At 45.0% G+C, this 247,500-nt stretch overlaps 12 protein-coding genes, 1 long non-coding RNA gene and 1 pseudogene across 26 annotated transcripts in view; 10 read left to right on the top strand and 4 right to left on the bottom strand.

Moving 5' to 3' along the window:
• LOC115137002 (leucine-rich repeat-containing protein 75A-like) overlaps positions 1-8,212 on the top strand; it is a 26,222-nt gene extending 18,010 nt beyond the window's left edge. The window contains exon 4 of the mRNA XM_029672966.2: positions 7,372-8,212. Coding sequence (XP_029528826.1) covers positions 7,372-8,203 — 832 coding nt within the window. The 3' untranslated portion in view covers positions 8,204-8,212. The remainder of the gene's footprint in view (positions 1-7,371) is intronic.
• Positions 8,213-17,628: 9,416 nt separating this feature from the next.
• LOC115137000 (adapter molecule crk-like) lies at positions 17,629-24,851 on the top strand. The gene is made up of 3 exons (XM_029672960.2): positions 17,629-18,165; positions 18,963-19,531; positions 21,875-24,851. Exons 1-3 carry the CDS (start codon positions 17,946-17,948, stop codon positions 22,010-22,012), a joined length of 927 nt encoding a protein of 308 aa, XP_029528820.1. The 5' UTR covers positions 17,629-17,945; the 3' UTR covers positions 22,013-24,851.
• A 648-nt stretch (positions 24,852-25,499) lies between these two features.
• Positions 25,500-31,326, top strand: LOC115137001 (14-3-3 protein epsilon-like). 4 transcript variants are annotated; one of them, XM_029672965.2, is made up of 7 exons: positions 25,501-25,716; positions 27,023-27,222; positions 27,486-27,592; positions 28,126-28,332; positions 28,463-28,599; positions 29,046-29,093; positions 30,306-31,326. In XM_029672965.2, exons 1-6 carry the CDS (start codon positions 25,653-25,655, stop codon positions 29,051-29,053), a joined length of 723 nt encoding a protein of 240 aa, XP_029528825.1. In that variant the 5' UTR covers positions 25,501-25,652; the 3' UTR covers positions 29,054-29,093; positions 30,306-31,326. The 4 variants fall into 4 exon arrangements, with proteins under 4 accessions (XP_029528822.1, XP_029528825.1, XP_029528823.1 ...); XM_029672963.2 differs by having other exon boundaries at positions 30,303-31,326; XM_029672962.2 differs by lacking the exon at positions 29,046-29,093 and having other exon boundaries at positions 25,500-25,716.
• Positions 31,327-39,388: 8,062 nt separating this feature from the next.
• Positions 39,389-105,460, top strand: LOC115136999 (unconventional myosin-Ic-like). Of its 9 annotated transcripts, XM_065024596.1 has the most exons (33): positions 43,444-43,897; positions 50,165-50,191; positions 76,301-76,456; positions 76,722-76,837; positions 80,327-80,525; positions 80,977-81,057; positions 81,322-81,501; positions 82,223-82,321; positions 85,853-85,966; positions 86,202-86,273; positions 86,434-86,553; positions 87,009-87,082; positions 87,251-87,356; positions 88,170-88,250; positions 89,297-89,388; positions 91,157-91,251; positions 91,470-91,516; positions 91,731-91,811; positions 93,868-93,973; positions 96,610-96,727; positions 97,429-97,542; positions 98,164-98,240; positions 98,378-98,446; positions 98,802-98,886; positions 99,669-99,828; positions 100,474-100,557; positions 100,742-100,835; positions 100,947-101,002; positions 101,493-101,628; positions 101,836-101,906; positions 102,131-102,228; positions 102,564-102,721; positions 103,037-105,460. In XM_065024596.1, the coding sequence occupies exons 2-32, from the start codon at positions 50,183-50,185 to the stop codon at positions 102,688-102,690; spliced, it is 3,117 nt and encodes a 1,038-aa protein (XP_064880668.1). In that variant the 5' UTR covers positions 43,444-43,897; positions 50,165-50,182; the 3' UTR covers positions 102,691-102,721; positions 103,037-105,460. The 9 variants fall into 9 exon arrangements, with proteins under 9 accessions (XP_064880666.1, XP_064880665.1, XP_064880668.1 ...); XM_065024594.1 differs by lacking the exons at positions 43,444-43,897; positions 50,165-50,191 and adding an exon at positions 39,389-39,913 and having other exon boundaries at positions 102,564-102,663; XM_065024593.1 differs by lacking the exons at positions 43,444-43,897; positions 50,165-50,191 and adding an exon at positions 39,394-39,913.
• A 92-nt stretch (positions 105,461-105,552) lies between these two features.
• Positions 105,553-111,846, top strand: LOC115136998 (NLR family CARD domain-containing protein 3-like). The gene is made up of 7 exons (XM_065024600.1): positions 105,553-108,846; positions 109,042-109,482; positions 109,632-109,718; positions 109,908-109,991; positions 110,096-110,179; positions 110,432-110,515; positions 110,822-111,846. The coding sequence occupies exons 1-7, from the start codon at positions 106,928-106,930 to the stop codon at positions 110,913-110,915; spliced, it is 2,793 nt and encodes a 930-aa protein (XP_064880672.1). The 5' UTR covers positions 105,553-106,927; the 3' UTR covers positions 110,916-111,846.
• A 105-nt stretch (positions 111,847-111,951) lies between these two features.
• On the top strand, positions 111,952-138,309 carry LOC115136996 (large neutral amino acids transporter small subunit 4-like). 2 transcript variants are annotated; one of them, XM_029672954.2, is made up of 15 exons: positions 111,952-112,250; positions 114,250-114,466; positions 121,690-121,930; positions 122,282-122,337; positions 122,447-122,523; positions 128,666-128,758; positions 128,957-129,090; positions 129,657-129,859; positions 131,900-132,043; positions 132,315-132,332; positions 132,557-132,683; positions 132,878-133,010; positions 133,417-133,490; positions 133,581-133,704; positions 133,983-138,309. In XM_029672954.2, exons 2-15 carry the CDS (start codon positions 114,307-114,309, stop codon positions 134,142-134,144), a joined length of 1,746 nt encoding a protein of 581 aa, XP_029528814.1. In that variant the 5' UTR covers positions 111,952-112,250; positions 114,250-114,306; the 3' UTR covers positions 134,145-138,309. The 2 variants fall into 2 exon arrangements, with proteins under 2 accessions (XP_029528814.1, XP_029528816.1); XM_029672956.2 differs by lacking the exon at positions 132,315-132,332 and having other exon boundaries at positions 111,955-112,250.
• On the bottom strand, positions 136,108-141,581 carry LOC135573987 (uncharacterized). The gene is made up of 3 exons (XR_010465084.1): positions 141,487-141,581; positions 141,059-141,173; positions 136,108-138,902 (listed from the first exon to the last, which is right to left on the bottom strand). It is a non-coding gene; the product is annotated as an uncharacterized LOC135573987 (long non-coding RNA).
• Positions 141,582-141,662: 81 nt separating this feature from the next.
• LOC115136995 (phosphatidylinositol transfer protein alpha isoform-like) lies at positions 141,663-159,156 on the top strand. Its single transcript, XM_029672953.2, has 12 exons — positions 141,663-141,815; positions 143,105-143,135; positions 148,660-148,805; positions 149,982-150,073; positions 152,027-152,034; positions 153,363-153,437; positions 153,957-154,040; positions 155,760-155,837; positions 156,425-156,535; positions 156,884-157,006; positions 157,175-157,233; positions 158,473-159,156. Exons 1-11 carry the CDS (start codon positions 141,799-141,801, stop codon positions 157,220-157,222), a joined length of 813 nt encoding a protein of 270 aa, XP_029528813.1. The 5' UTR covers positions 141,663-141,798; the 3' UTR covers positions 157,223-157,233; positions 158,473-159,156.
• Positions 159,157-161,897: 2,741 nt separating this feature from the next.
• Positions 161,898-175,308, top strand: LOC115136990 (inositol polyphosphate 5-phosphatase K-like). 2 transcript variants are annotated; one of them, XM_029672949.2, is made up of 13 exons: positions 161,898-162,054; positions 162,341-162,446; positions 164,864-164,968; positions 165,173-165,281; positions 165,574-165,690; positions 165,835-166,010; positions 166,206-166,317; positions 166,608-166,717; positions 169,577-169,820; positions 171,738-171,875; positions 171,970-172,053; positions 172,130-172,234; positions 172,418-175,308. In XM_029672949.2, exons 2-13 carry the CDS (start codon positions 162,352-162,354, stop codon positions 172,496-172,498), a joined length of 1,476 nt encoding a protein of 491 aa, XP_029528809.1. In that variant the 5' UTR covers positions 161,898-162,054; positions 162,341-162,351; the 3' UTR covers positions 172,499-175,308. The 2 variants fall into 2 exon arrangements, with proteins under 2 accessions (XP_029528809.1, XP_029528807.1); XM_029672947.2 differs by lacking the exons at positions 161,898-162,054; positions 162,341-162,446 and adding an exon at positions 162,460-163,903.
• A 775-nt stretch (positions 175,309-176,083) lies between these two features.
• On the bottom strand, positions 176,084-177,527 carry LOC135573986 (centrosomal protein of 55 kDa-like). Its single transcript, XM_065024590.1, has one exon. It carries the CDS (start codon positions 177,476-177,478, stop codon positions 176,084-176,086), a length of 1,395 nt encoding a protein of 464 aa, XP_064880662.1. The 5' UTR covers positions 177,479-177,527.
• Positions 177,167-182,301, top strand: tekt1 (tektin 1). Its single transcript, XM_029672951.2, has 8 exons — positions 177,167-177,708; positions 178,028-178,240; positions 178,421-178,586; positions 179,503-179,631; positions 179,713-179,859; positions 180,366-180,591; positions 181,382-181,578; positions 181,962-182,301. Exons 2-8 carry the CDS (start codon positions 178,051-178,053, stop codon positions 182,119-182,121), a joined length of 1,215 nt encoding a protein of 404 aa, XP_029528811.1. The 5' UTR covers positions 177,167-177,708; positions 178,028-178,050; the 3' UTR covers positions 182,122-182,301.
• Positions 182,302-182,315: 14 nt separating this feature from the next.
• On the bottom strand, positions 182,316-185,639 carry LOC115136991 (F-box only protein 39-like). The gene is made up of 3 exons (XM_029672950.2): positions 184,349-185,639; positions 183,068-183,244; positions 182,316-182,711 (listed from the first exon to the last, which is right to left on the bottom strand). Exons 1-3 carry the CDS (start codon positions 185,507-185,509, stop codon positions 182,583-182,585), a joined length of 1,467 nt encoding a protein of 488 aa, XP_029528810.1. The 5' UTR covers positions 185,510-185,639; the 3' UTR covers positions 182,316-182,582.
• Positions 185,640-185,726: 87 nt separating this feature from the next.
• LOC115136994 (XIAP-associated factor 1) lies at positions 185,727-188,338 on the bottom strand. Its single transcript, XM_029672952.2, has 7 exons — positions 188,167-188,338; positions 187,644-187,779; positions 187,471-187,527; positions 187,069-187,282; positions 186,837-186,907; positions 186,471-186,662; positions 185,727-186,308 (listed from the first exon to the last, which is right to left on the bottom strand). The coding sequence occupies exons 1-7, from the start codon at positions 188,208-188,210 to the stop codon at positions 186,276-186,278; spliced, it is 747 nt and encodes a 248-aa protein (XP_029528812.1). The 5' UTR covers positions 188,211-188,338; the 3' UTR covers positions 185,727-186,275.
• Positions 188,339-247,438: 59,100 nt separating this feature from the next.
• Positions 247,439-247,500, top strand: part of LOC115137814 (rap1 GTPase-activating protein 2-like) — a 62,131-nt pseudogene continuing 62,069 nt past the window's right edge.

The following is a 247,500-nucleotide window of genomic DNA, read 5'->3' as shown; positions in this document are numbered from 1 at the left end:
GTTCTGTCGATCATTTTAGCTTTATCTCAGTGAATCCGGTCTCCGTGCCTCTGTCTCTGTGGTGGAGGAGTCGGGGCACTTAATGCCTTTTTCCATTGGTTTCATTAGCCGCTAGCTAATTAGCATGGGAGACAGGAGCACTGGAGGAGAGGGCTCATCTCCTCCTCCTCCTCTGCTGTCTCATCCACTCTGCCTCAGCTCTGGATTGGTCATGACCCCAGCACGCACCGCGCACACGCAAGGACACACACATATGGCCACACGCATGTATAGACATGAACACACACACACACAAGCAAGCACCGTACACATAAACACACACACACACGTGCGTGCACACACACACACACACACACACACACACACTGCTGCTTCCAGGGGAAACTGCTTGACTGAGTTGTGCCAGCCCCCAAACTCCATTTCCAGTTCGTCTTGGTTAAAAAAGTACTGGGACACCTAATGAGTGAACGTTCCCTAGTTAGATACTGAACCGCTGGCTTGATGAATGTTGAGGATGGTTTTGTAGTTGGGCCAGTGGCTGACTTGGCCTTAAACATGGAATAGAATTTGTCCTGGAACGGATAAGGATTGTCAAGGTATGAAATGTTGAAAGACGACTATTATTTATAGAAACAAGTTGTGGTTGTGCGTTTACGTTACCAATCTTAAAACCCCTACAAATCAAATCAAATCAAATGTATTTATATAGCCCTTCGTACATCAGCTGATATCTCAAAGTGCTGTACAGAAACCCAGCCTAAAACCCCAAACAGCAAGCAATGCAGGTGTAGAAGCACGGTGGCTAGGAAAAACTCCCTAGAAAGGCCAAAACCTAGGAAGAAACCTAGAGAGGAACCAGGCTATGTGGGGTGGCCAGTCCTCAGGATCGGTGGGTCCCCCACAGGACTGTTGAGCTAACATAGGCTAGTGCGATTAGCATGAGGTTGTAAGTAACAAGAACATTTCCCAGGACATATCTGATATGGGCAGAAAGCTTCAATTATAGTTAATCTAACTGCACTGTCCAATTTACAGTAGCTATTACAGTGAAATAATACCATGCTATTGTTTGAGGAGAGTGCACAGTTTTGAACATGAAAATGTATTAATAAACTAATTAGGCACATTTGGGCAGTCTTGATACAAAGTGTTGAACAGAAATGCAATGGTTCATTGGATCAGTCGAAAACGTTGCACATACATTGCTGCCATCTAGGGGCCAAAATCTAAATTGTGCCTGGGCTGGAATAATACATTATGGCCTTTCTCTTGCATTTCAAAGATGATGGTACAAAAAAGGCATGTTTTTTTCCTTTGTATTATATTTTACCTGATATAATGTGTTATTCTCCAACATTCATTTCACATTTCCACAAACTTCAAAGTGTTTCCTTTCAAATGGTATCAAGAATATGCATGTCCTTGCTTCGGGCCCTGAGCTACAGGCAGTTCGATTTGGGTATGTCATTTTAGCCCGAAAATTGAAAAAAAGGGGCGTATCCTTAAGACGTTATTAAATGAAGGTCCTGTGAGGCTCAGTTGTTAGAGCATGGCGCTTGCAACGCCAGGGTTGTGGGTTTGATTCCCATGGGGGACCAGTACGCATAAGTACAAAATGTACGCACTCACTCCTGTAAGTCTCTCTGGATAAGAGTGTCTGCTAAATGACTATAATGTCTTTAAGAAAAGATGATAAAAAAATCTATATACTATATATATACTAGCGGTTGTCTGATAACGTTCTTTAGAAATGAAAGGCTTTTATGCAGTCTATACATTGGAGTGAGGATCTACTGTACAGCCAACTCAACTAACAGCGCTGGTCCCTGCAGCAAGACTGTGTGAACTGACAGTGATGACCGCTGGAAGCCAAGAGAGAACAGATGCTTGGTGGCCACCAAGTAAACAACTGTCAAATTAGGACGTGTGTGTGTGTGTCAGGCCTACACAAAACAATGAGTGGCAGCTGTAATGATCTGAGAAGTAGAGTTGAATGTGGTGACTGAGATAATGAAGTGAATGGAGCAGTAATGGGAGACAAGCATAGCTCTGCCCGTCTCCCATAGAGACAGATGACAAGGACAAGGTGACACACACACAAACACACACACACACATACACACACACACACACAAACAGGGGAAAAGTGACATCTTTGCTGTCAATGGACGAGCTGACTCCTAATACCACACTCATTATATTGCAATGGCACTGCTGTCACTAGGGTTGCGTTATGTCACTGAACAATGGTGTCACCAGGTCACCAAGGGTCAGAGATTTGTATGAAGCTCCACTTGACAGGGATTTTAGAGTGGGTCTGCGGAGTGGAACCATACCAGAGATCATCAACTCGATTCTGCCGCGGGACAAAAAAAAAATATTGAGCGGATGGATGGTTAAGGGACTTGAACATAAAACAAGTCATAAACAAGTCATTTGTTTACTGCAAATTGACAGCAAGAAGCCCAACAGATATACCATTTGACTAAAACATAATCACTTCCAACCTTGCTTACATTTGTATACAATCACACATGCTGTATCTCTCTATTATGCTATTACTACTTTGGAACAGATTTCCAAAGGGGGGGGGGGGGGCACCATTTTGGGAACCCTGCACAATACTAATCAATAACAACCTGGACAGGCCTGACACCAGGAGCTTTCAGTGTGTCTCCCAAGTCTCAGACTGCTCTCTTTCACTCTCGCTCCTCATCCGTTAGTCCTTGTTCACGGCCTTTCTCCCTTTCTCCCTAAATTCATTCTCTTCTCATATGACCAGTATGCACAATTCGAGCGAAAAGACGGGTTCCCATTATAATGGTTATGATATGCAAAAGAGGTTGCACCATTAATATTCATTCTCTCAATTTGTATGTGGCTTTCTCTCTCTCTCTCTCTCTCTCACCTCTCTCCTCTCCCCCTTCTCTCTCTCTCTCTCTCTGTCTCTCTCTCTCTCTCTCTCCCTCTCTCTCTCTCTCTCACCTCTCTCCTCTCCCTCTCCCCCTTCTCTCTCTCTCTCTCCTCTCCCCCTCCCCTCTCTCTCTCTCTCTCTTCTGACTTAAACTGCTTGGCACTATTTCCTTATTAATCCCATTTCCTCTTCAGACCAGCTACCATTGCCTAGAGGCTGTTGCTCGTCGGCTCCTCTCATTTGCATGTGTGCTCTTGTGCTATCAGTATCAGATCTATCTTTTACACACCTACACACACTTTACACACACACCTAGCGTTAAGACCTATGCTTTCATATCTAATCTGTGCTCACTGGATTTGCAAAGGAGAGATATGCTGTAGATGAGGGACATGATAGCAATGCTAAAGCAACCTTTTATTCAGATATTTTTGATCATGTAAGGCACGGTCCCCAACCGTTCAGTCACCGATGTGTAGAATGATACATTGCTCTCGCCGTGGATGACGTTTAACTATAACCCGTACCCGTAACATTGTGAAAGGTTGTTTTAACATTGAACTGATTTCAGAGACCATTCCGTTATGACTGAGACTTCTACTGCCACACATACTTCACTTGAGAGGAGCCAGATTAGAGAGAGAGAGGGCAAGGCGGATGAATTGATTGACGAGATTACATCTATTGTCTATCCTTGAGAGGAGACAGTGAAACATGCTTCCTTTTCAGAGGATCTTCTTCCTTCCGGGCACTCAACAGTGTCTCATTGCACTGACTTGTGGCTGAGTTCACAAATGGACTCGTGTGGAATATGGGGCACGCTCCCGTCAGCCATTCGCGCACCAATCCAATGCTTTTAAATGCACGCAGAGGGTTGAACAAGTGGACACTTCGGGAGAAGGGGGCTAGAATCGGAATGCCGCCTATGATGCATAAATTAAGTCAACTTGCTCTTTCACAGTGAGCACATAGAGGAGGAAAGAGAAGAGGGGAGAGTCTGCTCTCTCTCACCTCTCTCACAGGAAAGAGGAAGGCGAGATGAGAGTTGCTACTGTCATCCACTGTGTGCACACCTGCTGTGTTGGTGATAATTGATGAGAAGGAAAGAGAGAGAGGGGGGATAGAATGGAATGGAATCAAATATAATAGAAGAAGAGATGAGAGGGAGGAATAGATACAGTAGAGGGATGGAGAGAAAACATATCAGGGACATCAGTGATTAGATGAGAGGAGAGGTGACTAGGAGGTGAGAAGGTTAAGGCCTCTATCAGAAAAGGGATGGCCAGGGCAAGGTACCTTGTTGAACCTCAAGTGTGCTTGTCTGTTTAGATATGTCATCATTGTGGATATCGTTCATTAAATACAGGGAAAACTGAAGCCATGTTCACTTCTAAATTCTTTAGAAGCGTTCACATTGTCTCCAGTTTCATTGCAAGGTAAACAGTTTGAAACAACTGTTTTGATTTACTCTGTTATTATCATTAACACACATGGATGTGATATCATTTATTTGTTATTGGGGTTGAACAGATTCACTGTGTTTTACATTAGGAACTCAGTTAATGTAAAACGTCTTGTGTGGCTTAATTGGTATAGTGGGGTGCTTGCAACGCCAGGGTTGTGGGTTCCCACAGTGGACCAGTATGAAAAAGTATGCGATTATTACTGTAAGTCGTTCTGGATAAGAGTATCTGCCAAATGTCTATTCTTTTTTTATCATGTCAAGTCTAATTATTGTGGCCTCATGGACATTACACAGGTATTGTTTAGGTTTAATTTCTTGTAGAATGTTTGTATGCAGGGCCTTGGCTTGATATTTGTCTCCCCCGCATCGATGGTACTGCATGATGATGACCTCACAGACAAGTCACTGGAGTCCCCCTTAATGAGCCTCATCAAAGAGCCTCTGTTCCAACACCGCTAGCTTTCTGCATGCTATTCACAGCTAGCAGTTAGCATGCTATTCACAGCTAGCAGTTAGCATGCTATTCACAGCTAGCAGTTAGCATGCTAATCACAACTAGCAGTTAGCATGCTAATCATAACACTCTGCAGAAGAGGAAAACCTATAGTACTGTCGTTCTTTTGCACACCCCAAACATCCTTTTAACATAAAACTGCCTATCAAATGGGTGTAACTTAGCTTTAATGTATGTTGTTAGCCAATCTACTCTAGATCGGTCCCCATGTGGTATGTAGTATCTATGCCCCTAAGGTCCTGACTCCTGTCTCTGAGAGGGACAGAACTCGGCTCAGCGTTTGTCTCGTCTAAACCGTGGGATTCTGGTTGGAAGCCAATCTGAAAGTGTGGGATTGATGTCGTGTATGACGTTTCCTCTGTTTTTGTTTATGTTCTGCTTTTTAGATTTGTTAGTTAAAACTATCAGGGGAGAAGTCACAGGGGGAATCCTGAGAGGGAGCCAGGGATTCATCATGAGGTCATAACCCAGGCATCATTGACTTCGACCCAGAGACTTACTAGAACGGATATTTAAGTCAACATTCCGTGTTTTGGTGGGCCGTCAGCCATGTGACTGTACTATCAATTGTACACCGTCTGAAGGATTTTCCCGTTCTAGTGATTCCATTTGTTTGCTTTGACCCAATTCCCATAAAAAGTCATTAGCTAGAGAGAAGTTCTGAAACTTAAAAAAAGAAGTTATTAATAACAAAACCAAATCTGGAATGATTTAGCAGCATATGTGGGACTGTACCATGTCTCAATGTTGACGGATTAGAGCAGAGTGCTTGACCCATATAATTATAATTATAATGGACATTCACTTTCAAGTCAACGTTCAGTGATAAGTCCCCTTCTAGTAATTCTATGCCTGGACCAACTAGTAAATGAGTCTCTGCTTTGGCTCACATCCTGGCACTACACAGCGATTGGGAGGGAGATTTACTATTGTTACGGTACATTTTGGCGGGGGGGGTTCTTGAGTAATAATTGGGGTCCGGACCTCATTGTGCCTCAAATGTGTTTGTATTGTTTCCATTTGTACCTGGAAGGCATTCAAGTCTGATCTCACTTTTCCTTTTATTGGGATAAAATGCAGAGCAGGCCTTCATTCTGCTGAGTTCCTTCACCGCCAAGCACGAGACTCCTGCTGTGCTTCTTTTCACCATGTGCTGTGAGCGCATGTCTAACATTTTTACTTTGGAACATTTGTTTGTCTTCTTCTACCCCCTGAGGTCTGGGATTATCCAGACACGCTTCTTTCTTTGTGTCTTTCCCCACTTTCTTCCTAGCTCTCATTTGACTCTGTGGTCGTTGTTAGGGTTCGAGTGTTTGTTTACCCATCCGACACACCATACTACACAGATACTGTTCTGAGCAAACAACATTACCTCATTTCCAGTCAGTGTGTTACTGCTTGTTGTAAAGTAAGTAGCCTTGGGAAACCCAGAGCAGCTCATAGGAGTGGGAGCCTATGTTCTGTTTCTATAGCATGAGGCAGCTTGATGTGCAAGTACACCCCCCCCCCCCCTGGGCAGTGCACTAGTCTATCGCAGGGCCTTACCCTCAATCCGTCTCCCTAATGCTGAGTGCCAAGCAGAGATGCATCAGGTCCCATTTTTACAGTCTTTGGTATGACTTGGCCGGGCATTGACCTCTCAACCTTCCAATCTCAGGGCGAACACTCTAACCACAAGGCCGCTGAGTTGTTTACTGTGTTTTGACTGACGGCAAAAAGACCGTTGTGTATCTCCTCCGAAGTCATCCGAACTCACATCGCTGGAATCATTAAGTTATTATGTGACCAAATTCAAAAGACACTCCACACCTGGGTGTCACCCACAGTATTAAGACACAAGCTTATGCCAAAACGCGTGAACACTCTAGCTCTGCCACGTAGATCCACTTGTTTGGTTCGATGAGGTCGGCAGAAAATCTCCCCGTTCACTCTCATCGCATTTGTTTGTGTGGATCATATGGACAGATACGGAAACGCAACACAGACTGGCAGACTGATAAGTATGTAGAAACTAAAACCTCTCTCTCCCTCTCTGTTACTCTCCCCAACTCTCCTTCTCTAATTATCTCTGTGCAAACCTTTCCATGTAAGCGGGTGAACCCATTTCTCACCTCTCTGCCCCTCAGCACATGAAGTGTCAGGAAATGGTGACAACAACAGTATTACAGAAAGTAATGTAATTGGTCTACCTACCTGTCGCTACGCCTGGGGCTCCTGCTGTCTGTTATCGCTCTCCTTGTCTCATCACAGGCTCTTATAATGGTGTAGTTGTGTAATACCCTTCCTGTCTGGGGGATGTGGCTCTCATTGAAAGCTTAATGCGTCACCCTTATTGTTTTATCGACTATATGATATATGGACCTTTGCCGTGTTTCGTGCTAGGGAAAAATACAATTTACATACATATTTTGGATTGGAGATAACTGGTTAACACACGCATCCTGACTTGTAATTGATTACTTATCCCCCCCCCCCCAGTCTCAAGGTCATGCTGTCGACCCCTCCCCCTAACGGGACGCTGGACCTTTCGGGCATCCCCCTGACAGTGCGTGACATGGAGCGCCTTTGTGCCTACCTGCAGCGCCACGCGCCCATCATCTGCAGCCTGGAGCTGGGCTTCACCGAGCTCACCGACGACGCCTTCCTCCTCCTCCTGCCCACGCTGGCCGCCCTGCCCCGCCTGGAGACCCTGGCCCTCAACGGCAACCGACTGACCCGTGCCGTCCTCAAGGAGCTGACGGACAGCCTGAAGGACCCGGCCAGCTTCCCCAGTGTCACGTGGATCGACCTGGGCAACAACGTGGACATCTTCTCCCTGCCCCAGCCTTTCCTGGTGAGTCTGAGGAAGCGCTGCCCCAAGCAGGGCAACCTGCCCACCATCCTGGAGTTTGGTGAGAGCCAGGCCAGCGAGCCCGAGGGGAGGGTGGGGGATGATGACGATGACAGGGATGACACCAACAGGACAGTGAGCATGGATGAACTGAGGTCGGAGGTGGAGGGAGAGACAGAGATTGAGGAGATGATGGAAGAGTTGTTGGACTTTGACCTGGAGGTACAGGGGAAGGAGAACGAGATAGAGGACAGCATGTGGACAATGGAGGAGCAGAGGAGGGAGGGACAGAGGAAGGAGGAGACACGGGGACAGGGAATTAGGAAGATGGTGGAGAGGGCGGAGCTCGAGGAGGAAGACACAGAGAGTGAGTCCTCCCACTTGTCGTGCTCCAGCCACTCGCAGCATTCCTCAAGAGCGGTTGATCTAATGAAGGAGGATGGAGAGAAGGGGACTGATCACGTAGACCACCTAACCTGAGCAAGAACCCCGGTCCACTCTGCTTGTAACTTCCCCTCCCACGTTTTGTCTAGAAGGAGAAGAGAGCAGTACCAGCAAACAGTGAACGTTGCTATAACGTTAGATAACGTCATTGGAACGCATTGGTAACCGGAACTTGTTTTCTGGGTTGGACATCTGGGGTAGGGACTCTGTCATCTCAACCTACTGGAATGGATCCAGAATAACCAACTGATCTGGGTGGACTGTTCGTCCACGGATGTACAGTTTAGGGAGATGACAATCCAGGTTGAAAGAGGAGGAGGTTTGTGATAACTCTTATTGTTGTTTCATTATGAATTAGGATTACAATCCTCTGTAGTAAAGAGTAATAGACATATTATATATCAAATGTAGAAAATATTGACCTTTTCGAATGTACATGTGAGTATGTCAACGCTGGCACGTATGAGATGTTTCATTCAGGTTTTACTCCCTGCTCATCCTGTCCTATAGATGGATGAATGTCTATGTGCCTGTCACTTGTTCCCCTCTTGGTGGAGAGACAGTGTATGTCAGAGAGAGAGACAGCCAGACGACTGATGAATGGACGGACGGACAGACAGACGGGTAGGTAGAAAGGCAGAAGAAGAGCGGTAGACACAGACTGCTTTGGTGTGTGAACAAGATTGCATCTTTCTCTCTGATACTACAGTATGTCTGACCAGCGCTCTCTTCACCAATCCTAACTACCCATTTAAAGGAAAATGCATATGCATGCTCCAGTGTGTCGATTTTTTTAATATGAAAGGAAAAGATGCTGACTATAAGGCTCATGATTGTAAAGCATGTGAGGGGGGAGTTTGTTGCTGTGAGGAAAAGCAGTGTTTTGGCTAAGGAATATGGCTTAAGTACTATGGTGACAGGAGATATGGTGACAGGAGATATGGTGACCGGAGCTACGGTGACAGGAGCTACGGTGACAGGAGCTACGGTGACAGGAGATACGGTGACAGGAGCTACGGTGACAGGAGATACGGTGACCGGAGATATGGTGACAGGAGCTACTGTAACAGGAGATACGGTGACAGGAGATACGGTGACAGGAGCTACGGTGACAGGAGATACGGTGACAGGAGATACTGTAACATGAGATATGGTGACGGGAGATATGGTGACAGGAGATGCGGTGACAGGAGCTATGGTGACAGGAGATACTGTAACATGAGATATGGTGACGGGAGATATGGTGACAGGAGATGCGGTGACAGGAGCTATGGTGACAGGAGCTACGGTGACAGGAGCTACGGTGACAGGAGATACGGTGACAGGAGATACGGTGACAGGAGATACGGTGACCGGAGATATGGTGACAGGAGCTACTGTAACAGGAGATACGGTGACAGGAGCTACGGTAACAGGAGATACGGTGACGGGAGCTACTGTAACAGGAGATACGGTGACAGGAGCTACTGTAACAGGAGATATGGTGACAGGAGCTACTGTAACAGGAGATATGGTGACAGGAGCTCCTATAACAGGAGATACGGTGACAGGAGCTACTGTGACAGGAGATATGGTGACAGGAGCTACTGTAACAGGAGATATGGTGACAGGAGCTACTGTAACAGGAGATATGGTAACAGGAGCTACGGTAACAGGAGATATGGTGACAGAAGATACGGTAACAGGAGCTACTATAACAGGAGATATGGTAACAGGAGCTACGGTAACAGGAGATATGGTGACAGGAGATACGGTAACAGGAGCTACTATAACAGGAGATATGGTAACAGGAGCTACGGTAACAGGAGATACGGTGACAGGAAATACAGTGACAGGAGCTACTGTAACAGGAGCTACGGTAACAGGAGATATGGTGACAGGAGCTACGGTAACAGGACATATGGTGACAGGAGCTACTGTAACAGGAGCTACGGTGACAGGAGATACGGTGACAGGAGCTACTGTAACAGGAGATATGGTGACAGGAGCTACTGTAACAGGAGCTACGGTAACAGGAGATATGGTGACAGGAGCTACTGTAACAGGAGCTACGGTGACAGGAGATACGGTGACAGGAGCTACTGTAACAGGAGCTACGGTAACAGGAGATATGGTGACAGGAGCTATGGTGACAGGAGCTACTGTAACAGGAGCTACGATGACAGGAGCTACGGTAACAGGAGATATGGTGACAGGAGCTACGGTAACAGGAGATATGGTAACAGGAGCTACGGTAACAGGAGATATGGTGACAGGAAATACGGTGACAGGAGCTACTGTAACAGGAGCTACGGTAACAGGAGATATGGTGACAGGAGCTACGGTAACAGTACATATGGTGACAGGAGCTACGGTAACAGGAGATACGGTGACAGGAGCTACTGTAACAGGAGCTACGGTAACAGGAGATATGGTGACAGGAGCTATGGTAACGGGAGATATGGTGACAGGAGCTACTGTAACAGGAGCTACGATGACAGGAGCTACGGTAACAGGAGATATGGTGACAGGAGCTACGGTAACAGGAGATATGGTGACAGGAGATACGGTGACAGTTGTGGTGAATAGAATAATTCAATCAAGATATTATGTAGTTCAGAGCAAAGTGCTGAATGACAACCCATCTTTAGTAGCCTCGCCTTTATCCCTGCCAGTCATGTAGAGTGAACGTGTCACTTATCACCGTCGTATCAAAATGTTTAATAGTATTTTGTTGTGTGGTTACAACAATGCCATCTTACAGGGACTGTCTCTGGGCTACAGCTATAGAACACGCCCTCATTCTCAGTAACTATGTAGCTCTCGCACGACACATGTTTTCCCATTTGTAACCACAGTCTAATCAAACGCTTTAAGAATTAGGATTATGCGCTTCATCTTCTTTGTTAATTGTGTATATGAGGTACCTGATGCCTTTAAGGGCAGTGACATGGGGTTATGATTTGATTTGATTTGATTTGATGTGTCAGCCGAGGGGATTGCAATAGGGTCCAGAGGTTCAACGTCAGTTTTCAGAAGTGTAATTCCTCAACACTATTATCACCCCCCCCCCCAACAAAGATAGATGTTTGTGCTGATAGTGTGCCTGTTATACTGTATTCAAATGAGAAGACCGTGGATAATACTGTATCTTAACAGACCAATTAGAACCACCATTTCCAGGGTCTCATGTCCAGAACTCAATCCATCATTGCACACTGTTGCCTCGCAAGCACTTCCTGAAGCGTGTATTCTGTTCTCAGGTCTACTCCTATCTGAGACATGTCTTGTTCATTCAAGTCTTTCTTCGTCCGGAGACGGTCCAGTTGAACACAGGGTTGTGTGTATGTGGGTCTATGGGAGATGTAACAGACGAGTACACTGTCTGTATTTGCACGGTGTCCCACTGTGTGTCTCTGATGGATTTCCCTGTGAGAGTGCTTTGTCTGTCTGGGTGCAGTCTCTTGTGTCTCTGATGGATTTCCCTGTGAGAGTGCTTTGTCTGTCTGGGTGCAGTCTCTTGTGTCTCTGATGGATTTCCCTGTGAGAGTGCTTTGTCTGTCTGGGTGCAGTCTCTTGTGTCTCTGATGGATTTCCCTGTGAGAGTGCTTTGTCTGTCTGGGTGCAGTCTCTTGTGTCTCTGATGGATTTCCCTGTGAGAGTGCTTCGTCTGTCTGGGTACAGTCTCTTGTGTCTGATGGATTTCTCTGAGAGAGTGCTTTGTCTGTCTGGGTGCAGTCTCTTGTGTCTCGATGGCTGGTTTTGGGAGGAAAGACTCTACTGGAGGATGTTTCGTTGGAACTCAGTCCATATCTGTCAAATTGAGAAGATGTGACAATGCAGTTTGTTTCTTTGTATACTTGAATGTTTGGGCATCTCTGGCACCTCTCTCGTCACTGCCCACAGCGCTGCAATTTCCCCTCCCAAACCAGTGGATGATTATTAGTGGAATATGAAAACAAAATAAGCTAAATGTGCCTGAGTTAATGGAGCAAACTAAACAGTTAAAAATACAAATAAACAAACGTTGTGTACTGGAATTAAAGGATTTTATGTGCACTTGAATTCTGCTATTATGATATTGAGTATATTGTGTATTCATAAGGATCATCCACAGTTCAATGATTCTCTCTCTCGCTCGCTCTCTTTTTCTCTCTCTCTCTCTCTCTCTTTTTCTCTCTCTCTCTCTCTCTCTCTCTCTCTCTCTCTCTCTCTCTCTCTCTCTCTCTCTCTCTCCCCCTCTCTCTCGCTCGCTCTCTTTTTCTCTCTCTCTCTCGCTCGCTCTCTTTTTCTCTCTCTCTCTCACTCGCTCTCTTTTTCTCTCTCTCTCTCTCTCTCTCTCTCTCTCTCTCTCTTTTTCTCTCTCTCGCTCTCTTTCTCTCTCGCTCTCTTTTTCTCTCTCTCTTTCTCTTTCTCTCTCGCTCTTTCTTTTTCTCTCTCTCTCTCTCTCTCTCTCTCTCTCTCTTTCTTTCTCTCTCTTTCTCTCTCTCTCTCTGAAAGGGAAAAGGGTTGTACGATTCTAAAAGCATGTCTGTATGCAACTTTGCTCTCTCTCAAACACACTCACACTCACACTCAAACACTCACATTCACACTCACGCACACAGTTTAGGTGATGAATTGGAAAGGGATGTTCTGTGTATTGATGAAAATCAAGTGACTTGCTGTCTTGCCATGAAATAAAAACAATAAATACTGTGTTCTGGAAAACATACCTACTCCTTCTTTTTCTGCATGTTTTCTTTATTATAATATCAGTCTTTCTCCTCTTCTTGGACTCATTGTATTGTAACAGATTATGAAGAAAATGCCTGAGCAGTGAGCTGCAGTAAATAATCCCTAATTCTCTGCCTGAAAATATTTAGGAATGTTGCCCTGGACTTCAGCTCCAAATTTCCTCCAAAGCACTTTTACCAGAATAACTTCACGTATATTTTGTTTCAGTGCTATTTCTTGGATAAATAACTAGAGCAGTCTGTCTTTCCCACTCACACAGACAATGAGCAAACACTTAGACGTACAGTTTTTAGTTGGCAACAGAGTTGGGAGGTGCTGCTCTGCTGACCCCCGAGCAGACCAGTTCTGTGATTTTCTGCACAATCCGTCCAGAGGATGTGACACAGTCAGGGTTTTCTGAGGCAATCTGGGTCATCACACACTAGGTGGCCGCAATAACCGTAGCTAGTTTCCTTCGCATATGTTCAGATATACAAATTCAGGAGAACCCCAGATGCCTAAGATATTTATTTGGGAAAACCCCAAATGCCTTCTTAATGGAGGGAACTTTTTTACCTTTATTTAACTAGGCAAGTCAGTTAAGAACAAATTCTTATTTTCAGTGGGTGGGTTAACTGCCTGTTCAGGGGCAGAACAGATTTGTACCTTGTCAGCTCAGGGGTTTGAACTTCAAACCTTCCGGTTACTAGTCCAACACTCTAACCACTTGGCTACCCTGCCGCCCCTCAAAGTGGGTCCTTCAAGGGAAATTTGTGAGTGCCACTTGCTAGGAAGCAAACTACTCCAACTGAACTACGCCAGATCCAATATTGATAATGATACACTTTTGGGTCCCTGGTATTAGATTGACATCTGGTGGTCACTTTTGGAAACATCATAAAACTGAAAACAGAGCGACTGCCAATACAAAGCAAAATCTTGTTTTGAAAATAACCTATGTGGCATCGATATGAGTCAGAAAGTAATTTATTCTAGCTCTGCATGGGACCTGATTGTAATGCCCATGGTCAATTTGGTTTGACATTTGATGATATCCCTATGGGGGACAGAGACCATCAGTAAATTACACAATCTACATTGTCAATACCTGTACATTTCAATGACTTAAAAACCTTAAACCAACTATAAATTGTAGAAATTCATATACAAATATTGAACGCATTTAATGAGACAACTAAAATATGTGCAACATGAAAATATTGTCCCATTTACATTTATTGTAATTTATTGACGTTCCATAATTACCCACTCTATCCAATGTCAAACTAACTTTGCCACAGTCGCACACCAGCTGGTTGAAGCTAATTGGCGAAAGAAGTTCAAGACACAAGACCTGGTTAGACTGTTTCAAGTTATCGAGAAGGGTGACTAACTGTGTACTGTTTTGGCAGAGTGAATGAACAAACCAAAGACTGCTTGCCAAGTGCGAACAAACACAAAAGAGACATCCACATTAACCCCCTCCCCAAGGCAACTCTTGCTTCTACACCATGGCTGCTGCATTTCTTAATGACCAAGCCATATCAGGACATTCAGCCACCTTTTAAGTGAAAAGTCAATTGAGACCAAGGGGGCCAGAGTTCTGGTCAAGAAGGTTTCGACTGCTCCTGCAGCCTTGCTTCAGTACTGCAGTTTACCGCCCCGGCCCAGAAAGACAATTTCCATAGATGGCCACATAAAGAAGTCAGATTTGAAAATTCCTAATAAAACACTTTAGTCATCATCTTTGTTGACAAAACTCCCATTGAATTATTCAGATAATTGTTGCCTATGCCAATGTTTTTTCCATCACTTTCAGCCGAAGAAAGTGCCATCAACTGATTGATCTATGAATATCCTTGCATCATAAATAACGACGCATTACTATTTGTAAATCAGTTGGTCACAATTTACCCATGATGCATCATGGTTTTGATGCTCTCAAACACGACCATTGACATTTTGCATTGATCCAATGTCTGCTATGTTTTTGGATTTTGTGATGACATCGTTGCTCACGCTGCTTCCTGTGCTCACTGAGTGCTAGTAGACAGAGATAGATGGTCCATGAATCGGCATATGCCAACAAAGGTCGGACATCTTGGACACAGTCTCCAGTTCTTTATGGGCTCTTTAGAGCGGATCACTTTTGTCGAGTCGGTGACCAATGCCTTTCAAAGTGTGATGCATTATGGGGATGAAAACCCGTCCAAATTGCACCGAAATTAACTTTCCATGTGATCAGAGGCCATGAAGTTTCAACTTCAGTCTCCTGCATTTGCTCATCCCCAGCTGCAACATGCAGCCATGACATTTCAGTAATTTAGCAGACGCTCTTATCCAGTGACTTACAGTAGAGAGAGCGTACGTTTTCGTACTGGTCCCCATGAGAATTGAACCCACAACAACCCTGGCATTGCAAGTGCCGTGCTCCACCAACTGAGCCATCACCTGCCTTGTGGAAGGCTCTATTGTCAACCAATCATTAGCGTGTTTTTGTTTGACCCACAAGGACGTGAGCAAAGACGGGACCGAAACAAGAACAAACTTTGAGCGCTCATGTTCACAGTGGAAATTCATTCGTGATATTTGAGGCTCTCTCTCACCAATTGATAGTACAATGTTCAGACATATACTGTATTTAGGCTACATTGTGTGTGTGTGTGTGATATGGGAGGTTGGAGACATTACAAAGAAAAACTTTTCTAAACAATGGCAACCCTGCCGTGTTACATTGAGCCTTACTGTTGGCAAGCCACGTCAGTGTCCGTCTTTCGGCTGTCACAGAAGCACCTCCCATGACTTCACTCCTCGAATTTCATCTGCAGTCGATTGCTTCTGCCTTACCACTCAAACAAGCCCATTACCTTGGTGATTGAGACGTTTTAGAGCCAATTAACCTCACTAGATGGGTCTGCCCTGGAATCTGTCAGCTCATACGAATCCATGGGTATCTGGCTGGACACGGCACTGTAATTCCACTCACACCAATAATCCTCAAGCAAAGGTCAAATCCGGAACAAATCCTCATTCACACACTGCTAAACACACGCTGGTTTAATTGACACTACTCCCCATGCTGGATTATGGCGATGTCATCTACAGGATGGCCCCAAAGTCCGCCCTCCTTTAAACTGGACGTACTTTATCACTCTGCCATACGCTGTGTCACTAGTGATCCAATCCAAACCTGAAAAATATGGGTAGATTGTAGAATCAAAGGACCACTCAAATAGGAGGAAAAACGTAAGTGCTGGTTTTAGGCCGGTAGTAACCACTACAAACTGTCAGGTTGGAACAACGAAGTATTCCAGTTTAAGGGGTTTTAATGGACAGAAAGTATCCACACACATACAGGTCTGACCACTATTGAAACTGACAGTTTATGGCTGTTTAGCTGCACAAACAATAAATCATCAGAACAGCAAAAGGCCTCATGCAGGCGGACGAGTAGCAGGAGGGAAAACGTAGTGCTCGTCTGGATAGGACAAGAAAGTTTCTGCCCTGCCAATGCTGGGGTCTTGCCCTGAATGTCACTGGAATCTAGGCTGCTGATAGGCTAACATAATAATACTTGGCGTGACCTTGACCAATAAGAACTCAAGTAAGTGTAGGACCTTCTGAATGGGGGCTGAGCTGACTGGCAAAACAAAACACAGGTAGAATGTGCTCGAACACCTAACTGAAGATGGCCGTTTTAACAAAACCCATCACTGTGACATACTAATCCATTGACTGGCCATCCCTACACGTATGACGTCAAACCCACAGGCTCATATTCATATACAAATCCCTTCTCAGCATGACCCCCTTTATCTCAGCTCACTACTAAGACTCCCCGCCACCAACAGCACCCTGAGATCCAGCAATTACATAAACCTGGCAATCCTCAAGTCACTCAGTATCTTTGGTGAAACTGATTTTTCAATTCTCCGCTGCTAGAGACTGGACCTTCCTTATAAAAAACCTGAAACTTAGCTGTTTTGTGGCCATTGGTACATTTAAAAAACAAATTCTAATAGATTGCCTAATTTCAGTTAATGTGACAAAACAACAAAGTATACCGTAGAGAATCATTGTACCATCTAAACCACTGTGAAATATATTTTCCATAGCCAAAAATATTGTATTTTCAGCCATTTGAAACTGGTGTACAATATCAAAAGCAAAAGACGCAAAAATTAAACTTAAGCACATCAAGCATAGAAATATATGCATAGAACATATATATATATACACGGCCTCTTAGACTTGTTTTCAATTTGAATGACAGATCTATAACTCACATTTCTATGTGAATTTGGTCGGGTAGCCCAAAAAGTTACACATTGCAGCTTTAACTGATAACTGCATGTTTCCCCCTGCCTCTTAAATGCTGCCTATTGCTGAATGTTTTACTGACTGTTTTACTGATTGTGCATTATGTGTATTTTGACTGTTGTTTGTATGATATTGTTTTACTATTTGTGTGTTATATGTGCTGCCCCCATTCCGTTTTTTATTTTTTAAATTTAATTAACCTTTATTTTACTGGGCAAGTCAGTTAAGAACAAATTCTTATTTACAATGACCGGCAATCAAATTAGACCACAATTTAGATAATCTATGGGTTGGATTAATATATACAATGTGTACTGTTATTATTATTATTATCTCATATCCTATCATAAATAAGTAATAAGTAATGTTTGACCTTATCAACATGGACACCCTCATCTGACACGTTTCTACGTAATGCATAAAAACGTAATATCCGGCTAATGGGGTCAGTTTTGTTTCCCCGGATCCGCCATTTCATTTTTTGAAGTTACTTGTGACAAGTTACAAGATTTGATCAAAATCGTATTGTTTTACAACTGGGTTGGGTAAGTTGTAATCGACATATTTTAATCGGGTGATCAGACACGTTTTGTACGAGGACCGGCTTTTGGATTTTAACTTGATGGGCATAAGCAAGTTGCGGATGTCGCCTATTTTCCAAATGTGTTCTACGCGCTAAAGTTTTTGTATGAGTTGAATGCTGGTTGTGGATAAGGGGATTAAAAGGGAAGGCCCGTGAAGCCTCGGCTTTGGAGTGGGAGTCATGGCCGGAAATTTTGACGCAGAGGATCGTGCAAGTTGGTACTGGGGAAGATTAAGTAGACAGGAGGCAGTTTCACTTTTACAAGGACAGAGACACGGAGTGTTTTTGGTGAGAGACTCAATTACAAGCCCTGGCGACTACGTCCTGTCCGTTTCAGAGAATTCCAAAGTCTCGCATTACATAATCAACAGCATCAGCAACAACCGGCAGTCTGGCTCAGGTAAGAGAGACATGGTTTGGGGCTGCAGAATAAAGGAACCTTCAGGGTATACGTTCTTGTATGACTTCAATGCAACCAGATGCACTATAACGCATGCAACCCAATAAAGATTCATCCAGCAAGCCACTCCACGTTCATTTGCCTTTATTTGGAAAATAATTTACATTTACATTTAAGTCATTTAGCAGACGCTCTTATCCAGAGCGACTTACAAATTGGTGCATTCACCTTATGACCTCCAGTGGAACAGTAGTGCATCTAAATCTTTTCAGGGGGAGGGGGGGTGAGAGGGATTACTTTATCCTATCCTAGGTATTCCTTAAAGAGGTGGGGTTTCAGGTGTCTCCGGAAGGTGGTGATTGACTCCGCTGTCCTGGCGTCGTGAGGGAGTTTGTTCCACCATTGGGGGGCCAGAGCAGCGAACAGTTTTGACTGGGCTGAGCGGGAACTGTACTTCCTCAGTGGTAGGGAGGCGAGCAGGCCAGAGGTGGATGAACGCAGTGCCCTTGTTTGGGTGTAGGGCCTGATCAGAGCCTGGAGGTACTGAGGTGCCGTTCCCCTCACAGCTCCGTAGGCAAAATAATGTAAGATTAACTTCCTACAAGTGAATCAACCAGACAGTGACATTTTGGTTCAACCAAAGGTCAAATATATAGTCCGCTGCCTTTTTAATGGACCAGAAATGTGGTAATTCACACGGCAGTTAACAAAGCCTAATACCTTTGGCCAGTGAAATGGTTTCGGTTGTTTTTTCCTTCTTTTCTACTCATCCCTCTTTCCCCCCCCTCCTCTCCCAGGCCAGGTGCCTCCACGGTTCCGCATAGGGGACCAGGAGTTTGACGCCCTCCACTCCCTGCTGGAGTTCTACAAGATCCACTACCTGGACACCACCACTCTGATAGAGCCCATCAACAAGGCCAAACACTCTCCCTTGGTCAGCGTCAACGCAGGTGCTGGAGGCCCGCCGCAGCGGCAGGAAGACGAGATGGTCCGTGCCCTCTTCGACTTCCCAGGCAACGACGATGAAGATCTGCCTTTCAAAAAGGGCGACATCCTGCGGGTCCTGGAGAAGCCTGAGGAGCAGTGGTGGAACGCTCAGAATTTAGAGGGGCGTGCCGGGATGATCCCTGTGCCCTACGTGGAGAAGTACCGACCGGCCTCTCCCACCTCGGGGGGCCTTGGAACAGGGGGTCCAGGTGGGGTGGGCTCGGTAGACGGCTCAAGTGTTCAGGGCCCTCCTCTGCTAGACCCGAGCCAGTACGCCCAGCCCACACCTCTGCCCAACCTGCAGAACGGACCCGTCTTTGCCAGGGCCATCCAGAAGAGGGTGCCCAATGCCTACGACAAGACCGCCCTTGCCTTAGAGGTACCTACCTAGCTGTGCTCTCTCATTCTCTCATCTCCTCTTTCCCTTTATTCATCATCCCTCTCTCAGATTCTTTGATCCTCCTCATTTTGTCATGGATTTTCCTTTGTCTTCAGCCTTCAGTGCAATGAAGCTAATAATGACTGGTCTTGTACAACATATATTTTCTTTGGCATTATGTCAAGATTGAGGCCAGAGAATCAAAACACTTTTTTTTTATTCCTTAAAAAAAACTATGATTTTAGAATGATATTGAATTAATGACATTTCTGAATGGTTGTCTGTACTGTTATATTTGTAATGCCAATATCAGTGTCTAATTGGTCATCCTCGCTACTGGGACTGGTTTCATCTGTTGTAAAGTCATAATCTGGGGAAGACCCTAGGTTCCTTCCCAGTGGGTCATTCCAAGTTACTCCTAGGTTCCTTCCCAGTGGGCCATTCCAAGTTACCCCTAGGTTCCTTCCCAGTGGGTCATTCCAAGTTACCCCTAGGTTCCTTCCCAGTGGGGTTACCCCAGGTTCCTTCCCAGTGGGTCATTCCAAGTTACCCCTAGGTTCCTTCCCAGTGGGTCATTCCAAGTTACCCCTAGGTTCCTTCCCAGTGGGTCATTCCAAGTTACCCCTAGGTTCCTTCCCAGTGGGTCATTCCAAGTTACCCCTAGGTTCCTTCCCAGTGGGTTCCTTACCCCCAGTTCCTTGGGTCATTCCAAGTGACCCCTAGGTTCCTTCCCAGTGGGTCATTCCAAGTGACCCTAGGTTCCTTCCCAGTGGGTTGACCCCTTCCCAGTGGGTCATTCCAAGTGACCCCTAGGTTCCCCCTAGGTTCCTTCCCAGTGGGTCATTCCAAGTGACCCCTAGGTTCCTTCCCAGTGGGTCATTCCAAGTGACCCCTAGGTTCCTTCCCAGTGGGTCATTCCAAGTGACCCCTAGGTTCCTTCCCAGTGGGTCATTCCAAGTGACCCCTAGGTTCCTTCCCAGTGGGTCATTCCAAGTGACCCCTAGGTTCCTTCCCAGTGGGTCATTCCAAGTTACCCCTAAGTTCCTTCCCAGTGGGTCATTCCAAGTTGTCTTACTTTTCCGCTCACTGCTGGAAGGAATGAAGGAGTTGGTATGTGGCCTCTGTGACTTGTTGTCTGTGACTTCCTACTCAGCTTCTTAACCAGTTGCATGCCTCTGTGTCCCAGCCGCTAGGCTTGTTAAAGAAGGTAGTTTGGGTCGTGTCCATTAGTCACCAAACACATAATGGACTGAAATGGGGAGGGACTTTCCTGATCTTGTCCTAGAAGCAAAACATTTTACCCTAATGAATATGACCCAGTGCATACAGGGTGGTGGTCAGTCAGTCTGAACTCAATGGCCAACTGCTCTAAAGCTCATTAGAGAATGCTGCCAGAGGCTCCCTCCCTCACTGACTGTCTTAACTAACTGTCCGGAAGGGGAAAGAGGGCTTCCAAAGCAGAGGTCGTTGTGGGAAGGAAATACTTTGTGTAGAGGAATATTTCCTTTCATGAGGACATTACTCTGAGCCAGAACGGCCTCTGGGCGACAAGCCAGCGGTCTTAGGCTCAGCCCCTCCTAACCTGCTTGGAGAGAGGGAAGACTGGAGAGAAGGAACAGTAACATTGAAACAGATACGCAATGTTCACTTTCTGGCCTTTCTGTCTTGATGGAATCAGCTACAGGGTGGAAGTAGTCTGTTTGTCCTCTGTGTTAAGCTACTTACAAGGACGGGAAAGTAATGTCAAAGACTTGTGTGAAAATGTTGGCTAAATGTTATACACTTTTGGGTCCCAGACAGGTTATATTTTCTATCCACCCAAGAATCAGTCAGCACAGCGCTCCAATGATAACAAACAGGATATTTACCCTCTAAAGGTGTTTGCCAGTGGTATGACTCAGGAGGTATATAGGTTTAATGATTAGCCCCTGCACAGACTTCCTGGTCACCTCCTAGTCGATGAGAGAACTTCACTCTATTTAGAAGGCTTGTCCAACTGTAATGAAGAGGCCTACAGGGTGAACCAACAAATTAACCTCTGGAATACTGGTTTGTCTTTAGTTGCGCCCACGGTTTGTGTTTTTGCGAGGCCAAATGAACCGCTGCGATACATAGACAAAGTTTCACAAGTGGCTATCAAGCTGCAACAAGTTCATTACAGGGTGAACACCGTGTTCATTGGGCACCAAACGGACTGAAACGGGGAGCGTCTCCCTGGACTTGTCCAGTAAGCAACGCACATTTTTGTATTCCGTTGAAAAGTGTTTTGAAATGTTTTCCGTAGCGTGCCCTGATGAACATGACCCGGGTCTGTCTGTTTGACGAGTCCTTCTCTTCCTGCAGGTGGGCGACATGGTGAAGGTGACAAAGATCAATGTGAACGGCCAGTGGGAGGGCGAGTGCAAGGGCAAACGAGGCCACTTCCCCTTCACACATGTTAAGCTGCTGGACCATAATAACCCCGAGGACGACGTGAGCTGAGAGTGGACACTGGGCTCCTTGGGCTCCTCCCATCCCTCACCCTGCCCTTACACACACACAGACACTCACTCCCTCACATGCCACCATCGGCCCTGTGCCAATCAGCAGCCTCCACACTCAGACACACACACCACTTCCTCTTCCTCAGTTGGCCATGTTAGATCATCATTACGCTGTGTCTTCGTCTCACACACCACCATTATTTATACCACTTCAGCACCATGGCCAGCTCTATCAAAACACACACACATTCCCCTTCTAAAGAAGAAAGACTCAGGCCTTGTCTGATGGGATGAGGACAGCGGCTGTGTAATACAAAGAGGAAGATGGGGAGTGTGTGGTCGAAATGCTCTCTTGGGCTGGAATCGTACACACAGAGATCCATGGAGAAACACTTTTCTCTGGCTGTCGAAGAGAGCCGTTAGAATGACACTACACTGTACACAAAACTATCATCCTCACTACAAATCCACGACCAAGTAACTAGTAGTCTTTTTGTAAGGGAAAAAAAGAACATATCGTTATGAAATTATTGAGAACCATTACATGCTAATATCATGTCTTTTTTTGTTTTTGTTTTTTTGGCCTCGTTTTTCTGAGAAGTAAGATTGCCAGTCCACCACTATTGCGGAGATCTCGTCAAATGTGTCGGCTATGTTGTGAGCTTGCGGTATTGTCAGGCGCTGACCCTCTCTGTCTTACTTGTTTGTCTGTCTTGCCTTGCTTGTCTGTGCTCTTTGACAAGCCTTTGTCTGCTCCACTCCTACTCTGAATCACTGAGACGTCGTTCTTTCCCACCCACGGCTGTTAACTTGTTCTAAATATTGGAGATGCCTTTTGTATGATGTGCCAGGGTCGTGGAAACATTCTGCCATATCATATAATACCATAGCCAAGGATTGATGGTTAAAATTACATTTTTTTTGTATGACATAAGCTCAATGGTAACATGAATTGTATTTCTCCTTGGAAGCTTTTAGATTCTATACTGATTACGGAAGTACTTGTTCTCCTGTACACGTTGGTTACAAGGTCAAGGCACTGCATTGACACTGAGTTCTCACTTTTCCGTTCTAGATTCCCGTCATCCACTATATTTTGAGAATTGATGTCTGTCTGTATTCATTAGTGTAATAGAGTGAGAAAAACACACTTTCATTTGCATGCATCCACAAACCACCAAACTAAATCCACAAACCACCACACTATTACTTAGACTGTCAACTTTGAATAGGTGTAGAGATCACAGTTAAGTCCACCTGTTGACACATGACGATGAACTTTCCATTCCTATCATGTAGGATACTGGCTAAGTTTGCTCCCTGGCACAGCATCATACAGACCATTCTTACGCTTTGCGCCCCACTGAATGTGCCCCTGAAATTCACTTGGATAACGTCACCTCCTAGAGTGGTTTCCCATAGATTAAGGCAGAGGTGACTTGAGAAATGGGTTACCTCGTCTTCAGTAGAACAGCATTAGGCAGAGAGGTGCTGGGTGAACCGAAGTGCTTGTCTGCCTCCGAGCTTTAGCCCATGTTGATCAATACAGTTGTCTGTGTTGAGGATGCTGGAGGTGAAATATTTTCAGAATGCACTTTAGTCAATCATTTTTACAATGACTTGCAAGTTCAGGCCCCTCCCTTTCCAATTGCTTTTCTTGCATTTTCTGCTGTGTGTTCATTGTCTGTGGCAGAACTTGTGCTGGCTTTTTAAATTTTTTATATATATAATCTAAGGTAATTTAGCCCAAAATGTATGATGCAGCTGTGAAAAATCCAAATGCATGCATTGTCAGGGTGTGAAGACTTGAGTATGGTAATACGAGTTAAACTCCAATTATGTAGTACCTCATCCAAAATACACCGTCTGCTGTCCTCAGATGTAGGTTCTGGGTATTAGATGCTGCAAAATCCAGAGGAATAGAATCTATAACCTTTCGACAATTGGATTGTCCTGAAACCACAGGGATTTTTTCATTGTCCTCAAACTTGTACCATTTCTCTGTATAATTGTAGCTTTCGGACCGACTGACAAACTGTTTTATAGCCAATTTATGCCACAATCTATGTTTAAGGGCACGGTTGGGTAGGTTACTTTCTAAATGTAATCAGTTAATAGTTACCTGTTCAAAACTGTTCAAACTTTTGGATTACCCAAACTCAGTAACAATCTGATTACTTTCCCCTTCAGAAGCATTAAAAGAAGATGGAAAAGGAACCATCAAACACATTTGGGGTGTCATAGTGGTCTCTGACCTGTGGTCAGACCCGGTCAGGTATAACAAATCTAAACTTGCACCTTTTTTTCAATGCGAAATTGAATGTCATTGAGAAAACAGAAAGGTGGCAATGTATTTTTTCCCCGCAAACATCCTTTCTGAATTTACAAGTAATCAACTAGTTTTTCTAAAGTAACTAATCTGGTTACAATATTTTAGCTGGTAATGTAACTGATTACAGTTAGTTTATTTGTAATCAGTTACTCCAGTATTAACATCTGTTAAATCATGTCTGCTTTTTCTTTCATTCATTCTCTCAATGCATGCCCGTTTATGTAATCTGCTCTTATTTTTATGATTTTGTTTTGTCAATCGGGCCTATAAATATTTTAAAGTATTGTATTTTTGTAACCCTGTGGAAGTCATTACCTTTCATAATGGGGCTTGGTTGGCAACCGCAAATGGAAATTGTGATGATATCAAAATGTGCCATTGTATTCTAACACTATATTCTTTCAAGACAATTGAAATTGCCATTTATTTTCTGTAGCATGTAATGTGTTAAGATATACATAGTAAATAAAGTCAAAGGATTGGCAAATGAAAATACTGTACCCTATCAATCTTGTGGATTGTCATAAATGTGAGATCAAACTGCAATGCCTTTTTTTCCATTCATAATTTGTCTCACTTGTCATATGTAACCGACGTGAAATGGCTAGCTAGTTAGCGGTGGTGCGTGCTAACAGCGTTAGCACGCTAATAATCTTGCTCTGCAAGGTCCGCGGGTTTTGGCACGATGGGTAACGATGCTTTGTGGGTGTCAGTTGTTGATGTGTGTAGAGGGTCCCTGGTTCGAGCCCGGGTAGGGGCGAGGGGACGGACTGAAGTTATACTGTTACACATAACATAGACCTACAAAAAGCCAGTTGGCCTACTTGGGTGTTTATTTGTATTTAAATATCCAGACAGCTGATTATTATTGCAGGCCTGTCTACCAAAACTTGGTCCCAGATTTGTTAAAGATATCACAGCCAGCCTGTTTCATGTGTTCTGGTTAAGAAGACAGAATGAGAAAGCCTTATCATGCTTTAAAAATAATAAAAACATGATAATGGTACTGTGGGTGGAAATGGAAATGTCTGGAGTCACTGGTTGCCAAGCCGTGTAAAAATGGGAGGGGTTTTTCTGAGCAAGGGGTGATCCTCAATGGAGGTAATGCGTGTGTGGTGTGGAAAGGTTCCCGGATGTAGATTTTCGCCATTTTTTTTTTACTCCAGTACAACCGGTGGGGTGGAAACGCCACTGATCTATCCGTTGATTTTCCAGGAACCACCGACAGATTGACCTAGTAGCAGCTACTGTCGAGCCTTTATAGCAATTTGTCAGTTAAACTAGACTATTCGACACTCGGAACAAAATGGGCGATCGGGATGAGTTAGTATATCAGGCTAAACTCGCCGAACAGGCTGAGAGATATGACGGTAAGAGACAATTGTATTATTCGATGGAGGGACATGTTCGTTCCTGGATTTTTTTCTTCACCAGTTAGCTAACGTTAGCTGGCTAGTAGCTACCAACATAGCTACCACTTGCACTCACTCATCCTCCCTCTTGCGGGGGGGGCCTCGACGGTGAAGTCAGTGCGCTAACGTGAGCTATCGCATTAGCTTAACTAGCTAGCTGTGTAGCTAACGTTAATTAGCCAATACGATAGCCACTTAACCAGATTTGTTTAAATATATGATTCATTTAAAGAGAATACAAAATGGCGGATTATTGATGGTGCGAGAGCTATGTTGCTAACGTTAGCAAGCAAGTGGGGTGGTAGTTAGTTAACGCGTTAGCCAGCTAACGTTTATATGTACTAGCTACGTGGGGATTACTTTTCCCAAACAATGTCAGCCAATGTAAACATACACTACAGTACTAGATGGCAATCGAAATATGTAAACCTGTTGGCCTGCCAAATACCCTACCCTAGTTTACTAAACTTCTCGTGGTCCAACGTTAGCCATAGCCTGCTATCTGGGTGTGACGTATCGAAGACTGACCTGAAACAAAACCTACCCCAATGATAAGCAATTTTTGACGTAGGTAGCTACGTTAGCAAGCTAGCTAACGTGCCTGTCAATTGGCATGAAGCAGAAGCTGTTTTTAGATGTGTTATTACAGGGCATGGTCATGTCTGGCTGGCCACATGCAACTTTGATTTGCCCCGAAGTAAAACCAGTTTAGCTGCTTTACTTCACCCTCAAATTAAATGCGATTATTCACAGACATGCTGCTCTCATTCTTGACACTGATGTAACTATCTGTTTCTGAAAGGTATGGTTATGTACCTTGTCACTGGGTATACATTGATTGGGTATAGATGTAGTCTTGTAGAATGAATGCCTCGGCATGGCTGAATTAAGCCTAAATGTTGCAGAAGACACTACCTTCCAAGATCTTATGATCAAGAACCTGTATTTATTCGGCACATCAGAGTAGGCATACTGACCTAGAATCATGTCTCACCTGTCCTTATTCACATTCATTATGATCGATTAGGCAAAATTGATCATAGATCTACTCTGAGACTCTGTGAATACAGGCCCAGAAACTGAGACGCTTGTAAATAGGACTTTGTATGATTGGGATTGTTAGGTTGAGAAATTAAAATCTGTAACTTCATCATAAGAAAAGGAGAAAAAAAACTCTGAAGTCATCAAACTTTGTCCCGTGGTTTTATTTTGTTTATGATCTTTCAGCCCCAATTACTTACGACTTCCTCTCTGCTCCCCACAGAAATGGTGGAGTCCATGAAGAGAGTGGCCGGGTTGGATGTGGAACTAACAGTCGAGGAGCGAAACCTGCTATCAGTGGCCTACAAAAATGTCATTGGGGCGAGGAGAGCATCATGGAGGATAATCAGCAGTATTGAACAAAGGGAAGAAAACAAGGGTGGAGAAGACAAATTGAAAATGATCCGGGAATACAGGCAAACAGTGAGTAAGCCCAGAAGTCTGAGTCACTGAGTGCATTCGTGTAGAACTGGTACGAGAGAGATCTGACACGATGGGAGAAGCATTTGACCTGCAGCACTCTTAAATCAATATGGTAGCGTTTCCACTGGAGAAAATTGTGAATGATATAAAATAATTTAGGCTAATTCACCTGAATGATACCATTTGTGTATTGTTGAGTGTTGCTTGTTGTGCCTAACATTGTGCCAGTGGCTGGTTACACTTTCAGTCATTTTCTCCTGCAGGTTGAGAACGAGCTGAAGTCAATCTGTAATGACATTTTGGATGTGCTGGACAAGCACCTTATTCCAGCTGCCAACACGGGAGAGTCCAAGGTCTTCTACTACAAAATGTACGAACGAGCCTCTTCACTTGTTTGGGAATAGATGCTTGGTAGATGGTTCTTGGTGTTTTTTTAAAGACCCTGTTAGAATAGTATTCCACAACTATTTGTATTTATTTTATTTAACCCTTATTTTACCCAGTAAATTGACTGAGAACACATTGTCATTTACAGCAATGACCTAGGGAATAGTTACAGGGGAGAGGAGGAGGGGGGGTGAATGAGCCAATTGTAAACCAGGGCATGATTAGGTGGCCTCGATGGTATGAAGGCCAGATTAAGAATTTAGCCAGGACACCGGGGTTAACACCCCTACTCTTAAGTGCCATGGGATCTTTAGTGACCACAGAGTCAGGACCCCCGGTAACGTCCCATCTGAAAAACTCTTAATGGCTCTAGAATAAAGCATAGAGCAGGGATTGTGCTTCCTCCTGCTAAATCAGGAATTCCGGCTTGTCTGACATTTATCCTCCATCCATTTGTTGCTCATCTTTTACACCACGGTGGCCCACTGATACTTCTCCGTCTTGCTCTTCCCTCAGGAAAGGCGATTACCACAGGTATCTGGCTGAGTTTGCCACCGGGAACGACAGGAAGGAGGCTGCCGAGAACAGTTTGGTCGCCTACAAAGCTGCGAGCGACATCGCCATGATTGAACTGCCACCTACACACCCCATTCGCCTAGGCCTCGCTCTTAACTTCTCCGTATTTTACTATGAAATCCTCAACTCGCCTGACCGTGCCTGCAGGCAAGTACCTCACGCGGCTCTCCCTTGATAGGCTTCTAACTTAAAATATCTCATTTTTTAAATGTGGATTCAATATGGTGACCTATTCTCTTGATACAAGTGTGACATAATACTCGTGTTTGGACTGCAGGTTGGCGAAGGCTGCGTTCGATGACGCCATCGCAGAGCTGGACACGCTGAGTGAAGAAAGCTACAAGGACTCCACACTAATCATGCAGTTGTTACGCGACAACCTGACACTATGGACTTCAGACATGCAGGGAGATGGTAAGTGTGAGTGAGAGGCCCCTGGACTTTTTAGAATGCACGGAGGAAGTTGGTCATATTACGAAGGGGGAAATGAGAGCTTTTTGAGAGCATGCTCAATTCCTCCAGCCTGAGGTATGCTTACAATATTACAGCACTTAGCCGTTGCCATTTTTTTTGAAGAACTAGTCCATTACAATATGTTTGTAAACGGATGCTATCCTACCACGAGTGTAGCCCTCAATCTTGTTGAGTTGTGTGCTGTTGGTTATTCGGCTCTTTTCAGAGCTGCTGACGTGGATCATTACGCTAACGTCTCCATTCTCCGTCCATCTCTAACCCAACCTTGTGCCTCTCACCTTGCAGTTCCTTCCGCATTGCTTAGTTGAAGCTTCTTCAAACTTCATCATAATACCTTCATCATAATGTCGGACTCATCTCTCATCTCTCTCCTTCCGTTTGTGTAGAATCCTAACGGAACAAAACAGCCGTTTATTTCCCATAATCTGTACTTTGTAAGTGTTTTCTGCATCTGGTTTGACTCGTTTGTGTTCTGTCCCCCTTCACTACTAACTCACAGCAACGCCACTCACCCATCAGTTTGTGTTCTGTCCCCCTTCACTACTAACTCACAGCAACGCCACTCACCCATCATCAGTTTGTGTGACAGGGAAAGTTGTATGTTTACACACTGTGTGTCTTATGAATTTTTCTTCTACGCGGTGATTAAAAAAAAATCACTGGTGTATCAGTAATGCATTTATTTGGAGCAATTGTCTTTTTCACGTGCTGATTTCCATGTGTCTCGGACAGCTGACAGATTATTGGGTTCTGTAGGACAGCTCTGTGGGTACAAGGTGACGATCTTTCTCCGTGGGGCTGCAAGGTGTCTCACCAAGTTAGCACATTGGTTTGTGTGTAGAGTCTGACGCTCTGTCGTCGCCTGCCTGGTCTTTTGATGGATGGTGCCTGTTCTCCGTAGCTATCGTGTGAGCCGTGTATCGTGGAGAATGGAGGACTAACAGCATGGCATCAGTTGTTGAGCGGCTGTATGGGATATCCCGTCTGTCTTTGACTGGGTGACATTTATCTACATCCAGTCCCGTAAGCGCTGTGTCATTCTGTCTGCCTGGCGTCCTGTAGCGTGACACAAATAGACAGTTGTCTCACTAGGAACGGAACGCCAGTACAATATAGTGGCTGATGTTGGGAATATAGTACTTGGGTATAGAGTCTTGGGCAGATTTATCAAGAGGGATTTAAATATAGTATGTTACTGCATTAGCTAGATGGCTAAGGAGAAATTCACAAATCAAACTTGCTTCTCAATTATAAACGGAAGCAATCTATTCGGTTGTCGTCAAGCATTGCCCGAACATGACTTTTCATTCGAAAGCTTTTTAGTTACTCTGAGATGTCCTGTTTTATTTGAAGCACCACACAAGTGGGTTTTGATATGCTCTACGAGGTCGTAGTTAGTGGTTGAAGTTTCACTGCATGTGCTAAGATGTGACATGTGGCACACTGAATGAAACCACCACTGGGCTCATTTCGGCTTGTCCAACTGCAACTTTGGAGACTAGGTTAAAACTGTCACAGGAGTAATGCCATACTTCCACAGCATCTCTGTTTGGACACTGATTTTGATCACCTAGACTGAGGGTTGTCTCTTGTAAATAACGTGAAAGCCCAGCCCTCACAGTCCGTTTTCTCTTGTTTTCAAGCAGGTGAAGAACAACAGAACAAAGAGGCACTGCAAGATGTGGAGGACGAGCCCCAGTAAGACCTCACAGCCAACTTGAGACCCCCCGCCTCCACACACTCCCCTCCCCCAAAATGAAAAAAAAAGCCCAGTCCCAACAGGAGCCACCACGCCCAAGTGACAGCGGCTCTCTGCAGCTCTGACCCCCAGGGTCTTAGAGATAATCAGTTCTCTTCATTAACATTTTTTTTGTTGCCCTTTTTAATTCAATTTAAATATAAATACCACTTAATTGAGACGACATACAATTTTGGAAAGACAGAGTCCCTGGATAATTGTATTTTTCTTGGTACAAGCATTTCTGATTTATCTTCATTATTGTTTTGTTTTTGCTCTTTCCTCTTTATCAGTTGCTGGATGTATTTTGAGAATTTTTTTGTTAATGTAATTACAGAAATGAACTTTTATTACTGATATGTCTATTAGTTGTGGGAGCTGTAATATTTCTGTGTTAGTGAAAGAGATGCAAATCATTAAACCTTCGAAGGGCAAGTCTAAACAAAGTGCTCTTCTTAACTTTAGTTTTTCAGAGGAAGTCGGCAAAATTCTTGATATCCACGTGGAGCAAAAAATGCTTAACTTTTACACCATAGTGATTCTATTGTGACGTTTTGGATTGTACTTTGTGCTAAAATACTGTATTGTGCGTACTTGCTGATTTCAGATGGTGGCTGGTAGCGGTTTTAAAATCCAAGGGAGCATTGTGGCGTTTAGTGAGGAGATGGCTCTCGATTGGCTTCTATTGCAAAATGACAGGGTTCTAAGTAGATGATTTCAAGCCTGCATGATGAGTTAATGAATAGTTTTTCTGCCTCTTTCCTTTACATTGTTCATGGTTTTCTTTTTGCTGCATTATGTGTAACTTAAAGCTAATTTGTACTACTGGATATCTGACTGGAGCCACAGATGGAGCACCTGTATTGTTCTTACTGAAACACAGCATGGAATTAACATTAAACAATCTAAATTAAACAGAACTAAAAGTCTGGTGTTGATTTCATCAAGCGATTGAGTTCGTGCTACTCTGTTGTTTTGACTGAATGTTTATGGTCGGCGTAAAGCCATGGAATTGGGTGTTTTAAACATGGGTTAGAAATGGCTGGCAAAATGGATACTTGCCTGTTGGATGTATGCACATTGGCTTTCGGTAGGCCACGTGAAGTCACTGTCATTTGGATACTTGCCTGTTGGATGAATGCACATTGGCTTTCGGTAGGCCACGTGAAGTCACTGTCATTTGGATACTTGCCTGTTGGATGTATGCACATTGGCTTTCGGTAGGCCGCGTGAAGTCACTGTCATTTGGATACTTGCCTGTTGGATGTATGCACATTGGCTTTCGGTAGGCCACGTGAAGTCACTGTCATTTGGATACTTGCCTGTTGGATGTATGCACATTGGCTTTCGGTAGGCCACGTGAAGTCACTGTCATTTGGATACTTGCCTGTTGGATGTATGCACATTGGCTTTCGGTAGGCCACGTGAAGTCACTGTCATTTGGATACTTGCCTGTTGGATGTATGCACATTGGCTTTCGGTAGGCCACGTGTGAAGTCAGTCATTTGAGATGGCAACGGAGGAAGGTTGGAGATGGACGAGGTGGTTTCGAACACCACCACAGAGCTCACGGTTGGTTGGCCCCTACACTAAATCCCTAAATGGGAGTTTTTTTTGTTGTTGTTGAAGATTAAGTTAAAACAATCGTAATGATGGATTGCATTGACTTGCTAGCGCTTGTCATATACATAAGCAGTGCTTTACTTGTATACCAGGGAAATAGGTAGGCCTACATTACAAGAATGTTGGCTTTGACACGTTTATTCAAATGAAAGGGGACAAATAATCCTAAACGCTTTATATAAATTGACCGACCGTAAGACCCCAACTAGGTTACAGGGGCCCTCGTCTCAACAGACAGTGTCTATAAAGAAAGCCCCATCAAGTCTGCAACTAGGTTACAGGGGCCCTCGTCTCAACAGCCAGTGTCTATAAAGAAAGCCCCATCAAGTCTGCAACTAGGTTACAGGGGCCCTCGTCTCAACAGACAGTGTCTATAAAGAAAGCCCATCAAGTCTGCAACTAGGTTACAGGGGCCCTAGTCTCAACAGCCAGTGTCTATAAAGAAAGCCCCATCAAGTCTGCAACTAGGTTACAGGGGCCCTCGTCTCAACAGCCAGTGTCTATAAAGAAAGCCCCATCAAGTCTGCAACTAGGTTACAGGGGCCCTCGTCTCAACAGACAGTGTCTATAAAGAAAGCCCATCAAGTCTGCAACTAGGTTACAGGGGCCCTAGTCTCAACAGCCAGTGTCTATAAAGAAAGCCCCATCAAGTTTGCAACTAGGTTACAGGGGCCCTCGTCTCAACAGACAGTGTCTATAAAGAAAGCCCCATCAAGTCTGCAACAAGGTTACAGGGGCCCTCGTCTCAACAGACAGTGTCTATAAAGAAAGCCCCGTCAAGTCTGCAACTAGGTTACAGGGGCCCTCGTCTCAACAGCCAGTGTCTATAAAGAAAGCCCCATCAAGTCTGCAACTAGGTTACAGGGGCCCTCGTCTCAACAGCCAGTGTGTATAAAGAAAGCCCCAAGTCTCAAGTCTGCAACTAAAGAAAGCCCCATCAAGTCTACAGGGGCCCTCGTCTCAACAGACAGTGTCTATAAAGAAAGCCCCATCAAGTCTGCAACTAGGTTACAGGGGCCCTCGTCTCAACAGCCAGTGTCTATAAAGAAAGCCCCATCAAGTCTGCAACTAGGTTACAGGGGCCCTCGTCTCAACAGACAGTGTCTATAAAGAAAGCCCATCAAGTCTGCAACTAGGTTACAGGGGCCCTAGTCTCAACAGCCAGTGTCTATAAAGAAAGCCCCATCAAGTTTGCAACTAGGTTACAGGGGCCCTCGTCTCAACAGACAGTGTCTATAAAGAAAGCCCCATCAAGTCTGCAACAAGGTTACAGGGGCCCTCGTCTCAACAGACAGTGTCTATAAAGAAAGCCCCGTCAAGTCTGCAACTAGGTTACAGGGGCCCTCGTCTCAACAGTGTCTATAAAGAAAGCCCCATCAAGTCTGCAACTAGGTTACAGGGGCCCTCGTCTCAACAGCCAGTGTGTATAAAGAAAGCCCATCAAGTCTGCAACTAGGTTACAGGGGCCCTCGTCTCAACAGACAGTGTCTATAAAGAAAGCCCCATCAAGTCTGCAACTAGGTTACAGGGGCCCTCGTCTCAACAGCCAGTGTGTATAAAGAAAGCCCATCAAGTCTGCAACTAGGTTACAGGGGCCCTCGTCTCAACAGTGTCTATAAAGAAAGCCCCATCAAGTCTGCAACTAGGTTACAGGGGCCCTCGTCTCAACAGACAGTGTCTATAAAGAAAGCCCCATCAAGTCTGCAACTTCCCTTTGAGGTGCTGGTCTAGGTTTGTTTGAACACGTTAAGTCTTGAAATCATTAACGGTCGAGTCGTTGGAGGTGAAATGTTGCAGTAGAAGAGCTTCCCCATCAGTGAGCTGAAGTCTGCCTCTCCCAAACGGTCATTTTCACCATTTTCCTCCAGATGTATTACCAGTGCTAATTTTAAGTTGATATTTCAAGTGTTGATTTAACCCAGTGTTAATAGTAGTAACCTTCAAGAATATAAGGATATATATTTGCTGGCCTTTTCTTGATTGTTTGTTCTTTATGCGAAAGTGAGCGAGTTCATCTCATTCATATGAATGCACCTGGTGTGTTTATTTTGTCATTTGACTGTTGGTTGTGTGTCAATCACAAGACTGACTGACATTTAAAGCGGAGTGGAATAATCTTTCAGACAGGGCACATGAATGCGCAGAATGACACACAGTCAAAGTGTGATTTTGCATCTGCGTCAATCAATACCACCGGCCGCTGGAGCTGCCCAGCGGTGACATCGGCCATGTACAGGTCACATATGGTGACATCGGCCATGTACAGGTCGCATATGGTGACATCGGCCATGTACAGGTCACATATGGTGACATCGGCCATGTACAGGTCACATATGGTGACATCGGCCATGTACAGGTCACATATGGTGACATCGGCCATGTACAGGTCGCATATGGTGACATCGGCCATGTACAGGTCACATATGGTGACATCGGCCATGTACAGGTCGCATATGGTGACATCGGCCATGTACAGGTCGCATATGGTGACATCGGCCATGTACAGGTCACATATGGTGACATCGGCCATGTACAGGTCACATATGGTGACATCGGCCATGTACAGGTCACATATGGTGACATCGGCCATGTACAGGTCACATATGGTGACATCGGCCATGTACAGGTCACATATGGTGACATCGGCCATGTACAGGTCACATATGGTGACATCGGCCATGTACAGGTCACATATGGTGACATCGGCCATGTACAGGTCACATATGGTGACATCGGCCATGTACAGGTCACATATGGTGACATCGGCCATGTACAGGTCGCATATGGTGACATCGGCCATGTACAGGTCACATATGGTGACATCGGCCATGTACAGGTCACATATGGTGACATCGGCCATGTACAGGTCACATATGCCACGTTCCATTTCCTGCAATACAGACACAGCCCATTGTACGTGGTCTGTAAATTGTGATTCGATATAGATTTCTCCACAGCTGCTGTTTTGCACATGGTATTTTGTAACAGGATTATACATTTGAAACGGATTTAGATTCTCACATTTCATCCATGAACGAGTCGGTCTAACTATTGTTTCTGCTGGGTCGTTGCCTGCTGGCGAGGGCTCATCTCGGGCCATCCGCTGCGGTGGGGGAGCCACGTTACATTATGCCATTTGATTTGGATTTACCTTGAGAGAAAGCAGTCCATCTCTGTCCTTATCAAACCTCTCAGAGAGTCTCCTGTAGGGGTTGCTTCTTCGCTTACACACTCGACAGAACCTGCAGAGATAGACACTGTGGAGAGAGGCCTGGCTGGGACACACAGAATGACAAGAGAATGACCTCCAAAATATTGTCACTTCCACCAAATGAACGAATGACAGATCTCACATTCTGAATTGATCTGGGGCACATCCATCTAACCCCCTTTCCAGCTGTCTGAAGTTCATTGACAGGTCAAATCGACATATCGTCTTGGATGGACACACCCTTGCCTCCATTGGTTGGTGTTTACCTCTCTGTTATTGGATGAATGTGAGTCAGTATTGTTAAAGATAGTGTTAAAGACAGTGCCAACTCTTCAGTGAGTATTCAATGTATAATAAGGCAGTCTTACAGCATTCTCCAGCTCATACAACTGTGTGCATATGCTGTCCAGACTCTCCTCTCCCGCCTCACTGGTCACAGGGTGATGCAAGAGCAACTTCTTTAGCACCCCCTGGAGGACAAGATGTGTACATACAGAGGCTGCTTCCACTGAAACTCAGGTTAAACTGCGTTACGATATTTGAGAGAAGAGATCAAAGCTGATCCATTGACTGTGCGTATATTACGTTGTCAGAAATAGAAAACAGGTAAGACATTTGTGAAAATATGACACTTGTGGAAATATTTTGTAATTATGATGATCCCAAGCTAGGAATAGGTCTGACCTTAGCTGAGGGTCAAATATTGATGGACTGACAGGCAGAATCCTTTCCTTTTCTTCACACTCTGTTCTTCTCTTCATTTCCCCACTCCCCCTTCCACCGGAGATCTGTACATTAACACCTAGGACGGCTGTAGATGATAGTTGACATGTAAAATAGGAGATGGATTTTTATCACCAATCATGTTGTACACAGAGTTTATCAAAACATTATGACTTCTTAAATCAGTGTAGATGAGGGGAAGGAGACCGGTTAAAGAAAGATGTTTAAGCCTTGAGACAATTGAGACATGGATTATGTGTGTGCCATTCAGAGGGTGAATGGGCAAGACAAAAGATTTAAGTGCATCAAGAATGGTCCACCACCCAAAGGACATCCAACCAACTTGACACAACTGTGGGAAGCATTGGAGTCAACATGGGCCGGCGTGGGCTTTCAACACCTTGTAGAGTCCATGCCGGACAAATTGAGGCTGTTCTGAGAGTAAAACGGGGTGCAACTCAATATAATGGTGTTCCTAATGTTTTGTACACTCAGTCTATGTATCTGATGTGTACGGTCAATACGTGACTGATTCACTCTAATGTCCTATGGAGCAAACAGAAAAGACAATTTGAATGGAGCCTGATGAAGAGGTACTTCACTCACCTTTTTGCACTTCTTCTCTTCAATATGCCTTCCATGATGCAGAGGAACACTCAAAGACCGGGCTCTTCAGTGCTGGCAACATTTATGCATTGGGCCAAAAGGGAACACTGTTCTTTCATAGAATCATTACATGAGGAACTAAAATATGCCTTTTCAAAAAGTTTATTTCGTTTTTAAAAAATTTTAAATCAATTTTCTCAGCATTCATACTTCAGTCCTTTTCATTAGAAACACTGTTTATTCTTCTGTGTGTAATGTGTTGCTTACCTAGTGTGTATGGAGACTAGTCACCTAGCTACTAACTGCTTGGCTTAGGCCTATAGTTGCTTGTAGTCTTCTTGAGCTATACATTGGTGGGTTCTGGTCTCAACTGGCGGGGTGTGATGTCCTTCTTCTAACTTCAGTGGAAGCTTCAGATTTGTGTGCACAATATATTTACCATGACACCATCATTCATTCCAACATTCATTGTAAGACTCATCGTGTGACTAAAGCTGTGTTTTTATCTGAAACCACAAGAGGGCAGCAATTGCTAGAGCTAAATCGGCTCAAAGTTTTTATGGCAAATATAACCTACTGTAGGGGAAATGTAAGAAAGATAATAAAAAAAAATAGAGTTCCAAAATACTGTGTAATCTAATTAAAATTAATCTTTTATTCATCTTTTGGACAAGTACAATCAGAACATTTCTGGGGAAATAAGAGTGAAGTCTGCGCTGTAGTGTGAGGACAGTTCTTTGGGCTGGTGTTTGAGTGGTAGCCTATTCGGCGTCCCGTGCTTTCCTGTGGAAACGGCGCTGCTGAATCCTGCGTTGTCGGAGGTTGATAACTGCTTTTGAGCAGACTAAAGGGACAAACGGCATGGACATATTAGGGATTTCCTTTTTTTAGGGTTAAAAGTAGACGTGGCTATTTCCAGTCAACACTGTGATATAGCACTAGCCTATCCCAGTTTGTTAACTTCAGTACACAGTATGTTCTTGAACCTCTGCCCTACCACTCCCTGCCCTTTCTCGTTGCCATGGCCACGTGCCCTTTACTCAGAGATGGTCCCATAACTCTCTCTCTCTCTCACACAAACAGGATGCAATTCCCTCTCTACTTCCTTACAGACTTCTCTGTCAGTGACAAGTTGTGTCCGCGCCTAGTTCAGGAACACTGGCCCCTTGTGTAGTTCTCCCACTGTGCCTGGCTCACCTTGACACACACTACCGTAACACCAGCTGCAGGTTCTGACACACACACACACACACAAACACACCTCATATCACCCTTCCAGTGTGCGCGGATAGGACATGAAAGACAGTTTAGACCAGCATAGAGAGAGAGAGAGACAGAGATGGGCCTCCTTCACCTTGTGTGTTAAGGGATGGACAGCATTGAGAGAAAAAAAGAAGGAGGAAGTGTGTTTATAAACCTTCGGCCAAAGGACCTTGAACCTGTCTTCTGTTAATTAATAACCATCTTCTGGATTGTTTAATTGGAAATAATATCTGATCGGTGATCAGCATAAACAACAAACTATACCCTTGAAAAACATCTCCCAAAAGTACACTATTAACGACCACCCTTTAAACAAACTACAGCGTATATAAAGGCTTTAGAGGGCATTCATGGTTAACTTCTGTAACAGTTCTTGTTCTTCCCAGTATGTTTCAGGGACGTCTGTGTGTGTTCTCTCTCTCTCTCTCCTCGTCCACAACAGTCTGCTAGGCTGAGCCCGGCCTGAGGACTTGCTGCGTCAACGCCACTGTTTCCTGTTGATGCCCAGCAATCAGGAATACCTTGAGCGCGGGTCAAAGGATGTGTGTCACTGTCACTTCCCCTCTCAGCAGCCCCCCAGACACTATAGGAAGGCACACACCAACGGCACACGACCACCACATGTACAAATAGCCGTGCTCTCACACACATAGCTGCATGTTCACAAGGCCGTACACAAGGCTGAAATGAACACACACATCTAGGGAACACTGTGATTGAGGATAAGGAGGAACAGTAATGTAGAAGTTACAGAAGAGACTGCCCACTAGAGCGCAACCACGTTCTCCAAAACACTACTCAACACAACCACAATCAGTTTCTATACTTATTCTCAGTCGCCCTCACCACAAATCGCACCACTGACTGACCATATTGATGACCCAAAACATACAGTAATATAGAGCCATTATTTCTTCCCCAATCATACACCCAAAACCATGCTGTGACTTCAGACTCAGCAAAACACAATCTATCGTTGATGTTCCATCCATATCAGTGTTGATAATTCATATTTTGTGGTGGCATGGCTGAGTTCCCAAGATGTCAGTGGTCCAGGGAGGGCAGCTTTTAAAGGGTGTGATTCTGAGAGGATGCTGGTCGAGGGAACAAACAGGAACCTTGGGAGGGGTCATAAGGCACTGAGGGCAGTCAGTGTCACAGCAAAGATCAACGGGGTCATCAATCTGTGTGTGTGTTTTTACACCATTCTGTCACCGCAGACAGTGATATGGTCACAATGTCGCTGCTTCCAGCCTCTCTCTGATACCCCCTGGCCTACTCTCCTCTGCCTGTCTTCATTAATTAGTGCCCCCCTTGGGGAGAGGAAACCGAAGACACTAGAAACACAAGTCCCTTATTTATTTTTGGAGAGGTGGGGGAGGCATGTGGTGTGTACGCGTGCCTCCCAGTTGTATATCCAGGGGAAATGTGGGGAAGCAGAGTGGGTTCCTCCGGTGTTTACCCTGTGAATGTTGAGAACGTCCGAGACAGGATGCATGGGTCCAGGAGGAAACCCTGATACCCGGGCTAACCCAGAGTGCACTGCGCCACAGCGATCTGGTGTGCATGGACATCAATTATACTGCTGGGCCGGCTGTGGAAAGAGAGCCTGACACTAACTATCTACACATATCCTTTGCCTGCTCCGGGACAATTCGCACTAGAGCACTCTGAACAGAAGCAGGAAACATCCTTGTGCTTTGACTGTCTTGGCCTCGTTAGATAACTGAGAAAAGAAGCACACATGTAAATGACTATGTGCTGCCAGTAAAATATCTGTTTTTCTACTTTAGTTTTCCTTTCCTTCTTTCTATTGACAGTGTAACAGAAAGTGCCCCGTTCCTCTCGCAGACGTTAAAGGGGAGGAATTTGTACAAACGTGAGAGGGGTGAAGTCATTGCCACGCCGTCAGAAGGACCGAGTAAGTGTGCGGAGGACAGAGAGAGACAGAGAGAAAGGGATTGAGAAAGAGAGAAGGAAAGAGAGAGAGAGCGACCATGATGGAGCTGAGGATCCAGTTGATCCCTACTGGTGAGATCATCCTGTCCCCTGGGAAGAATGGAGAGAGCTACTGCCACAGCTGCACCAAGGTGAGTCCATCCATTCAACCTGATCACTCCTCATACACTTGAAATAACTAGCTATCCTTGAGTAGGATTTGCCTAGCCTGGTCCTAAGATCTGTTCGTGCTGTCTTGTTAACTTTGCTAACCTTGGCGAGACAGTACGAACATGTCTGGGACCAGGCTAGGATCTGCCTGTGTGGAAGTAGAGCTGATTATCATTTTAGAGGTTCACTGTGCACGGGGAAAAAGTTGTTTACCTTGGCCGCTCACAGTTTTTTCGCTTGACCACCGGAGGTTGGTGGCACCTTTATTGGGGAGGACAGGCCCGTGGTAATGGCTGGAGCGAAATAGGTGGAATGGTATCAAATAAATCCAACACATGGTTTGATGCCATTCCATTGGCTCCGTTCCAGCCATTATTATGAGCCGTCCTCCCCTCAGCAGCCTCCAAGCGGCTCCACAATGTACGGTAAATTTGATTGTGCCAAATAGTTGGCTTGACAGAGTGCAATCAATATCATCCTCATTCGATTTTTCCACTCAGTGCTAGGCCATTGATGTTGATTATACATACTGGTTCAGCAGTGCGCCAAGCGGAAAAAAGTGACATGTGGCTTATAATGTGCTGGCCACTTTCAGTGTGTGAAGAGGTGTGAAAAGTTCATCCAATGTAAATGCAGATTCAGAAAAGTATACAAGACAAAAAATGAACGATGGAGAGGCACTGTCTTCATTTCAAGATAGAGGGCGTAATTTGAGTAAACTAATTATAAAGCATAAGAAAATCCAAACCAACTGAATGGTTGATTGCCACTTCAATAATGATATTAACATAACGTATGATCAATTTAAAGAAGGGTTACGTGTGTCTCTATGGAATGGGGAGAGCATTATTCTCTACCAAAACATTTTTTCCCCCATCTCTGTTGCACAAGTTCTGTGGTGAATGTGAGAGTGGGTGGGACTGGTTCTCCAGTTCACACAACCTAAGGAATGCAGGGTGTGGGGGCTTTAAATCAGACAGCATAATGGTGAAATAACAGGCTCTGCCATAGAAAGCAGTGCAGCTTAATGGGATGTTGAACACAAAACAAATTCGACCCAACTTGGATCTTAAGAAAGATTTGTATTCAATAATGTACAACCAGTGAGACGCTGTTAACTTTATACGTTTAGTTTGAGCCTCATGATAATTCAGCCAGCAGGAATGGCTAAACGACGGGAACGGTACATGGAATGTAGGTGAGGAAAAGATGGAGACATTCCGGAACGGCACATGCATTTCCCATACATCCCAACATTCCGCCACGGTCACATCACCCTCGCGTGCCTCTGATTTTGGGTGTGTGTGTGATTGAACATGTGGACTTGTGAACTGAAGGCACGTGTAGTGTGCGAGTTAATAAGTAGGCATAGGCACTATTTTCTAATTCCTTATCGAGAAAGGAACAATGCCATCTTCCAGGTTCACACAGATTCTGTGGCGAGAGACAGAGACACTCCCTGGAGTACAGTCTGTCTTACCATTGAACAGGGCCTTGTCAACAGGATACAACCTTTCCTCCCAGCATAGTTAAAGCAGAGTGAGGAGAGATAGCACAGTTGGGTGGTGTGTTTTTTAAGAGAGAGTGTGCATGTGTGTGTGTCAGAGAGAGAGTGTGGGTGGTGGTGGTGGGGGGGTGTATGTGTGTGTGAGAGAGAGAGACATATTTCCCTCAGATTACACAGGCCCATGAAGATTTTGAAAACAAATCCAATTTTGATAAACTCCCGTATCTATTGGGGGAAATACCACAATGTGCCATCACAGCAGCAGGATTTGTGACCTTTTACCACAAGAAAAGGGCAACCAGTGAAGAACAAACAACATTGTAAATACAACCTATATTTTATGTTTATATATTTTCCTTTTTGTACTTTAACTACTTGCACATCGTTACAACACTGTATATAGACATAATGACATTTTAAATGTCTATTATTTTGTTACTTTTTGTGAGTGCAATGTTTACTGTTCATTTTTTATTGTTTATTTCACTTTTGTTTATTATCTATTTCACTTGCTTTGGCAATGTAAACATATGTTTCCCATGCCAAGAAAGCCCACAAATTGAAATTGAATTGAAAAATTGAGAGAGAGAGCAGGGAGGTGGGCTATAGAAATGAATCGATCACTATGGCAGCGGTGCTATTGCAGTCTATTATCACATGCAGGCAGGCAATTGAACTGCAACGGTCACCTTCACATGGGACGAGGGCGTGTAAATGTGCACCAATAGAAATGCTGACAATAATAAGGCAATGCTGACAGTGGACTTTTGGTACAGTGTACTTGCCTCAGACCTATAGTCTACTATGACAGCAGATTGTGTATAATAGACTTGAATAACATTGACATTTATAGCAATAGCAAATAGATGAGTTCTCTGCAATAGATCTGATGAAAAACGCGCATGTGGCCATACCCTTTTCAAGAACCATGCAACGCATGGCAGTACGCGGACTAGTGTAGTGACAGGTCTCTTGACAGTAGAGGGTAGGAGAACACTCCTACGAAGTCAGCGAAGGGAAAGTGAGTTGAATGCCGTCGGCGGTTTTTCTTTTCTCGTTCAGGTTAATTTTCAACTGCATATTCTCACCAGTACAACAATATTTACAGACACTCAACCCTTGTTGTTCGTAGGGTAGGAGCTATAGGCATACAATCCTAAAGGTACATATTGAATAGGCTAATCAAAGCAAGGAAGTGTGCTCTCACAGTGCAAAATTAGGTTCACACGTGGCTATCAAATGCAAACGTTGCATATGCTAGTCCCCATATAGCCTATTAAGTGTTACACCCGTTGAAAACAGTTTTAAAAGAAAGTTGTGACAGCATGAGGTAAAACAAACGATATCCCACCTTACATCTGTGGGATGGGTTTTGAGAACTTCCTGGAATCAATGATACGTTCATAACCAAGTGTGAAGGTGGTATTTACATATACGCCTGGTAAAAAATCCACTTGAACTACCCTCCAACTCATAATTACAAGTGGGACTCTTCTATTGTCGCAGTCAAGTGCTAGTCGGAACTAGGACACTCCGAAATGTCTGACTAGCTAACTAGTTGAACGCGGCACGTGTATAACTATAACCGGAACCATTTCCGAGTTCCAACTAGCATGTGAATGCTTTTTATAAATATATGCAGCAATCTATTCATATGGTATTTCAACGCTATAATTTGTTCACAAACATTTTTTTATTAACAACTAATATAACACAATATACCAAATAACACAGACAAACTTTATACACATTTATACAAAAATACAAAGGCTTCATGGGCATTTGGGATTCGCGTTGCTTTTACAAGCATGATAGCTGTTTTTTTAGTTTATGGTTAATACACATTGTTGATCATTAGCCAATCGGCGTTTCTCTACGAGTTCAAAGCAGTTGAAGTCATCCAACATTATTTACGACTACACAATTGGTAATTACCATCTTCCCAATTGGTTATGAATGCAGCATAAGCGCTGTTGCGTGTTTGAAAGAGGGAGGGGAAATTACTGACATTTGTTCCACGACTCACCGGGGGACTGAAATACTGAGTGTCTCAGAATAATGTAATCATGTTTTTTTTTATAGCTTAAAATTACTGTTGTATAATTTAAGTATATTTGCTAAACATCATTATTCTTTAAAAAAAAATCATTTAATTAAAATAGATGAATAGTGGTGGATATTCTAGGCGACAAAGGCTGTGGACAGAGTTAGCCTATTGTATTTGAGAGAAGAAACCTTCCCTGTAGAATTACAGCCCGGCAGATTGGAGTTGCTTGTGAGATCAGTAACGAGGAACCGCTAACAGGACTGGTCAACATCGAGACAGTTGAATCTGGGCTTTTCACTATTGCGCTGGTCTAACGAGAGAGAGCAGTTTGCTGTCTGTTTGTAGCCTACTGGTGACGAGACATCAGGGCGAATCAGTCTACTGTGTCGCATTGACATCGACTCATTGAAGGTAGGTAAGTTATATATTCAGGTACCTTGTTTCTCCCCCGTTTCCGAAACAGGCTGTTAACAAAGTTATTTTGTAGCGGGAGGAAGTTTGCGTGCGTCATATTTGTGACAATGTAGCAAGTCGGCGACGAGTCGCACGCTGGGTTGAAGTCAAGTGCTCGTGCCGTACGAGCAAACAAGTCTGTGAAAACAATCACTAATCTTTTAGAGTTTGTCTGATTAACCAAGGTGAATGAATTGAACTGAAGACACCTGTTGTAGCCTAACATTTAAATAGTGGTTTAAAACTGTGTTTTAACAGATAGGCCTCCTCCCACACCACCAGGTAGCTTAGTCCAGTTAGGTTGTTAGCCTATTTAGTGACACTTATCTGGTGGCAACTACTACCATACATGTTTTAATTCGTCAATGTATGGGATCCTGAGGCCATAAGGAGCGGCTGTCAGTCAGGGAAGCAATTACATGTATGATGTAACAACTTGACCACCTGAACAGCTGCCAATCCATGCCCTGACCTGATTTGTGTGTGTGTGTGTGTGTGTGTGTGTGTGTGTGTGTGTGTGTGTGTCTTCTTGGGTGACCTGGGGTTATGTCAAGCAGACTGAGTGTCCAACCCCAACTGGGTATAGGGTTGAGATTTGTCATGGCTCTCCACTCGCATCTTGTGGCTGTATGTGTAGATACAGTAATAAAATAGTGTTTTTGTTTATCAATTGTTGAATTAGGCAAAGCACTAAAACCAATCGATGGGGTTGTCAATACGGTTTCCCCACAACAAAACTTATTGGAGATTTTTTTGTTGTCTGTTGTTTACCTGTAACCAAGACTTTCCATTCGACTAGCTCGGAGGGATGCTATGATCCCCCTCCAAAACAATAAGTCATCGCAACAAGGATTCCAGTTTTAGCCCACGGCAGAATAATTTTGGGATTGAGCTTTTTCCCGGCAGTCTGCACTCTACAGACAGTTAGGCATCTCCCAGCTCTGTCTCACAAAGCTTAAGAGTGGCATTCACAGAGCCAAATATAACCCACTGCTTGACCCTACCAAGTTGTTTGCAGAATATCCTTTTTGCATGTATCGCTTTGCCATTGGGCAATTCTGTTTGTTATTTAAAGCCCCTCCCCATCTTTGTCATCTGCTGCTACATGTGACCAGTGTGTGTGTGTGAACAGAATGGTGGTGACATGGGCTGCTCTGCAGACCTTGTCTTGTTGTGGCCCTCTTGTTATAGAGCCAGCTGTCAATGCTGCATAGCCTTACCCCAGGAGACTTAATAGGATACACCTGCCTCGGCCTCTTCCATCTCTGACAGGAAACTCTCAGGGCTTACTACTCAAACTTGGCCTGACTGATTGCTCTAAACCAGGTATGCCCAAACTACCCCCCAACGGTACGCCAAATAAAAATGTGATTCAGATTTTTAAAAATACATACAGTTGAAGTCGGAAGTTTACATGCATTTAAACTCAGTTTTTCATCATTCCTGACATTTAATCCTAGTAAAAGGATTAGGATAACCACTTTATTTGAATGTGAAATGTCAGAATAATAGAGTGATTTATTTCAGATTTTATTTCTTTCATCACATTCCCAGTGGGTCAGAAATTTACATACACTCAATTAGTATTTGGTAGCATTGCCTTTAAATGGTTTAACTTGGGTCAAATGTTTCAGGTAGCCTTTCACAAGCTGCCCACAATAAGTTGATTGAATTTTGGCCCATTTCTCCTGACAGAGCTGGTGTAACTGAGTCAGGTGTGTAGGCCTCCTTCCTCGCACACGCTTTTTCAGTTCTGCCCACAAATTGTGTATAGGATTGAGGTCAGGGCTTTGTGATGGCCACTCCAATATCTTGGCGTTGTTGTCCTTAAGCCATTTTGCCACAACTTTGGAAGTATGCTTGGGGTCATTGTCCATTTGGAAGACCCATTTGCGACCAAGCATTAACTTCCTGACTGATGTCTTGAGATGTTGCTTCAATATATCAACATAATTTTCCTACCTCATGATGCCATCTATTTTGTGAAGTGCACCAGTCCCTCCTGCAGCAAAGCACCCGCACATGATGCTGCCACCCTCGTACTTCACTGGTGGAATGGTGTTCTTCGGCTTGCAAGCGTCCTCTTTTTCCTCCAGACATAACGATGGTCATTATGGCCACACAGTTCTATTTTAGTTTCATCAGACCAGAGGACATTTCTCCAAAAAGTACGATCTTTGTCCCCATGTGCAGTTGCAAACCGTAGTCTGGCTTTTTTTTATGGTGGTTTTGGAGCAGTGGCTTCTTCCTTGCTCAGTGGCCTTACAGGTTATGTCGATATAGGACTCGTTTTACTGTGGATATAGATACGTTTGTACCTGTTTCCTCTAGCATCTTCATAAGGTCCTTTGCTGTTGTTCTGGGATTGATTTTTCACTTTTCGCAGCAAAGTACGTTCATCTCTAGGAGACAGAACATCTCCTTCCTAAGCGGTATGACGGCTGTGTGGCCCCATGGTGTTTATAATTGCGTACTATTGTTTGTACAGATGAATGTGGTACCTTCGGGCATATGGAAATTGCTCCCAAGGATGAACCAGACTTGTGGAGGTCTCACTTTTTTTTGTTGGATTGTTGGAAAAGTTACTTGTGTCATGCGCAAAGTAGATGTCCTAACCGACTTACCAAAACTATGGTTTGTTAACAAGACATTTTTGGAGTGGTTGAAAAACGAGTTTTAATGACTCCAACCTAAGTGTATGTAAACTTCCAACTTCAAATGTGTTTGTGTGTGTGTATACATACATATGTGTGTACACTACCGTTCAAAAGTTTGGTGTTATTTAGAAATATCCTTGTTTTTGAAAGAAGCACAGTTTTTGTCCATTAAAATAACATAAAATTGATCAGAAATACAGTGTAGACATTGTTAATGTTGTAAATGACTATTTTAGCTCGAAACTGATTATAAAAATAAAAGAAACATCTATATTCATCCCGATGCTGGCCACCTAGGCAGAGTTGCAAAGAAAAAGCCATATCTCAGACTGGCCAATAAAAATAAAAGATTAGGATTGGCAAAATAACAGACACTGGACAGAGGAACTCTGCCTAGGATCCTCTGTTTGGACCACCACCCAGGACAATGGATCGGATTCCAGTAGGCGACCCAAAACAACGGCACCGCAGAAGGGGCAGACAGGGCGGTCTTCTGGTCAGGCTCCGTAGACGGGCACATCGCTCACTGCTCCCGAGTATAATGTCAAGAGACTGGACATTATACAACAAGGTAGATGAAATTTGAGCAAGGGTTGCCTTCCAGAGAGACATCAGAGATTGTAACATTCTCTGTTTCATGGAAACATGGCTCACTCTGGATACGTTATCAGAGTCTACAGCCACCCGGTTTCTTCACACATGGCGCCGACAGAAACAAACATCTCTCTGGTAAGAAGAAGGGCGGGGGTGTATGCCTTATGATAAACGAGTCGTGGTGTGATCATAACAACATACAAGTCCTTTTGTTCACCTGACCTAGAATTCCTTACAATCAAAAGCCGACCACATTATTTACAGAGAGAATTCATTTAGATTATAATCACAGCTGTGTATATCACCCCCAAGCAGACACCTCGACCTCTCTGAAAGAACTTCATTGGACTCTATGTAAAATGGAAACCATATATCCTGAGGCTGCATTTATTGTAGCTGGGGATTTTAACTAAGCTAATCTGAAATCAAGGCTCCCTAAATTTTATCAGCATATCGAATGTGCGACCCGGGCTGGCAGTGTTCTGGTTCACTGCTACTCTAACTCCCGCAATGCGTACAAAGCCCTCATTCGTCCTCCTTTCAGAAAATGTGAACACGACTCCATTTTGTTGCTCCCAGCCTATAGACAGAAAGTAAAACAGGAAATGGCCGTGCTCAGGTCTGTTCAACACTGGTCCAACCAATCGGATTCCAAGCTTCAAGATTGCTTCGATCACGTGGACTGGGATATGTTCCGGATAGCCTCAGACAACAACATTGATGTATACACTGATTTGGTGAGCGAGTTTATTAGCAAGTGCATTGTGACGTTGTACCCACGGTGACTATTAAAATCTTTCCCAACCATAAACTGTGGATTGATGGCAGCATTTGCACAAAACTGAAAGCTCGAACCACTGCTTTTTAATCATGGCAAGGCTACCGGAAACATGACCGAATACAAACAGTGTAGCTATTTCCTCCGCGAGACAATCAAACAAGCTAAGCGACAGTATAGAGACAAAGTAGAGTCACAATTCAATGGCTCAGACACGAGGTATGTGGCAGGGTCTACAGTCAATCACGGATTACAAAAAGAAAACCAGCCCCGTCACGGACACTGACGTCTTGCTCCCAGACAAACTAAACAACTTCTTTGCCTGCTTTGAGGACAATACAGTGCCACTGATACAGCCCGCTACCAAAGCCTGCGGGCTCTCCTTCACAGCGGCCAACGTCAGTAAAACATTTTAAACGTGTTAACCCTCGCAAGGCTGCTGGCCCAGACGGCATCCCTAGCCGCGTCCTCAGATAATGTATGGTCTTGACAACATTCATCCAGGCCTTGTGAATTGGTGGACCTAGGGACCGCTTGCAAAAGTACTGTACATTCTCAGTTGCTGTGGTTTCACAGGCGTGACGTGTCACACTCCCTGACCGTGACTATTTTGAACATGGTCTTGGTGCCCAGAGTTTGAAACCCAAGCGACTGCGAGCGAGGGCATGTCTGGGACAAGCTGCCCTGATAACAGCCACATTGACTTAACTGACACATTGACATTAGGTGTTGCTTTTGCTACAGCTAATGGGGATCCTAATAACATACCAAATACTGTGATAGTGAGGCAAAACTGATGTGTTTCACAACCTGGTAGAAGTGGAGGATGATATGGCATCTGGGATCCATAGCCTGCTTGTGCAATAAGTCCCAAGAAGGTGTGGTATATGGTCAATGTACCACAGCTAAGGGATGTTCTTAGGCACCATGCAACGTGGAGTACCGGCACCTATTTCAGTCCAAGTCAAGCATTGGGTAGAGAGGTGTGTGTGTGTGTATATAGAGTGAGTCAGTCTGGTAGAATGCGTGTCTGGTAGTGAGTCAATGTAGAGTGCTGCATGTACACCGGCGAGTCATGTATTGAGCTGGTTGGACGATCTGGGGTTTTGTCTCCTAGCTGTGGCTTTTCCACCAGAAATGTCCCGGCCTTCGACTAGAGAGCCCTGCCCTCGTTGCTGCTTCCTATCAGGAGCAAACTACCATCCGACTGGGAAACCCAACTGGCTCAAGCAAACCTGGGTTGTGTTCATTTTAAGGCACACAGTAACAAAACGTTTCAAAATGATGTGGAACAGAAAATGAAAAATGGGCTTTTGTTATTAATACGGTTTCGGGTAGTACCTTCCTGTTTCGGTCAGTTTTCTTCCGTTTCGTGACCTCGTGACCTTGACTAGTCGAAGTAGGATGTCTCAGAATTCAAGACCTTCACAGTTGCCTGAAAAGTTAGACAATGTTAAGGTGGGCCAGTAGGTTAAGGTGGGCCAGTAGGTTAAGGTGGGCCAGTAGGTTATCTGACTGCTGTCACTCGTCCGTGTTTCCCTGTTTAAGCCCAGGCACTGTGCTGACTGTGCATGTTTTAGATGTCAATCCCTGTTTTGTCTCACACACACACGCACACACTGTGACTCACACTGATTAACCTGATGGTGTGAGATATTTGGTTAATCCTCTGTCTCATTCCCCGTGGCCTTCACCGTCAGGACAGACAGACAGGGGTAGAGTGAAGGGCTGTGGGAAAGGAAAAGGGGGTGGGGCTTAGAGATCCTCTTTCCATCACTAATCCTTCACTTTGGTTTTTCTGCTCCATTTAAAGTGAACACAGGAACTGGTATCTGACTTTAATAAGCCTATAGCATTCATGATTTGAATTGTGGTATTATTGTGATATAGGTGTTTATAAAGCCTTTATGAATGAACATTTTATTCATGCTTAACTTTGACCTCGCTGACTGAAGTACAAATTTAAAAGCATTTTAGTGATGGTTTGTGCGTGCATCCTTGTATCACGATAACCACCACGCCTTCTCTAACAAGTTGGCAACACGTGGATGCAATGCCTTCTATCCCGACTGGAGACTCCTGTAGTTTCAGTAACACTTTACTTAAAGCCTGCATGTACAATGCTTTTATTCCTTGCTATAAGCATGTATGAGACTTTATAACGGCTTTTCATTAACTTGTCTCGTTGTATTCCAGCCCTCCTGCTCCACTCCGATGAACGAGGTATGTGCTCACACAAAAATGGCCCCTTTCTGTGGTAGATAACCTGTAGCATTATGGACCGATCTCTGTCGACCTGCACCTCCTTTTTTTTTTATAGGTCTGTGACGATACCAGATTCACATTTGTTGTTGTTGTCCGTGGCAAAAAATGGAAACACGATGCAGGCAACTGGTATCGTCCCGGCCATACCTCCTTTACCCATTGAATGTGACTTTACCACACCCATACCCTGAGACTGTCTGTCTGTAAATGGCCCATTCGCTCGCTCTCTGCTGGCACACCCACCTGTTGTGACCCACTGTGTGTGTTGGTTCCCACACACTCTTTGTACCAGCTAGAGCCCTACTTGTTCACCTTCCTGTTGTGTGTATTGTGGTTCTCCCTGAGAAGTTAACCTGGCATGGATATAGCCTGGTTCCAGATTGTTTGTGTTGTCATGTCACGTTTGGCAAGACCGCACAAATGGATCTGGGACCAGGTTAGCATTAATATTTGTACACAGTGACTGTGTGTATATATAAACTTAGTTCCTTTCAGTGGTTGTCAGTGCAGGGACCTTGGCCAGCAGCACTGTGCCTGCCAGCCAGCCCTGCACGTTAACCTTTACCCAGGTCTACTCCATGACTGCCTGGGACATAAGCTGACAGCAATCCCAACCAGGTGTGTCCTTGTGTTGTCCCAACCCTGTACTGTCAATGACTCAACGTGGTAGAGGAAGGGTAGGAAGGGAGAGTATGTGTCAAAGGGGAAAAAAAACTATTCTGGACGGATGGATGGGAACAGGGCTGCGTTCAGCAGGACACAACATTGTGGAATGTTGCAGATAGCGGTCACAAATAAAGCTGCCCCGATTCTATCTGCTACATGTCAGAGAGGCATGGTTGCAGCCTGGCCACGGCATTGAGCGATCTACCAGCGTAGCATGTTTGTTCTATGTCATATATTTCAATCTGAACGCCAGCCACCCACCCACTGGTGGCAGTGTAGAGGGAGGTAGTAGTAAAAAATAGTAGGAAGTGTCTGTCAGTTAATTCGTTGCTGAATGTCAATGCAATTACAGTAGAGCCTCTGGATTGGCAAACCCATTAGCCAATCAATTCACAATGAGTTAACCACTGATTGGCTCCATTTAAATGTAGGGTTCTGAATTAGACAAGGACGTCTTCTCAAACATGTAATTAGACTTGACGTATTGTCTGTTCAAACGAGACTTTCCAAAACCTCCATTCCAGTGTAATATCACACACTCTCAAATAGTGTTTGCTTTTCATTCAGCTGCAACCGATGTGTGGGAGCAGGGCATGATAAGAGCTTGGCCCGTATGGGAGGAGAAGTCGGAGCGAGTGAAGGAATGCAAACACTGCCGAGGAGATGGGCTTGATAAGAGGTGGAGTTGACACCTGGCGTCGTTTAGAAGAATCCCTCACCCCAATGACCTATGTGTCTGTCTCTGTCCGCACGGAACTCCCATGCAAACACACGAGTCTCAGCTCACTCTATGGGACACGTACGTTCATACCGCACCCAAGTATGTCCAACTATGTGCTTGGATGGAGAGGCTGCTGAGTGCACGGTGCTGTTCCTTTTAGTGCGGTTCACCCGCACGCTGCTGCCGATAGGACTGCATCTCTCAATAAGCTCCTGTCAGCAGTCATCTGATCCTCTAATAACGCTGTCCCAACTGGTCCCTTGGGAGAGCTGTGAGCTAAGCCCTGTGTGTTCAGGTCCTCTGTGTGTGTGTGTGGGGGGGGCATCCAGTAATTAGGGGGATGTGATGCGTAGAATGAGAGGGTGGGGGAGGGCCCTCGTCTGTCTGTGTGCCATTGTGTTTTAATGATTACAGTGCTGTCTGGTCATTCGAGGGTAGTAATAATACCCAATGACCTGCCACAGACACGGGTGTGTGTGTGTGTGGAGAAATAACTGTGTGTGTCATTGCCTCAGCTGTTGGCTGTGTATTTTCCATCTAAGCAGCTCTAACCCCTGACTCTGCCCTGGGGGTGGTTAGGAACAAGATTCCTGAGATGTTGCAACGTGAAGTGTGTTTGTCCCCAGACTGTTCAGATCTTCCGATGGGAAAGAGGTCTATGCTTACACTGTGCTCTGTTAGGCCCAGTGCCAAACCTCAAGTTTCATCATTCCTAGACTGCTGAATATATTGCAACATCAAACCCCGCACAAACTCCCATCGTATGGTGGCTTTAATTATTATTCTCACTCCTGTACAGTCTTTATCTAGTGTCGACCAATGGGTGAACGTGTGTGTGTGTGTGTGGTGTGTGTCGTTGCTTTGAACAATATGGCCGCTCTCGTATCGAACCATATTCACAAAGCAGCTCTGAGTAGGAGTGTTGCTCTACAATCAGTTTTTCCTTTCAAATCGTAATGAATGAGAGAGGACCTGATCCGAGGTTGGCACTGAGACATTGGATGAGTACGGGCCCTGCTCTGTTAGGCTCCTGTCCCCTTGTCCATAAACTACTGTCCTATATGTTCCTATGATGAGCTGAGCACCCCAAAAGATAATCGGATGCATGTCTGGCACTGTGTCTGCTGTTGGGAGTCAATGCGGTATGTTGTAACAATGTTTCGGTTAGAGCAGTGAGGAGAAATGGCAGATATATGGGATGGGAGATCTGGCTCCATTTGATACGCTGTCGGACAGATGGAGAGGACTAGAGGGAGTTGGATAGAGGATGTTTGGCAGCAGTATGCGAAATCCATTATTTAGTCCTTTTGTGTCAGGCAGCAGTGCAGTTGTTATTGATGTGGAATCGGCCCTCCAGAAACCATACTGAGAACGGGAAAGGCCGCGTTCGACATTCTGGCAACTCGTGCAAGTGCTTCTGGTTCAGTCGGTTTACACTGGGTCTGTGATGGTAAGCAAAGGATTAACGTCAACCAAACGAAGTGACGCCGTCCCGCCGGCCGACAGCACACTACCTTTTCACCGGAGCTGCCGGAGGAAGGGAGGAAAGTTTGTGTGGCCTGTATTGGTCTTCTATCTCAATAGAGGAGAGGATAAGGGCTGGAGAGTATATGACTTCAGTGGGAAGCCTCTGTAGACTGTACTCTATACCCCGCAGCCTGCTGCCTGCAGCGGGAGCTGCCCATATAAGGCTGTGTGGGTATAAATAAGCCTGAGAGGGCCCCTCTAGCCTGGGGGAGGAGACCAGAGAGGGAGGACAGGCCCAGCTGCCCTAATTGTACTGTACAAGTAGGAGTTCCTGCTGGATGGAGCCAGCCAGTGGTGTGCACGGCAGTCTCCCAGATATTGAGACTGGGACGAAGGAGAGGGAAGAAGGGGTGTTGGGGGTGAAGGGGTGGGAATGAGAGAAATGTTTGGAGTTCCTCCTACTGCAAGTCTCCACGCGCCCCTGTTGACTCCAAAGGCTTGTGTTCTTTATCTCTCTGCCTGTGTGTGTGTCTGAGAAAGAGTGTGTATTCCCTTTGTTGGGGGAATTGCCCTACAGCCCTGTCCCTCACACGTCTTCACACTGGACCAGTTGCCCTGAGGGCCCCGGTCAGGCTCATCTCAACTGAGATGGTGGGGGAAAGGTGGTGAAGAATCACTTGTCCCTAAAGATCAGTTTAGTAGTTGAGCCTCTAATGATGAATAGTAAGAAAAAGCTGATCCCAGACTAGGGTGTAGCCTTATTGTGAGCTAGACGACTGCCCCATTCACCTCGTCCACACAGAGGAATCTCCACTGATTGATCTAGACTCTGCTTGCATACGTGTGTGTGTGTGTGTGTGTGTGTGTGTGTGTGTGTGTGTGTCTTCCTCCTCCTCATTCCTGCTGGGGTAAGGAGGAGGGCTAGCCAGGGCTGGCTGGCTGGGATAACGTCTTTATGGAACACTGGAGACACTTTAGGAAATGCCTGCGCAGCCCAAAGTGCTGGCTCAGGCAGAAAAGAGGAGTGTGTGGCAGCGTGCGTCTCTGGGCGAGAAGGAGAGGCAGCCAGATGTGTTTTGTGTGTGTGTGTGTGAAAGGGGGAGAAAGCACTCCATTTTGGCCTGTTTGCTTCCATTACCCTTGCAAGCAAACAGCTGTAATATTGCTTTGTCTAACTCTCCTTGGTGACCAGATAAATGTTGACGCTGTTGGCGGCAGTACAATCCTCTGTAGATAGACACCTAGGGGCTGTAAATGGCCCAGAGATTGTAAATGACCCAATGTGTACTGTGGTTATACTTGCTGATGCCACCCGGTCTGCAGTACATGATGCAAAGATGGACAAGGATGCTCTATTCTTTCCTGCAGATGAGCAGCATCACACCACTGTACAAATAATCATGTTTGTCTGTTCTGTTGCACAATGGGTCCTGCCTTGTGATCTCATTGTCCTGCCTTGTGGCTCATTGTAATTGGTGGAATGGACTCTATGGAATGGAGTCAAATGCTGTTTCTACGTGTTAGATGTTATTGGGACCATTCCAATGTTTCTATTCCAGCCATTGCAATGAGCCCGTCCTCCTATAGCTCCTCTCACCAGCCCCCTCTGGTCTCCCTGTTCTAGTGTGGTGTGTGTGTGACCTGCAGTAATGTACGTCTTTGTGAGTTGTTAATGTATATTATAACTTTAACATAAAAACAATTGTTTTTTTTATTTCACTTGTTCCCCACACCCCCTCAATGGTCATGGGGCTTCCTCTGTGCCCCCCCCCCCCCCTACAGTCTACTCTGCCTCCACCCCAATGGACATTTATTTATTCATCACTTCCACAGCTATATATATATATAGTGCTATTTTATTTTTTATTACCATTTTCCTTATTTTATTTCACCTAGTCTTGTTGGATTTTCACTTCACCCTGCAATCACACCTGCAACCCTGTACGTGTGGTTATTACACCCTCTGAATCCTACAAGTTCTATATTCTAGAGGAATGGAATGGAGTTCACTCACTCGCATGTGTTCTGGGGACAGATGCTCTGTAATATAGTCCCTCGGCCCTGTCAGGCCTAATAGCCTGTTCACTGTGGAAACAGCTGTGTGTGGAAAAGTGGACGGCGACAGCACACTCACAACCCGGTGCTGCCACAATGATTCACAAAACCCAGAGAGGAAGAGGGGAACAGCAAGGGAGTCCGATGGAACGGGAAGCAGCCCTGTGTCAATATAACACTGTCACCAAAGAGACAGCGTTATGACAGCGTGATGTTACAGCAGAGTATGAGCTCATTACAGCATCCTCTCTCTCTTTTTGACTGGCTCTTTCCCGCCCACATGGCTTACATTCTTCTGACCTGACATCATAGGGGTCTTTCATCTTCTCCTCCTTCGTCCCCCTTTCCCTCCCAGTCAAGCCTCCTCACATTGGCTTCTTTCACAAACTGAAGGTTACCGTCCCTCTATAATCTTTATGATAATATATCTATAATATAGACCTCCCTGCACCTTTCCCTGTTCTTTCAACTGATCGACAGACAAGCTAAAGTTGTCACACACAAGCATGCCACACTCTCACACCTATGAGACGGAGACTGAGACTAGTGAATAGAAGGCTGACAGTCAGACGGTCTGGTTACTGTCATAGTGGGGGAAGATGGCTGCAGAGACTGAGAGAAGAGAGAGATAATAAGAATGGGATAAGATGGGGAGATGACACTACTTGAGGGCGTAAATATTTGTTTAGTGTTACAATTCTTCATATGTGACTAATTAGAATGTTTCATTTAAGAGGCCCGTCAATCCTGTTTATCATTCCGAGGCTACAGAAGACACTGGTCGCGTTCCAGGCAGCCTTGTACAATGCAGTCGCCTGCCAGATGTCATATCAGAGCTTCATTTGTGGTTCATGCAGCTCGTCTGCCTTTAGTCGGTCTGGAACGTGGCCACTGTCTGCAGCTACTCGGGCTGGTCTCCTGGGCTAAGAATTTGTGGGGTTGAAATAGTAGTGTTCTGTGAAGGTAATGGATGGTGGACAGTAGCAGTGCGTTGGCACCGGGCCCAGCTGAATAGAACATGGTGGGTGGATGAAGCAAGCAAGGACGTGTGCCTGTGTGTTTCTCACAGAGCTGCAATTTCTCTCCCGATGACTCACTCTGTAAACTAAGCTGCTCTAGCTCAGCGGAGGGGTGGGGTCATGTTTACTGTATATACAGTACCAGACAACACCATCATATTGTCCTTCAACCATATGTTGATTACGCTGATGAGTCACCGGCAATAGTTAAGGGTTGTCATAGATTTGTGTCGCGCAATGAGCTATCTCCCGTACTAGCGATATGGGTTTGCCCCTACAACGGGGAGAGGCGATGGGAATTGTGGGTTTGTGTGTGTCTCTGTTGTAGCAGCAAAGAGTGCTACAGAGAGAGGGAGGAAGTAATTGTGGGTCTAGATGAGGGGTGAGGGAGAGGAAGTGATAAAGAAATAAGGGAGGGGAAGAAAATAAGTGTTCTGTTTCCCCCCCCCCCCCTCAGCATTCTGTTTGGTGTGCTATCAGTGTTTTTCCCCCCTCAGCATTCTGTTTGGTGTGCTATCAGTGTTTTTCCCCCCTCAGCATTCTGTTCTGTTTGGTGTGCTATCAGTGTTTTTCCCCCCTCAGCATTCTGTTCTGTTTGGTGTGCTATCAGTGTTTTTTCCCCTCAGCATTCTGTTCTGTTTGGTATGCTATCAGTGTTTTTCCCCCCTCAAGCATTCTGTTTGGTGTGCTATCAGTGTTTTTCCCCTCAGCATTCTGTTTGGTGTGCTATCAGTGTTTTTTCCCCCTCAGCATTCTGTTCTGTTTGGTGTGCTATCAGTGTTTTTTCCCCTCAGCATTCTGTTTGGTATGCTATCAGTGTTTTTCCCCCCTCAAGCATTCTGTTTGGTGTGCTATCAGTGTTTTTCCCCTCAGCATTCTGTTTGGTATGCTATCAGTGTTTTTTCCCCCTCAGCATTCTGTTCTGTTTGGTGTGCTATCAGTGTTTTTTCCCCCTCAGCATTCTGTTCTGTTTGGTGTGCTATCAGTGTTTTTCCCCCTCAGCATTCTGTTCTGTTTGGTGTGCTATCAGTGTTTTTCCCCCTCAGCATTCTGTTCTGTTTGGTGTGCTATCAGTGTTTTTCCCCTCAGCATTCTGTTCTGTTTGGTGTGCTATCAGTGTTTTTTCCCCTCAGCATTCTGTTCTGTTTGGTGTGCTATCAGTGTTTTTCCCCCTCAGCATTCTGTTCTGTTTGGTGTGCTATCAGTGTTTTTCCCCTCAGCATTCTGTTCTGTTTGGTGTGCTATCAGTGTTTTTTCCCCTCAGCATTCTGTTCTGTTTGGTGTGCTATCAGTGTTTTTTCCCCTCAGCATTCTGTTCTGTTTGGTGTGCTATCAGTGTTTTTTCCCCTCAGCATTCTGTTCTGTTTGGTGTGCTATCAGTGTTTTTTTCCCCTCAGCATTCTGTTCTGTTTGGTGTGCTATCAGTGTTTTTCCCCCTCAGCATTCTGTTTGGTGTGCGATCAGTGTTTTTCCCCTCAGCATTCTGTTCTGTTTGGTGTGTTTCCCTAAAGTGGTGTGACCAGTGGTTAGGGAAAATAAGTGTTTCCACTCTGGGAACCAATGAAGGAGGAGCTGGATCCTAGTCACCATGTGCGTCTTCTGTCGTCCTCCCCACCAGATGTGTGTCTGTACAGTATGTCCTGCAGTATGTGTCGGTTCTGCTGCATTAACTCCAGCCCAGGTTCTGGCAACACCGTTCGAACTGAGACAGACTGGCACAGTGTTTGGCTGCCGTTTTAAACTTCATAATGTCCCAAGTTGTAATCACTTCAGACACACTTGGTGCACGTAGTCTTTAATTCATCAACTCTTTTTTAATTTCAGACTTAATCCAGTAGGAGGGTGAGGGAGGAATGTTGAAGGACAGAATAAAAGGTGTAATGTAATGAAAGGAAGATAAGAGGATACAACATAAGCCTTAATATCAGACAGATGTGAAGAAATAGTCTCCTGACTCTTGATAACGTTGTTCATGTTTGTTGCGTTGCCAAGGTTATATCCCCTTTTTACAGTCACTTGACAACAGTGCAATTTACAGCCGGGCCATAAAGGCTGAATTTGAATTGGTCCTAGACAGCAGACCTGGGTTCAAATACTATTTGAAATCTTTCAATTCGTTTTGAGTGTTTGCTTTAACCTGCCTGGGGCGCCAGATGGTTTGGACTTCTATTGGTGCCAGACAAGCTCAATCAAGCACAGCTAAAGTATTTGAAATCATTTCAAATAGTAATTGAACCCAGGTCTCTCTCTAGAGGCCATGAGGTCCTGACTGAGAGATGTGGGAGAGGAAAGAGTTAACAACCAGGACCGACGCATACTGGTGCATACCCCCCCCTGTTCAGCACAAATATGCTACATCAGCATGACTGTGCACAATGTACAGCCCCAATGTATGCCAATGAAGCATTGAGCATTCTGTCAACATACACTTGACATGGATGTAACCAACGCTAAAGTCACTGCAAATCTGTCTGATTTCTTTTTGTTGTTTTGTTCTCTGTCCATGTCTTTTTTCTTCATTCTCGGTTTGTTCTCATGCCCAGCGGTGCCCATGTGAGAGAGGGAGAGAGTGAAAGAGAGCGAGAGAATGTGTGTGTGTGTGTGTGGTGTGTGTGCGCGAGCGACCGAGAGAGCGTGACAGACCGAGAGAGAAACTCACACCGTCTGGAAAACATTACTCAGATTCCTGCAGGCGGGGGCTCTGATTATGTTGGCAGTGGCGAGAGGTAGAGACACGGGTATGAACTACAATCCCTGAGCGTAGTTCTGCAGCGTTTGTTGGAGATTACACACAACTATAGACTATGGTTTTGAACATTGAAGGTGAGGTGAAGTTTCTGTCTCGTTCCTCTGTCACATGCTACTACTGCCAGCTGAGCAGTAGGCTTGTCCAATAGAGGGGGCTGTAGAGCGCTGTCAGCAGGAGCAGCAAGCAGGGGGGGGGGGGCTGTGTTAGGGGCTGGCCTGGGGCAGGAAAGAGAGCCACCAACCCCCAACATCCTCACCTGGGTGCATGAAACGGAGGAAAACTGACTGAAACAGAAAGGGAATATCTGGCTTTCACACTACTGAGCCGAACTGAACAGAGCTACACCAAGCTGTACTGAGCTGGCCTGGTTCCGCATCACCTAGAACTGTGCTGAAAAGGACCGTGTGAAAATGAAACGATGTCTGAGACAGATATTATTCCATTTGGTTCGGGTCAGAACGATAGTGTGAAAAGGGTACATGTGGCTTGGCTGTCTGCTGCAGCCACCAGGCATCACCACCAGGCACCACCACCTCTACAGACAGGAAACACTGACTCCTGCTCATGATTCTCATAAAGTTGGGATTTCCTGGGCCTTTGTGGTACACAGCCATCATACCCCTTAACTCTGGAGCTCACCACCACGGCCACGATTTAGGTATTTCTGAAGTTTTCCGTTTATTTGCCCTCATTTTCACTCTTTGGGCCAGACTTCTGGACACCGATTAAGTCTACTACTGGATTAAACTCTTTCAATGGAGATTCTCTATTGAGCATTATTTTTAGTCCATGACTAGGCTTAATTTATGTCAACTGGCCCTTTTTGTGTTTTAATCAGAGCTTGTTAAAGGGTTATTATAAATCTAGATGGTTTCCTTTAAAAGCAGTATGTGGACAAGAAGAGACTGTAATCCACACTGATCTTGTTGTTCCATACGGATAACCTGTTTTCTAGTTAAGCAACAGTACATAGGTTTCCTTAACTATCCCTTTTTAAAGCTGCAATATGTCTTTTTTTCTAGGGACCTGACCAAATTCACATAGAAATGTGTTTTATAGGTCGCTTTCAATGAAAGCAAGTCTAAGAAGCGGTAGATCTGTTCTATGTTCGCTATTTCTATGCGTCCCGTTAAGTTTTGTTTTTCGCGTCTTTTACTTTTTGTACATCAGCTGAAAAATATAATTTGCTTGGTTATGAAACATTTTTATTTCACGGCGGTTTAGATGATACAGTGATTCTCTACACCAGGGCTTTCCAAACTCGGTCCTGTCTTTCTGTGTAAGTCGTCCTATATTCTCCCATAGCCCCTCACAGGTCCCCCTCTCCTTGTACAGAGGGACACATTTTCCATTTCTTCTCCCCCCTCTCTCCAGGGGTGGTTGAGTCCAGATGTGTGCTTGGAGATGTTTTTGTGGGATTTTTTTTAATGCCCCATCTGCCTTGTTTTAAGAGCAGAGGAGTCGGAGAGAAACTAGAACTAGTTCAAAGCTAGTGTTTCACCTTCCACTGTAAATCCATTGTTGGGCCCTGTGCTGGAGGAGAGAGGGAATGAGAGAGAGGGAGAGGGAGAGAGGGAATGGGAGAGGGAGAGAGGGAATGGGAGAGGGAGAGAGGGAATGAGGGGGAGAGGGAATGAGGGAGAGAGGGAATGAGGGAGAGAGGGAATGAGAGAGAGGGAGAGAGGGAATGAGAGAGAGGGAGAGAGGGAATGAGAGAGAAGTGTCACTACACAGAGACTGCTTACTCTGTAGAAAGAGGGAGGGAGAAAGAGAGCGAAGAAGGTAGAGCGAGAGAGTGACCAACTGAGAGGGAGAAAATAAGAGGAGAGGTGACGGCAGCTGGGTCGCTCCTACACATGGCTCTGGAGAAGTTCTAAAAACAAAAGCTGTGCGATCGCTCTGACGTGGACGACTCACATTCTGGTAGTATAAACAATTGTTAAAGCCGACCAATAAACAGGAAGGAGAGAGATGAAGTACAGAGCCACGGTAAGAAAAGAACTGCACGCTCACACTCATTCTGCTCAAAGGCAGCACTCAGCAACACAACAGTATAAGTTTCGTTGTGTGTGTGTGCTTCAGTTTAAATTGTGTACTTGTGTTGGTGCTGAAGGAATCTGTTCCTGTCAAGGGGAGAAGGAGCTGATCGGTGGAGGTTTCGCCTGTAGAAACTGTATTAAGAAAATGTACTTAGTGTGAATTAATTGCGTCACAGCTTTGAAAGTCAGTGCTCTTGAACTGCAAGGACACAGGAGAGAGGGGAATGTACAGTGAGGGGAAAAAGCATTTGATCCCCTGCTGATTTTGTACGTTTGCCCAATGACAAAGAAATGATCAGTCTATCATTTTAAATGGTAGGTTTATTTGAACATTGAGAGGCAGAATAACAACAAAAACATCCAGAAAAATGCATGTCAAAAATTGATTAGCATTTTAATGAGGGAAATAAGTATTTGACCTCTGCAAAACATGACTTAGTACTTGGTGGCAAAACCCTTGTTGGCAATCAGAGGTCAGATGTTTCTTGTAGTTGGCCACCAGGTTTGCACACATCTCAGGAGTGATTTTGTCCCACTCCTCTTTGCAGATCTTCTCCAAGTCATTAAGGTTTCGAGGCTGACGTTTGGCAACTCGAACCTTCAGCTCCCTCCACAGATTCTCTATGGGATTAAGGTCTGGAGACTGGCTAGGCTACTCCAGGACCTTAATGTGCTTCTTCTTGAGCCACTCCTTTGTTGCCTTGGCCGTGTGTTTTGGGTCATTGTCATGCTGGAATACCCATCCACGACCCATTTTCAATGCCCTGGCTGAGGGAAGGAGGTTCTCGCCCAAGATTTGATGGTACATGGCCCCGTCCATCGTCCCTTTGATGCGGTGAAGTTGTCCTGTCCCCTTAGCAGAAAAACAACCCCAAAGCATAATGTTTCCATCTCCATGTTTGAGGGTGGGGATAGTGTTCTCGGGGTCAAAGGCAACATTCCTCCTCATCCAAACATGGCGAGTTGAGTTGATGCCAAAGAGCTCCATTTTGGTCTCATTGTGGTCTCCCACAACACTTTCACCCAGTTGTCCTCTGAATCATTCAGATGTTCATTGGCAAACTTCAGACGGGCATCTATATGTGCTTTCTTGAGCAGGGGGACCTTGCGGGCGCTGCAGGAATTCAGTCCTACAGTGTAGTGTGTTACCAATTGTTTTCTTCAAGATCCTCCTGTGTAGTTCTGGGCTGATTCCTCACCGTTCTCGTGGAGTTGCAATGATCATGAGGTGAGATCTTGCATGGAGCCCCAGGCCGAGGGAGATTGACAGTTCTTTTGTGTTTCTTCCATTTGCGAATAATCACATCAACTGTTGGCACCTTCACACCAAGCTGCTTGGCGATGGTCTTGTAGCCCATTCCAGCCTTGTGTAGGTCTACAATCTTGTCCCTGACATCCTTGGAGAGCTCTTTGGTTTTGGCCATGGTGGAGAGTTTGGAATCTGATTGATTGCTTCTGTGGACAGGTGTCTTTTATACAGGTAACAAACTGAGATTAGGAGCACTCCCTTTAAGAGTGTACACTCCCTTTAAGAGTGTGCTCCTAATCTCAGCTCGTTACCTGTATAAAAGACACCTGGGAGCCAGAAATGTTTCTAATTGAGCAGGGGTCAAATACTTATTTCCCTCATTTAAAATGCAAATCCATTTTTGACGTGTTTTTTTCTGGATTTGTTTTTGGTTATTCTGTCTCTCACTGTTCAAATAAACCTACAATTAAAATGATAGACGGATAATTTCTTTGTCAGTGGGCAAATGTACAAAATCTGCAGGGGATCAAATACTTTTTTCCCTCCATGTAGCTGGGTTTTGACCAAGATGTACCAGTTTCACCTGACACCAACCTAAGCACATAGCCAGTTTCTCCTGAGTCCTGACACTGACCCACCTATAATCCATCTAGGAGTTCATCTCCTAAATTCCCTTCCTATCCAGGGTCGTATTCATTAGGCACCAAAACGGAGGATAACGGACTGAAACAGCGAGGGACGACCCAAACTTGTCCAATAAGAAATTCTCGTTCTCCTTTTCCGTGTCAAGTGTTCCGTGATGAATTCCACCCTTCTATCACTTCTATGCGGTATCTATGTGGAGGTATCTGTTTGTGTTGGTGTGCTTGCTCCACCACAGTGTTGTAATGGCAGGCCTGTGTTGTGAGGCAGGGCCTGGATTCTTTGGCGCTGACTGGGAGTGAGAGGGATGATGTTAATGAAGCTACTGTCAGTCTGTCATAGCACCGAGGCAGGGCTCCAAGTCTTCCCCAACCCTACTGCATGTCTTCCTGTCACTGTCACCTCCGCTGCCTGGGGACACGGATGTGACTCTTGACTCTCTCTGGGGGAAGGGGTCTGGGAAGTACGACTGTGGGTGCGTCTCAATCTCTGTTTCTTCCTGAAGTGTGCACTTGTTCACTACAACCCACAAATGTAAAACCATTGGATTGGTGAAGGCATAGGAAGTTTCCACCATGTACGTATGTATACCAGTCATTTAATTTCAAATAATATATTTTTTTGGACATGCCCCAATGTGTTTGGCTCCTACCAGCACCTACTTTAAAACCCCTCTGAGGGGTGTGGTCACTTGAAAAAATTCCCATGGAAAACCATTGATTTGAGTAGTATTTCCACCATCTAATTCAAAATCCCAATTCAACCCCTGGTTGTATGCCTGTGTTTTGATAGGCCAAATATGATGATGATTTGCACAGTTTCCTGTGTGTTTTGTTGACGTCAGGGACACGGTACGTAATCAAAGGAGTGCTAGTGTGTATGAACCAAGGCTGCTGTGGCCCTCCAGCTAACTACACTAATGAGGAAGACTATGGACTAGCCCTTTTTGAACAGTCATATTCACTAGACACCAAATGGAAGAAAACTGACTGAAAACTGGGAGGGACTACCTAAACTTGTCCAATAAGAAAATATATATTTTTGTCTCCCATCGTCTAAGGAGTGCATTAGAAGTTGTCCACACTAGGTGGAATGAATACAATATTTTGACTAACAGCAATATGACCTGTCATTCCTGGGTCCTGCTAGTCTCTCACTGAAAGCAGCAATCTCTGAGACTGCAATCAAAGCTACGTGTACTATATGCGTATACAATACTTGAGCCTGCAATAGATGACTCCACTATTTTCTCCCGCTCTCTCCCCATCAGTAGCTCCTGATTTAGAATCTCATTGGGAGGAAATGCTGTTTATTTTAGTGGCACACTGCAGTGAGGGGCTGGTACACAGAGAGACACACACTGATGACAGAATACACCGAGTGTCCCCTGAGAGACTGAATGTGCAGTCGCCGCTGGCTCTTATTGGCCGTGCGGTTGCTTTTCTTCTCTTTAATTGGCTGGTTTGCTATAGTGAGGAAAGGACTAATTTGCGTGAAGGTAAAGTTTGGCGGAAAGAAAGTAGAGAACCGAGCCATTGATTTGAACCTGTTGACTGGTCTTCTTGGAATGCTCTAGCCCTACGTTGGGTCTGTTTCGGGACGGACTTGAATCGTATACCGTGTCCTTTTGAAGGGAGATATTGTTTTCTACCACAGCTGCCCGTATGAGTGGGAGATGGAGAATGTTTTCACCTGCTAATGTAGAGCTATTGCAGTCACACTAGTCTGTCCACTTTCCCCTATACACGTATGTGGGTCAAAGATGTTAAATGATTTCAAAGTAGCAAAAAAATAAAACCGCAATTACAATTCTCTAAAAGGCTTTTTTATGTATATTGGAGTGTCACGTATGCCCTTAGTTATATGCAAGAATAAATCAAATAATTCATTTTTATTGTGATTCATATGAATGTACCCTAGTAAAATGTCATTCATTATAACACTCTGACCAGTGCCTGTGTTCTTTTGCCCATCTTAATATTTTATTTTTATTGGCCAGTCTGAGATATTACTTTTTCTTTGCAACTCTGCCTAGAAGGCCAGCATCCCGGAGTCGCCTCTTCACTGTTGACTTAGTACCCACAAAACACCAGTCTCTATTTCATGAAGCTGCCAGTTGAGGACTTGTGAGGCATCTGTTTCTCAAACTAGACAGTCTAATGTACTTGTCCTCTTGCTCAGTTGTGCCCAGGGGCCTCCCACTCCTCTTTCTATTCTGGTTAGAGCCAGTTTGCGCTGTTCTGTGAAGGGACTAGTCTACAGCGTTGTACGAAATCTTCAGTTTCTCGCCTTCATTTCTCAGAACAAGAATAGACTGACGAGTTTCAGAAGAAAGGTATTTGCTTCTGGCCATTTTGAGCCTGTAATCGAACTCACAAATGCTGATGCTCCAGATACTCAACTAGCATAAAGGTCAGTTTTATTGCTTCTTTAATCAGAACTACAGTTTTTAGTTGTGCTAACATAATTACAAAAATGTTTTCTAATGATCAATTAGCTTTTTTTTTTTTATGATAAACTTGGATTCGCTAACACAACCTGCCATTGGAACACCGGAGTGATGGTTGCTGCTAATGGGCCTCTGTACGCCTATGTAGATATTCCATTAAAAAAATCTGCCGTTTCCAGCTACAATTGTTATTTACAACATTAACAATGTATTCACTATATTTCTAATCAATTTGATGTTATTTTAATGGATGAAAAATGTGATTTTCTTTTAAAAAAAAAAGCGATTTCTAAGTGACCCTGTACTTTTGAACGGTTATGTACACACGCACACAGACACAGAGAGAGACAGACCGACAGAGCTTCTCACATCCGTCCCTCTTTTTCAAGCATTGAGGGGGGACTCCATGGCAGTCAATCACCATCAAAACGTTACTAGAAACTTGAAGTAGGCCACTGATTCAAATCATGGAAAATAGTGGTTTCATTAGACCTCTTTTGAAACAGCTCTTCCAAAGTCTGCCATCGTAAACCCTGATTGATTTCGCCTTCAGTAGGTTCTCAGTATGTTTCCATGTGAAATATTTCTACAGTAACACTTCCTGTGAATACCCGCATTATAAACGTTGATGACAAGCTATCCTTTCTAACTCACCATAAACACACAAATAGCCGTTCAAAAAAATTCTATATACTCCAAGGTGACGCTTTAAAAGTGAAAGTGCTCAGCATACCCTGTTGTGCTGGACTGTTTGAATCATTTAGCTTCCTTCCTAAATGGCCACGTGTGACCTCCACTTGCGGCCATGGAAAACCCAGGAGCCCCACAGTCAGCCTACAACCTCGAGAGAGAGGACCCATGACCGCTATCCCCTGTCAGTTCTGTAGCGAGTCCCAGGATGTAGTTGTGTGTATGATCCCATAATGTCTGTGAACCTGAAGCATCCATCTGTGCTGGCTCTCTTTCCTTCTGTGTTACTCCCTTTTTTAATAACAAGATCGAGGAAAGCCAGACAACTGATTCATAGTGGAGTATTTTTCAAAAGGGCAAAACTCTTGAGTGGCTAACTGTGCTCTCCGTAGAGGCAGATTATACCCATGTTTGTTTTTAGTTACGCTGGCTGAGACAGAACTGGGGAATAACCGATGTTCTCCACTTTCCCACAGACAAATCCCTCCCTATTTTTCTCATGCTGCCTTTTAGATGAGCCGAGGTAGACTGCAAACCGGATGTCATTGTTTTCAACGAGAGAACGATGCTAAATGCCGTTCAGGCTGCCGGTGAATGCCGTTCGGGCTGCCACTGTAGACGGGACCAGGGGCGGAGCCAGAGGGGTCTCCGCGGTGACACTGGACACCCCTGACATCTGATATGCCACCCCAGAATGTCATTTGCTATTGGCAGTTTGATGCTGATTGACTCCTCATTTCACCTCTTGTTGAAAGAAGCATTTACTTTGACGTTCGACAGGGCAATTTTCAAATCGAGGACTGGGAAGAGAGAATATTAATGTTGGTTGCGAGAGACCTAAGAATAAGAAGAACCTACAGAAGAAGAAGAGAGAATATTTACACAGCTCCACAAACTCTTTTCGCGATTGGCGAATGCATCATATTTGATGCACGTTTTAAGGTTTAGTATCGGGTTTATGTTTCCTGAACAACTTTTACGGAAGTTGAATCGCTGTGGAAGTTAATGTTAGACCTTTAGTTCCATTAACAGACAGTTAATCAGATAAGGGGGAGAGGCTAAATTGGGAGCCAAACATTGTTTACATCTGTGTTAGTAATACACGCATATACAGTACAGTGTGGTAAGTTAGAGTATACGAATGTTTAGCTGATGTGGGGTAACTAGTAGGGTACAGCTGTCAGGGTTCAGCAAGTTAACATTCAGCAATTTGAAATCCATTAACTCAGATTTTCGTACTTGAACTCAAAACTAACAGTTATTATCAATCTGTTAACGTTACTCAAAACATTACCACAATATGCAGAAACGCCTTTACGATAGCAAACAGGCTAAGAAATGATAGCTAGCTAAGTTACTTACTTACCTAAAGGACACAATGGTAGGCCAGGCCTATACTTTAAACTACACATTTTAGTTAGCAGCTTTTAGTATCTAATCTTGTGGATCCCTTAATTATACATTTCCATAGAGATATGACCCATTATTTAATGTGTATTTCAAACGGTTCAAGATCCAGAGAAGAGGGTCCTGTACAGACGTGTTTTCAAACATTTCCCAGAATGCAGCATGGTTCTAGGAAAAGGGCTTTAACAGCTCCTGGTATAAGGACAATTCATGGCTTGAATATTCTCTAAATCAAGATTCTACTTATTGTTTTGCCTGTAGGCATTTTTCTCTGCCCAGTACACCTGAATCTGCCTTCACATCACAGTCAGGTTTTTGTAACTGGGAAAAGGTGCTGTTTAAAGATTCTGGGTTTACGCTCCATTTGAAGGCAGAGCATTATATCAATGCTACGTATGCTTGGAATCGGCATCAAAGGGTTATTGACAGCAACTCATCAATGTTAGATGTCATAAATGAGGACCGGAAAAATTTTGGGGAGGAAAACTGTACTTACATTAAAACAATTGCAGATGTGCTCCTATTAACTGCCACTCAAAATATAGTGCAGAGAGGTCATCGAGAGTCTGACTCTCACAAGGGTCATTTTTTGACAATCTTAGAACAAATAGCAAAGCATGTTAAGTACACAAGCCACCAAATCCAGAAGGAAGTTCATGAGGGCTTAGCTGAGATGGTGCAAAGTGAAATAATAAGAGAAGTAAAAATGACACTAAAGATTTAAAGAAAAAATCACTTTATTTGTGAGGTACTAATACAGCGGGGGCCATCCACGAAAGCTTTTTACACCTTTTCAGTCATCTGAGAGCTTGCAGCAGGTCTCACAAAAATGATAATCGATTGTCTTGGAAAAACATGGTCTGAACTACAGAAATGATCTTGTGGGACAAGGCTATGACGGTGCATCCATCACGAGCGGAAAGCATTCTGGTGTGTCTGCATGGATTAAAAACGGTGCAAGATTTGCACTGTTATGCACATTTTTTGAATTTGGTTCTTGTCGATGCTGTAAAATCAGTGCCTGAGGCAGTTCACTTTTCTGCTCTCCTGCAGAAGCTGTATAACTTTTGTATCTGGCTCGTACGTTCGTCTCAAGTGGCTTGCAGTTCAGAAAGAGCTGTATCCACAGCAGCAGCCCAGGGAACGACAGAGACTTACGGATGTAAGGTGGGCATGCAGATACGTGGCATGCCATAGTCTGAGGGACAGGCTTCCAGCAGTTCTGAGAGCGCTACAGGATATCACACTTGAAAATAGTGGTGATGGATCAGTGGAGGCAAGGGGCCTTCTTTCTCAGAGATTTTACATTTCAAAGGGCTTTTGGGTACCTTTTGTAAAGTGCTTGGTGATGCCAAATGTATTTCTGACATTCTCCAGTCAAGCTCTCTTGACCTAGCAAGGGCTGTGGACCTAGTAGGTGCCCTTACAGACACATTACAGGACTACAGAAGTGAGGGTTACTTTGGAGAACTATGGAAAGAGGTTGAAGAGATTGCAGAGCACTGCAAAATATGTGTACGAACAGTGTGTAAAAGACAGCCTAAAACGAGTTTAAGATTTCACGACTCATTGATGAGCACTGTTGGACAGAAAGAATAGTAACCAAAGTGATGGTATAAGCAATCTTTTATCAGGTGCTTGACAGTCTCACAGCTGAGCTGCAGAGGTGTTTTTCAAAGTAGAATTGCGAGACAATGCAAGGGGTCCAGTCTCTCAACCCAAAGAGCACAACATTCTTGAATGAGGAGCGCCTGTTTGGAGCCTCTGTTTGCCTTTGCTGAGACCAGATTTAGAGGACCTCAAAACATGAGGTTCATCAAACCAAGTGGCTTCTTGATAGGAGAGAGAAAAGTGGAAGGGACAGACCGTCTCCTCTCCTTGACTTTGTGTTTCTAGAACGTTATAAAGAGGTCTTCCATGAGCTATTTCGACTTTAAGATTTCTATTGTTACACCAGTCAGCAGTGCTTCTTGTGAAAGAAGCTCCTCAGCTTTAAAACTGTTGCCCTAAGGTGGGTTTTAATCAGTGGTTGATGACAGGTTAAGTCACCTCGGGATTCTCAGGGTTGAGTCAAGGAGGGTACGCGCCCTCAACACTGATGAATGTGTGAAACATTTTGGCAGTTCTCACCAGAACTGCAGAATTATGCTGTTTTTAAATCTACCTAGGATCATTTGGCACTTAGGCGGTCTGGTCATGATTAAAACCTGCACTGTGTACTAGCTAGTACACTGACATTCTAAAATGATAAATCCAAGGGGTATCTTGTCACACATTTAATTTGGTCTTGATTAGGACAATTCCAAAACTTTTCTTTGCTATTAGTTAACATAATATATATGAGCATAAATATGATACTGTAGTTTGTAATATTACTGGGCACAAGTCAAATGGCAGTGCTTTTGTGTTGTAAATAAACTATGCAATTTATCTCCTTGGTGCTTGAGCTTTATTTTCTGAAAATATTTTGGATATTCAACATTTATAGACCCAGATTATATATTCATGAAAACAGTGACCCAAGTATGTGTGTGAGAGAGAAATTGAACTGCAGTTCTGAGGTAGAGACACTGACTAGTCATAGTATGTTCAAGAATTCTAGTGAAGTGTGGTCCAAAAGGGTTACTATCTGCCACATTGAGTGAATTATCACTTCTACCTCTAATCAGCAATCATAGGATTTATTCTCATGCTCCTTATAGATGCCACATTTTCTGTCATGTTCTTTGGACCCTCTGAAGTAGCCTTGGCCACCCCATGTACAAAACTCTACTTCCGCTACTGGACGGAACTTGCCGCCAGAGTTAAAATATTCAAATGTTTGCCGTCTGCGGTAGCACTGTTTTGTTTACTGAAATCACGATAGCAACGCATAGTCTTGATGGCTTGTTTTTACGGTCACCATCTTGCTTTCTTGTCCCGCTGTGCCGACTGTTATGACGGTTTTGACGCCCCTCGTCTAAATGCAGCATTAGTCTTTCTCTTCTATATAGATAATTTACCTGAGAAAATATGATCAATTATTGACCTTAAAAAGAAGCCTTTATTCATGCATTAACTACTCAACCCCCTCCATTATGAAAAGGATAACATTAAATTATATTTAAGTGATAATGACCGAGAAGCCGGTGTTTGGAGGATATATTGGCACAGGTGTTGGCAAACCGTGCCAATATATCCTCCAAACATCGGCTTCGAGGGCATGATCTCTTTTATACATTGGGTTACCAACATATTCAAATCATGATAGACATATTTGTGTTACTTTATTGCGGAATTGAATCATACTACTTCCTCCTTCAACAAGATATAAATGAGTCCCAACAAATCTAGGGTTGCTACCCAAGCCGGCTGTTCGTCGTTCTATCGGCTCGGTTGCCAGAGACGTGACACAGAGCTAAAATACTTAATGACGGGATCTATGGACGCGACCCAGTCGTTCATTCTAAATGTTATATTGCCATACTGGCTGGCAACGTTCTTCTCTCTTGCTTGCTAGCTAGCCAACTACAGCTAACTTACTGTCATGTCAAACAGTGCAGACAGAATAACAGTAGCTGCATATCCGTTTTGTTTACGCTGTTTTCTAGTGACATTTACTTGAATACATCCTTAAAAATGAGTTGAGGCGAGATTTCGTCTGGCATTGAAAATGTGCTCACTCTCACCAGGACACTGTTGTTCAGAGGAGCTAGCCAACAACACAGCTAACACAATCATTTCAAACTAAAGCTGTACAGACTGCAAACTAGCTACACTTTGTTTCGATCTTTGTCAAACGAAACGATGTTCCAAGTGTCCGAGAGACGAACAGCAAGGCTAATACCCATCTCTGCTGTTGAAAACTAAATGTTAGTCTAAAATCATGTGAGAATGTCTAGATATTTTTTATAGTGGAGATCAAATTTACAATTTGCCTGGCTGGGTTGATGAGACAGTGGATTACGCAGTCAGATTGAACAGAGTAAATAGGCATTTTAGTCATAGATTTAGCTAGTGGTAACTTGTGGAATAGACACCGGCTGGAATGCGGTTTTAATCAACCAGCATTCAGGTTTAGAACCACCTGTATTATAATTAAGCAATAATGCACGAGGGGCTGTGGTACATGGCCAATATACCACGCTAAGGGCTGTTCTTATGGACTGTGCAATGTGGGGTGCCTGGATACAGCCCTTAGCCGTGGTATATTACAAACCCAGAGGAGCCTTATTGCTATTATAAACTGGTTATCAACGTAATTAGAGCAGTCCAAATCTGTTTTGTCATACCCTTGGTAAACGGTCTGAGATACCACGGCTGTCAGCCAATCAGCATTCAGGGCTCAAACACAGTTTATAATATGTAATAATATAACAGGATACCATGGCTATGGACCATTTAGTTGATTCCCTTTCTAGCACCATAACCACTTTCACACAGTGGTGGAAAAAGTACCCAACTGTCAAACTTGAGTAAAAGTAATGATACCTGAATAGAAAATTATTAAAGTGAAAGTTACCCAGTAAAATACTACTTGAGTAAAAGTAAATCTACTTAAGTATCAAAAGTAAAAGTATAAATACATTTGAAATTCCTTAGCAAATGGATAGCCAGGGGCACACTCCAACACAGCAACACAATTTATAAACGCAACGTGTGTTTAATGAGTCCACCAGATCAGAAGCAGTAGGGATGACCAGGGATGTTCTCTTGATAAGGGTGTGAATTGGACCATTTTCCTGTCCTCTATTTATATATTTGACAACTTTTGCTTTGCTACATTCCTAAAGAAAATGTACTTGTACTCCACACATTTTCCCTGACTCACAAAAGTACTCGTTCCATTTTGATCCAAATAAATACAAATGCTTTACAGGACAGGAAAATGGTCCAATTCACACCCTTATCAAGAGAACATCCCTGGTCATCCCTACTGCTTAAAGAGCCATTTTTTAAATGCTTCAACCACCTAAAAGGAAGCGATTCATCAAAACCTTCCATACTAAAGCCATCACCTACAGAGAAATGAACCTGGAGAAGAGTCCCCTAAGCAAGCTGGTCCTGGGACTCTGTTCACAAACACAAACAGACCCCACAGAGCCCCAGGACAGCAACACAATTAGACCCAACCAAATCATGAGAACAAAAAGATAATTCTTTCCAATGTGTCAAGCAATTAACAAAAAAAACAGAGCAAACTAGAATGCTATTTGGCCCTAAACAGAGAGGACACAGTGGCAGAATACCTGACCCAAACTTAAGGAAAGCTTTGACTATGTACAGACTCAGTGAGCATAGCCTTGCTATTGAGAAAAGTCGCCGTAGGCGGACCTGACTCTCAAGAAAAGACCGACCATGTGCACAATGCCCACAAAATGAGGTGGAAACTGAGCTGCGCATCCTAAACTGCCAAATATATGACCATATTAGATTTTCATATTTCCCTCAGATTACACAGAAAACAAACACAATTTTGATCAACTACCATATCTACTGGGTGAAAGACAGGGGAAGGGGAAGTGGCGGAGGGTAGGAGAAAGGAGGGCAAGGGTGGGTGAGAGGGAATGAGAGAAGTGTTGAGAGAGTGGGAGAGCGGATTAGAGGGGGCCAGAGCAGGCACACCGCAGTAGGCCTCGGTCCTTTTGTTTTCTCCACAGGATCTGGAAAAGGTGACAGCATGCTGGTAGCGGCATGTACAGTTGGTAGCGCAGGAGTGTTGGTGTGTTCAACAAGGACGTGTGTGTGTGGAAGGGGCAGAGTGTGGGGAGGCAGGAAAACAACTCTAAATGTCCCATTGAGGAACAATGAAGTAATGGAGAGAGGTGGTGTTGGGAGACCGCTGAGTGAATGGGAAACCGAAGCGGGAGAAAAGGGGGTTCCTCATCCTCTCCCTGTCAGAGAGAACTCCCTCCCTGTGTTGAGAAGAATGTTGGCGCTGTTCCATTGTTTTCTTGAAATGGTTTCTCCATAGAAATAGAATCAATAGAACGGTCCACCCACCCATTGTGACGTCATTAACGTGGATGGGGATGTCCATTCTCGTAATTATATTTCTATGGCTTTCCCCTGTCTTATGTCAGTTTCTGATAGTCAATCAATTAGCCCTTGTCCGCTAAAATATTTTAGCTGGCTAATTCAGCAGCCTGTCTGAACTTGTTATCGTGGTCGAATTACCAGTCGGGTGCACCCCATTGATTTTGTTAGTCAGTTTCAAGGATGTGGGTATGCAGACCCACAAGCAACTATGGCCCCTCATGATGAGTTCAGATTTGTTGTGGCCCCCAACCCCTCAAAGTTGCTCATCCCTAGATTAGATGTCCAGATAACAGGCTTCTCACTAATGAGCCCAGGGAGAAAGGAGGTTCCTCATCCTCTTCCTGTCAGAGAGAGAACTCCCTCGCTGTGTTAAAAAGAAAGAGAAGAATTTTGGCACTGGTCCATTTCATTGAAATGTTTCCTCATATAAATATAATCAGTAGAATGGTCCACACATGGCATCATTAACTTAGATGGGGATGTCCATTCTAGTAATTCTATTTCTATGGCTTTCCCCTGGATGTTGGCACAATTTAGATGCCCATTCTCACTAACCAGCCCAACGAACCCTGGGAGAGGAACTTTTCTCAGTGCAGCACCAGCCCAAGTCGGATCACTTTTTCCTCAGGAACTGCAGGCTCTTTGTTTTCCCCCAGGCCATGTGAAACGATAGCTCACCAAGGCTCCGGGCCCGTATTCCAAAAGCCTTTCAGAGTCGAAGTGCTGATCTAGGATCAGGTCACTCCTCTCCATATCATTGTATTTCATTATAAGTAATCTAGCTCAGCCCTCCTACTCTGAGACTGTGAATACGGGCCTGTGACTTGAAGGGGGGATGGTGGAGGAGAGAAAGGAGATGGAGGGGTGCTGGGGACCACTAGCTACCTAAAGACCCTCGGAGGGATACAGTGTGAATGAAGTGAGTGAAAAAGGCTGGAGTGAAAGCTTGAGTCATCACCCCATGAATCTTCATTTGAGCCAGTTTGCTACAGCATGAAAATAAACTTGCAGCAACCGGTAATGTGGATTATAATTCATTTTTAAAAATTCTAAGGGTTGATAAAAAACATTTGTAAGGGAAAATCAAGTCTGAAGTTTCAGAGTGGAAATTCCAAACTTCAGAAGCCTTTTTAAACCTCAAATATACTGTGTTACAGGAAGGTTCCCCGACAACAGGTCGGATCTTACTGTGATCACCATCTGTAGGCATCATGAAGCTGGAACAACTCGCCCGCCATTAAGTCATAACGCTGAAGTACATTAAATGGTGCTATTAGGTGTTGGTGTGTGGAGACCCCTCAAGCAGAGGCAATTCATTAGGTTTAAAGTCTAAAGGGCTCTACGCTGTCTTCACAAACGGAGCCGGTCTGTTTCTGTCGCTCTCTTCGTAGTTTACGTACATTTGTCCGGCCAAATGTTTTGGAACCTCCGTTGACCTCGCTTGCGTAGACTGTGTAGAGCTCTTAACAACCAAGGGTCGGCACAATTGGCACCCTACTTACTCCCTACATAGGGCTCCGATTAAAAGTAGTGCACTAAGGGACCTGGTCAAAATTAGTGCACAATATAGGGAGTAGGGTGCCATTTGGGATATAACTGTTGCAACTACTTCACTATCCTGCCATTTCTCGTTATAACTCACTGTTGCTTTGGGGAGGGAGGGAGAGGGAGAGAGGTATAGCAGGGTAGGGTACTGTGTGAAGCAGGGAGTTGCTTTTGGAACGTTGAGTACAGTGATGATGCTGGATAAGGAATGGAATCACTTCCTGGCAACACACACACACACACTGGCACACGTTCCTCTCCAGTCTCCTCTCCTCCTCAGCTACACAAGTTCTGTCTGCTTCATCCCTTCTCTCTCTGTCTCTCTGTGTGTGTTTTTCTCCTCTGTGATACAAGTCACATTGTCAACAGCTGCCTCACCCACTGCAGCCCTTAATTAGATGGAGGAGCACCTCTCTTTCCCCTGGGCAGGGCCCTACTGTGTCAATAACACAACAACAATATATGCAGCTGCTCTGTACAGTGTGTGTGGTAATGAACATGGACAATGAACAATAAACGTGCGTGCAGTCAGCGTGTGTGTGCAGTCAGCGTGTGTGTGCTGGCATAATCACCTGCCTTGTTGATGCGTCCAGAGCGTAGTGACAGATCTGTGTGGTCCTGTGTAGTGATAGTGACTACTGTATAGTGAGCCATGGATCTGGGTAACATTTGCGGTCTGGTACGTAAAACTCAAGCCTCCATCGTAGAAAACAGGTTCCTGGGCAAACGCATTGACGAGCTGAAAGATGTAAGTTAAGTGTTTGAGTGCACGTATTATTTTATAGATTGGGGATTCTAGCTTGGTTGGAGCCTGTAAGACTTTGGTCGAAGTGCAAACTTTTTTGTTCCTGCGCTTCTAGTTCTAGTTTACACAAGATTACAAAGTGAATCGTTTTCTAAGGAGAGCTCCTCGGTGTGGAACACTGCAAAACTCCAGTTCCTGCAGTCATTGTCTGCCTGTGTATGTTATTGAATGTGGGAGAGAGGGCTCTTGTGCGAACTATTCTTCAGTCATGGTTTTTGATGGAAATGGGTACCTTTTTTTTTTATGCGAAGCGTTGTGTCATAGTGTGTGTTGAAGTAAGTACTGGAGCTAAATTCCGGGGTGCTGGAGCTAGATTCTGGGGCCGTTATGAGCGCTTACTTGTCAGGCATAAATGAACACTTTGAGAGAGATTCACACGCAACGGTGATCCAACTTAACCAGCGTCTGCTTAGAATGTCTCTTCTGTCTTTTGGTATTATTTTTTCTTCTTCTCTCTCCTGCCTTATTTTTTTATAACGATTTTTGTCTATTCATGGTTCCTATTGCTGACCTCCCCTCTGCTCCTCTTCTCTCTCCTCCCTCCAGACGTTGGGGAGTGACGGGGTGCGGATCACAATGGAGAGTGCCCTGACGGCCAGGGACCGGGTGGGTGTCCAGGACTTTGTCCTGCTGGAGAACCACACCAGCGAGGCGGCCTTCATCGAGAACCTCCGCAAGCGCTTCAAGGAGAACCTCATCTATGTAAGACGACCTACCCCAATTACACTCGCCTCCCGGGTCATATTCATTAGGTAGCAAACGAACGCAAAAGGGGAAGGAAGACCTGAACTTGTCCAATAAGCAACGCTTGTTTTTGCATTCCGTTGCGTAACATGTTGCTGCCCTCATGAATTTGTACCTGCTGAAGATACGAATGCACTGTGTGTCGATGCATCCCAGCATTCCCCCCACTGTGTTGTCACCTTAGAGAGAGAGTTCATGGTGTCTTTGCCTCTCTCTCTCTCAGACATACATCGGCTCAGTCCTGGTGTCGGTGAACCCCTACAAGGATCTGGAGATCTACACCAAGAACCACATGGAGCGCTACCGAGGCATAAACTTCTACGAGGTCTCTCCCCACATGTGAGTAACCCGGGTATCCCAACCCACCATCTTCCCCCTCCTCCTCCCATCCCAGTTGACTGAGTCGTGGACTAACAGTTATGTAACGGGGGGGTTGTCTGAGTGTCTGCTGGGCACGCATTACGTCGGGCCTGTTTGTTTTGAGTTGCTAGGTGAAGAGGTTAATTCCTGGCCGGTTCCTCTGACACTCTAACCACGGACCAACAATGGACTGTATTATGGAGATTCCGCCATGCGCTCTGCTTCGCTGCTCCTTCGCTGCTACTCGACCATGAAGCCAAATGTTTTCTGTCTGTCAGAGTGGGAAAAGAGGGATGTGGGGGCCTGAAGGGAGGTGGGTTGTGGGGGGTGGGTTATGGGGGGGGATGGTGGTGGGGTGGAGGGGGTGGGTTGTGGGGGGTGGAGGTGGGGTGGAGGGAGGTGGGTTTGGGGGAGGGAGATTGGGTGGAGGGAGGTGGGTTGGGGGGTGGAGGAAGCAGGGTTGGGGGGGTGGAGGGGGTGGAGGAAGGTGGGTTGGGGGGGGTGAAGGGAGGTGGGTTGGGGGGGGGGTGAAGGGAAGTGGGGTGTGATACTAGGTGGTATCAGAGGTATCAAATTGGTATAAAATGTGTAGAATTTTGTGGAATTGTCCATATACGAGATAGTCAAATCAGAACTACACAAAATAAGAAATTATATTATGAACAGTTGAGGATTTGTGTGGAAATGTGTAGTAATATCCCCTCTACTCTACTGTATCCCCTCTACTCTACTGTATCTACTCTACTGTATCCCCTCTACTGTATCCCCTCCACTCTACTGTATCTACTCTACTGTATCCCCTCTACTGTATCCCCTCCACTCTACTGTATCCACTCTACTGTATCCCCTCCACTCTACTGTATCTACTCTACTGTATCCCCTCTACTGTATCCCCTCCACTCTACTGTATCCCCTCTACTGTATCCCCTCTACTCTACTGTGTCCCCTCTACTGTATCCCCTCTAGTCTACTGTGTCCCCTCTACGGTGTCCCCTCTACTGTATCCCACTACTGTATCCCCTCTACTCTACTGTATCCCCTCTACTCTACTGTATCCCCTCTACTCTACTGTATCCCCTCTACTCCACTGTATCCTCTACTCTATCCTCTACTCTACTGTATCCCCTCTACTCTAGTGTATCCACTCTACTGTACCTCCTCTACTGTATCACCTCTATTCTACTGTATGCCCTCTACTCTACTGTACCCCCTCTACACTACTGTATCCCCTCTACTCTACTGTATCTACTCTACTGTATCCACTCTACCCTACTGTATCCTCTACTCTATCCTCTACTGTACTGTATCCCCTCTACTCTACTGTATCCTCTACTCTATCCTCTACTCTACTGTATCCCCTCTACTGTATCCCCTCTACTCTACTGTATCCTCTACTCTATCCTCTACTGTACTGTATCTACTCTACTGTATCCCCTCTACTCTACTGTATCCTCTACTCTACTGTATCTACTCTACTGTATCCCCTCTACTCTACTGTATCTACTCTACTCTATCCTCTACTCTACTGTATCCTCTACTCTATCCTCTACTCTACTGTATCCTCTACTCTATCCTCTACTCTACTGTATCCCCTCTACTCTACTGTATCCTCTACTCTATCCTCTACTCTACTGTATCCTCTACTCTACTTTATCTACTCTACTGTATCCCCTCTACTCTACTGTATCTACTCTACTCTATCCTCTACTCTACTGTATCCTCTACTCTATCCTCTACTCTACTGTATCCCCTCTACTCTACTGTATCCTCTACTCTATCCTCTACTCTACTGTATCCTCTACTCTATCCTCTACTCTACTGTATCCTCTACTCTATCCTCTACTGTATCCCCTCTACTCTACTGTATCCTCTACTCTACTGTATCCACTCTGCCCTACTGTATCCTCTACTCTATCCTCTACTCTACTGTATCCTCTCTACTCTACTCTATCCTCTACTGTATCCCCTCTACACTACTGTATCCCCTCTACACTACTGTATCTACTGTATCCTCTCTACTCTACTGTACCCCCTCTACTGTATCCTCTACTCTACTGTATCCCCTCCACTCTACTGTATCTACTCTACTGTATCCCCTCTACTCTACTGTATCCCCTCTACTCTACTCTATCCTCTACTGTACTGTATCCCCTCTACTGTATCCCCTCTACTCTACTGTATCCTCTACTCTATCCTCTACTCTACTGTATCCCCTCTACTGTATCCCCTCTACTCTACTGTATCCTCTACTGTACTGTATCTACTCTACTGTATCCCCTCTACTCTACTGTATCCTCTACTGTACTGTATCTACTCTACTGTATCCCCTCTGTATCTCTACTGTATCCTCTACTCTACTGTATCTACTCTATCCTGTATTATCCTCTACTCTACTGTATCTACTCTACTGTATCCTCTACTCTACTGTATCCTCTACTCTATCCTCTACTCTACTGTATCCTCTACTCTATCCTCTACTCTACTGTATCCCCTCTACTCTACTGTATCCTCTACTCTATCCTCTACTCTACTGTATCCTCTACTCTATCCTCTACTCTACTGTATCCCCTCTACTCTACTGTATCCTCTACTCTATCCTCTACTCTACTGTATCCCCTCTACTCTACTGTATCCTCTACTCTATCCTCTACTCTACTGTATCCTCTACTCTATCCTCTACTGTATCCCCTCTACTCTACTGTATCCTCTACTCTACTGTATCTACTCTACTGTATCCACTCTGCCCTACTGTTTCCTCTACTCTATCCTCTACTGTACTGTATCCCCTCTACTGTATCCTCTCTACTCTACTCTATCCTCTACTGTATCCCCTCTACACTACTGTATCCCCTCTACACTACTGTATCTACTGTATCCTCTCTACTCTACTGTACCCCCTCTACTGTATCCTCTACTCTACTGTATCCCCTCCACTCTACTGTATCTACTCTACTGTATCCCCTCTACTCTACTGTATCTACTCTACTGTATCCCCTCTACTCTACTCTATCCTCTACTCTATCCTCTACTCTACTGTATCCCCTCTACTGTATCCACTCCACTGTATCCCCTCTGCTGTATCCCCTCTACTCTACTGTATCTACTCTACTGTATCCCCTCTACTCTACTCTATCCTCTACTCTATCCTCTACTCTACTGTATACCCTCTACTGTATCCCCTCTACTGTATCCCCTCCACTCCGCTGTATCCCCTCTACTCTGCTGTATCCCCTCTACTCTACTGTATCCCCTCTACTCTACTGTATCCCCTCTACTCTGCTGTATCCCCTCTACTCCAAATTGAAGGTTCAGGAGGATGCGATGACACAAAGTGCCTCTGTTTGCTAGTTGTCCCACTCCACTACAGTACTTCACTGACTCATGCTCTCTCTCTCTCTCTCTCTCTCTCTCTCTCTCTCTCTCTCTCTCTCTCTCTCTCTCTCTCTCTCTCTCTCCTCCTCCTTCCAGCTACGCGGTGTCTGACAACTCGTACCGGTCCATGCGGACGGAGCGTAAGGACCAGTGCATCCTCATCTCGGGGGAGAGTGGTGCCGGCAAGACGGAGGCCTCAAAGAAGATCCTGCAGTACTACGCCGTGACCTGTCCCGCCAGCGACCAGGTGGAGACGGTCAAGGACCGCCTGCTGCAGTCCAACCCTGTCCTAGAGGTCAACACTGGGGGGGAATACCATGTCATCCACTGCATGTGTCTGGCTTGGTCCAGTCTAAAACAAGACATCATATTTTTGTGTGTGTGGCCTGTCCTGTGTGAGCAGGCTCATTTAGTGTACTGTATTGAGCTGTGGTGTGTTTGAGCTGTGGTGTGTTTGAGCTGTGGTGTGTTTGGCTGAATGGGCTGTAGACTAGTGGAGTCCAGACAGATGGGGCACAGATGTGTTAGGAGCTGACTGCCCTGTAATCTAGCCCCGTGTCTCAGTCACAGCCCAGCACACCTCCTGACCATCTGACACCACTTTAACACACTCGTCTACCCTCCCCACTCCTGTATCCCCCTTCTCCGTCCTCTCCTGTTTACCCACCCCTTTTCTCTCCTCCTCGGTCTCCTGTCTGTCTCTCACTCCTCTCGGTCTACCTCTTCGTCTCAATGTGTGACCCCAGGCTTTTGGAAACGCCAAAACGTTACGCAACGACAACTCTAGCCGCTTCGGTAAATACATGGACATCCAGTTTGACTTCAAGGTGAGTGGTCTCACACACACACACACACACACACCCACACACACCAATGACCGAGTATGTTCCTGTAAGGGGGAAACCAGTACATAAACACTGCCAGTCCTTCCATATTAACTTGTACAATATGTTTATTTTTCCACTCCTACGTTGCTGTACTGTCCTGGGGGCCGTGTACACCTGCATGTGGCTCTGTGTCTGTCTCAGTATCCCTGCCTCACCCCCCTCTCCTCCTCCCCCGTTCCCCGGTTCCCTCTCTCCCGGCGGCAGGGTGCACCAGTAGGGGGCCACATCCTCAACTACCTGCTGGAGAAGTCACGGGTGGTGCACCAGAACCACGGAGAGAGGAACTTCCACATCTTCTACCAGCTGATTGAGGGGGGTGAGGAGGACCTGCTGCGGCGCCTGGGCCTGGAGAGGAACCCCCAGCAGTACCAGTACCTCGTCAAGGTGGGACGCAGCAGAGTTTCACTCTATGGTTGGGTCTGGAATGGGACACTCTCCTCGTCTCCAACATCTGACTGGAGCATGTGTCTGTTTGGGGCTCAGGTCAAAAGTTACGCAATCGTGTGTGATTTCAGATGTATCCCGAAGTCTCCTTCTTTGCTTTTACAGCAGGAAGAGGTGTGTGTCTGCTCTCTCTCTCTCTCTCGCTCTCTCACACACACTCATGTTCTCTAGTGTGTGCTGGCTGTGGCCCAGTGGGAGACCTGCTTAATGGACCCAGTGTGTTATTAGTGCTGCTATAGAGATGCTCTCAGGTGAAGGAGTTGTCTATCCTTCCTCACTCCCCCGCTGAGACCTACAATATTTCTGCAAACACGCGCACAGACACTTTATTTAGTCAGCCAATGAATGTGTGGGCGTTCAGTATGCGGCGTGCACACGCCTTGCGTAAATGACTGTCTGTGTTTGCTGGATCTACAATTTAGTACGCATACGGCCTGTAGCGAGGAAGCATGTAAAACAGGAACCTGCCGATCTTTCAGAAACGTCTGAACGTGTCTACGTGGAGCAGCTTGGTAGATGTTTTTAACTTAACACCTTACTGTTTTACTTCTTACTAACATGGATTTGGATGTCGGCTGCTTTGTTGAGGAACGATTTTACTTGCGATGTAGAATTGTGGTGTTTTGGCTTCAACCGTGTTTTGTCTGTGTGGGTTTCTCAGGGGAACTGTCCCAAGGTGAGCTCCATCAACGACCGCAGCGACTGGAAGGTGGTGAGGAAAGCCCTGTCTGTCATCGGCTTCAGCGAGGACGAGGTGGAGGTATGAACCTGTTCTTACAACACAGACATGATGTTAGCCGCTTAGGTCGGTGTGTTGTTGATCACCTTAAATACTACTACTGAACACTTATTCCATTTTTGACTGCCTGACCAATCTCGCCTGACCAATCTCGCCTGACCAATCCCGCCTGACCAATCCCGTCTATGCTTTGGGTACCACCCCCTGTTTTGTTATTGTGGAGTAACATGCTGTATTCCCCTTTGCTGCAGTCTTGTGTATATAGTCAGGTTGTGTGACTGTCTACATTGACCAATAAAGTGGTCTTATCGTGTGTGTGTGTGATGAGAGGGCTGATTTGTGTGGATGTTTTTTGCATTTTCATGACTGTGGTCTGGGCTTTGGGCCAGAGCTCAGTATTTTTCTGTTCAGTGAGGGAGAGAGCAGTGCTGCTCAAAAAAATAAAGGGAACACTTAAACAACGCAATGTAACTCCACGTCAATCACACTTCTGTGAAATCAAACTGGCCACTTAGGAAGCAACACTGATTGACAATAAATTTCACATGCTGTTGTCCAAATGGAATAGACAACAGGTGGAAATTATAAGCAATTACCAAGACACCCCCAATAAAGGAGTGGTTCTGCAGGTGGTGACTAGACCACTTCTCAGTTCCTATGCTTCCTGGCTGATGTTTTGGTCACTTTTGAATGCTGGCGGTGCTTTCACTCTAGTGGTAGCATGAGACTGAGTCTACAACCCACACAAGTGGCTCAGGTAGTGCAGCTCAGCCAGGATGGCACATCAATGCGAGCTGTGGCAAGAAGGTTTGCTGTGTCTGTCAGCGTAGTGTCCAGAGCATGGAGGCGCTACCAGGAGACAGGCCAGTACATCAGGAGAGCGTAGGAGGGCAACAACCCAGCAGCAGGACCGCTACCTCCGCCTTTGTGCAGAGAGGAGCAGGAGGACCACTGCCAGAGCCCTGCAAAATTACCTCCAGCAGGCCACAAATGTGCATGTGTCTGCTCAAACGGTCAGAAACAGACTCCATGAGGGTGGTATGAGGGCCCGACGTCCACAGGTGGGGGTTGTGCTTACAGCCCAACACCGTGCAAGACGTTTGGCATTTGCCAGAGAACACCAAGATTGGCAAATTTGCCACTGGCGCCCTGTGCTCTTCACAGATGAAAGCAGGTTCACACTAAGCACATGTGACAGAGTCTGGAGACGCCGTGGGGAACGTTCTGCTGCCTGCAACATCCTCGAGCATGACCAGTTTGGCGGTGGGTCAGTCATGGTGTGGGGTGGCATTTCTTTGGGGGGCCGCACAGCCCTCCATGTGCTCGCCAGAGGTAGCCTGACTGGCATTAGGTACCGAGATGAGATCCTCAGACCCCTTGTGAGACCATATGCTGGTGCGGTTGGCCCTGGGTTCCTCCTATTGCAAGACAATGCTAGACCTCATGTGGCTGGAGTGTGTCAGCCGTTCCTGCAAGAGGAAGGCATTGATGCTATGGACTGGCCCGCCCGTTTCCCAGACCTGAATCCAATTGAGCACATCTGGGACATCATGTCTCGCTCCATCCACCAACAGACTGTCCAGGAGTTGGCGGATGCTTTAGTCCAGGTCTGGGAGGAGATCCCTCAGGAGACCATCCGCCACCTCATCAGGAGCATGCCCAGGCGTTGTAGGGAGGTCATACAGGCACGTGGAGTCCACACACACTACTGAGCCTCATTTAGACTTGTTTTAAGGACATTACATCAAAGTTGGATCAGCCTGTAGTGTGGTTTTCCACTTTAATTTTGAGTGTGACTCCAAATCCAGACCTCCATGGGTTGATAAATTTGATTTCCCTTGATAATTTGTGTGATTTTGTTGTCAGCACATTCAACTATGTAAAGAAAAAAGCATTTAATAAGAATATTTCATTCATTCAGTGTTATTTTAGTGTTCCCTTTATGTTTTTGAGCAGTGTATATAGTATACAGTACTCAGTTAGTATACAGTACTCAGTGGTGGGGAAAAAGTACCACATTTTCATACTTGACTAAATGTAAAGATACCTTCTTTTTTTTTAATGGAAAGTGACTCAAGTAAAAGTCCCCCAGTAAAATACTACTGTAGTAAAGGTATTTGGTTTTTAATATATGTAAGTATCAATAGGGATGACCAGGGATGTTCTCTTGATAAGTGTGTGAATTGGACCATTTTCCAATTCTGTTCTGCTAAGCATTCAAAATGTAACGAGTACTTTTGGGTGTCAGGGAAGAGATTATAATGAATCGGAAAATACATACAGTACCTAAAATATAATTGCTAACGCTTATTTTTTAATTTTTTTCTTTAGGAATGTAGTTAAGTAAAAGTTGTCAAAAATATAAATTGTAAATTACAGATACCACAAACATCTACTTGAGTAGTATTTCAAAGTATTTGACTTAAGTACTTTACACCACACACAATAAGAGGCCAACTTCACTATATGTTGTATATGCACGCATGTGGGGGGAGGTCCAAGATAGCCTAATCTAATCCTTGCAGTCATCAAGATAACTTTGTCTTCAGAACATCACAATAAAATGTGTATAATCTTATCATGTTGAATGTTCACATGGCTTTTTTTTTCTCTCGCTCTCTCTCTCACTGTGTCTCTCTCTCGCTCTCTCTCTCTCGCTCTCTCTCTCTCACTGTGTCTCTCTCTCGCTCTCTCTCTCTCGCTCTGTGTCTCGCTCTCGCTGTGTCTCTCTCTCGCTCTCTCTCACTGTGTCTCTCTCTCGCTCTCTCTCACTGTGTCTCTCTCTCGCTCTCTCTCACTGTGTCTCTCTCTCGCTCTCTCTCACTGTGTCTCTCTCTCACTGTGTCTCTCTCTCACTGTGTCTCTCTCTCACTGTGTCTCTCTCTCACTGTGTCTCTCTCACTGTGTCTCTCTCTCACTGTGTCTCTCTCTCACTGTGTCTCTCTCTCACTGTGTCTGTCTCTCTCTCTCGCTCTGTCTCTCTCTCTCTCGCTCTGTCTCTCTCTCTCTCGCTCTGTCTCTCTCTCTCTCGCTCTGTCTCTCTCTCTCTCTCTCGCTCTGTCTCTCTCTCTCTCTCTCTCGCTCTGTCTCTCTCTCTCTCTCTCTCTGTCTCTCTCTCTCTCTCTCTCTCGCTCTGTCTCTCTCTCTCTCTGCTCTGTCTCTCTCTCTCTCTCGCTCTGTCTCTCTCTCTCTCTCGCTCTGTCTCTCTCTCTCTCTCGCTCTGTCTCTCTCTCTCGCTCTCGCTCTGTCTCTCTCGCTCTGTCTCTCTCTCTCTCGCTCTGTCTCTCTCTCTCTCTCTCGCTCTGTCTCTCTCTCTCTCTCTCGCTCTGTCTCTCTCTCTCTCTCTCGCTCTGTCTCTCTCTCTCGCTCTGTCTCTCTCTCTCTCTCTCGCTCTGTCTCTCTCTCTCTCTCTCGCTCTGTCTCTCTCTCGCTCTGTCTCTCTCTCGCTCTGTCTCTCTCTCTCGCTCTGTCTCTCTCTCTCGCTCTGTCTCTCTCTCTCGCTCTGTGTCTCGCTCTCGCTCTGTGTCTCGCTCTCTCTGTCTCTGTGTGTAGGAGCTGTTAAACATTATTGCCAGTGTCCTTCACTTGGGGAACATTCAGTATGGAGGAGAGGACAGTGGCAACGCCTACATCACTACAGACACACAGATCAAATACCTGGCGAGGGTATGACCTCTTCCTCCTGACTACAGTGTACCCATGGGGACACTACTCATGCTGCACTCAGTCAGTCATGTACCCTGTAGATACTCATGTACCCTGTCGATACTCGTAACGCATTACTATCTTCATAACTCGATAGTATCACCGTTCATTGGCTCAATAGGATAAATAACATTGATACTGGTGTTGAAAGAATGAGTTTGGAGGTGTGTTCAAGTTTTTGCTGTCGACGTTGCAGTTACTAGGAGTGGATGGTTTGGTCCTGAAAGAAGCGCTAACACACAAAAAGATCATCGCCAAAGGGGAAGAGGTAGGCTGGAACCTTCTCTAAGTCCATGCTCTTTATAATGACCTCTATGAGAACGTTCCCACGTTCTATATTCAACATATAACAGTCCCTCGGTGCCTCGGCAAGTGAGGAATTGTAGAATAACTGTTTCCATTCTTCTCTCTGTGTGTGTGTCCTCCAGCTGAAGAGCCCTCTGAACCTGGAGCAGGCGTCGTCGGCCCGGGACGCCCTGTCCAAGGCCGTGTACGGCCGTACCTTCACCTGGCTCGTCAACAAGATCAACGTCTCCCTGGCTTACAAGGTAACACCACACGCCCCTAACTAACTTAACGCTCCGCTTACCGATGATCCCTATATCTTCTGCCCCTCCTGTCAGCCTGCGCTTTTGACCTCTCAGCTGGCCGTTTACACTGCAGTGGTAGTAGGTCTCCCCCTTGTGGATGTGTTGTAATACTACATGTTGGACAGAGCAGTATTGTTCGTTCGACAGCAATGCGTTTCTGTGCAGACGGTTGTCTGATAGGGGTTAGGTTATTGCATGTTTGAGCTGTGAGATGGTGTCGGGCGTCTGGACCATGTCTGCTGTGAATTCATTGTTACACGGTGCTTATCGTGCTTCATTAGGTGTATATATGTTAACAAATAACGAACTGCTCATTTACACTTGGTCTGTTGGCTGTACACGGTTTAGAAACGGTTTATGAATGCTTCTTCACGAAGGCTATTGTGAAGAGTTAACCGTTCTTTGTCTTCTAGGACGAGACGTATAAGAATGCTTCTGTCATTGGTCTCCTGGATATCTATGGTTTTGAAGTCTTCCAGCACAACAGGTACCAGAGGAATATATATATATATATAAAACTCATTTTCCCATAATCCTGTGTGTCTTTGACAGCGTTTACCATTTACTGTCATTACGATTCGGTGTATATTAATGTCAAGTTTGCGTTTGAATATCATTGTCACGTGAAAAGATCATCTGTAATCGTGTGTTGCAGTTTTGAGCAGTTCTGCATTAACTACTGCAACGAGAAGCTGCAGCAGCTCTTCATCGAGCTCACCCTCAAGTCCGAGCAGGATGAGTACGAAGCCGAGGGAATCACGGTGAGACTGCTCTCTCTCTTTGTTTTGTCAGTCCATCTTCTCCATCCCCTCCTCACTCTGCCTCCCCTCTCAGCCCTCTGCCTCGATGCTTCTATCCGTCTTGGAGGGACCTTCCCCTCCCTCTACTGCTCTCCTCCATTTCTCTAGCTTTTCTTCCTGCTCTCTGTTCCCACTTCTCCCTCTTTTCATTTCCCCCCCCCCTCTCTTTTTACCGTCCTCTTCCACCTCTCTCTTTCTTCTCTGTCCGGTCCTCTCCTTCTACCTTCTCCCCGTCGGCTCTGCGTGACTGTCGACACGGTGATTGGTGGCCCGCTCCACTACGATTCAGGGCCCATATTGGCCAAGAATCTCAGAACAGGAGTGCTGCTGATCTAGGATCAGTTTTGGCTTGTAGATCGTAATGACTGAGATTTATATGAAAAGGGTGAACCTGATCATACGTCAGCACTCTTACTCTGAGCCGCCTCGTGAATACGGGCCAATGAGGGAGCAGAGTGCAGAGGGCCGTGGGAGAGAGATCCGTGTCCAGTTAGACACCCGTCAAAGGGGACGTTGTTGTACAACGTGGGCTGTGTTCTGTGGTGTTTGTGATAATAATGTGGCGGTAAACTGTGTGTGTGTGTGTGTGTGGCAGCAAACGTCAATAAAGGTTTGATTGACAATGTGCATAAAGTGTGGGTTCAGAATGTCCTTCTTGTCCCGGATTCTCAGCATTCTGTGAATGTTTTCTTTTACAACCGTTAACATGTAGGACTGTTCCGTCTTCTAAACAAGCAATTTTTAGATGCCGTTGTGTTCCTTGCTGTCTCACAGTGGGAGCCTGTGCAGTACTTCAACAACAAGATCATCTGTGATCTGGTGGAGGAGAAGTTCAAAGGCATCATCTCCATTCTGGTGAGAATCTGTTTCAGTCTTTAATGTAACCCTGAGCTTTTCAAGTTGACCTTTTCACCTTTCTCTCTCTTGGGCCCCTCTGCATCTGGTATATCCTACTGTCACAGTCAACTGTCCATCTAATGTATTTTTTTGCTTTCATTCTTTCTCTGTCTCTCTCTCTGTGTCTCTCTCTCTCTGTGTCTCTCTCTCTGTGTCTCTCTCTCTGTGTGTCTCTCTCTCTGTGTCTCTCTCTCTGTGTCTCTCTCTCTCTGTGTCTCTCTGTGTCTCTCTCTCTGTGTCTCTCTCTCTCTGTGTCTCTCTCTCTCTGTGTCTCTCTCTCTCTGTGTCTCTCTCTCTGTGTGTCTCTCTCTCTCTCTCTGTGTCTCTCTCTCTCTCTCTGTGTCTCTCTCTCTCTCTCTGTGTCTCTCTCTCTCTCTCTGTCTCTCTCTCTCTCTCTGTGTGTCTCTCTCTCTCTGTGTGTCTCTGTGTGTCTCTGTGTGTCTCTCTCTCTCTGTGTGTCTCTCTCTCTCTCTGTGTGTCTCTCTCTCTCTCTGTGTGTCTCTCTCTGTGTGTCTCTCTCTCTGTGTGTCTCTCTCTCTCTGTGTCTCTCTCTCTCTGTGTCTCTCTCTCTCTGTGTCTCTCTCTCTCTCTGTGTCTCTCTCTCTCTCTCTCTGTGTCTCTCTCTCTCTCTCTCTGTGTCTCTCTCTCTCTCTCTCTGTGTCTCTCTCTCTCTCTCTGTGTCTCTCTCTCTCTCTCTGTCTCTCTCTCTCTCTGTCTCTCTCTCTGTCTGTGTCTCTCTCTCTCTGTGTCTCTCTCTCTCTCTGTGTCTCTCTCTCTCTGTGTCTCTCTCTCTCTGTGTCTCTCTCTCTCTGTGTCTCTCTCTCTCTGTGTCTCTCTCTCTCTGTGTCTCTCTGTCTCTCTGTGTGTCTCTCTCTCTCTCTGTGTGTCTCTCTCTCTCTCTCTGTGTGTCTCTCTCTCTCTCTGTGTGTCTCTCTGTCTCTGTCTCTCTCTCTGTCTCTGTCTCTCTGTCTCTCTCTCTCTGTCTCTCTCTCTCTGTCTCTCAGGATGAGGAGTGCCTGAGGCCAGGTGACGCCAGTGACATCACCTTCCTGGAGAAGTTGGAGAATACTGTGGGAGGCCACGCCCACTTGACGACGTGAGTCTACACACATACAAACGCACACACCCAAACCTCCCTCTGCTAACCTAGCAACAGAAGTTGTCGTGAGACCTGGCTGTAAAAAATGCTCTTGGAACAAAATGCATGGAAAACTCCACCCAACTTTCAAAATACAGAAGTCATCCCTGCATCATAAGGGGATGATTTCTCTGTTGAATGTTGAAAACTTGATTGGTGACAGTCTCAAAATGTTTTGCTTATGTCAACAATTGACTAATGAAACCAATGGAGTTTTCCTTTAAGCTGTCAACTGCGTTTACTTTCAGCAAACTTAACATGTGGAAATATTTGTATGAACATAACAAGATTCAACAACTGAGACATAAACTGAACAAGTTCCACAAACATGTGACTAACAGAAATGGAATAATGTGTCCCTGAACAAAGGGGGGAGGGGGGGGGGGGGTCAAAATCATAAGTAACAGTCAGTATCTGGTGTGGCCACCAGCTGCATTAAGTACTGCTGTGCATCTCCTCCTCATGGACTGCACCAGATTTTCCAGTTCTGTGAGATGTTTCCCCACTCTTCCACCAAGGCACCTGCAAGTTCCCGGACATTTCTGGGGGGAATGTTTTGCAGGAAATCACACACAGAACGAGCAGTATGGCTGGTGGCATTGTCATGCTGGAGAGTCATGTCAGGATGAGCCTGCAGGAAGGGTACCACATGAGGGAGGAGGATGTCTTCCCTGTAACGCACAGCATTGAGATTGCCTGCAATGGCAACAAGCTCACATACTGCCCCAGACCACGACGGACACTCCACCTCCAAATCCATCCCGCTCCAGAGTACAGTCCTCGGTGTAACGCTCATTCCTTCGATGATAAACGCGAATCTGACCATCACCCTTGGTGAGAAAAAACTGTGACTCGTCAGTAGAGCACTTTTTGCCAGTCATGTCTGGTCCAGCGACGGTGGGTTTGTGCCCATAGGCGACGTTGTTGCCGGTGATGTCTGGTGAGGACGTGCCTTACAACAGGCCTACAAGCCCTCAGTCCAGCCTCCCTCAGCCTATTGCGGACAGTCTGAGCACTGATGGAGGGATTGTGTGTTCCTGATGTAACTCGAGCAGTTGTTGTTGCCATCCTGTACCTGTCCGGCAGGTGTGATGTTCGGATGTACCGATCCTGTGCAGGTGTTGTTACACGTGGTCTGCCACTGCGAGGACGATCAGCTGTCCGTTCTGTCTCCCTGTAGTATGGTCTTAGGTGTCTCAGTATGGACATTGCAATTTATTGCCCTGGCCACATCTGCAGTCCTCATGCCTCCTTGCAGCATGCCTAAGGCACGTTCACGCAGATGAGCAGGGACCCTGGGCACCTTTCTTTAGGTGTTTTTCAGAGTCAGTAGAAAGGCCTCATTAGTGTCCTAAGTTTTCATAACTGTGACTTTAATTTCCTACTGTCTGTAAGCTGTTTGTCTTAACGACCGTTCCACAGGTGCATGCTCATTACTTGTTTATGGTTCATTGAACAAGCATGGGAAACGGTGTTTAAACCCTTTACAATGAAGATCTTTATGAATTACCTTTGAAAGACAGGGTCCTGAAAAGGGGACGTTTCTTTTTTTTGCTGAGTTTAAATTGTGTTTGTTAGGTACCAAATGGAAGAAAACAGACAGAAACAGGGAGGGATTACCTGAACGTGTTCAATAAGAAAAGCTTGTTTTGGTTTTCCATTGCATAATGTTTTGCTATGGTGTGCCCTAATAATTTGTCACTTAATGTTTGTGTGATCCTCGTAGTCACAAGCTGACTGATGGAAAGACCCGGAAGGTGATGGGCCGAGAGGAGTTCAGACTGCTGCACTACGCTGGCGAGGTCAACTACAACGTCAACGGTGTGTGTGTGTGTGTGTGTGTGTGTGCATGGAGCAGCAGTACGCGAGAGTGAGATGATCAGAGGGAGAGGAAGGATGTCCTGTGCTCAGGTCTTTACGTTTGTCCTGGGAAGCTCCTGTACTTCTTGTAGTGGTCTGTTTACTGTGTGTGTAATTCTATTCATCCCCAAACCATATTGGGAGTGCATGTTCTCATACTCTCTCTCTTCCCCCTCTAGGCTTTCTGGACAAGAACAATGACCTCCTCTTCAGGAACTTGAAAGAGGTGAGAGAGAGAGTTCAGGACAATGGGGAAATGATTTAGATAAGAGATGGATGATATCAGTGGAAACTAGACTAGACTCTAAGATTATGTTGTGTCACTGTGGTAGACTCTGTCTCTCCGTGTGTGTGTGTGTGTGTGTGTGAGTTTGAAGAGCAGTGTGGTAGTTCTAGTCGTAATGAGTTGTACTCATTCTCTATGTGTTGTCCATTCACAGGTCATGTGTATGTCTGATAATAAGATTCTGACCCAGTGCTTTGACCGGGCGGAGCTGAAGGACAGCAGGAGACCTGAGACGGTGAGAACAGCCGTTACCCTGTAGTACCACTCAGAGGGCAAAGGTCACACAATGTATACCGATACACAGACCCATATACAGTGGGGCAAAAAAGTATTTAGCCACCAATTGTGCAAGTTATCCCACTTAAAAAGATAAGAGAGGCCTGTAATTTTCATCATAGGTACACTTCAACTATGACAGACAAAATGAGGAAAAAAAATCCTGAATATCACATTGTAGGATTTTTAATGAATTCATTTTCAAATTATGGTGGAAAATAAGTATTTGGTCAATAACAAAAGTTTCTCAATACTTTGTTATATACCCTTTGTTTGCAATGACAGAGGTCAAACGTTTTCTGTAAGTCTTCACAAGGTTTTCACACACTGTTGCTGGTATTTTGGCCCATTCCTCCATGCAGATCTCCTCTAGAGCAGTGATGTTTTGGGGCTGTTGCTGGGCAACACGGACTTTCAACTCCCTCCAAAGATTTTCTATGGGGTTAAGATCTGGAGACTGGCTAGGCCACTCCAGGACCTTGAAATGCTTCTTACGAAGCCACTCCTTCGTTGCCCGGGCGGTGTGTTTGGGATCATTGTCATGCTGAAAGACCCAGCCACAATTCATCTTCAATGCCCTTGCTGATGGAAGGAGGTTTTCACTCAAAATCTCACAATACATGGCCCCATTCATTCTTTCCTTTACACGGATCAGTCGTGCTGGTCCCTTTGCAGAAAAACAGACCCAAAGCATGATGTTTCCACTCCTATGCTTCACAGTAGGTATGGTGTTCTTTGGATGCAACTCAGCATTCTTTGTCCTCCAAACACAACAAGTTGAGTTTTTACCAAGAAGTTCTAATTTGGTTTCATCTGACCATATGACATTCTCCCAATCTTCTTCTGGATCATCCAAATGCTCTCTAGCAAACTTCAGACGGGCCTGGACATGTACTGGCTTAGGCAGGGGGACACGTCTGGTACTGCAGGATTTGAGTCCCTGGCTGCGTAGTGTGTTACTGATGGTAGGCTTTGTTACTTTTGTCCTAGCTCTCTGCAGGTCATTCACTAGGTCCCACCGTGTAGTTCTGGGATTTTTGCTCACCGTTCTTGTGATCATTTTGACCCCACGGGGTGAGATCAGGCGTGGAGCCCCAGATCGAGGTAGATTATCAGTGGTCTTGTATGTCTTCTATTTCCTAATAATTGCTCCCACAGTTGATTTCTTCAACCAAACTGCTTACCTATTGCAGATTCAGTCTTCCCAGCTTGGTGCAGGTCTACAATTTTGTTTCTGGTGTCCTTTGACAGCTCTTTGGTCTTGGTCATAGTGGAGTTTGGAGTGTGACTGTTTGAGGTTGTGGACAGGTGTCTTTTATACTGATAACGAGAGGAGGACAGAGGAGCCTCTTAAAGAAGAAGTTACAGGTCTGTGAGAGCCAGAAATCTTGCTTGTTTGTAGGTGACCAAATACTTATTTTCCACCATAATTTGCAAATAAATTCATTAAAAATCCTACAATTTGATTTTCTGGATTTTTTTTTCTCATTTTGTCTGTCATAGTTGAAGTGTACCTATGATGAAAATTACAGGCCTCATCTTTTTAAGTTGGAGAACTTGCACAATTGTTGGCTGACTAAATACTTTTTTGCCCCACTGTACACATGTCCTGTCTCATACACACTTACAAACAGCCACTTGTTTATGCTCTGTGGATCTTCCTCCCTCCACACTGAAGGGTGGAGTGAGTGACAGGGGAATCTCTGCTCCCCGCTCACACACTCAGGAATGCCCTGACACTCGGTTGCCCTCCACACACACGGTGGTCGAGGGTGTCGACTCCGTTGACTGTTTGTGTGCATTGTTGACGACGCATTCTCTCTCTCTCTCTCTCGCTCTCTCTCGTTGACCCTGCCCCCAAACCCTGTCACTGTCTGGGACAATGTGACCTGCACACTGGGACCTGTGTTCTGTCCGGTCTCTGCCTCAGTCTGGCCAGCAGCCGTCCTCCCTGCTCCTCTCCTCTTTCTGCTCGGTGCTCACTCTTTCTTCTCTCCCTCTGTCTCTGCCTCCAGGCAGCGACCCAGTTCAAGACCAGCCTGGCCAAGTTAATGGAGATCCTGATGTCCAAGGAGCCGTCGTACGTGCGCTGCATCAAGCCCAACGATGCCAAGCAAGCAGGTAGGATGGAACCGATGCCTTGCTCATACCGTGCTGTCAACGGGGTTGTATTCATTATTTATATATATATATATGAAATAGATATAGGGGAAACGCTGTGTTCATTAGGCACCAAACAGAAGCAAATGTACTGAAGCAAGGAGGGTCTACCACAACCAATCAGAAAAGCTTATTTTCATTTGCTGTCGAACAACGTATTGAAGCATTTAATCTTAATGATTTTTTTTCTCCCTTTTTCGGGATGTAAAATGCTTAAACTTAAACAACTAAAACCAGGTATGAAGTATGTAGAAAATATAATGTAGCCATATTTTTTTTTAGTAAGATCATCTCTGAGAACTAACAATCATCAAAAATAAGAACTAGACAGTCGGAGAATCACAAATTCTAAAAATGTTGATTTTATTATGTTTTAGGACATTTGAGGTCAGAAGTTTACATAGACCTTAGCCAACTACATTTTAAAGTCCGTTTTTCAATTCCCTGTCTTCGGTCAGTTAGGATCACCACATTATTTCAAAAATGTGAATTGTCAGAATAATAGTAGAGAATGATTTAGTTCATATCTCATCACATTCCCAGTGGGTCAGAAGTTTACATACGACCAATGAGTATTTGGTAGCATTGCCTTTTAAATGGTCCTCAAATGTTTCTGATAGCCTTCCACAAGCTTCCCACAATAAGTTGGGTGAATTTTGGCCCATTCCTCCTGACAGAGCTGGTGTAACTGAGTCAGGTTTGTAGGCCTCCTTGCTTACACATGCTTTTTCAGTTCTGCCCACATATTTTCTATAGGATTGAGGTCAGGGCTTTGTAACGGACACTCCAATACCTTGACTTTGTTGTCCTTAAGTAATTTTGCCACAACTCTGGAAGTATGCTTGGGGTCATTGTCCATTTGGAAGACCCATTTATGACCAAGCTTTAAATTCCTGACTGATTTCTTGAGATGTTGCTTCAATATATCCACATAATTTTCCTCCCTCATGAAGCATTCTATTTTGTGAAGTGCACCAGTCCCTCCTGCAGCAAAGCACCCCAACAACATGATGCTACCACCCCATGAGCTTCACGGTTGGGATGGTGTTCTTCGGCTTGCAAGCCTTCCCCTCTTTCCTCCAAACATAAGGATGGTCATTATGGCCAAACATTTTTGTTTAATCTATTTTTGTTTCATCAGACCAGAGGACATTTCTCCAAAAAGTACGATCTTTGTCCCCATGTGCAGTTGCAAACTGTAGTCTGGCTTTTTTATGATGGTTTTGGAGCAGTGGCAGCTTCCTTGCTGAGCGGCATTTCAGGTTATGTCGATATAGGACCCGTTTTACTGTGCATATAGACACTTTTGTACCTGTTTCCTCCAGAATCTTCACAAGGTCCTTTGCTGTTGTTCTGGGATTGATTTTCACTTTTCGCACCAAAGTACGTTCATCTCTAGGAGACAGAACGCATCTCCTTCCTGAGCGGTATCACGGCTGTGTGGTCCCATGGTGTTTATACTTGCGTACTATTGTTGTACAGATGAACGTGGTACCTTCAGGCGTTTGGAAATTGCTCCCAAGGATGAACCAGACTTGTTGAGGTCTACAATTTTCTTTCTGAGGTCTTGGCTGATTTTCCTTTTGATTTTCCCATGATGTCAGGCAAAGAGGCACTGAGTTTGAAGGTAGGCCTTGAAATGCATCCACAGGTACACCTCCAATTGACTCAAATGATGTCAGTTAGCCTATCAGAAGCTTCTAAAGCCATGACATCATTTTCTGGAATTTTCCAAGCTGTTTAGAGGCACAGTCAAAACTTAGTGTATGTAAACTTCTTACCCACTGGAATTATGATACAGTGAGTTTTAAGTGAAATAATATGTCTGTAAACAATTGTTGGAAAAGTTACTTGTGTCAAGCACAAAGTTGATGTCCTAACCGACTGGACAAAACTATAGTTTGTTAACAAGAAATTTGTGGAGTGGTTGAAAAACGAGTTTTAATGACTTCAACCTAAGTGTATGTAAACCTCCGACTTCAACTGTAATTCAGATAGCATAAGAACACAGAAAAAGCCATGGCAGGAAATGTAGCTTTGAAACTGCCATTTTTCTCTCAGTCCAATGTCAAAATGTATCGAATTGCAGGAAATGAGCTTTAAAACTGTGAAATGGCCTCTTAGCCGTTAACTCTGCTATCACACTCAGTTTTTCTGTGCCGGTTCTATATCATTTTTTCCTAACATCTTGTCTGTCTTGTGTCTACGATTCTTAATTCTGACCATGCGTTTTGATTGTGTCCAGCAACATCAATGGCAGCACTGTTCTTCACACTGTGTTTGTCAGTATATCGATCCTTTGTCAATAGATGGTCTCCTGTCTGTTTTTCTCCTCACTCCCACCGTCCTTATTGTCCATTGTCCACTTTTCTGGGAATAAGTCGGATGAATGGTGTGTTATTTCTTTTATTTGCATAAGCATCACGCGCTACTGCTCCGGTATGCTAACAACTGTAACAACAAACCATTCAACAAACAAACAACGGAAAACGTCAATAACAATGTATTGCAATCTCACCAGTTATGTACTACTGTAACTCAGGCTAATGTGGTTTCTCTCCCTCTCACCTCTCATCTCTCACCCCTCTCTCTCTCAGGACGGTTCGACGAGGTTCTCATCAGGCATCAGGTGAAGTACCTGGGTCTGATGGAGAACCTCCGCGTGAGGAGAGCTGGCTTTGCCTACCGCCGCCACTATGAGACCTTCCTCCAGAGGTGATTATGGCTCTGAGCTGGTCCTGCCTGGCTCTGAGCTGGCTCTGAGCTGGTCCTGCCTGGCTCTGAGCTGGCTCTGAGCTGGTCCTGCCTGGCTCTGAGCTGGTCCTGCCTGGCTCTGAGCTGGTCCTGCCTGGCTCTGAGCTGGTCCTGCCTGGCTCTGAGCTGGTCCTGCCTGGCTCTGAGCTGGCTCTGAGCTGGTCCTGCCTGGCTCTGAGCTGGTCCTGCCTGGCTCTGAGCTGGCTCTGAGCTGGTCCTGCCTGGCTCTGAGCTGGTCCTGCCTGGCTCTGAGCTGGTCCTGCCTGGCTCTGAGCTGGTCCTGCCTGGCTCTGAGCTGGTCCTGCCTGGCTCTGAGCTGGGTCTGAGCTGGTCCTGCCTGGCTCTGAGCTGGCTCTGAGCTGGTCCTGCCTGGCTCTGAGCTGGCTCTGAGCTGGCTCGGAGCTGGCTCTGAGCTGGCTCGGAGCTGGCTCGGAGCTGGCTCTGAGCTGGAGCTGGCTCGGAGCTGGCTCTGAGCTGGCTTGAATGTCGTTCTCTGACATTATAGGTTTATTCAATGGCAGATTCATGACTTATGTTAGAAAATCAGTACACCTGCAAGTGACTAATCTCCACAACTGTTCAGTTAGTGATATAACCTAAATGTAATATTTTTCATATAATATACCAGTGTCTCTGTGTGTTGTTTTGTCCATCCCTGGCAGGTATAAGTCCCTGTGCCCGGAGACCTGGCCTAGCTGGCAGGGCAAGCTGGCAGACGGAGTCTCCACACTGGTCAAACACCTGGGTTACAAACCTGAGGAGTACAAACTGGGCAGGTGAGACTCTTATCCGGTGACAACAGTCAAGGCGGTACACACACACACACACACACACGTGTTAATTCTAGTGAACTACAGTACATGCATCTCCCATTTGTTTATCTACATCCCATCTCCCTAATGAGTTCAGTGCCCACTTAGTGCTGATCTAATCCCATAACTGTGTCTACTCTCTGGGAAAGGCTTAAGTGACCAAAGTCAATTATTTCGTCAGGGCTGAACTAAATCCCCCCCATGGTGCTGAACACGCTCAGACTGCCCCTGTGTGTTGTATAAAGGTACACTGAACACGCTCAGACTGCCCCTGTGTGTTGTATAAAGGCACACTGAACACGCTCAGACTGCCCCTGTGTGTTGTATAAAGGCACACTGAACACGCTCAGACTGCCCCTGTGTGTTGTATAAAGGCACACTGAACACGCTCAGACTGCCCCTGTGTGTTGTATAAAGGCACACTGAACACGCTCAGACTGCCCCTGTGTGTTGTATAAAGGCACACTGAACACGCTCATACTGCCCCTGTGTGTTGTATAAAGGCACACTGAACACGCTCAGACTGCCCCTGTGTGTTGTATAAAGGCACACTGCCAGCTTAGTGGAGCTCCGTTTGCTTTCCAGATCCAAAATCTTCATCCGTTTTCCAAAGACTCTGTTCGCCACGGAGGACGCGCTAGAAACGAGGAAACACAGCCTTGGTGAGCGAGAGTCACATATCACATGGTCTTACTTGACACCCATCACCTGCTGTCTGTCTGAACTGTTGTCTCTCCGCGACGATACAGTAAGTAGAGTATCTGAACACTCTGAACATCTTTTGTCTCTCTCTCTTCAGCCAACAAACTGCAGGCATCCTGGAAGGGCTACAGCCAGAAGACCAAGTACCGCAAACTCCGATCATCAGGTAGGAGGGCTTCTCTTCTCCCCTACGTCTATAGACCCATGTGTCATCAAGCATATACTTCCTCTACATTCACCGTGCGTGTCTATTCGATTACGCTCGTCTTGTTCAGTTGGACGACGGATGTTGTATTAAGCGTCTCAGAGTAGGAGGGCTGACTTCGGATCAGTTTTGCGGTTGTTTTTTCGATCGCAAGGAATAAGATTGCTTTTGACAGAAGGGACCTGATCCTCAATCAGCACTGCTTCTCTGAGACACTTGATACATACGGGCCTAGGTCTCGATTCTCTCTTCCAATGGATCTGGATGAACTTTGTTAAATAATAAGTAGGTTGGTAAATTGTGTGTCTCTTTCCAGCGGTGGTGGTCCAGGCGTGGTGGAAGGGCATCCTGGCCTGTAGGAGGGCACGGCGTAGAAGGGAGGCCGCCAACACCATCCGCAGGTGAGGCTCTTCTGGACACAAGATTTATTTAACTAGGATGGTGAGCGAAGGTTCATGAATATTCATTAGATTGCCGTTATTGTCAGTGGTGTAAAGTACTTAAGTAAAAAATACTTTTAAGTACTGAAGTTGTTTTTTTGGGGGTGTCTGTACTCTACTTGACTATTTATATTTTTGACAAGTTTTACTTATACTCAGCTACATTCCTGATGAAAATAATGTACTTTTTACTCCTTACATTTTCCCTGACACCCAAAAGTACTCGATAAATTTTGAATGCTTAGCAGGACAGGAAGATTGTCCCTGGTCATCCCTACTGCCTCTGATCTGGTAGACTCACTAAACACACATGCTTTGTTTGTAAATTATGTCGGAGTGTTGAACAGTGACCCTGGCTATCCGTAAATTTAAAAAAAATTGTGTCATGTTGTTTGCTTAATATAAGACATTTTAAGTTATTTATACTTTTACTTTTGATATTTAAGTACATTTTACTCTTTTACTCAAGTAGTATTTTACTGGGTGACTTTTACTTGAGTCATTTTCACTGCTTTCGGCTCAATGGGTTCCCTTGGATTACTGAAGTTATATACGGGTTCTATTCTAATGGAGAAACTTGTGGAAAGCATTTACCTAGACAATATCCACTCATGTTTTGGACACCTATGGTATTTGCAGTGTTGTGTGTGGATGTATAGAAATTCTTATCCATTTGTTGATTCATGTGTGCAGGAGTGTTTACAAAGCTCTCTCTCTCTCGAATTTGCCTCTCTCTCGCTCAGGTTCATCAAGGGCTTCATCTACCGCCATAATGAGCGTTGTCCTGAGAATGAGTACTTCCTGGATTATGTGCGCTACTCCTTCCTGATGAAGCTGCGCAGGAACCTCCCCAAGACAGTCCTGGACAAGAGCTGGCCCACGCCCCCGACCGCCCTCATCGAGGTAACGCAACTTTACATGAGACACTGTGTAAAGTTGCACTCAGGCCCTACTTCCTGCTTTGGGGAACGTCCCGCGTCCCCCTTGCGCGAGCCACGTCTTTCTCTGGGGACAAGCAGTCTTCATGACACAAACTGTTCACACTCCTCTTGTTGGTGGAGAGAACATTTTGCAGGTTTAATGGTGATTTCTTGCCATTCTATACATATTGCCATGTCTAATGTATATTCATGGGATATTTGACTGACTCAAACATTACAACAAAATCCACGGGCTAAGAAAACCTAGCTAAAAAAACGTTAGCTGACATGGGCTAGTTGATCTGGATATTACTTACAAGTTATAAATAGCTGTAAGGTCTGCAATGACTGACATGACAAGAGGAAAACTGATGGTGCACAACCCAGTTTCTAAATTGCACTTTACAACTTTCGAGAGTAAGTTGAAAGCAGGACTAATATACATATTTTCTTTGGGGGGGGGGCCCTCGTGCGCCCCGCCCACATCCCCGCTGACCCCTCGCGCCCAACGGTTTGTGAACCACTGATGTGGCCGTCATTGAAATTGTCTGAATTAAGGCATTTTTTTTCTTGATGACGTGTTTTAGTAGTTAAAATGGTACGTGACAAGTCCTCCTCCGTCCAATAGGCGTCGGAACGGCTACGTAAACTGTACATGCAGAACATGGTGTGGGGCTACTGCAAGAGGATCAACCCAGAGTGGAAACACCAGGTAAACAGGATACGATAGTATAGTAGTACATCTGATATCTTTCAAATGTATTCATAGCTCTTCATCAGTCCGCAGAGTTCAGAACTTTAAAGACTGTCAATGTGGAGTGGTCTTCTCCTCCTTCTCCTACCAATATAACTTTTCTACCAAACTGTGTTTGTCCGTTCTCTCTCTGTCAATGAAGTTGGAGCAGAAAATGGTGGCCAGTGAGATCTTCAAAAACAAGAAGGACAACTATCCCCAAAGTGTCCCAAAGCTCTTTGTGGGCACAAGACTCAGTAAGTGCCTTGATTAACACAGACACACACACACGCATGCAGGCATGCACTCACGTGCACACACATTATACACACACAACTAACGTTCTTCCTGTGCCTCTCTCTCCTCAGATGGAGAGGAGATTAACCCCAAGGTGTTGCAGTCACTTGGCAGTGAGAAGATGAAGGTTAGTGCAGTACTAGCATGTTCATATGGCCATTCAATTCTCTACTTATGTAAGGTTGGATATTTGTCTTAATATATAGTCAGTACAGTATATTAACGTGTTATTGATTCTGAACTCTGATCATTTCTAGCCTATTTAGTATCGTAGCCTACAGTTCAAATGTATGAATCCACCCTCTGTGTATCTTCCCCACTGTCTTTCCTCTGTCCAATAAAATACAAAATCCTTCAAGATATATTACAAGCCCCACTAATAATGTCCCCCTCCCACTCCTCAGTATGCAGTCCCAGTGACCAAGTACGACAGGAAGGGCTACAAGACTAATAATGTCCCCTTCCCACTCCTCAGTATGCAGTCCCAGTGACCAAGTACGACAGGAAGGGCTACAAGACTAATAATGTCCCCCTCCCACTCCTCATTATGCAGTCCCAGTGACCAAGTACGACAGGAAGGGCTACAAGATTAATAATGTCCCCCTCCCACTCCTCAGTATGCAGTCCCAGTGACCAAGTACGACAGGAAGGGCTACAAGGCGCGACCAAGGCAGCTGCTGCTCACCTCCAACAGTGCCGTCATCGTGGAGGAGGCCAAGCTCAAGCAGCGCATCGACTACGCCGCCCTCAAAGGTCAGCGGTCACAGGGTTCGGGGGAGAGGATGGGTCGGGGGGTCGATGGCATTTCAATTGACGTTTTTGCTTACTTCTTAAATTGAATGAATTGAAATGGAGTTGTTTTCTGGGGTCCTTACAGAGGCCATACTGAGTTGGTCTGAGTGATGCTCGTAGTTCTCCCATTGACCATTTCTCTTCCCTGTCTGTCTGTCTGGTCCTCAGGCATTTCAGTCAGCTCTCTCAGTGATGGCGTCTTCGTACTGCATGTGCCCACTGAAGACAAGAAACAGAAGGTGAGGCTGACCTCAGCTCCATCTTACGCAGTCATAACCCCATTACACACGGGTTATGACATACTTAACCAATGCCTGTTAGGTGAAGTAGCCTGATCCCAGATCTGTTTGTGCGGTCTTGCCAACACATATTGACATTGTCACGCCAAACACAAATCGACCTGGGACCCGGCTAGTAGTGAAGATGGACCTCTAACTCCTCTCGTATCTCCTCTGGTCTGTAGGGAGATGTGGTGCTGCAGAGTGACCACATCATCGAGACCCTGACCAAAGTGGCCATCTGTGCTGACAAGGTCAACAGCATCAACATCAACCAGGGAAGGTGAGTTGTTGCCCTGACACAGATACCCGGAACTAGATGAGCCGTATACCGTGTTAATCAGCGGAATGTCAGCTTTCATTGAAAAATAGCTGTACGTTCCTAACATTTACAGTTCAGACTTTATAAATATGTAACACGCTCTTGACGCACGTGTTAAAGGGGCTCACAGGGAGTACTACCATCATTTGTTAGGACCTGAATTCATAGACACCAGTGATACATCACCATCTGCAATCTGATTAGTTTGATTTGATATCGTTTTTTTTTGGGGGGGGGGGGGGGGGGGCTGTGAATGAACTGCACCTAATATCTCTCTCTCTCTCTCTCTCTCCCAGTATAACGTTCACGATGGGCCAAGGTAGAGAAGGGATCATAGACTTCACCTCTGGCTCTGAGCTGCTGGTTGCCAAGGCGAAGAATGGCCACCTCTCAGTGGTGAGTCGGAATAACGGAGGGATATAGAGCGTCAGTCCTCCCCTACAGGACTAATACAGTAGGTTGGAACATCAATACTGCATGATTGGAGTCGGTGTTGATTGATTAATTATCCTGCACTCGTATTTCTATAAGCTCATTGTACTTTACTTTTGAAGCTGGTGGTTGTTGTGTGAAGTCTACAGCATAGTGTAGGACATGATTGTTTTGTTAACGCACCCTGTTAAACTGTACATTGATTTTCATTGTAGGTGTATCTCGGGTAGAGACCATTTTTGTTCTGCATGTTTACATTGTGAAGATAACTTGAAACAATCATTGATTGGTTAACTTCTTTGTAATGGTTACCTCTGTCTTCCCTGAACTATTTCAGACGGCCCCTCGACTGAACTCTAGATGATAGCAATGACTGATCATCTGACCACGCCAAGGAAGTCCTTCCTGGAATACACTCCTATTCACCAATCTCAACCGCAGACCAGGCTCTGCCTAAGCCAATCAAATGCCAGCTCTCGCTACACGAACGGCATGTGCTTCCAATTAAGAAAAAGTCCAGTGAAACTAATTGATATTTATGTTTATATATTTTGGGGAATAATACTTGTTATTTGAATATCATGATTTTATATATGAAGCCAAGGAATAACAATGTTTTGGTGCATTTTTTTCCTGCACTACTTCTGCCTGTCTTGCTTTATTTGGGAACATGACCAACCAATCAATGAGGGTGTATTGGGTCTCCTTTGCTTTTTCTTTCTGTCATTCTTTTTTCACAATATTTTCTCTGTTCAGCAGTGTAGACTTTACACCCTCTCTGATACTACTCTTTTAACTGTTTGGGGCAGAGGCTTTTGTTAAAGTGGAGATGCAGTACATGGCTGATGGTATGTAGGTTAGGTTTGTTATAAACTATCGAGGAGCAGGGAGTTTGGTAGAGAAGTTCATAAGAATAGTTGTTTTTTTTTCAAACTTGTTTCGACTCGGACACAATATTCTTGGGGTTTTTGAAACCGAAGGATATCAACAGAGAAGTCATGTGGGTGTGTGACCTTTGACCCAGAGCATACTGTCCAGAATGTGGTCAGAATTTGGTCTGTCCTGTGCCATAGATCACTGAATCATTCTTTGATGTAGATATCATGTAGCCCAAATTAAAGCGTAAACCAAAGCATTTTGGTAAGCAGAATGTTGAAATTAGATTTATAATGGAAACACCATAGTGAATGGTCTTTACAATATATAAGAGATAAAGAAAGTGAGAGAGGAATTAGGAAAAAGGCGTGAGAAAGAAAATGGGGGGGGGAATAGAAAACCGTTTATGTCTTTCCATTTATCGCTTGTTTGCTCCCAACAATTGTGCCTTTCTCCATTGCTAAATTATTGTTAATGGATTATTTATGTCGATACACCAATTAAACAATGACACTTTGGGGATGACATTGAGTCCACTGTTGTTAGAGACCGATATGTCTCGTTTTCCCTCAGGATGACCTGTGGAAAAATACTTCAGAGAAAGACAAAAGCATGCTGTACACACACACACACACACACACACACACACATTTCACTCCTAAGTTAAACCTGTAGAGTAAAAGACTTGGAAACATGCTATGATCCATTTGCTTTCCATTGTGTCAAGTTCCCAGGCTGCCATATCCGTACTCTGGTTATGTGTAGCAGCTCACCAGGATATAGTAGTAGTCAGAACACTCATTACTTATTTTACCACATTTACCAATCTTTTCCTGATGAGGATGTTTGTGCTAGCTTTGTGATGGGGACATGCTGTTATTGTTTTGATTGGCACTTCCAAACCCAGATCTTCAAGAGCGATGAGGCCCTATGCACAGCATTCAAGTGCAGTTAACTATTTCCCTGGTGTTCAATACTGACATCATAGGATATACTCATAGCCAAGGGTGTTCTTCACAGAAAGCACACGAATCAATGGTAACATCCTTAGGAACACTTATCAATCTTTGTAACAAACCAGAGGTCTATTGGTATGACCCACGTGGGTGACACCACCGTTCATAGATTGAATCTACGCACCTCTCCCCAGCTGTGACTTTCTGAGCTGCGTTTCGCTCTTCACATTCCTGTGCTGCTGCTTCTTTGCATTGCCTCTTGAGTGCCCCTCCCCTCCTCCCTCTATGACCCAGCCTCTGAACTGTGTACAGCTGACAACCCAATGAATGAACGGTAAGACAGGTGCAATATGCCTAAATAAAGGTGTGTTACTGCACTGACATTAGACAAAGAAGCAATAGTGGATGCAATGTCTGTTGAATGATTATATGTCACTTAAAGTGTTATTTTCCTGGTTGGAGATGTGTTTGCTTCGCCTGGTCCCAGATCTGTTTGTGCTCGCTTGCCAATTCCAATGCCAGACAGCACAAACCGATCTGGGACCAGACTATTGTGTTCTGTGCACTAATAAGAAATTTGAGCCAAGTGAGGCTTTGTAAAAGTGTAACATGCATTTTGTCTTGTTCAAAATTTGTTGTTAATGTGCCTTGAGTTTAATAGGAATACAACCAATTTTGTATGAAATTCAGTGACAAATACCTCCTTGACGATGTCACTTATTCCAGAGTAAAAAAAGTATATATATATATACACCTCAATCTAATTCCTCCTTTAAAATGTCATAGATTTTCTGTAAAGCCTGTCTCCCTATGTTTAATCATTTACAATACACAAGTTTAGTCCTGAGTTACTGTATGCACAATCATGTAGAATTAGACCATCACACTAAAGAAAATACTAAAATGTCAAAATAAACTTATTGATTCTGTCTGGGTCCTTCATTACAAACTTACTTCCTTGATCATTTGGTGCATTTTAAATGGGATAGTTCACCCAAATGACAAAATAACATTGGTTTCCTTTACCATGTAAGCAGCCAATGGACAAGGTCCATCAATCCATGAGTTAGTTTTGCTAATATGGGTACCAGTTACTGGCGTTGGATTGTGCCTCAAATGCTAAAAAGTGTTTTGTTTTAAAACAGTGGACAGGTCCACAACCAAAGCATGGCTTGCTGTCATACCTTGTCCCGGGACTTCTTACAGGGTTCGGAAACGAATGTAATTTTCTAATTTGGGTGAACTATCCCTTTAAGTGTATTTGATAGAACCCTAATCGGGATTTCAATGTTTTGATTGAATCCAAACTCTGGACAGAATATGCAGCATTTTCTGGCACATCAGAAATGTACCCTAACTAGATTATAAAAGTAAAGTTAGGCCTAGTCTGATTTTTTTTTTACTGTGCAGTCTTTATAGTCCCAAGCCAGAACATGTGAAACGTACCATCTTGCAACATGTTGAAATGGGGTTTTGATCTCAAGGGACTGTACGAAGTGATGCAACCCTCTGATGTGATGAGGAACTTGACATCATTTCTGGTCTTGAGTTTGAATAGTCTCTCTGCTCTATCGGTGTATTAAAAACCAACACACCAGGCTTTAATAATATTTTTGAGCTGTTATTTAAAAATGTGGCATCGGCAGTCAATCACTGTTCACTTATAGGCTAGCTTTCCCAGTGGTTCATATCTGTGGTTCATCATTTGGGAAAGTTTTCAAGTCTTTCCTTGTTATTTTCACTTTCAAAAGGGAGGGGTAAGTTGCTTTTTAGTAATCGTTCTATTTATGTTTCTACTCTTTATTTGTGTATATATATATATTTTAAATTCAGTTTACATTTTGTGACTCCTTAATGTCACTGATGCCATGCCTTTTTTTTGTAATAATCATGTCATTACACATGTTAAGTTATTATGGAATCTTGCTCTGTTTTGGGAAGCCCAATATCACATAAATATATTTATGCTATTTATTTTCTATTTATGTTGACTTAATTTGAATAGAATAACATACAATTCAATAACATACATGAACATTTATAGTTGACAAGTTTGTTTTATAGCATAAGCTACAATGTCACATGATTCCTTTTAGGCTTACATCAAGTTTTGAAGTCCTAATAATTGGAATTTCTTCATGATATTTCCTGTTTCAGGCCATGGCTGAAATGACAATTGTGACTCTGTGGACCTGTATTGTGCCATTCTATGCTGAAAACAATGCCTCAATTTATGGAAAGGAAAGGGAAAGCAGATCTTCACCCACTTATTAAAACCACTTCCATATTCAAACCACTTCGCTTGTGAGTCTTGTGTGTTATTGAATAAGTGGACAATAGACAAATATATTCTGTGTAACCAGTCACCGCAAGAGTGAGTCTCCCCAGTCCCCACAATGGCGGTGGGGCCATGCAGTATAGCACTACAGAAGCGCCGTGTGCAACTGGTGGAGAGCTGGAGCCAAAATGTCACCCACCTCCAGGAGCTTCTTTACCAGGTAGGGGCTCTTACTGAGGAAGACCTCAGCCTAGTGAGAGGGGGAGGTCGCCTGGGGGTGAGGAACTCCATGAGGAATCTGCTGGATGTGCTACACGGGCGTGGAGAGGAAGCCTGTCGAGCCTTCTTTCATGTACTACAGTCACAGAGAGCCAACACGGAGTCTGAGTCTATGGTGGCAGCTATCCCACCCGAGGGCTCTGGACCCAGCAGCAGTGACTCTGGTCCAACCAACATGCAGGAGCACTTGAGGAAACACAAGGACATATTAGGCAGGCAGCACAGTCCCACTGATTACCTTAGGATCAGGACTATTAGGTGTAGTAGTTCAGACAGTAGTGATGAGTCTTGTTCCTTTACAGATATCACATTGTCCAGGTGCGTGGGCTACACTGTTCCCCTGCAGTACCACCAGCACGAGGTAGCCATGGTGGGTGATGCCTTCCGGAGCCAGGAACAGGTCTGTACCTTTCAAGATGTCTGCCAGAGTCTGCTGTCTGTTCCAGGAGAGGACGTGAGTCTGCTCTCGGGGGTGGCCGGCAGTGGGAAGACCACGGTGGTGAGACGGCTGGTTCATGAATGGGCAAAGGACTCTGGATCCCAGAAGATAGTCCTGTCCCTATCCTTCAGAGAGCTCAATCTGCTCAGTGAGCCTCAGAGCCTGCAGGAGCTTCTCCTGGTGCACTACAGTCACCTCAAACCTGTCCTGCCCTGGGTCATTGACTCCCAACCTGGCCGGATCCTACTCATCTTGGACGGGCTCGATGAGTTCTGCTTCCCCCTGGAATTTGAGCGGAGCCCCAAGTGCTCGGACCCAGAGCGGAAGCTGGGCATGGGGGAGATGGTGGTGAACTTGATCAAGGGTCACCTCCTCCCCGGTATCTCCATCCTGGTCACATCGCGGCCCCACGCCGTCTCCAAGGTCCCTCCCCTGCTGGTGACCCAGCTCTACAGCGTCCTGGGCTTCTCTAAAGACCAGCAGAGGCACTACTTTGAGCAGAGCTGCAACTCTCCCCTAGTGGCCTCTGCCGTGTGGGGCTACGTTTCCTCCTACCAGCCCCTCCAGCTCATGTGTCGTATACCAGCCTTCTGCTGGATCGTCTCCACTGCTCTGCGTGATAGAGCCCCCTGCTGCCTTAGCCAAGTCACCACCACCACTCTGCCCAATACAGCTAGGACAATGCCAGCAGGCTCCAGCGATACTTCCACCTCCAACAACAGGGCTGAAGAAGCCACTCCAACCACCTCCACTTTCTCCTCCACTGTTCCCAGGGTGATGTTAATGAGCGGCCATGTCAAGCCCATCACCATCACAGAGATCTACTGTTGCTTTCTCAAGTCCATCCTGGTGTTCCACGGGGAGGGCCACAGTCAGGAAGGCTGCAGCCCGCAGTGTCTCCAGGAGGCCCCGCGGGTCCTACAGGAGATGCGACCCATGCTGAGAGACCTGGGAGCCCTGGCCTTCAAGGGCCTCCTGGAGCGACGCTTCCTTTTCGACCAGGCTGATCTGAGCTCTTTCTCCCTGGACTGCAGTGGGCTGTCCAAGACCTTCCTGGTGGAGATCCTCCGAGAGGACCGGGCCTCGCTCACCTGCCAGAGGAGCTTCCACTTCATCCATACTAGTGTACAGGAGTTCCTGGCAGCTCTGTATTATGTCCTGCAGGCCCTCTCCGGCTCAGACCCGGTCGCCCTGCACAAAGTGTTAACCTCCACTGCTAATAAGATGCTGAGGCCCAGACGGCTCCTGCGCAGATATGTCAAGAAGGCTTTCTCCTGGGGTGGACACCATCAGTCTGGTCACATGGACCTCTTCTGCAGGTAGGTAAATTAATGTGTACATACCAATATATATATATATATATATATATATATATACAAATATATAGGCAGAAGTAGTGTTGTGTTTTCTCATTCACTTCATCCCATGTTAACAATTCAGAAAATATCTCTTTGTTAACTTATTTTTCTCCCTCCATTAATTGTACATTATTTTGGATTCATCTCCTTGGATAGATTTGTATCTGGCTTATTGGTACCTCAAACCCGTGTCATCCTGGATGGACTATTCCGAGGCAGATCACAAATACTCCCATCGCCCTCCTCCTCTCTGCCCGTGCCCTCTCCTCCTCCTCCCACCCCTCCCTTTCTCCTGAGCCTGCTCCACTCCCAGCTCCAATGTGGCAGACTGAGTCCAGAGAGGCAGGTCAACGTGTGTCACTGCCTGTACGAGGCCCAGGACCCAGGCCTGGCCCAGCGTCTACAAGGCTGGCTGCAGGTCCTGGCCCAACAACAGGACCCAGACCAGTCTGGCCCAGCCAAGAGGGACTGGAGCGAGCTGGCCTTCCTGTTGCAGCTGACCCCAGACCTGCAGGATCTGAACCTGGAGGCCCAGGGGCTGGACGCAGACGGCCTGCGCAGACTGCTGCCTGTACTCCCTCTGTTCAGCACCCTCAGGTGGGCTAAGTCATGTGTAACACCTTAAATCAGCCTTACTCCAAACACAAAGAGGAACTTAGTTTTTTTTTTCTTCAACTGTATTTGTTTCTTGATACATGAGAATGAAAACCCTGTGAATTTCTCTCCTGTATTCTTTCCTCATAAAGGCTAGCGCAGAATCCACTGGGTCCAGAGGGGGCAGTTGTGTTAGCCTGTGCCATGCAGAGCCCAGACTGCCGTGTCGAGAGACTGTGGTGAGTACAGTATAAGGGCTAATTGATGCAGAGATAATAGTTGGATGGGATAAATGATCACCACCTTGGAAGGGACTACATGGTACAATAAAAAAAGGCAAATTTTCCCTTTCTGTTGCAAAGCGCTTTAAAACATTTTCCATGGCATGCCCTGATGAACACGACCCTGTGTAATTGTTCTGGTTCCAGGGTGGTGGGGACAGGACTGGGTTGTAAGGGACTCAGGGTGCTTACAGAAGGACTGAAAGACAACCACACAGTGGTCGACCTCAGGTAACACAGGATATCAATGCTCTGATAGGCTGCAGGTAGTCAATAAACCTCATTATAAAGCAGTTTCTCACCCATCATTGTCTGCCATCATTCCATGGTTTAAGGATGGCCATCAATCACATTGGCGATGTGGGAGCGGGCTGTCTGGCGGATCTACTGCGGACCAATCGTACACTTAAAGATATCAGGTGAAGATGAGAAAGCACTGCTATGAAAGATGTCATACTTTGCGGTTAAAAACAGCCTAGTTACACATCTGTGGTCAAGTTCTCTCATATTCTCATGTCAGTTCACACAAGAATAAGGGCTTGATTCAAACAAACAGAGATGTGCACTATTGCTCTACCAAGGTTGTTAATCTGTCTTGGATTGACCCTCGACCATAGGCTTTTAGTCAAGTAAAACAATATTAGCAATAGACTTGTTTTTGTGTTCCTCAGGCTCCGTGACAACCAGATTACTGATAAGGGAGCAGAACTCCTCATGGAAGCACTGACTGAGAATACCACTCTGGAACATCTCTGGTCTCTCTCTCTCTCTCTCTCTCTCTCTCTCTCTCTCTCTCTCTCTCTCTCTCTCTCTCTCTCTCTCTCTCTCTCTCTCTCTCACACACACACACACAGAGTACTGTATGTGCTGTAATGAATACATTTCTTATAAAACATTGAGTCATTCCAATTCTAATCTGGAGGTATGCGTCTGCAACCTTTAACAATTGTAGTTTAGCTTACTCAGCATTGATACTGTTATCTGCTCAATTTCCTGCTATTTAAACAAGATAGTCTTTTACATATGTTGACATTTCATTGTGACTTTGTATCTTTGCTCAGGATGTTTGACAACAAGTTATCGAAGGAGGGAGTCAGGAAGCTGAAGGAGTTTGCCAGGAGCACATCTCATCTGGACATCAAAGTGTGCGTCTGATTTCATCTGCCTTTCCTGTTGCTGATGATAGACTCCAAGTACTTTATCAGTGGTGGATGGTGTGGTTGTTTATCATTTGTGTGGTATGGTACATTTGCACATGTACATGGTATGAAAGATGTTATTAGTATTTCATTGTTATTTTTGTTCAGACAACTAAGAGTTTACATTTGGTTGTCAGGTTTTAGTAGGTCGATGAATGTAGCCATATGTCAATGAAATCGTCTGCAATGGGTCTACACGTTTTTTTCATTCATTCGCATTCTTATGTGTTAGAAATGCCTCCAGGCAAAGAGTTTAAACGTTTAAACAACACGTCCATGGATGGCCAGCAGAGAGCAATATAGCTGCATACACATTCCCTACTGGAAGGCTAGGGTCATAGTCTACTATGTGCAAATAAGATTATCATGTTTCCTCTCTAATAAAGTTGGGCATTAATGGTTAACAATAAATAGTTGGTTCACAACTAAATTTCACTCCCTAAAACACATATTGAAATGTATGAAGTTGAGGGTGAAAAAACAAAGTTGAGAGTATTTCTTTATTCTACCACAAGATGTCCCCCTCAATATACACTTTCTGCAGTCTTTTTGTTTGCATCCTTCCTAGTCTGGTCCATGGGGACATGTCATTATCCTTTGTTTCCCAATATGTCAAGTTACCTGACGAATAACATCAATAAGGTTTTTCTGATGCCCACTCTTTGATTGTATTTCATGAGGTACCGTGGCACCAATACTACACATCTAATTATAGATTTTCTCACCTGTGAAGTTAGAAACTCATCTTACCATTGTTATGCACTTTGGAAAAGTTTGTCCCCCAAAACAACTAAACCATTAAACAAGTCTGCTGTTTTTGTTTGATCTATAAATAGACTAGGCAATGTACAAAATGTAATTGAAAATAAAACAATGAGTGCACCGGTCCTTATTTAAGTTAATCTCATTTGTTATAACCCCCCCTATTTAAGTTAATCGTATTTACGATAACCCCCCACCCCACCCTGTCTTTTGTGTCAAAACATTAGCTGGCTGTTGTCACCAATTAATTATTTAATTTAATCATTTAAGCGCTCTCTGATTGGTTTGCGCTCGTCTCTAGCTCAGGACCTGGCCAATGGAGACCCAGGCTTGTTTGTGCAGCTTTCGGTGCGAAAATAAAAGCAGGAATCTGCGTTGAAGAGAGATGTGGATGCAAAGAAACAAAAGATTGAGTATAGTCTACAGTATATAGCTGTTATTTAGTTTTTTTGAGAATAACAACTATAGATTTGAAGACAAAGACAGAGTGGAGAGGCAGGCGACCTTGTTCGTGGTTCCAGACACTCAGGTATGGTACCGCACTGTAGGGATGCTCTACTGTTATTCTAAGGGGAAGAATCTGTAAATTCTCTACTTTGCTTTTATTGAAAATTGATCACGGAAAAAAAGATATAAGCTATGTTACACTGAGTGTGCAGAAAAGCAACATTGTTTTTATTCTGTTATATCTTCGTAGCCGACCCTGAAATGATGTAGACTGATTATGATAGGCAAAACATGCAACAATGTTTCAATGGAAACTTAAGATGACAGTGTGTGTATAGGCTATCAAGGAAAGTATGAGTCAATTACACAATGAATTTAATGTTTTCACAAGATGTGTTTATTGTTGATTGCAGTGGTGTTAGTTTCCCCTGGAGCCACTTTACTGTTACATGATGTGTAGTCAACATGATTTTAGAGGGGCTGATCATCCCAATTATGTTTTAATTGATGGTGTTTTGCTTGAGTAGCCTATACACCGTCTCCAAATGTTACAATTATTATAGGGAAATAACAGCATGCATTTGACTTATAAAATGTACTTAAATGTCGACTTTTTCACTGTCACGTTATCATTTTATTTGCTTCTCTGCAGATTGAGTTTAAGTTTAGAATGGAATAATAGAATATAATAGTAAAAAATATATATTTTTAATGTCCATAGAGAAATTTGCGTTTTCCAACGAAGTACAGCCATATTAGGTAACACTGTCTTACTTGTGCGTCCATATGTATTCCGCTTTTTAGTAATAACATTACCATTGCGGGGACATGTTCTGCATGTTGATAGTGAAACCATTCAATGTCGTTGCTATCAAAACAGCACCAATAAAGGAACATTTAGATTTTTGGAACTGCATGGAAGCTGCAGGCTAATTGCAGTTTTGGTGCGTACGGTGAGACTATTCCTATGCGCGGCGTGCTGTGTTTACGATACTGAACAGCTGAGCTTCATGCGAACGAGATGGGGTGGGGGGTGCAGGAGGAGGCTGAGGCGCATTGAGACCGCTGATGATTTCAGTCCAGTTCAGACCAGTTTACAGAGCTGCTCATTTCCCGCACCATACGGTTATTGTTTAAGGATCTCTTAAGGACAAGGCCAATGAAAATGTAGGCTTTATACACTTTGTCCATAGTACTGAGGACCTGACCTTCACACATATCGATCAAATAACTAACATTTATAAGCAACTATGTAGTGAAAATAAAATGACAGTGAAATCAGGAGAAAATAATACGACCTCAGACTAATATAAAATGCCATGCATGTCTAATAGTCAATTGGCCAGCGTGGGTTTTTGTTAATTAATAAAAGGTGTGTAGTTCATCGCTGGTCATACAATTATTTGTGAATGAATTTGAAATAAATAGAAACACTTTTTACGCTACATTTCGTGATACATAGGCATAGTGGAGGAAAATTATCCTCATTATATATAACGTTGCATGATTAGCCCAGATGCATGTATTTATGTCGGGTGAAGATGGCGATGGGAACAAAAAAGGAGATGTCGTCGCTGAGAATCTCGCGCCGCACTGGTTCGAACCGGCTGGAACTTGCCCTCACGTGGAGTCATTCTTGGTAGCATTGTTAATATGCAGCCAATGGTAGAGGTCCAGAAAACTACCTGCCAATCAGAGGGAGCCAGGGCGGGGTTTTGGTACATTAGTAGGAGGGGTTTTGTGGTCCAGGCACACTCCTGTAAGAGCTCAGCTGTTTTGTAATAGTGAAAAATGATTATCCTACAAGGACAAAGACAAGGGATGCCCAGTAACTTAAAGAAGGATAGCTTTGTCTTCTACTGTACACATACCGTAATTAGCATAATGTACTGTTATTTGCAATGGAAATTCATGTTTTGCATCCTGGTGTAGGTATATCCCCCTTATGTATAGGCTACCTCTGAAGTGTCCCTCAACAACTCATACACAGTTTAGTATAGTACGGATGTCAAACAACTACCAAATGTGACTCTTCACACTCTTAGGCCTGGCCCTTACCATGTATCAACCTTATCTTCCAGGCGACCAGCCCTCCATTGTTCTACGTGCCCTGTTGTGCCCCTCTTCTACCTGTGAAGATGGCACCCTCCCTGGCCACAGCCTTCTCCAGACGCTGGTGGATGGCTGTGACTGCGGTCATAGAGAACCTGCTGTTCTCTGCTGTGCTGCTGGGCTGGGGCTCCCTGCTCATCATGCTCAAGTCTGAAGGCTTCTACTCCTACCTCTGCAGAGAACCTGGTAAGGCTGTGTAGCATGATGCACTAAAATACCCATAATGCTCTGTGTTATATATCCTGTTTTTTTTTCAATATAAGGGGTTGGGAAATGAAGACAAATGGTTGTATAACACTATTCAAGGTGATCAAACATATTTTATGTTGTGGACTGTTTTTATTACAATGAATAAGAAACCCCAAAAAGGAATACCATTATTATATGTTATACCTATGTTATTACACAAGTATTGTACATATGAAAATGATGCAAGTTTTCTTTTTTCCTCAGTGAATGCTTGGTTTATGTTGCTTTAAATGCTTGTTTCACTGTGACATTTAGCAACATTTGTTTTTATTTTTTCTATGTCAACTATTGCTGTCTCACTCAGTAAGTGAGACACGTGAATGTATATCACTTGGGCTTGGAAGGTCTGACAAATATTAAGTGTGTTTTAAGCAATCCTACGTATTATACTTATTTAATTCAGCAACAAAAGGTGTTTCTATTTCACTACTGCGAGACAAAGGTGACTTTATGTGTCTTTATAGTTTTAATTCAAACACGTTGGTTGGAACGATCCAGCACTTCAATAGTGCTCTTTAGAACAATACCACAAGTTCTTTCATTGGGGGTTACAATAGAATGGTGTGATAGAATGGATATTCTGTGGGCGAGGGTGGGATGAAGTGATGGGGGTTTCTAATCCAATCACATTGAGCAGACGAATTGTACGAGTTTCCACTTACATTTGACATGATCAGTTCCCCCATGAGGGTCAATGCAAACGAAACCAGGGCCACATTCACAAAGAGTCACAGAGTAGGAGTGCTGAAAAGAAAAGGCGGGCCCATGAACCCATTAACATCGACGGGGCTGTAGTGGAGCGTGTCGAGAGTTTCAAGTTCCTTGGTGTTCACATCACCAAGAAACTGTCACGGTCCAAACATACCAAAACAGTGGTGAAGAGGGCACGACAAAACCTTTTCCCCCTCAGGAGACTGAAAATATTTGGCAATGGTCCCCAGAGCCTCAAAAGGTTCTACAGCTGCACCATCGAGAGCATCCTGACCAGTTGCATCACCGCCTGGTATGGCGACTGCTCGGCATCTGACCGTAAGGCGCCACAGAAGGTAGTGCGAACGGCCCAGTACATCACTGGGGCAAAGCTTCCTGCCATCCAGGACCTATATAATAAAAGCCCATAAAATTGCCAGAAACTCCAGTCTGTGTTGGTTAAGGGCTTGTAAGTAAGCACTTCACGGTAAAGTCTACACTTGTTGTATTCGGCGCATGTGACAAATAAAGTTTGATTTGATATAGGATCAGTTTCTCCTTTTAGATCATGAATAAGATTACATAGACGGGGGGAGACCTGATCCTAGATCAGCTATTCTACTCTGAAATGCTTTATGAGTACAGGCTCAGAATAACTGCCGCAGATGATTACCTAATTTGGGGCTGTTGTACAGTTTTATTGACGATGTTGCCATAAAGGAGAGTTAATGGCCTTTAAAGAAAAATGCACCTATACAGCCTGGCTGGTTTTACTAGATCATTGGCCAAGACTATTGCGTTGTTTTCATCCCCGCCAATGTTGAGCTTTGAGAAAAAAGAACACGTCGATAGTGGTCAGCCTGTTTAACAAGCCTCTAATGCAGCTATGGTTCAGAGCTCTCTCTCTCACTCTCTCACTGTGGGGATTTGATGGTTCCACTAAATCATGCACATCCCAGAGATGATGGATGAAACCAGGGTGTGCTGGGGGTGGGATCTGGGGTGAAAGTACCATGTACATTTCTGTGTATCTTTTGTTTTGTTGGTTTATTTGCATCCAAATGCTACAGCGACCCGGTGACATGGATCTTTCTCCGCTCTCGCTCTCTCTCTTTTTGTCTCTCTTTGTCTCTCTCTCTCTTTGTCTCTCTCTCTCTCTCTCTCTCTTTCGCTCTGTTCTCATAGTCTATGACTCATCTGTCCTCCTTTCATCTTTCAAACACACAGACACTTAGGGAGGCAGTGGGCCGGAAGTGGGCATGAGGGAGAGGGAGAGGGAGGGAGAGAAATATGTGTCTTTACTGAGACCTAGAGATGACAAGACAAATAAAGCACATCATCATTAGGTAGGTCGTAACCTAATTTCATTAAAACATGGCCTGTGATGGACTTAGATGACATGATAATATTGATAGATCATGGCCTGTGATTGACTCAAGAGTCCTCTGATCATCTGCCACAGTGCTTTCTATTTGCCAGGCAGCATTTAACATGTGAATAGGCCTTTTCATGTATGCAAATCAGGTCAGTCTCGACACACTTTTATCCTTTTCTTCTCTTATGTTTTAAAATATGAATGTGTTCAAAGGGCATCTGTTAAACAGATTGCTGAGAGTCCTTTGTGTTTGGTGTCATGGTGACCTCAGTCCCCATATTGTTGGTTCCATTTAAAGGATCTGAGATTGGACAATGGGCTGCTTCTGTTTTGGTCTGCTAACATACAAGTGTGTGGTTAGGCCGACACTGTGAAGTGTGAGGCTCGCATTCCTCCTACATACAACACTGTTGACTCCCATTCCCTTCATCTCTCTCTCTCCGGCAGCTCTTGTGTTTCGTCACATGAACTAGGCTGTCACCATGCCCCCATTTCATTTATCTTGGAAGAGTCTGTTAGTTTAACACTGCAAGGTGTGTACTGTTGACTTAGCTCGGTTTCCACTCAGTTTAGCTGGTTCACTGACAACGTGGACAGAACATATTGCACAGGAAATATCAAGCCTCTTGTTTTTATTCTTTGTATGAAGCATCCAGTGTCAGTAATAATACAACTACCACCAAATACCCCATTAGGTTTTAAGTGTACCAATAACAGTCAATACAATAGAACAGAATAGAACAACTGTATATTTCTGTAATGGAACTTGGAAAAGCACATTTGTCATAACTCTATCCTCATCGTGTATGGTCAAGGTCCTAAACGATATCATAACCTCCATCGATAAGAGAGAACACTGTGCAGCTGTATTCACAGATCTGGCCAAGGCTTTCGACTCTGTCAATCACCACATTTTTATTGGCATACTCAACAGCCTTGGTTTCTCAAATGACTGCCTCGCCTGGTTCACCAACTACTTCTCAGATAGAGTTCAGTGTGTCAAATCGGAGGGTCTGTTGTCCAGACCTCTGGCGGTCTCTATGGGGGTGCCACACGGTTCAATTCTCGGGTCGACTCTTTTCTCTTTATACATCAATGATGTCGCTCTTGCTGCTGGTGATTCTCTGATCCACCTCTATGCAGACGACACCATTCTGTATACTTTTGGCCCTTCTTTGGACACTGTGTTCACTAACCTCCAGACGAGCTTCAATGCCATACAACTCTCCTTCCGTGGCCTCCAACTTCTCTTAAATGCAAGTAAAACTAAAAGCATGCTCTTCAACCGATTGCTACCAGCACCTACCTGCCCGTCCAGCATCACTACTCTGGACGGTTCTGACTTAGAGTATGTGGACATCTACAAATACCTAGGTGTCTGGTTAGACTGTAAACTCTCCTTCCAGACTCACATTAAGCATCTCCAATCCAAAATTAAATCTAGAATCGGCTTCCTATTTCGCAAACAAAGCATCCTTAACTCATGCTGCCAAACATACCCTCGTAAAACTGACTATCCCATCGATCCTTGACTTCGGTGATGTGATTTACAAAATAGCCTCCAACACTCTACTCAGCAAATTGGATGCAGTCTATCACAGTGCCATCTGTTTTGTCACCAAAGCCCCATATACTACCCACCACTGTGACCTGTATGCTCTCGTTGGCTGGCCCTCGCTTCATATTCGTCGCCAAACCCACTGGCTCCAGGTCATCTAAGTCTTTGCTAGGTAAAGCCCCGCCTTATTTCAGCTCACTGGTCACCATAGCAGCACCCACCTGTAGCACGCGCTCCAGCAGGTATATTTCACTGGTCACCCCCAAAGTCAATTCTTCCTTTGGCCGCCTTTCCTTCTAGTTCTCTGCTGCCAATGACTGGCACGAATTGCAAAAATTACTGAAGTTTGAGACTCATATCTCACTCACTAACTTTATGCACCAGCTGTCAGAGCAGCTCACAGATCACTGCACCTGTACATAACCCATCTGTAAATAGCCCATCCAACTACCTCATCCCCATACTGTTATTATTATTATTTTTTGCTCCTTTGCACCCCAGTATCTCTACTTGCACATTCATCGTCTGCACATCTATCACTCCAGTGTTTAATTGCTAAATTGTAATTATTTCGCCACTACGGCCTATTTATTGCCTTACCTCCCTTATCTTACCTCATTTGAACACACTGCATATAGACTTTTTTTCTATTGTGTTATGGACTGTATGTTTGTTTATTCCATGTGTAACTCTGTGTTGTTTGTGTCGCTCTGCTTTATCTTGGCCAGGTCGCAGTTGTAAATGAGAACTTGTTCTCAACTAGCCTACCCGGTTAAATAAAGGTGAAATAAAAAAACGAATTTGCTCCAGGGGTGCCGTACTACTATGGCTGACCCTGTAAAACAACACATTTCACTGCACCTATCCGGTGTATGTGACATTAAAGCATATTTGTTTCCTTTTTTAAATCTGGCACCAGGCTAGCTTCCTTCCAGCTGTTATTAGCCAACTATTTGAATCAGTGTTGTCTCAGCGTTATTAGCGCTCAATAACAGTGGGATGTTTGCGGTGTTAGGAAGGACAGAGAGGACATTATCTGGAGTTGATGAATCTTCTGTCTGCTCACTGCTTTGAAATAGATAGAGCTTTAAATGCTGATGATGATGATGAAAAATACTGTCAGTTGGTTATCTCTGGCTTCCTCCGATGAGTCAATGTGAGGAAATGCAGACATTCTACGCTGATGGCAACCATTTTCTAGCAACAAGGCTAGTCCGCTTGATTCTGTCAGTCATTTACATGTATCACTGATAAGTGATCGGGTCAGACGCATCGAGATTGACACAGCATCTATGGGCAGATCGAATGATAGATTAGTTGAAGATTGATTAGTTGATTATTACACAAAGCAATGTTTGTTTTTTTGACATGAGTGAGAAACACATCCATTTCCCCTTGATGGATTATCAGGTTAAAGATGACACATATCACATTATGTTGGTGATGTAATAATCTTGTTAGAGCATGGCCTTAGTCTGAATGTTCTTATTCAGACTAAATTACAAGGAAGATAGCTGCAGGCCCTAGCTAGATAAATGCGGGAAAAGTTTTATTCAAATATTATAGGCTAGGTGAACTGTAGTATCAGAGCAATAACGTCACAATCATTTTTGTGTCATATGATTTCAATGAAACTGGATGCTTTGTGAGTCATTAGAATCACGATGTAAACCCTCAGAACAGAGAAGGGAACAGTGTTTTGTTTGAAGGCGGTATAAGGCCATTGTTGCGCTAACATAGTGTTTGTGCTGTGCGTCGCTCAGGGCGCTTCCCTTATTGACTCAGCAGCAGTACAGGCTCACGTTGTCTGGATTACTCAGCAGTAAGAGCCCCCCAGCCAGGCAGGCCCAGCTGCCGTTGGCCTTCTGCTAACCTATGTGTTAACTGCCATCTACCATGACCTTTAACCTACATATTATATAAGACAGCCATGTCTACTCGCAGCCTCACCCTCAAGAAAACAACAACCTGCTTATCAAGACTGGTAACAAGATGTTTTTGGAGAGGTTGTCCAAAGTCACATCACCTGAAAAAATCACTGAAAACAATAACAGTTTGTCTTGCGTCCTATCCTCCCCCAGGCCCTTACTCAATGCCTTACTAGCTCCCCTAGGCCACTAAACATATATTATTTTACGAGACTTGTCACTGTCAAGGCTGTCATCATAATCTTTTGTGTTATCTGTTTTGTCTGAGTTAAACTCATGGAGACTAGGGTATTGTCTACAGTTCTCTCTCTCTCTCCTCAACAACAACAGTAACAAGCCTCATAACCAAGTCACTGGTCTCCGGTCCTTTTAGCAAACAGTGCTATGAAGTATGAAAGATGGACATAAATGACTGATGATTGGAGCGCTCTGTCTCTATCCTCTTGGGGATTCACTCTGGGAACGTTTGGGGGTGCTAAGGTGGTTGGGTTGCCATGGAGCTGCCTTGCATGGGGGTTCAGAGTAGACCCAGTGTCTGGGGGTGCTAAGGTGGTTGGGTTGCCATGGAGCTGCCTTGCATGGGGGTTCAGAGTAGACCCAGTGTCTGGGGGTGCTAAGGTGGTTGGGTTGCCATGGAGCTGCCTTGCATGGGGGTTCAGAGTAGACCCAGTGTCTGGGGGTGCTAAGGTGGTTGGGTTGCCATGGAGCTGCCTTGCATGGGGGTTCAGAGTAGACCCAGTGTCTGGGGGTGCTAAGGTGGTTGGGTTGCCATGGAGCTGCCTTGCATGGGGGTTCAGAGTAGACCCAGTGTCTGGGGGTGCTAAGGTGGTGGGGTTGCCATGGAGCTGCCTTGCATGGGGGTTCAGAGTAGACCCAGTGTCTGGGGGTGCTAAGGTGGTTGGGTTGCCATGGAGCTGACTTGCATGGGGGTTCAGAGTAGACCCAGTGTCTGGGGGTGCTAAGGTGGTTGGGTTGCCATGGAGCTGCCTTGCATGGGGGTTCAGAGTAGACCCAGTGTCTTCCAGCTATCTTTGCAGCTTGTTGATCCCAACAGTTTGTTACAGTATCTTTCACCGAGCTCTTTCTGTCTCCCTGGCCTGTCCATGGCTCACACTGTCTCAGGAAGAGACACACGAGACACAAATGAAACACAAATATAGGCAGGCAAATGAGGTGGATGACTTTTCAAGATATTTCCTCTGAAATCAATGGTCTCAAGTGAGGGAGGACGTTTCTTAGAACACTTACGCAAGAAATGTTGCAATCCAACTCCAAACAAACCTATATTCTATCTGCACTCTCAGAATGTTTTCATCATTCAGATGGTCCATAACGTTCTCCCAATTGGCACATTCTATCTAATCAAGCTAGTTTTGGAAGGAACCTTAGAGTGATTGTTTCGTCTGTGGGTCTTCAGGTCAAATTAGCATGACTGTTTTTTCCAATCCCGTCTTGATGGTCGGATCATGTTTCATTTCTCTACCGAAACACCAGGAATCCCTTTTTAAATGTATGTTTTGATATCTTCTATGTATTATGCTAAATCTATTTCCCTCTGGGATCATGAAGTTGAATTTGAAGGTTCCATAAAGTTCTCTTGTGCCTCCAGGTAACAGCACCAGTCAGAACCAGTCTGAGCCAGTCCAGGCTGGAGATGCGGAGGGGATCACCCAGAGCCCCGTGGTGGAGGAGGAGTACCTCCAGATGAACGGCTGGCCCATCTGTAAGGACCAGGATGAGATGCTGAACTTGGCCTTCACCGTGGGCTCTTTCCTCCTCAGTGCCATCACCCTGCCCCTGGGCATTGTCATGGACAAGTATGGCCCCCGCAAGCTCCGGCTGCTCGGCAGGTAAGAGAACAGAGACGAGGTGGTATGTACAGTTGCGGCCACTATAATTTAAGCTAATGTGTTGGGTTGACAGTCTCGGTACCCAGGTTTGAGTCCCGGCAGGGGCTGGACCTCAAATTCGCTATATTGGTGTCAGAAGTGGGATGGCGCCCGGTATTGGCAGAATAATTGCCGCAAACACGGCACTCTAAAAATGTTTTATTGAGATTGTCACAAAAACCTCTACAGGGTTGAGTACTTTTTAGTGGCCGCAACTTCCTGCTGCATATATTGTTATGTTCTATTTCTGACTTGGGTGTGTGTCTTTGTATGAAAAGCCTTCCTCATATTCAACCTGTTCTGTTATTTCAGTACCTGCTTTGCCTTCTCATGTATCCTGATCGCTTATGGATCAAGCGACCCCAAGAGTATGTATACTTCTTCATTCTTTCTTTATTTACTCAACGTTCTACTCTAGTACAGTATGTGTGTCTGTTCCATCCCGTCTCCTTAACACATGTGTTCTCCCCTGTCCAGATCTGTCCATCCTCATATTCTTTGCTCTGGCACTGAACGGGTTCGGAGGAATGTGCATGACCTTTACTTCCCTCACGGTAAGTGGTGTCTTCTCCTGTACTGCAGGGTGAGGCTGGGGAGGGGAGAGAGGGGAGTGAACAGAGAGAGGTGGGGATGGGGAACAGTGGCGGAGGGGGGGCGCTAGGGCGGAGTAGGGAGACAGGGGAGCAGAAAGAGGAGTGAGGAGAGAGACGTGGAGAGGGGAGTGAAGAGAGAAGGGTGGGTGGGCGGGACATGTCGTAAACCCTCCCATGGGGGTGTCATCAGCATGGAGAAAGTGCTGCATCACAGGGAGGCCACGTGCAAAAGGAAAAGGAGAGAGAAAGACCCTGCGTTAGAAATCAATTATTCAACCGTGCTCTGGTCCAGCTGAGAGCCTAAAAAAGACACCTCCTCATCACTTATTCATGATCCTGACAGGGACGCAGCCCTTTGATTGGGTGGAGCAGACTGCCAGGGTTCACAGGCAGCTAGACTAAATGTTCTGATTGATCTTGCCTTAGGACCGGCCGGGTTTTCACTAACACAATGGTGTTTACAGATAACATGATTTCATTGTTTATATGCGTAGATAAAACACAGACAATGACACACACACAATAATTTTGAGAGAAAAGAGACACGGTATGCTGAGCTGACAAACAGGAAGTAGGAAGGCTGTCACACTTAGCTCTGCTGGGGTTCGTTCAACTCCTCCCTGGCAGTTTCCTGTCCCTGGCCTCCCCACCACCCCCCACTGCAGGGGTTCAGAGGGGCTCTGTCTGTTTGTCTGGCTGGCTGGCACACTCACACACTACCACTACACCCAGAAGCTGCCCAGCTGATTTCTTCTGCCCCCCCCCCCCCCCCACTCCCACTCCCATACTGTAGGTGTTGTTTTAATTTTCTCTGGTTTCATTCATTCCCCACACCAGCATGTCTCAGCCTGTCCTGCTATGGCTGTTTAGTTCTCTCGTGTGTGTGTGTGTGTGTGTGAGTGCCAAAGAACTGGCCTCTGGCGTTGTTTCAGCTGTTCTGTTGCAGTAACCTCACTGCGGTAATTCCTTGCTCTGACTAACAGTGTGTTTTACACTGCTGGTCTGGGTTCATGTTGTTCTTGTACAGCGGGACCTTTATTCTTCTGAACTTTCTCCATCTCCTCCCGGGTGTGGGGGTCAAAGGTTTTCACAGAAGATTTTTTTACATTTCAAAAAAAAAAATCAAATATACCCTTTTTTCCCCCACAAAAGACTAAATGGATACATTGTATCTCATTCAATCAGTCTGAACTCAGTGAGTTTGTCCCCCACAGACAGTTGATATGATTATGTTTAGGTTTATTCTGTGTTTCAAAGTCATCTGGATTGTAGGCTTACACGAAAGGAAAGGTATGCACCGCGATGCCCCTCTACTCCATCACCTTTTTTCTTTGTTTCTCTTCTTCCTGGTTCTTCTAATTTGCTGAAAGGGGGTGATTTGGCAGCTTGCCCCCTCCCTCCTTCCCTCCCTCCCTCCTTCCCTCCCTCCCTCCTTCCCTCCCTCCCTCCCTCCCTCCCTCCCTCTCCCTATGATTGCACACTCAGCACTCTGTGTCCCAGGCAGTACAGCTGCAGTAAACAAGTGGAGGAGAACCCAAGGCGGTAAAAGAGAGCTCTCCTCTGCACACCTCTGTTTTCTATCAGTAAAGTGCCTAGCCGATCTCTGTCTGCCCCCTTCTCCGGTTACCAGCAGCAGGCTGTCTGTCTCTCTCCCTCCCTCTTCTCTTTAATAGCTTTGAACTCAGTCTCTCCCTCAGTCAGCCATAGTATTAGTAATCACCACTGCAGATATCTCTCCTAACCTTCCTCTATCCATCTCTCTCTCTTTCAACCAGACCCCCCCAGCCCCTCTCTCCGCACTCTTCCCACGCATACACGCACATGCATACACACGCAGCGCTCCTCCTCTTGTACATTGCGGCACGTGTTAAGATGATTCTATTATCTCTGAGTCATGTTTTGCATGAAACTCTAATCCTTTCTATTTTAGGACCTCTTCATTGGGCCCAATCCCTCTCCGGGATTTGTGTCATTAGGTCCTTGGGGGGAATTAAGTTTCAGTCTGGCTCGATTTACCTAGATGATTATTTACTGCTTCCTGGCACTTGGAAAGAGAACGATGGAAGGGGTAGAGAGATGAATGCCGAAGCTGAGGTGGACTAATGATAGACTGGGCCCAGATCTGTTTGTGCTAGTCCCACATTTGCATATGTTGTTCTCCTGCCAGGAAAGCACAAACAGATCTTGGACCAGGCTAGACTAACAATAGCTCTTCTCTACTCAGACAGGGTCGCCACCACGACCACCGACACCCCCCTGCCTGTAAAATGTCCTAGCATCAGAGGTTGACTTGCTAACTGGCGCTTGATGACACTATTCGACTGTGGAGGACTGATCGCAGGGTCATGTCGACTTCCTTATTAAAGGACATGGATGGATCGTAGAGGGCAGTCAACTGCTGCACATGCTGTTGTTTTTGCTTTCACTGTACACTCAGCGTTAGGTTTAACGTCCAGTAGGAGTGGATAGGGATTCACAACAAGGCCAGTACTGCAAAACAAAGTGTTGATGACAGAGAGAGAAAGGGAGAAAGAGGGAGGGAGAGAGAGAGTGGTAGAGTGATGGCACAGAGATGGAGATATTCAGGTCGGTGTTGTCTGCATGTGGTCGTCAGGGACACAGCATGTTGACTCATTTTATGATGGAGTTCTGTCCTGTCAGGATTGGACCGGTTTGTACTGGTTCCCTTTGGCTTCTGAGAACCAGCCCAGTAAGCATTACTGCTTTTATGCAACAGCAGCCCCTCTTCTCTCTTTCACTTCTCTGTCCCCCCCCCTTCCGTCCATTTCCTCCTTGTCTGTTCTCTCTGGCCTTTGTGCCTCAGAGGCTTTTAGTTATTCCACTCTTCCACTCTCCTCTTTTCTCTCCCACTTTTTTCTCCGTCTGCTGCACTAAAGATAACAATCATTGCTGCCGTCACACAAAATAATCAGATGAACCCAGACGCAAGGGGTTGTTTTCTGGCTAGGGTTTGTTTTCCAAGTTGAACTGCAGTGCACATATTTGAGACACTCATGCACCTCGCCTTGTAAGCAACAGTTTGATATGCAAAGTGTAGAATGTGTAGTATTTACTTAGATAAGAATAGGATAGGACTTGCGTCCTTAAATGGCTTTAGAGGAAAACTGCTTACCACAGGCATTCTATACTGTCTGCAAACATCACTCAGCATTTCAGATAGGGGTTTTCTCAATTTTCCTCAAGTGATATCTGCTAGCACGTAGCCGAGTGTCACCGCTGTGAGTGTCTGAAAGTGTATTGCAGACATTTTGTTATCTGCTCAGGGCACAAACACTGCACCGACTGCAGTGTATAGAGCCACAGTCATCAGCCTGTATCGGTTAAAGACTACTGGATTGCCCATCATGTTGTTGACAGTAGAATCTAACAATTCACAACAATACACACATGTAAAAGAATGGAAGTGCATAGCAACCTTGTTTAGCTTCCAGTACATCCTATAGAGTTAGACACTGTTCATAGTCCAACACTATACAAACAGACTTTTATCTCCATGACTGTTCAGATCCCAAAATGGAGCCAAATAGAGATTGGTAGGTGAATGCAGACAGTCCACCATTTGTATTGACCCTGCCTTTTCTTCCTGGCACTAGCATAGCTAACAAAAAGATGGCTCTGTGCCCCAAATGGCACCCCATTCCCTATACCGTGCACTACTTTTGACCAGGGTCCATAGGGACTTGGTCAAAAGTAGTACACTATGTAGGGAACAAGGTACCATTTGGGATGCAAGCCAGAGACAGTACTCATGAAACAGGAACAGGTAATGTCTCAGGTTAACTGAGATTGGCCTAGAGAGAAAAGAGTTGGCCAATCATTAACCAGCCCTGGGTTTTTGTCGTTTCTGCCTCTAGACACTTTATTTAGTCATGCCTGATGGAGTAGAATTCGGGAAGTGAATTGGAATTGGAACACTGTACTGTGGCCAGGTAGATTAGGGAGACAAACTCATGGCTACACCGCTATCAGAGCCAGGGTAGGTAGGAAAACATCGTTCAACGTTGCAGAGAGAAATGTCATTATTAGTGCTGACGTGATTTCCTTATTCTACATCCTATAAAGTATTTATATCTGAATGTTCTACAACGTAGCGCCCCTGGACTTTTTCACTAAGTGACACAGGTCCTGTTTCCCAACCTGAACCTGCCTGTTCTCACAAGCTGTAAATCTACCTCCTTCATTACATTGACAGTTGGCTATCCTTCTTATTATGTCATAGTTATACCACATAATTATGTGGTTTGATTTCCGCTCGTGAACGAGAACTGTCTGCAGTGGTTTGTTTCGGGAACCACCACAGTAACTCACCGTCAAACTGACTTCAGACCACTAAAACTAATGAGGCAAACTACAGTAATTGCAGCATTTAAGCTGGGAGCTGGTTTGGACCTTCCGTTGATGTTTTGGACTCTACCTTCTGTTGACAATTCATTCTATTTCCCTTTCCCCCGCATGTCCTTCATTTGATCAAAGGCAGGTGAACTCGTTCCATTACATCCAAACCTGGTAAACAACAATATTAGCAGAACAGACAGACAAAGGGTGACTGGGACATGGGTCAGTAACTGTTTTGGGCTGTCTGTCTGTCTCTGTCTGTCTGTCCGTCTGTAACTGACTCAGTGAGGTCATTGAAAGTCGTGTGATAGTCTGATGACACACTGACGGTCTGGTGGTGACACATAGATAGGGGAACTGAGGAGAGCAGAGCAATGGAAGTCACATCCCTGATGACGCTCAAGCACATTATTCAGCATATTCCATATGAGTTTATTCCAGGGCAATGCCACAGCCAACACTGCTGGTTGAAGCTGTGCTAAGTGGGAGGTTGGTAGGGTGCTAGGAGTGATGGTGGAGAGGTAGCCTTGCATAAGACCAGTGTTTCTCTCTTCTATCTGCCAGCCTGATACACACACACACACACATTTGTTTTACTATCCTTGTGTAGAACAAACAATTGATTCCCATTCAAAATCCTATTTTCCCTTAACCTAACCTAACCCCAAACCCCTAAACCTAACCCTAATTTTAACCCTAACACCTAAGCCTAAAATACCCTTCTTCCTTGTGGGGACTGGAGAAATGTCCCCACTTCTGGTCCCCACAAGGATAGTAAAACACACACACACACACACACATGAACACACACCTCTTCTTGTCCTGACAACGAGGCACCAGTGCTGAGTTTGCAGTAGAGCTCTACTCACTCCTACTGTAAGTGTCATAATAGAGATGGTCCCAGCTCATTTCACTTCTCCAGGAGGCCTGGAATGTGATTGTTAGTGTAGCTGTCATGTGGGACGTTTTGATTCTGCCGTTAACCTTTGTTCAAATGAGCGGTTAAGGGTAATGCCATCTGGGGAGGCCACGGCACGAGGTGAGAGATTTCCTCCATGGCTCGGACAAGCAGGGAACCTGTGGTGAGGGTGGATGGACGGATGGAGAGATTGTTTTCGGAGGAGTTCTTGGAGAACTGTTGAACTATGACCCAGTTCAATAAATATGCCATGAAACAGCTCTGTTCAGGAGTTGTTGTGCTGGTGTTTTTATCAGTGGCATTTTTCTTCTCCCTCCCTTTCCCTTCCCCGACTCTGTCATGGGAGATTCAAGTGCACACACAGTGGAGATATGTTGTTTTTTAAAATGTTATTTTTCTTACTCTCTCTCCCTCTACCTCCTTCCCTCCTTCCTTTCCTCCCCTCCCCCTCTCTCCTTCCTTCTCCTCTCAAGGACAGTTGTTTACAGTTAGGAGTTGAGTTGGGAACAGCCTGTGCTTTAAGCTCAAGAAGAGGGCTACATATGCAAGCTGCTCTGGACTTTCTCTCACTCCGTCATAAATAGTGTGGGGGAGGAGCATCACCAAGACTCCACCCACATCACTCATTCTCTGTCAACAACCTCCCAAAAACATATTTACGATTTCCTAGTGTGATGTCAGGCCTTCCATTTTTGGAAAAACGGTGACTGAGCGTCTCTATGGCTATTCATGCGTTTTTACACGAGTCTTTATGCGCGTGACTGCATTGGTCTGATTCAAGTGTGGCCTAATCTTATGTCCCGTCTCTTTCTTGTGTTCTCTCCTCAGCTTCCCAATATGTTTGGTGACCTTCGTTCCACCTTCATCGCTCTCATGATTGGATCGTATGCATCCTCCGCTGTCACCTTCCCTGGGATCAAGGTAACTTACACACGCATCTACTTAGCTAGTCTACGTACTCATGCACACCATTATGGAGGCTAGCTATCGAGGCTAACTATGCTTTCATCTATCAGGGCTACCTGTTGGACTCTACTTCCCTATTCCCCCACGGCAGTGTGAAGGTCGGACACAGAGGCTAATGTTGTGGTTGTTGGTCCCTGCTTCCTCTCTCGTCAGGTGATCTATGACCTTGGAGCCACCTTCATCACCATCCTGCTGGTGTGGGCTGCCTGCGCTGGCCTCGTCTTCATCAACTGCTTCTTCAACTGGCCCCTGGAGCCCTTCCCTGGACCTGAGGATATGGACTACAGGTAAGACACTCCTCAACATCACACTCCTCAACATCACACTCCTCAACATCACACTCCTTAACATAAAATGAGTTAGCTTTCTTAGTTATTATTAGTTTTACAGCATATTTTCATTCCTGGTAACCTATAAATAGCAGACATTCCTGTAACCTAATGTTAGTTTAGTATTACTAGTATTTGCTACTTATATCATTAATTATGTGATATAACTTATATTATTTGTTAGAGTATAGCATTAGTTCTAACCTAATATTAGCCAAGAATAACAGGTTTAGGGGATAATACTAGGACTTGAGGTTCATCTACTTAAGCTGGAGTAGGAATATTAAGGCCTTCCATAGAGTCTCCATTCTCCTTGGAGCTCAGTACACTACATCCCCCAGCACACGTTCCTCTGCAGCATGGCGAGGGCTTGAGGCCCTGTGTACAGGAAAGCTAATGAGGTGAGGAGCTCAACTGGCTTTGCTCTCATACAGCTGGATTTAGTCTCATCCTTTCCTCTGTTTTGGCCTCTTCCCCTGCTCCCTTTCTCCCTCTCTCTCTCTTTGTCTCTCTGTCTCCCTCAGTGTGAAGATCAAGTTCAGCTGGCTGGGCTTTGACCATAAGATCACTGGAAAGCAGTTCTACCGCCAGGTGACCACGGTGGGGAGACGACTCAGCGTGGGGAACAGCATGAAGCAAAACCCCACGGAGCTGGCCCAACAGGAGGGCAACAAGCTGTGTCTCTCCACCGTTGACCTGGAGGTCCAGTGCAAGTCCCAGGAGGAATGTAAGTGTCTGGCCAGGCCACATCTGTTCATCCCAGACCAGAGAACATGATGCATTTGATGTCTTTCAGATGGAGAGTAGGAAAATAAATAATGACTGTGCATTTTCTGTGCACATTGTGAGTGTGATGGGGTTCATTCTCAAAATGGATTTGCCATAATGGGTTTCAAGCTCTGTACCTCCACAAATCCATACTCCATGAGGCCAAAAGCCAGCATGCCAGTTTCATTGTTACACATCATTTGGACACAACAAAGGACATGTCTGCCAGAAACCTGTCTGATGTCAAAAGACCCACAAAAACTGTCCAACACAACACCCCGCTCCAGCCATGGTGTCGAATTTAGATACAATACAATGGATCATTGTAGCCCTGCTTTATGGGTAAACAGAGGTAAACAGTTGACCATATGCTAGATCTGGGCCTGTAGCTTGTACTGGTCTAGGGTCAGATCCCCCACTTTTTCATATAATCATATTTGTTATGATATAATAGGCTAAATTGATCCTAGACACAGGTCCAGATCTAGAATATGGTTGACTGTTCCTCTATGATGGATTCTATTCCATACTCTATAACTCTTTGTAAATACGGGCTCTAACTACAACGGTGCAATGTTGATGTTTCAGAGTGGGCTCACCCACCAGCCAGTGTTTAGGTCCCAGCTGCCAGCTTGTCTGAGGGAGCGCTGTCATTGGCTCTGAGGTCACCAAGGCCATCCTCCCTCTCCCAAATTAAATCCTGCAAACGCGCAACTGGCTGTGAACTTTGCCTTAACCCAGATTTGTACAGTGCAATTAGCCACAAACCTCCAAAACACACTCAAATCAGCCACGTGTCCCCTCCACACCCTGTTGTGCCCCCTCTCCCCCTCGAGCTCGGCCCTCGGGTCACAAACTCCCAGCGGGGCGCCCTGTGGTTCTCTGCAGGCTCTCTTTGGTACCAAACGGACCGTGCAATCGTTTCGGACCGCATTCCAAGAAGTGCTGCTCAAGTGGCGGTGGTAGAGCGGGCCAGAGGGACCAGAGGGCAGGTAGCAGTCAGTAAGGGTTCTGGGGGGGGGGGGGGGGGTCATTATACACACAGGATGGATGCCCGCGGTTCTGTAACCCTGCTGGACAAGTTCCACGTATCAGGAGGTTTTCAAGGGGCCCCTCTCCCTTTCTCTCCCTCTGTCTTTCTCCCCCTCTCTGTCGCTCTCCCTCTCTGTCGGTCTGTCTGTCCACTCATCATTCTGATGTATGTGATGGTGGTGATCTATTTGGTTGTAAGGATGGGACTTATTTTGGTGGATTGGTTCTTACATCAACCAACCCACTACGAGACTGTTTTGTGTCATGACGACTGTTGATCCCCCTGTGGTCACATACTGTAGTGTGCCAGTCAAGACTGTAGGATCAGATCCCTCCCTCTTGTTCATTACGATCTGCAAGACCAAACTGATCCCACATCCTACTCTGAAACACATTGTGAATAGCACATATTATGGGTCCAGGACACAGGGAGACCCAGTGTTATAGGCGGAGACAGACGGTTAGAACCACCTGCTCTCATGTGCCAGCCTCTAAAGCCTCTTGTCCAGCCGGTATGTCAACGATGGTCCCGTCTCCAGAGCATTGGAGAGATACCTGCAGCACTGGGCAATAAACGCTGGACACATCTGTGGCGTGACCATTAAGACTTTTCCACTGCCCTGCCGCAGCTTTTACAGCTTTGAGATCAGTAGATGATTAACGGACCATGGCCCCGGGCCCCTTTGCTTACAGCGCGGACCCCCCACATGTTACCTTGCCACCCCAGGGACCCGTGGACTATTTAGACTCCGAGCTTCCCTATTTCCCTACCTCCATGTTGATTCTGAGCAGCTTGTCCTGGTAGTTTTCCGTCACAGCATGTGGAGGAAATGAAAAGAAGGCCTATCCTGTACAGTGCACACAGTGAAACCTCACTCCAATCTGATGCTAAACCTTACAGTCCTGTGTGTCACCCTCCGTGTTCTGTTGCTGTTGTCGATCTGTCTCTCCTCCTGTGTGTCCACAGCCCAGTCCTTCATGAAGAGTATCCTGAGTCCTATCTTCATGCTCAGCCTGATCACCATGTGTGTCACCCAGCTGAGACTCATCTTCTACATGGGAGCCATGAACAACATCCTGGAGTCGCTGTCCGACAGAGACTTCAGCACAGGTGCGTGTGTGCGTGTGTGTGCGTCTTGAAAATGTGCCTGGAACACAGACATGACAAGATATCGATCCTTTGTAGTGTTGACATAGTAGTTTACCTCACGACTCGTCACCTAACTGCTATTTTGTCATTCTTGTAACCTCCTTTGTAATCTCGCCCACCCTGGAGTTGTTTCACATTGCCCTTATTTCTATCTCTGAATTGCTTCGGCTAATTCTTCTTGGTCTGTCTCTCTTCCTCTTCCTGTCACACTGACTTCTTACTGCGTCTGCAGAGGAGAAGATGGAAGTAGGTAAGACTTCAGGCTAGATTAGACGAGCACAGCCCATCTATTCCCCTCTCTGCCTCTGACACTGATTCACTTTGACTCAAGACTCTGGCCTACCCCATGAATCATAACCTAATCTGCAACCCTGTCCATTTTGCTGTAAACACCATGCTATTTTGACGGCGTGTAAGCTTTGGAGGCAATAGTCCTGGGGAATAACACTTCTCTGTCTCTCCTGCCGTTCACAGTGAGTGTGTACACCTCCATTTTCGGAGTGCTGCAGCTGCTGTGTCTGATGACTGCTCCGGTGATCGGGTACATTATGGACTGGAAGCTCAAAGAGTGTGAGGATGAGAACGTGAAGCCGGGCACAAGGTGAGTTCCGCACGCTCGAACGCACCCACGCTCGCACGCACACGCTCACTCAGGCACACACACACACTCCAGAAGAGCATTCCCCTGCCTCCCACGTACTCCCCTAGCATCCACAAGACCGTATCCACAAGACTGTCATCTGTATAACCAGTGAGTATAAGTCTGTGTGTAACATGTGATGTCCCCTCTGATAGAGATCTCACCCAGCCCAAGCGTCGGGACAGACAGATCCAGAAGATTACCAACGCCACCCGGGCCTTCATCTTCACCAACTTGCTACTGATAGGCTTCGGGGTCACCTGCCTCGTCCCCAGCCTCCCTCTCCAGGTAACTTGTCCCTCTGTTTCCTCTCCTCCGTCTCTCTCTCTCTTTCCTCTAGTGGCGGTGGAGAAGCGCACATTTCCTTGCGTGCATCCCAGTGTTTTGGTAAAGCCCACCGAGACCCATAGGGAGTTTTCTTGGTGCAGAGAAAGAAAGAGGGCGAGTGACTCACATGTTGTTGCAGCTGAGCCGTTATTTAATGCAACAGTGTCCCCTGGCGGACAGAAGTGTCATTACAAGTTATGCAAGTTATTTCCAACCCAGTTCTGGGAACATCTCTGTCCAGTCATTATTTATTAAACATGGACTCCATTTTAGGATGGAGGAACAGGGCACCATGCATGCCCTGGGCCTGTAGATTCTAGAACACATGTTGAACTATTTCTCTTTCTCCTTTCTTCTCTGCCCTCAGATTCTATCGTTTATTCTGCACACCATTGTGAGAGGATTCATCCACTCTGCGGTTGGCGGGTTGTATGCTGCTGTGTAAGTGTCTCCGGAGTGTGTGTGTGTGTGCGTGTGTGCGTGCGCACAGTCCCCTTCACACAAGTGCCTCATGCTGGTTGTCCTCCTTAGGTACCCGTCGTCTCAGTTTGGCAGTCTGACAGGCATGCAGTCCCTCATCAGCGCCCTGTTTGCCCTGCTGCAGCAGCCCCTCTTCATGGCCATGATGGGCCCCCTGAAGGGAGACCCCCTATGGGTAAGAGAGCAACGACCTTTCACCCTTCCCAGAGCTTACACAAACTACAGGACACCCATTGCTCACTAATGCTGAAGACCCAAGTACACTCATGTGCTATGAGCATAATGCCGCAAAAGCTACTGTATACAAGTGATGTGTAGCAGCCACCTTGTTCTAAAGTAATCTGCCCAGAGTACATGTCATAGCACACACTGCTGTCCAATGTGAAAACAGCAGAGCCGTTCGCTCCTTTCTTCTGACTGATGATGTCACTTCCTGTGTGTGGTTGTGTGCAGGTCAACGTGGGCCTGCTGGGGCTGACGGTGCTGGGCTTCTGCCTGCCTCTCTACCTGCTCTGCTACAGCCGCCAGCTCCAACGCCAGAAGCAGGAGCGCGAGGAGGACCCCAAGATCTACGTCCAGATCAACAACGGCAGCACGCCCGAGGCCTTCGTCTAGAGAGACAGACTGACGGACGGAGATTTTTTTTTTTTTCAACAAAGAGAAGGAGCAACGGAGAGAGTGAGGAGGGGAGAGGTCACAGGTGTGACTGAACTGTATGATGAATCGCAACCTCACCCACCAACTCCGGTCCCTCTAACCGTCTGCACTTGCACTCAGACGATTCTCTCTCTCTCTCTCTCACACACACACACACTTCAAGTCCCTTACATTCCCCCCTCAGACACAGACACACATACGAACACATGCACTCCACACATACACATATACACATATACACATGACACACATACAGTGTATGATCACAAATTTCAGAGAACTACTATGATAAACACACACGCACACACACACTTTTACACTCCCCAACACATCATCGACGATGTACACTGTGAAAGAAACGCAACAACACACGTGTTGTGAAACCTCTTCAACACACACACACGCACGGTTCATTTTCCAGGGACACGCCACTAAACGGACATGGTTCATCTTCTCACAACTGGAATGGGAAAGGACAAGCGCTGGTCTGTGAGCTGAGGAGAGACGAGAGACGAGGGAGGAGGATCTTCACGGCGTCCTCCTCCCTTCCAGGCTCCTCTTTGTTTCAGTGCTCTGTTGTTGTTGTTTTTTATTTCAATTTGGTCAACGATGCCATGCTCACTCTTGCCTGCCTGTCAGTGCAAAAAGGAGGGCACTGGTTCTCCGTGTCGCCCAGCAAAAAGAACCGCAAGCGTTCGACCCCATGTCAAAGACCTCCAGTGCTGAATGTTGTGACTAGAACCAGATAAGGTGATGTCCTCCTCACTATTATAATACCCCACCACCAGTGTTTTTACATGTGTTTTCAATGATGCCAGTAACGACATCGCCTCACTTTCTAATTCTGATCCAAGTTAGTCTCATACCGCACTGGAGGTCCTCCACTTCACACCCTGAGAACTGGTTTTATGATTAGGACGTTATTGGAGCGTTATTGGCGATAGGTCGGTATTTTTCTCCGTGGTTGTTACACGTCAATGCCTCTCTATCGTCGCAAGTGGTTTGAACTAGAAGTATAAGCGAAACAGGTTGTATAGACGTTTCAGTACTCTAAACGGTGCTAAGAGTTCATACCGCCATAACGTTCCCATTAGGTTCTGTAACGTTGGGGATAGTCATCATTGTAAATGAATTGGTAAGAATGGAGCCTTATGCAACCTTCAGAAGCTAGTCGACGTAATCTTCTCATCTAGTGAGTGTTCCTTCCAGTGTCTCAAAGACCAAACCTTGTGACTCAGCCTTCTAGTTTTGTTGTTGACGACAACAGAGGCGTGGAGGGTTAAAGCCACAGAGAAGCTGTCGTTTTAAGACTGTTCCAACAGCTCTAGGGAGACAAGAAAGCAAAGGCTTGTTTTTGTTGTAACATCAGCACTCTAGATTAAAGCCTGAGTCGATAGCTGTGCTTTCAGCCCATTGTGAGTAAGTGATTCGGCCAACGGGTTTCCAGTGTGCAGTATGCAGGCCAGCGTTTTACTTCTAGGGAATACTATGTGACTGTGCTAGTGACTGTGCTTCAAACAAAAGCATGGCACAGGTTGAAACAAACCTCTTACCAGTTTTAATTTGCCACAACAACATAGGGTACAGCACAGCTACTCTCTTAGAAAAAACGGTTCCAAAAGGCTTCTTCGGCTGTCCCCATAAGAGAACCCTTTTTGGTTCCAGGTAGAACCCTTTTGGACAGTTGAATAACCCTTTTAGGTTCTAGAATGATAATAATTTGTTTTCTAAGAGTGTAGGCTTGGTTATCAAGCTCCAATGCGTGGGCCTATATCCCTCTCACCGGATACACTGACTGGTCTTGTGTTGGCAGTCCTCTTTGTAGTGCAGAATGAACTTTTTATTGACTTTGTGCGTATTCTTTTCCTTGGCGATGAACGGATTTTGTTTTGTGTCAGGAGATCTGTTTTTCAAAAAGTAATAGTTTTATCGACTGTATTTTACCTGCAATATGATACTAACATACCCTTCAAACTTTTGTTCTGTTTCAAGACAAATGTGATTTAGAACAAATGGTTTGACGAGATATGGTTTTAGATAGAGAGGAGATGTGTGGTTTAAGGTGAACTGCGGTTGCTATGGGCTTATACCTGGCACTGTTCTACACTACCTGAATTACATTGATGCATTTCAATTCTGATTTGCTGTAGCAATAAGTACTTCTCTGAGTTGCTGAGCAATCCTCTACTTTTCCCGGCAACACATAACCCTATGAACAAACACTGTTGTCCAACACACACACACACACACACACACAATGCAAGAATGTGGATTGATATAATGCAATGTTTATTACAAAAGGTGCTTCTCAATGACAGGAACATAGACTAGTTAATCTATCTATCAATCTAGCTATGGGTCTCACCTACAAAGCCTCACTTTGTAGCGACAAATTACTTGAATTATTGAATTCCAACTTGAACCTTGATTCACTTTTCGAATCAGAAAGGGAGACAGAGAGACGCTTGAATATGATATCTGTTTCTAAATCCACATTCTTGCAGCTGTTGTGAACGGGTGTGATCGTGGGAGCCAGGTGGGCGTGGCAGGCAGGTCATGATAGGACTTTATGTTCTTGAATGATCTGTTGCGGGTAACAGACACTGGAGAGAGAGAGCGCGACAACTGGGTTGATGTAGCTCTACGTCCGCAGACGCAGTGTTTAGACTGGACGGGTCACCTGCTTTTCCTCAGTCACTCACAGAAGCACTTCCAAAGACAGCCATGTAACCAGCAGATTGCCTCTCTATGTGTAGATGATTTGAGATGTGGGCACGGCAGGTGGGTGCCCCCGCCCTCTCTCATCATGACCCCGTCACATTGATCCATCCATGTTCAAACCCACTGTCCTGAACTGTTGCACTGACAGACCTGTTTCTCCACTGCAGTTTCACCCAAACACAAACCACCCAAGAGATCCTTCACATACTGGCGATGGAACTGAGAGACAATGCTAGAATCCCCAAAAGCTTCATCAATGAAATACGTGAGAACTGAATGGCACATATGCACCTTAGTCCTCTTACCAGGATCTCAATGCTATTATTCTGAATGGCCTGCACTGAAATATAACATAGACAGTGCACCACTTGCTAGTTCTGCATGTTAGCATAGAATGTATTCCCAGTCGTAAAAAAAAAAAAATCATCGAGAAATGACATTGGAACTGCAAGAAACGGTTATTTTTATATTCAGTCAAAGTTACTTCGTGGTCTTAGTCTCTCCTCTTGTATGCACCATCCAGTAGGTCCCTGTCCCGCAATGTAGAATGGCTCCTTGCTACTGACTGCTCTGTGGGCCTGTCTGTTTGGGTCTCTTGGTTTCAAAGATCTACACACACACACACACACACACACACACACACACACTGATAGAGAAACAGGTCTAGGCGTCCTCAACATCCCTACATTGAACATCACTCTACTTGTCGTTTACATGAATTTATTTTGCGAAAGGAGGAAAGACTAGTGGAGAATTCATGTATAGCCCTGGATAAGACTGGTTCTTGTGTCTTGAACATATGACTAGAGATTGCAGGTGGATTCTGATAATGATGCTATACTGTACTCCAGCACAATGAATGTGGGGTTGGGATGATCTTCATTCCCTCAGTATGGGAGAATCAGCACTTTTTACACTGCCATACCTTAAAACTGTCATTCTACTCAGAATGCCGTCACCGTAGTTATTTTCTAGACGTGACATACTTGTACTACTATCCCCTTCCCTTGGATGTAAAGTGTGATTGATTGGCTGTTCTATTCTCTGACGATGAAAGACGACCAATGGTTTTTGGATAGAAGGCTTTAATGATTGTGTGTCACTTTTAGACATTGAGCGGGAACTTCAGCTGAAACACCAACGCTTTTCCCTGACTTGTACCTTGTTTTTTTACTCAAATGTTTATTTTGTTGTTTTACATTCTCCTTTTTGGTGTTTGTTTCAATACGTATTTAATGTCTATATGATGTATATTGGATCTCATTTTTTTGTTGTCTTCTATCACATTATAGCCATTGTTATTGACATTTTGAGTCATTGTCTAAATGAGAAAAATCAATATATGAAAAAAAATAAACAGAAACAGATTAATTTGTAAAATAAAGTGTCCACTTTGTATTTATTTGACCTTGTTTGACGTTTTTGCACGTTTCCTCAAAGTGTGGTGGATTGTCAATCACTATTAATGCAAAATGTGTTAAATAACCTATATTATGAATGACATATCCCATGTTACAGCTGTGTGCAATATAATGGACAGAAGAACACATGGATGGTCTGCTTTTAAGTGGAGGAAGCCTGCAGATTGCCACCTCTCCTAAACCCAACCACCCTAGGGGGAAATCCCACTTCTCAGGGTTAGGCTATTGTGGATTTCATTTTAGCCACATTTTTTTGTGGTCAGGATCAAATCAAATGGCCTTGAGATAGAAGCTGTTTTTCACTCTCTCGGTCCCTGCTTTGATGCACCTGTACTGACCTCGCCTTCTGGATGGTAGCGGGGTGAACAGGCAGTGGCTCGGGTGGTTGTTGCCTTTGATCTTTTTGGCCTTCCTGTGACATCGGGTGCTGTAGGTGTCCTGGAGGGCAGGTAGTTTGCTCCCGGTGATGCGTTGTGCAGACCGCACCACCCTCTGGAGAGCCTCGCGGTTGTGGGCGGAGCAGTTGCCGTACCAGGCGGTGATACAGCCTGACAGGATGTTCTCGAATGTGCATCTGTAAAAGTTTGTGATTCTAGGATGAGTTACATTAATCATGTCTGTAATGGCTGACATGATTACATTAATCATGTCTGTAAGGGCTGACATGATTACATTAATCATGTCTGTAATGGCTGGCAACATTACATTAATCATGTCTGTAATGGCTGGCAACATTACATTAATCATGTCTGTAATGGCTGGCAACATTACATTAATCATGTCTGTAAGGGCTGGTAACATTACATTAATCATGTCTGTAATGGCTGACATGATTACATTAATCATGTCTGTAAGGGCTGACATGATTACATTAATCATGTCTGTAAGGGCTGACATGATTACATTAATCATGTCTGTAATGGCTGACATGATTACATTAATAATCATGATTACATTAATCATGTCTGTAATGTCTGACAACATTACATTAATCATGTCTGTAATGGCTGACATGATTACATTAATCATGTCTGTAAGGGCTGACATGATTACATTAATCATGTCTGTAAGGGCTGACATGATTACATTAATCATGTCTGTAAGGGCTGACATGATTACATTAATCATGTCTGTAATGGCTGACAACATTACATTAATCATGTCTGTAGTGGCTGACATGATTACATTAATCATGTCTGTAATGGCTGACAACATTACATTAATCATGTCTGTAGTGGCTGACATGATTACATTAATCATGTCTGTAAGGGCTGACAACATTACATTAATCATGTCTGTAATGGCTGACATGATTACATTAATCATGTCTGTAATGGCTGACATGATTACATTAATCATGTCTGTAAGGGCTGACATGATTACATTAATCATGTCTGTAAGGGCTGACATGATTACATTAATCATGTCTGTAATGGCTGACAACATTACATTAATCATGTCTGTAGTGGCTGACATGATTACATTAATCATGTCTGTAATGGCTGACAACATTACATTAATCATGTCTGTAGTGGCTGACATGATTACATTAATCATGTCTGTAAGGGCTGACATGATTACATTAATCATGTCTGTAAGGGCTGGCAACATTACATTAATCATGTCTGTAATGGCTGACATGATTACATTAATCATGTCTGTAATGGCTGACAACATTACATTAATCATGTCTGTAATGGCTGACATGATTACATTAATCACGTTTAAGGGCTGACATGATTACATTAATCATGTCTGTAATGGCTGACATGATTACATTAATCATGTCTGTAAGGGCTGACATGATTACATTAATCATGTCTGTAAGGGCTGACATGATTACATTAATCATGTCTGTAATGGCTGACAACATTACATTAATCATGTCTGTAATAGCTGACATGATTACATTAATCACGTTTAAGGGCTGACATGATTACATTAATCATGTCTGTAATGGCTGACATGATTACATTAATCATGTCTGTAAGGGCTGACATGATTACATTAATCATGTCTGTAATGGCTGACATGATTACATTAATCATGTCTGTAAGGAAGGGCTAGCAAATTTCCAAAAAGAAAAAGAGCCTTTACTGATAAAGGAGGTGTTTCATTATAAAGTAATGCTGCTGAGTCTCGAGTCTCCACCAGAGGACAGGATATTACAGTTTAATACGACACCCAATCTCAGACGCCCAATTCAAACGATTTAGTCTTGGGTGTCGTTAACACACCTACTAAGTGAGTTGGAGTGAGAACTGGATGTTTCTGGTGCAAGTGATACCTAAAAAAAGAACAACGCGGTCCACCAAAAAACAGTTAGGCAGTTTTGATAATTGCTTGATCACTGGGGATTAATTGCTGTGGGGTAATTCAAGTAAACATTAACCTTCACGTGAAAAGCATAATTCTGTAACAATGCATGTTTTCAACTCTCACCTAAAATCATTATGGTAATGAAAATGTTTAACACAAGTAGAGCAATGAAGACTGGTGGGAGGAGCTATAGGAAGACAGGCTCATTGGAATTGTTGAAAAGGGATAAATGGAATGGAGTCAAATGTGGTTTCCATATGTTTGAGGTGTTTAATTCCATTCCAGCCATTACAATGAGCCCATCCTCCTATAGCTCCCCCCACCAGCCTCCTCTGACTTACAGTGAGATGAAGTTAGCATAGGTAGTTGACAATAGTAGCATCCACAGTTTCATGTTGCTCCTGACCTGACCTTGATAGTGGATTAAGGTAGGTCTGGAATGGATGGATTCTTTGTGTTGCTCTAGTCCTGCTCGGGCTTATTGAAGGCTGAGCCACTAGTTTGACTTGCTGGGGTTGCTACTAACCTGTTCCAACAGACCAACACAAGAAAACACAGGGTGTTACTGGGTTCACCCTCCACCAACTGTCACAGCCAATAAGCTTGAATGAAGAGTGAAACCAGGAGAACTGGAATAACATTTGATCTCAGTGAAACTGAACCACTGTGACAGGTGAAACAACTTACAAACCAATGTACTTTACTTTTAAAAAACAACAACATTGGACCTAGGTAGATTTCAGTTGAAGAGCCGACAGTTTTCCATAAGTAGGCTATCTACAGTGCATGCCTCTATGTGGCATGTGGTACAATCCAGGCATAAGAAAAAATTATCTCACCTCTGTCATTAGAAATAGGAATGTGTGTGTGTGATCAGCGCAAACAATGGACAATAAATAGTGTGGCTGTATCAGGTTTGTATGTTTTGTTTAGAATAAGGGTGGTTACTCTGTTACTGACTGGAGGTGTGGTCGCCACCAGGACGCCGCGCCCCTTTCGGCGTCTGTCAGGAAGTGAATTAAAGCAAAATAGGAGCGCAAAACCGCGGAGACCGTGGGGCGCAGCGGGTCAAACATACAGGGGCCGATTTGGAGTTTTTACCAGTAAACTAGGAATCTGAATGCTGCATATCCACGGCCAACACTGCAAAAATGCTCATTAAAGAATTGTAAGTAAAAATGTTTGAAAATATATGCTGTTTAGTCAAAACGTGTTGCGCAGGAGAACGATTGATGCGCTGTCATACACAGGCAAACATTGGCAAAATTCATGGGTGACAGTTATCCTGTTCTATTCGTTTATAGTGTTTTCCTCTGTTAGTCTAGTATTGCCTACTTACTGTTTGGGAATTCGAAAAACACATGTGCAAGCTGTCAAGTTTGTCAATGGAGAGGGCTATTGACTGCTTGTTGCCGGTGTCCTCCCTGTATGGACATACTCATACAAGTAAAATATTCATTAACACATTGGCCAAATTGTATTTTCATTTTACCAACATTATTTAATGATCTAAACCTACAAAGTGCCACTTTAACATTGTAACTATAACTTGAATTATAATCCTCCCATGCATCATCAGGCCTACTTAAACACATAGAAGGGTGTGCCTTTATACACTCGTATGCCAAGTATATACTTGCATGCCATGTCATCTAACTCATTGGTTACTAGAGTCAACAACTGCCATATCAACGTGTCATCCTGATGCCTCAAACCTGCCTGTATCAATACCGTATAATTAGTATGGTGCCTGTCTGGGATCCCATTACACCCAGATATGTTATAATGAAATATTCAGGGGTGCTTAGACTGGGAACAAGTGGTGATTATTGCCTATTGTATACGGGCAGAGGATCGGGACAAACCTAATTGTTTTCTGACAGTAGAGATCTACACCCGGCTTCAATTTCCTCCATGACAATATTACAGCTAGCATCAGTAGCATGTTGCAATGTTTATAGTTGGTAGGTAGAGCTGGCCAATATGGTCAAAAATCCATAACGCGACAAAATGCCTGTCTTGATACAATAATGAAAAATAGAACATTCATGTGCACCACATTTTATGATCCTTTAAACTACCGCTACTAGTTTGGTGGTTGTAACCATCTCTTGTCCCATTAACAGTCACCCATATTAGCACATTTATTTTATTTCAAACTTCACATTTCTCTAGTACAGCCTACTTATTGTAATGAATGATATCAGCAAAATGCCTGCGATAAGTGATCCAGTATGGTCGGTATCGATTCATTTTTGGTTTATCGTCCCAGCTCTATTAGGCTAAACTTGTTTTGATTAGCCTACTATTAGAAGTTAATGTCAGAGAATTGTCAGTCGAACTAATAAATCAAGTGATAAGTTAAATGAGCAATGACATTAGTCATGAGCTGCAGGTGTAGTTGGTGTTTAAATGTGTTGTGTTGTAAAGTGACGTTGCGCTCTCTCTCTCTTCTAGTCGAGTCGTCCTCCCCATATCTGTGGAAGAAGTAAGTACTGACTGAGTGTCATTTCTTTGTGTCTTAAACTCTTGCTTCATGTCACAAATCGAGCTGGTTAAGCTACATTCTCGTTTTCTGATGCGACCGTCAAATTGAGCTCAACCATTAGCTAGCCCTATAAATGTGCCGTATACACCAGTGGAACATTCATGGGGCTAACCCATTATCTAGCATGCATATGCTCTTGAGGAATCAGGGCAGTTTGTCTGCATTATGTTCCTCTATCCTTGAAGTTCCTGTTTGCACATGCCTTTTTATGATGATGTGTGTGTGCGGGCAGTTGGCATGGTTTCCCATTATGTTTACATTGGCAGAATATTGGTTGCAGTGGTTAGCTAGCCACACACATTCAGGTCAGACATTGTCCGAAACTATTAGCCATGTTAATTATAACAGAGCACCGTATTCTGACTGAAGCGTAGCAGTTGAAGTCATTCGTTGTGGGTCGTTCCATGTCATTTCAGCAAGCCAGAACACCCACCATCTCCGATTGTTCTGAAATCATTTCTGTAATTCGAAACGGATAGGATTAGCAGTCCCGCAACATTATTTTGTTGAAATATAGTATAATCTCTGAGAAATTAAGCTAATTTATTGCACCCAAATTGGCCAATTTAATTTATATAATATTCAATAAATATAGTACCTGACATCTGATTTGGACCAAACTTTTTTCTAACAATGAGCAAACCATGAGGAATCCAGAGAAATGGTTACACACACCAATCCCATCCCAGTATCAGTTCTCAATGTCTGACAAGTAGTATGGAGCTGCAGCTCTGAGTGTTGTTTCTTCGTCCTATGTAATGTATTCTCAGTGAATTTGTTGATGTTTTTTTCCCCCCCTGTTCAGAGAAATTTGTCATTTAAGTTGTTAGGTTTATGGCCCATCCTACATCCTGGTATTACCAGGTTCTGACCACTAGATGGTGCTGTTCCTGCTATTAGGTGGAGAAAGTTTGAAGAACTTGTTAAAGGGATAGTTCACCCAAATTACAAAATTACTTTGATTTCCTTACCCCTGTAAGAAGGTATGACAGCAAGGAATATTAATCTTTCGATTAACCGAAATGTTTCTTTTTTTAGTTTTTAAACAACGAATTGACTGACGTCGGTTCAATTATTTGAATTCCATTTCGTTCAGTTTTTTGGTTTGAGCTCAATGCGCACATAGCGCTGCAGTTTCTCTTGAGATAAATCAGATCATGCCCGAACTGTGCGACCTAATAGGGAGTTGTAGTTTCTAAAAGACCAATGTTCTACAGAAAACGTGCTTATGTTTGATTTTCACAATTGTATCCATAGAAGGGTCCTTTTGGAGGAAAGATTGTTGAAATATTTGACAATTGTATCTTTATGCATAATTAATTGAAGTTGGAATATTTGTGATATTTTGGCCATACCCAGGCCTCCTTTAATACTCCATAATGTTTAATTTGTAGGTGCTACAAAACAAAAGGTGGTGTCATATGAAGCTTTACTGCTTGCTTTGTAATATGAATAGTATTTTGATTTAAATAACATATTTCTTACATACATGTAGGAATATTAAGTAGGTATATTGAAGAATCTAAACATGCTTATTGAAAATAAACCTTTATGGATTTGGCAAATTTTAAAATATATTGTTGAACACGATATACTCTAGATGCATATCAAAGTTTCAGAGTGGGGTCTCTGCTACTTTTACTTATAAAAATGGATTCAAAATGGTTGGACTCTGCTGATGATGTGCAATGATGCAAGTAAAAGGGGGGCTGTGATTGGTTAAATTGCCTACTATGCCAATTTCTCTGTATAAAATAGGCCATACCTTTAAAACTTCCTTGGCCAGCCAGAGGAAGATGGCCAGATGAGTCACACACACTTAGGGGGACAATAGATGAAACACTGGTTTTACACGTGTTGTCACATTCCTAACCACCCACTTGCGCATGAGACGGAGCCACCAAAATAACTCTATTTGGTAGAGGATGTGATTTTACCCCCCTCTTCCTCCAAACAGAGCTGTTTCACCTGTTGAAAGCATCTCGTCAAATCAGCCCGGTACGCACTACCAACCATACACACTGCACTTAAAACCCCACCACGGGCGCACTAATGCCCTGTAATTGGAAGGCTAGTCTGTGATTTAATTGTCAGTTTGCTGTTGGTTGCTGAGTAGTGTTCATGTGTAGCAAGTGAGTCACCAGTTCCCTGTGAGTCACTAGCTCCCTGACACACAGTGGCCACGTTCCAGCACAACGTTATTGTAGTCACGCTGCACACAGCAGCAAATGGTCTCGTTCCACGTCATCGACTGCTGCTGAGTGACTCAAGGCCTGTGCTGGTGGATGGATGGGGTGTGCTGCCTAGGCTGGGACAGCAGAGTTGGAGACTGTAATCAACCTGCCAAATGTCTTCGACAGAGCTCAACATCCTCATATCACTGGCGAGCAGCCAATGAGGGAGTTGTTGGCAGAGAGACTGTCATCTGAAGGCTATTACAGGATGTTCCTTATGTTTGCTGATAGTCCTGTTATGCTGTTAAACTGTTATGCTGAAGTCGGTGTCTGTCTGGGCTAAATGCTCAAGGAACGTCCGGCGGTGGAAACAGAAAACTGTCCCTGTCCAGGTGCTCTGAGACGTGAATAGTCAGGGATGTGAATGGGGGGAACTGAGTTAATACAATCCCCCTTGTTCCTGAATTCATTTCCCTCACACAATCTCCCCTTACCCATCTGTCTATCGCCTCCTTTGAATTCCATGCTGTCACAGTTACCAGCCCTTTCAAGCTTAACATCCTTATCATTTATCGCCCTCCAGGTTCCCTCGGAGAGTTCATCAATGAGCTTGATGCCTTGATAAGCTCCTTTCCTGAGGACGGCTCACCTCTCACAGTTCTGGGCGACTTTAACCTCCCCACGTCTACCTTTGACTCATTCCTCTCTGCCTCCTTCTTTCCACTCCTCTCCTCTTTTGACCTCACCCTCTCAAATCCCCCCCCTACTCACAAGGCAGGAAATACGCTCGACCTCATCTTTACTAGATGCTGTTCTTCCACTAACCTCATTGCAACTCCCCTCCAAGTCTCCGACCACTACCTTGTATCCTTTTCCCTCTCGCTCTCATCCAACACTTCCCACACTGCCCCTACTCGGATGGTATCGCGCCGTCCCAACCTTCGCTCTCTCTCCCCGCTACTCTCTCCTCTTCCATCCTATCATCTCTTCCCTCTGCTCAAACCTTCTCCAACCTATCTCCTGATTCTGCCTCCTCAACCCTCCTCTCCTCCCTTTCTGCATCCTTTGACTCTCTATGTCCCCTATCCTCCAGGCCGGCTCGGTCCTCCCCTCCCGCTCCGTGGCTCGACGACTCATTGCGAGCTCACAGAACAGGGCTCCGGGCAGCCGAGCGGAAATGGAGGAAAACTCGCCTCCCTGCGGACCTGACATCCTTTCACTCCCTCCTCTCTACATTTTCCTCTTCTCTCTCTGCTGCTAAAGCCACTTTCTACCACTCTAAATTCCAAGCATCTGCCTCTAACCCTAGGAAGCTCTTTGCAACCTTCTCCTCCCTCCTGAATCCTCCCCCCCTCCTCCCTCTCTGCAGATGACTTCGTCAACCATTTTGAAAAGAAGGTCGACGACATCCGATCCTCGTTTGCTAAGTCAAACGACACCGCTGGTTCTGCTCACACTGCCCTACCCTGTGCTCTGACCTCTTTCTCCCTCTCTCTCCAGATGAAATCTCGCGTCTTGTGACGGCCGGCCGCCCAACAACCTGCCCGCTTGACCCTATCCCCTCCTCTCTTCTCCAGACCATTTCCGGAGACCTTCTCCCTTACCTCACCTCGCTCATCAACTCATCCCTGACCGCTGGCTACGTCCCTTCCGTCTTCAAGAGAGCGAGAGTTGCACCCCTTCTGAAAAAACCTACACTCGATCCCTCCGATGTCAACAACTACAGACCAGTATCCCTTCTTTCTTTTCTCTCCAAAACTCTTGAACGTGCCGTCCTTGGCCAGCTCTCCCGCTATCTCTCTCAGAATGACCTTCTTGATCCAAATCAGTCAGGTTTCAAGACTAGTCATTCAACTGAGACTGCTCTTCTCTGTATCACGGAGGCGCTCCGCACTGCTAAAGCTAACTCTCTCTCCTCTGCTCTCATCCTTCTAGACCTATCGGCTGCCTTCGATACTGTGAACCATCAGATCCTCCTCTCCACCCTCTCCGAGTTGGGCATCTCCGGCGCGGCCCACGCTTGGATTGCGTCCTACCTGACAGGTCGCTCCTACCAGGTGGCGTGGCGAGAATCCGTCTCCACACCACGTGCTCTCACCACTGGTGTCCCCCAGGGCTCTGTTCTAGGCCCTCTCCTATTCTCGCTATACACCAAGTCACTTGGCTCTGTCATAACCTCACATGGTCTCTCCTATCATTGCTATGCAGACGACACACAATTAATCTTCTCCTTTCCCCCTTCTGATGACCAGGTGGCGAATTGCATCTCTGCATGTCTGGCAGACATATCAGTGTGGATGACGGATCACCACCTCAAGCTGAACCTCGGCAAGACGGAGCTGCTCTTCCTCCCGGGGAAGGACTGCCCGTTCCATGATCTCGCCATCACGGTTGACAACTCCATTGTGTCCTCCTCCCAGAGCGCTAAGAACCTTGGCGTGATCCTGGACAACACCCTGTCGTTCTCAACTAACATCAAGGCGGTGGCCCGTTCCTGTAGGTTCATGCTCTACAACATCCGCAGAGTACGACCCTGCCTCACACAGGAAGCGGCGCAGGTCCTAATCCAGGCACTTGTCATCTCCCGTCTGGATTACTGCAACTCGCTGTTGGCTGGGCTCCCTGCCTGTGCCATTAAACCCCTACAACTCATCCAGAACGCCGCAGCCCGTCTGGTGTTCAACCTTCCCAAGTTCTCTCACGTCACCCCGCTCCTCCGCTCTCTCCACTGGCTTCCAGTCGAAGCTCGCATCCGCTACAAGACCATGGTGCTTGCCTACGGAGCTGTGAGGGGAACGGCACCTCAGTACCTCCAGGCTCTGATCAGGCCCTACACCCAAACAAGGGCACTGCGTTCATCCACCTCTGGCCTGCTCGCCTCCCTACCACTGAGGAAGTACAGTTCCCGCTCAGCCCAGTCAAAACTGTTCGCTGCTCTGGCCCCCCAATGGTGGAACAAACTCCCTCACGACGCCAGGACAGCGGAGTCAATCACCACCTTCCGGAGACACCTGAAACCCCATCTCTTTAAGGAATACCTAGGATAGGTTAAAGTAATCCCTCTCACCCCCCTTAAAAGATTTAGATGCACTACTGTTCCACTGGATGTCATAAGGTGAATGCACCAATTTGTAAGTCGCTCTGGATAAGAGCGTCTGCTAAATGACTTAAATGTAAATGTACTTGTGCCCACTGAAGTGGTTGCAGCTGTCTGTTAATGTAACTGGTGAACAATGGGGATGATTTAGTCTGTGTAACTGTAGCTCACTCCTCGGTCTTCCTCTCCACAGTACCAAGTGGGTCAGCTGTACTCTGTGGCTGAGACCAGTAAGAATGAGACGGGTGGAGGAGAAGGGGTGGAGGTGCTGAAGAATGAACCCTATGAGAAGGATGGAGAGAAGGGCCAGTACACCCACAAGATATATCACCTGCACAGGTACGATTGGTCCACCCATTCATCGATCTACCCACCCATTCATCCATCCATCTACCCACCTACTCGCAACCACCCACCCACACCACCCACATGGTTAAAACTATGAATTTGAGAGTGGTTACATTTCTCCAGCTCCATCCCTCAGTTTCTGAAAAATTTGTGTGGTGGTCATTTTAGTTCAATCGCAGATTGCCCCTTTATACAGTACATGAAAATCATCATGACATTTTTTTTTAAGCTTTCAAATTATACTGAACAAAAATATAAATGCAACATGCAACAATTTCAAAGATATTATTGAGTTATAGTTCATATAAGGAAATGTGTAAATTTAAAATAATTAATTAGGCCCTAATCTATGGATTTCACATGCCTGGGCATTGGTGCAGCCATGGGCTCCCACTGCGGAACCAGGCCCAGCCAATCAGAATGAGTTTCCCCCACCCCATCAGACGATCCCACAGGTGAAGAAGCCGGATGTGGAGGTCCTGGGCTGCTGTGTTTACATATGGTCTGCGGTTGTGTGGCCTGTTGGACGTACTGCCAAATTCTCAAAAACGATGTTGGAGGTAGCTTATGGTAGAGAAATGAATATTTAATTATCTGGCAACAGCTCTGGCGGACATTCCTGCAGTCAGCGTGCCAATTGCATGATCCCTCAACTTGACACCTGTGGCATTGTGTTGTGTGACAGAACTGCACATTTTAAAGTGGCCTTTTATTGTCCCCGGCACAAGGTGCACCTGTGTAATGATCCTGCTGTTTAGTCAGCTTCTTGATATGCCACACCTGTCAGGTGGATGGAGCCTAGTGGTTAGAGCGTTAGGCCAGTAACCGAAAGGTTGCTGGATCGAATCCCCGAGCTGACAAGGTAAAAAGCTGTCATTCTGCCCCTAAACAAGGCAGTTAACCCACTGTTCGCCGGTAGTGTTGAAGATACAGATCCCTCATGGTAGGGTGGGCTATACAAATAGGGTGAACTTTGAGCACGTCTATCTCCTGAATGTTTTTGCATTTAGGGCCAAAAAATCACTTTCTCACCCCTTCTACCATGGGCAAGCATGTGGAGAGTTTTGTTCAAATAGGTGTGTTCATTTGGGTGCGGTGGATGTGGTCAAAAAGTGATTGAATTCATATGGATCGACCCCATAATAATATCTTCCTTTCTCTCTGCAGTAAAGTGCCAAACTATGTGCGCATTTTGGCACCATCAACTGCTCTTAACATCCACGAGAAGGCCTGGAATGCTTACCCCTACTGTCGGACGGGTAAGTCCCCTGCCCTTTGTTTACCTACCCCTTCTGTAGAGACAGAAGATGTTGAATAATTAACTCGGCCATACATGCTAGCAGCCAGCACTGTGAGGACATGCTATTGGAATCTTTGTAATGTCTGAACCTATAGCCAGACATTAATAGCCAGGGTATTAATAGTGTACAGTGCCTTCGGAAAGTATTCAGACCCTTGACTCTTTCCACATTTTGTTACCTTACAGCCTTACTCTATAATTTATTAAATTAATTTTTTTCCTCATCAACTCACACACAGTACCCTATAATCACAAAACAAAAACAGGTTTTTATATATGTATAATCCCCCCCCTTATTTACATAAGTATTCAGACCTTTTCCTATGAGACCTGAAATTGAGCTCAGTTGCATCCTGTTTCCATTGATCATCCTTGAGATGTTTCTACAACTTGATTGGAGTCCACCTGTGGTATATTCAATTGATTAGACATGATTTGGAAAGGCACACGCCTGTCTATATAAGGTCTCACAGTTGACAGTGCATGTCAGAGCAAAAACCAAGCTATGAGGTCGAACGAATTGTCCGCGGAGCGCCGAGACAGGATTGTGTCGAAGCACAGATCTGGGGAAGGGTACCAAAACAAATTCTGCAGCGTTTGAAGGTCCCCAAGAACACAGTGGCCTTCTTAAATGGAAGATGTTTGGAAACATCAAGACTCTTCCTAGAGCTGGACGCCCGGACAAACTGAGCAATTAGGGGAGAAGGGTCTTGGTCAGGGAGGTGACCAAGAACCCAATGGTCACTCTTGACACAGCTCCAGAGTTCCTCTGTGGAGATGGGAGTACCTTCCAGAAGGACAACCATCTCTGCAGCACTCCACCAATCTGGCCTTTATGGTAGAGTGACCAGACAGAAGCCACTCCTCAGTAAAAGCCACATGACAGCTCACTTGGGAGTTTGCCAAAAGGTACCTAAAGGACCCTGAGACCATGAGATACAAGATTCTCTGGTCTGATGAAACCAAGATTGAACTTTTTGGCCTGAATGCCAAGCGTCGCATCTAGAGGAAACCTGGCACCATCCCTACAGTAAAGCATGGTGGCAGCATCATGCTGTGGGAATGTTTTTCAGTGGCAGGGACTGGGAGACTAGTAAGGATGGAGGAAAAGATGAATGGAGCAAAGTACAGAGAGATCTTTGGTGAAAACCTGCTCCAGAGTGCTTAGGACCACAGACTGGGGCAAAGGCTCACCTTCCAACAGGACAACGACCCTAAGCAGACAGCCAGACAATGCAGGAGTGGCTTTGGGACAAGTCTCTGAATGTCCTTGAGTGGCCCAGCTAGAGCCTGGACTTGAACCCGATCTAACATCTCTGGAGAGACTTGAAAATAGCTGTGCAGCGATGCTCCCCATCCAACCTGACAGAGCTTGAGAGGATCTGCAGAGAAGAATGGGAGAAACTCTCCAAATACAGGTGTGGTAAGCTTGTTGCGTCATACCCAAGAAGGCTCGAGGTTGTAATCGCTACCTAAGGTGCTTCAACAAACTACTGAGTAAAGGGTCTGAATACTTATGTAAATGTGATATTTCCATTTTAAAAGTTTATTAATTTGTAAAAATGTATCAAATCAGTGTTTGCTTTGTCATTATGGGGTATTGTGTGTAGATTGAGGGGGGAAAAACAATTTAATCCATTTTAGATGAAGGCTGTAACGTAACAATGTGGAGAAAGTGAAGGGTCTGAATACTTTCTGAAGGCACTGTGTATGTGTGTATTTGTCTGTCTGTCTGTATATATGTGTGTGCATACATACATACATACATACATACGTCTTATCAGGTTGGTTGGCAGGGAGTTAGCCAATTTCAAGCAAATGTGCTACCATTGAGATATTATTTTGAAAGCATCTGTTCCCCTAAACATTGTTTCTCTCTGTCTCCTCATGTCCATCCCTTCCCCTATTGCAGTTATTACAGTAAGTACTGTTTTCTTCTATACATTTACACATACAGTATGTTGCTGTTTACTTGCACACTATTCAGCTGTAAACATGGTGAAAGAGGAGCTGGTAAACTTGCCTGTCAAAAGGAGAGAAGAGAAGCGGATGGGGCTGACTTAATACTTGGGGCTCCCGAGTGGCACAGCGGTCTAAGGCACTGCATCTCTGTGCTTGAGGCGTCACTACAGACACACCGGTTCGAATCCAGGCTGTATCACAACCGTAATTGGGAGTCCCATAGGGCGGCGCACAATTGGCCCAGCGTCGTCCAGGTTTGGGCGGTGTAGGCCGTCATTGTAAATAAGAATTTGTTCTGAACTGACTTGCCTAGTTAAATAATTAAAGAAAAGAAAGACTGACACTGGTTTCGCCAGCGTTCGTGTGTGTCAGTGGTGTTAAGTACTTAAGTAAAAATACTTTTAAGTACTACTTAAGTCATTTTTTGGGGTGTCTACTTTACTATTTATATTTTTGACATCTTTTACTTCACTACATTCCTCAAGAAAATAATGTACTTTTTACTCCATACATCTTCCTTGACACCCAACAGTCCTCGTTACATTTTGAATGCTTAGCAGGACAGGAAAATGGTCCAATTCGTGCACATATCAAGATAACTGGTCATCCCTACTGCCTCTGATCTGGCGGTCTCATTAAACACACACACTGTTTGTAAATGATGTCTGTGTTGGAGTGTGCTCTGGCTCTCAGTAAATATAAAAAGAAAGAAAAAAAAGAAAATGGTGCTGCCTGGTTTGCTTAATATAAGGAATTTGATTTATACTTTTACCTTTGATGATTTACTTTTGATACTTAAGTATATTTAAAACCAAGTACTTTTAGACTTTTACTCAAGTAGTATTTTAGTGAGTGACTCACTTTTATTTGAGTCATTTTCTATTAAGGTATCTTTTACTTTTACTCAAGTATGACAATTGGGTACTTTTCCCACCACTGATGTGTGTGCTTATGTGACTCTTTCAGCTGTTGTTACTTGTACCACTGCTCTTAGCTAATGTATCCCTTAAGTTGTAATCACTAACAGTCCTTATATTACAGACTCCGTTTTAGACCTGGGTTTGAAATCTTTCAAATCATTTGAACGTTTGCTTTAGCCTACATAGATTACCAGATGGGTGGGGTTTACAGGCTAGGGACTATTCTATTGATTGATTAAGCCGGGCGTGCTCAATCGAGCACAGATCAAGTATTTGACATGATTTCAAATAGTGTTTGAACCCAGTATGTGCTGCTCACTTGAGACTGATCTTGTTCTTATGTATTGCTCTTCCTTCCTCCCACAGAATGAATACATGAAGGACAATTTTCTGATTAAAATTGAGACGTGGCACAAGCCCGACATGGGGGATCAGGACAATGTGAGTGAGCAGCTAATGTCATGAGTCTAAATGCATACCATGTCAGCCATGGACCTCCAGCACATCTAATTCAGTTAGCAGACATCGCTAGTCCTTTAATTCGACCATTTCCCCTTTTACTGTATCTGTCCGACTTCCATTGACGTCCATTGATGTCAGACACTTAATTCCACTGACGTCATTTGTGTCCATTTCACTCACTTTGTGAAAGGATTCAGAAACCCTTCTCTTGTGCATTTTTTTGTTGTTGTTCTCAGACCTGCTTTGTTGGGTATGACACTGAATCAACATTTACACAATGTATCAAAGTGCCCTGTTATCAGGGTTGGGGTCAATTCAATTTCACTTCAATTTCCCTTGAAATTGGATTTAGAATGGCAATTTCAGTTTATTTCCTGAAACGAGTGGATTTAAATTGGCCACAACCCTGCATGTTATACCTGGTCTATGTAGTGACTACTAGAGAGGCATTCTCAGCTCTTGAAGTTGGTAACTTACTATAAATGATTCCCTGCATAGGTACACAGACTAGACCCAGAGCAATGGAAGAAGACTGAAGTAGTCTACATTGACATCGCTGACAAAACCCAAGTGGATGCCAAGGTGAGAGCAGTGGTAGATCTGTGAGAATGTACTAGCAACTTATTATTAGTAATAAGCATGCTTTAAACTCTCTTACTTTTCTAAACCCAGACGGATCAGGGTTGTACTCGAAGGCAGTAAATTGAGGGGGAAAAAAGTGACTGAAACAGGGAGGGACTACCTGAACTAGTTCAATAGAAATTCCCTTACCGAGAAAGCAGGCTTCTGGCAAACAATTTGCGGACAGCTCATATTTTCAAATGAAATTAGTTTTGTGGCCAACTGTTGCGACAAATTTTGAGGCGACTTGTGAACTTCTGGCAAACAATTCCGGGAAACTTGTGGTGAACTTTCTACTATTTGCTGCAAATTTGCTTCAAACTGATTATGAATATGCAAATTAGATTAGGTTTTTGATTTGACTTCTCACAGAGAACTAAACATACTAAATGCACTACAGTGCCTTCAGAAAGTATTCAAGCTGCTTGACTTTTTCCACATTTTGTTGTTACAAAGTGGGATTAAAATGGATTTGTCATTTCTGTCAACGATCTACACAAAATACTCTAATGTCAAAGTGGAAAAATAATTCTAACATTTGTAAAATGTTGTATATCTTGATTAGAAAAGTATTCAACCCCCTGAGTCAATACATGTTAGAATCACATTTGGCTGCGATTACAGCTGTGTCTTTCTGGGTACATCTCAGAGCTTTCCACACCTGGATTGTGCAACATTTTTCTATCTTTTTATTATTTTCAAAATTCTTCAAGCTCTGCCAAATTTGGTTGTTTATCATTGCTAGACAACCATTGTCAGGTCTTGCCATAGATTTTCAAGCAGATTAAAGTAATCCATCTCTAAAAGTGAAGTTTTGCTTTGATGTCAAGTCAGCTCATGTTGCTACCTTAGCTGTTGTGGTAGCTAACATGCTACTGAACAGTGACACTAGCATATTGACATGCATATTATTGGTGTTAGCTAAAAGACAGAAACGGATTCACCTAAAAATGTAAGTTAGCTAGCTAGCTATCACATCAATTGTGAAATTATGAAAGCTATCATCGCTAGCCGCTAGCTAGCCAGTCAGTGACGCTGACAGATTGAATCTGATCTAGCTAGCTAGCAACAAAATGTGTTTCACTCTATCCCATAAAACATGACATTGCTTACCAGGCATCAATTAGCTTAAACTATTTAAGAGTTTATTAGCAAGTTTAATAAGACACTCACCAGACAACTTTGGTAGGTAGCTAGATAGCTTGGTATCCATTTTCCAACAAATGTTTCTTCTCCCTCTGACTGGTCGTCATCAACGGTTTCTCGTCTTGGAACTCAATGTTTAACAGAAATGGCAACAATATTTATTGTTGCCACAGGTTTTCTCTTAATGTTTATGGGTTTGCCACAGATTCAAATACAATCTTGAGCGAATTGTTTGCCAGAAAAAACCTCTGGCGAACAGTTTGCCACTATTGGCAATAAATATTATTGTTGACAAATGTTTCCCGCTGATTCAGCACTAGTGGCAAACATTTGCAAACTTCTGGCAACATTTTGTGGCAAGTTTGAACTTTGCCACAATTTTTGTTGTTGTAGTAAGGCTTAACAATTGTTTTTATTTACAAAATGTTCTACTACGTTTTGCAACGGTGTGCCCTAATGAATATGACCCAGTTACCTGAACAGAATTAAATAAAACACTGTCATCTTTGCATCTGCTCACTCTGCTCCACACAGGACTATAAACCAGAAGAAGATCCTGCCATATTCAAATCAGAGAAAACAGGCAGGGGCCCCCTGGGGCCTAACTGGAAGGTACTACCCAAACCAATATTGCAACATTGTTGTCATATTTTTCACATCAGCTAATTTCACAAGGAGCTGTATCAAGAGTCATACAGTATATTTAGAGAGTTGGGCCAGTGCTGTGTTTGTCTGAACATTCCGAGAGAGACAATTTCACTTCCAGAGTAGCTGCTAAGTGTTAATTGATGCTTCCGCATTGTGCTGTTTATTTCTGATAGTTTTCCAAACCTATGAAGATGTCCAGTGAAAGCAGATATGTAATTTGTTGACACCACAACACAGTACCAACTTGGATACACATTGTCCCGAATGCTAATCGGTAAAAACGTCAGTAAAATTCGCCGATCTGTTTTGTTTGTTTACAACGGGTCATTTCATAGGGAATTGTCAGAGGTGCTCTTGTATTGTTATATCATCCAAATTTCAAAAATAAAGGCGGCCAACGCCATGTTGTTCTAAAATCTGGCCGTGGCACTCTTCCTATACTGTATGGCTCTGGCTGTTTCCATTCTGGTTCTGAAGTTCCATCGGTATGTGTGTCATGAACTATTCTGCCTCTGCATGAGGGTGTAATAACTTTGTCTTTACCTCTGCAGAAAGAGCTTCCCAGCAACACAAACTCTCCTCACATGTGCGCCTATAAGTTAGTCACAGTCAACTTCAAATGGTGGGGGGTCCAGAACAAAATTGAGAACTTCATTCAGAAGGTGCAGTAAGAGAAAGAGACTCGTCAATTATTCCAGTGTTTGCATCATATTCTGTTATGGGGCCTTCATATCACCCACTGTACATGCAAAAAAAATGACTCTGCCGTGAAGAGGAAACCAGTAGACGCGTTTGGCTGAGAAATAAGATATCCGAAGCTGTGCGGTTTCTATGGGTGTGACTAAAGACTAGTTTACAGTAAAGATAAAGGGTTTTCTGTCCTCTAGTGGCCAGACAGTGATTTGCCATAGAAATGTTACTCCAAGTTGCACATCATAAATGCTGATATTAATAGTATTTGTTCCTTGTAATTCTTTAAAAAAACAAATCTTCCCCTCTTTCATTTCCAGCAAGAGAAGCGATTGTTTACAAAGTTCCACAGACAACTGTTCTGTTTGATTGATAAATGGATCGGACTGACAATGGAGGACATTCGACGTATCGAAGAGGAGACCCAAAAAGAGCTGGATGAGGTAATGTACTGTACATTTGTTTGGTCTTTGGCATTCATTAACTCCGAATGAGATGGACTACTGTCTTATCGGTTTTGTCATTAGCTTACGGAAATTTGCTAAATGCTTTGTTGTTGTCCTAGATATCCTACTTATTGACGTGTGTGTCTTTGTGTGTGTGTCTTTCAGATGAGGGTGAAGGATCCAGTCAAAGGGAGTTCTGCTTCAGAGGACTGAGGCTGTGACCCGTGAGTACCTCTGTCTGCTCGTCAGTGGCCGTGTTCAGGGTCGCTTTAAAGCGATTTGCATCCGGAAACAATAATGAGCTTTTCTTATTGGACAAGTCCATGTCGTCCCTCCCTGTATAAGTTCATTTTCTTCCTCTTGGTACGTAATGAACAAGACCCATGAAACGAGGAGCCTGCACCTTACCCCACATGACTCAGCTACCATATTATCAGTGTCATAGTGTAATCGCTCCCATCTCACACACTATATCAGGGTTCCCCAAATGTGGCCCTCTTTTGATTTTATTTGGCCCCCCCCAAAGTTTTCTGAGCTAGAAAAAACGTTTTCAAATGTTTTATCATGTTTTATTTTATTGTTCTACATAAGACTGTAAAAACAACAGCAAATCAGCTCCAAGTGATTTTAATTTTGGAAATGTGTTCCAATGTATTCCCACGCGTAATAGAGATACTTTCTGTGGTTGTATACAAATGTATGCAATGTTTGAAATGATTGTTTTAGTCAAATATATTATTTTCGGGTTTCTTGCGGTGCAGTTGTTTTTTAAAATGTACTTTTTACCCCTTTTTTCTTCCCAGTTTCATGATTTCCAATTGGTAGTTTATAGTCCTGTCCCATCACTGTAACTCCCATATGTACTCTGAAGAGGCAAAGGTCGAGAGCCATGCATCCTCCGAAACACGACCCTGCCAAGCAGCACTGCTTCTTGAAACACTGCTTGCTTAACCCGGAAGCCGGCCGCACAAATGTGTCGGAGGAAACGGAGTACAACTCAGCGTACATGCGCCCGGCCCGCCACAGGAGTAGCTAGAGTGCGATGGGAAAAGGAAATCCCGGCTGGCCAATCCCTCCCCTTACCCGGACGACGCTAAGCCAACCCGGACGACACTAGGCCAATTGTGCGTTGCCTCATGGGTCTCCCGGTCCTGGCTGGCTGCGACACAGCCCGGGATCGAACCCGGATCTGTTGTGACGCCTCAAGCACTGCAGTGCCTTAGACCACTTGCGCCTCTCGGCAAGCTTGTGGCACAGTTATTTTTTCTTTCTGCCCCCTGACCACCCGCTCAAGAAAAAAATTGGCCCGCGCCTAGATCTAGTCAATCCCTGCTCCATACCCTCAAGCAATATGTCCTCTTATTGTGTGCAAGGAAACAAGACGTGTCCATCTTACAGAATTTGCATTTGATAGAAGACTATAATCAAGTCTGACAAATCTTTCTCTCCTTCCACTTTTTCAGATCTGTTACTGCGACACCAGCATCTCTGCCCTGCCCCAGTCCTTGGGAATTATATGGCTGTATGCAGACTTGACCCAAGGCTCTCTTCATCTCTGTCCCAGTCCTCTAAGGTCCTCCTATACTGTCCAGGCAAACCATGGAGAGGCCCCAGCAGCCCAGAGGTCCACAGGCCCCAGCAGCCCCAGAGGGCCATCCCATTCCTAACTAATTAGGTCATTTGTCCATTTTTTTTTTTTATGGGAATTTTGTTTTAGAGTTGTAATGATAGTATTTTCTATTGTCTTAAGTCCTCCATGTGTTTTGTGGACAAAGCTGAATTTGTTGGTTTCTCCTCCTCTCTTTCAAAACACGCTGTCTCTTGTCTCTGTATTCCCCTCTTGGTTACAGTAAATGTTTCTTGCCCGCGGCCAACTGGACAACCTGCATCAGCAGGCTGAAATCCTGTTGTAGTGTTATGGCTTAGGGATTTTTGGGGCAAGGAATATGGAACAATGTACCTGGTCTCTTCTTGAATAGAGATCTGAGTTAAAAAACAAACATATCCTGTACTGTATTTTTCTGTGTTTATTCACAGGTCATTTTCTCTGTTGGATTGTGTAACACTGTTGTGCTTTAATGTTTGGAGCGACATGTAGTTGTTCTATACGACCTATATTATTCAATATTAAAAACAATATATTTATACTCTTTGCATTCTGTGATTGTATTCATTTAATTTGTGCAAGAGAGGTGTTCCCATTTTTATGACATGCTTGATTTTTCTTCACATCCTTTAAGTCAAAGAATTTCACCATATTGCAAAGAAATGGTTTAAAAGATCAAGATAAGTGAATCTCTTAACCCATTGTTCATATGGTTTTTCAAAATGGAACTCTCATCAGCAGTTTCCTAACTAACACATTTTAATCCCATTTATTTTCCCACAAGGTTTATGTAGATCTACAGACATTAATTTAGACCGCAGTTAGACTGACTGAACAGAAGCAGAGACACTAGTTTAGACTGCAGTTAGACTGACTGAATAGAAGCAGAGACGCTAGTTTAGACCTCAGTTAGACTGACTGAACAGAAGCAGAGACGCTAGTTTAGACCTCAGTTAGACTGACTGAACAGAAGCAGAGACGCTAGTTTAGACGTCAGTTAGACTGACTGAACAGAAGCAGAGACACTAGTTTAGACCACAGTTAGACTGACTGAACAGAAGCAGAGACACTAGTTTAGACCTCAGTTAGACTGACTGAACAGAAGCAGAGACGCTAGTTTAGACTGCAGTTAGACTGACTGAACAGAAGCAGAGACACTAGTTTAGACCGCAGTTAGACTGACTGAACAGAAGCAGAGACACTAGTTTAGACCAGTTAGACTGACTGAACAGAAGCAGAGACGCTAGTTTAGACTGCAGTTAGACTGACTGAACAGAAGCAGAGACACTAGTTTAGACCGCAGTTAGACTGACTGAACAGAAGCAGAGACACTAGTTTAGACCAGTTAGACTGACTGAACAGAAGCAGAGACGCTAGTTTAGACTGCAGTTAGACTGACTGAACAGAAGCAGAGACACTAGTTTAGACCGCAGTTAGACTGACTGAACAGAAGCAGAGACACTAGTTTAGACCAGTTAGACTGACTGAACAGAAGCAGAGACGCTAGTTTAGACCTCAGTTAGACTGACAACAGAAGCAGAGACACTAGTTTAGACCAGTTAGACTGACAACAGAAGCAGAGACACTAGTTTAGACCAGTTAGACTGACTGAACAGAAGCAGAGACACTAGTTTAGACCAGTTAGACTGACTGAACAGAAGCAGCGACGCTAGTTTAGACCGCAGTTAGACTGACAACAGAAGCAGAGACACTAGACTGCAGTTAGACTGACTGAACAGAAGCAGAGACACTAGTTTAGACCAGTTAGACTGACTGAACAGAAGCAGAGACACTAGTTTAGACCAGGAAGACTGACTGAACAGAAGCAGAGACGCTAGTTTAGACCTCAGTTAGACTGACAACAGAAGCAGAGACACTAGTTTAGACCGCAGTTAGACTGACTGAACAGAAGCAGACTAGTTTAGTCTTCAGTTAGACTGACTGAACAGAAGCAGACTAGTTTAGACCGCAGTTAGACTGACTGAACAGAAGCAGGCTGCCGGATGAGAAGGCTCGATCCTGTCATCCTGTGTAAGTCAAGTACAACTATAGAAGGTTGAAGGGGGAAAATATACCTATGTTTATAATATTCAAAATTGTAGGTTTTTTTAATTGAAAGATGGAGAGTGGAGTGATTTCTTTTAAAGTAACTTGTGTCAGAGAGCAATGAGAGCACTGACCGAGTTGAAGTGGCGAAGCCAGAGGATTTACTCTGCCCTAAATCTGTCTGAGTTAATCTCTCTTTTTTTGTATGGAGGTCTATGAGAAAGTGTTGAATTACGTGAGACTTATTCGAACGAATAGAAGTTTCAATGTTTAGGCTGTTAAAATTGACTGAGATAAGTGGTTGCAGGTGGCATTCAAATCAAATCGTTTATTTGTCACGTGCGCCGAATACAACAGTGAAATGCTTACTTACAGGCCCTAACCAACAGTGCAATTTTTAAGTAAAAAATAGGTATTAGGTGAACAATAGTTAAGTAAAGAAATAAAAAAACAACAGTAAAAAGAGAGTGAAAAACTTTAAGAAAAACAACTTTATTGTGCCTGTTGTGCCCTCATTGGCTAGAATGGTCCCACTGACCTGACCTCACTTATCTTCCCTCATTGAGGATATGTATTGTAGGGAAGATGACGGAAATGGATGCTCTGTTCAAAACTGATGGCGGGTCAGGTACATTTGAGTGAGAAGGAGTGGGCTACAGTCATGAAAAAGAAAGGAAACAAAATAAGTAAAGTTGTGATGGAAACAAAGATATCCCTAGATTTGTTTATAGTAGGAGTTTTGGATCAGTGTTACCTGGGGGATCCGTTTGAAGTCACGAGGAGTATCGTGGATGCATAGGGCGAGGTGGCATTGGTGAGAGTCACAGGAGCTGGTCTTATTCAGATTTCCTGTGTGTCCATAGAATAGAAGAAGCTTGCTTGATAGCATTTATTGCAATGGTCATAAACTACACAGCACAAACAAAGATGAAATCAGAGAAAATTTGATTTATTGTGAGTGCAGCAGCATGTTTATTGGAATTCAGTGAGCTTACAGCAGAGGCTTTGCATGAACTCCTGCCAAAGGATGTTACGCCCTCACAGGCCCCTGAGCCGGTGTAGGGATGTGACTCGAATATGAACGTAAATGAAGAGTGGGAGGTTTTTATTTTATATGATGTTGGTTTTTTCACCGGCCTATAATTTATGTTTTTTTATATAGTTTACCGACCATACAGTAGGTGGCGGCATTCTCCTCTAATGCTTGTTTGTGGACTGCCGTAATACCGTAGAAGAAGAAGCGCGGTCACTTGGCGATCTTCTTTGAGGAAGCGCTTGTGCAAAACGTAAACAAAGTGTTTTGGGTAATCTCACACCCAATTTGTCATTTTTCGTGGAGAATTTCTGTAATCAGAAATAGAGTAGGCTACAACAAAACAACAGGCATTGCCAGGTAGTAAGAACATTGTACATTTATTATGTGTACTATATTGTACTATTTAGTATTATCTGTACTATATTTTAATCTGTTGTAATCATTAACACAGATCAATGAGCTAATTGCTAGCTACCTACTGGCATAGCTAACTTCTCATCTAATGTGTAAAAACATTCCTAACATTCCTGTCTTGCCATTCAATACTTAGAAGAAAAACATTTCAAACAACATATTGCTGTGTGTTCATATCATGCGTTTAAGTTAGTGTTTGTACCGTTATCATGATTCCATGATTTTGCAGCTGGTGAGATTATGGAGAAAGATGACGGTACCAGAGAAGACAACCAGTCACAACTCAAGAACTCAGTCAGCATGGAGAAGAACTGCTGCAACGAGGACACTTTCAGGTTTGAATGTCTCCTTGTGGTCATAGGAGCTCTAGCTAACAACTTTTATTAGCGAAGATGTTTTGCCCATAAGGAGACACTGCACATTTAATTTGTTTACGGTCAATGGACACTACCCACCCAGTATCCTTTTCAGCAATGTGTTGTTGGTGGTGGTGGTTCAGGCAGCATAGCATTTGAACTGACAAAGAACTGCACATGGTTGGATTGTTGGCTACATCATATCTTTGCAGGCTATTCAGAAATGTAATTGGAATGCATGCACACAGGCATACTATTTCCTTATTAGGTCTGTATTCCCCCAGACAGAACACAGTGCAACTTCACATTGTCTACCAGTGCCAGCACCCAATACAAAGCTGAGAGCATAATATTGGGAGTATTGTTCTGATTAGGTTTCCCAATGCATTGCATTTCCCACACATGTTAGAGAAATAATCCATGCTACTCTTTCCAAATCGAAGGAAAGTTCAGTTAAGCAGATGATTGGGCCCAAGATCTACTACCACCACTGGCACTTTGTGTTTCTCTTCTAAGCCTTGCTAGAAGTTTCCTCATTGTGGACTGGTGTTGAGCAAATGATTATAGACTAAGTTGCATTTTCTAGCATTAAGGGGTCTTTTTCACATAGTGGGTCTCACGTGGCCCCTTCTTGATCCTGCTTAACCCGTAATCCTTCTCAGTCTACTTCAGACCCTCCACAAATATTCTCAGGTCCCTTATTCACTTCCAGAGGCTGGATTTTATGAAAGGCATCATTGCTCCTCCAAAAGTATACATTAGTCGTCAGATCTGTCTTAACTGGTCTATCCTACTCTTCTTCCACCTGTTATACTGTAGCCATTTCTGTGCTTTTGCGACATCAGGAGTTCTGTATGGTCTTTCATATCAAATTCAGACTCACACAGGATGCCAAGGGAAAGTGCAATGATGAGGGTCTCCCATTGATGGATCTTGGAACAAGAAAGAATTGTCAAGGACTTAAATCTGCAGTTGGACCAGTGTAGAAGACACTGCCTAGGATCTCTACAAATATATTCAAGTATCCAAATCTCCATTTAAAGGAAAAACTATTGATCTCCAGTGAAATATTCCCCTTGTGAACAAGGAAGAACCACCTGCCTTTCTGAACTCATCATTGCATCAGTGACCACCTCCATATTTTCCTCCTCTCTTCCCGACACTGAGGTTCCTTCCAGAAGCTCACCCACAATGGATGAGATCCGCCGGGTGTTCGGTTCGCCTATAGGGCGCGTCCGCTCGGACAGCATAGCCAGCTCTGCCACCCAGTCTTCGGGCAGCCGCTTGCTGCTGCGCCAGCGCCTCGCCCAGCTCATGACCTGCGTGGACGACCTGGACCCCTCGCCCCAGCTCCAAGAGCAGGTGGTACGCAGCTTGGACAACGCCTTCCTCGTCTGTGGTAAAAGGGCCAACCGGACCAAGAAAGACAACTTCAGGTGGACATTTATAGGCGCTGCAGAGTTCCTCTTTTCTGACTCTTTGGCCTTATTTCGACTTAACTTCCTCTTTCTCTGTTTGTTTAACATCAGAGTTGTTTTAAATCAAAATGCATTGCACATGGTTCTTCATTGCAAGGGTTTAGTTGATGAATACAATGTACTGTAAGACTGGAAACTAATGATTCTTCTTGACTAAAATGCCCAGCAATGACTTCTCCATTTTATTCCAATGTTGTCTGTCTTTATCTGAATACAGAGGGTCTTAGTTGATAGAGAAGTTAGACACATTTTTCATGTCTTGATTTTAGGCCATGGAACTTTGGTTGATCACCCTCTTGAGCTCAGAGCAGGCAGTGTGTGCTGTCTCTTCCGTTCTGGATCCTAATCTCTGGCATGCTTATCTTTTGGTTTGATAACCCAAAATGTCATTTTGTTAACAGAACTGAAAGGCTAATGATGTTAGGACCATAGAGATCGTACGTCTGTGTTCTGTTTAGTTCTGTGCTGAGGACATGGAAATTGATGGGCTTTGTTATTTGTTGAGAAGTGTTCTTTTTTCACAGTTTTTGAATTGATGTAGACTATGGTTAGAGAGATGTGACTAGGCTTTATCAACCACCACGGTCCATTCAAGACTGGCTAAACATGATGTTGTTGTGTAACTAAATAAGCTTCTGAAAGTTGCAGTCCAATTTGTCAGGCTTTTCGCTCATGAGTTTCGGAGAACACTGCTGTGCAAGTGACTCATGATCTGCTGTTCTCTCTTTCTCTCTCTCTCTCTCTCTCTCACACTTCTCTTTCTCACTCCCTCTCTACCTCTATCTTGCTTTCCATCGCCCCCTCTTTACTCACTCTCTCACACTCTCTCACTCTCTCTCTCACTCTCACTCTCTCTCTCACTCTCTCTCTCACTCTCTCTCTCTCTCTCTCTCTCTCTCTCTCACACTCTCTCTCCAGGCTTCACATGGTCACGTGGAATGTCGCTACAGCTGATCCTCCAGATGACATCAGCTCCTTGCTTCACCTGAACTCCCCAAAGACCCCAGACCTCTACGTGATTGGGTGAGTTACGGAGCTACGGCATGCTGATCGGACATTGATTGAGACAGACAGTACAATGGCATGACAGGAAAATCAGTTTTTTCCTGTGTGAAGTCGACAAAGTTTATTCAGAGTGACATGGAGAAAATGCTTCAGTAGATTTATTTGTATGATACTAATGTTACTGGCAACAATAGTTCTAAAGTGTGTGTGTGTGTCTCGTAGTCTCCAGGAGGTGTACGCTGCTCCTCACAGGTTCATCATAGACATGGCCGTTGAGGACTCCTGGAGCCATCTGTTCATGTCCAGCCTGGCACCACGAGGCTACCTGAAGGTACAACAGTAGGACAATATGGCTTCATAACACCTAACAATACCACTCCAGCACCATAGACCGGTTTGAACCGTTTTATGCCACCAGCCTTAGTCTGAAGCAACAGACAAATGTGCTCTCAACATCATTTGTCCTCAGTTTATTTTCACCTCTTTGTCTTTCAAAGCGATATAATTAGCATCTTATGTGTCTCTCCACTTCCACCCTTTTGAGTCTGCCATTAGTCTTTTCCCCGGTTACATAAAGACTCTGAATTGCCCAGGTTTAGATGACAGTCTTGTTGTGCTTGCAGGTGTCCTCCATCCGAATGCAGGGCCTCCTGCTGCTGTTCTTCTCCAAACTGGCCCACGTTCCATTCATTAGAGACATCCACGACACCTACACGCGCACAGGCATCTTCGGCTACTGGGTAAGATCAGGCTCAGTGGATGTTATTACTTATTATGGCACCTTATAGTGAGTGTTACAAGGCATTATAAATGCACTAATAAGGCATTATGTGTGTGAGCCTCGCAGAAGAAGGGTGTTATTTGTACGTTTGATCGATTGACAGGGGAATAAAGGCGGGGTGTCCATCCGCCTGTCTTTCTACGGCCACATGCTCTGCTTCCTCAACTGTCACTTGGCGGCACACATGCAGTACGCCTCGCAGCGCGTCGACGAGTTCGAGTACATCCTGGACACGCAGACCTTCGGCCCCAAAAAGGCCCCCCACGTCCTCGACCACAAGTCGGTATACATTAAACGCACGTTGTCAACTGAGTGGGCATTTTTCTGTATTCACACTGTTGCTGCCTCAGTGTTTTATAAGTGGAGGAGCCTGGCATCTGCTTGTGATAGGATTTTAAGGACTACTGTGCTCTCTCTGTGTTGAATGTTCACAGTGGCCTCTCTCTCCACTCCCTCTCTCCTCTCTTCTCTCAGGCTAGTCTTTTGGTTTGGGGATTTGAACTTCCGCATCCAAGATCACGGCATGCATTTTTTGCGCAACTGTATCACCAGCCATAAGTTGAACTTGCTGTGGAGCAAAGACCAGGTCAGACTCCTGGGAGATGCATTTGTTTTGCTCTGTCTTGGAGAATACTATACCTACATTTGTGTGCGGTTGTCTTTGTTTTCCTGCATGTAAGATATAGGATGTGTCCCAGACGGCACCCTATTCACTTTCACTTTATACCTGCACTACTTTTGACCAGGGCCCTTAGGGCTCTGATCCGAATGAAGTGCTCTCTTATGGGAATGGGATGCAATTTGGGATGCTGCCGTCGTATCACCTGAGGATGTTAAATGTGATGCTTGTCTTGTCATTCCGTGTTGTTGCATCAGCTGACCATGATGAAGAAGAAGGAGGCTGTCCTGCAGGAGTTTGACGAGGGACCTCTGGACTTTCAACCGACGTACAAATTCGACAGGTTCTCTGACCGCTATGACAGCAGGTAACTCTTTGCCCCTATAAAGCATTCACTGTTGTTTTCTTTCAGATTTCCCTCCTTTGCGTCGTCTTTTCCGCCTGCTCTTACTGAGCTGACTCCCCGCTCTCCTCACAACACACTATTATTCAAACCCTCTGCTCTCTTCTGACTTCACAGGTCCCTCCGGACATGGTTTGGTGTTCAGTAAGCTGCTCACAACACCCCTCTCTTAATGCCACCCTAAACCTCCTTCAGCAGTATTCTGCTCCTGCACAATAAGCCCACGAGAACTGTTGTAAGACGGTGATGGATAGATTTATGCTATGGAAAGTCTAAATGACTCTCTCTCCCACCAAAAAATGGTGCCTACAGGACAGCAGACCTTGCTGTCTTGTTGTTGTGTTTTTTCTGCTGATGTGAATGCTATGTGATCTATATATATATATTAATTATAGTTGTCTGCAGCTAACACAGTTTCCTCTAACAGTACCTGCGGTATATCAGTCGCTGTTATCTTCAAATGAAGCTGCTTGAAAATCCCATTGATACGTATCAGCGCCATGGCTGCCATGCTCAGTGGACACAGTATTCTGGATTTGTTAAGGCTAATTCATTTAACCCCCACAATACCATCTCTCTCTGAGAGAGAGAGAGAAGCTTTGCTAGCCGACTGTACCATTGCCTCTGTGTGGGCGTAAGCAGCTGACAGGTTCTAACAAGCATGGTTACTAGCTATATACAGCACAACCTCCTGTCCTGCTGCTTGGATTTGTCACTATGGACTTCTAACGAATCGCTGTATACAGTGTGTTCAGAAAGCATTCACTTTTTCCACATTTTGTTACGTTACAGCCTCACTCTGTAATTGATTCTCCTCAATCTACAGACAATACCCCATAATGACAAAGCAAAAACAGGTTTTTAGAATTTGTTGCAAATGTATCAAAAAGAATGTAATAACGGAAATATCACATTTTACATAAGTATTCAGACACTTTACTCAGTACTTTGTTGAAGCACCTTTGGCAGCGATTACGGCATTGAGTCTTCTTGGGTATGACACTATAAGTTTGGCACACCTGTATTTGGGGTGTTTCTCCCGTCTTCTCTGCAGATCCTCTCAAGCTCTGTCAGGTTGGATGGGGAGCGTCGCTGCACAGCTATTTTCATGTCTCTCCAGAGATGTTCGATTGGGTTCAAGTCCGGGCTCTGGCTGGGCCACTCAAGGACATTCAGAGACTTGTCTCAAAGCCACTCATGCGTTGTCTTGGCTGTGTGCTTCGGGTCGTTGTCCTGTTGGAAGGTGAACCTTCGCTGCAGTCTGAGGTCCTGAGTGCTTTGGAACAGGTTTTCATCAAAGATCTCTCTGTACTTTGTTCCGTTCATCTTTCCTTCGATCCTGACGAGTCTCCCAGTCCCTGCAGCTGAAAAACATCCCCACAGCATGATGCTACCTCTGCCACCATGCTTCACTGTAGGGATGGTTTTGGCCAGGTGATGAGCGGTGTCTGGTTCCCTCCAGACGTGACGCTTGGCATTCAGGCCAGAGAATCTTGTTTCTCATGGTCTGAGAGTCCTTAGGTGCCTTATGGAAAACTCCAAGCAGGCTGTCATGTGTCTTTTACTGAGGAGTGGCCTCTATCTGGCCACTCTAACATAAAAGCCTGATTGGTGGAGTGCTGCAGAGATGGGTTGGTTGGTTCCAAACGTCGTCCATTTAAGAATTATGGAGACCACTGTGTTCTTGGACTTTCAATGCAGCAGACATTTTTTGGTACCCTTCCACAGATCTGTGCCTTGACACAATCCTGTCTCGGAGCTCTACAGGGAATTCCTTCGACCTCATAGCTTGGTTTTTGCTCTGACATGCACTGTCAACTGTGAGACCTTATGCAGACAGGTGTGTGCCTTTCCAAATCATGTCCAATCAATTGAATTTACCACAGGTAATCAAGTTGTAGATACATCTCAAGGATGATCAATGGAAACAGGATGCACCTGAGCTCAATTTTGAGTCTCATAGCAAAGGGTCTGAATACTTATGTAAATAAGGCTTTTCTCTTTTTTATTTTTAATACATTTGCAAAAATGTCTCTGGGTTATTTATGATAAAATTATTTCATCTTATTTAGAATAAGGCTGTAACGTAAGAAAATGTGTCAAAAGTGATAAGGGTCTGAATACTTTCCGAATGCACTGTTGCTGTATGCATTCATGTGTGCGCACGTGTTTGTGTGGGGGGTGGGGGCGTACGCGGGTGTTTGTGTGGGGGGTGGGGGCGTACGCGGGTGTTTGTGTGGGGGCGTACGCGGGTGTTTGTGTGGGGGCGTACGCGGGTGTTTGTGTGTCAGCGTCATTACGTACGGCCTCCACCACTGTGCATGAATCAGTACAACTGAGAGGGCACTCCCTGCATGAGTCACCCAGTGAGACGGGGTGGCAAACTAATACAGCTGTGAGAGACGACTAATGAGGGATGTGAAAGGATACAAAGCACTGTGGAATCTGATCCATCATGTCGAGCAGACTGAAGTGACACTGAGATGGGTAAAACGCTACCTTATGAGATTACTTGTCATACTCTCTCCGTCTCTTAACACTCTCTCATGTCATTCTCTCATACACAGGCTTTGTTCCAATGTCCACACTAGCATACTACTAGAATTAATAAATGTATTGGGCATGCATTCTAAGTGATCTACTGATTTTACTTTCTGTTTCTCTACATCTGCCTCCTTGATCGTCTCTCACTAAATCTCTTCGCTTGTCCGTTTTCCTGTTTCTCTCCATCTCTCCAATTCTGACAATCATTCTCTTTCTCGCTTTCCAAATTGTCTCACTAAATCCCTGTCTCTTCTCTCGTCCGCCCGTCTGTCTACCCAGTGGTAAGATGCGTAAGCCGGCTTGGACAGACCGGATCCTGTGGAGGGTGAAGCCTAAAGAGTCACCCCCAGAGGAGGAGAAGGACGAGGACAGGGACTCTGGTCTGGATGAGAAGAACACCAAGCAGCAGAAGGAGGAGGAGGAGGAAGAGTTCCCTCTGAAACTCAAGCAGGATTCGTACACCAGCAACATGGAGTACGGCGTCAGCGACCACAAGCCTGTCATCGGCATCTTTACCTTGGAGGTGACTGAGGCAGCGGCATTTCCCATTCCCACATCTGAGGCAGTATGAACAGAGTATTAAGAATAGCAGTGCTTATCTAAAACCAGTTCCTTTCTGTCCATATAATGTTGTTCATTATGATGTAAGAGGCAACACTTACTGACCCAAGATCAGCACTCCTACTCTGAGGCGCTTTTTGAATAAGGGCCCTGGACTGCTTTTCCAATGTGACTCTTGATAGTGAAACGGTATGATGCAAATACAGTGGGGCAAAAAAGTATTTAGTCAGCCACCAATTGTGCAAGTTCTCCCACTTAAAAAGATGAGAGAGGCCTGTAATTTTCATCATAGGTACACTTCAACTATGACAGACAAAATGAGATAAAAATCCAGAAAATCACATTGTAGGATTTTTTTATGAATTTATTTGCAAATTATGGTGGAAAATAAGCATTTGGTCACCTACAAACAAGCAAGATTTCTGGCTCTCACAGACCTGTAACTTCTTCTTTAAGAGGCTCCTCTGTCCTCCACTCGTTACCTGTATTAATGGCACCTGTTTTAACTTGTTATCAGTATAAAAGACACCTGTCCACAACCTCAAACAGTCACACTCCAAACTCCACTATGACCAAGACCAAAGAGCTGTCAAAGGGCACCAGAAACAAAATTGTAGACCTGCACCAGGCTGGGAAGACTGAATCTGCAATAGGTAAGCAGCTTGGTTTGAAGAAATCAACTGTGGGAGCAATTATTAGGAAATGGAAGACATACAAGACCACTGATAATCTCCCTCGATCTGGGGCTCCACGCCTGATCTCACCCCGTGGGGTCAAAATGATCACAAGAACGGTGAGCAAAAATCCCAGAACCACACGGGGGGACCTAGTGAATGACCTGCAGAGAGCTGGGACCAAAGTAACAAAGCCTACCATCAGTAACACACTATGCTGCCAGGGACTCAAATCCTGCAGTGCCAGACGTGTCCCCCTGCTTAAGCCAGTACATGTCCAGGCCCGTCTGAAGTTTGCTAGAGAGCAATTGGATGATCCAGAAGAAGATTGGGAGAATGTCATATGGTCAGATGAAACCAAAATATAACTTTTTGGTAAAAACTCAACTCGTCGTGTTTGGAGGACAAAGAATGCTGAGTTGCATCCAAAGAACACCATACCTACTGTGAAGCATGGGGGTGGAAACATCATGCTTTGGGGCTGTTTTTCTGCAAAGGGACCAGGACGACTGATCCGTGTAAAGGAAAGAATGAATGGGGCCATGTATCGTGAGATTTTGAGTGAAAACCTCCGTCCATCAGCAAGGGCATTGAAGATGAAACGTGGCTGGGTCTTTAAGCATGACAATGATCCCAAACACACCGCCCAGGCAACAAAGGAGTGGCTTCGTAAGAAGCATTTCAAGGTCCTGGAGTGGCCTAACCAGTCTCCAGATCTGAACCCCATAGAAAATCTTTGGAGGGAGTTGAAAGTCCGTGTTGCCCAGCAACAGCCCCAAAACATCACTGCTCTAGAGGAGATCGGCATGGGCCAAAATACCAGCAACAGTGTGTGAAAACCTTGTGAAGACTTACAGAAAACGTTTGACCTCTGTCATTGCCAACAAAGGGTATATAACGAAGTATTGAGAATTTTATTGACCAAATACTTATTTTCCACCATAATTTGCAAATAAATTCTTTAAAAATCCTACAATGTGATTTTTTTTTCTAATTTTGTCTGTCATAGTTGAAGTGTACCTATGATGAAAATTACAGGCCTCTCTCATCTTTTTAAGTTGGAGGACTTGCACAATTGGTGGCTGACTAAATACTTTTTTGCCCCACTGTATACTGCTTTATAGTCCTTCACCCTCTAGCCAATCCTGACTACCTCTTCCCTCCGTTTGTTCTGCCGTTCCCTCCTGTCTATCCCCACACTGTAGTTGAGGAAGATGTACGAGACGCCGTTGGTGCGCGTGTGTGCCGAGGGTGAATGGAGCGCCGACTTTGACGCCATGGTGATCTACAGCCCCCTCCAGCCCTTCCCTTCTAGCGCCTGGGACTGGATCGGCCTCTACAAGGTCAGTCGACCTAAACCTCCGATGTTCTTTTCAACCGTAGTCGTACTGTATTGTCAGCCGTGTAGTTTTTACAGGTGTGTGTTTGTGTTTACAGGTGGGATTCAGGAGTGTTTCGGACTACATTACCTACACCTGGGTGAAGGATGATGAGGTCTCGTTTAATGACGAGCTCACCCAGGTAATATGACTGAGCGCGCGCGTCTCTTGTGTTTTATGACACGGTGATGCTTGACTGTGTTTCTGTGTTTATCCAGGTCTATGTGAGCAAGGATGAGATTCCGGTGGTGGGAGGGGAGTGTGTGCTCTGTTACTACTGCAGTACGCTCCAATGCATTGTGGGTATTAGCTCACCCTTTAAGGTAAGTGCAGGTTTACTGTAAGCCACCAAGGGACAGTCCAGAAATGGATAATATACATACATGCTCTTATACATACATTTTGGGACAGTTTTCAGGATACAGGTTCAGCCATGTCCTGGACTATAAAGCTTGGAGATTCTCCATTTGAAGTTTGGATTTATAAATGTCTCCGTCTGGTTTTAGGTACAAGAGTCCAAAGTGGCCGTTGAGGAAGGTCTAGCGCCGGAGAACATCAACGGCCTTGACAAGGCCACAGCCAGTTAGGACCTGTGAGTGGACCAGACATGCCCTCGAACACTCACACAGTCTGTCCGTCTATGCTGTTACACACCTGCCCTTTTGACCTTTGGTTGCCTGTCTGCAAGCTGCGGTGCTGCTGGAGTCATGGAATGTTACTTAGAAATGATAGGCTAGTGCACTTTGAGTTTAATGAATGGTACTGTTTAGCTGTCTTGTTCGCCACTGCCAGTTGTGGTGGCGACAGTAACCTGTGTGTTTATTTCTGTTCAGATGTTGATTCCGCTTTTTAAAAACAGCTGCAGAGAGATATTGGCAGTGTCGCTTTGAGAAAGGTTCAGTCTTAGTTTTGTTCAGTGTATTTTTTGTTGTTGGTGTTTGTCTCTTTGGATTCATACAGAACACATTGGACATTGTCTGATGTTCCAGGTAGCTTGTACAAAAGTTGAACATTGACATCAAAGTCGTGGCTGTTTCACTTGAACATTTGACCGATCATCTAATGATATCATAAATGCATGATTATCTCATAATTGTTTTTAAAATAATGGTTTATATATTTTTATTTTCCCCTTGCAAACTTAGTCGTCTGTTAACAAAAACCCTTTGTGCTATGCTATTCCATTTCAATGCAATTTCTAATAGAGGATATGTTTGAGAAATACAGTGAGCGCCATAATTCATTGGACAGTGACCATTTTCTTTGTTATTTTGGTTCTGTACTCTAGCAGTTTGAGTTTGAAAGGATACAATGACAATGAGGGTGAAGTGCAGACTGTCAGCTTTAATTTAATGCTATTTTCATACCTGTCGGATGAACCGTTTAGAAATTACAGCACCTTTTGTACATGGTCCCCCCCCCCCCCATTTTACTACAAGTATTTGTTGAATTGGCTTCACAGATTTGTGTCGTTAGTGAATGCAGGAGAGCTGTTGATGAAGAGTATTGATTCAAGACTTTGCTGTTGCCTTTGGAGGTTGTCGTTGGGGTGTGACAACATGAGGAAGACAGCAGTGTCGAGGCAAATGAGGCTGGCTGTCATAAGGCTCAGAAATGAAAATCAATCAATCAGGAACATTGCAAAAACCCTGGGCATGCCCAAGTCAACAGTTTGATTCATCATTAACAAGAATAAAAACAACCGGTGAACTCAATTATGTCAAAAGACCCGGTAGACTGAGGAAGACCACTGTAGTGGATGACCGGAGAATACTCTCTATGGTGAAGAAAACCCCCCTGACAACAGCCCAACAGATCAGAAACACTCCTGGATGCAGGTGTAGATGTGTCAAAGTCTACCATACGTAGACTACACCAGCAGGGCTACAGAGGGTACACTACAAGATGCAAACCACTGATGAGCCTGAAGAACAGAAAGGCCAGATTACAGTTTGCTAAAAAGCACCTAAAAGAGCCCCAAGAGTTCAGGAAAGAAGTTTTGTGGACAGATGAGACAAAGATTAACATGTACCAGAGTGATGGAAAGAGTTTTTTTATTTTTTTAAAAAGACCCAAGATCCAAAGCATACCACTTGATCTGTGAAACATGGTGGAGGGGGTGTTATGGCTTGGGCCTGTATGGCTGCCAGTGGAACAGGCTCACTTGTCTTCATCGATGATGTGACTGCAGACAGAAGTAGAACAATGAATTCTGAGGTCTACAGAAATATTTTATCTGCTCAGATAAAAGCAAATGCCTCCAAACTCATTGGACGGCACTTCATCATGCAACAAGACAATGACCCTGAACATACTGCTAGAGCAACGAAGGGGTTATTGATGGCCAAAAAGTGGAAAATCCTTGACTGGCTGAGTCAATCACCGGATCTGAATCCAATTGAACGTGCATTTTACATGCTGAAGAGGAGACCGAAGGCAATAAGTCCCCGAAACAAGCAGGAACTGAAGATGGCTGCAGTACAGGCCTGGCAGAGCATCACCAGGGAAGATACCCAGCGTCTGGTGACGTCGATGCGTCGCAGACTTCAAACAGTCATTGCATGCAAAGGATATGCGACCATATATTAACAACGATGACTTCATTCTACATTATGTTAAACTGTCCAATGTTTTTGATGCCTGAAAATGGGGGGGACTATGTATTAAAGCTTCTATAATTTCTAAACGGTTCATCCGATATGTATGAAAATACCCTCAAATTAAAGCTGACATTCTGCACTTCAGCCTCGTTGTCATGGTATCCTTTCAAACTCAAAGTGCTAGATAGAGTACAGAACCAAAAATACAAAACAATGGTCACTGTCCAATGATTTATGGTGTTCAATGTATATTGCACAATTTGATCTTGTTCATATTCATGACCATGCCCTTTTTATAGATGTGCGTAAAGGTTACTGGTTTATGCATATTATTAAAGTAATTTTTGTTCTAGTCAGTGTGATTGGGGATGAAAAGTTATTTACGAAAAAGTGGATTCAACAAGTGCCTCAATGTTAACAACCTGTAGATAACTGTTCAACGGATGCTTTGGTACAAAACTATGTCATTCCTATTTGATTATTTATTGCTGCATTTGAAATGTATGAATAATCAGTGTTCTTATTCTTAAAACATATGCAGGTCTTGCTTGTACTGTACGCATCAACATTTCATCTGTACAACTTCTTGTACTTTTCTGCGACCAATTTCAGCATAAGCGAGGTCTGTTCAAATGTATTTTATTAAAACGCTTGTACATTTACTTGTAAAGATTGTTCAGTGTATTGAAAATCAGGAGTGCTCTATTTTCTCAGTAACAAATGTGGTAAATGAATGAATACAAATGTTATACTGTAACCCATTTTAAGGCTTAAATGAAGTAAAACATCTAAATGATGATGATGCCTGTCATTTATCACGAGTCTCGAAGAGAAATACAATCAGTCATTTCTAGACCTTCTTTGATACAATGTAACCTCTTTTTATTTGATTGTAATAAGATTTTGCTTAATTTACAAACTATCATCTTAGTTGGAAACAAGAACTATACATTTCTAGAACAAGAAAGCTTTATTTTTTTTAAATGAACGGGTATTTAGAAGATTTATGCAAGGATAATAATAATGGACATTAGGAACAACAATGCCCAATTGTCTCTGAACATCAAAATGATCTAAAGTATTTTAAACCAGGAAACTGATTTACACTTTAGTCAAAGAGAGAAAAACATGTCCAAAAAATTCAAAGGTTGAGTGAGTAAATAAGTTTAACAGTTATAAAGGGCTTTATAAAATACATTCACTGGCTTGAAGCAGCGTTCCTTACAGTATACAGTAAGCGCTATTTCCAGTTTGATCGCCAATCTGATCCAGTAGCAATCCAGGACCAAGGTACATACAGTACACATGGAGGAATTACATTTGACTCTGCTCAACACACAGACGCAGTGCACAAAGTAACCATGGCATTGCAGCTGGCGTTTGCACCAGCTATAACATTTTGAAAAGGGAAGTTTAGTGCGTTTTAGAATGGTAAAATGTCCCCCCGAGCCTATTCCAGACTTCCTTATCGGGCGGGTAATTCCAGCCATAAAAATAGGACTAAATTCTAAATCGATTGGATAGATCTAGGCCTACTTCTATGCTTCCAGCCCTGTACAGCCCAGACAGTGTTTACAGACAGTGCTCGAGGTGGGCCAGCAGCTCTCGGTGGTGCCTGGTGGGGTACTGGGCTTGGCAGCTGGGGCACTCTAAGAAGCTCTCGTCTAGCAGCTTGGGGACCTGAGAGTGGGAGGTGACGCTCTCTTTGGAGCGCTTCAGGGGTGCTGGGGGTCTGCAGTGAGCGCTGGGGGTCTGCAACTCCCTCTGCCCCTTCTCTGACTCGAGTTTGGCAACGTGGTCCTTTGCCTTGCGTAACTCCTTCAACACCTTGTGGAGCTGTTGTTGTAAATACAGACAGTCTCGCTTCTCATCCTCCAGGTCTTTGGCGGACACCTGGATCTGCTGTTCCAGAATTGTGACGCGTTTCTGCTCCTCATGCAGGCTCAGTAGGGATTTCTGCAGTAGATTCACCTGTACTAGGAGCTCAGCAGACCTGGTCTCCTTTTCCTCTAGTCTAGCCTGGAGCTCTTCCATGTCATCCCACAGATGGCCCTCTCTGTCCCCAGAGCGACGCTTCTCCTTCTGGACACTCTGCCAGATACTCAGCTTCTCCGCCTGGAACTGCTGCCTCACCTCTCCCACCTCTCTCTGCTTCTCCTCATACCTACACTGCAGCTCAGACAGTTGTCTCTGGGCTGTGTTGACCTGCTCTCTCTGAGTTTCCAGCTCCCTCTTGGTCATCAGTAACAATTTCTCATAGTGCTTCTGTATCTGTACTGACCTCTCTTCTGAGTGGGCGTCTTTATGCTGCTGTGCGAGGGCCTGCTTGGCCTGGTTCAGCTGCTGTTCCAGCCCAAACACCCGGGCCAACACCACCTTCACATACGCCTCTCTCTGCTGGTCGTAGGCCAGCCACTGCTGGTTCTTTTCCAGGGCATCTGTGAGGTGGTCGTGGCTCATTGCAGTACTGGTGGTGAGCACCTGTCCATCTGATGGGCAACTCTGCTGCTCAGCGCCAGGTCTACTATCCAGCTCCTGGCACTTAGCAGACACGGACACCAGCTTGTTCTTAACGTCCTCTGTCTCGGCTTGGAGTGACTGGAAGAGTTTTTTTCTCTGGTCGGCTTCCCTGACATAGTGGTCTATCTGGGCCTGCAGACCGGCCACTGTCTCACCTTCTGCCGCATGGGCCTGCTGCCAAAGAGAGCAGATTTCCTGGTCTCTGGCCAGCAGCTGCTGAGCGTTCTTCTCCCGTAGAGTCTCCAGTGACAGGATTTTCTCTAATAAAAGCTTGTTATTTCCAGAATCTGATCGTTCTCCTTTCTGAGGAGACAGCTCATCCAATGACTTCCTGAGATATGCATTCTCCTTTCTGAGTTTACTGATCTTCATATCATTTTTGGAGCAACACAGCCTTCCACCTGTCTTGTCGACGAAGTTGTCCTTGTTTTTGTTGCTGGATGACATCGTTGCTAAGATAGCTAACGTTAGCTAGCAAATTGCCTCACACAGATCTGATCCCTCTCCTGGCCTTTTAAGTTTCCCGCGATTGATAGCTCCGCCCAGATTACGACGTCCTGCGTTGACCTAGCAACCGTTTGTTTACAACCTGTCCTTGAGTTCATTCATTGCAGACGAGACGGGCAACATTGTTGCAACTTTTGACACGAACCAGTGTTTCACAGCGCACAGTAAAGGTATGGTAAGAAGAGAGATTTAGCTCGCAACTTATATTTTACTGACATTTTGCAAGCCATCTTTGTTAGCTAGTTTGCTCAAGTTTATATGACAACTTGCTAGCTAGCTAGCGTGCTAACATTACTGTAGCGAGTCAAATAAAATAAATGCCCATCCTAGTTAGCTACTGTAGCTAATTGCTATTTAGTTGGTAGTTTGCCAGGCTATTTACTAGTTTTGGTAAAACATGATCTGCCTTATTAATCTGCCTTATTGAGTGACATTTGTGATGTTGTTTCTTTATTGAAAGGAAAGATGATTGTTTTCCCCCCCTTCCAGACTGAAAGAATTGCAGTGGAGAAATGTCTAGGTTGATGGACCCTCCGCCCAAGTTCCTGCCACCAGAATGGAGGCTTGCAAACCAAATACATTATGGGAATGCGGAGGCTGAGCGTTCACGCTCTGAGCGACTCACGGCTGAGAGTAAGAGGCTGATAGATGAGAGTGGCATGGCAGCCAAACGCATGCAACAGGATGCCAACAAGAGACTGGGTAAGATTACATCAATTAGAAGAGGTGATAACATAATCTGTTTCTGTCAAAGTAGTGGTTGATCCATCACTGCAAACGAATGGTTTGTCTGTTCCACTTTGTAATGACACATACATTACATGACAACCTCTGATAATACCCAACCACACACCATTCTTACCATCCTATCGCTGTGTTCAGAGCAGAGAATCCATGACATCAAGTTCTGGAGGACAGAGCTGGACCAGAAGTTGGAGGAGGTTGTCCAGGAGATTGAGGTGCTGATATCCTATAAAAGCCGGGTGGAGAGAGCCTTGGAGAGCTGTGCCGAGCCCCTCAGAGTTGCCCTGCAGTGCCTGACTGAACGGTGAGGAGTAAACTCCCAATCAGTCAGTTGGAAAATGCAGTGATACACAAATAGGTGGGAAGGAGTCTGCTCACTGTTCCAACAGGGACCTAGAGTCACCAGACTAAGACCAACAGATAAATAAGAAGGAGATCCTTCAGTCGTCGTGCAACCTGGTGTCAGAGCATTTCGTGTTATGCTGTATGTAAATTCTAGGGATTCCATTTAGTATGAAATGTTACGTTACGTTTCATATGGTATGTATTAATTTGTGGATGTGCATCACCCATTTTGTTTGATATGTTACGAATTACAATTCATATTATATGTTACCAATTTGTAAAATGTACAAAATGTAATGAATTTGCTAAACGTACAGTGTTACAATTTTTTTTAAATGTATGATATGTTACAAATTCTGTCTAGGTGGCTAACTTTAGGTTTAGGCTAGGGGTTGGGGTTAAGTTTAGGAGATTGGTTAGGGAAAGGGTTAGCTAAGATGCTAAGTAGTTGCAAAGTAGCTAAAAAAGTTGTAAGTAGTTGAAAAGTTGATTATTAGCGAAAATGCTAAAGTTATCCATGATGAGATTTAAATTCACAAACTTTCGGTAGCTTGGTGGGTAGGAGTGTTGGGACACAGTAACCGAAATGTTGCTGGATCGAATCCCCGAGCTGACAAGGTATAAACCTGTCTTTCTGCCCCTGAGCAAGACAGTTAACCCACTGTTCCCCAGGCGCCTATGACATGGATGTTGATTAAGGCAGTCCCCCGCACCTCTCTAATTCAGAGGGGTTGGGTTATATGCGGAAGACACATTTCAGTTCAATGCATTCAGTTGTACAACTGACTAGGTATCCCCCTTTCCCTAGATCTTCGCGTTATACCCTACTTTTGATTTTTGCCTTAAGTAACCATCTGTCTCCATGTGTGTTTCAGGCAGAGGCGTGTTTCCATTGACCTGGTACATGACGACGTGGAGCGGGAACTGATGAAGGAGAGGGAGGTGATCGAGGGAGTGGCATCCTTGCTGAACCGCACCCTGGAGCAGACCAATGAACAGATCAGGTGGGTGAGGGGAGGAAGTGGTTCATCACACACACACGATCAAGTCTCATTATCTCATTATTTCTTCTGTTCTGGCTCCAGACTGAACCGCTCTGCAAAGTACTACCTAGAGAAGGACCTACGGGACAAGTTCCAAGCAGAGCAGATTGATGGTTTCTGCTCCATCCTCACAAGCACCTCCCCGAATATTGACAACGCGACAAGTCAGACATCGCTCGCAGCACCAGGGTAAAACGCTGACGCTTTGTGTTTGTGCAATGTGGGGCAATAGGAAATACAATGAAACAAAAGATCATCCCTTAATCTTCACCAGGGATGCAGTCTCACCTGCAGCAAAAGTCTTAAGTTCTACAGATAGAAATAGAAGGCCTGTCACAGTGCTTTGTAATGGATAGTTGAGGCATTCTACATACACTAGGTCCATTAGAAGCATTATTCCCTTCAGCCAGCAGAGGTCAGTGTTATACCTCCTCTAACCACCCTACTTATCTAAACCTTTTCTACTGGTTTTTATTTTTTATTTTACCTTTATTTAACTAGGCAAGTCGGTTAAGAACAAATTCTTATTTACAATGACGGCCTACACCGGCCAAACCCTAACGATGCTGGGCCAATTGTGCGCCACCCTATGGGACTCCCAATCACGGCCGGTTGAGGTACAGCCGGGTTGACCTGCCGTCCTTTCATGACACGCTGAACAAAAAACATACAACATTTAATCCCTCCAATCCTAGTGCCACTGTGACACCAGAGGAGTGGGAGACCTTCTCCAACATCAACATCCTCAAAGCAGAGCGCGAGAAGAACAACTCCCTGTCGCTGAGGGCTCTGGTGGACAGCCTCCTGGAGCAGACGGCTGCTGACATGCGCAGGCAGCACAACGCTATGGGCACTGCCCTCCGGCTGCAGGTCCAGGAGACCAAGGCAGCCAAAGGACAACTAGAGGACCACTTGGTAAAGGTAAGCAGGAATGTGAAAAAGCGTACTTTATATGCTTAACCCAAGCCATTCCCCCCCCTATGATTAGTTACTGAAGCAATTCCCACACATTTTAAATTACAGTCATTTAGCAGACGGTCTTATCCTGAACGACGTACAGGCGCAATTAGGGTTACATGTCGGCAGATTTTTAAACCTAGTCAGCTCAAGGTCCTTTCAGTTACTGGCCAAACGCTCTTAACCACTCAGTTACATGTCACCCTGGGATTAGTTACTAGAATGATTCCCCCTATGATTAGTTACTAGAATGATTCCCCCTATGATTAGTTACTGGAAGGATTCCCCCTATGATTAGTTACTGGAATGATTCCCCCTATGATTAGTTACTGGAATGATTCCCCCTATGATTAGTTACTGGAATGATTCCCCCTATGATTAGTTACTGGAATGATTCCTCCTATGATTAATTACTGGAATGATTCCCCCTATGATTAGTTACTGGAATGATTCCCCCTATGATGAGTTACTGGAATGATTCCCCCTATGATTAGTTACTGGAATGATTCCCCCTATGATTAGTTACTGGAATGATTCCCCCTATGATTAGTTACTGGAATGATTCCCCCTATGATTAGTTACTGGAATGATTCCCCCTATGATTAGTTGCTGGAATGATTCCCCCTATGATTAGTTACTGGAATGATTCCCCCTATGATTAGTTACTGGAATGATTCCCCCTATGATTAGTTACTGGAATGATTCCCCCTATGATTAGTTACTGGAATGATTTCCCTCCTTTCCCCCTTAAAAGGTTCTGTCAGAGGTGGCCAGCCAGGAGTGCAACCTGGAGGCCCTGCGCGTGGCCATCGACGACAAAGCAGGTCCCCTGAAGGTGGCCCAGACGCGGCTGTCCGCCCGCAGCCAGAGACCGAGCATCGAGCTCTGCCATGACCCGGCCCAGGTCCGCCTGCTCTCCGAGGTCCAGGAGCTCACTGCACACATCAAGAGGTGACGATGCACTCCACTTTCCTGTCTACTGTACCTAACTCTTCCTACTGATCTCTTCTAACCTATCTAGGATTTCTGGCCACTATTTTCACTTCAACTACAAGTCAAGCTATTTTGTAGTACTTTACAGTCATGTTTTAGCTCTGTACGAAGTATAAGATGAGTTATCCTGACACAACCCAGTGATCAGTGATTCTCTACACTCATGGTTTTGTTATACAAACAGGATATCACAGCTTTCATTTCAAGTCTTTTTGTTTAGTAGATACAGCATCTCTGGTTAAGAGACTTTTCGGAACGTAATATGTGAATGACATATAGAATGTTTCGCCTATTTGCCATGAGTTGTAGTAGTCTCCCATTGTCCTGTGTCAACCCCCCAGACTGCGAGAGGCCCAGGCCCAGTCAGAGATGGAGCTGCTGGCCCTGACCCGCTCCCAGCTGATCCTGGAAGAGGAGATCCAGGTCAAGTCCCACTCCCTCTACATCGACGAGGTCATCTGCACCCAGCTCCGCCAGCCCATTTCCATCCACAGCTTCTGAATACCACTCCCACCATGACGAGCCTGGTCCCTGATCTCTTTGTGCTGTCTTGCATCAACAGATCTGGGACAAGCCTAGACCATGGCCACAGTGGGGCTCTTTAGATTATGCTGACATACCCAGGCCAGCATTTTACATTTGACTGATAAATAAAATATGAGGTATACATTGTGATGGAAAGTTGGAGTGCTTGTATTGTTTGCATCAATTTTAATACAATATTTGGGTTTGAAGAAAAGCAGGATCAGAGTTATGGAGTGTGTGTTTATTTACAGCGATGGCGGTGTGTGTGTGTGTGTGTGTGTGTGTGTGTGTGTGTGTGTGAAAGAGAGTGTGTGTATTTGCCAGACCCATCATGATTGTGCATCAAATTGTAGTTCCTTCCTCCTCTTCCTTTAACTGGTGCTAATATAACAAAAAAATGCTGTCTTTATGGGCCCACGTGTCTGCCAGGTTAGGAGTCAGAGCATGGGGTAGGAGATGGCAAAGTAGTGGAGCTCTGAGTTGATGAGTTGTCTGTAGCGAGAGTACACCTCCTCCAGCTGCTCATCCTCGTCCTGAGTCTCATATTTGTTGATGTAGATCCGCACCTGGGACACAAACACAAGCAGCTTATAAACCAGACAGTATATTGCTCACATAATACAGTAATGCACGTTGCTATAGCAAGGTACAGCACATGAAGTGTCATCAGTAGTAGAGGAAGGAAAATGGGACCTGCCCCTTTAAGAACTGACAAAGATGACTGCCCAGCTGAAGGCTGTTTAATTTATGACCCAAACACACTTTAAAATGCCTGCAATATCCCTGTTCACTGGGCAGGAGAACACAGCAGGCTAGTGTGTGGAGCTTGTGTCAGTAAATCACTTCAATGCCAGGACATAGATTGGTACGCAGGTCGGTAGGCCTAAATGGCCTTGGCCTAGCTCCCAGAGCTCTGGCTCACCTTGATGGTCCTTAGGACGATCTTCTTTTCCAGGCGTTTCTGCAGCAGCCGGTCCAGGAAGCTGATGTCCAGGAATGCCCAGACCTTCATGTAGACCAGCTGGCTGCACAGCAGCACCACCTCCAGCAGCTCCTCGTCCACAGACTCGTGGCTGTTGTTCAGGTCCAGGGTCAGTTTCTAACCCACGGAATGGGGTGGAGAGAGATTCACGACACTTCAAGAATGGAGTCATGTTTCTTGTTAAAGTATGAGCTCCACCGACTTCCTATTGACAGTTCATTCATTCCGTGGATTCATTCCGTATCGTGGTAGATCTGCATAACAATGTAAAGGTTGTTTCCGATTGAGCTGACGTATGCAGTGTTTACTGTGAACGCAGTCTCCAAAAACGCGGCAACATTAGCTTTAAAATGTACATTTTCCGCGATACTTCTGCAATACCGATTGAATGCAGTCCTTGGGGATGGTTTCCCTGACATAGATTAAGCCTTGTCCTGGACTAAAACACATTCTCAATGGAGATTCTCTTAGTCCAGGACTAAAACATATTCTCAATGGAGATTCTCTTAGTCCAGGACTAAAACACATTCTCAATGGAGATTCTCTTAGTCCAGGACTAAAACATTCTCAATGGAGATTCTCTTAGTCCAGGACTAAAACACATTCTCAATGGAGATTCTCTTAGTCCAGGACTAAAACACATTCTCAATGGAGATTCTCTTAGTCCAGGACTAAAACACATTCTCAATGGAGATTCCCTTAGTCCAGGACTAAAACACATTCTCAATGGAGATTCTCTTAGTCCAGGACTAAAACACATTCTCAATGGAGATGGACTAAAACACATTCTCTTAGTCCAGAACTAAAACACATTCTCAATGGAGATTCCCTTAGTTCAGGACTAAACCACATTCTCAATGGAGATTCCCTTAGTCCAGGACTAAAACACATTCTCAATGGAGATTCCCTTAGTCCAGGACTAAAACACATTCTCAATGGAGATTCTATTAGTCCAGGACTAAAACACATTCTCAGTGGAGATTCTCTTAGTCCAGGACTAAAACACATTCTCAATGGAGATTCCCTTAGTCCAGGACTAGGCTTAATCTGTCTGAACTGCATGGATATAAAAAGACAATGTAGGAACATGAAAAAACACTTGATACACTACACATACTGTGCAGACTTATTCGCCACACCAACCAGTAGCCTAAATAGTGCCATCATCGCTCCATAGCTGACTGCTACTGTGTATTGCCGGGTAGAGAAACCAATCCTCACCTGTAAACAGCTCCTGTAGTAGGGCACTAGGTTGGTAAGGGCAGGCTTGACACTCCAGTCCTGTTCACTGAAGTAGCAACTGGTGAGACTGAGCGAGCGCAGCGGGATCTCTCTGAGCAGAATCCTCCCCAGCTTGTCCATGTCGAGGATCCGCTCCACTGTGATATGCACACGGAGGTTGGGACAACGCTGGGCCAGATGGGACCAGGCATCCCCCCAGACCACCTGGATGTGGGGCTCGTGGATATGGCATCGTATGGTGAACGTCTGCAGGGACCCTCCCCCGTCCAGGCTCCTACACGCCGCGGACAGGGCCGCCAACAGCTCGTCCGACAGGCAGCTGTAGTTGAGGGTCAGGGTGCAGAGGCCCTGGAAGCGGTTCATGACCTGGGGGAAGGCGGGGCTGATGAAGACGGCCAGCGGCTGTGAGAAGAAGTCCTCCAGGTTGAGGTGGGTGATGCCGGGCCGGCGGCCCAGGTGGATGTGCTGCTGAGATGCAGCCACGGCCTCCAGCACCTCCAGGCCCTGGGGCAGGTTGAGGCGGGCCCCTCGCAGGCTCAAGTAGCCCAGGCGGGAGCTCTCGCGGCGCAGGTAGAATGTGAGGCTGCGCACCAGCGCCTTGCGTACGCTGCGGCACCAGGCGGCGCGGTCCAGCTCCATGTGGTTGACAGTTAGGCGGCGTAGTCCGCCTCTGGTTTTACGCAGCGCGGCGAGGAAGGTCCTCAGCGTCTGCTGGAAGCGCCGGGACACCAGAGAGTTGAGGGGGTGGGAGAAGCGGATCTCCAGATCCTCCAGGTAAGCGCCGTAGGTCTTGGCGTAACACACGGCCGTCTCCAGCTCCGAGCGGCGGGTCCTGGAGATGCGGCCGGAGAAGTTGAAGGTTCGAACCCTCCAGAGAGAGGGCGAGCGCATGACGTGGTGCCAGTGGAGACACACCAGGGCCGCCTTGACACGGTCACGGTCACGCAGCCACCAGAACACCTGCCTCAGACACACGTCCGGGAGGTTAGCCCAGCCCAGCTTAGGCTCCTCATTTTCCTCCGCCTCGCCTTCTTCCTCCTCCTCCTCATCCATTATCTCTATTCCTTCATCCTCCCCCTCCTCTTCTTCTTCGTTTTCATCCTCCGAGAGCTGTTCCTCTGGATCCTCGGGGTAATTCATTTACAAGGAAGGAGTTTTGCCCAACCACTCACGTCTCTCAGATTCATCCACCAAATGTAAAGAAATAGTTATCCCTGTAGTCTGAAATGTATTCTATGTGACTCGGGGGTTCACTTGGACTACAGCGAAGCAGAGGACACATTGACACGTGTCCGTTGGGTGGCCATCAATGTGTCCCAGTTGTCACCTGGAAATGACGAGACACCAAAACTGAAGCTCTGGAACCACAGCTTTTATTGTTGTCACCATGAAACCAAAGAGACACCTTGTGACATCACAATAGGAGAAGATAAAACCGGATGGCTCACAGTATTTGGATCCATTATTAACAAAAAATATAATATCCTTAAGTGTGCGTACAGCAAAACATTTGATTGTAAAATCAGTTATGTACATTAGTAAACAAATATTAAAATGTAAAACTTTTGATGAGTTCAATGACGGAGAAAACATTCCCATTTTCAGAACATACTGCATTTCAGTTGTAAACAATGTATTATACAACAATCATAGAATAGGACTCTTGTCCTCTTGTAGAGAAGGATCCTGACTAATATAATAAATCCTAATCTCTTACTGTTACCCCAACCCGTCCAGTCACCAGAAATAACTCAACTGCCTCTGAAATACACATTTGCGGCAAAAAATAACTTGCGATTTGCTCAAATAAATCACGACTAACCTTGTTCATTGTGATATTAATAATTTGTCAACCACTACACCAATTCACCATGGAGTGTTCCTTCAGAAGTTCTGAGCACGTTTCTCATTTCAAGTTGACATGGATTTTACATTTAATCTGAAAGAAGAAACAAAAGACCCAGTTAGTTTGTCTCTTTTTCATCACTCCAAATGATTAAAAATGGGACCAGGGTTTGGGTCAATTCCAGGGTTGGAGACTGAATTGAAATGGAATTGACACAACCCAGAAGGCTATTGTGTTTTTGGGACAGCGCTGTACCTCATGCCATCGTAGTGTGACTACGGGGAGAGCCAGGTGACAGTGGGGACAGGTGCTGATCTGGTCAATATCCCCCTCTCTCCCCTCTTGCCTCCTGCCTTGGGCTGAGAACAATGCAGACTTCATAGAATTGGTCAAACGAGGACTGGGCTGTTCCTGTTCAGCCTCCTCTGATGTGTGGTCACACCACATCTAGCAGTTGGGGAAGAGATTTGAACAAGTCATTTAAACACAAAGCTCTTTCCATGGAGAATCTGCATTGATAATACTTGTTTGTCCCAGAAGTAGGCTTAATATAGGTGGCAAAACAAGGAGGAATGATCTGATGATGATAACTTGGGTTCATGCTGTTGAATAAGAACATACCTGATGTTCTGCCATCTCCTCCAATGGGAAAGACCTCATACAGCTCCTGCAAACCACTGCTGTTCGCCTGCCTGCATCCAGAAAACACCACATTAGTTTGAATATTACATAACATTGAACACCATCATATCAAACTCATCTGACTGGATCGTGATTACGATTTCCATTTTCCAATGGGTTGAATATTACATATGGCAAATCAACTTAAACTGAAGTGTGGGGGTAGCCTCACCGTTGGAGGATGGTGGGGAGGGGTTATCGGGAACATAGAGGTCAGGGCAGATCTGGGCATGCTCCGGCTGGTCCCTCAGAGTGACGTAGTGTCCACAGTCGGAGCAGCGCTCGGTGCGACTGCCACACGCCACGCTGTGCTCCGCCATGGCCGACAGCGGCAGCTCCAGCTGGCAGAACTCACAGCACTGCAGCCTTTCCTTACACTCGTCCGACTGAGAGGGGGGGTGGGGGGGGTGATTCATTCTTTATAACAATCGTTATTATACACCTGTATCAATTATAGTTTGATTATGACGATCATGCAGAGGAACTCATTCCAATCCATTCACTGAAACGGCATCGTCATGATGTGTGTGTGTGTGTGTGTGTGGCAATGCGGGTGACCGTTGAGCAGTCTCACCTCATGGTCCAGTAGCTGGCAACGCTCCACCTTTTTGTTGCACTTGGTGCATTTCACCTGTGGGAGTGACGAAACGACAATATATCGGACGTAAACAATTGGGCCCTTTATCTCTCAACATCGACTCAAGTATTTGGAAGTGATCCTGGTTTCATTACAGCAGAATGGTTTACCTGGGTGTGCTGGTCCTGATGATGCTGCTCCAATAGCTGTCTGGGAACCGGCTCATCACAGTCTGGACACAGGCACAGGAACCGCTGGCAGTGGGACTCGTGCAAAGCAAAGTTGGACACAGCCACCTCCTTGTGACTGACAGTTGAACACGAGCACAGGAGAAGTGTTAGAGGCACCACAAGACCACTGACCTGAGTGGGCAGTGGTTTAAAGTACTTAAGTAAAAATACTTGAGTCGTTTTTTGGGGTATCTGTACTTTACTTGATTATTTTCGACAACTTGCACTTTCCCTTTCAAAGATTCTAGACTAGGATTCCATGTATTGACTGAAATGCCTCTTGTAAAGCTGAAATTGTGGCAGCCCAGTGAATATTATTGACAATGTATCTTATTATGAAGTGAACGGTCTCTCTCAACAAACTAAGGCATATATTCTACCAATTCATGCTGAAGAATATCCACTGTTACTTTGATGCTTTCTTTTGAACGTTTTACATATTAAAATGATTTAATTATCTCACCACTGGTCACAGACACGGGTTGTGTCCTCTTCCTTGTCTGCCATCGCGTAAAAGGTGTAAATTATGATTCCAAAACCAGTAGCTTACGCCCGACCAAGCATTTAAAACCAATTGTTTTACGTCCAACTGGTGCAACCCGTCCCAGGAGACTTAGGAAATAGCATTGTGAAACTAGCGACATTGAGGTCATGTGATCATAGGGCTAATTTTCTAAATAAAAGTCAACCTGGAGAAATGTTACTTGGCTGTTACATTACGTTTTTCAGATTTAAAATCACACATCAAATATTGTTTAAAGTTACGTAAATTGAAAATAGAAAAAAAAAAATATATGTTTGTTGGTCCCATCTTTCATGAGCTGAAATAAAAGATCCCGGAAAGATCACAAAAAGCTTATTACTCTAATTTTGTGCAAAAATTTGTTTAGATCCCTTTTAGTTAGCATTTCTCATTTGCCAAGATAATCCATCCACCTGACAAGTGTGGCACATCAAGAAGCTGATTAAACGGCATTATCATTACACAGGTGCACCTTGTGCCGGGGACAATAAATGGCCACTCTAAAATGTGAAGTTTTGTCACACAACACAATGCCACAGATGTCTCAAGTTTTGAAGGTGCGTGCAATTGACATGCTGACTGCAGGAATGTCCACCAGAGCTGTTGCCAGAGAATGTAATGTTCATTTCCCTACCATAAGCCTAAGTGTAAGTCTAAATGTAATTTTAGAGAATTTGACAGTATGTCCAACCGGCCTCACATCCGCAGACCACGTGTAACCACACCAGCCCAGAACCTCCACATCCTGCTACTTCACATGCGGAATTGTCTGAGACCAGCCACCAAGACAGCTGATGAAACAGATGAGTGTTTCTCTGTAATAAAGCCCTTTGTCACCATTACAAAGGGTGTGTTCTAGTATCCGCTGAACCTTTCCTAATAACATCCAGGTTAATACCATGGAGATCTACAGCCTGAAATCTACCATCCCCGCTGACAAAAATGTACATTCTCAACAAACTATGCAGGTATTCCTAGGAATCACCTAGAGAGCTACCATTCCTTCATCTGGAACAACTTCTTTAAGCACATTGACATCAAATCTGGATCCACCCATATTCTGGATGATTACGCTGCCAACCTCATAGAGGAGTGTGATTCCTTCTCGGAGAAGATCAAAGCTGCTGGAGGAATTGACCTCTTTGTTGGAGACGAACGATGATGATAGGATGGAGTATATTATTATATTTATTCAGTTCTATTCTAAAGCTGCTGGAGGAATCGACCTCTTTGTTGGAGACGAACGATGATGATAGGATGGAGTATATTATTATATTTATTCAGTTCTATTCTAAAGCTGCTGGAGGAATTGACCTCTTTGTTGGAGATATGGAGGATGACAAATTACACAACACAACTGCTCAATCAAACAGACATGTTTGAATTATCTTTCAAGTTTATAGTCTTGTCCAGACATGTCACTGTTACAACAGATAAGGTCATGTTTTGTATTGTGGGACATGTACTTTTTCAATGACACCCACATGACATGTTGTCATTAAGGCAACAAACACCACACGCACTAACCAGTTATAAAACACTATATACTATATAGGGAATAGGACACAACCAGTGTTTGTAGGAGTGTCCCCTCACAGCACTGTTGTACATTACAAATGCATCTGTTTGTAATGTACAACAGGAGCTACCTGTGTGCAGATGGCCACCGCAGCCGACACCCGTCCGCCTCTTCAGCCACGACGGAGTGCAGCTCAGAACTAAACAGAGGGGTGTGTGTGTGTGTGTGTGTGTGTGTGTGTGTGTGTGTGTGTGTGTGTGTGTGTGTGTGTGGTTTGTCATTCACCTTCAGAAAACTAACCAGACCGTTAGATTTGAAGTTTGTCAGGACTAACTGTTACATTTTTCTTGAAATGCTTGTAGAACAATCGCTATTAAATGGGAAATGTTTTGTGTTGTACTGTTCAAGCAAAAAAAAAAAAAAACGGATAAAATAAAGCAATTATCAACCATTCTCATCAGTGCATTGTGTCACCGTCAGGTTTGAGAAACGTATCTACAGCACATCTCTCTCCCAGAGGAGCCTGCCAGGTCCCAGATGATCCGGCTGCACCTGGGCAACACCACCCCCCAGCCTGAGTGACGCAGACCTGTGTACGCTCGCCAAGGAGACAGAAGGCTACTCTGGGGCCGACATTAGCATCATTGTACAAGATGCCCTCATGCAGCCTGTCAGGAAAGTGCAGTCAGCCACACACTTCAAAAAGGTCATTTATACACATGATATAGTAAGTCTATTGCAGTCGACTCTTGCATACCACACTTTGGGTGTTTCGTTTTTTTGCTGTTGCTTGTGATGGTACTATAGGTGCGAGGGCCATCCTGTACCAACAGTCAATTGACGGTGGATTACCTTCTGATCCCGTGCTTGCAGTCCATAGAATTCACCTGGATGGATGTGACGAGCGACAAGCTGCTGGAGCCTATCGTCTGCATGGTGAGAAACACACATTCACAACACAGAGATACTATGTTCACTGACATTCACTGCTCACAAACATACTGGAACAGGCTGTTTCAACATTCACTGCTCCTTACAGTGTCTGTCCTCTCAAGGCCCATCCGTTATTACAGTTTTGTGTTTTTGTATGTTTTTATTTCTATTATTTTGACCATTTTTATTTGGAATTCAGTTTAAATTTCAGTTAGTCTTCAGATACAATTTACGCGTTTTTATTTGGTTTCCAAATCTGTTTTGTTTAAATATGATTGCTGTCTTAGTTTTAGTGTTAGGGACAGAAAGAAGTGCTTTCAGAAAGCATTCACACCCGTTGACTTTCTCCACGTTTTGTTGTGTTAGAAAGTGGGATTAAAATGAATCTGTCCTCTTTTTGTCAACGATCTGAACAAAATACTCTGCGATGTCAAAGTGGAAGAAAAAATGTAACATTTGTAATCAAATAAAATAAAATGAGTCAATACTTTATAGAAGCACCTTTGGCAGTGATCACAGCTGTCAGTCTTACTGGGTAAGTCTCTAAGAGCTCTCCACACCTGGATTGTGCAAGACTTGCCCATTATTCTTTTAGAAATGATTCAAGCTCTGTCAAATTGGTTGTTGATCATTGCTGGATGACCATTTTCAGGTCTTGCCATAGATTTTCGAGCATATTTAAGTCAAAACTGTAACTCTGCCACTCAGGAACATTCACTGTCTTCTTGGTAAGCAACAGCAGTGTAGATTTTGCCTTGTGTTTTAGGTTATTGTTCTGCTGAAAGGTGAATTAATATCCCAGTGTCTGGTGGAAAGCAGGCTGAACCAGGTTTTCCTCTAGGATTTTGCCTGTGCTTAGCTCCATTCCGTTTCTTTTTTATCCTGAAAAACTCCCCGGTCCTTAACGATTACAAGCTTACTCATAACATGATGCAGCCAGGACTACGCTTGAAAATATGGAGAGTGGTATTTACTCAGTAGTGTTGCATTGGATTTGCCCCAAACATAACATGTTGTATTCAGGACAAAAAAGTGAATTGCTTTGCCACATTTTTTGCAGTATTACTTTAGTGCCTTGTTGAAAACAGGAAGGATGTTTTGGAATATGTTTTATTCTGTACAGGCTTCCTTCTTTTCACGCTGCCAATTAGGCTAGTGTTGTGGAGTAACTACAATGTTGTTGATCCATCCTGAATTTTCTCCTATAACAGCCATTAAACTCTGTAACTGTTTTTGTCACGATTGGCTTCATGGTGAAATCCCTGAGCGTTTTCCTTCCAATCTGGCAACTGAGTTAGGAAGGATTCCTGTATCTTTGTAGTGACTGGGTGTATTGATACACCATCCAAAATGTAATTAATAACTTCACCATTTTAACAGTTTAAATGACCAATAGGTGCCCTTCTTTGCGAAACATTGGGAAACCTCCCTAGTCTTTGTGATTGAATCTGTGTATGAAATGCCCTGCTTGACTGAGGGACTTTGCAGATAAGTGTGGGGTACAGAGATGACAGAGAACACTATTATTGCACACAAAGTGAGTCCTACAACTTATTATGTATTTCATTAGATGTGATTTATGTCCCTAATTACGTTTTTGAACATGCACTGATTGCATCTTTTATTTCATTTACCCACCTTGGCAGAGTACCTATTTACACATAACCACTAGAACTCAACAATTAGCCTCAATACCTCCTAAATAGCATGAAACGTGGAGGGTAGGAACAGATGTTAGTTTACTAACTCAACTTTGTGATATTGTGTTCAAGTAAACGGAGGATTTTTATTTTCAAGCTTTTTGCCCAATTTGGACCCGTTAATGTCGCTTAATGTCGCTTATTTCACGGAGCTATGAGAAAGACAGGTTGTGAACAAGCTCGGAGTTTCACTTGTCTGTTCATGACAAATAGAAACCGAAAGCATCGACTCAATGCCTCCCTCTCTCCATTCCTCCGCAGCTGTGAGAGGAGCGCCACCAAATGGCCTACAATAACCCGTCATTGGTGACGGTGTTGCGACTCAATTACGGTAATAACCTAATTTACTGGTGCCATTGCGGTGCTAGTCGACATCATCACTTTATTTGTATTTATTTTATTTAACCTTTATTTAACTAGGCAAGTCAGTTAAGAACTAATTCTTTACAATGACGCCCTAATGAGGATAAGGGGCTGTTATTAAAAAATATATATATAATATATATATATATAGGACAAAACACACATCAAGACAAGAGAGACAACACAACACTACATACAGAGAGACCTAAGACAACAACATAGCAAGGCAGCAACACATGAAACACACATGGAAATGAACTACTTTTCTACTTAACAGGTGTCATTTGAAATGTGAGGCTGTGTTGTTTTACTGTGCATGCATGGCCCTTTTTAGGGATAGCCAGGCCCTACACGCTAACTGATTATCAGTACGCTTCCTGCCCCAGTACTCGGCCATCACCTCCCCTCTGCGTCGGCTGTTGAAGAAGGAGGTGTACTGGGCCTGGACACCCAACGATGCACAGGTTGTCCATTCTCTCAAAGAACTGCTGACCACTTCACCTGTCTCCTCCTGGGACAGAGGATACACGTGACTCCTGGGAAGTGCTGCGTCTACCAGGAGATGTATCGCACAATCCCCCCGTCAATGAGGTAGTAATTTAGTCGCCCTCTTCTTACAGAAGGCGAGAGCCAAATCGGCATATTCTCAGGGGATGAACGATCAATAAAATTCCCAGCCGCGCCTGAATCTACTAGTGCCTTATGCTGGGAATGCAGGGGGAAACTCAGGAAATGGGAATGCGGGGGGAACTCAGGAAATGGGAATGCGGGGGAAACTCAGGAAATGAAACAAACACATACATGTGAGCAACAGGGGGCTATGGGTGAGCCTGGTGCCGACTCACCTGGGGTGACACGACAGTGCCCTGCCTGCTGCCTCGACTCCCTGAGGGACCCCTCCAGCACCAACCAGCAGGGTGCCCTCTGCGGCCACAGATGGTGCAGGGAATGGCCCCTCCTCCGGTCGCCCTAAGTGCAGCACCTCCCAGCTCCATGGGTGTCGGAGCGAGGTGCTGGGTGATGGAACTGACAGGTCCCAATCCGAACGTCCGCGGGAGGTCAGCATGTTTTCCAGCCGCATGGACAGGTCCGCCGTCCCATCCTACTCCCTCGGGAGCGCAAGTCAAATCCTACTGGGACCAGGGGAAAGAGGGGAGAGAGAGTTGGGCCAGTAACCGAAAGGTTGCTGGTTCGAATCCCCGAGCTGACAACGTCGTTCTGCCCCTGAGCAAGGCAGTTAGCCCACTGTTCCCCAGCGCCAGAGATGTGGATGTCAATTAAGGCAGCCCCCCGCATCTCTCTGATTCAGAGGGGTTGAGTTAATTGAGGAAGACACATTTCAGTTGATGGCATTCAGTTGTACAACTGACTAGGTATCCCCCTTTCCCCTTTCAGTTGAGGCCAAGGGAGTGTGTGAAACCAGCAGTGAACCACTCAAGGTGGCATCAATGGCAGAGTGAGGACATGCAGGAGGTGGCACCTTCCTCATTCGGCTGGCATGCCAGCGAGAGCCGTCAACCAGTTTAAATGTTGCTGGGCCCAGATGATGGTTTTACCCCTTTTTCTCCCCAATTTTGTGATATCCAATTGGTAGTTACAGTGTTGTCTCATTGCTGCAACTCCCGTATGGACTCGGGAGAGGCAAAGGTCGAGAGCGGTGCGTCCTCCGAAACATGACCCTGCCAAGCCGCACTGCTTCTTGACATAAGGCTTGCTTAACCCGGAAGCCAGCCACACCAATGTGTCGGAGAAAACACTGTACTCCGGGCGACCGTGTCAGCGTGCATTGTGCCCGGCCCTCCACAGGAGTCTCCAGAGCGGACAAGGACAACCCGGGCTAGCCAAACCCTCCCCAAACCCGGGCGACGCTGGGCCAATTGTGTGCCGCGTCATGGGTCGCCCGGTCGTGGCTGGCTGCGACACAGCCTCGGATCGAACCAGGATCTGTAGTGACGCAGGTAGCACTGCGTTGCAGTGCTTTAGACCTCTGCGCCACTCTGGAGGTCCAGCTGGAAGCCGTGCTCTCTTTTCTTTGGTCAGCGCTCCTGACTTTTACTCTGTTAGCTTTGCTCTGCTGCTTTGACTGTCGAGGCTGCTGGGTTGCCAATAGAGACGGAGTGTGTAGGGGCAGCTTGGCAGGAGAGACTCTGGTGGTGGAGTGGTGAGCAGCTCTGTAGTGCAGCAGAGTTTGCGACAAGGATGCAGTGAAGGAGCAACCCTGAGCTAGGTGAGCTCTCAGTACATTTTCCAGGGTTTGATTGAACCCCCCCTCCCCAGTTGGCCTGGGCGTAGTAGTAGGCTGTTCTGATGTGCTTGATCCCCTTGCTTTGGATGTAAGAGTGTTCACTGCAGATGTCCAGTTAGATATGTTCCCACGGACAGGAGGGCCAGGCCAGTGACTGCACTGGTGGCGGCGGAGTTGGGCCTGTCTTTCCACCTACAACATATGTTTCCAAATCCCTGGGGCAGGGATACATTCGGCACTCCACTTCACCTGTCTCCTCAAGGTTATTTTTTGTGAAGAAGAAGGATGGGGGTCTGCACCCGTGTATTGACTATCGAGAGATAAATCAGATCACTGTGAGGTATAGCTACCCGCTGCCTCCCATCGCCAGTGTGATCGAGTCAATGCACGGGGCGCGCTTCTTCACAAAGTTGGATCTCAGGAGCACTTACAACCTGGTGCGTATCCGTGAGGGGGACGAGTGGAAGACAGCATTTAGCACCACCTCAGGGCACTAAGAGTACCTCATCATGCCGTACAGGTTGATGAATGCTCCATCAGTCTTCCAGGCCTTTGTTGACGAGATTTTCCGGGACCTGCGCGAGCAGGGTGTAGTGGTGTATATTGATGACATTCTGATATACTCCGCTACACGCGCCGAGCATGTGTTTCTGGTGTGCAAGGTGCTTGGTCGACTGTTGGAGCATGACCTGTATGTCAAGGCTGAGAAATGTCTGTTCTTCCAACAGTCCATCTCCTTCTTAGGGTACCACATTTCCACTTCAGGGGTAGAGATGGACAGTGACCGCATTTCAGCCATGCATAATTGGCCGACTCCCACCACGGTAAAGGAAGTGCAGCGGTTTCTGGGGTTTGCCAACTACTACCAACGCTTTATCCGGGAGTTTGGTCAGGTACCAGCTCCCATTACCTCACTGCTGAAGGGAGGACCAGTGCGGCTGCAGTGGTCGGCTGAGGCGGACAGGGCTTTTGGTCACCTGAAGGCTCTGTTTACCTTGGCTCCCGTGCTGGCTCATCCGGATCCCTCTTTGGCGTTCATAGTTGAGGTGGACGCGTCCGAGCGAAACTATGGTGTGGGGGACCAGGAGCTGTTGGCTGTGGTCAAGGCTCTGAAGGCGTGGATACATTGGCTTGAGGGGGCTAAACACCCTTTTCTCATCTGGACTGACCACCGCAATCTGGAGTACATCCAGGCGGCAAGGAGACTAAACCCTTGCCAGCCAAGGTGGGCTATGTTCTTTACCGTTTTGTTTTCACCCTCTCCTACAGACCAGGTTCCCAGAACGCTAAGGCAGACGCACTATCCCGGATGTATGACACAAAGGAAAGGTCCATGGATCATACTCCCATACTTCCGGCCTCTTGCCTGTTGGCACCGTTGGTGTGGGAGCTGGACGCGGACATTGAGCGGGCGTTGTGGACATCAAGTGGGCGTTGCGCACAGAGCCCACTTCCCCCCAGTGTCCAGCTGGGTGTCTGTACGTTCCGTCTACTGTCCGCGATCTATTGGGCCCATATGTCACCCTCCTCTGGTCATCCTGGCATCGGTCGTTGCCTTGGTGGGAAGTACTGGTGGCCCACCTTGGCCAAGGACGTGAGGGTTTATGTTTCCTCCAGCTCGCTGTGCGCCCAGTGCAAGGCTCCCAGGTACCTGCCCAGAGGGAAATTACAACCCCTACCTGTTCCACAACGGCCATGGTCGCACCTTTCGGTGGACTTCCTGACGGATCTTCCTCCCTCACAGGGCAACACCACGATTCAGGTCATTGTGGATCGGTTTTCTAAGTCCTGCTGTCTCCTCCCTTTGCCCGGTCTCCCTACGGCCCTACAGACTGCGGACGCCCTGTTCACTCATGTCTTCTGGCACTACGGGGTGCCTGAGGACATAGTCTCTGATCATGGTCCCCAGTTCACATCCAGGGTCTGGAGAGCATTCATGGAGCGTATGGGGGTCTCGGTCAGCCTCACCTCAGGTTTTCACCCCGAGAGTAACGAGCAGGTGGAGAGAGTCAACCAGGATGTGGGTAGGTTTCTTTGGTCATATTGCCAGGACCGGCCAGGGGAGTGGGCGGCGTTCATCCCCTGGGCAGAGATGGCACAAAACTCACTCCGCCACTCCTCCACTAACCTCTCTTCTTTCCAGTACATACTGGGGCATCAGCCGATTCTGGCACCGTGGCTTCAGAGCCAGATCGAAGCTCCTGCGGTGGACGAATGGTTCAAGAGGAGGAGGAGGAGACCTGGGACGCCGTCCATGTGCACCTACAATGGGCCATGAGGCGGCAAAAAGAGGGCACTGACCGCCACCGCAGCGAGGCCCTGGTGTTCGCACCGGGGGACCGGGTCTGGCTCTTGACCCGAATCCTGCCCTGCCGGAAGCTGGTTCCACGGTTTGTGGGGCCATTTAAAGTCCTGAGGAGACTGAACAGGGTATGTTACAGGTTACAGCTTCCCCCAGATTATCGTATTAACCCCTCGTTCCATGTGTCTCTCCTCAGGCCGGTGGTGGCTGGCCCACTCCAGGAAGCTGAGGTGCGGGAGGTTCTTCCACCCCCTCTGGACATCGAGGGGGCCCTGGCGTATGCTGTTCGAGCTATCCTGGAATCGAGACATCGGGTGAGGGGCCTTCAGTACCTTGTGGAGTGGGAGGGGTACGCCTGGAGGAGAGATGATGGGTGCTGGTGAAGGATGTCCTGGACCCTTCATTGCTGCTGCATTTCCACAGTCTGCATCTGTGCTATCTGCAGGGTTAGCTCCAGGTAAATATTGCAATTCTTCAGCCATTCCTGGACATGTGACCAAAAACAATCTACATGGACAGTACCAAAACAAATTATCTAATGATTCTGCATCTTCGCAGCAAAATCTGCAGAGCTGGGAAGGTAGTAACCCCCATATAAATAACATTCTGTTGGTTGCAAGAATTATGTATAATAATTTAAAATGAACAATTCTAAGTTTTGAATCTGGCGTCGTTTTGCGTATCAGTTCATAAACCATGTGCCATGGAATCGGTACGTCAAAAATCTCTTCCCAATTATTTTTGCAATCTATATGGCACGGGTGTCAATGTTTATGGTCCTTAAATGAAACTGGTATACCTTTTTATTTATCACAATTTTCTTTAACCAATTTTGGTCTTTAATGCAGGGCCGACAGACAAGTTCCTTACTTTTCCCCCTTCCACTTTCCTCTTTCATTTTTGGTGTAATGCTGCAATTAGTTGGTTGTAATTTTGGGTAAAGCAGATATTTCCATATGTTTTTGTTAGCTGCACGTATGACATAACTCCACCAGTGGTATTTATGATATAATTTACGAAGATTATACCTTTTTTTTTAATTATGTTTTTTTATTATCAATTAGTATATTTGAGTTGAACCATAATATTTGTTGTATTATTTGTTATGTCTTTTCTGGTGGATTAAATTGAAATTACAACCAACTTTCTATGGCTTGTTTTAAAATAGCGATATTTGGGAGATGATTTCCTGTTCAAATAACTGAAAGTGAGAGGTTATAATCTGAATAAAGGGAAAAAGGCCTTTCTTGAACATAGGGTGAGACATTCTTACTAATTTGCTAGAGAACCAGTTCGGATTTCAGTGTTTATTAAGTGTTTATTTATTAAACATAACAAGCTCGTCTTGACTGACAGCTCTTTGAAACCTGTGGTCATTGCCAGGTAAAAAGGTAAACAGTGGGACACATGTCATTGATGACAAGGTAAACAATGGACCACATTTTCTCTGCAAAAGGCTCTCATGGTCAACAGAGACGATCATGTGTTGGATATCAGACAAACAGCAGCAATACACAATTGCATTTCTATTGTTTTGTAACTACACTGAACAAAAATATAAATGCAACATGTAAAGTGTTGAAATAAGCTGAAATAAAATATCCTAGAAATGTTCCATAAGCACAAAAAGCTTTTTTCCCTCAAACTTTGTGAAGAAATGTGTTTACATCCCTGTTAGTGAGCATTTCTCCTTTGCCAAGATAATCCATCCACCTGACAGGTGTGGCATATCAAGAAGCTGATTAAACAGCACAATCATTACACAGGTGCACCTTGCGTTGGGGACACTAAAAGGCCACTCTAAAATGTGCAGTTTTGTCACACAACACAATGCCACATTTGGCCCCAGTTTTGAGGGAGCATACATTTGGCATGCTGACTCCATGAATGAGAATTTTAGAGAATTTGGCAGTACGTCCAACCGGCCTCACAACCGCAGACCAAGTGTATGGCGTCGTGTGGGCAATTTACTGATGTCAACGTTGTGAACAGAGTGCCCCATGGTGGGGTTATGGTATGGGCAGGCTTAAACTACGGACAGGCTTAAGCTACGGACAACGGACACAATTGCATTTTATCATCTGCAATTTGAATCCACAGAGATATCATGACGAGATCCTGAGGCCCATTGTCATGCCATTATTCCGCTGCCATCGCCTCATGTTTCAGCATGATAATGCATGGCCCCATTCCGAAAGAATCTGTACACAAGTCCTGGAAGCTGAAAATGTCCCAGTTCTTCCATGGCCTGCATACTCACCTGCTCTGGATTGACGTATTCGACAGCGTGTTGCAGTTCCCGCCAATATTCAGCAATTTCGCACAGCCATTGAACAGGAGTGGGGCAACATTCTACAGACCACAATCAACAGTCTGATCAACTCTATGTGAAGGCGATGTGTCGCGCTGTAAGAGGCAAATGGTCACACCAGATACTGACTAGTTTTCTGATCCACGCCCCTACTTTTTTTTAAAGGTATCTGTGACCAGCAGATGCATATCTGAATTCCCAGTCAAGTGAAATCTATAGATTAGGGCCTAATTAATTTATTTGAATTGACTGATTTCCTCATATGAACTGTAACTCATTAAAATCTTAGAAATTGTTGCATGTTGCGCCTTGATCACGCTGACAGCGTCATTGCGTTTTGAAACACCAGAAGTGCATTCATTTCGAATGGAAATGGCTGTGTTTGCCTTGCAAACGTTGCAGAGGCAGTTGCAGTGCGTTCGGTGTGGTGCATACATTGGATTTATCAATGTATGTGCAAAACTGTCTGCATAGACGGCTTGACAGAAATGGTAGCAGAAGGTGAATGTTGAACTTTTGTTGGACACATATCCAGATGATGCTGAGTACCATCGTGTGCAATGACGCTATCAGTGTGAAAATAGGAAAATCAACCAAATACAGAGATTGATAAGGAGGCAAGCTGGAGAAGAGGGGGACCCATGTACCCTGCTTCAATCAAGCAGGCTTCAGTCAACCACTTTGGTCATCCCCAAAGACTGAAGCGGGAGACAAATCCAGCTATGGCCTCCTCCTTGTCAGGCCTCTCACACTGGGCAGACAGGGGTCCTGGGATGGACGGCTCACACAGCTTCCCCACATACAGCCCTGGATCAAGGGTGACCTCGTTGAAGAGGAGATCCAGAAGCCTTTCTACACAGCCTGTAGTCTTTTTGAAAAGGGAAATGTTTAAGTGGGTAGTGAATTGAATTTCCTTTTATTCACTTAGGATGCTATCAATTCATTGATGTAGCGATCTACTCATTCTACAATGTGTTCTCTGATATTTCTGTAGCACTCGATTTGAAATATGCAGTATTTGGTTGTGCGCTTTTTTTAGTTAAACTTTTCTGTCTTTATTTGGATAAGTTTGTGTGCCTTAATGCTCAGTTGATGCAGATTTGAAATGAATAACTATGACTTACAGTATGTTGTGTCTGTCTTTACAGGCGTCACGTCATACCTGTTCTTTGCCTTTAGGAAAGCAGATTTTTTCTATCACAGCATTCCTGCTGTGGTGGTTGCCTGGGAAGCTGTGCAGACAGAGTAGATGTCTGCAGACAGAGTAGATGTCTATCATTACTGCTTGATGATAAAAACAAAATGAGAATGGAAAGTGATTAGCTCCAATGACACAAGCGATATCAACTGTAAGACAACAACCCACACACTGGAATGGCAAAATATGATTTTCAGGGTAAATTACAAATACTATACACACCGCAACACCTTTTGTGGACAACATTTCTTTATGCTGGCAGTATTCAGACTCAGTGTAGGGGGCTTAGGGATGGAATTCTGGGATATCATCCAATTTGATGAAAAACATGATTTTCACTGTTCGAGACCTTTAAGTGTGTACACACGTGTGGACCTGCGTGTGTGAATGCGGATGTGTGTGTGTGTGTGTGTGTGTGTGTGTGTGTGTGTGTGAATGCGGATGTGTGTGTGTGTGTGTGTGTGTGTGTGTGTGTGTGTGTGTGTGTGTGTGTGTGTGTGTGTGTGTGTGTGTGTGTGTGTGTGTGTGTGTGTGTGCGTGTGCGTGCGTGCGTGCGTGCGTGCGTGCATTGGTGTGTGTGAGAGAGAGAGCGGGTCAGTATTCTATTGATGTATGACACTATGACAGTATTGATGTCCATGCCCCCATTTGCCTGTCTAGTAAACGTGGTTATGTTATTAGGGGGATTGACCCCAGACAGAGCAGTGCACATGTCAGTGAGATGGAAAGCCTGTGAACTGACAGTATGTCTCAGAATATCTCCCAACAGAAATAGAGAGGGAGGTTGCGTCCCAAATGGAAACCTATTCCCTTTAACGTGCACTACTTCCGACCGGAGCCCTCTGTGTCCTGGTCAACAGTAGTGGACTAAATAGGGAATAGGGTGCCATTTGGGATGCAGCTGAGTGTGTCATGTGTCAGCCCAGGGTAATACTGATTATGCTATTAGTTTTCTTATTTATATTCTTCAGACGTTTACATTTGATATTTTTTACATTTGACATTTTAGACAGACGCCATAGGTGAAGTAATGTGTGGCTGGCTGGTTCATTTCCTACTTCAGCCTCAGTAATCAACTGTTGGCTGAAGTCAGTGATCAGGATACTGGCTCTACTCTACCCTCTCAGTCACAGAGAAAGGGTTGGGCTCTACTCTACTCTACCCTCACAGTCACAGAGAAAGGGTTGCCCTCTATTCTACTCTACCCTCACAGTCACAGAGAAAGGATAGGGCTCTACTCTACCCTCACAGAGAAAGGGTAGCCCTCTACTCTACTCTACCCTCACAGTTACAGAGAAAGGGTAGCCCTCTACTCTACTCTACCCTCACAGTCACAGAGAAAGGATAGGGCTCTACTCTACCCTCACAGTCACAGAGAAAGGGTATGGCTCTTATCTACCCTCACAGTCACAGAGAAAGGGTAGGGCTCTACTCTACCCTCACAGTCACATAGAAAGGGTAAGTCTCTACTCTAACCTCACAGTCACAGAGAAAGGGTAGGGCTCTACTCTACTCTACCCTCACAGTCACAGAGAAAGGGTGGGGCTCTACTCTACTCTACCCTCACAGTCACAGAGAAAGGGTAGGGCTCTACTCTACCCTCACAGTCACAGAGAAAGGGTAGGGCTCTAACTCTAGGGTAGGACGGTATCCATATTTTCATACTTTCATACCGTTCCTGTACCAAACTGAGGTATACGGTATTAGCGGCAGTGTACACACGGGGCGCTATTTCTTTCAACAAAAAAACAACAACAACTTGACACACAAAACAAATGAAGGCAGCAGGGATCTTTATCCGGGAGGGAATTGATTGTCTCTTCAAGAATGAGTGATCATCATTTCATGTCCTCTACCCGCTTTCCAATTCAATGTGCCTGTTTTATAGACAGCAGTATTCCTGTCTTACAGCCACCTCTGATCTCCCTCTCATCTTCACTAGTAAAACATGACCCTTAGTAAAGGTTAAAGAACCGGATGGGATGGACCTCTCTATATTACACCCAGGACTGTGCACACAGGAGCTCTTGTATGATTCTACCATAATTGACATAACCTTAAAAGCACCGAGTTCAACCTTGATGAATCTAATTTGACTTGTACTTACATTTATGATATAGCCTATAGGCAGCTGTGACGTATATTATTTCGCCCTTCATTGCTGATAGACAATGGCATATGCATAATAGGCATAATGCTTCAGTATTTTGGAAAGTTTTCAACAAGAAATCATTAGTCCAGTCATATCATTTGAATTGTAGTCATTTCAAATCAGCTCCAGCCAGTCACGTAGTTGAGGTTGTTGTATTGACCATAGTATCTCTCATTGGGATGGATAGACTCGTGTTGCATTCCAAACCAATGATGAACCAAAAACATTGTACACTACTGGCCATTAGTTACATCATCATAGCTGTGACAACACAGTGCTGCTCTCTATTGTCCATTTGAAAGCTTGCTTCATTTAAATGTCTCTCCACTTTGAAACCTTGAGTGTAATGTCGTACATGATGTTTGTGTTGCTTGCTTTTGTTCGGGCGTAGTGTTATACAATAACCAAACCTTTGGTGGACCTCCAGAGAACCCTCTCAAAAAAGGTTTCCAAGGCAACCCCAGAACCCGCACCAATTAGAACTCACAAAGGCTCTCCCCAACACTAAACTGCCCGGAGATTAGAGAGGAAAGAAGATCAACCGAAAGAACACAGCATTAAACAAACAGACAAGTGGACTGACTGTGTGGGTGTGAGACGTGTGTTTGGGGAGAAGATTTGATTTGAGCATGTCCCGTAGGCTTTTCTCCGCTCACTGTGTACACACACACACACACACACACACACACACACACACACACACACACACACACACACACACACACACACACACACACACACACCTTATAAGGGTTCATGCTCTGTTATTGCCAGAGAGCTCTTAGAACGCCACAGGGAAAATCAATAGCAAATAGTTTAGAGTGGCTGATATGTGTGAACGCTGCTTAGAGTATTGATGGGACACTGCTGTGGCTGGTCTGCTCTTTGGGCATACATGTACTAAGGCTGGCAGGAGGCAGCTTTGTTGAAATAGCTGATTTTCATTGGTTCCGCCGTTTGTGTGTGCGCCAAACGTGCCTGAGTGCACTTGTGCACATGTACCTGCGTATATATTTGTTCCTGGATGTGTGTGTCTGTGTATGTGCTTGCGTGTGTATGTGGAAGGGTGTGGATATAACATTGTGTGTCTTTTGTTGTTGTTGGTGTCGCTGACAACAATGCTGACATCAATGCTGGAGGTGTGTGAGTGTCTGCACTGAACTGTGAGTAAGGTGAAGGTACTGAAGACCTCAAACAGTGTCACACTATTGACTTTAACCCGTCCTTTCTCCTCTCCTCTAGGTCATCACCCAACCAGGGAAGAGCTTAGGCGTGTCCCTCACCATGGCAACAACATCTTCCCACGCATCCTGCATTCTGACACACACGCTCCTCTTGTGTGTGTGTGTGTGTCTCTCTCTCTCTCTCTCTCTCTCTCTCGCTCTCTCATCTTCTCCATTACCCAAATCCACTTTCTTACTACACCCTCCTCCTATTTGCTCTCTCTCTCTCTCTCTCTCTCTCTCTCTCTCTCTCTCTCTCTCTCTCACACACTCGGTCAATCTCCCCTGTCCTCTCATGCTCTGCCATTCCACTCGCTAATGTTGGACCAGCCACTCGCTAAGACATGTTCTCTACAGCATGCAAGGGATCCGTGGGCGAGTCAAGGTAGGCTTGAACCTTGAGGAGGACAGTACTATAGAGGTCATGTCATATACGCTCTATTCCTGTTTTGTTTTCTCTGACTGCTGTGACAAGAAGACAGTGGGAGGTGGCATGAGTGAGTGTGAGAGACCGTGTTAAACTGTTGCTGTGTGTTTGCAAGTGTGAGAGCCCTGCCAGCTGCAGCCTGGCTGCTGTGTGAGAGAGAGAGAGCAATGGAGAGAGAGAGGTAGAATGTGGGTCTGCTTTGCTGCCAGTCATATCTCAGGCACTGCCCGTGCAGAAGTATTTACTTCTGTGTGTGTGTGTGTGTTTTTTGTGAGTGTGTGGGTAAAGGCATTTTGCGGATGTTACATTATGCAGATGTGTGTGTGTGTGTGTGTGTTCATCAGTGTGTATGATTATTCCCTCTGTGTCAATGGAAGCTTCTGAGGGAGTGTGTTCACCAAGACACACGCACAAGCTTCTGAAAGCCCTTGTGAATGAAGTGGCTGATTGACGGTTCAATTTACACAGCTTCATCTCTGGAAATGGAAATGAACAACACGAGCCACATTCTGGTACATCAAGTGCAAGATGGAATAGATTGAGCTACTACACCTGTCTAATATATACACCCAGTCGTGCAGCTAAAGAGAGGATGTGGGTGATAGATGCACATCTCCCATTGTCATGTTCTGCAACGTCTTGGTTTATTTCTCGCCATCCTCTTGGTGACAGCTGGAAATAGAACTATAATGGGATCTTCTCAGGTGCACTGCTGCCTCTCAGATCTCTGCCAGCCGGCCTCCAGCTACGGGAGGTGATATGTAGATCAGTGGAGGCTGGTGGCAGGAGCTATAGGAGGATGGGCTCATTGTAATGGCTGGATTGGAATTAATGGATAGGAGTCAAACATGTGGTTTCCATATGTTTGATGTGTTTGATACTGTTCCATCTATTCCATTTCAGCCTTTAGAAAATAGCCCGTCCTCCTATAGCTCATCCCACCAGCCTTCACTGATGTAGATAAGGACTACGCTCCACAGATTCATTTAGATGTTTGGTAAAGTGCTGGCTGTTTCTGAGCAATCATCATGTTGGCCTTTACAGCCAAGCCTGGTCTCAGATCTGTCTGTGCTGCCTTGCCAACCCCTATGGTCTTTGAGTTGACAAGGTAGCACAAACAGATTTGGGACAAGGCTATATATAAAGCCATTCTCCTTCTTTAATATGTACAGTGCCTTCCAAAAGTATTCATCCCCCTTGGTGTTTTTCCTATTTTGTTGCATTACAACCTGCAATTTAAATTGATTTTTTATTTGGATTTCATGTAATGGACATACACAAAATAGTCCAAATTGGTGAAGTGAAATTGAAGAAATAGCTTGTTTCAAAAGATTATTTCAAAAAAAGATTTTACGGAAAAGACGGTGCATGTATACAATTGAAGTCGGAGGTTTACATACACCTTAGCCAAATACATTTAAACTCAGTTTTTCACAATTCCTGACATTAAATCCTAGTAAATATTCCCTGTCTTAGGTCAGTTAGGATCACCACTTTATTTTAAGAAAGTGAAATGTCAGAATAATAGCAGAGAGAATGATTTATTTCAGCTTTTATTTCTTTCATCACATTCCCAGTGGGTCAGAAATGTACATACACTCAATTAGTATTTGGTAGCATTGCCTTTAAAATGTTTAACTTGGGTCAAACGTTTCGGGTAGCCTTCCACAAGCTTCCCACAATAAGTTGAGTGAATTTTGGCCCATTTCTCCTGACAGAGCTGGTGTAACCGAGTCAGGTTTGTAGGCCTCCTTGCTCGCACACGCTTTTACAGTTCTGCCCAAACATTTTCTATAGGATTGAGGTCAGGGCTTTGTGATAGCCACTCCAATACCTTGACTTTGCTGACCTTGAGCTATTTTGCCACAACTTTGGAAGTCTGCTTGGGGTCATTGTCCATTTGGAAGACCCATTTGCGACCAAGCTTTAACTTCCCGACTGATGTCTTGAGATGTTGCTTCAATATATCCACATAGTTTTCCTGCCTCATGATGCCATCTATTTTGTGAAGTGCACCAGTCCCTCCTGCAGCAAAGCACCCCCACAACATGATGCTGCCACCCCCGTGCTTCACGGTTGGGATGGTGTTCTTCGGCTTGCAAGCGGCCTTTCAGGTTATGTCGATATAGGACTTGTTTTACTGTGGATATAGATACTTTTGTACCTGTTTCCTCCAGCATCTTTACAAGGTTCTTTGCTGTTGTTCTGGGATTGATTTGCACTTTTCGCACCAAAGTACATTCATCTCTAGGAGACAGAACGCGTCTCCTTCCTGAGCGGTGTGACGGCTGCGTTGTTCCATGGTGTTTATACTTGCGTACGATGGTTTGTACAGATGAACTTCAGGGGTTTGGAAAATTCTCCCAAGGATGAACCAGACATGTGGAGGTCTACAATTTTTTCTGAGGTCTGGGCTGATTTCTTTTGGTTTTCCCATTATGTCAAGCAACGAGGCACTGAGTTTGAAGGTAGGCCTTGAAATACATCCACAGGTACACCTCCAATTGACTCAAAGGATGTCAATTAGCCTATCAGAAGCTTATAAAGCCATGACATAATTTTCTGGAATTTTCCAAGCTGTTTAAAGGCACAGTCAACTTAGTGTATGTAAACTTCTGATCCACTGGAATTGTGATACGTGAAATAATCTGTCTGTAAACAATTGTTGGAAAAATTACTTGTGTCATGCACAAAGTAGATGTCCTAACCGACTTGCCAAAACTATAGTTTGTTAACAAGAAATTTGTGGAGTGGTTGAAAAACGAGTTTTAATGACTTCAACGTAAGTGTATGTAAACTTCAGACTTGAACTGTGTTTTCATTCCCTTTACTATGAAGCCCCTAAATAAGATATATTGCAACCAATTACCTTCAGAAGTCACATAATTAGTTAAATAAAGTCCACCTGTGTGCAATCTAAGTGTCACATTATCTGTCACATGATCCAAGTATATATGCACCTGTTCTGAAAGGCCCCAGAGTCTGCAACACCACTAAGCAAGGGGCACCACCAAGCAAGCGGCATCATGAAGACTAGTTGTGTAACGTAATTCGTCCTCCTCTGACGAGGAGTAGACAAGATCGGACCAATTCGTAGCGTGGTATGTGTCCATGTCAATATTTAATAAATCAACTGAACACTGAATAACAAAACAACAAAGTGAAAGAACGAAACGACAACGAAACAGTCCTGTCTGGTGAATACACACAAAAAAAACAATCACCCACAACTAAAATGGGAAAAACAGGCTAGCTAAGTATGATTCTCAATCAGAGACAACGATCAACAGCTGCCACTGATTGAGAACGATACCAGGCCGAACACAGAAATACAACAAAGAAAAAGAACAAAGACTACCCACCCCAACTCACACCCTGACCAAACTAACACAAAGACAAAATAAAGGAACTAAGGTCAGAACGTGACAAGTTGTGGAGAAATATAGATCAAGGTTTGGTTATAAAAGAAAATCAGAAACTTTGAACATCCCACGGAGCACCATTAAATCCCTTATTAAAAAAATGGAAAGAATACTGCACCACAACTAACCTGCCAGAAGTGAACCGCCCACCAAAACTAATGGACCAGGCAAGGTGGGCATTAATCAGAGGCAACAAATAGATCACAGATAACCCTGTAGGAGCTGCAAAACTCCACAGCGGACATTGGAGTGTCTGTCCATAGGACCACTTTAAGCCATACACTCCACAGAGCTGGGCTTTACGGAAGAGTGGCCAGAAAAAAAACATTGCTTAAATAAAAAAATCAGCAAACACGTTTAGTGTTCGCCAAAAGGCATGTGGGAGACTCCCCAAACATATGGAAGAAGGTACTCTGGTCAGATGAGACTAAAATGGAGCTTTTTGGCCATCAAGGAAAACGCAAACCCAACACGCAAACCCAACACCTTTCATCACCCCGAGAACAACATCCCCACAATGAAGCATGGTGGTGGCAGCATCATGCTGTGGGGATGTTTTTCATTGGCAGGGACTGGGATACTGGTCAGAATTGAAGGAATGATGGATGACGCTAAATACAGGGAAATTCTTGAGGGAAACCTGTTTCAGTCTTCCAGAGATTTGAAACTGGGACGGAGGTTCACCTTCCAGCAGGAAAATGACCCCAAGCAGACTGCTAAAGCAACACTTAAGCGGTTATAGGGGAAACATTTAAATGTCTTGGAATGGCCCAGACCTCAATCCAATTGAGAATTTGTGGTATGAGTAAAAGATTGCTGTACACCAACGGAATCCATCCAACTTGAAGTAGCCGGAGCAGGTTTGCCTTGAAGAATGGGCAAAAATCCCAGTGGCTAGATGTGCCAAGCTTATAGAGACATACCCTAAGAGACTTGCAACTGTAATTTCTGCAAAAGGTGGCTCTACAAACTATTGACTTTGGGGGGGATGAATACTTATGCACAATTAAGTTTGCAGTTTTGTTGTCTTATTCCTTTTTTTTCACAATAAAAAATATTTTGCATCTTCAAAGTGGCATGTTGTGTAAATCAAATGACACAAACCCCCCAAGAATCTATTTTAATTCCAGGTTGTAAGGCAACAAATTGGGGGGGTGAATACTTTCGCAAGCCACTGTACCTGGGTGTCTATTGGTGCACTCATTTGGAATGCACTCGTTCTCTTCTTCTTGTAAACTTCTCTTATTTTCATTAATTCCATCTGTCATCGTCATCTCTTTCCCTCCCCCTCTCTTTTTCTCTCTCTCTCTCTCTCTGTGTCTCTCTTCCTCTCTAACTTCTCTTCTTCCGCCAGCTCCATTTTCTACCTCACACCGTCCTTGTCGTTCACTCTCATTGATTGGCCTCCATTCAATCTCATGATCTCTCATTTCCTTTTTCCCTCGTTCAATTCTCTCTCTCTGACTCTCTCTCTCTCTCTGACTCTCTTGCCACTCTGTCTCTCTATCTCTTTCCTTTCACCTCTCCCTGTCCTTTATCTTAAGTTCACCCTGAATGGCTCCTTCTTTTCTCCTCTTCTCCCTCCTTCACCTTCCATCCCCCACTCTCTTCTCTCCCCCTTCTCTCTCACTCTCTCTTGCTCTCTCTCTCTCTCTTGCTCTCACTTTCACTCCTCCCCTCTCCATGAATGGGGGGATAAGCTCAGACTTTGATAAACTGTCAGATGAGTCACAGGGCAGTTGTCTTTCCGTATCTCAAGGTTGTTTGTGTGTGTGTGTGTGTGGGGGGGGGTGTTTCGTTTGCTCAAGCACACATTCTTTTATGGATGAAAGGTAGGTTTCTTTCCTGTCATCAGTGCATTTTTGTGGGCATATGGTAGGGCCTTATGTCACATTCCCTGAAATCCACCTACGCATCTAATAACATAGGGGAAAATCACAGGGTGCTATGCGCATACGGGTGACGAGAGGATCAAGACATGAAAGGAGGGGGAAAAGGACATGGAAGAGTAAGGGTTGAATTGTGAGAAGGGAGGTGAGGCCAGAGTGAGGGAGAAAAGTGGAAAGTTGGTGGACAACATGCTTAGGAAGAATAGGTGCAACCTAGGTCCAAAAAGGTTCTACCAAAAAGGTTCCATGTAAAACCATATCCCCTCCACAAAGAACTTTGTGAGCCCTTTTTTCTAAGGGTGCAGTATTAGGTTGGGGGGGGGGGTATAAGATAAAGAGATGTAGATTAGCATGAAATAAAGGAAAAAGAGCAATGACAATGAAAGGGTGAGGATGAGGCAGTGAAAATGGGGATGAGGTGGCAGGAAAGAAGAGAGGTGGGATGGGGGGACCAGTATTGGGGTCCAGTATTAAGGGTCCAGTATTGAGGGACCAGTTTTGAGGGACCAGAATTGGGGGTCCAGTATTGAGGGTCCAGTATTGAGGGACCAGTATTGAGGGTCCAGTATTGAGGGTCCAGTATTGAGGGTCCAGTATTGAGGGACCAGTATTGAGGGTCCAGTATTGAGGGACCAGTATTGGGGGTCCAGTATTGAGGGACCAGTATTGGGGGACCAGTATTGAGGGACCAGTATTGGGGGTAGCGTTATCAGAGATAGATGGATGGAGATAAGGACAGCAGCTCAGACAGGGGAGCATCTGGGCTGTGACTGGGTGTCATCCTCCACTATTTAGTCAGAGAGAGAGAGAAGGAAGGAGATGGAGAGAGAGAGAGAGAGGAAGGGAGAGAGAGATAATGAAAAAAGAGAGGGATGGAGTGTGTGTGTGTGTGAGAGAGAGAGGGGGAGGGAGGAGGATGAGAGAGAGAGAGAGAGAGAGAGAGAGAGAGAGAAACGAGAGAGAGAGAGAGAGAGAGAAACGAGAGAGGGGAGAGAGAAAGAAAAGGCAAGGCCATCAATCTGTCAGGCATCAACACAACACCCTATTCAGCACTGCAAGACGGCTGTCCATTTATCTCCAAGCATATTGGCATAACCATACATACTGTCCAAGTGGTTTTATAGAATGATGAGTATTGAATGCTCTAGTCTGGAAATGTTTTATTTCTTCTGTTGTGGATATATTCAGGTACAACATCATTATGAACATGTTAAAGTTGGTGTCACTATATATTTAACGGTTTGTCCCATGTGTGTCAATGAGTGTTTCACTGCATTCTCATGTAACATACTGTATCTGCCTGATTTAATGTCTAATCTCCTGCACTCCTCCGTCTGTCCCCCTCTTCCTCCCTTTACCCAGTCCCTTTACCCAGTCCCTTTACCCAGTCCCTTTACCCACTCCCTTTACCCACTCCCTTTACCCAGTCCCTTTACCCACTCTCTTTACCCAGTCCCTTTACCCAGTCCCTTTACCCACTCCCTTTACCCAGTCCCTTTACCCAGTCCCTTTACCCACTCCCTTTACCCAGCCCCTTTACCCACTCCCTTTACCCAGCCCCTTTACCCACTCCCTTTACCCACTCCCTTTACCCACTCTCTTTACCCAGTCCCTTTACCCACTCCCTTTACCCAGCCCCTTTACCCACTCCCTTTACCCACTCCCTTTACCCACTCCCTTTACCCAGTCCCTTTACCCACTCCCTTTACCAAGTCCCTTTACCCAGTCCCTTTACATTTAACATTTACATTTATGTCATTTAGCAGACGCTCTTATCCAGAGCGACTTACAAATTGGTGCGTTCACCTTAAGACATCCAGTGGAACAGCCACTTTACAATAGTGCATCTAAATCTTTTAAGGGGGGTGAGAAGGATTACTTTATCCTATCCTAGGTATTCCTGAAAGAGGTGGGGTTTCAGGTGTCTCCGGAAGGTGGTGATTGACTCCGCTGTCCTGGCGTCGTGAGGGAGTTTGTTCCACCATTGGGGGGCCAGAGCAGCGAACAGTTTTGACTGGGCTGCGCGGGAACTGTACTTCCTCAGTGGTAGGGAGGCGAGCAGGCCAGAGGTGGATGAACGCAGTGCCCTTGTTTGGGTGTAGGGCCTGATCAGAGCCTGGAGGTACTGAGGTGCCGTTCCCCTCACAGCTCCGTAGGCAAGCACCATGGTCTTGTAGCGGATGCGAGCTTCAACTGGAAGCCAGTGGAGAGAGCGGAGGAGCGGGGTGACGTGAGAGAACTTGGGAAGGTTGAACACCAGACGGGCTGCGGCGTTCTGGATGAGTTGTAGGGGTTTAATGGCACAGGCAGGGAGCCCAGCCAACAGCGAGTTGCAGTAATCCAGACGGAAGATGACAAGTGCCTGGATTAGGACCTGCGCCGCTTCCTGTGTGAGGCAGGGTCGTACTCTGCGGATGTTGTAGAGCATGAACCTACAAGAACGGGCCACCGCCTTTACCCAGTCCCTTTACCCAGTCCCTTTACCCAGTCCCTTTACCCACTGCCTTTACCCACTCCCTTTACCCAGTCCCTTTACCCACTCCCTTTACCCACTCTCTTTACCCAATCCCTTTACCCAGTCCCTTTACCCACTCCCTTTACCCAGTCCCTTTACCCACTCCCTTTACCCACTCCCTTTACCCAGTCCCTTTACCCACTCCCTTTACCCAGTCCCTACCCTTTACCCACTCCCTTTACTCCCTTTACCCAGTCCCTTTACCCAGTCCCTTTACCCACTCCCTTTACCCAGTCCCTTTACCCAGTCCCTTTACCCACTCCCTTTACCCACTCCCTTTACCCACTCACTTTACCCAGTCCATTTACCCACTCCCTTTACCCACTCCCTTTACCCACTCCCTTTTTTACTTTATGATTCACTTTGAGTGCATTGAAAGTTTCCGCCTGGCCCTTGTCCAATTATCTCTCTGTCCCATGTATCTCTCTCTCTCAATCTATAGGTTTTCTATCTACTTCTCTCTCTCTCTCAATCTATAGGTTTTCTATCTATTTCTCTCTATCTCTCTCTCTCTCTCTCTCTCTCTCTCCCTCTCTGTCTCTCAATCTATAGGTGTTCTATCTACTTCTCTATCTCTCAATCTATAGGTTTTGTATATATTTCTCTCTCTCTCTCTCTCTCTCTCTCTCTCTCTCTCAATCTATAGGTTTTCTATCTATTTCTCTCTATTTCTCAATCTATAGGTTTTCTATATATTTCTCTCTCTCTCTCTCTCTATCTATAGGTTTTCTATATATTTCTCTCTATCTCTCAATCTATTGGTTTTCTATCCACTTTTCTCTCTCTCTCTCTCTCTCTCTCTCTCTCTCTCTCTCTCTCTCTCTCTCATCCCTGCTCTGTATTGCTTTCTCCCCATGACTCTTAAATCTCTAGTGGCAGGAGGTGGGGTAAAACTGAGGGACTGATAGAAAGAGCCTTGATAAAGCTGCTTACGCAGACAACAGACAGTCCGAAACATCAATACTGAGCATTGTCACTGTCACTCACTAATACAGAATAGGCAGGCATCAGGCTGAGTGTCTGATGGCACTGACATTGGAACGAAGGTTTATTGATGGCTGTCTCAGTCAGGTGTCAGGGAATTCTGGCGTTGGCTATTTGGCATTGTAAAGTGTATTTGTTTCTGGTCAGGTCATGTGCTCAGGAAAAACTCCAGGCGCAAATAATGAGACAGCAATGGCGTGCAAAAGCACTTTCATATTGTCTTGAACATTGTATTCGATCACATGTTAATACATGTCTTTATATTCTTTAGTAATGTGTGAGGACACACACCACTGGGGAGATAATCTGTTTAGGGATAGGCATCCCATCAACAGGACAGTTGTAAATCATGCAGCGCCTTGTGTCACGATCACAGATTTTAGAGAAACAACAAATGTCGGTACATATCAGTGTCTTATATCGTCTGAAAGCTTAACTTCTTGTTAATATAACTGCACTGTCCAATTTACAGTATCTATTACTGCGAAAAAATGCCATGCGATTGTTTGAGGGGAGCTCCTTAAACAATCGTTTTGTTAGATAAAGTCCTTTTTCATATCGTAAAAAGGTCCATATAGCATGCACGATCGATTTGTATTTCCACTCGTTCAATTTGCAAAGAAAGGAATTTGTGAAAATCGAACCCTAAATGTTGTTTCAACCAGTCAAATCACGTTCTTATTTATTCCTCAGATATACTAGAACGTAACCAGACTTCACTATATCATTAGGGGTGTAGAATATCCTATAGGACACCAAATTTGGTCAGAAAGCAACACCTTCATGGCACGCCGATGACCCGGGCGGTCTTCACTTGATCGACTGTAACTTTGTCAAACAAAGCTAGCTAGATAGCCAATGAGCTGGGCTTTCTGGGAGTATCTGTCTCAAAATGTAGCTGCTAACCTTGTGAGACAGCAAGCCTTTTCCTTTTGGATAATACTGGAAAAGCTAAATCAAAGTCCAAGTATACAGATTTGACGATATTCTTGCAGAAAAATGTCATGTGAATGTAAATGTCTCCTTCACGATTTGCCCAAATGTACCTGGGTGACTTCACACTAAATGTCATGTAGTTTGCTCATACTTCAAGTTATCCATTTGAAATTTTGCACATACACTGCTGCCATCTTCATCGACCTTGACAAGGCTTTCGACTCTGTCAATCACCATATTCTTATTGGCAGATTCAGTAGCCTCGGTTTTTCAGATGACTGCCTTGCCTGGTTCACCAACTACTTTGCAGACAGAGTTCAGTGTGTCAAATCGGAGGGCATGATGTCCGGTCCTCTGGCAGTCTCTATGGGGGTGCCACACGGTTCAATTCTCGGGCCGACTCTTTTCTCTGTATATATCAATGATGTTGCTCTTGCTGCGGGCGATTCCCTGATCCACCTCTACGCAGACGACACCATTCTGTATACTTCCGGCCCGTCCTTGGACACTGTGCTATCTAACCTCCAAACAAGCTTCAATGCCATACAACACTCTTTCCGTGGCCTCCAACTGCTCTTAAACGCTAGTAAAACCAAATGCCTGCACCCGCACGCCCGACTAGCATCACCACCTGGATGGTTCCGACCTAGAATATGTGGACATCTATAAGTACCTAGGTGTCTGGCTAGACTGTAAACTCTCCTTCCAGACTCATATCAAACATCTCCAATCTAAAATCTAGAGTCTAGAGTCGGCTAGAGTCGGCTTTCTATTCCGCTACAAAGCCTCCTTCACTCACGCTGCCAAACTTACCCTAGTATAACTGACTATCCTACCGATCCTCGACTTCGGCAATGTCATCTACAAAATAGCTTCCAACACTCTACTCAGCAAACTGGATGCAGTTTATCACAGTGCCATCCGTTTTGTTACTAAAGCACCTTATACCACCCACCACTGCGACCTGTATGCTCTAGTCGGCTGGCCCTCGCTACATATTCGTCGCCAGATCCACTGGCTCTAGGTCATCTACAAGTCCATGCTAGGTAAAGCTCCGGCTTATCTCAGTTCACTGGTCACGATGGCAACACCCACCCGTAGCATGCGCTCCAGCAGGTGTATCTCACTGATCATCCCTAAAGCCAACACCTCATTTAGCCGCCTTTCGTTCCAGTTCTCCGCTGCCTGTGACTGGAACGAATTGCAAAAATCGCTGAAGTTAGAGACTTTTATCTCCGTCACCAACTTCAAACATCTGCTATCTGAGCAGCTAACCGATCGCTGCAGCTGTACATAGTCTATCGGTAAATAGCCCACCCAATTTTACCTACCTCATCCCCATACTGTTTATATTTATTTACTTTTCTGCTCTTTTGCACACCAATATCTCTACCTGTACATGACCATCTGATCATTTATCACTCCAGTGTTAATCTGCAAAATTGTAATTATTCGCCTACCTCCTCATGCCTTTTGAACACAATGTATATAGACTCTCTTTTTTTCTACTGTGTTATTGACTTGTTAATTGTTTACTCCATGTGTAACTCTGTGTTGTCTGTTCACACTGCTATGCTTTATCTTGGTCGCAGTTGCAAATGAGAACTTGTTCTCAACTAGCCTACCTGGTTTAAATAAAGGTGAAATAAAATAAAAATATTGTGGACAACATCGGTGTGATGGCTAGATGTGGGACCTTTCTGTTGCATTTCAAAGATGGTGGTAAAAATTAAATTAAAAAATGTTGTTTTTTTCTTCTTTGTATTTTCTTCTACCAGATCTATTGTGTTATATTCTCCTACATTCAATTCACATTTCCACAAACTTCAAAGTGTTTCCTTTGAAATGGTACCAAGAATATGCATATCCTTGCAGTTAGATTTGGGTATGTCATTTTAGGCGGAAATTGAAAAAAAGGGGGATATCGCTAAGACTAGTGAGATGTCAAGAATCTAGTGTTGATCCATTACTGCAACTGAATGATTCAGGACTTAAATGTACTTCTGCCTCTTTGTACCTTCTGTGTGATGATTACATAAAAATGGACGTAGTGTACAGTACTCGCTTATACTGTGTGTCCCAAATGGCACCCTGTTTCCTTCATAGTGCACTAGTTTTGACCTGCACAATAAAGAGTTTAGGGTGCCATTTTGGACGAAGAGAAAAGGGTGCCATTTTGGACGAAGTGAATAGGGTGCCATTTTGGATGAAGAGAATAGGGTGCCATTTTGGACAAAGAGAAAAGGGTGCCATTTTGGACAAAGTGAATAGGGTGCCATTTTGGACGAAGAGAATATGGTGCCATTTTGGACGAAGAGAAAAGGGTGCCATTTTGGACGAAGAGAATAGGGTGCCATTTTGGATGCACCCGCTGTCATTCAATTCATCTTGTCCTATTCTTTCACGTCGAAGAATGTATTTCCACTGGGGGAAAGAAAGCACCAAATATTTCTTAATTCCTATTGGGACATAAGGCCACATTGAGCACAACATCTACAGTTAGAAAACATACATTGGGTCAGTTTAGTGAAAGGACTGATGGTGTTGCCGGTTAAAGTGTAACCTCAGGGGCTTTCTGATCATATATCTAAAGCACGTGTGTCAAGGAACTGAAAAGGCCATTCTTCTGTAAATATGCTGAAGTGTGTAGGGACGTTATTATGTATTGGAGCTTGCGATTGAAAGCTGCTGCCTGTCAGTATTGTACAGTACAACAGTACATTGTGCCTATACACACTAGTATGTGTCATCAGGTCAGAGCTTGCCTAGTCTCCTTCATGTGAACGTTTACTGAGGTGTCTGAGGCCGGGATTCAATGCAAGGCGTGCTTTGTACAACCTATGGCAATGTTCCTGCATTTGCGGAGATGGCACTCACGGCAAACACTGCATAATATGTTGGCTCAAGCGGAAATTACATTACGGATTGAAACCCGGCCTCGGATTGTACAACTGACACACAACATATTTGACACAATAGTTGTGTATCTGCATCATTTATTTTGACACAATTGTTCTCCAGAACCAGACAGACGCAGATAGAGCACAGCTAGTGACCATCCACTAGACAATAACAATGTACTTGAGCATTGTATTGGGTTTCAATGAGAGATGTTGTCATGATGGAGATAGTGATTCATGTGATAATGTGAATGGCGCCGGGCACCCAATCTGGCTCATCTAAAACACAGACAGACAGAGTGCTGCTTCACTGGGAGCGCTGCAAATTGGAGTTCAAGTGATGCTCATCTCATTTAATTGATGTTCTCTCATTCTGAAGCTTCATTACACTGTAAACCTCAAGATTTGAGGAAACCGATTTCACTTAATTATTTAATATATCAAAATTAATCAAATGAAATGTTATTTGTCACATGCTTTGTGACAGGTATAGGTATAGACTAACAGTGAAATGCTTACTTAAGGCACCGCTTGCCATGCGGTAGCAAAGAGAACAGTCTATGACTCGGGTGGCTGGAGTCTGTGACAATTTTTCAATGGTTCTCAATGGTGTATCTGTAGAACTTTGAGGAGCTGATGCCAAATCTTTTCAGCCTGCTAAGAGGGAAGAGGCGTTGTCGTGCCTTCTTCATGACTGTGTCGGTATGTGTGGGCCATGTCAATTCCTTAGTGATGTGGACACAGGAACATGTAGCTATCGACCCGCTCCACAACAGCTCCGTCTATGTTGATTGGGTTGTGCTCGGCCCTCTGTTTCTTGTAGTACACGATCAGCTTCTTTGTCTTGTTGACGTTGAGGGAAAGGTTGTTTCAGAGTACAGTTACTTGATGTGATTTTGTAGTCAATACTCAAACCAATAGAGTCACTGTGACCATATAGGGCATCCAGATTTGAGTTGTATCAGCATGAAATGTTTGAGTAAATCAAAACATTGCACTTTAAGCTCAGTATTAATTAAATACAAAAGTTAGTGGTTTGAACTCTAAACAGATGTGTGAGGACATTTTTCATGTTTTAGGGAAGACCCAGATGCAGACAGTGTCGAAGTAACAAAAGTTTATTACTAGAACAGGGGGCAGGCAAAATGACAGGTCAAGGGCAGGCAGATATCAGTAATCCAGATCAGAGTCCAAAAGTACAGAACGGCAGGCAGTCTCAGGGTCAGGGCAGGCAGAGGTCAATAATCCAGTGTGGTGGGACAAGGTACAGGACGGCGGGCAGGCTCAGGGTCAGGGCAGGCAGAATGGTCAAAACCAGGAAAACTGGAACTAGAAACAAACAGGAGCAAGGGGAAACCCGCTGGAAGGCTTGACGAACAAAACAAACTGGCAACAGACAAACAGAGAACACAGGTATAAATACACCGGGGATAATGAGGGGAGATGGGAGACACCTGGTGGGGGGTGGAGACAAGCACAAAGACAGGTGAAACAGATCAGGGACAAAAGTTGATTGAACTTAGAATACAGACATTTTGTAACTCTTTTGTAAAGTCTTTATAAGACAATAAATTACATATCTCATAAGGCCTTATTTTTTAATATATTTTTTTATATATATTTTTTTACCCAAGCACCGAGCGGGAAGAGGGAAATGGTGTACGTATGTATGGGTGTGTGCGGTATGTATGTATGTGTGTGTATGTATGTGTGTATGCATATATATGTGTATATGCATGTGTGTATATATATATATATATATGCGTAGGTATGTGTAAGTGAGTGCTTTTTTTTTTTGTTGCTTTGTCTCTGTTGTATCTCTTAATATGGGTGAAAATCGTGAAATTCCAATTTAAAAAAAGACTGTTACAAAAATGTACCCTAATTTCGTGGTATCCAATTGTTAGTAGTTACTATCTTGTCTCATCGCTACAACTCCCGTACGGGCTCGGGAGAGACGAATGTCGAAAGCCATGCGTCCTCCGAAACACAACCCAACCAATCCGCACTGCTTCTTAACACAGCGCGCATCCAACCCGGAAGCCAGCCGCACCAATCTGGCGACCTTGGTTAGCGCGCACTGCGCCCGGCCCGCCACAGGAGTCGCTAGTGCGCGATGAGACAAGGATTTCCCTACCAGCCAAACCCTCCCTAACCTGGACGACGCTAGGCCAATTGTGCGTCGCCCCATGGTCACGGCCGGCTGCGACAGAGCCTGGGCTCAAACCCAGAGTCTCTGGTGCCACAGCTAGCACTGCGATGCAGTGCACTAGACCACTGCGCCACCCGGGAGGCATAAGGCCTTATTTTGAGGTCTAGTTTTACAGGCCTGCAAGTAGATTGGCAAAACTCCAGTAACTTTCCCTAAATTCCCCGATTTTCCCAAAATCCTGGTTGAAGGATTTCCTGCTTATTTCCTCCCGTTTCCAGGAATCGTCCAACCGGTATTTCTGGAAAAGCTGGGAACTTTTCAAAATTTCCCAGCATTTTGGAAAGCGTTTAATATTTTTTTATTCAGCTGCAACCTGCATTTATAATGACTGCCAGGATTAGGATAATTGTGAGGAGACTAAGCCATTTTAACTGGAATAACTGTTTCGGGAACAGGTGCAAAAAAATCTGATTGGATTAGTTTAATATTATTTGTCTTTGTGTAGCATAAGATTAATCTATCAATCAATGTACAGTATATCCCCCTTATGTATAGGCTACCTCTGCTGTATCCCTCACCAACTCCTATGCAGTTTAGAATAGTATGGATGTCAAACAACCAACGGCTGTAACGTAACAAAATGTGGGAAAAGTCAAGGGGTTTGAATATTTTCTGAATGGACTGTATACACCTTTTTTGGGGGGGGGGGATTATTATGGGTTAAAAAGATACTCCAGACCACTCTTCAATGTCTAAAAATAAAAACAAAAATCTATCTGCAGTAGAGCATGCTGGGAAATATGATAGTTAGTTGTACTTTCATTCATGTCAACAATTACTTGACTAACCTCTGCTTGAACCAATTGTAATTTCTATGTGATATTACCTAACAAATGTGAGTACCTAGTTGTCCTGACAGATTTTGAGGTAGAAATATTTAATAGGTCAAGGCTCAACAAACAATACAACAAATGATTATGTCAACAGTTGTTTCAACTTTACAACCAAGTCGTGGAAACTTGCTGTGATAAAGTTGTACTTACTTAAAAAGTGATCATTTGTGTCATAACATTTTCAAAAACATAGTTGATATGACTTCTCGTTTAGTTTTGAGTGAGTACCACGTACACATTTGAAGTAAGAAAGACTTTTCATTGACTTTGATATCAACAAAAAAATGACTTGGCGTTTATAGTGATTCCAGATACTAGACAGTGTGGATGAGGCTACTGGTTGCAGTGTTTCTTGTGTCAAATATAGGAAAAACCTTGTATTTCAAAACAGAGAAAACTAGTAATAGTCATAGCTGTTTATTTTAGTCCTTAACATGTAGCAGAGCTGTTGCAGGAAGGGCCATCCTTTGTTCACAGTCACATTGCATCTGTGTTCCAAATGGCACATTATTCCCTATATACAGTAGTGTACTATATAGAAAATAGGGTGCCCTTTCAAAATTTGAGCGAAATAAGCTTTTTGTGAGTATGGAAGATTTCTGGGATCTTTTATTTCAGCTCATAAATCATGGGACCAACACTTTACATGTTGCGTTTATATTTTTGCTCCGTGTATATACAGCATATGTGGCTTTTTCCTGGCAGGAGTGGCACGAGGGAAATCGACAGTACATCCATAATTCAGACATGTCTAAAGCAGTGAATGTACTGTACAGTACATCGGAATGTTCCGGAACATGTACTGTACAGTACATCTGAATTGATGGACATTGATGGAAATATGGACACTGATGGACATTGATGGAAATACATAAATCAAATAGTGCCCTCATGAATACAGCTGTGGTAAGAGCATAACAGAGGAAGTGACACTGGCTGTGGCAACATGTCCTTCCTTCTTGTGGGCAGGTTGAGAGTGGGGGAGGGTGTAGGATGTAGGTGTGATGGAGATTTCAGTTCAGTTCTCTCTCACAGCTTCGTAGACAACAGGTGTGGACTAACAATGAAATGCGTACTTACGGGTCTTTTTCCAACAGTGCAGTTCAAGATGCAAAAGACTAATAGTTAGACAACGAATAAATACACAGTGAGTGTGAGAGAGTTTGAGAGAGTGAGAGAGTGAGAGAGAGAGAGAGAGAGGGGGAGAAGGGGGAGGGAGAGAGAGAGAGAGAGAGAGAGAGAGAGAGAGAGAGGAGAGAGAGAGAGAGAGAGAGAGAGAGGGAAAGGGGGAGGGAGAGAGAGAGAGAGAGAGAGAGAGAGAGAGAGAGAGAGAGAGAGAGGGAAAGAGACAGAGGAGAGAGAGAGAGAGAGAGGGAAAGGGGAGAGAGAGAGAGAGAGAGAGAGAGAGAGAGAGAGGAGAGAGAGAGAGAGAGAGAGAGAGAGAGAGACAGAGAGAGAGAGGCCCCTCCCAGCCACAGGCTCTCTCCTCCCCGTGTGTGTGGGGCTGAGTTGTGTGCTGAGAGGAGCACAAGTGCCAAACTGTGTGCAGAGGCAGGACAGGTGAGGGAGCAGAGCAGCACTGCCTACACTTCTTCAAAGACCGAGAGAGAGAAAGAGAGGAGTGAGACAAAAGAAAGTGAGAGTGTCAGTCCCAGAGACGTGCGCCCCTGTCAGAATGCTGAGAAGAAAGAGGAGTGTATCCTTTGGGGGATACGGCTGGTACGTTACCGTAAATCTCTTAGGGCTGGTGGCTGGCGGTGTGGCCTGAACGTGGGTGTGAATTCAGCAGGCTGCCGTTGTTCAGACTAGAGTTGAATGTGTTTTGAAAGGAAGGATGGGTGAAGGGCTTTATCTGTTCCACTGTGTGTGTGTGTGTGTGTGTGTGTGTGTGTGTGCGCGTGCAACACTTCTGCAGTAGTTTGACAGGCTGCTGTTCTGTCTCTGTACTGTCTCTACCAGGGGGATTGATCACAGATGGTTATCAATTAGTTGCTTGGTGTTATTGTCCTCTCATCTGTAGGACTCTGTTTGTGTTTCTCTAGTGGGGTTTTTAATCTAGATATTTACCTCTGGAATGCAGAAAATGTGAAGAAAATTGTGTTTTTCTTTTAAGTTTGTTTAATGACACATCTATCTTGTTTAGAATTATTGTTAGGTACGGCTAAAAGAGAAGTTTGTGTGCTCAGTTCAGACATTGAATTTGACTCCTCGACCTCCATGGTTACTAAAGAGGACATCTGGGATTCAAACGACAACAAAGCAGACACCCTGCCACTTGTTTGGTAAACAGCTGAGGAATGGGACCATCCATGAGATCCAAATAAAAACTGTTTTTAAGCTAAACAGTTTTTGTTTATAATTATATTGTTTATGGAGTAAAACAAACTCATATGTTGGGCAAGACAGTTGAACTAAGCTCATGAGGCATTTATAAGTTATATTCTTCAAGAATCAACAGCCATACCAGATTGACCTTTTCAAGTGCATTTCTTACACTACTTATGTCAGCTCAGGAATGTATGTACGACCTCAGTTTGCATGGCCAATATGAGATGTTCATGTGTGAGAGTTCAAGAGTTCTATGGAAATTTCAGTGGCTCTCTGTGAGAACTGAAAAGGCCTCAATTGTGTCAGAAGAGAGAAATGCTGACAAAGTGTGGTGAATGGAGCTTAGCATCACACCCTCACACACTTCAGTTCAGGTACACACACACACACACACACGCACATGCACACGCACACACACACGCACACGCACACGCACACGCACACACACACACACACACACACACACACATTTAGTGTTTATGTGTGTGTTACTGTTGCTGTATAGCAGTGTTTCCCAACCCTGGTCCTCCAGTACCCCTAAACAGCACACATTGATTCAACTTATCAACGAATCCCTCAATGAGCTGAATGAGGTGTTTTTACCAGGGCTACAATGGAAATGTGTTCTGTTGGGGGGTACTGGAGGACCAGGGTTGGAAAACACTGCTATAGAGAGACCATGAGATGATATCTGGTGAACTACCCTCCCTCAACTCAACCTCAATGTTTTACTGCATCGATGCCGTCAACCCACCATGGAGGCAATATGTTAATACACTCAAACCACTTCCTCATGCTGAAACAGGCTGTCTTGTGTCCAAACAGGCACGGTGTTGACTATAGTCCAACCAGCAGAGGTTAAAAGGTGCTGAAATTAATTACTGCGTCCACGCTGAAGTAATCACTGTTAGGATTTTTTCTAAGCTACAGCTTTCTACTGTTGCTCTAGAGCTGGGAACTCCGTTATCTGTGGCCTGCCAGGTGTATGCCAGCTCTGCCAGTCTGCTGGCAGTTCTGAAGGTCAGGCCGGACATTAGAGAGAGGGAGGTGTCAGGCCCATCAGATGGTGAAGGAGCGATAGAAAGTAATGAGGGAGGAGGAGAAGAAGAGGTAGCATAAGGAGAGGTGGTAGATCATTAATAATCCATGCCACCTGTGATGCTGAGGCACATTTGTTTTTGATGGAGGACTGCCTTCACTCTCCACTGCATGTCTGTGTATTTATAGTAAAGGCAAACACGCACGCACACACACACACACACACACACACACACATGCAGGCGCGCACACACGCACGCACGCACGCACACACGCGCGCACGCACACACACACAGGCAGGCTTCCTATTAGACAATGTTCTTGAGTTGGTGAATGCATTAGCTTTGTGGTCAGGCCAGGGCACGGCCATATTTCAGCTCCATAAAGCCTCAGAATCATTGTCCCTCAGAATCATGGTACACAGCCAGTGTGGCAGGGTGGAGACAGCAGAGGAGGGTGGAGAGGCTGACTGGGCGAGGATGACCACACTGTGATGCCTCTTACATGGGGGGGGGGTCACTTTATGGTTGTTGTTGACCAGGGATGATGATTATTACACAGAGGCCATTCATAGAAGCATCCAGAAAGATTGCGACAATGATATTCAAAGCATTGGACAACATTCAAAACATATTTGTTTATGTCTGAGCTGACAAGGAAGCTGGAATAGACATCAAATGGCAACTTATTCCCATATACTGCACCTCTTTTGACCAAGGGGCTAAGGTCTATGGTCAAAAGGGCCCTGGTAAAAAGTGCACAATGTATGGAAAAGGGTACATTTTGGGATGCAGTCATAGATACTACTAGGCTAAGTGACATACGGCTTTAGTTAGGGAGGATAAGGTCTACTGTACTACATGTGTCTTGAAATTTTCAGGCCAGTTGTCGTGAAGGTCATTCATGGTTATGAGAGGTGTCCACTCATGTCTATGATGGCATTATGCAGGGTTCACCACACACAGACAAAACACAACGCCCACCAACAACACTACCAAATATATGTTTTATCTTGTTTGTTTTTATAATGTAAAACCAGACTGATTTTCAGCCTTTAGAATTACCAAAGTAACAGGCAGTGGTTTTAAATCATTAACCGTCATTAAAATCATTAAATCATTCATTCATTCGTTTTTTTGCTGTTTCCTTGTAGAAAATGTTGAAATGTCTATTGCTTCCTCTTTTCTTTGTGGATTTCTATTCTAACCAGCGGAGTCTGGTACTGAAGTGAATGAAGTACGATAACAACTGCTCTTGAAAAGGTCAAACAGCCAGCCATAGTCACTGTGTGAGCAGTAGGGGGTGAATGGCTGGTTTCGATGGTTTATGTAGGTCTGTCATGGAAATCAGTTCATTCTCGATGACTGGCCTGTAAATGTGTTTATGTTTGAACTCCATGCATCTCAATGCATCTAAAATGTCTCTATACAACACTAGTTATTTAATCTATTACATTGGAAGGGCCAACCATGTAACATCCTGCTAGCACAACATAATTAAGTGATAACATATACATCATGTTTTGCTTCATGACCAATAACCTCTCTCTCTCTCTTATTTTCTCTTTCTCTTTCTCTTTCTCTCTCTCTCTCTCTCTCTCTCTCTCTCTCTCTCTCTCTCTCTCTCTCTCTCTCTCTCTCTCTAGGATTGACAAGTCCACAATCGCAGCTCTGAAAGGCCGGTAAGTGTTCCATTGACACTGAGTTGAGAGGAGCCGAAGGCCCCGTGGCCCTCTGTGATTGAATCTCCGGTCCGCATCTACTGAACTATACACCATTTATTTATCCACAGTCATGTACTATTCTACTGTCCTTTTTTGCAACTGTTTTCCTCCTTCGCTGACTGCCTTGTGGGAGTTCACACGCTGTGATGCGGGGGCTGTCGCAGAATATCTGCATTCACAGAGAGAGTTAAAAGGAGGGGGCGAGAGAGAAGAGCAGTGGGGGAGAGGGGGAGGGATGGGGAGAGGAAGAGAAGATGGGGAGTGTGAGGAGAAGGAGAAGAAGGTCCCGTGTGGCTCAGTTGGTAGAGCATGGCGCTTGCAACACCAGTAGAGCGTGGCGCTTGCAACACCAGTAGAGCGTGGCGCTTGCAACACCAGTAGAGCGTGGCGCTTGCAACACCAGTAGAGCGTGGCGCTTGCAACACCAGTAGAGCGTGGCGCTTGCAACACCAGTAGAGCGTGGCGCTTGCAACACCAGTAGAGCGTGGCGCTTGCAACACCAGTAGAGCAACACCAGTAGAGCGTGGCGCTTGCAACACCAGTAGAGCGTGGCGCTTGCAACACCAGTAGAGCGTGGCGCTTGCAACACCAGTAGAGCGTGGCGCTTGCAACACCAGTAGAGCGTGGCGCTTGCAACACCAGTAGAGCGTGGCGCTTACAACACCAGTAGAGCGTGGCGCTTGCAACACCAGGGTCGTGATTTCGATTCCCATGGGGTGCCTGTATGGAAACATTATGAAAATGTATGCACTTACTACCATAAGAGCGTCTGCTAAATTACTCAAATGTAAGAAGTGGGAAGGAGAGCCTTGGGCAAAATGGCACATGCTTGCTTAAAAATGCGTGGGTTGGCTGAGAAACGCTGGCACACTCCACGCATGATTAGTGACTGCCATGCTTTCCCAGCGTTAGAGTTCAGGATGGTATGAAGTTCCTCTCTTAGCCTTTCCAATCTCCTCCATGGTTGGCTACACATACTGGAATTGACCCTACAGTGCTGAGGGGATGGTTGACTGCCTCTCCTGTTATGATGAGCATGGCAGGCAGCCAGACACACACAAACTGAGCCGCTGTGTGCGTAGGTGTTTGCGTGATTGTGTCTACCTGAGTGGAGGAAGACCGCCTCAAGGAGTCTTGCTAATAGGGCATGGGTGGGGAAACTCGAGCCCATTCAATCCGGACCGCGGGAGGTTTGAGTAAAAAATAATATTTAGAATAAATGCAATTTAAAAAAGAAATATATATATATATCTTGTATTTTCTGTATTGTATTTGCAGAGCTCCCTTGTAAAAGACACACTGGTCTCGATGGTGACTGATTAAATAAAGATAACAATATATTGTGCATTTGGAAAGTATTCAGACCCCTTGACTTTTTCCACATTTTGTTACGTTACAGCCTTATTCTAAAATTGATTCAATATTTTTTTTCATCAATCTACACACAATATCCCATAATGACAAATTGAAAACGGGTTTTTAGAACAGAAATACCTTATTTACATAAGTATTCAGACCCTTTTCTATGAGACTCGAAATTGAGTTCAGGTGCATCCTGTTTCCATTGATCATCCTTGAGATGTTTCTACAACTTTAATTGAACTCCACCTGTGGTAAATTCAATTGATTGGACATGATTTGGAGAGGCAGACCTGTCTATATAAGGTCTCACAGTTGACAGTGCATGTCCAAGCAAAAATCAAGCCATGAGGTCAAAGGAATTCCCCGTAGAGCTCCGAGACAGGATTGTGTCGAGGCACAGATCTGGGGAAGGGTAGCAAAATATGTCTGCTGCATTGAAATTCCAAGAACACAGTGGTCTCCATCATTCTTAAATGGACGACGTTTGGAACCACCAAGACTCTTCCTAGAGCTGGCCACCCGGCCAAACTGAGCAACCAGGGGAGAAGGGCCTTGTTCAGGGAGGTGACCAAGAACCTGATGGTCACTCTGACAGAGCTCCAGAGTTCCTCTGTGGAGATGGGAGAAGGACAAACATCTCTGCAGCACTCCACCAATCAGGCTTTTATGGTAGAGTGGCCAGATGGAAGCCACTCCTCAGTAAAAGGCACAAGACAGCCTGTCCGAAATCCCGATGTGGCCCTCGAGCCAAAAAATGTAGCCCACCCCTGTAATAGACGTTGCCGTAGCGACGAGAGGTGGATTTTGTGGTAAAGCTAGAGATGTAGTAGTCTGTGTTAGTCTCCCGTTGGACATGTACATTGATCCGGATTCGGCTTCACAACCGCACAGCTATTCATAGCCGCCCATGGGATGACCAAGTTCACTGCCACACACAGACACACATCAATTTGTTTATTCTTCTTCTCTTTCTCTTCTTTAACTTCTCATCCTCTCATTGATACATCTACCCTTTCCACTCTCCCTGTCCCCTTGACGGTGAATAGAACCAGGAGGAGTACACCCTACTCTGTGGTCCGTTGGAGACCCTCCAAATCAAGGCTGCATCCCAAATGGCACCGTATTCCCTACGTGGTGGGCTACTTGTGGTAGCGCACTATGAGTGGTGCACAATGTAGGCAATAGAGGTGTATTTTAACATGCCGCCCCACACAGGATATGTTGAATAAGGTTGGCCTGTTGCCTGTCTGTTTGTATAATGCTGTTTGGAGTGGGCCTGAATATGAATGAGGTAGTCGTGACTGAGTGCGGGCCATGCTCCTGCTGTAACTGTACTGACTAGTGCTGGTCAACTGGCTGACTGGGTTGTTGGGCTGCTGGGTGTGCGTGTCTGTGTGTGTCTGTCTGTGGAAGGCTGAGCAGGGAGCAGCGGAGAGCCAGGTTCCCGCTGCCACTGTAGCTCCCTGGAGCTCCCCACTGTGTGCCCCCCAAGCGAGGTCACGTACCCGGGCATGCTGGTGAGAGAACAGGGGGCCGTGGTGGAGGGAGAGGGGGAACTTCAACGCAGCTGGCTGCAGGTGTGTGTCTGTTGTTCACCGGCTGCTGTAGAGCTGTTGCGCTCGCCGTCCTTCCCCCCTCGCTCACAGCTCTCATTAGAGCCCTGTGTGTGTGTGTGTGTGTGTGTGTGTGTGTGTGTGTGTGTGTGTGTGTGTGTGTGTGTGTGTGTGTGTGTTGTGTTTTGGTGTAGTATAATTGTTTTGGTGAGATTTTGCCCATTTCTCTGAAATCATTAAACAAATTCTGGAAAGTCAAAGCCTTTTTAGTACAGTATGTGTTACTGTTTTTGTGTGTGTGTGTGTGTGTGTGTGTGCGCTGGCTTACTTGCATGTCAGAGCAGGTCAGTGTGGATTTGCTGATGGACCAAGCGGGCGATACTCCTGCGGATATGAGAGGCTGTCAACAACTCCCTCCCCCCTCTCTCCCTCCTTTCTAGCCTCCTCGTTCCCCTGCCACAACAAAGAGAGCTCTCTGCATTCAATTGCACCCAAAGCACACCACCTCATTAATATCGCTATAATCAGGGCTGAGTGTGTGTGTGTGTGTGTGTGTGTTTGTGTGTGTTTGTGAGGAGATAGTGAGGACAGACAGAGGGTTGAAAGGAGCAGTGGAGGTCGGGTAACTCGCACCGTGCAAAGATGCCTCGTAAAATGTGGTGAGTCCTCTCCTTTCTCCGTCTGCGTTTACCTTCTCTTTTGTCTGTTTGTCTCTTTTTTGCTGAAAACGGTGTTTGACCTGAGGCGTTTTTCTTGTGGAAGACGGAGAAAACACCCATAATACGTACCACTCCCCAGTCATTATATAAACATGCTTCTCTGGACGCTGAGCGCCCGTCTGTCTGTTGACAGGTAAAAGTTCACTGTGTTTTTTTCTTCCAGGTGTCATTAAGGAGCATTTTTCTAATCTAGAGTTTTTTTGTCAATAGTTTTCATAGGTTCATGTTTTTTTTTACCGATCTCTTTTCTTACATTTCACACTTTTCTCAGAAAGTCATCTTGGGTTGAAATGTTTAAACTATAGCTACGGTATTGAGATTATCAATGACTTCCATGTCTGATGTGTGGACATATGCTGCGTCTCAATGGTACCCGATTCCCTTTACAGTGCACTACTTATACTGCACTACCCACCTTCCTTTCCTTTTCCAGAGCCCTCTGGTCAAAAGTAGTGCACTATAGGGAATAGGGTGCCACTTGGGATGCGGCCATACTGTCAGAGCAGGAAGGTGATGGACAGACACACTGTCATGTCAGATGAGTGTTGTCGTGATCCTCTTCTCTGTCTGCTGTCTCTGCCCAACCCTCTCCCCTCTGTTCCCCTCTGTTCCCCTCTGTTCCCCTCTTCATCTCCATCTCTCTCCACCTCTCCCTTTCTCTCCACCTCCTTCTCTCCATCTCTCTCCACCTCCATCTCTCCCTTTCTCTCCACCTCCCTCACTCCCTTTCTCTCCACCTCTGTCCCCCCTCTCTCCCCTCTGACCCCCCGCCATCTCCCCGTCTCGCTCTCCATCTCTCTCTGTTTCTCGCCTCTCTCTCTCCCTTTCACCCTCTCGATCCCTCTTTCCCTCCCTTTCTTCCCACCTCTCTCTATCTGTCTGTCTGTCTGTCTCTCTCCCTCCCTCCATCCCTCTCTGTCTGTCTGTCTGTCTGTCTGTCTGTCTGTCTGTCTGTCTGTCTGTCTGTCTGTCTGTCTGTCTGTCTGTCTGTCTGTCTGTCTCTCCCTCCCTCCTCCGTCCCCCCTCTCTCTCTCTCTCTCTGTGACTGACTGTGCACCGTGCAGATGTTGATCCTATAGGGAGATGTGATGTGCTGTATGTCCACTGGGGCTGCAGCTGCTGCTATTATCTCTGTAATCCTACAGGAGGCAATTAGGAGCTGTGCAGCAAGGCTAATTCCACATTATCCCCCACTGAACCCCCCTTAGACAGTACTCACACACACACATTTATATACGCATGCACGCGCACACAGACACAGACACACACACACACACACACACACACACACACACACACACACACACACACACACAGGAGTGCACGTGTGCCTCTGCATGTGAGCTGGTTTTCTAGGAGCAATGGTAACATGTCTGGCTCCGGCCCTTTTGGATGCCTGGTTCACACTTCATCGTTGGACCTTCACTTCATTACCCATATTATTATCTGAGAGAAGTCGTTTTTTTGGGCTAATTAATCCATTTGCAACAGGTATAAATGTTGACCATCTTCAAGGCTCGGAGACCGATTCTAAAAGAAATGACTCACACAATGCAGCTGACACCGTGCTCCTCCAACCGCCAACAACACAGCAAACGTGTCAACAACGGGGGCTATTATCCATCTGAGAGGAAATCGTGTTTGTTTCATTGTTTTTTTTGTTGCCCAGGTGGAAATGTTAACTGTCTGCAAGGATCAGCGGAAGCTATTTTTGGAGCGTGGCATTTACTCTCTGCTAGGGTTTTTTTTTTGGGGGGGGGGGGCCTTAATTTGGAGGAGGGCTGGGTAAGCGAGCAAATGTCCACCTTGTTCGGTCTCCTCTCTCGCAAGGGAGGTTTTTGTATTGTGTTGTCCCTGACATGACCTCTTTTGTCCTACACTGCACACCATAGTGTGCCCATTTAACATTATCAAGTCATGTTTGAGTGGTGGGAAGATTCTACAGGCTCATTCTCCTTCCTGTAAATGACTTTTGGTTTTGTTGTTCTTCATAACGTGAAAGCAACTCAGCGTGTTATTTAAGGGAAAGATATTACGAGGCATGCGTCGGCTGAGCGTGAAATCGGTTGAGAACTGATTCTGAGAGTTTATGGGTTTCGTGAAGGAGGTGATAGTACCACACCCGTCCCCCTTTAACCTCAAGACAGACTTTCCTTTCACACCTTCACCTTCCTCACTCCTCCACCCCGCCTCCGAAGATTCAGAACACACTGAACACGAGGCTTTTCTGCTCAGAGACAGCTACTGTTATAGCTCACACTGCAGAAACGGACTGTGTATGATGACATTGGCCCCCATCTGCGTGCCTGTTCTGATGTCAAATGCAAGACTGTTGTATATTGAAGTCCTACTTTGAGATCTGTGTCACTAATGTACAGTAATGCATTGATGTAAATAGAAGGTTTGTACATTAGATAAGGTTATATCCAGTGGTGTAAAGTACTTATGTAAAAAAATACTTTAGTCCTATTTAAGTCGTTTTATTTTGGTATCTGTACATTACGATTGATATTTTTGACTACTTTTACTTTATTCCTTTAATCAAATCAAATTTATTTATATATCCCTTCGTACATCAGTTGATATCTCAAAGTGCTGTACAGAAACCCAGCCTAAAACCCCAAACAGCAAGCAATGCAGGTGTAGAAGCACGGTGGCTAGGAAAAACTCCCTAGAAAGGCCAAAACCTAGGAAGAAACCTAGAGAGGAACCAGGCTATGTGGGGTGGCCAGTCCTCTTCTGGCTGTGCCGGGTGGAGATTATAACAGAACATGGCCAAGATGTTCAAATGTTCATAAATGACCAGCATGGTCGAATAATAATGAGGCAGAACAGTTGAAACTGGAGCAGCAGCACAGTCAGGTGGACTGGGGACAGCAAGGAGTCATCATGTCAGGTAGTCCTTAAGAAAATATTGTACTTTTTACTCCGTACATCCAAAAGTACTAGTTACTTTCTGAATGCTTAGCAGGACAGGAAAATGGTCCGATTCATGCACATATCAAGGTAACTGGTCATCGCTACTGCCTCTGATCGGGTGGACTCACTAAACACACATGCTTCGTTTGTAAATGATGTCTGAATGTTGTAGTGTGCCCCTGGCTATCCGTAAATATATATATTTTTTAAATGGTACCGTCAGGGTTGCTTAAGATAAGGAATTTGAAATGATTCATAGTATATTATAGTAATTACATATACTTTTGACACTTATAGTATATTCAAAACCAAATACTTTTAGACTTTTACTCAAGTAGTATTTTACTGCATGACTTTTACTTTTATTTGAGTAATTTTCTATTGATGTATGTTTACTTTTACTCAAGTATGACAATATCTAAAGTTAGGCTACTGCTCTGTCCACAGTTGTTTTCCCCCTATCTGCTGTTCCCCTCGGCTTCCGTCAAGAGGGTGGTATTATACAAGCCTTAACCAGTCCAATGCTCTTTTAATTGAACTGAACAGATGCATTGACATGAGTTATCTGTTAACCAAGCTCACCCTGTGAATCACATTTGCCTTTGAGGCCTCTTTTTCATTTAGTGACCTGCAGTGTTCGTCTGTCGCTGCCGTCAACGTGTCTTATATGTTTTGCCCACTGGAGAGAACCAGAGGAGTGAGTCAATGTATTTTCAGTCTTGTATTGAGTGGAAACAACATGTCCCCATGTTATTTCTCATCACTCCACTAGAGGGAGGTGTGTCCTTGCTTCTCCTCAACTCAACTCAAATCAAAGTTTACTTGTCATGTGCGCCGAATACAACAGGTGTAGACCTTACAGTGAAATGCTTACTTACAGGCTCTAACCAATAGTGCGAAAAAAAAGGTGTGTGTGTGTGTGTGTGTGTGTGTGTGTGTGTGTGTAGGTAAGTAAAGAAATAAAACAACAGTAAAAAGACATTTGAAAATAACAATAGCAAGGCTATATACAGACACCGGTTAGTCAGGCTTACTGAGGTAGTATGTACATGTAGATTTGGTTAACTGGTGACTATGCATATATGATGAACAGAGAGTAGCAGTAGCGTAAAAAGAGGGGTTTGCGGTTGGTGGGACACAATGCAGATAGCCCGGGAGCACTGGTTGGTCGGGCCAATTGAGGTAGTATGTACATGAATGTATAGTTAAAGTGACTATGCATATATGATAAATAGAGAGTAGCAGCAGCGTAAACTCCTGGGCATTAAAGGCGCTGTACGGTCAATCCGACGTCTGCATTGGCCGTACAGCATTTACGGTGATATGGCGTCTGTAGAAGTCAGGGCATTCATCCTTCCTGTACTTCGCCGAGCTGCGCAGAGCTGTTGTGAAGGCAGTTGTCAAGGAAGTGAGTTTGTGTTTTTGCAGAACCTCCCACCCTCACCTTCCGTCAACCAATCATGTCAACGCGGAGCTATACGGAGACCTCCGCATTGTACCAAAATATGAGAGGCACACGGAGATGCGGTACCGAGCTCCATTTGGCCTCCGGAGGCTCCACAGTTGCGTCACACTATCTATACGGCGCCTCCGACCACATTTTCGGATCAAGTATAAATTGTCTCTCAGGCCTATACCTGTTATACCAGGCAGCAGTGTTGGTTGGTGCTGATTGGTTGTGGAACAGGAACTGCTGGATCGCACTTGACGGCGCATGTAACGCTTATCACTTACAAATATCTGAGATTCATCCAAGAGGTTAAGAAATGTTGTCCTCAACCACAGACTTGAACAAAGACATTTTCTATTGGGTCAAAAGTTCTGTTTGTTTCTGTGAAGTTTAAAATGCGTGATACACAGTGAAGGTGACTGAAAAATGATGCACCATCCTCCATCTTCTCATTGCTCCGTGGGGAAGCTCCCTCCTCTTGGTGATCATCTCCAATTGCTCTGACTGACTGCGTTTTGAGACGTAATAATATCTCCGGAGCAACACGTGTCTTAAACCAAGGAGCCTGGGGGGGATGGCTGAGCCTGTTGCCACGGTAACAGGACAGACTAAACTCTTATCGTCACGTGTTCATCACCCGAGGGATCTTCCGCTGGCCCCATAACCACGGAGATCGGATCTGGGGTCCATGGCGACCACGGAGCGTTCTAATCTGTGTTCCGGAGTGCATTGGTTACCATGGGGAGAGGTTGCTGAAGGGTCATGGAGGCAACGGCACGTTGTGCTACAGGGCGTTTAGGATGTGGTCGCATAATCTGTTTGACGATGAAAGCTATTGACCCCTTGGAGGTAACGACTGGATATCCTATTAACCATGTCTGTCTGTGTATGCCATCCGTTCACTCAAGGACGTGACGGATTGGTCTGGTGCTGGAGCTGAAGAGAGAGGAGTGGCTAGGCTGCATGTGTATTACAGGGTCTGTTGTAAGGCACAGTGCTTGTATTTGCTGGATCTTCTAGGTAGAGAGCTGCAGTCTCTGATGACACTGAATATCTCCCTGAAGGTTAGGCTCACTGCCTGGTGGTAGAATTACAAAAATGCAACAGTACACACTCACTCCGACACACACAGACACACACACACACACACGCACACACACACCAGATCACCTGTTTTACGGTAAACTCTGTCTCCTCGGCCTAAAACCTTCAGTGGGCCAGCTGCCTCTTTTGAATAAATATTTACTCCTTCACTTTCCCACTTGCTGGGCGCTGAAGCTCTGATAAGGGCACCAGCTGCCCCCTTGGTTTTAATGTAGCTTTTAAAAGGACCCATAAAGTGGCCCCTGGCCTATCGAGAGCCGGCCTCTGTGTCCAACGGCTGAGTGGACAGGGTAAATGCACACATGCATGGGCTAAATGGTCAATGAACCCCTCCCCCTACTTTTACATACACACACACACACACACACACACACACACACACCACATGGGTGGGGTGGTTGGGAGAGAGAGAGGGAGAGATGAGATGTGGCGAGATGTGCTTTTCATTTCTCCTATCCCCCTCGCTTTTACATGTCCTCTTCATTGTGGAGGGTCTTGAGCCGGTCAGCGTAGCAGACAAGCACAGCAAAACGCTTCGTACAGTACAATTGGCACACATGTATTTGACAATGTGTTATTATTGAAAATAGCTTTGTAACGACGGTCAGAAATCAAGGAATAGTTATTCCAAATGGCTAAATAAACAATGTTATTTTATTAGTTGAAACCATGTAAATCTGTACTGTGGGCCTAGGTATTTTGTTATCCTGTTATATTCAAGCTCATGGAAAACAGAAATCAGACCCTTCATTTGAGATGGAGCGCTTGATTTTGACACTGAGCAGTGTATCTGTTGTCCATACACTGTATCCTCCTCAATGTTATTATGTGTCTCTTTCCTTTCAACAAAGTCAGCCACTGTTGCTGTTGGAAACGAGCGTCGAGGAAGCAGGGAGCAGTGTGGTAACAAATGCACGTCCGAGCAGCATGTTAAGCCTCTCCTTCAGCCTCAACCAGAGAGAAAAGAGAGAAGAGCTCCTACACTGACAGATAGTGAGGCCACGATAAAGAGACAATGTTACTTCACAGTGGTTGAACGTCCAGACAGAAAGAGAAAATAAAGTCTTCCTTTCTCTCAGATTTCTCCATTTATTTTGGCGGGGCCCTTAAGGTTGCCCTTTCTTCTGCTTCCCTTGAGACTGGCTTTAGCGTCAAAACCGAGTGAAAAGGACTGGGAAGAGAGATGGAGACACAGGGGAGGAGATGTGGTGACGGAGTACCTTTTAGAGAAAAGGACAGACTGGGGAAAAGAAGATAGATTGTGAGAGGGAGAGAAAGAAGAAAAAGAGAATGATGAGAGAGAGAGAGAGAGAGAGAGCGCCAGCCTTGGGCACCAATGGCACACGGTTGCTTAAAAATGCATGGGTTGGCTGAGAAACGCTGCCACACTCCATGCATGATTAGTGACAGACGTGTTTCCCCAGCATTAGAGTGACAGATGTAAAATATAAAATAATAGTATTTTCATTGTCTGATCTCTGTTGACCTCAGCGAGGACATTTTGAGTGTATGTGTTTTGGTCTATGCGTGCCTTGCATGCCTGTCTGTGTTCACTCTATGACACTTTTGGGTTAGAGACATTCACAAGACGAGCAGCTGTCCTTTCACAGACAGCCCCAGCAGAGAGACAGAGAGAGAGACACTGGTATGTTGGGGATGGGAAGTGCTTGGCTGGACTCTGCTTGGCTGGTATCGGCTGGGGTGGGCTGGACTCTGCTTGGCTGGTATCGGCTGGGGTGGGCTGGACTCTGCTTGGCTGGTATCGGCTGGGGTGGGCTGGACTCTGCTTGGCTGGTATCGGCTGGGGTGGGCTGGACTCTGCTGGCTTGGCTGGTGGACTCTCTTGGCTGGTATCGGGGGTGGGCTGGACTCTGCTTGGCTGGTATCGGCTGGGGTGGGCTGGACTCTGCTTGGCTGGTATCGGCTGGGGTGGGCTGGACTCTGCTTGGCTGGTATCGGCTGGGGTGGGCTGGACTGGGCTCATACAGCTGTGACACTGAAACACATAGAGAGCTGAGTCAAGTTTGTAGGCCTCCTTGCTCGCACACGCTTTTTCAGTTCTGCCCACATATTTTCTATAGGATTGAGGTCAGGGCTTTGTGACGGACACTCCAATACCTTGACTTTGCTGTCCTTAAGCCATTTTGCCACAACTTTGGAAGTATGCTTGGGGTCATTGTCCATTTGGAAGACCCATTTGCGACCAAGCTTTAACTTCCTGACTGATGTCTTGAGATGTTGCTTCAATATATCCACATAATTGTCCTGCCTCATGATGCCATCTATTTTGTGAAGTGCACCAGTCCCTCCTGCAGCAAAGCACCCCCACAACATGATGCTGCCACCCCCGTTCTTCACGGTTGGGATGGTGTTCTTCGGCTTGCAAGCCTTCCCCTTTTTCCTCCAAACATAATGATGGTCATTATGGCCAAACAGTTCTATTTTTGTTTCATCAGACCAGAGGACATTTCTCCAAAAAGTACGATCTTTGTCCCCATGTGCAGGTGCAAACCGTAGTCTGGCTTTTTTATGGCGGTTTTGGAGCAGTGGCTTCTTCCTTGCTGAGCGGCCTTTCAGGTTATGTCGATATAGGACTCGTTTTACTGTGGATATAGATACTTTTGTACCCATTTCCTCCAGCATCTTCACAAGGTCCTTTGCTGTTGTTCTGGGATTGATTTGCTCTTTTCACACCAAAGTACGTTCATCTCTAGGAGACAGAACGCGTCTCCTTCCTGAGCGGTATGACGGCTGCGTGGTCCCATGGTGTTTATACTATTGTTTGTACACATGAACGTGGAACCTTCAGGCGTTTGGACATTGCTACCAAGGAGGAACCAGACTTGTGTAGGTCTATCATTTTTTTCCTGAGGTCTGGGCTGATGTCTTTTGATTTTCCCATGATGTCAAGCAACGAGGCACTGAGTTTGAAGGTAGGCCTTGAAATACATCCACAGGTTCAGAAGCTTCTAAAGCCATGACATAATTTTCTGTAATTTTCCAAGCTGTTTAAAGGCACAGTCAACTTAGTGTATGTAAACTACTGACCCACTGGAATTGTGATACAGTGAATTATAAGTGAAATAATCTGTCTGTAAACAATTGTTGGAAAAAATGACTTGTGTCATGCACAATACATTTGTGGAGTGGTTGAAAAACGAGTTTTAATGACTCCAACCTAAGTGTATGTTAACTTCTGACTTCAACTGTATCTGTGTATGTCTGGTTATGTGTAGATATCATGTTGAATGTCCTTTATTGTCAGTATGTATCATGTTTTAAGACTGACTTTTAGAACTGAATACATAGTACAGTATGTGCATGTAAGACAAACAATTACACACACACACACACACAGCAATATCTTTCTCTCAATACCTTTATCTCTCTCTCACACACACACTCCCGCAGGATCACACACCGACTCCCACAGAGATGGGACACACAGCTCTGTGTTTCTTATCTGCAGTCATAAATGACTTGCCAGAAATCTATTAAAACGGCAATTGGTGCCCGTTCCATTTTGTGCGTCAGAGACGGCAGAGAAAGTCTGCTTAGCTAAGCTCCAAACAAATCTCTCTCAAAGGAGGAATAATTCCCCCCCCATATTAATATCCACACCTGGGGATGTTGTCACTAGTGTTTTTATTGTATTGTAACTGTGGATGTTCAGATTTGTTGACACAGCTATGGATGGAATACTACTGGAGGACTTTTGTATTCTGTTGCATGGAACTTTTCAGTAGGGATCCAATAGCTTTGTAGGCTCATGGCAGTGGTATCGCGGTATGTGAAATCAAATGGTCATGTTTCATCCCCTCATCTGTACCTCTCTCTCTCTCTCTCTCTCCTCTCTCTCTCTCTCTCTCTCTCTCTCTCTCTCTCTCTCTCTCTCTCTCTCTCCTCTCTCTCTCTCTCTCTCTCTCTCTCTCTCTCTGTTCTTCTCTTTCTCTGTCCCCCCCCCCTCTCTCTGTTTTCTCTCTCCTCCCATCCTGGTGGCTGGCTCCCAGGACCAGGGTGGGCGAGGGGTTAACCCCGCTGTCAGCTCTGACTCTGTCATCCATCTCAGCAAATAGAATGAGAACCAGGAAATTGATTTATGACACAAATGAAATAAATTACATTTTTGCCCAGAGGACGAAGAAAGAGAAGGGGAGACGGACTGACTGGGCTCACTGTCGCAGAACAAAACAAGTCTTGAGCTGTTCAATTCAGATATAGAGGGATAGAAGAAGGGAGTGGGAAGGTGTGTGTATGTGTGTACGTCACAGGAGCCTGCTGAGGGGAGGACGGCTCATAATAATGGCCGGAACGGAGAAAATGGAATGGCATCAAACACATAGAAACCATGCGTTTGATGTATTTGATACCATTCCACCTATACCGCTCCAGCCATTACCACAAGTCCATCCTCCCCAATTAAGGTGCCACCAGCCTCCTGTGGTGTACGTATATGTGTGTGTGTGTGTGTGTGTGTGTGTGTGTGTGTGTGTGTGTGTGTGTGTGTGTGTGTGTGTGTGTGTGTTGTGTGTGTGTGTGTGTGTGTGAGAGAGTGTGCGTGTGCGTGCATGCACGCGTGTGTGTGTTTGGAGGGTATGAATACAGTAGAAGCTGACTATTCTTCCCGTAGAGAAATGAGAGAAACAATTACGTTCCACAGCCCCAGAGCTACGTAGCAGCAAGGCGAGCACTAGCGATGAGCTAAATACATTCTGATTACATGACACTGCAATCACTGCTCATAATAGAAAGGGTATTTGTTATTCCTCACACATTTGTATTACTGTCATCTGTTTTAGCTCAGTTAGTAGAGCATGGCGCTTGTAACATCAGAGTAGTGGGTTCGATTCCCTGGACACACCCCATACGTAAAATATAAGCACGCGTGACTGTAAGTCGCTTTGGATGAACGCGTCCGCTAAATGACATATATTGTTTTTAGCCCTTGTTTTCTACAGCTCTTCGTTTGACACGCGTTAGAGACCTGGCCTCGGTTTTGTCTTTCTTCACCTCCCCCTCCGTTTTAACATATGGCCCCGGAGAGCGGCAGCAGTTCCAGACGACTGTGTGATCTCGCTCTCCGTAGCCGATGTGAGTAGGACCTTTAAACAGCATTCACAAGGCCGCGGGGCCAGGCGGATTACCAGGGCGTGTACTCGGAGCATGCGCTGACCAGCTGACGGGTGTCTTCACTGACATTTTCAAACTCTCCCTGACCCAGTCTGTAATATCTACTATGTTTCAAGCAGACCACCATAGTCCCTGTGCTTAAGAACGCCAAGGTAACCTGTCTAAATGCACTCACATCTGTAGCATGAAATGAGGACAAGAGATGAGCATGAAACGAGGACAAGAGGAACACCTATGTGAGAACGCTGTTCATTGACTACAGCTCAGCATTCAACACCATAATACCCTCCAAGCTCATCACTGGGACTGAACAGCTCCCTTGGTGTTGAGGGTAGGCAACAACACATCCGCCACATTGATCCTCAACATGGGGGCCCCTCAGGGGTGCGTGCTTTGTCCCCTCCTGTACTCCCTGTTTACCCACAACTGAGTGGTCGCGCACGACTCCAACACCACTATTAAGTTTTCCGACGACACAACGGTGGTAGGCCTCTTCCCCCTCAGAAGACTGAAAAGATTTGGCATGGGCTCCTCAGATCCTCAAAAAGTTCTACAGCTGCACCATTGCGAGCATCTTGACTGGCTACATCACCGCTTGGTGTGGAACTGCTTGGCATCCGACCCCAAGGCGCTACCTGGGGCAGTGCGTACGACCCAGTACACCAGTGGGGCCCAGCTCCCTGCCATCCAAGACCTCTATACCAGGCGTTGTCAGAGGAAGGACCTAAAAATTGTCAAAGACTCCAGCCAACCAAGTCACAGACTGTTCTCTCTGCTACCCCACGGCAAGCGGTACCGATGCACCAAGACTGGAATCAACAGGACCCTGAACAGATTCTAATCCCAAGCCATAAGAATGCCATGTATTGTAGTTAACGGAATAGCTACCCAGACTATCTGCATTGACACTCTTTGCACAAAAGCTTTTGACTCATCACATACTGTACGCTGCTGCTACTATTTATTATCTATTCTGTTGCCTAGTCACTTTATCCCTATCTATATGTACATAGCTACCTCAATTGCCTCGTACCCCTGCACATCGACTTGGTACCGGTAGCCCGTGTATATAGCCAAGTTACTCATGGTTTATTTATTATATTTTCTATATTTATTCCTTTGCATCGTTGGGAAGGGCCCGTGAGTAAGCATTTCGCCTGTTGTTTACGAAGCATGTGACAAATACAATTTCATTTGATTCGATTATTTGTTTGCATAGGTTAATCAACAGGTGCCTTAGAAAGTTGTCTGGGAATAAGGCGTCATTTGTGCGTCATTTGAGAAGTGGGTGTCACCAGAGGTTTCCGTCACATTGCCTGGCTACAGAGGGCACAGATTGACCCGTGATGGATGGGGTGTCAGACAGGCAGTGCACCGGGCAGCAGAGGAGGGGTCCTAATGGTCGTCTGGGCTGAGGTGAGGAGAGGCGATTAGGTGAGGCATTGTGGAAGAGTGATGAAGTGCTGCCAGCCAGCCAGCCGACGGCCCTTTGGAGATTCAGAGCAGAACTGAGAGAGAGAGACATCGGAGTGAGGGGAAAGTGAAACGGAGAGAGAGAGAGAGAAAGAGAGAGAGAGAGGAGAATGGAGAGAGCAAGAGAGAACAGAGAGAGGGAGAGGAAGAGGAGAGAACACACAGTCCTCAGAGGCTCCTCACGGCCACCCGACAGCTTTATGGCTACTTCCTCTTTTGTTTATTGCTCTTATATCCCTTGGCTTCAGCCCAGTAGGAAGATGTGTGTTTGTTTGTGTGTGTCTGGGTGTGCGCACGCACATACCTGCCTGCATGCATGCTTGTATCTGCATTCATGTACTGTATGTTGGTGTGTGTTAGTGCGTTTGTGTGGCTTCTGTGCATGGCATTTTAGCTGTAGAAAGTACCCTGAGGGTGTCCCCTAGCTTAGCAGAGCCAGTGTTACTCACAGCAGGTACTGGAGCTGTTCAGAGCCTCAGGTGACATTGGGGCAAGAACACAGTCCTCCCATCTAGTAAATCACCTTCAAATCATTACAACACTCTGAGTTTGTGTCCCTCAAAGACACTGGAAATGCATTGGGTGACGTCTTCCTTTCTTGTGGCGGTCTTCATGAGAGCCAGTTTCATCATATGGTGTCGCTTGATGCACTCTGGGCCTCATCCCTATCTCTATGAGGAATGATGGCGGGAGGGAGAGGGAGGGAGGAAGGAGACAAGGAGAAATAAACAGAAAAGGATGCACTGAGAGAGGGGAGATGATGGAAGAAACTTCCAAAGTTCTTGAAATGTTCCGTATTGACTGACCTTCATGTCATAAAGTAATGAGGGACTGTCATTTCTCTTTGCTTAATTGAGCTGTTCTTGCCATAATATGGACTTGGTCTTTTACCGAATATACCACCCCTACCTTGTCACAACACAACTCATTGGCTCAAATGCATTAAGAAGGAAAGACTGCCAAGAGCGTGTAAAGCTGTCAAGGCAAAGGGTGGCTACGTTAAAGATGATGATTCCATATGTGTTATTTCATAGTTTTGATGTCTTCACTATTATTCTACAATGTAGAAAATAGTAAAAATAAAGAAAAACCCTGGAATGAGTAGGTGTGTGTCAAAACCTTTGACTGGTACTTTACATGAAGCAGACATGGTGACACACGCACACACACACACACGCACACACACACACACACACACACACACACACACACACACACACACACACACACACACACACACACACACACACACACACACACACACACACACACACACATACACATACACACACACTTACATTCACGCACCCCCAGACACCCAAGTGTGATGATGATGAAATGCTTGCACACCTATCCACAAGTGTGTGAGCCCCAGGGAGGGTTTAAGTGCTGTCGTTGTCCACTTGCCTCTTGAAAACAGGCTACTTCATCAGACAGACTGTCAAGAGAAAATGTGGAGAAAACATCTGGAAAAAGAGAGGAACAACAAAGACTAGGCAGTTGCTGAAACAAACACATACTGTATGATGCTCTTACATCCTCTTGCATGTCAATGACAAGTTATGTCATAAACAAATGTCATTCCATGTATATTAATCTGTGTCTAGCCTGTATCTCTGGATTCTAAGTGCTTGTGAGTCACTATAGCACATGTTTCTCTCTCTACAATCCGTTTTGCTTCTCTTAGCTTATCATACACGATTGATTTGGTCATTTTTCAGGAACACAAAGGCTAGCATTGATGTTGTGCTCAATAACGTTGAGGCTGGAACGCACTTTTGACCAGTCAGATTACGTGGTCGGAACTACACTGTAACCGTTTCATAATACACTATATTGACCCCCCGCCTCCAGGTTGTGATATGTTGCTGATGATTATTTACAGTATGTTACTTATCATGCTGTATGATGTATATATGTAAGTGTTCTGTCAACACTAGATAGAATGTTACAGCCATACAACTGCTATCACATATTAGGAGAGGTGCGGGCAGGGTGGGACACTAGGCTAGGGCTAACTTCTCAATAAGCTAGCTAGCCACGAGAAGCTAGGTGCATCTCAATGAGCTAGCTGACCACATCTCAATGAGCTAGCTAGCCACATCTCAATGAGCTAGCTGGCCACATCTCAATGAGCTAGCTGGCCACATCTCAATGAGCTAGCTAGCCACATCTCAATGAGCTAGCTGGCCACATCCCAATAAGCTAGCTGGCCACATCCCAATGAGCTAGCTGGCCACATCTCAATGAGCTAGCTAGCTAGGACCACAAGAGAGGACACTAACAACACAGACTTAGACAGTACACACAGACCCAGAGTCACAGCAGATACTCCAGAGAAGTTGAGAAATAATGGAGTGAGAGGGGGAGAGGGTGTGTGTGTGTGTGTGTGTGTGTGTGTGTGTGTGTGTGTGTGTGTGTGTGTGTGTGCGCTTGCATGCATGCGTGCGTGTGTGTGTGTGTGTGTTTGCGTGTATCAGCGTATGTGTGTTCACACGTGTGTGTTTTTGTGTGTGTGTCAGTGTGTGGGTGCGTATCATTAATGTTGCTAGTCTGTTGCCGCATAAGTCTCATTAAAGCCTGTGTTTGTATCAGTGTGTGTGCGTGCGTGTCAGTTACTATGTTCACACACGTGTGCGTGAGACACACATGTTTCCTTAAGTGACTTTATGGCAGGAGTAATGTGTGTGGAGCTATAAAGATCCTGGCACTAGTGCTGATAGGGCAGGAGGGAAACAAAACTCCTTGAATGGGCCGGGCTCCAGAGCCACATGTTTGACCTGTGCTATCCGCAACTATTTTGGGCCTGTGAGTTTAGTTTGGCACCGACCGTTGCTCATTAAATCCTACAGGCCCATGGCCGCAGTCACCTTGTCCGACAGGGTGTGTTTGTGTATGCGTGTGTGTGCGTGTGTGTGTGTGCGTGTGCATGCGTGCGTGTGCGTGAGAGTGTGTCATCTTTTATCATTTGGTTTGCTCCTGTTCTTGAGAGGCTGTGGCTGTCTCGTGAGGAGTTGTCACACTAGAAGTGTGAGGTGAGGAGAGAGAGAGGGGAGCGAGGGAGCAGCGGGTGGAGGAGGGGAGAGGCCAGAGGGAAAGTGCCGAGTTAAGTGTGCAAGCAAAGCACTCGTTTGTAGTCTACAGAGATGGGTGTTCCTCTGCACCAGCTGTGAAGGTCGTCTCTCCCATATGCCAAGTTCCTGGTGTGGAATCTGTGGTGTGTGTACGTTGGTGTGTGTTTCTACGCTGGGTGGCAAGGATGATGAGATGGCATAGGGATAGATATATTTAACATTTAACCTTTATTTAACTAGGCAAAAGTCAGTTAAGAACAAATTCTTATTTACAATGACGGCCTACCAAAGAGTGTCCATGATTGAGTCTCTGAATGAGGAGATTGAGATAAAACTGTCCCGAACAGAACGGAAAGAGGAGCGACCCAGGGATGTGTGTGCTTTGGGGACCTTTAACAGAATGTGACTGGTAGAGCAGTTGTTGTATGTGGAGGATGAGGGCTGCAGTAGGTATTTCAGATAGGGGGGAGTGAGACCTAAGAGGGTTTTATAAATAAGCATCAACCAGTGGGTCTTGCGACGGGTATACAGAGATGACCAGTTTACAGAGGAGTATAGAGTGCAGTGATGTGTCCTATAAGGAGCATTGGTGGAAAACCTGATGGCCGAATGGAAAAGACCATCTAGCCGCTCGAGAGCACCCTTACCTGCCGATCTATAAATTACGTCTCCGTAGTCTAGCATGGGTAAGATGGTCATTATGAGACACAGTTGGTGGTAAGGTAAGCATTTCACTGTTAGTCCACACCTGCTATTTACGAAGCATGTGATGAATACAATATGATTTGATTTGATTTGGCTTTTGCATGACACTGTGATGTGGCGTAGTGAGGTGGTAGGATGGCTGGAGGGGCTTGTTGGCATTGCAGTCTCTTTTAAGCTCTGCTGTTTGTGTGTGAAGACGGCAAAGCGTGCCAGGGTGGCAGAGTGGTGTATTTTCATTAAATCCACACTGAGAGAGCTGTGTGTGTGTGTGTGTGTGTGTGTGTGTGTGTGTGTGTGTGTGTGTGTGTGTGTGTGTGTGTGTGTGTGTGTGTGAGTGCACCCTTGGGTAGAGTGCTTAGTATGTGCGTGTATGCTTGTATGTCAATCTCTATGTGTGTGTATCAGACGGGAACTGTGGCTGTCACAACTGCTTTTTGTTGTTTGACAGCCTGGGATACAGGCGTCCCATTTCCCACCTGCTGACGTACAAGCACACAAGCCCCAAGTGATCCACCAGGTTGGAGGAGACGCATGAAATGATCTGGTGGGGGAGAGGTGGAGAGGACTCATGGTGGGACTGGGAGAGGAGGAGGGAATGGGATGGGCTGAGGTGTGTGTGTTCATGTGTTTACAGAAGCCTCTGTGGAACTTGGTGGGAGGAGTGGGAGCTTGTTTGTCTCTCTCGCTGTCACCCCAGAGCCTCACTGACACACACACATCTGCACGCGGACACGCACACACACACACACACACACACACACACACACACACACACACACACACACACACACACACACACACACACACACACACACACACACACACACACACACACACACACACACACACACACAGGGGAGGCTTGGAGAACTCTCAGCTGGGATACAGATCTCTGATTATCTTTACAGACAGATGAGTCTAACATATAATAGAGCATATGAAAGTCAATTAACATAAGTAGTTAATTGGGTATTATTGGGTACAATCTAAAAAAAATACTTTACCTTGACATGACTCATGTACTATTATGACTATGTGCTACTCAACCACACATCTCAACAATCTTGTCATAATCACTCAAATGTGGTAATTAGCTAAATTGAGCAGGAACAACCAAAACATTTACCTCATCTCCTAAGTCTCACTGGGGTTGCCACTGATTTCCAAGGGAGATTGTCGTGGCAGGGCAAATATCAGACCTATTATAAATCAATTATTCATTAATAATATGAATATGCCATTTAGCAGACACTTTTATCCAAAGTGACTTACAGTCATGCGTTCATACATTTTTCATAGAGGTGGGTCTGGGAATCGAACCCACTACCCTGGTGTTGCAAATTCCATGCTCTAACAACTGAGCTACAGAGGATCACTCGTATTCTCAAAAATATATACATGTAATTGTAGGCATGCGAAAGTTGTTATATTCATCAACAATACAGGATATCATCACTTGTTATCAGAAGTATTCCGCACATAGTAACAAACATCCTTTCCCACTAACAGAATACATACCAACGGACAGGCACTATCATACCATAACCTCCCCACACTATTATTAATCTACTGCATTATGTCATATGGGCTCTCACACTCTGTTATCTACATACATGTTTCTATGGACCCTCCAGTGTTGAGTCTGTGAAGACACCTGCAGCTTTGGTCCATCTAGGAGGGCCTTTGAGAGTGCACTGCTGTGCCGTAGTGCACAGGAGAGACGGCAGACAATAGGAGGAGAGGGAGAGAGAGGGGAGGAGAGGGGGTGAGAAACACCACCATTCATGTAAGTCCTTGAGCTGTCAAACAGAGAGGAGATGAAAGGCAAACAGGTGGCCAAAGGAGGAGAGGGAAGGACAGACAGAGATGGAGGGAGAAGAGAAAAATAATGTGTTGCTGGCTGCGGTGGGTTCCGGGTTAAGAACGATGGTGACTCGTGTTTGCCAAGCTTTGGGGCGGAGCTAGAGCATCAGCTGGTCTCAGACAGAGATGGAGGGAGGAGAGGGGAAGAGGGATGGAGGGAGGGAGAGAAAGAGAGATGGAGGGAAGAGAGAGGAAGAGAGATGGAGGGAGGGAGAGAAATTGAGGGAGGGAGAGAGGGATGCATGGACAGAGAGAGAGAGAAAGGAGGAAAGAGAGAGCGATAGAGTGAGAGAATGAGGTGGAGGGAGAGGGAAATTGAGGGAGATGAGGTGAGAGAAATGGAGAGAGACAGATCGAGGGAGAGAGAGATGTTTGTTCTGTGCTGTTTAAATTGAGATTTCTCAAAGAGAGAGAGAGTGTCAAAAAACACTGAGGCGAAATGGAACAAGGTCACAGAGGAGATTAGATAGGAAACATGGACTGCAAAATTAGGAGCCATTAGCCATACGTTACATGCGGTATGACAAACAGCACAAACAGCAGTAATCTCAAATCACACAAAGCAGTTATGTGCAAGTGAAAGCAGTCCAGACTGTAAAAGCACACAGAGAGTGAGGGAGGAGGAGGAGAAAGGGGGCAGAGCCTACACCAAGCCCTGCCTATCAGGCAGAGGTGGGCAGGGAGAGAGAGTTGGGAAGGAGGGAGCGAGTGAGGGAGAGGGAGAGCGCGTGAGAAAGAAAGAGGTAGACAGAGATGCAGAGATCCAGTC

This window comes from Oncorhynchus nerka, linkage group LG11, assembly GCF_034236695.1.
Source record: "Oncorhynchus nerka isolate Pitt River linkage group LG11, Oner_Uvic_2.0, whole genome shotgun sequence".
Taxonomy (NCBI): Eukaryota; Metazoa; Chordata; class Actinopteri; order Salmoniformes; family Salmonidae; genus Oncorhynchus; species Oncorhynchus nerka.
This window is presented reverse-complemented; position numbering and strand designations above follow the sequence as displayed.

Coding starts and splice junctions, on each gene's coding strand:
- LOC115137000 (XM_029672960.2), top strand. CDS start 17,946: ATGGCCGGAAATTTTGACGCAGAGGATCGTGCAAGTTGGTACTGGGGA. Junction 18,166..18,962: donor CAACCGGCAGTCTGGCTCAG/GTAAGAGAGACA, acceptor CTCCTCTCCCAG/GCCAGGTGCCTCCACGGTTC. Junction 19,532..21,874: donor AGACCGCCCTTGCCTTAGAG/GTACCTACCTAG, acceptor CTCTTCCTGCAG/GTGGGCGACATGGTGAAGGT.
- LOC115137001 (XM_029672961.2), top strand. CDS start 25,653: ATGGGCGATCGGGATGAGTTAGTATATCAGGCTAAACTCGCCGAACAG. Junction 28,333..28,462: donor TCGCCTGACCGTGCCTGCAG/GCAAGTACCTCA, acceptor TTTGGACTGCAG/GTTGGCGAAGGCTGCGTTCG. Junction 28,600..30,302: donor TTCAGACATGCAGGGAGATG/GTAAGTGTGAGT, acceptor CTTGTTTTCAAG/CAGGTGAAGAACAACAGAAC.
- LOC115136999 (XM_065024592.1), top strand. CDS start 75,602: ATGGATCTGGGTAACATTTGCGGTCTGGTACGTAAAACTCAAGCCTCC. Junction 76,838..80,326: donor TACGAGGTCTCTCCCCACAT/GTGAGTAACCCG, acceptor TCCTCCTTCCAG/CTACGCGGTGTCTGACAACT. Junction 100,836..100,946: donor CTTTGTGGGCACAAGACTCA/GTAAGTGCCTTG, acceptor CTCTCTCCTCAG/ATGGAGAGGAGATTAACCCC.
- LOC115136998 (XM_065024600.1), top strand. CDS start 106,928: ATGGCGGTGGGGCCATGCAGTATAGCACTACAGAAGCGCCGTGTGCAA. Junction 109,483..109,631: donor CCTCTGTTCAGCACCCTCAG/GTGGGCTAAGTC, acceptor TTCCTCATAAAG/GCTAGCGCAGAATCCACTGG. Junction 109,719..109,907: donor TGCCGTGTCGAGAGACTGTG/GTGAGTACAGTA, acceptor TTCTGGTTCCAG/GGTGGTGGGGACAGGACTGG.
- LOC115136996 (XM_029672954.2), top strand. CDS start 114,307: ATGGCACCCTCCCTGGCCACAGCCTTCTCCAGACGCTGGTGGATGGCT. Junction 128,759..128,956: donor TCACCTTCCCTGGGATCAAG/GTAACTTACACA, acceptor CTCTCTCGTCAG/GTGATCTATGACCTTGGAGC. Junction 133,491..133,580: donor GGCGGGTTGTATGCTGCTGT/GTAAGTGTCTCC, acceptor TGTCCTCCTTAG/GTACCCGTCGTCTCAGTTTG.
- LOC115136995 (XM_029672953.2), top strand. Junction 153,438..153,956: donor ACATGGGGGATCAGGACAAT/GTGAGTGAGCAG, acceptor TTCCCTGCATAG/GTACACAGACTAGACCCAGA. Junction 154,041..155,759: donor AAACCCAAGTGGATGCCAAG/GTGAGAGCAGTG, acceptor TGCTCCACACAG/GACTATAAACCAGAAGAAGA.
- LOC115136990 (XM_029672947.2), top strand. CDS start 163,659: ATGGATGAGATCCGCCGGGTGTTCGGTTCGCCTATAGGGCGCGTCCGC. Junction 166,318..166,607: donor TGCTGTGGAGCAAAGACCAG/GTCAGACTCCTG, acceptor TTGTTGCATCAG/CTGACCATGATGAAGAAGAA. Junction 169,821..171,737: donor TCGGCATCTTTACCTTGGAG/GTGACTGAGGCA, acceptor CCCACACTGTAG/TTGAGGAAGATGTACGAGAC.
- LOC135573986 (XM_065024590.1), bottom strand. CDS start 177,478: ATGTCATCCAGCAACAAAAACAAGGACAACTTCGTCGACAAGACAGGT.
- tekt1 (XM_029672951.2), top strand. CDS start 178,051: ATGTCTAGGTTGATGGACCCTCCGCCCAAGTTCCTGCCACCAGAATGG. Junction 178,587..179,502: donor CTGCAGTGCCTGACTGAACG/GTGAGGAGTAAA, acceptor TGTGTGTTTCAG/GCAGAGGCGTGTTTCCATTG. Junction 181,579..181,961: donor CTCACTGCACACATCAAGAG/GTGACGATGCAC, acceptor TCAACCCCCCAG/ACTGCGAGAGGCCCAGGCCC.
- LOC115136991 (XM_029672950.2), bottom strand. CDS start 185,509: ATGAATTACCCCGAGGATCCAGAGGAACAGCTCTCGGAGGATGAAAAC. Junction 183,245..184,348: donor ACTACAGGAGCTGTTTACAG/GTGAGGATTGGT, acceptor TCCGTGGGTTAG/AAACTGACCCTGGACCTGAA. Junction 182,712..183,067: donor TCGTCCTAAGGACCATCAAG/GTGAGCCAGAGC, acceptor TTTGTGTCCCAG/GTGCGGATCTACATCAACAA.
- LOC115136994 (XM_029672952.2), bottom strand. CDS start 188,210: ATGGCAGACAAGGAAGAGGACACAACCCGTGTCTGTGACCAGTG. Junction 187,780..188,166: donor ACCCGTGTCTGTGACCAGTG/GTGAGATAATTA, acceptor TTCAACTGTCAG/TCACAAGGAGGTGGCTGTGT. Junction 186,309..186,470: donor TCACACTACGATGGCATGAG/GTACAGCGCTGT, acceptor TTCTTCTTTCAG/ATTAAATGTAAAATCCATGT.